This window comes from Equus quagga, chromosome 6, assembly GCF_021613505.1.
Source record: "Equus quagga isolate Etosha38 chromosome 6, UCLA_HA_Equagga_1.0, whole genome shotgun sequence".
NCBI lineage: Eukaryota > Metazoa > Chordata > Mammalia > Perissodactyla > Equidae > Equus > Equus quagga.
In genome coordinates, this window is record NC_060272.1 from 56,406,254 (window position 1) to 56,694,611 (window position 288,358).

At 38.9% G+C, this 288,358-nt stretch overlaps 1 protein-coding gene and 1 long non-coding RNA gene across 12 annotated transcripts; one reads left to right on the plus strand and one right to left on the minus strand.

The window, feature by feature from the left end:
• Positions 1-5,396: 5,396 nt before the first annotated feature.
• TSC22D1 (TSC22 domain family member 1) lies at positions 5,397-137,167 on the minus strand. Of its 11 annotated transcripts, none has more exons than XM_046663768.1 (5): positions 136,964-137,167; positions 134,341-136,518; positions 133,475-133,518; positions 7,935-7,986; positions 5,397-6,770 (listed from the first exon to the last, which is right to left on the minus strand). In XM_046663768.1, the coding sequence occupies exons 1-5, from the start codon at positions 137,165-137,167 to the stop codon at positions 6,513-6,515; spliced, it is 2,736 nt and encodes a 911-aa protein (XP_046519724.1). In that variant the 3' UTR covers positions 5,397-6,512. The 11 variants fall into 11 exon arrangements, 7 of the variants coding, with proteins under 7 accessions (XP_046519724.1, XP_046519719.1, XP_046519717.1 ...); XM_046663763.1 differs by having other exon boundaries at positions 133,882-136,518; XM_046663761.1 differs by having other exon boundaries at positions 133,475-136,518.
• A 128,563-nt stretch (positions 137,168-265,730) lies between these two features.
• On the plus strand, positions 265,731-274,502 carry LOC124240603 (uncharacterized). Its single transcript, XR_006888952.1, has 3 exons — positions 265,731-265,991; positions 266,581-266,686; positions 274,270-274,502. It is a non-coding gene; the product is annotated as an uncharacterized LOC124240603 (long non-coding RNA).
• Positions 274,503-288,358: the final 13,856 nt, after the last annotated feature.

Sequence of the window (288,358 nt, forward strand, 5' to 3'; positions counted from 1 at the left end):
GTTATGGAACCTTGCTGGTCCAGCATAGAGAAGACCTTTTCCCCTGGCAGTGGGAGAAGTTCCTTGATTAGACCCTGGTTCTGCTCTCTGGGAAGAAATCCCTGGCCCATTATTCTCCAAAGTTCCAGACTCCTCCTCCGGGAGGTTTTCTTGTCCAGTCTCCTCCAAGGCCTCACATGAAGTGGGTGTTGGGGAGAACACTCTCTTGGGGAGCTGTACATATTCAGATGCCTGCTTCTCCCACTTCCAGCTCCTGCAAGTCCCAGGGCCTGAGGGTTATTTGAAAGTTCCAGCAACATTTAGTTGTTATTGTTTTAAGTCGGGGCTGATTGTATTTTCCTTGGCAATAAAAGTCCCTCAAAAACCTGGTAGGCTCCTCCTCTATTTGTATCCCATCAATTCAATGTGTCAGTAGTAAGATCTAAAATAATTTTCTGGACAAGATTGGGTTATGTTTTAGTACTGTCTTCCCTACCTCTATCAGCTGAACAGGAGCACCTAGAAGCCATGAGAAACCAAAGGCATATACGGGGAGTCCGTACCTCTATCCCACCTTTGCTGAAGGGGTGAAGCATCTTGTTTAACTGAAAAGCCTTAATGGGACTTCACCACTTTTTTAGTCTCATTTCCAACTCTTTGGAATCTAGAAGCAATCGGCTTTTCCAATACTAGACAGCCCCAAATTTCTGCACCTTTAACTCCCTCTTCTTTCTACTTACAAACTCAGCTGATTCTTTCCTGAGCTCACCTTTTCCTTGAAAGCCTTTGCCAAGCACAGGGAAGAGCCACAGGTCACTAACTTTCTGGCTCCTCAGAGCTACACACTCCCTAGGCACATGAGCGGCCTTCTAAGTGATCAGAGGCAACAGTTGTACAAAATGTTTTGCCACTTTATGGTACGGGTGTCAGGCTCTAGAGCCTCCAGTAGTTTCATTGCCACCCACCACTCAGCCACAGTCAAGGCCACGTATTTTAATTTTGACAGCAGCACCCCTCTTCAGGGTACTCATTTCCATATTAGTTACGGTAAGCCACTGAAGCAAGTAGCTTCTAAGATTCCTAATGGCTGAAACACTGTTGCTCATCTAACTGTGCTAGCCAGTTCCAGGTTAGTGGGAGAGGACACTCCACAGTCATTCAGGAACCCAGGCTCACAGAGACTGTCATATCCAAGGGCACCAGCTGTTCTCTGTGGGGTCAGCAGAAGGGGAAGGAGTACAGCATTGACTGAAACTGAGTTCCACAGTCACACCTAACTTCCAGGGGGTGGGAGGTGTCGTTTAGCTGTGTCCAAGTAGAAGAGGAAATGAGATCTCTCTACAGAGACCAACTTGGGTTGGTTTGCCTGGGATTTTCCTGGTTTTAGCACGGAACGTCCCACTTCCTGGGAACGCCCCCAGTCCCGGGCAAACCAATACAGTTGGTCACCTTACTGTCTCCGTTGCATCCTCTCTCTCCTTAAGGAGAGAAACTAAGTCTTTTGGTTTTTTGGTCCCCTAGTCTGCACTGACTACAAACCCCTCTCAGGGCATGAATTGAATGTGCTTGACACAATGGGGCAGCTTAACTGAAATGTTTTATTCCTGGAAATTTGGGGCATGTGTGATGCAATCTTGCAGTACACACATCTGCAAACACTGTCTTTGTCCCTAAATAAGTCAGTTATAAAATGTAGCGGAGGGAGTTAGACTACCATGAGGAAATGTGACTGATTAAACAAGCGTTCTTAAAAGAACTGCCAGAAACATTTTTGCCAAAGGGTTCATCTGAGAAGGAATGATTCAGGTATGTCACAGAAGGTGAAGTACCTCATTGATCTTAAAGCAATGACTTGGGTCGTACCTGAGGACAGACTGTGGCTTGTTCACTGCACTACCTCTGGCTTGTAGAAGACAATAAATGTTCTCTGAATACATTAACACATGGTTTACCAGAGAGCCTGGGCCCACTTTCTAGAATCAAAAAGAAGAGGTTTTTTGTTTGACTTTGTGCTGAAGGACGAGCTGCCATTTCGGCCAGAGTCTGATACAGAGACAGACATAGAAAGCAGGGAGTGGAAATTCTCGGCCTGTGGGCCCTATCAGCAGAGCAGGTGTGCTTTTGTTTGGTCTGCCCCAAATTAGGACTTTTCAGAGTCTGGATCTCTGGATCTTGAAAAATTGGAAGAGCTGGCAACACAGCGCTTGAATTCCCACCTAGTAACAATCAGATGGAGCCAAGCAGCCGCCAGCCCCATTAATGGGAGATGGGGCGCCTCCAATTGCCATAGTCTCTACCACTTCCTGTTGTCTTCCCTCACTTCACTCACTTCTCTGTCACGTGCTATAGACATCTGTGCCCAAAACACCAGGATTGAAGCACAGGTTTATATTGTAATACTGTAGTAATTTTTGCACATTGAAAATGGCCACTAAACCATCCAATAGCTATTGATAAAGCCTGATTACTAATCCCAGTGATTTTGGGCCTGCCTGGCATTCCATAGACTGTGTTACATAGAGCTTTTTTCCATAAGGAAATTAATAATTAACTAATTAAGATATATACTCCACCTATAATTGTGTATTTACTTCCACCCATATGATTTTCAAACATGAACAATTCCCAACTAATCCCTTCTCTAACTCACATCAATCAAACAGCTGCCTTTAGGTATTATTTCCTAGATACCAAAGGAATGGTGCATTTCTGTCCATTGTCTAAATGGCATTTTTTATGTGCTTTTGTAATAAAACTTTAACAGCCACCACTATTATCAAATGCCAAATCAAAAGCTATTACAAAATAAAACTGCCACAGCTTTATTCCTACAAAAGATACAAAATTAAATATATAAACAAACAAGGTGATGAATGACTCGAAAATAAGAGAAAGGCTAGCATTCCTTGAACACTAGCTCTGAAACCATCTCTGTGCTTACTGCTTTCCAGCATTATCCTTACAAAAACCCTGTGGCGATAGCATAGCCCCATTTTATCATGAGGAAACAGAGACGAGCAAGTAACCTGCCCAAGGTCACTTAGCTAGTAACTGATGAAGCTAGGATTAAAACCAAATTGATTTTAGCCCAAGAAGTCAAATGAACCAAAAAAACAGAGTATATTCCCCCCCCAAGAAGTTAGAATAAAATTAAGTCATCATAAAAAAGCAGAGGATTGTAGCATCTTATGGCAGGAGAGAATCTTCGTGATCTGATCCAACTCCGTATTTTACAGATGAGAAAGCAGGTCTGAGAGGTTCCAAACAGCCAGTTCCTGCAGGTTCAGGCCCGGCAGCCAGAAGTCTTCGCCCTCAGCAGTGTTCTTCTCCCCCAACTCCAGCAGGAGGCTCACCACAGAATCTGCTCCCAAGTTCCATTGGTGGGCACATTTCTCCATTTTCAGGCAATTTTATCTAAGGAGGAGGAAACTTCCTTTCCTCTGCCTCCGTTTCTAAGCGTTATGCCGTTACTGCTGTCGGAATGACTTTGAAGTTGACCGCTACAAACAGTGGTGTCATCAGGCCCCTGGTAGCCTCACTATTTATTTTACATGAAGCAGGGGCAGAATAGTGTCAATTGACATTAATTTTCATTTCTAATTTGTTATAATTAACTTTTTTACATCTCTTGTGTAGACAAAATTGGGACATTGCATATTCGTTACATAATGAAAAATAAATTTTTGCTTTTAAAGTATGCAAAAAAAGCACACAGAATTACTGAGTTACGAACATTGCTAATTTGAAACAAAAAGCATTCACTCATTAAAATCACATAAAATTCCTTGTTTCTCCTGCACTGAGCGGCGGTCTCTCCTGCTGCAGTTGCTGAGGTCGAGAACACCCAGTGCTGGTACAACATTCCATTCTCCTTAAAAATCTTCCCTGCTCCACAGAACCTGCAGGTGATACAATCAATTATATAACAACACAGGCCAACAAAGGCCTCATCAGGTGTGCAAGTAGTAAACTGCCTTTTAAAATTACCTCAAACATCCTGAAATATAAGTCAATCACTTAAAAGTAAGTTTAGTAATTACCAAAATAAATGTGTATGGAAAAACATCTTTCCATTTTAATAATTCATTATTTTACATACAATATTCAGCTCCCAGAATGTCATGGAAGTCTCACATTTTTAATAAAAAGGCCTCAAACTCCATTAAATAGTGGAGAAGAGAGTTCTCAAGTTTTCCACAATTACCACCTATGGTATTAAGGATCTTCATTAAAAACATAAAAGATGAAATGGCTAGAGATTTCTAGTCACTATAGTTCTCTTTTTAAAGGAAATGTAATTACTACCTAAGTATACCTTTATTTAAGTCTAAATTATATAATCCTCAGGTTAATACGACAAAGATTTAAGTCCTTAGCAAATTCCCCAAACCATCTTTATGCCAACTACCACCAGCCCACGGCAGTCAGCAGTTTACTGCTTCAAGAGAGACTCTGCCGCCACGCCAGTCACTTTGACATTTATAGCACATATCCAATTCTTTTCAGGGAGCTCTGATGATCCGTTCACCTGTCAATCTCCCACCAGCTCCACATTAGAGAAAGGAAGGATTGAGAAAACTTAAGTCCTTGTCCTGCAAGGGCTTAAATGAGTGTTAGCGCTCGGGAGTGCCCAATTCCCATTGGGTGGAAGAGGCTGTTGCTGGGGTCCTGGGGCAGATTATAGAGCTGATAAATCCACCCTGTTGACTTGCTTGCTGGCATTGCTCCTAGAGCAGAGCGGGATGTCCTCAGGCAGGGATGCCTGAGGCTCACTTCTCGGGGGCCAATTCACTTTGGGATTCCATCATGTTTTGAATTTCATCCGATTTTACAGTCTTAAGGAATCAATTGGGAGGGACACCCTTGTTCATCTGGTCCCACCTGCAATCCAGCAGAGGAAATCCCTGGAATCACCCCATCTTTTGCTTGGACATTCCCAGGCGCAGGACACTCAATCCACACTAGGAAAGACCCCGACCTAGAGTGACAGAGTTCTTAAAGGGGAAATCAGCTTTTCTAACTTCCATCTTTTGATCCTAGAGCTTACTGGGATTATACACAGAGTAAGTCTCATTCCCCTCTCAGCTGGTAAACACTGGAAGATTAAGACTTTCCTGGATGCCTAGAATTTTCAACCCACAGAACTTAGAGATTCTCTTTCAATGCCCCACCATCAGCCCTGAAGGGTGTAGCCACTTGTCCAGGTCACACAACTACTCTGAAGAACTAAGCTCTTGTCTCCTTCACTATGTCTCTCTTCGCTTCTTATACTTCTAGAGTCAAATTACTAGCATCCTTACTTTATCCAACCTTTTGACCCCCTTCAGGATTTTAATAGTCAAATTATTTTAACTTTACCTGGAAATAGTTGTGAACACGACTGTAATTATGTTAACACTGCAATATAAAAACACTTATTTATCAACATTTTATATGCTTTATTGAAAGTTGACAAGTGCAACAGTTAAATACAGTGACACCTTACAACTGTGTAGAGAACATGCACAGAAACATATGCATATAACTACTATACAGGTAATATGCAGAAACCCCTACTGGGAAACTCATTTCATTAGCTAGAACTGACCATTTTCAAAGTATTCAACCAGCTCAATCAAAGGACTTCAGTGAAGGGATTTACTTCAAGATATTCAGCAGCTAGAGGATTTCAGATTACACAGAGTGACTGACTGTGCCAAATTCTTAAAATTTCTTTAGGTGTGGTTTGCTTCATGTAACGTTTACGTAGATCTCTATATAAAAGACAACCCACACCTCTTCAGACAGCCAATGAAACATCTAAATTTCAATCTGTACAACCTAAATAGTAGTTACAGTCCTCTATGGTACAAAAGTTACACTACATACACAAATATACAATAAGCAAAACAACCTTTCTGGTAAGATAGCCTAGGTCCCAGCTACCTGTCACCATTGAGTCAACTCTAACAGTGTGTGTCATCCACTGTTTCAGAAAGAGGCACAGTACTATTGTTTTTTATGGATTTTGGTGACAGTTGTCAATTTGTACAATGAACTGTTTCCCCTCATTTTAGGTGAGACTCTGCATCAGTCTTTACTTCTACCTCCCTTTCGAGTTCCTCGTGGGGGAGGAGGAGAGAGGAGAGTCCGGTGGAGCTCCACTGCTTCGTAACCCTGTGTAGCACACTGAGTGCAAGCAGGAGAGCACGCCTGAAAGTGGGGGTGGGGAGCAGGGGAGGCATGGAAAGGCACACAGCTCCTCAGCGTGAATTAAACCATTTTTCACATATCTGCCAAGCAGCATGAGGTCCCAGCACATCCATGCTAATTCTCTGATTAACCTTTAATTCACCCAACTAAGAAATTTCTTCAAGCCAAAAGCATATGAGTGTTTAATACTGGAAAAAAGAGATAATGGCATATGTCAGTCTCACGTCTCTTTTGCAGCGAGCAATGAAATGGGTGACTGTGGAGGCGGATCCCCCCCAGTACATCTTCTCTGGTCTGTTCAGTTCAGACAGCAGCAACCAGTTCTGCAGGGGCATAGGAAGCTACGCGGTTGGTCCTGAGCCCTGGGAGGCTGGCTGGGCCGGGGGCTGTGTGGTCCCCTGTGGCTGTGTGGTGGCAGGGGGGGAGCCAGTCTGCAGCTGGGCCTGAAACTGGGCAAGCTGCTCAGGACTGGCCAGTGTCTTCAGCAGATTGTTTTCCTGCTCCAACTGGGAATTTTTCTCTATTAGTTCTTTGATTTGCTCTTTGAGGACCTCCACTTCCTCTCTAACCGCATACATCAAATGGCTTTTCACCAGATCCTGAAAGGAAGAGGGGGAAAAAATGTTTAACTTACTATTTCCCAGGACTCTGAATTTCTAAAGCATTATTTTACATGGCTCTCCCTAACCATTTTCACCTCCCGTCTTCAGAGCTCGTTTAAAGACACTCAGGGAAATCAACTATACAGATACTTAAGTTTAACCTGTAAGTGATCACGCTTTTTAAAAGTCTATGCATTCTTTGTAGCCGTTAGCCAGGAATGCATAGAGTCGGGTTTCCTACTCGAGATGACAAAATGCACCGAGCTCTGGGGCTCTGGCCGGAGCCTGGCAGCCGCCTGGCCGCCGCGATGTCCAGGCCCGCAGCCACGGTAGCCGCTTCCCCGCCCCCAAGTCCCTCCCTCCGCCCGCTGGACCGCCTCCCTCAGCACCGGCTGCAGCCAGTTCCTACAGAGCGTGTTGCCGCATTTTCCTCCCTCCACCCCTACCCCCCTACTTTCGCGATTAAGCTGACATCACAGAAACCTGGGCAGACGTCGCAGCCAATGGGAGCTCGAGTTATTTATAGCTCCGAATTAAAGGTTCGAGTTTGCCTAGCAACAGTGGGCAGAGAATCCCGTGAGAAGAGCCACAGGCGCTGCTCCAATAACAAAGAACGGCCAAGGCGGAAATGAAAAATAGGAGAAATCCAGGCACAGGCTGAGAAGACAAAACTTTTCTCCGATTCTTCTTTATTGTGCAGTCGCGCACATCACTGGGGATCCGTTTGTGCACGGTCTAAAGAGCCCTTCCCCGAGATCCCACTTCTGGGGCCCTCCCCCCGCCCACCAGCCCCTAGTAAACCTTAAGATTCCTAGTAAAGCCACATCCCTAGAGATGTGCCCACGACAGAAGGGCAGGCAGGGCCAGCGCTTCCTAGCAATCCCCCAGCAAAAAGGGACACCTCTGCAAAAATCCCGACATTATGTGAAATCGGTCCCGGTCCGGGAAAGAAGAACATTTAATACCCTCAGGGCCCCTTCTCTCTCCATAGCAGCCGTGGTATGTGGCTTCATGCTGGCAGAGCCGAGGCAGTGCCGGCATTTCCAAATGTATGAAGAGCAACCGTCATCATAACTATGGATGCACTGCTTCCATCCTAAGACATCGCGCTTTTTGTACTGTGCCCACATTTAGTACAAATGATTTTTAATCAGTACATACCATAGCTTGCTCGATTTTGTTGTCAATAGCTACCACACTTGCACCAGAGGAGCTGGAAAAGAGGGGGGGAAACATCGATAAATGAAATTTATTTTAAACATCCAAGACAAAAAAAGATTTCCCAATTCTGCGATGTTACTAGTATAATTTTTTGAATATTCGTTAACGCTATATATCACCCTCCAGAAAACACCAGCCACTCTTTTACTAACGAATATCCAGACATTTCTCTATGTTAGTGAGCCACAAAAGCATAAATTACATAATGTGGTAAAAGCCTACGCTCTGGCCAGATCTGTGAAAAGAAGGCTATTCTCAAGATTTCAAAAAGCAACATCCATGTCACCGTACTCTCAGCAATGGACAAAGGAATTCGCCTGGCTCTCTTTCACCTGCATTACTACAAGTATCTCACGAGTAAATTTAAAGAAACTGTCCCAGCCGACATTTACCTATTATCAAGTCTCACAGAGGCGTTTTCAGTCCCCAGCAAGGATGACAAGAAAGAAATTGAAAAATGTCTCAGTTGGTAAACTCCTAGATCCATCGCCACTGGTCTACACCATTGGGATTTCATGCAATTGCAGCCAAAAACACCCTCGCAGAAAAAAAGAGGGAATACCAGCAGCCTTGTTTGTGCTAGACAAAAATCTTCTAGCTTTCTGCAGCTCAGAGAGAAATAGAAAACAGCAGCCCTAATTTAAAGAAACCCGGCTCCTGGGGCTTGGCGATTCCGGGAAGATGCGGATCCCACTGCCATACGAAGAAGGATCCCAGGTCGACAGCCCGGTTCCACTAAGCTCTAAACCGGGACTCGGCACTCGGCGCAAAATATATCCAGGGAAGAGCGGCGCCGATTGGCCAGCACACCATTGGAGCCGCCCCCTTCCCCCTTCCCCGCCCTCCTCCCGCTTGCCCGCCTTCCTCCCCACCCCCACCCCCGCCCCCAGCCTCCCGATCCCGCTCTTCGGGTGGGCTGGCCCAGGCCGCACTCAGAGGGGCTGAGGTGCGGGGCTGTCGAGGCCTCTACGGCCTCGGATACCCGGGCCCCTGCTTCAGCAGGAAACGTTGAGGGTCCCTGAAAAATACGATGGGGGCCCCGCACGTGCTTACGTTTAAGAAGTCAGACCCCGTCCCTGGAGCTGCCTGTCCCCGCGGCTGCCACGGCGAAAGCTTCCTATTTGCAACCAGAACCGTCTGAGCTACTGGGCATGCCCAGTCCCACCGCTAAGACTTGCAGGAGCTCCAGTGTCTGGATTTCAATTATCTAGTTCTTACAGGCAGCAGTAATGGGAGGATTTTCTAGGCGGTTTTATTTATAAAGATAATAACCATACTGTAATAATACTTCTTTTTTAAAGCCAGTGAATTTTAGAAGGAAAAAAATCACATTTGCTTTTTGAGAAATACCTTTCCATGAATTTATTAATTGTAGAAACAAAACCAAAAATATTACATATTCTTTGAAGGCATATATATATTGAGGAAAAAAGGATCCACCAGATGAAATCCGATGGATCTTCTCAAATTGTCCCCGGAGCCACAAACCTTAAAATCACATCTCCCCTTCTTCCGTTCATAGGAAGAAAAATCAATCCACAGGTTGAATCCTACAGAGATCTATTTTCTCTAAGTCCCTAAGGCAAGCTTTTGAAAGTGGCAATTCCTGTAAGTCTCCATCCTATGAGTCTCCTTACATCAGAGGGACTGAAATATTGTAAAGTATGTATTTCACCCTATGGCCACACTAAACAAAATAATTCCCTTCTCCAAACCAAAACCAAGAAATCTGGGTGTAAAATAGTTTAACCCATTACATAATTTCCTCTATTAATTTAAAATATTTGCAAGGATGCATCAATTGAGGTTACAATGTAATATACTAAAAATCTAAGGCCTTAAATTTGTTTATTTTAGATTATAAAGTTTACAATTCAATACATTTGAGAAGGCAAATTTAACCTCTACAATACTGCCCTCTAATGGCATAATCCTATAAAACCAGAAACAAATAAACAAAACCTACAAATAGTAAAGGCCATGCAAGTTGTATCACAAATAATTCCAACATAAAATCTGACCAGAGAACATATATATGTATATATTCTATTTACACATATACACACATACACACACACACACACACACACACACACACACATACAGTCTTGTCTTTTTTCAAATAAGTATTCTCCCTCAAGCAGCATCTTTTAATTTAGGAAATTTTAATTGCCATCAGATCCTTTCAGACAAGGCTGGCAGGGAGCAATTTGTTTTTGAAATTGTCCAAAGAGATTAGGAACCAAATCTGGTGAACATGGTAGATGATGAAAAGGGCAATTCTCTTTTGGGTTAAAAACCAAAGTGTGACTAACTATAAAGCAATAACATTCTCCTTTATTATAAGGTTCATATTATTTTCCAAATTTTAAGGCTTTGATTTTGAATAACAAAACTTGTTAGCATATTTATAATTTACAAAAATCAATATATAAACTATCTCATGATAGAAATTTTAGGAAGGCACCCATTTTCAGTAGAAACAAAATAAGTAGAAGCTTAAAAATCACAATAATTTGGGAAGCAAGCACGTGGTCCTTATGTCTATGAATGTTAGACAGAATTATTATTTACTACATAATAGTTTCTATATTTTTAAAGATAAAGTTACCACTGAAAGATAAAGTTATCACTAAAACTATGTGTATTAAGTCCATTTACATATTTTAACTAAACTACACAGGAAAAGTTATTAAAGAAAGCATCATCTTAAGCTGTAAAGAGCTTAAAGAAATAAAACTCGAAGGTCATGTAAAGAAATAAATTTGAAATTCTCAGCTGAATTTTTAAGATTACTGAATTAATGAAATTTTACTCACAATGGTCCTTAACACAAACAGAAAGAAAGAAGTTGGTTATGTTTCCATTTCATTCACTTTGACTGACCATCCATTGTATTAAGCTAAAGAAGCCAATACAAGCAACCAGTCCGTTTAACCCATATCCCTACAGATGCACATTATGGTCATACTTTGCTATTTTAAATAAAATTGCAAAAAGCATACATCCTTCAATATTTGTGTATATATTTCTGGAGAATTTACAGGGGAAAGGATATGGAACAAAAAACTGATTAGAAATCTATTTCTTTTCATATCTTTCACATAAATATGCTAGATTCCTTTAAAACTAGATTTGTATATGGAAACTGAAACGATAATTTGAAAAAGAAGGCAAAGGAATTGAAGGAAAGCTCCAAGGAGGAAAACTCATGGGTCAGAAATGGCTTAGGCAAAATGGCTAGAATTACTCTCAAAGATTCTCCTCTTCGCAAGACACAACATCTATGAGTGTAGTGCCAAGTCAGAGCTCAACAAAGACTAGCTAACAGGACAGGGAAAGCACTACTGTGCCTCCAGGAGAGAGACCCCTAAAGGTGTGGATGATAACAGTCATCTTCAGGCCCTAGGCAGAGGTCAGGGCTCACTCCAGTGGGAATCTGGAGCACAGCAAATTACCTGGACATCTGATATTGGGGTGTTTTTTGTTGTCTTTTTTCTACTTTGTTTTGTTTGCCTAAGAGCCTTTTTACCTGGATTCCAATTCCATCACCTTGGCATATTGGCAGCAGGCACACCAGGACAGGAGAAGAAGAGCAGGGGCAGGGCCCATGTGTTTCTAACGCAGTAACACAGGCTTTTCTTCCAAACTTGATCTGACTTGGCCAATATAGATGCAGGTGGAGATTTACCATTCAAATAGGATTTCCTATTTCTCCCTCTGTCCAAACCCCTTGCCAATCTAAAGAGACTGCCAGGGAAGAGGCTGCAGCATGTCACCCCCTGCCTGACCAATCGCCGCTGTCAGGGCCTGCCAGTCCTTCTCCTTCCCCAGTTTCCTCTCTCTAGGCACTGGGAGCATGGTTACCCGGTTTAGCAAACGAGACTACAGGGCTCCCAGTTAAAGGTGAACTGCAGATGAACAATGAATAATGGTTTAGTGTTGGCACTGTCAGAACAAGAAGCAACTCCAAAGAAATCAAAACAAGAAAATTCAACCATATTTTAAACTTCCTTGATCACCACAGGAAAGTTGGAAGATGAAGTTGAGGAAATCTTCCAAAAAGCAGAACAAAAGAAAAAGAAATGGAATTGAGAAATACACTGTAAGAGGCTCAAAAGATCAATCAAGGAGGTCTAACATCAAAAACAGGATGAATTCCAAAAACACAGAACCGAGGGAAGGAAATGATCAAAGAAGTAATTTAAGAATTTTTCCAGAACTGAAGGGCACAAGTCTCCAGAGATTAAATGAGATGACCAAATGGCCACCATAATAAATGGAAAAAACCCTACACCAAAGCACATCATCATGAGACTAAAGACCACTCAGGACAGAGGACATCCTAACAGCTTCCAAACAGAAGTAACAAGTCACAAACACAGGAACTAGTATCCGAATGGTTTTGCTGGCTGACAGAAAACAATGGAGAAATTATCTTTAAAATTCTGAGAGAAAAATGTTTTTCTCTTGGTCAAATCATCACTTTAGTGTAAAGGTAGAATAAAAACCTTCTCAGACATTTCACACACCAAAATGGAGCAGCAAAGCAAGAAAAAGGGCTCAGCAAGATGAACACATTCTAGAGATTTGCCGTACAGCCTGTACCTGTCGTCAACAATACTGTGCTGTGCATCGAAAACTTTGTTAAGAGGGCGGATCTCAAGTGAACTCTTCCTACCATAATAAAATAAAATTTAAAAAATAATAAATACTGTATATTCCAAAAGAAAAGAGAAGTCATGGGAAATATGAACGGGGCAGGGGGGAGAAGGAAGGGAATCAAGAAGATGACAGCTGCTGAGCAAGCCTAAGCAGGAACGGGTCTGTAACGGATCAGGAAGATGGGGCTTCTGGAGGGAGAGCCTTGGTGGGAACAGAGATGTGATCTGGTACATCTGAGCACTGGCGGGGGGCCAGGGAGCTACAGACAGGCATGGGACAGGTCGATGGAGCAGTTAGATAAGTTCAAAGACAGTTTTACAAGAAACAAAAGAAAAAAATGGTAAATAAAATTTACATGACTATATTAACTTTTAAATTTTTTATTGTTTTAGCTTTAAAAAATTAACTTTGATAGGAAGGTAGTAGAAAGGAAAAAAATGTGTGATAAGAATGGTTTAAAAGTGCTAAATCCTAATCTACCACAGCTAGATTATAAAGTATCTAAAATTGAAAAAGCAACAAACAACAGTATAAATATACTACATAGACATGTATAGCTAAACATGAGAAGACATAAAATTAAAAGTGGCCACCTGTGAGGAATAGACTGGGGGACTGAAAAAAGGGAACTGCTAATATTTTTTTTCTCTTTTCTCTATTTGATCTTTAGGTGTGTGCAGGTATAAAGCAAATTTAATCAAAGCAGATTAAAAAAACATTTTAAAAGGAGAGAGTGGTATCTGCAGAGCGTTCCTCTGCTCCCAGGCTACAGCTGAGCGCTTCTCAGCACGTGTGGAGAGGAGACGACCCAAGGCCGGGGAAAGAGCCATAAAAGAAGCAGGCAGAGCGATTTTTGGAAATTACACAGGGTCAGGAATAGCTGGTGTTCCCACCACCCTAAGTAAAAAGAACCTTGTAATCACAGGGCACCAGATATTCAGAAGGATACTGCCAAAATAAGGGGGAAAATTAGTTCTAGACGGAAGGGTGTTTTGGTCTTGTGTAAAGCATATTTAAAAGGAAGGCTTGCAAAGATCAAACTGTTTCCAAGTAACTTAATTTTGTCCCAAAACAAAGTTCAAGGATATTAAATAAAATACAGTTAGCATCCAATAATTCAGTGTCTGGCATCCAATGAAAAGTACCAGGCATACAAACAAGCAGGGAAATATGACTCATAATAAAGAGAAAAATCAATCAATCAAAATGACCCAGATATGACAAAGATGATATAATTTGTAGATGAGGACATTTAAACAATTATTATAACCATATTTTATATGTTCAAGAAGGTAGAGGAAAACAGCATATTAAGTCAAGGTATGGAAGGTATAAAGAAAACCCAAATTAGTTATTTGAAGATGAAAAATACAATGTTTGAGAAGAAAAACACATTGCACGGGATTAACAGCAGATTAGACAGGGCACAAGATATATTAGCAATATATTAGCAACAGAAACAAAACACAGAGAGGAAAAAAACTTTAAAAAAAGAACAAAATAAAAAGGGGAAAACATCATTGAACTGCCGGGCAATTTCAAGCAACCAAATACATCTTTAGCAAAGTCCCTAAAGAAGAGAAGAGGAAAAGAGGAAAAATATTTGAAGAAATAATGGCAGTTTTCTCCAAATTTTATCAAAACAATAAATCTACAGATCCAAGAAGCTAAACAAACCTCAAGCAGGAGAATTGTGAAGAAAACTACAAGGTGTATCATAATCAAATTGCCTAAAACCAATGATAAAGAGAAAATCTTAAAAGTCGTCAGAGGGGCCAGCCCAGTGGCACAGTGGTTAAGTCGCACATTCCGCTTTGGTGGCCTGGGGTTCGCCTGTTCAGATCCTGGGTGTAGACACAGCACTGCTTATCAAGCCATGCTGTAGCAGGCGTCCCACATATAAAATACAGAAAGATGGGCACGGCTGTTGGCTCTGGGCCAATCTTCCTCAGCAAAAAGAGGAGGATTGGTGGCGAATGTTAGCTCAGGGCTAATCTTCCTTGAAAAAAAGAAAAGCCATCAGAAATAAGAACTACATTATACACAGAGCAACAAAGACAAGAATGATAACCAACTTCTGGCTGGAAACAATGCTAGACAGAAGGCAGTGCAGCAACATCTTTACAGTGCTGAAAGAAAAAAAATCCTATCAACCTACAATTCTATGCCCAATGAAAATATCTGTCAAAAATGAAAACAAAATTCATTCTTTTTTAGACCTACAAAAGCTGGAAGACCTGCACTATAAGAAATTTTAAAGTAAGTCCTTCAGGCAGAAGGAAAATGATACCAGATGGAAATCGAGATCTACACAAAAGAATTAAGAACACCAGAAATGGTCACTATGTGGTTAAATATAAAAAAAATTTTCCCTAACTATTAAAATCTCTTTTAAAAGATAATTGACTATTTAAAGCAAAAATAATAACAATGTGTTACGGGGGGTGGGGCGGAGAGTGGGTAGAAGTAAAATGTATGATGAAAACAGAACACAGGCCAGGAGGGGAGAGGGAAGGTTACTGCTCTAAGGTTTGTACAGTACTTCAAAGCAGACTAGAGATGTATACTACAAACTCTAAAACAACAATGGAAATAACAATGCAAAGGGTCATAGCTAATAAGCCAATAAAGGAGATAAAATGGAATCATAAGAAATTACACAATCTAAAAGAAAGTAGAATAAGAGGAAAAGGAGAATAAAGGACAGAATAAAAAATAAATAACAAGATACTAGATTTAAAACTACAGCAATAATCACATTCAATTTAATGGTCTCAATTAAGCACCTTAATTGAAAGGTAGAAATTGTCAGACTGGATAAAAAAAAGCAAGACACAACTATCTGCCCTATAATAAGTTACTTTAAAAATAAAGGCATGAATAGATAAATAAGATGATGAAAGAAGATATTCTATGTTAGCAATAATCAAAATGCAGACCAAGTGGACTGCAGAGCAAAAATCATTACACAATGAATAAATGGTCAATTCATCAAGAGGTTATAAAAACCCTAAATACTTATATGCTGGTACCAGAGCTTCAAAATACACGAAGCAAAAACTGATAGAAGTACAAGGAGAAATAGAAAAATCTACAATTAAATTGGAGTTTTCAACAATCCTCTCACAATAATAGAAAAAGTAAGCAGAAAATAAGTAAGGATATAGAACACATGAATAACACTGTCAACCACTTGACCTAATTGGTTTTTGTAGAACATTCCATCCAATAACAGAATACACACTCTTTTCAAGCACACATAGAATTTTTACCAAGAAAGATCATATTCTGAGCAATAAATTAAGTCTCAGTAAATCTAAAAGAATTCAAATCATAACAAGTATATTCTCTGAGGACAATGGAATTAAACTAGAAATCAACTACAAAAAGTTATTTGGAAAATCTCTAAGTATTTGTAAAGAAAATAACACATCTAAATAACACATGGGTCAAATACATAATCAAAAGGGAAATTAGAAAGTATTTTGAACTTAATAAAAATAAAAACATGGTATCAAATTTACTTTAATAAATTAAACGATTTTGATGAAATGAACAAATTCCTAGACACAAACTACCAAAATTCACTGGAGGAGAAATAACCTAAATAGCCCTTTGTTTTCAAAATTAATTTGTGGTTTAAAATCTTCCTAGACAAAAACATCAGGCCCAGATGGATTCACTGGTGAATCCTAACGAAACATTTAAGGAAGAAATAATACCAATTCTACACAACCTCTTCCAGAAAACTGAAGAGAAGAAAACCTTCCCAATTCATTCTATAAGGCTAGCATTTCCCTAATACTAAAAGGAGACAGGGGCCGGCCCCGTGGCTGAGTGGTTAAATTCACGCGCTCTGCTTTGGCAGCCCAGGGTTTCGCTGGTTTGGATCCTGGGCGCGGACATGGCACCCAGGCCACGTTGTCATGCCAGGCCATGTTGTCAGGCCACGTTGAGGCAGTGTCCCACATGGCACAACCAGAGGCACTCACAACTAGAATCTACAACTATGTACTAGGGGGCTTTGGGGAGAAGAAGGAAAAAAAAAAGAAGATTGGCAACAGCTGTTAGCTCAGGTGCCAATCTTTAAAAAAAAATAAAAAGACAAAGATACTATAAAAGAAAAAACTAAAAAGAAAACTACAAACCATTAGCCCTGATGAACACAGATGCAAAAATTCTTGACAAAATTTTAGCGAATTGAATCCAACTGCTGTATATATAAAAAGAGTAATAAATACATCCTGACCAAATGGTATTTATCCTGAGAATGCAAGGTAAACATTTGAAAATCAATGTGATTCACCCCATCAACAGATGAAAGAAGACAAATTATAGGATCATCTCAACAGACGCAGAAAAAGCAATCTGACAAAACTCATCCATTCATGATAAAAGCTTTCAGCAAATAGAAATTGAAGGGAATTTCCTCAACTTGACAAAAGGCATGTACAAAAGCCATTCAGCTGACATCATACTTAATGGTAAAAGAATGACTGTGTTCCCCTTAAGATTGCAAACAAGGCAAGAATGTACACTCTCAGCACTCCTACTCATATCATACTGGAGGTAATAGCCAGGCAGTAGGCAAAAAAAAAAAGGAAGAAAGAAAGGAAAGGCATCCAGATTAGAAAGAAAAAAATAAAACTTTCTCTATTCACAGATAATATGATTGTCTATGTAGAACACCCCAAAGAATCCACAAATAAACTACTAGAACTAACAAGAAGCATGTTTATCAAGGTCACAGAATGTAGGTTCAATATAGAAAAATGAATTGTATTTCTGTATTTTAGCATGAACAATTAAAAACTGAAATTTTTAAAAGTTCCATTTACAACTTCATAAAAATATCTGAAACAGGTATAATCTAACAAAATATGTACAAGATCTGTATGCTGAACACCACAAAACAGTGATGAAAGAAATCAAAGAGAACCAAATAAATGGTGAGATATACCATATTCGTTGATTGAAAGACTCAATATTGTCAATATGTTGATTTCCCCTACTGTCAACTAAAGTATGGATTCAATGTAATCCCAATCAAAATCCAAGCGACTTTTTGTAGAAAATGACAAAGTGATTCTAAAACTTAGATGTAAAGGCAAAGGAACTGGAATAACCGAAACAATTTTAAAAGAACAAAGCTGAAGGGACTCACACTGCCTCATCTCAAGCCTTTCTGTAAAGCCACTCTTATCAAAATAGCGTGGTATTGGTAAAAGGACAGATGTATAGAGCAATGGAACAGGACAGAGAGGTCAGAAGTAAACCCACACATACATAGTAAATTGATTTTCAAGAAAGACATAAAGGTGATTCAATGCACAATGACAGTCTCTTCAACGAATAGTGCTGGAACAACTGGATAGCCACGTACAAAACAAAATTAAACTCAACTTGACCCATTCCTCCCACCATATGAAATATTAACTTAAATTGATTGTAGACCTAAATAAAACCCCAACCCACAAAACTTCTATAAGAAAATATGGGAGAAATCTTTGGGACCCTGGATTAGGCAAAGAGGTCTTAGATATCATACCAAAAGCACATTCTATAAAAGAACAAAATCAACAAACTGGACTTTATCAAAATGAAGAATTTCTGTTTCCTCAAAGATGTTGTAAGAATGAAAAGACAAACTATAGACTGGAATTAAATGTTGCAAGTCACATACCCGATAAAGGACCTATATCCAGCATATATAAAGAACTCTCAAAGCTCAATAGCAAGAAAACAAACAACCCAATAAAAAAAGTAGGCAAAAGACACTTTATCAAAAAAGATATATGAGTGGTAAATAAGCACATGGAAAAAATGCTAAACATCACTAATCATTACAGAAATGCAAACTAAAACCAAATGAGATGGCTAAAATAAAAAAAATTAAACCTAAAAATACCAACTGTTGACAAGACTGCAGAAAAATTGGAATGCTCATATATTGATGGTGGGAATGCAAAATGGTACAACCACTTTGCAAAAACAGTTTAGCAGTTGCTTATAAAGTAAGATACACTTTCCAGAAAACCCAATAATCCCAATCCAAGTTATTAAGTGGAATGAAAAGTACGTTCTCATAAAAATCTGGACATGAATGTTCTGAGTCACGTTATCACAATCATTCAAAACTGGAAGTAATCCAAATGTCACTCAACTGGAGAAAGGATAAACAAACCATGGTACATCTATACAATGGAACACAACTCAGCAATAAAAAGAAATGAACTGATACACCTAACACCATGAATGAATTTCAGACATATTATGATAAGTAAAAGGAGCCAGACTCAAAAGGCTACCAACTACATGATTCCATCTATATGACATTCTAGAAAGGGAAAACTATAGGTACAGAAAACAGATCAGAAGTTGCCAGAGCCTTGGGTAAGATAGGGGAGGTTTTCGTGGGTGATGAAACTTTCATATCTTGATTGTGGTGGCAGTACCACCACAGAACCACTGTGTTGGTCAAAACTTGTAGAACTGGGCGCCGACCAGTGGCACAGTGGTTAAGTTCGCACATTCCGCTTCAACAGCCCAGGGTTCACTGGTTCAGATCCTGGGTGCAGACCTACACACCGCTTAGCAAGCCATGCTGTGGCAGGAGTCCCACGTATACAATGGAGGAAGATGGGCACGGATGTTAGCTCAGGGCCAATCTTCCTCAGTAAAAAGAGGAGGATTGGCAGTGGATGTTAGCTCAGGTCTAATCTTCCTCCGAAAAAACAAACAAACTTGTAGAACCGTATACCAAAAGAGAATCTTTACTATATATAAATTATACTTTTTAAAAAAATGAAAGAAAAAAGTGGCTGCCTCTAGGTAGCAGACTGGGGAGGGGAAAAAAAAGGAACCACTAGTATTTTTTCTATTAACTCTATCTGATCTTTGTATCTGCAAATTTTTTTTTATTGTGGTAAAAATCATATACACTAAAATTTACCAACTTAACCATAAAGTGTATTCATATTGTTGTGAAACAGATCTCCAAAACTTTTCATCTTGCAAATCTGAAACTATACCCATTAAACAACTCCTTCCTCGCAGCCCTGGTAACCACCATTCTACTTTCTGTTTTTATGAATTTGACTATTTTAGCTATCCGTACATGTATTATTTTGATTTAAAATATTTTAAAGTAAAAGCAAAGAAAAAAAGCTATTAAAAGAGTTATATCAAAGACTTGGATACTTTCATTGAAGAGACCTAAAAATGCTTATTTTATAACTAATTAGTTACTCTATAATCATATGAAATGTATGATTGGGTTTGAATTTTAAACTATAATTTTGCTTTGTTCTTAAAGCTGTCAAGTTTGTTCATGATTAATGTGCAAGAGAACTCACTCAGCTGTACTGCTATCACAGGTTCCTGAAATCCCACATTAGTGTTAAAAGACTTAAAAAATAAAATACTCGCTTAGTGTGAGAATTTAAAAAATGCTAACAAAATACTAATAAATTTAAATAAAACCTTTTATTTATACACATATATATATAGTGTACAAGGCTCTCTGTAAATATTTTTTGTCTATTTTCTTCTAAACATTTATGATTGGTTTTAAATCATTGTTACAATTCTAGAAATAATTTCTAGCTCTCCCATATCTGTCTGTACATGCCTCTATTTCTTTGCCTTATTTAACACAACTACTTTTTCCAAAAGAATGCCCATATGCTAAAAGGACTCAATGCCTTTAAGCAATAGGATTCAAATAGTTAACATTCCTTTTTTTATTTTTATCTTCATGAAAATAATAAGCTCCTCAAAGCCAAATTTCTTCATAAATTACCACTTGTGCTTAATAGCGGTAGATTATGAAAATTAGGAGCCACGGGCAAAAAGGGCATCACAGATTTACAAGCCAAATGGTATTCTATATAAAACATCTGAAGAAGAGAAATTTGTCTTGATTATGATTTTCTATTTCAAGAACCTCATGCAAGTCTCCTACCAAAAATGACTACTATTTCTATTTTACTTTTGCATAGCTATGGAAAATGGATGCTTCAAGCTCCTCTTTTACTTTTTAAAAGTAACTAGCTACCTTAAGGTAATTTTTCATATTAAATTCCAGAAGATAACAATGATAAGCAATACGGAAAGCAGAGCTAGTAGGATCTAGACTAACCACTGTTCTATGCATATAGAACCAGTTGGGACCATTAGAACTGGTCCTTTGGTGATCCTGAAACAATCAGAGGAAACTCAACTGAACAGCTTTATTTACAAAGGTGAAGACAAATTCAAGAGTATTACACTATTGTAATTTCTAATGAATTTCTAACGCAGTACAGACTTAGGTACACATTAACAAACTGGAAAAGATAATTCTTTGTGTGCTAGGGACACAGTGAGTGTTTAATAAATACCTTCTGCTTTGATCAAGGGACACATTTCCATATTATGGTCTCTCTGGACTCCAGCTCTGTGATTTCACTGGGGCCTGGAGGTTTCTTTAACTGATCTATTCAGAATTTTAGAGCTGAATGGACCTTAGAAATCATCTAATTCTAATTTCCTTGTTCTGAAGGTTTTGAAATAGAAGCTCAAAGACATTTCATGTTTTGTCCAGGCCTTATCTAATTAATTACAACGGGGCACAGAACCAACTTCTGATTCCTCTAGACATGCAGACAAAGAATTTCAGTTCCACATATACAGATCTAAACTAAGAAATGTTGGAGCTGGAAGAACAGAGCTCGTAAAGTGCAGATCCCTCCTGCCCATCTCGATGGAACTTTAGTAATCATGTAAAGCCGCCCATTTTACAGATGAAGAATCCGGTTGGGAGTCTGTGTGGAGACCAAAACCAGGAACCCATGCCGTGTCTGAGCTGGGCAGCCTGGCTGCAGGGTTTCTAGGCCTTGTCCTGAGTAGAGATGTTGAGCTCTTGGTGGAAGCCAGCCCTCCTGAGCTTCATGTTAGGAGATTATGATCCTAACATGATCATATTACAAGGCTAATGGGTACTCAGATCAGTCCTAGCGCCAGCGAGCCCCACAGTCTGAGGAGGTGCTTCACAGCCGCCAGGAGGAGGGCCCAGCAGTGAGGGAGGCTCACCAGAGACATGGACTGCGGACAGGCACATCACTTTGTGAACGGAGCTAAGACAGATTTTCAACGGTGCTTTCACAAGTCCTGGTAGTTCTTTGGAGAGCCCTCCAGAACTGTGAGAAGGGCCAAAGGGAACCCAAGTGGACCAGAGAGAATGATACTCACTCATAAAGAAAGGCAGGCTGTGTCCCCAAGGCTTGCAGCCAGGAATAAGAGGAGAAAATGGCCTTCGTAGGCTATCACTCTGAGAACCTCGGTGGCTTCCCAGTACAGTCCCCACAGATCTCGGCGGTCGTTACCTGGGATCTCCTTCCCACTCCCACCCAGAGTATGATTCTGACATTGCTACGTTCTACATTATTCACAATTAAGTAAGAGTAAGGAGACAACATCCTGAAAGTAAAGTACTGAGGGGGCTACTAAGGTCAATGGAGTAGGAAATATGAATTTACAATGATCATTAGGGTCACTTTTTAGCATTTAAACTTGCTGCCAATTACTGTCAAAGAAATGGTCACTGCAATACATCTTAGCTAGAAGGATACAAACTAGATTAAAAAACTTTTCTATACATTAGCTCTTCAGGCATTCCTTCATTCGCTTATTCATATCTATTCAACACTGAGCACTCATGAAAGGCCAGGAACTTTAGGCTTAGCACTAAAATTATCGAGATGAATAAGATACAGTCCCTGCTTTCAGTCACCCAGGGGCAGTGGCAGGGCGTGGGGGAGAGTAAGACATGTGATACCCTTTGGGTATATAAAAAGAATGATGGTTAGCAGAAAGAAGCCAGGGGATGTTTCCAAGAGCAGAAGACTCTGCCTCTGGGCCTTGAAAACAAGTAGGAGTTGTCCAGTCGGACTACAAAGTACAAAGAGAATGAGAATACTGCACAAAAAGGGAGTGGCCAGGCAAAAGCTGCAAGAAGCAGCATGCTGAGTTCAGACACTTCTCAGTCGTTGAGTGTGGCTAGGGAGTAGGAAGTTGGGGGTTAGAGGTGGGAAGTGTAGAGAGAAGGAAAAAAGGCTGAGGCCTCACAGGCCCTGTGGTGGAGACTGGGCTGTAGTCTGAGGGCAATAGGGGTCCACACAAAAGGGTTTTTAGCAGACAAGTGATGCAGTAGGTTTTGTGTTTTAGCAAGGTCACCCCAACCACAATGTACAAGACTAAAGGAGATGGGACTTGGAGTAAAAGGAAGGAAACAGTGAGGGCCAGAACCAAGGAGGGGAGGGGAGAGAGAAAAGGAGGATAAATTCAAAAGATATTTGGGAGAGTGAACTGACAGGACTGGCTTGTGGGAGGTAAGGGAGGCAGGACGACTCCCAGGCTTCTGGATTTTGTGAATGGGTAAAAGGTGATGCCATTAACCAGGATGACACTGCAGTTAAGAAGAGGAACTGGTTCAGGGAAATGACATTGATAAGACACCCTAGGCAGTGGAAAATATGGTTTTGGAACTTAAGAGAGATGTGGCTTGAGAAAAATATTTGGAAGTTGTTAGGAACAGTAAACAGCTGTGGAAATAGATGAGATTATCTCAGGAATGTATATGGGAAAGAGATGGTGGAGCTGAGAGGTCGCATGTCACTGGGGCAGCCATTCAGCATGGCAAAGACACCTGAGTTTTCCATGGGTCTAGTGGACACCACAGAAGGTAGCTGGGCTTGAGCGATTTTCTAAGAACCTTATCCAGGAGAGCAGCCTACTGGATGAGGAGATCAAGGAGCAAGAGAATGAAGGTGATTTGACTGTGGAGGGGCTGGGGAACAAAGAGATCAGGTTAGATCTCCAGTGCCAAGGTTCTCCAAAGAACCACCAGGTGTGTCCTCTGTGAAAGCCCACATGGGAATGGCTGCTTCACAGAAAGAGCCAAGCGTCAGTCAGACAGAGGCAGACAGAAAAGCAGCTGCAACCAACACAGAGAAGGGGGACACTGCAACAGCCGACACCCAGACTTCTGCCTCTCTGTTCTTCCTCCCCACGCAACGCCAGAGCACTACTTACTGAGAAAGGAAAGGGAGAGCACGTGAGAGCCCAACAATATCCTGCCCTCTAAGGTGCCAGGATCCAGACTAAGTTATTGTTTTTGTTTTGTTTTTATTACTTTTGGGGGAGAGAATGGGCAGAGAAGAGAGCTTTGATTCTGACATGAAAGTCAAGTTTCAAAATGAGAAGTGAGTTTTAAAAAACCGTGAGTGTTTAAATAACCAAAATTTACTGGAAAATGATGGAAATGGGTTGACACTGATAAGGCAGCCAGCTACTAGTGTGAAAGGGAGATTCAACAGGACACAATTAGTAGCAGTTATTAGAAGAAATAAAATGAAATTATTACATATTTATTCTCCCCAATGAGTTGAGGCACCTCAGTAAATAGTTATGGAAGGGGTCCAGAAGAATGCAGCATAAAACCACCAGCTGAGGGTCAACTGGTGACCCTCATGATTGGAAGGGTCTGGCAAGAACAAGAGGAGCTACACAGGGAGTAGCCCGTTATCTGTGGGGCCAGTTGGGGCCACCACATGTTCACACAGACCACAAACATAACAGCCATCTTGGCTGACCAAGGAGAGGACTGCAAGTTCTGAGGTACGGACACTTCTGTTTTGTCCCTGTCCTGATATCCCAGCCCCACATCAAAGGCGCTCATTCAGGGAAGGGAGAAGGGGGCAGACAGATATGGGAACAGGTCAGGCCTCCCATCTCCCTTCCAAACCCCTACAGACAGAAGCTCCATTTGAGCTGGCAGAAGAGGAGCGCTTCCAAGAAATATGATATCAAGTAATTAAGTAACAGAACTAAGTCTTAAGAACAAAAATGAGGCTGTTGAAGTAACCAAAAGTAACTGAAAAGTTACTGAACTAAAGTGAGATACTGTGAAGCAGACCCACCATACGACAAAAAGGAGAGGTTTCCAAAGGGCAAAGTTGGCAGCAATTATTAGAAAAATCAAACTGCTGCATATTCATACCCCCAAATTAAGACTTCTCAGTAACTGGTTATACATGCATTGTCTTATTTAATTCTTACAACTCTTAGGTAGTAGTTACCATCATTTTGTTCATTTAAAGAAAACTGAGGCTTATGGTGGCCAACTTGCCAAAGGTAACATAACACTTAAATAAACAGCAGAGCCAAGATCCAAACCCAAGTCAGTTGACCTAGCACAAAGCATGACTCAACGACCAAACACAACCAAATGGGGCTGCTTCTAGATACCCCAGAAATGCACAATTCAATTAATTTAGTAAAAAAAACTGACGCCTGTCCGTAAAATAGTAAATGTTACTAATAGTCATTCTGGGTAGGCATATTGGGACAATTTATATCTTAAATATACCAATTCATCAGACTATTAGACGTGTTTTAATAAAAAAAAATCTCTTAATTGAGTATCCTTTAATTTTAACAGAACCTAATTGGTTTAAAGGTAAAGTTAAAACACAAAATGATTCATCTAATTTAGTCTAGTGTAGAAAGATTAAATCCTTTATTCCATTACACAAATTAAATACTACATATATTTAAAAATTCGATCATATTATTTTGAATAAAACAGGATGTTTTGCATAGGCCATTAAAATGGTGTCAGTGACAAGGCATAAGTCACATCATCTGTTATCCCAGGTTAGAATAATTCTGCACAAATTACATAAAACTGAATACTTCAAATACCTACTGTGAGTAAAAACAGAGTTAATTATAAACAACTTTGCTTTTCATAAATTGGAGGGAGGGTGGGGACCAATTAGGTTAAATTGAGGGATTTTAAAAAATCAAGTATCTTAATCAGGATAACTAGGTTAAATAAGGAATTAACCTGTTTTAACACTGAAGTATGCTTGGGACAAAAGAGATTTCTTTCAATGAAGGATTTAAAGCATACAAAATATATGTAACATATATGGAAGCATGAGGCATAACAGTAGAACAAACACCTACAAACTCAGAACCCGACCACTCCCACTGAAACCCCTGCACCTCCTCTCTGCTCCCCCAACCCTGCGCCAAGGGCAACTCTTCCCTAGCCTAAGTGTTAAAAGTCATCCCCATTTATTTAGTTAGTATGTTTACTGTCTGCCTCCCTCCACTGGCAGGGATGGGGCACAGGGGGGGTGTTTACCGTTTTATTCATCAGTGTGTCCCAAGCACCTACATCAGAGCCTGGTATGTGGTAAGTGCTCAGTATAGTGTTATTGAATGAAAGAAGCCAAACAGTAATAATAATCACAATGTTAATAATAGTAGCACACACATTATTACACTTATTACTTGCCAGTCCCTATTCGAAGCCCTTCACATACATTAACTCATTCAGACCTCTCAACAATGCTCTCATCTAGGTACCATTACTATCCTTATTTAAATAGATGAGAGAACCGAGGCACAAAGGAGTTATGTGACGTGATCAAGGCCATACTCATCACCACTATAAAAAGCAGAAAATATTTCTGCAATCTTAACAAAACAGATGCAATCACATTTTGGTAATTCTTAGTCTCTTGAAATACTGGTTATCACTGGAATACTGAAATAGCTGAAAAAGTGATGAAAATTCAAAAAATATACATTCTGTACCTATTCTGAGCCAGGCACTGTTCTAGGCACTGGAGATTCAGTAGTGAACAAAATCCCTGCCCTGTGGAACCTACATTCAAGTGGACTCAAAAAGGCAAACAAGATGAACAAGCAAATACATAGTAGGTGAGACAGTGACAGTACTGAGACAAATTGAAGAACAGAAGTAGGGATATGTAATATTAGGGTCAAATTTCCGACAGTCATCAAGGACGGCCTCCCTGAGAAAGTGAATTTTGAGTAAAGACCTGAAAGACATGAAGGAATTAGTCATGAAAGAGCTTTCCAAATAGAGAGAATAGGAAGAGGAAATGCTCATCTGATATTCCAGAGTCCCAACAAAGTCAAGGCGTCATGAAGCATCATGGGAACATGCAGTAAGCAATCCATGATTAGGAGATCACCCTTGCTTTGACATCTTGGTATTCCGAAAGACTCCTCTTTGCTTGGGTGGAGAAGAACATTTCCTGAGGTCAGAATTATGATACACAGCGCATTTAAGATGCACTGCTGTGCGCTGAACCGCAATACAGCAGTAGGGGTTATATACCACTTTGTATTCTCCTAGACTAGCTGCTTCAAGGATTATTTTGGCGTGCCTTTTACTTTCCAATAAAAACTCAAAATCTTTTCCTGTCTGGAAGAATAAAGAGCTGATGTCCTTCTGTAGAATCATCTGCCTACAAAGTTTGCGTACTAGATATGCAATGATAGCTCTTTTCTGAGTCTTGGTTTGGATGGTTTCATGAAGCCATGAGAACCTCACAGGAAATTTACTTTCTTCTACTACAAAGCTATTTACAGCTACTCCTGAGTAACTCCGGTAGATTGAACACACTCATTTATCTCCATTTCTATCCACAAACCACTAAAGAGAGAGAGAAGCCAGTTTTAAACACTCACGGATAGAGTAAATAAGAGAGATGTCAATTTCAACAGCTTTGGGGACTGGAAAAAAGATAGTAAATCATCAAGCTGAAACCTAAGCAAGCAGTAAAGAAAGTCCAGAAGATAGTTGATATGCACTAAAGAACTCTATACTTTTAAACCACATGCTTCTCAAAGTGCATGGTACAAGCGAGATGAGAGTCTGTATAAAACAAAGACCCTTATCCCCTCAATCTTAACACAACTGAATAACTGAGCAAGGGCTAACCTCCTCTAATACAATCAATCCTCAGAAAAAAGGAACCTGGAGGAAACAGAGACAGTGTAGGGAAATGAAGAAACTGTAAAGATCCTAACAGATTTCATGGATAAAGTACCAGGAGGAGGGGGAGAAGGAGGAGGACAAGAAAACATCAGGAAGAGCTCTTGGAAACTGAAAAGTGGCATTATGAGAGCACAAGTGAAAATTCAGTAATGTGAAGGGAAAGCAAAGGTAAAGAAATGTCTCAGAACGAACAAAATAGCAAAGAGGGAAAAACATGTAGGGAAAGAAAGACTAGCAGTTTAGAAGGGCTGACATCTGAAAGACAGAAGTTTAGGAAACAGAACAGGGAATATAGAAGAGAGGAAAGTATCATAAAATAATTCAAGAAGATTTCTCAGAACTACTAATTATACTTTTTTAAATTAAAAGAGTCTATCAAGTACGATCTGTTCTGTTATAAAGCTTGCTTGGAAAACACAAATTTGTTCCAACACACTCTATAAGTTAGAGAACAATTTGAGCATAATTCGCATTTCACATTTTGCTTATGCGTATGTCTTCAAGAAATACTAGGTGAGTGCCGGAAACTGTACTGAGGTAAACCAAGCCCCGGAGAAAAACACAAACACACATACGTCTTGAACACATAACAGCTATGCCAGTTTACCACACTCGTTATCCTATAAGATTACATTTTGCTATTCTCTTGCAAATGTTAACTGTTTTATATAAAAAAGCACTCATTCAACATCCCAAACATGTCTAATCACCCTGGTTCAAAAACACCAAGCAGTGCATGCAAAAGCTAAAAATACAGCATGTTTTGAAAGAAATGAGAGAACATGTGATGTCTCCAGAACAACAGGCATAAAGGAATCCATGCTGTGGACGTCAAAGATAACATGAAAATAAAAGAAACATCTATGGCCCTAGCAACCTCTACTGCTGTGAAGTCAGTAAGAAGAAGCAGTAAAGAAACAGAAGAAATGGAAAGATTGTTGAGTGTATAGATTAAAGAGCAAATAGAAAAAAATAAAACAAGAACAACCTTTCTCCCAATCAAAGAGAAAGCACCATATATTATACAAAGACCTTGAATGGAAATTGCCAAATCCCGCACAAGTTGCCTCTTTTAGCGCTGGCAATGGCTAGTTTAGTTGTTTCAAATGTCTCTATCAGTTCCAAAGCCTTCAGCTGTCGGGTGAGGCAGAGAGGGCAGACGAGAAAACTGCAAAAGACTTTCCAGAAATGACACAGTAGTTAACTGAAGGAGGCTATCCAGTGGATCAACTTTTCAGTTCTGATGAAACAGCTATCTATTATAAACGCATGCATTTAAGTCCACTGATGCTGTTTTATATTATTGGATGGACTGAGAAAACTAAGTTTCCAAGAATTTCAAGGTCTAGTTAAATCAAAATAAAAAAAGTTCTAGGATCTACTTTCACTTTTTAATCAGATTAGTGAAGGCCTTGATTATTTCTGAGTCTACATTCTACCAAATTTGACCTCCCAATGTTTCTCACTATAATTATGATATCAGCAAAAATTTTCTGCATTCTCTTAATAGCATGATTCTACACAGCCTAAGAGAGGTAAGCCAAAACGATGCTGACTTACCCTTTTTAATTCCAATTAAAGGTCACCTCCAAACAACTCTGAAAAGCATCTATGATGTTATTTTAGTCATTTAAGTCCAGATACGCAATTGTAAAATTCAAAATCTATCTACTGTCTGATCAGTATTGACTTTTTAATGCAGTTTTAAAGAGTATAGATTTCTTTTGAAAGAGTGAAACAGCCCTTCCTCTAAAAAGCTGGCAGAAATTTGTAAACAATGGTTTTTCTTAGCAGCAGAAATGATATAACTTATCATCCAGTTTTATCACAGAGCACTAAAAGAGAGGGATGTGTTCAGATTAAAAACTGCTTTGTTGGGGCCCAGCCCAGTGCATAACGGTTGAGTTCGCATGTTCTATTTCAGCAGCCCAGGGTTCACTGGTTTGGATCCCAGGTGCAGACCTATGCACCGCTTGGCAAGCCATGCTGTGGCAGTGTCCCACATATAAAGTAGAGGAAGATGGGCATGGATGTTAGCTCAGAGGCAGTCTGCCTCAGCAAAAAGAAGAGGATTGGCAGCAGATGTTAACTCAGGGCTAACCTTCCTCAAAAAAAAAAACAACTGCTCTCTTGTTACAAATTAAAGTTCAAAGAGAAAAATAAAAGCAAAACAAAACTTTTAAACCAAATTTAACTAGGAGAATAGAATACTTGTTGAACAACTATGCACTAGGCAATGTAATAAGCACTCTACATATTACCTCATTTAATAGTCAATTCACTTCTGTCATCATCATACATACAGATGAGTAAACTGAGAAAGAGTAGCAAAATTAATGTGTCCACTGTCATACTGCTGGTACATGTCAGATTTGGAATTTGAACTCAGGTTTTTCTGGTTCAAAAAACCAATTTCTTTCCACTGCACTTAAATTATTTCTTTAGTGACAACCTGTGCTAAGCACTGTGATAGGTCCATAGTCCAGGAGGGGTGGTAGATTTGCAAGCAATAATTATAGGGCAAAGTAATAAGTGCAATATCTTAGGTATAGCAGGCGCCAAGACAGCACAGGAGAAAGTAACCAAGTAAAAGTGGAGGAGAGGGAGTGCACAGGTGTTGGATGGTCAGCAAAGGCTTCAGAAAGCAATTTTCTCCTAAATTAAATCTTTAGGAATAAGCTTACAATCATTAGATAGACCAGAAAAAAAGAAGAATGTTTCAAGTAAAATGAAGAGCATATCCAAAACAAGCAGGAAGGCAAAGCATCTTTGTGGAGTGTGCCCAAAAAGTGGGGATATCTGAAATAATTACAGAATGGTGGAAATGGAGCCAGAAGTATTCAGTGATCTTCCAATTTCCAAAAATCTTGAAAACATTGCTAAGGAATCTGAAATTTACCCCACAACACATGAGCTCCTGTCAATCAGAATAGATACCGGTTACAAACAGCCAGTTTAACCTAACCAGTGCAAACCAGCTAAATATCAACCCTGCCTCTAGGAACTGGTAGCAGCCACTGAGGAGTTTATTGCAGGAGGGTGTCTGGATTTGAGAAAGGTAATTCCAGATACAGCATGGGGGCTGGTATATACATTATATATGTACATATGGATGTATGTATTTATATTACATATATTACATATGTATATATATACACAGAGGCTGGTATATATATTACACAGAAAACATTATATTACAGAGAAACCACTACACAGAAACCAGTAATCCAGACTGGTGACTTCTAGATTGCCCACATACATCTACATGAGGGTTATTTCAGCGAAATAACAAGAACAATTACTATCATTTAACTAAGCATTTTGTTTTGTTCAAGTTATATAATATCAAACATCTATTTTACATACAAATATTTTTATGGGTAGTAGAAAATATGGCTCTGTAAACTTTACATCACAATGACCTTATTTAATCTCTTTTATGGAAAATAAGGGCAGATTTTGTACAACAAAAGAAAGTAGTAATGATGTGTCTCTAGTAAGCCTTCTGAGTCCTTCTTTGGGATCATCTTACAGCAAATGTTCAAGATGGACTGCGGCCCACACTACTTTTAGTTAGATGGTCATCTACCCCAATAAATCATTTACAAGCCTGCACAAGTACAGCACAAAAATCCAAATAAAAACACACCTTACACAATAAAAAGATACATAAAATAGAATTTAAAAGCATTTTAAGATACAAGGCATTAGAAGTTACTCTGCTTATGGTATTTATCTGAGTGTTTACAGTACTTGATAGAGATTCTATTTCCACATCAAAAAAGAGGATATAAAGAATTTAGAGAGAGCCCAAAAAGGACAAAAAATAACTTTAAAAGTTCTAAAACTAGAGTAGAAGAGAATAAGGAATAGGGAAAGAAACTAACACAGTGTAATGTCAGGTCCATTAAGATGGTGAATATGTTGGAAATAGTTAAAAACTCTGTTTACTCATCTGTGAAAAGTAAAGTCTATGTATAAAATATATAATGTATAATGAGCAAGCTAATGCATAACCATAAATAAAACTTTAGGTGCATGTTAAAATTAAAAGCTTGAGAAATTAAAAAGAAAAATTAAATCACACCATTCTTTTTAATGAAAGAGATTCACTTAATAACTTTTGTCCTTCCCTCTACTAATTCTAATTCTGAAATCAAAACTAAATTCGATCACATAAGGAAATATTGCACGTAAGTTTCTCAAGTGTTTGATCAGAAGGGTCAATTTTACTTGACAAAGTAACACAAACAGACATCACTATTTGTGGATAAGGGAAAAAGTATAAATGGATATAAAAACTATGTGACTTCCTAAAATTATGGAATTTCAGTTAAAAGATCCACAGAAATTTCCTTAAAGTACGGTTAGTGACCTAACATCTATAAGTCAAATTCAACTCATCCGACATAGTCACACACTTCTCACATACCTGTATTAACCTTCAGTCTGTCCAGAACTACAGTGACTCTAGCTAAACCACGGCTCAGTGACAGGTGGCACTCTTGACTCTGAACTAGAAGTTAAGGTGGCCTAATAGCCCACGTGTAAAACTATGCACTTAGACTCATAGATGGTCAATGGGGATAAATTCAGATTAACTATTAAAGAAAGCAGTTCTTTCAAGATGGTCTTTTAAAATAAATGTCTAAATCCTTAAATATGTGGCATTTGATTAGAGGATTTCATGAAAAAATTATATTTGCAAATTTATATTCATTTGCTCTTAAGATATAATAAAGGAGAAAAAGTTTAAAGGAATCCTTACGTGAAATCCAATCATAGTAATTGTCAAAGAACAATGCCAGAATAGTAGATCAAATCATGAAAGGAAGAAAAAAAGAAACATCAGCAACTTTCCATACTATTTGCTATACCCATAATTGTGTTATTTTACATGTATGTACATAGCTTACATTTTCATATATGCAGGAGTATACTGGCAGATTTAAAATGCTTAGCTATGTACAAAGTGGGAACTCAATGCCTGTAGAATTGAATTTTAGAGAAACTTAAATATAACTGTTATATTTTATAATCTCATATTTAAAAACAAAAGAAACTAGGGAGTTATTTATAGTCACTAAAAAATAGAGAAACTAAGCAACATAGAAAATATTTACATAATGTTAAGTGAACAAAAAGATACAAACTCTACATATCCTATGATGACAACTGTAAGATGTATGCATGTACCTGGTAGCCAGCCTTCAAGATGGCCCCCAATGATCCTCCTCTGGTATTCACACCCTTGTATGGTTCCCTACCACAGTGAATCGTGCTGACCTGAGAAAAATGCTCTCTCTCTTTGAGAAGCCAGCTGTCATGTCATGAAGACCCTCATGCAGCCCTATGGAGAGTTCCACATAGCAGGGAACTGAGGGGCGTGCTGCTGAGAGCTAGTGTCAACCTGCCAACCATGTGAGTGAGCCGTCTTGGAAGTGGATCCCCCAGCCCAGTGTGAAGCCTTCAGAAGACTGTAGCCCTGGCTGACATCTTGACTGTAACCTCATGAAAGACCCTGAGCCAGGACCATCCAGCTAAGCCATGCCAACTTCCTGACCCTCAGAAACTGAGTAAGATAATGTTGATTGTAGTTAAAGCCAGTAAATTTTAGAGTAATTTGTTACAGCAATAGAGAACCAATAGAATATATATTTCAAAAGGCCGTGTAATAATAGTATTAGAGTGGGATTGTAGTCGAAGAGGATCAGGGGGTGATTTCTCCCTTTACTTTCTAAACTTCCTGTATGGTTATGTCACTTTCATTGTCCCATTTTTAAAAAGCATATTCAGTGCTCCTATCTCTAATCACTCCAACCATTTTTGTTATATAAGTTTTTAACTAAGTCATTCATTCAGTCAACAAGTGCCTGCTAGGATGGGAAGTCAAAACAGTCAGAGTCTCCGACCGCATGGAGCTTAACATTCTAGTAGGAAAGAGAAGCCATAATCAAGTCACGTCACAAATTAGTCTAGGATTACAAATTGTGACATACAGTCTTTTTTGCTATAACATGTGTTTCTGGAAGGCAAATTAATTCGTAAGTGATTAGGAAATGGAAAAACGATGTCAGTACAACACAAAAGTTGCATTGGCTCATAGGGGTTCTTCCTACGCAAGAGAAGCGAGAACAGCCAGTGAATTACCAACATTTAGCAAGAAAGGAGAACCCTCAGCCCCGCAGCTATAGCAGCAGCAGGAGCCCTTTCGTTTATTTATATTTAACAAAACTTAAAAGCAAGCCTTCCACCAGGAGTCTCCCCCAGCTCTGTGCTGCTTTCAGCTTATGCCAGGTTAGCTGCCTCTTGCACCCAGCTTCACCACAGCCCCACTGGCTTAGAGCTCCACGTCCTTCTGTGTTATCTTAGCACCTGCCGCCTCTGCTCTAATTAAAATGTTGCTGGCATTTCACTCCACTTTTTTGGTGTATTTTTAGTATCTACCATGAGAGCTCTCAGCTATATTGAGCAGGTACCAATTTTTTATTCTCTCAGCACTCTGGTTACAAAGCTGCCTAAGTGTTGGGTGGCTGGTCCCACTTCTGTTTTCTCCATAAGCAGTCTTATTTTTTAGCATGCAATTTTGCAAAATGAGAAGGTTTTTAGGAACCTGAATATCACAGTATAGAAGAACAGCCTGCACTATTAAGGGAAATTTTACAGTTCTAGGAGAGTGTATAACAGAGGACCTTGACCTAATATGGGAATAGCATGGGCAAAGGTCTAAAGCACAGACAGGAGTACAAGGAGAGTCTCTCAGGTAAAAAGACAGGCTTAGGTAAGCTTTCTCTTTAACTCAAATGCTTTGCCAGACGAGGAAAGCTATATTCACTTCAGATGGCGGAAGCATTCCTTTATCTAATAGGATCGTGGCAAGGATGGGTGGGAGGTGGGGAGGATGTGACAATGATGAGATTGAGGTTGAGAAGCACAACCTTGGCTGAACCTTAGAATCAAGTGGGAAACTTTTCACAAATACAGATACTCAGGCCCATCCTGATTTAATTGGTCTTGTGTGAGTCCTGAGCACTGGTCGTTTAAAAGTTCCCCAGGTGATTTCAATGTGAAGCCTGGGCTAAGCACCACTAGACCAGAGCAAGACACCAGCCACAATGAAAGGATTGGAGAAGAGGTCTTAGGAGGAATTAAAAAAACAAAAAAAAAACCCCAAAACCTGATATTACTTATGCATTAAAAACACTTTGAAATTTGTAATTAGTAAATAAGACTCTATCTTCACTTTCCTGAACAAAGTTTACAAGGATATTTCGTAGGGCTGGAAATAAGCAGATCTGGAGTGTGAGGGCCAAGACTAAGGAGCACTGATCTCGACTTCTGGGTGAGCTAGCATGTAGGGCTGGCACCTAAGGGATAGGACTTAGGATCCTCAATTCCACTGGAGGGACAGAGAGGGGAGGAATGGGGATGGGGGAGGCTTGGAGGAATTTCCAGAAGGATTTAGGTAAGCTCTTCAGGAGTTCCTGTCCTAGCACACTGAAACAGTCGCACTCGCCATTTATAAACATGGCAATCTTTGGAGGGTCAAAATAAAGGATAAAGATGTACAGAGTGGTTTAGCGGAGGTAGAAAAGCAGGTTGCAACAAAAGTTTACAAACTTGGTGATCAGAGTTATAAGAAGGGATATTTCTAAAATACAGATTCCTGAGCCCAACATCAAACATGAGTTAGAATCTCGAGAGGTAGGAAATGATAAATTAATAACAACAATAGCTGCTACCATTTATTCAGCGTTTGCAATGTGCCAGGCAATCTTCTAAGCATTTTGTATGTATCATCTGATTTAGTTCCTATAACAACCCTAACAGTTAACTGGGACACAGAGAAGCATCTTGCCCATGGTAAAGGGTGGATCCAAGTTTCAAACCTGTAGACCTACATACAGTCTGTGCTCTTAACTATCATGTTCTGCATCCTTTAAAGCACTCTCTCCATTCCAAATAAACCAAGTGATTTTGAGGCTGCTAGTATTTGAGAACCACTGCACTATGGTCTTTTGAAGTCCCTTATAGCCATATCAGTCTATGAAATCAGCCTCCAAATCAACAGTGTCTTCTATTATTGGGCTTCAAATCAAGTAGCAGTATCTCCTTATTATGAGGAATTTACAATATGCTAACTGTACAGAGAGTTTTCCTGGAGAAGAGGGGCTTGTGTCTAAGACCTCTGCCTCCGACAAAAATAGAAATTTTACATGACACACTTTTTTCTTAACTGCACCTAGTAATTTGCTATGTCTTCTCAATTCCTTCCTGATAATATTTCTGACTTTTATTTTTTTCTATTCCTGCTGCCACCACCCTAATCCAGACCCATATCATAAGACTTCCAGATTATTGCCAATATCGCAACTGGTCAATCTGGCTCCAATCTCTATCCAGCTGGAGCTAAGCAAATTCATCCTGCTGCCACACTAATTTTCTTGCCTGTCACCCACTCAGTTACAAGTCCTTTAATGATTATAGACTACGTATAGGATAAAACCCCAATTTTTGGCATGGCATTCAAGGTCTGTAACTAACTGCCCCTAACCCATCTCTAACTTCTTTTTTTTTCAATTCAACTATAACATATTTTTAATACAAAATTTCTTCCTCAAAACAAGAATTAAATACATCTTAAAACTACATTTAGGGGCGCCCTGTGGCCAAGTGGTTAAGTTCTCGCACTCCACTTCGGCAGCCCAGGGTTTCGCTGGTTCCGATCCTGGGCGTGGAGATGGCACCACTCATCAAGCCAGGCTGAGGCAGCGTCCCGCATACCACAACTAGAAGGACCCACAACTAAAAAAAAATACACAGCTAGGTACCAGGGGGCTTTGGGGAGAAAAAGGAAAAAATTTTTTTTTAAATCTCAAAAAAAACCCCACTATATTTAAAATGAGAAAAATTCTTAAATTGTGGGCTAATTCTTTAAATCTTTTTAATGAGATTCTAGCTATCTTGGAGTTAAATGTTCAAACTTTGTACCACTTCAAATGAGCTGCTTTAGCTAACAGTTCTTGAACTTTTTAGAGCAGAACGTGTAGGAGGATGTTCTTAACACAGCTAAGCTCTTTGCATCTGATCTTTCAGGTAATCTCCAAGTTGGAGTTAATTTAGTTTCAGAGTGTACAGTTACACAAAAACTGCCCCAAGGCAACAGGGAGGGGTTAGCCTGCTTCTTAAAGCATGAATCTTTTATATAATCTACAAAACTAGTTTGCAAATCTTGAATAAGATTATTTTTATTAAAAACATATAGTACCTTGCCAAGAGGAACATATAAAATTACAAGCTAGGGAAATGTACCCATATATTTTAGTCATGAAACTTTCACTTCCTCATCTACTCTAAGTTAAAAAAAAAAAAAAGTGGTACTACCCAGGAGAAGTGAGAAGAAAGGATCAAGTGTCTATGCTCCAATATCCATGTCGGGTGGAGCTAATTTATCAGTCATTTCCCATAGCCTCTCTGGAGCTCTTAAAAAAGTTCTCCAATTACCCGAGAAGGGCTGAATGAAAGATGACGGTAAAAACAAAACCCTCCATGAGCTGATGATTACTATGGAGAGTTTCAGGAAAGTGGCAGGAGGTAGAGGAACACTAAAGAGCCAGAGAAACACAGGCTGCTGTTGGAAGCCGTGTCCTTTTCCTCTCCCCTCATCGGCAAAGCTCAACCACGGCTTTCTTAGTGCTTATGTGAAGTTAAATTGGTTCATTCCAAAATTTGATCCAATGAATTCTATATATAATATCTTCTCAAAAATTACAAAAGTATACAAACAATTAATGAAGGAAAAACAAATCCAGAAGAAATAGCTCTATAGTCCAATCTTTTGTGACAGATTCACAGAACAACTCTAAACCTGGAAGCATATTTTGGGGGTGGGAGCTGGGTGGGGAGGAAAGGTTCTGGCCGGAAAGCAGCACCATAAATGAACAAACTCACAAGTCCAAGAGACTAAAGATTTTACCCAAAGCTTGTTTTGTCACCAATAAAGGCACAAACTGCCTTGGAATAGCTCTCCAATGGCCAGATCAGGAAAATAGAGTCACCAGGGAAATAAATTCATGCCTAGACACATCTTTTATAATCAGTATTATCCCATTCATACAAATTATATACAGAGTCTAAAATATTATTACAGGCAAGATTTCTTAAAGCTGCTCCACAAGTAGCTACATTAGTCTCTAATGTTCCTCATAACTACAGAATCCTATTTCTCATGGACTGGGGTTGCCTTTACCAGCGTGGCCTTTGATTAAGCATTTTTAAGGCCTCATAGTTTATTTTTCTTCCCCCAAACAACCTGCCACAAAGCCGCGTGGGAGAAGGCAAAGTCTGCCTTCAGTTGTTATTTAATTTTGCAGAAAGCAATCATGTTCCACCACACCAGAATCTGGCACTTGACATCATTCATCCACTTCACTGTAATAGGAAAAATGTAGATAAGGAAAAAGCAAGCTGAGGCAGGCACAGCTTTTAAGAGCACAAGGTCCAGAGCCTCTGCTACGACCAGTCCTCATTCCCTCCTCAGACCTTTACCTATCGCTTCCTCTTAATCACAATCCAATAACTGCTATTCAAATGGCTCACTGATAAAGGCTAAGTTATATTCCTCTGCTTAAGAATTCAGGAAAGCACGGAATTTCGTTTAGAAAGTTTTCCATCAGAAAAGTTAAAATTTAAAAGTTCTGGCATATAAAATGCTTAACAGTTAATCACACGGAAAACTTAAGATAACCAAGGGTTTGCCGTGCATCAAAGCAAAAAGAATCTACAAAAATACAATCCTGCCACCTTGTGGTACTGACTCAAAAGTACTTCACCACTTCATACTTCAAAATAAATTTTGATTTTTAAAAATGTGTTTATTTGAAAAGTATTAATCAAGATAATATAACAGTTATTTCAGAATCTTAAATTACTGAGGCTAATGTTGACTAAAATGTATAGAAATTTATTAAATTGTCAATGTTTGTCTTAATGAAATTGTTTCTAAGGTCAAAACTAAATTCTCTCTTCAAATACAAGATGTAGAAAGGCAACTGTGAGCACTTGAAACTCTCAATAAATTCTTCACATCAATTATGGATCACACTTTCCCTTCTGGTAGCTAAATAACAATCATCTTAAATAAACGGAAATGCAAAATTTTATGGCCCACTAGATTGCATTGCTTGATCAACTGTATGAAGTAGGAATAAATGAAGTATGGTAAATTTCTACAGTATCTTTACTACATATATTTTATAAATCTTAAATTATATAGACTTTTCAATGAACCTAAAGAATTATTAAGTTTCTTAACATCAGGTTGACATAAAAAAAGGTTAGTTTTAAAATAGAAGATAAAAATAGAGGACTACTGACATTTTCAGAGCACCATCTGTAACAACTAATTCCTTTCAGAAATTATTAAATGAAGACTAAGTCTCTTTTGAGATATAAAGGATTGGAAGTTTATTCTGTGAAATATGAACAATTAGAGAAAAATCTGATGATGGTAATACCAGGTTGAGCCATATGAGGTTCTAAATACGTAGGTCAAAACTGCTGAATATTGCTCAATGTAATAACTAACATTTATCAAGAGCTTCCTATCAATCTGTGCTATGTACTTTACCTGATCTATATCATTTAATAATCCTCATGTTAACCTTGGGGAGGAGGTATCATTATTATCCGCAATTTACCAACAAGGTCAATGGGGCTTAGAGGTCAAATAACCCACCCCAAGTGATAGAGCCTGTCTGTGTCCAGTTTCCAACCACCATATCCAATAGGATAGGTATTTATATAGATAAAAATAGAGTATTTGCTTAAAATGTTTCTGAAAAGATAACTAATTAGATCTTTTGGCTAAATTTTTTTGTATTTCTGTTAATGATGACACTAAACAGTATTTATGTTTCCTTCTACACTACTAAAACTTTCAGGAGAAAGGGCAGAGAGACTGTGGCATTTTTCTCCAGCATCATTTGAGTTTACTTCTTTGATTTAACAAACACTGGTCATCTCTTCCATCTCACAGCCCCACGACTGTGCCTTCTCTTTTTTCATATAAACCAGCATTTTCTACCTTGCATGTTGGTATTGATCTCTCATTGGCTTATCTGACTCCTCTCTCCTCTCTCATCCATTCAACAGTATCTGAGAATCTGCTATGTGTGTCAGGTGCTGAGGACAAAATCATGAAAAGCCATAGTCTTTACCCTCCAAAATTTATATTTTAGTAGGAGATTCACAAAGAGACAGTATAACAATAAGTATCTGAAGACAAGTATACAGACAGTATATGGAATTTGAGAAGGCAGCCAATTTTCTTTTGAGGCATCTGGTTTTGTCCATTCCATCTATCTTCAAAATCGTTCTCCAAATAAGCTCCACATTGAATTGTGCGGCTTTGCTAAGTGTTTATGTTTATAGTATAAAGTCTTGTACCACAAAGAGTTGAGATTGGTATTAACAGAAGAAAGCACAAAACAAAAAGTTGTATCAGGAATAATGATTATGCAAATAAACATTTTCACAATCTTTTATTTTTTCTGCCCATAAATTAAAATGTCCAAATAATTTATTAAATGGCTACGAGAAACAAGGATATCAATATTACCTATAATCTCCATAAGTAAACTCAGAAAAACAGATTAAAGAAAATTCCAGAAACAAAGATGTGCAGGCCCATTTGCTTTAAATTCCGTAGTTTTAACTAAGTGCCACCTTTTAAAGCTCTATCATGGCCCTTTCTTTATTCCATTTCCCCTTTCAGCTTTCTTAATAAACAGCTTTCCTTAGTTTTCTCCATAAATGTCTCTAAAATTGAACATAAATTCCTCTAGAAAAGTTCCTTCACTCAGACTGGATCTACTATCAGATTTTAAACTGCCAATAAAATATATCAGTTAAATACACACACATACACATATATTGCATATGATTTAAAATTTACATATAATTACATTGCTATGTATTACAATCACACACGTGATAGATATAATTTTTTTATCCTTCTTCCAATGCAATGTAGATGGATTTTTTCTTTAAGGCAGGCTTTTTTTGGTGAGGAAGATTACCAATCTTCCTCTTTTTTTTTTTCCCCCAAAAGCCCCAGAACATGGTTGTCTATCCTAGTTGTAAGTCACTCTAGTTCTTCTATGTGGGACGCTGCCACAGCATGGCTGGACAAGAGGCGTGTAGGTCCACACCGAGGATCCAAACTAGTGAACCCATGGCCACTGAAACAGAGCACGCTAACTTACCCACTCAGCCACAGGGCTGGCCCCTGTAGATGGATTTGAAGGAGATTTTTCCCCCCTTCTAATTTCTTATATCTTCCAAATTTCTTATTCAAGAAATTTCTAATTAAATCTTTAAAGAGAATATATTGCTTTTACAGTGAAAAATTATTTATGCTAATTCATTCAACCAATATTTATTAAGCTTACTTTATATGTACTATGTACATATAAAAAGTACAAAATTGGGAGCTAAAAGACTGGGACCTAACCTACCGTTACTTATGGAAGCACAACTAGTCAACCTGTTGACTTCAATTTCCTCACTTGTAAAATAGGGATAAAAATATTTGCCTTACCTCTCTCACAAGTTATTCCAAAGATCCAAAATGAAACAATACTTGTAAATGCACTGATAAAGTATTAAGTTACTCCTAAAGCCAATAATCAGTGATGTATGATATATTACAAAACCAGTGGGCAAATAAGATTATTTAATTGAGGTGACATTTATCCAATATATCCAAAATATTTTCGATTAACCATTAATTTCAGTGGAATATTTATTTGTGAACCATAAAATCTATTTGGTTTAACAGAAGTGTGCCATTTTTTTAAATCATCACAAGCTAGTTCTAAAAAAATTTACATCTTAACTCCTGGTTGTCTATTTGTCAACAGCTAAAATTAAGTTATTTCAATGATCTTTTAAAAAACAATCTTTCCATTTGCACCTATATTGTTATAAAAACAAATATTATTTGACCACTGGTAATCAGATATTAAATGATCTCTTAGTTCCCTTACTACTCTAAAATTACATGACTATTTTACTAGAAACTTTACAAATACTTCAGGAACCCATAAATCAAAAGTAAATTAAAATTTTTTTAAAAACTAGGTTCATTATTTCACTAAAAATAATTCAAAACTTTTGCCATCATATACATCATATACAAGGGTTAACTTAGGCAAAAAGCTTATTTCTCCTTCAAGACAAAAATTTTCTTTTATGCTAAGCAGAATATTTCTTCTCATTTGCAATTTCAGCTCTAATGTCTATCTTTTATTCAAACTGTTAATATTCATGAATCTACAGAATTATATAAGACTTAAAAGTTTATTTATCCATTATCCTTTTGATTCACCTCCCTTTAAATAAAACTAATTACAATCTATGTCTTTTTATAGTAAGCTAACTACAAAATTCCTATAATTATTTTCTATAATTTTAAGCCAATTAATAGCTTGTTTTGAAACTTAAATGGTTTTAGTTATAATTCTAAATTAATTTTTTTCCTTCCCTGAGGAAGATTAGCCCAGAGCTAACATCTGTGCCAGTCTTCCTCCACTTTACACGTGGGTCGCAACCACAGCATGGCTGATGAGTAGTGTAGGTCTGTGCCCAGGATCTGAACCTGTGAACCTTGCTGCCAAAGCGGAGTGCGTCAAACTTACCCACTTTGCCTTGGGGCTGGCCCCCTAAATTAATGCTTAATTTAAAAAATTAATAGCAACTACTCTACAGTATTTTAAATGTATGTAGAACTATACAATTAGATGAGTACTTTTGCCAGCATTCAAATCAGTTTAAGTATATATATATTTTTAAACATGAAGCTAGAATTAACTAGTCCTAAGAAGCATTCACAAAAATTTTGAACATTTCAAAAGAAGCACACAACTGATGTTTTACGTATAAATTTAAAGACCTCTATTTTGAAAACACACCAAAGTATAGCTAACATCATCTTCACACATGGATAAATGAAGGTAATATTTTGATAGAAAAGCTCCATATAAAATTCTAAATCATTTACAATTTTAAGCCAGTTCATTATGGCTTCACCTGGGGAATCAAACAAATTAAAAAGCTGTTATGCAACTAAATTTTTAAAGTCAAACTAAAAAAGGGCTTTATACAATTCATCTCCGTTAACAACTGAAGGAAAAAGTTCCTCCCTTCATCATCTCTCAATAATCCTCCAAGTGGTTTTAAAAATAGCTTTTAAAATGTTCCAACCTGGAGAAACAAAATGAAAAACAAAAATGGCTGAACTGAACCTAATTTCATTTTCCAAGATGGGTATTTAGAAGCCAACTGCCTTTCAAGGTCATTGACAATGTTGAGGCCCAGAGAGGACAATTCCTCGCACAATTTGAATTACAGTGAAGTACTCACAGCAGGTCTATCACTAGACTACACACAGAGTTTCATGATACACACGCCACGGTGGCTCCTGGGGCCTCTCTTCCCACCCAGGCCCAACTGACACTCCCGGTGGAGCAAGCACTTGAGGAAGAAATAGTCCAAAGTTCCATCAGTTCCTCAAGGCAGTTTCTATTTAAAGGGGCAGTGACCCAATTTATTTATGATGACTGCTTCAGAGAAAACAAAAGTACTATGAATATGGTGATTCGCTACATTTTGAGGATTTAAAGGCGCATGGGAGATTTTCTTTAGGTTTTCTTAGCGCCTAACAAGTCTATAACACATGGCCTTCGCTGATCATTTCTCCTTGATCCCCAAATCAGGAGTATCTAGGGGAGGTTTTTCCAACTTTCGAAACTTGTTTATACGTGGGGGGAGAAAAGACAATGAGGGTTCAGGAAGGGAAGGAAGAAGATTTGAGGAAGGAGGGGATAAAGGGATGGAGACAGGATAGGAGGGAGAGAAGGAAGAGAAGGAGGAAGGGAGAAAAAGAGTGAATGAGGGAAGGAAGGAGAGATGGAGGGAAAGGAGGAAAATTCAAGCAGACAGGCAAAGCAAAACTGAAGCAAGCGGATGGCAAGGGCTCAGAGAGAAATGGAGAAACCAGCCGCCTGACAGCTTTTCCCTTCCCAAGAGGCCTCCTGGTACTTCCTGCAATTTATGTCCAAGATTTCTACTCTAGTCCTATAAATATACCATTTTACTGGAGCAGAGATAAGGATGGGGTGGGAAATAAAGAGAAACACGTAGCTCTTTATTTGTTTTTCTCAACAGTCTGCAGCGCTACTCCAGAGGCAGAAGACTGATAAAATCAGCCAAAGGAAAGTGAAAGGAATTTACGTAAATAAAAGCAGGATGGTATAAATTATGAAACAGAAAATGTATCTAATTAGTAAATGTAGACATTGGATCTTTTAAAAAATAGGTTAAACTTTACAAAATTAAGGAAAATTTGTAATAGAAAAATATATCACAAAAGTCAATAACAAAGAACAGATCTTTTATTAATTATAGGATTAAAATGAACAATAACAAATACAGTAGATACCAAAACTTGTAGGATGCAACTAAAGTATCACTTAGTGGAAATATACAGACCTTAGAATAAAGAATAAAGATTAGCGGGATAAGGCTTTATCAAGAAAACTGGGGGTAAACCCCAGCAAAACAAATCCAAAGAAAACACAAAAAAGGATAAAAATAAAGATAACAGCAAAAACAATTAAAATAGAAAACAAACATATATTAGAAGATCAACAAAGCCAAAAATTGGCTCTGTGAAAAAGACTACAGAAATAAACCACTGAACCTCCAGTATGACTAAGAAAAGAGAATGCTGAAATAAGCAATATCGGGAATGAAAAAAAAAACCTAATATTCTAACAAAAAATGTTTAAGTCATAAGGATATGGAGTTTTCAAAAATCAGCTGAAATTCAATTGTTGACAGAATATGTAAATTACATATTACTCAAAATCTATTCAATTTTCTACTTTAACAATTATAAACTATAGCCAAACTATAGAACAAATTGTGTAATTTATTTCTAGGAATATAAGTACAGAAAAAATACATAGTGGTATATTCTTTGTTGTGGGTCCTTTTAGTCGTGGCATGTGGGATGCCGCCTCAGCGTGGCTTGATGAGCGGTGCCATGTCCAGGATATGAACCAACGAAACACTGGGCTGCCTGCAGCGGAGCACACAAACTTAACCACTCAGCCACGGGGCCGGCCCCAAGAATATTAGTTTTTAATGATTGTATAATCCATATTTCAGTGGCAGTTGCCTCCATCAGCTAGTATGGGGTACCACTCCCTCTTCCAAAAAAGAGTATTTCACATGGGTTTCTGTAACTATGGCATTCGTTGTAATCTTCTCTTCCGGCCACCCACTAAGGCTCTGTCGTGTTCACTGGGCAGGACTGCTTCTGGTGGATTTTGTGGCTGATCCTTCTCTTGGCCATTGCAGGGTCTGGCTGGGCTGGGAGTTTTATTTGTGAAAAGATTTTTCACTATTGATTTAATTTTATTTAATGGCAATATAGGACTCTTCAGATTGTATATTTCTTTGTTTCAGTAAATTATATTTTTCTAACAATTTGTCCGTTTACTCTATATCTTTTTAATTATGGTTGTACTCCCTTTTCATTCCTGATATTGCTTATTTCAGCATTCTCTTTTCTTAATCATACTGGAGGTTCAGTGGTTTATTTCTTAAACATAAAGATTTTATTAAGATTAGACTTACCTCAGTTATTGATAAAATAAAAATTTAAGACTATTATATGGATTTTCCTAGATGGAATATATTTAATAGGAACATAGCATCACTGCAAAAAATAAGAATTTTTTTTTTAAATGCACATTTGTCATACGCAATAATGGCTCCCTTCCATGTTTGCCTGAAATGCACACTTGTACGTTCACTCCTTTTTTTGACACTGATCACTCTTTAGCTGTCAACCTAAGTTCCTTCTTGAAGTGAGCCTTTCTTGAACTCTTGGACCAGGTGAGGTCTCCCTGTCAAATGCTCTCATAGATCTAAACACCACTGCTTAGCAGAATTTAATCATCTGCACAATTAAAGGCAAGACAGGCAGGCTCCCGTTACACTCTGTGTATAGGGTCAGGCAATATGCGTGCTTTTCTCAGTGTTGCATCCCCAGAGCCTAACACACTGTCTGGAAGTCAGTGTGTCTGAAGGAGAGAAAAGAGGCGGCCATGGAGAATACGACAAGCATTATTCCTATTTTAAAATAAAGTCCTTATGTAAAACATAAAATAATTTCACCAGATTCCTTGTGAAAGCTAGAATGGAATTAAAAACTTGAACCACTTTTAAATCCTTAAATAGTTAAATCACGTTCTTTTTGGAAATGCCAGAAGATTCCAGAAGTTTTAAGTTTGAATACATATTAAAATTTACTAACATTTCAAACATTTTCCACAGGAAAAACAACACAGAGAGAATAATAGTATTACCACTATTGAACTCCACACACTGTCCTAAGTACTTTATACATATATTATCTCATGTAATCCCCATAATAAGTCTATTTTACTATTTCATAGGCAGGAGAACTGAGGCACAGAAAGACTAAGAAATGTGCCCAAGTTCATAGGCATATGAGAATAACTTTTTGAGCCAGGCTCGGAATCTGGCAGCCTGCTGCCGGAATGTAAATGCTCTACTGCCCCTACAAAGAACAAATATGACAGCTCAAAATTTGGCAAAAAGTAAAATAATAGAGTACTCAAATCTTTTCTACATTTTTAATGCACAGAAATTCTTTACATAATTAAAATAAGGCAGTAAGTAAATTTATAACACAATCCAACACATAAGCCAGCATCAACTTATTTATGGAAATACTCACACTTGGTTTGTTTCCCACACTCTACCACAGTATCTAGTCTTTCCCGCCACGCACACCAGCCAGAAAGAGAGCCCAGGATGCACACACGGACACTGATACTCTATCTAAACAGCGCCAGGCAGGGCCTCCAGCAGTGAACTAATAGCAACGAGATTAATGAATATGTGCTATGCATGTATATAAATACAAACACACACACGTGCTGTGTGTGTGTGTGTGGAGACTTTCAGTCAGGCCCTCCATCACCAAAGATTAACGCCTTGTGAATATGACTGAAAGAGAAGAAAGTAAGCCCTCTTGCTATGCCCCAGACGGCTCCATGAGCAGATACGATGAAATAAACTACACAAGACTGACTGATTCCAGAAAACACCAGAACTAGATGAACCATAAAGGAATGGAAAGTGCGTCTAGGTATCCGGAATCAGCCACCCTAACCTTCAGTACATATTCTAGAAACTCAAAGAAGGACGACTAATTATGAACAGTTGAAAAAGCTTTCAAAATCCACTATACCAAAGAAACAGATCTTGTTTGAGAATTACTGACCCTTGTTAGCATACAATTCTTAGAACTTGATTATCTGGCTGCCTGGGCCTCAGGAGATAAAAAGCAACCAAATGAAAAGGGCACGCTATTAGGCCGCCCACAGTCTCAAGAAGAGAGCTTTCAGCCTAACAAGACAGAAAATTTAAGCAGCAGCCACCATACAAGACAACTCATCACTCTGATGCTGAACCTGAGTTGTCATCAAACCACAATCATCTCAGAAGGTTAAAATAAGGTTAGGACGTTAAAATAAGAAGAGGTATCCAAAAGTTTAAGCTTCAATTATCTGAATATTTCTCTTATGTAAATACTAAAACCACTGGAAAACCTCCATAAATAAGTTGTTACCATTTAGAATTTGGAACTCACCATGCTCTCCAATGCCATTTGTTTAGGACTGAAAAGGTAAAATTCTGCCACTCTAGGCTGGCCTTGCAAAGATCACTGTACAATGGGGACCACTTATTTCAAAAATGACAGCAAATGGAAGGCACAGCTATGCATTTAACAAAAACGTAACTATCAAAGCATCATTTGAGAGCATCCAATGAACAAAAATAATACTGACAAATATTCTTAAATAAGAAAAGTTGGATTAATAACGTAAGACTGATAGGAAGGAAGTTTGGGCTTCATTTTAAAAAACTGAAGGGATTAGAAGTGTACAGGTTCAAAAATGTATCAATGGCATACAAAAAACTTTCTTTTAAATTGAGAAACTGTAAAAGAAAAGGATCTTAAAGCATTTCACTTTAACATTAATTTAACATTCAGCAATATAACATTTTTTTTAAAATTAAGACTAGAAGATCTATTGTCTTATAGTGCTTTGGTGGTTTTTAGTACAATAGGGTGATGCTGTTAATTCCTTGGGATCTAGGGATTGCTGATAAATTTATTCCTACATAAAAAAATATTAGCTGAGCATTTACTACTCCATAAAAATTATGATAGGTACTGGGGACATAAAGATTATAGTGAAAGAAACAGACATTAATCAAACAGTTACAATATAACAGAGTAAATTCGTCATAGATGAGAGACATTCATAAGGAAGTGATCCCAGGACTGGCTGGCTATTTCAGATAAGGGAGAAGCAGAGTTTCAGATGATTCAGGGATGTGGGCTTATGATACAGAGTACATCTTGCTGCTGTTAACTGTGGCAGAATACAGGAGGAGCAGAGTGTTGGAAAGGAGTGATAAACAAGGAGCCCAGTTTGGATGGGACATGAAAGCAGATATGTTCACAGGGCAATTGAGGACAGCTCCAGAATTTCTATACAGTAGTTTTTTCAGGGGCAGAAAGGGTTAGGAGACACTTCTTGAGGCTGAGTTTCCACACCAAACATATGACTTTTACATAAGTTGTTGTGGTTTTGGGTTGTTTTACATAGATTTTACATTTACTCAGGGAAGCTCTAGCGTGGTAACAGATGATGGAGATTCTAGGGGGCTAAAGCTCTGGTCCTCTTCTTCTTCCACTACCAGTGGAAAAACATGGGATCCATAGGTAAAACTCAATTGGAGGCACCCACTCATCAGCATATGGGTGGGGTCCCTGGAATGCAAAGAAAACCTATAGAGTAAAGGGAGAGCCAATGACAGAACCTAAAGAAACACCAACATTTAAGAGGACTGGGGAGGGGAAAAAAACAAACAGTAAATGAGACTAAAACGGTCAAGAGAGAGAAGGAGAAGCAGAGATTGGTGTGCTAAAGTCGAGGGAGGAGAATGTCAGGAGGTAACAGGCAACAATGCTGAAGGCAGGCCAAATGACCTAAGGACTGAAAAGTGCTCCCGAGACGTGAGACTTCACAGTTCAGAAGTCATTGGTGACCTCTGCAAAAGAACAATTTCAGAAGCTTGGGTGGCAGGGCAGTGAGGAAGAGGGAACAGCCGCACCACAGCCCCGTGGATGAACGGGGAGTGAGGAAGACAGGGGGCTGGGGTGGGGCCAGGGGCTTGCTGGGTCACACAAGTAGAGAGGAAAGATTAAAGATAACAAGAGATGACTATCCTGAAGAAGCAAAGTCTCAGAGGACACAGGAGAGAATTAGCTATTTATAATTGTACACAGAAATTTAAATTAGTGTGTGATAAGAACACTAGTCTCAGTATGATAACTGAGATGCAGAGGCTTTCCTTCCTTTGCTCATGTATTTGTGAGCGTCTAACATGCTCAGAATAACACTTGGTGTTGATCATTTACCACCTCACCCCCACCTTGAGGGCTGGATACATCCACAGCCTTGGTCCATGATGCTGGTAGAAAACATGTAATCAATAAATATTTCTAATAATCCATGAATGGATTTGATCCTCTTTATGTCTTCCTGGAATGCCCAAGGGGCTATAACTACCCAAATAATAGTAACAATAATAAAGTTGGTGGGGCGCAGGTAAGCTGGGTACTGTGTAAAAAGTATTCCTCCTTTGAACTCCTAAAAAACATTTTCTGTATAATTTATTTAATAATCACATACAAATATTACTGCATTATTCAAATTAAAAAGAAAACCTTCACATATTTATATCCCATCTCCTCAATTATACTCCTTGAGGATGTTATAATTTCTTTGTATCCTTCTCAAATTCCAAAAGTCTTTCAAACCCAAAGGGTGCCTAGCATCTTTTTATTTTAGTATAAGTAACATAAAGCAAAATTACAGAAATATGTGCATGCTGGTAAACTTGTAGTATGATGTTACTGAAAGAGAATTAACATGTATGTTCTGTTAGTCTACCAAGTGCCAAGAACAATGACTCTATACATACCTTAGATCAATTAACCCTCAAAACAACCCATTTCAGATGAAGAACCGAGCGTTAGAGCGCATAAATCACTTGCTGCAAGTTACCGCTAGTAACTGTCAGATCCAGGACTGGAGACCCAGAAGGCCTTGTTCTCTCCATCCTACCGTACATCCCCTACTCTAAATGATGCGCAGAAAAAAACAGCAAACATCCCGAGCATTTCTATCCTTAAGATACAGGTGGTCCCTTAGCAGCACATATATTCTTAAGCTACACATTTTATTCAAACATTATAGGTTTAAAAAAGGTATTAGTTACTAAGATTAAAAATACATTTATTGAAACATTATATTCACTTTGAATATACAGTGAGAAAATATTAATAATGACAGTAATGGTAGCAACTAACATTTATTGAGTGTTTACTAAGTGCCAGAACCTATGCTAAGTGCTTCAGAAGGAATATTTTATTTACGCTTTACAATAACCCCAAGAGGGAGGGACTATCATTATTATTCCCATTTACAGATGAGAAAACTGGGGCTCAGAGAAGTTAAGGTTAATGATGTCAAAATCACAGGTGGAACAAGTGGTAATGCCAATATTTAAACCCAGAGAGTCCCGGGCTCATGCTCTTCATCAGTGCACGATATGAACCTGTTTTTGCAATGTTCTTCCCATTAACGAATTAAACTCCAAGAAAATCACTGTATTATTTAGACATAGGATTTCCTCTAAATTACAAATACACTGAAAACCATGCTGTGTAGATCTGGACATTCAACTAATTAAATAACCAGCAGTATATTGAAGGAGTTTTCCATAAATAGTCTTTCAACTACAAATGGGAGTTTAATTTAAATCCCAATTTTAATCCACCAGTCTTTTTATAACAATAGTCAATCATTAGCAAATTTTAAAACAAGGACGCTACATAGGAAGCTAGCATAATCAGCCAGCTTCACTTCAAAATCCTGAACTGTCAAGAGTATTGTGGGAAATTTGCCACTGCTACTCCAAAAACTGGCCAACTCTGAAGATGGGCTAGATAGGAAATCATTTGATTATCCCAAAACACCTAGATTCTACCGAGTGATCAATACCCACAGTGAGAATACCCACAGTAATACGCAGGACTTGGGAATACGGCGCTGGGAAAAACGCAGATATACACAAAGAAGTGATTATTCTTACTCAACAGTAGATGGCGCTAACACAACATAGCCTATTAAAAAAATAGCTGTCCAAACCCTCCTGGAACATTTTTACATACACAATCCAGCCTATCTTAAATTAAGTATAATTGTATTTATATAAGATTCTATACAATTTCTAAGCTAAATTTTTAGAACTGAACACATAGGCATCTTACACATAAATCTGGGCCATATATTTTTTAATGTATTAAATACAGAATAAAAAGTTATAAAATTTGTTAACAAATATAATAGACATACCGACACAAAGTTTGAAAATTGAAAAAACAGTGAGAACACATAAAAGAAACTCAAAAATAGTGTCTGAATGTTTTGAGGTTAGAGTAGCCTGAGAGTTTGAAATTATTTCCTCAGTCAATTTTGTGAATGTCCAAACATCCCTCTAAAATCTCTAGTGTTTACAGTAATCGGATTTTCATTTCTTTCTATGAAATCCATTAAGACTACGTAGAATATACTGATTTCCTATTGAAAAGCAAGGGAACACAGTAGTTCCTCCTTCCCAGTTTTTTATACTTTATAAAAATGTATACTTTTTTATACATTATAAATAATAGGGCCAACTCAGAGATAATGTTTCTGAATGTTGGGCTTACAAGTAAGTGATAAGTTATTTAAACAGTCTGGAAGGAGAAAAATGCACAGTTAGTTATTATTATTACTTGTCATGTCAGTCTAGGATGAGAGTTGGGGTAGGGGAAGGCAGGGAGTGACAGAAATTATTATAAGTACAAACGATACCCATGATAAACGTATTTAATGATTTGTGGCATAAGATAACTATCTCAAATCCTAGAAGCAAATCTAATTATACACCTTTGATGCAACACAAAGTAATGGTACAGCAATATTATTAGTTGAGGTGCACTTTCACACATCTAACATCAAGCTACACAGGTAGTTATCCAGTCTACCTGTTGATCTGAAAAAAGAGGACCGCTTACCTTAGGATATCTTAACTTAAATGAGACTAGAATTGTAGAAAATACATAGCGTTTGTGTTTGGACTCCCAGTCCCAACATATATATATACTATGATACCTCAGCAGGTCACTTAAATAACTTTCAAACTCAATTTCTTCAATTTTAAGGTGGGATTGTAGTGAGAAAAAATAAAAAATATGTAGAGTATATAGCATGAGTGATACATAAAGATTCAATGAATGTTGGACTCCATCTCCTTCCTTTTATCATATTATAGAAGTAGTAAGGAGCAAATAATAGTGAAATCCACTTAAAGCAATAGTTAGAAAATAAGATTTTAAAAGACTGAAATGTTTGTCCTCTTATCACCAAGTGCTAATAAAGTATGAGTACCTGAAAAATGGGTGCTTAGTATAAGCAAATAAAAACTCAAGGTCATAAACAATAATAGTATAAATAGTGACTCTAGCTACAAACCTGAGGGCATTCACCACACACGTGTATGGAGATTTCCTTTAATCATATTTCAACCTTTAAATGTACAGCAATTCTGCCAGTAACTTAATGCAGACTTTGTACAAGGTTGTTAAGAGGCTTCTTAGTAAGATTATTTTTATTAAGCCCACATAAGAAACGTTAGGCTGCTGATTATACTTTTCATTAGAAAGACATTTCAAAAATGTCCTGCTGTTGTAGAAAGAATAGATGACTAGAACAACTTTCAACCTAGAATTGGGTACCCAGAGTTTTCAAGAACTAGAGTAAAATAAAGACATTTTCAGATTAATATAAAATAAAAGTTTACTGCCATTTAACATTCACTAAAGGAACTTCCAAAAAAATATGCTTTGGGGAGAAGAAAAATGCACCTGCAAAAAGGTCTGAGTTACAAGAAGAAATATAAGCAAAGAAGCTGGTAAACATGTAGGTAAAGCTAAACACTGTCTTTAAAAAATAATGTCAAATTTGTGGAACTATTAAAAAATGAAGTAAAAATTATCAACAATATAAATTGTGAGGAATGGAGAAGGTGGTAATTCGTGTTAAAATGTGGTAAGGTTTTATCTTTTTTTCTAGAGGAAGTGGGTTTTAAGACATTGATCAAGTTTAGATTTTGTTAATTATACAAAGGGTACAAGCTACAAGAAAATAAGTAGATTGTATAGCCCTCAAAGGGGAAAAACCCAGAACTCTCTCCCCTACAAATGAAAATCCTGTAATATATATTATTACAAGAGAGACACTAAAATATATGGGCATGGAAATGCTAAAAGATGTAAAGTAGAAAAAATGATATCATTGGCAATACCAACTGAAGAAAGCTGTAATAACCTTTGTTAAAATAAGACAAAATAGATCTAAGCAGAAAGCATCATTAGGGTTAAAGAGAGTCACGACATAACACCTTCAGTTCACCAGGAATACATAGGAATTCTAAACTTGTATGCACCGAATACATATGAATATATAAAGCAAAATTTGATAGAACTATAAGGGAGAAAGTGTCAAAGCATCTTTCTCTACTACTGTTAGGTCAAGCAAACAAAATCAGTTAAGATATTAAAGATCTAACAAAGCAATTAAAAAACTTGACTTAACGGACGCAGAGAATCCTCAACTTCAAAAGTAAAGAAAACACATTCTCCGCAAACATACATGGAACATCTACATTAACTGTTGATATGCTAAACCATAAAGCAAGACTAAAGAAATTTCAAAGAATCAGAATCATACAACCAAGTGTGCAGATCAGTATGCAATTCATTAATGTACGATTCACTAACAAAACGATAAAAATATAAAAGCATCTACCTTTCAATAATTTCAAAACACGTTTCTAAATCATTTGTGGGTCAAAATAAAATCCTAATGAAAATTTTAAACACTTAAAAAGAAAAGAAAATGCAGAATTGTAAGATATGTTGCCAAAGTAAGAGCTTGGAAGGAACTTTATAGCCTTAAATACCTACAGTATTCAAGAAAAAAAAATTGAAAATTAAGAGCTAAAATTTCAACTTAATATGATAGAATAGGAGCTAGAATAAACCTAAAAATGCAGAGGGAAGGAGATAATGAACATAAAGCAAAAATTAATGAAATTTTAAAACAAGATACAATTTCAAAGCCAAATTTGGCTCTTTGAAAAGACTAATAAAATAGATAGAACTCTGCAGAAAAGACTAACAGGTAGAACTCTGAAAACATTAATGAAGAGAATGGGATGCAAATGTAAGCAATCAGCAATGAAAGGGGAATATAATCATATATACAGCAACAATTAAAATATAAGAGAGTGCAATGAACTTTAAGGCAACATGCAGAAACACCAGACCCAGAAGCTTTCACATCAAACAGCCAAGTAACAGCAGGTGACACTATTATAAAAACTTGTCTAGGGATTTTACATATATATATAAATGACATTCTTTACTCTCCAGCTTATTTTAAGAGGCTAGTAAAACCTTAAAACCAAGACCAAAAAAGCACAGTTTGAGAAAAGAAAATTGCAAGCCATTCCCTTTTATGAACAGCGTAAGTATCCTTAAAAGCAAACAAATCATTAGTTAATGAGTTAGATAAACTCTCTTGATACATGTTCATTTTATATTTGTATGAAAGTCATGATTATACCATATTTTTAAAATTCTCCTTTAAACAAGACCTACGTTTTTCTGTATGTGTGTTACATTTTAACAAAAAATAAGTTTTTTTAAAAAAGCAAACAAAAATAAAATAAATCTAGTAGTGAATAAGAAGCCATCATGACCAAGTTGGGTTTATCCCAGCAATACAAGAGTGGTTTACCATTAGGAAATCTTTAAATTTTACTTATCACCTTAACAGATGAAAGAAAAAAGAAAAGATCATCTTAACTGACAAAATTCCGGGCCAATATGGCTGATGAACATAGGTACAAAAATCCTCAACAAAATATTGGCAAACTGAATACAGCAATACATTAAAAAGATCATATACCATGATCAAGCGGGATTCATACCAGGGACACAGGGATGGTTCGACATGTGTAAATCAATCAACGTGATACACCACATCAACAAAATGAGGAACAAAACCACATGATCATCTCAGCAGACACAGAGAAAGCATTTGACAAGATCCAACATTCATTTATGATAAAAACTCCCAGTAAAACGGGTATAGAAGGAAAGTACCTCAACATAACAAAGGCCATATATGACAAACCCACAGCCAACATCATACTCAATGGGGAAAGAACTGAAAACCACCCCTTTGAGAACAGGAACAAGACAAGCGTGCCCACTCTCACCACTCTTATTCAACATAGTACTGCAGGTTTTGGCCAGAACAATTAGCCAAGAAAAAGAAATAAAAGGAACCCAAATAGTCAATGAAGAAGTGAAACTCTCTCTGTTTACAGACGACATGATCTTACATATAGAAAAATCCTAAAAAATCCATTAGAAAACTATTAGAAATAATCAACAATAATAGCAAAGTCGCAGAGTACAAAATCAACTTACAAAAATCAGCTGCATTTCTACACTCTAATAACAAACTAGCAGAAAGAGAACTCAAGAATACAATCCTACTTATAATCGCAACAAAAAGAATACAATATCTTGGAATAAATTTAAACAAGGAGGTGAAAGACCTATAGAAGAAAACTATAAGAGATTAGGGAAAGAAATTGATGATGACATAAAAAAATGGAACAACATTCCATGCACATGGATTAGAAGAATAAACATAGTTAAAATGTCCATACTGCCTAAAGCAATCTATAGATTCAATGCAATCCCAATCAGAATCCCAAGGACATTCTTCATGGAAATAGAATGAGGAATCCTAGGGGCAACAAAAGACCCCAAATAGCTAAAGCAATCCTGAGAAAAATGAACAAAGCTGGAGGCCTCACAATCCCTGACTTCAAAACATACTACAAAGCTACAGTAATCAAAACAGCATGGTACTGGTACAAAAAGGCACACACATCAATAGAACAGAATTGAAAGTCCAGAAACAAAACCACACATCTACGGACAGCTAGTCTTTGACAAAGGAGTTAAGAACACACAATGGGGAAAGGAAAGTCTCTTCAATAAATTGTGTTGGGAAAATTAGACAGCCACATGCAAAAGAATGAAAGTAGACCATTATCTTTCACCATATACAAAAATTAACCCAAAGTGGACCAAAGATTTGAAGGTAAGACCTGAAACCAGAAAACTTCTAGAAGAAAAGATAGACAGTACACTCTTTGACACCCGTCTTTAAAGGATCTTTTCGAAAACCATGTCTACTCAGACAAGGGAAACAAAAGAAAAATAAACAAGTAGGACTTCATCAGACTAAAGAGCTTCTACAAGGCAAAGGAAACCAGGATCAAAATGAAAAGACAACCCTCCAATTGGGAGAAAATATTTGAAAATCATATATCCGACAAGGGGTTAATCTCCATAATATATAAAGAACTCATACACCTCAACAACAAGAAAACAAACAACCTGATCAAAAAACGGGCAGAGGATATGAACAGACATTTCTCCAAAGATATACATATGGCTAATAGGCACATGAAAAGATGCTCGACATCACTAATCATCAGGGAAATGCAAATCAAAACTACACTAAGATATCACCCTACACCCGTTAGAATGGCTACAATAACCAAGACAAAAAATAGCAAATGTTGGAGAGGTTGTGGAGAAAAGGGAACCTTCATACATTGCTTGGGGGAATGCAAACTGGTGTAGCCACTATGGAAAACAGTATGGAGATTTCTCAAAAAGTTAAAAACAGAAATACCATATGATCCAGCCCTACCACTACTGGGTATTTCTCCAAAGAACGTGAAATCAACAATTAAGAGAGACTTATGCACCCCTGTGTTCACTGCAGCATTGTTCACAATAGCCAAGATGTAGAAGCAACCCAAGTGCCCATCAACCGATGACTGGATAAAGATGATGTGGTATATATATATACACAACCAAATAATACTCAGCCATAAAAAAAAACAAAATCATCCAATTTGCAACAACATGGATGGATCTTGAGGGTATTATGTTAAGCGAAATAAGCCAGACAGAGAAAGACAAACACCATATGATTTCACTCATATGTGGAAGATAAACAAACACATAGACAAAGAGAACACATTAGCAGTTACCAGAGGGTAAGAAGGGTAAGGGATGGGCACAAAGGGTGAAGGGGTGCACCTGTATGATGACTGACAAATAATAACGTACAACTGAAATTTCACAATGTTGTAAACTATCATAACCTCAATTTAAAAAAACTGACAAAATATAAATTTCTCACTAATAATAAAACTTAGTAAACTAAAAATTGAAGGAAACTTCTTTAACCACATAAAAGACATCTGACAAAATCTACAGAACACATCCTCCTGAATGGTGAAATGACTGAAGCATTTGTTTCAAAACTAAGATCAAAATAAGTATGCCCAGTATCAGCAATCTACTGGAAATTACAGTCCTACATCATCTAATACAGTTGCCACTAGCCACATGTGGCTATGAGCACTTGAAATATGGCTACTCCAAACAGAGATGTGTTGTAAATGTAAAATGCATGCTAGTTTTTGAAGATTTAGTACCAAAAAAAGTAAAATAGCTCATTAATAATTTTAATATTGATTACATGCTGAAATGACAATATTGGGTTAAACAAAATAAAGCATATTATTAAATAATTTGCACCCATTTTTTATATTTTTTTAATGTGACTACTATAAAATTTAAAATTACATATATGGTTCACCTTATGTTTCTACTGGACAAAAGAATAGAAAGAACAAATATCAGAAAGGGAGAAACAAAGCTGTCATTAAGCTCAAATACTATGACTGTCTACACAGCAAAACAAAAGAAAATGTGGAGAACATATTAGAACCAATAAGAAGCTTTTGTAAGGTGGCTAATAGCATTTCTATACAGACCAACACGTAGAAAATGTAATTTTCAAAAAGATACCATTTACAAAGGTAACGAAAATATGAAACACTTAAAATTTAACAAGATTTAGAGAATTTTATTGAGTACATTAAAGAGACCCAAATAAATGAGATTCAATAGCATAAATCCCCAAATTGATCTATGGATTCAGAGGTATTTCATCAAAACCCTGAAACGGTTTTATGAGGGGCGATAAAATTCATATGGAAGAGCAAAGACCCCATACCAGCCAAGGCATCTTAAAAAATAAGAAGGTGGAGGGACTCACCCTCCTAGATATCCAAACTTTTAACACAGAAATAGTATATTAAAAGAATAGATCAATGAAACTAAGAGCTGATTTTTTGAAAGCATAAACAAAATAGACAAACCTTCAGCTAGACTCACCAAGAAAAAGGAGAGGACTCAAATAAAATCAGAAATGAAAGAGGAGACATTACAACTGCTAACACAGAAATACACAGGATCATAAAAGACTACTATGAACAACCATATGCCAAAAGATCAGACAACCTAGAAGAAATGGATAAATTCCTAGAAACATACAACCTACCAAGACTGAATCATGAAGAAATAGAAAATCTGAATAGAGCAATTAGTAGTAAGAAGATTGAATCAGTAATCAAAAACCTCCCAACAAACAAAAGTCTGGGGCCAGATAACTTCACTGGTGAATTCTTCACTGGTGAATTCAAATATTTAAAGAATTAATACTAACTCTTCCAAAAAATAGAGAAGGAGGGAAAACTTCCAAACTCATTTTACAAAGCCAGAATTTCCCTGATACCAAAACCAGACAAGGACATTACAAGGAAAGAAAATTACAGGCCAACACCCTGATGAACACAGATGCAAAATTCCTCAGCAAAGTATTAGCAGACCAAATTCAACAACACATTGAAAGGATCATACACTGTATCAAGTGTGATTTATTCCAGGGATGTAAGGATGGTTCAAATCAGTTCACTAACAAAATGAATGATAGAGATCATGCAATCATCTCAACAGATGCAGTAAAAGCATTTGACAACATTCAACATCCATTTATGATAAAAACTCTCAACAAAGTGGGTATACAGGGAACATACCTTAGCACATTAAAGCCCATATATCACAAGCCCATAGCTAACATCATACTCAACAATGAAAATCCAAAAGCTTTTCCTCTAAGATTAGGAACAAGACAAGGATGCCCACTCTCACCACTTTTACTCAACATAGTATTACAAGTCCTAGCCAGAGCAATTAGGCAAGAAAAAGAAATAAAAAGTATCCAAATCAGAAAGGAAGGAGTAAAATTATTACTATTTACAGATGACATGATATTATATATAGAAAACCCTAAGGGCTCCACCAAAAAACTGTTAGAACTAATCAAGAAATTAGTAAAGTTGCAGGATACAAAATCAATAGACAAGAATCTATTGCATTTCTGTACACTAATAACTATCAAAAAGAGAAATTAAGAAAACAATCCCAGGGCCAGCCCCATGGCCGAGTGGTTAAGTCTGCGTGCTCCGCTTTGGCAGTCCAGGGTCTTGCCACTTTGAATCCTGGGCATAGACATGGTACTGCTCATCAGGCCACGCTGAGGCAGCATCCCAAATGCCACAACTAGAAGGACCCACAACTAAAAATACACAACTGTGTACCGGGGGGCTGTGGGGAGAAAATGGAAAAATAGAACCTTTAAAAAAAAAGAAAGAAAGAAAGAAAACAATCCCATTTACAACTGCATCAAAAAGAATAAAATACCTAGGAGGAATAAAATACCTAGGAGGTGAAAGACCTATCTTCTGAAAACTATAAGAAATTGAAGAAGATATAAATAAATGGAAAGATATTCCCTGTTCACGGATTGGAAGAATTAATACTGTTAAAATGTCCATATTACCCAAAGCATGCTACGGAGTCAAAGAAATCCCTTTCAAAATTCCAATGGCATTTTTTACAGAAATAGAAGCAATTCTAAAATCTGCATGGAACATCAAAAGACCCTAAATAGGCAAAGCAATCTTGAGAAAGAAGAACAAAGCTGGAGGCATCATGCTCCCTGATTTCAAACTATATTATAAAGCTATAGTAATCAAAACAGTATGTATTGGCATAAAAACAGACACATAGATCAATGTATGCTATACTATAATCTTTTTAAAAATAATTCTGGGTAAAGATTTTGTAAATGTGCAAGACAAAGCTTCAATATTTTAGAAATTATAGGAAACTGTCTTGATGACCTTGAGGTAATAAAAGATTTTGTAAACCCAAAATCACTAACCATAAAAAATATATTCATGAGGCCAGCCCGGTGGTGTAGCAGTTAAGTTCATGCACTCTGCTTCAGTGGCATGGGGTTCACAGGTTCGGATCCCGGATGTGGACCTACACGCCTCTTATTAAGCCATGCTGAGGTGGCGTCCCACATATAAAATAGAGGAAGATGGGCACAGATGTTAGCTCAGGGCCAGTCTCTCTCAGCAAAAAGAGGAGGATTGGCAGCAGGTGTTAGCTCAGGGCTAATTTCCCTCAAAAAAATACATATATATGTATATATTCATAAATTGAATACATTGAAATTAAGAGCTTCTGTTCAAAGGACTTCACAAAGAAGTGAAAAGGCATACCACAAAATAGGTGATAGTATTAATAACATACATAGCCAACAAAAGATTAATATCCAGAACATATAAACAGCTTCCACAAATAAGTACAATCTCAACAACCCAATAGAAAATGAGAAAAGGAATTTTACAGAAGCAGTAACACGAATGGTAATAAATACACAAAAAGTGCTCAAACTAAAACCACAATGAATGAACATTTACATGCACTGTATCAGCAAAATTGAAGCAGTCTGCCAATACCAAATTTTGGCAAAAATACCCATCAGTGGGATTTTTTACGTGTTGTTAGTAGGAGGGCGGATTAGAACAATCGTTGTGGAAAACAATGTGACATCACCTCATAAAGTTGAGTATATGTATCTTCCATGATTCACCTATTCCACTCTAGCAGAAACACCACACATGCCTCGTCCACATGTTTAAAAACGTCCACAGTAGCACTGTTCATGCTGATGCAGGCAAAAACAACAAAACAAAAACAAACTGGAAACAATCCTAAATGCCTATCAAGAGGAGAATGGATAAACTGTGAGACATTCACACACCTAAGTTTTATGTATTCATGAAAAAGAACAATATACAGCTATACACTACATGGATACTTTTAAAACAGTATTGCATGAAAAATGTAAAACATAAAAGACCCCCTTATGGGATTCCATATTTATAAGCTCATAAACAAAACTAAGCAACACACTGTTTTGTGTTAAAACACAGGACCATAAGCCAAAAAAAAAAAAAAAAAATCACTACAGTGGGTACCTCTTGGGGGGAGATGGAGGAAAGTGGAGGATGGGACTGGAGGAATACAAAATAGTTTCAAAGATACCATAATGTTTTAGTTTTCTTAAGTTGGGTAGTAGAGTCACAAGTGTTTATTTTGCTTTATAATTTACTTAGAAGTTATGTATTTCTTTTACAGGAATCCCATATCAAATGACAAAAAAACTTCTTAAAATATATGACTTCTAATATTTCCCTTGAACACTGCTCAAGAGATACACTCTCCCTGCGTGGCTATGTACATCTCAGTCTCAAATCCCTCTTTCTCTCTAGTCCAGACACTCTTCCCCTCTCCCATCAAATTTATTCTTCAAAAAGCCACTTGTGGCAGTGACATCAGCCAAAATGGCCGAGTAGGTAGCCCCAAGGGTCTATTCTTTCAGAGAAACACCCCAAAAAGTGAGCAAAACTATCAAATCTACTTTGTCAGAACTCTGGAAAATAGTCAGAGGTGTATAGCAACCAAGTGAATACTGAATCAAATAAGAAGAAACATGGAAATGGTAGGTAAACTGTGCAGCATCTTTACTTGCCGTTGCCCCACCTCCTCCCTGCCTCAGTGGTAGTCTCAGCCCAGTCCCAGTGTGGGATCCTGGTCCCTGGTTCCACAGAGAGCAGAGCAAACCCTTGCTCTCAAAGAAGAATCGTGTTTGTCTGTTTTGACCTATCTGGGGACAACCCGAGGGGCTGACAGGGCACCTGCCTTTGCTTCACCTAACTCAGACGTTCTCAGGGCAGAAGAGTGTCTAAGCAGAGGACATCCCTGGACAACACTGAAAGGCAAAGGAACCCACTGTTCCCTGAGGCAAAAGACTACAGCTAAGGCACACAAAAGACATGCCGAAAGCCTGGGGAGAGAGTCCTTGGAAAATCAGTACATCGGAAAGCTACCCTGTATACTGGAGAATTTGGAAAGCCAAGGTGCATGCCCAGGGCAGGATGCGAGAAGATCCTAGACTTTCACCCCTGGTTGGTCTCCAGGCTGAGTGCAAGCAGGAGGTGAAGGCTAAGGGAGAACTGTAAGCAGCCTAGCTAAGTGTTGAAGGAGTGTGCCAGTACAGAGCTAAGCTGCAAAGACTGGGAGAGTCGAGTTATTTCGAGGGAGGGGGTAGGGTGGGATGGCATGTTCCGGGTATTCAAGGCAAGCTCTGTCAAAACATTAGCTGACCACAAGCTAAAGGGACAGACACTTCAGAGATCACACATGACAAAGATACATAAACCCATATAACTATGGCCAATTGATTTTAGAAAGGAGTGCCAAGACCATTCAATAGGAAAGAATGGTCCTTCAACACATGGTGCTGGCACAACTGAATATCCACGTGCAAAAGAATCAAGTCGGACTCCTACTCACACCATTTACAAGCTCAAAATAGACCAACAATCAAAATATAAGAGCTAAAACTACAAAATTCTTAGAGCAAAGGAGAGTAAAATTTCATGACCTTGGATTTGGCAATGGATTCTTAGATATAACACCAAAAGCACAAGCAAAAAAGGAAAAAATAGATAAACTGGATTTCATCAAAATTAAAACTTTTGTGGATCAAAGGACATTACTAAGAAAGTGAAAAGATAACCTATAGAATGGGAGAAAATATTTGCACATCATCTATCTAATAAGGACCTAGTATACACTGAACAGACCTTTTGGATATATTCCTAGGAGTGGAATTAAGAAGATATACAAATAGCTAATGAGCACAGGAAAGACACTCAACACCTTCAGTCGTTAGGGAAATGCAAATCAAAACCACGGAAACCACGAGATCCCGCTTCACACCCACTAGGAGGGCTATAACTAAAAATACAGAAAACAACAAGTATTGGTAAGGCTGTGGAGAAATTAGAACCCTCGGACATTGCTGGTGGGAATGTAAAATGGTACAGCCACTGTGGAAAACAGTTTGGTGGTTTCTCAAAAAGTTAAACAGAATTACCACATGACCCAGGAATTCCACTCTTCGGTACATAACCAGAAGAACTGAAGACAGGTACTCAAATACTCGTACAAAAATGTTCATAGTAGCACTATTCACAGTAGTCAAAAGGTGGAAACAACTCAAATGTCCATTAACAGATGAATAAACAAAATGTGGTACATACATGAAACATCATTCAGCCATAAAAATGAATGAGTTCTGCTTCATGCTGTAATGTGAATGAACAGCCGAATCATTATGCTAAGTAAAACAAGCCAGACAGAAGAAGCCATACCCTGTGTGCTGCCATTCATATGAAATACTCAGAATAGGTAAAGCCATGGAAACAGAAAGCAGATTGGTGGTTGCCAGGGGCTGGGGGCAGCAGCAAATGGGGAATGGCTGCTTATTGGGTATGGAGTTTTTCTGGGGGCGTAATGAAAGTGTTTTGGAACTTTACAAAGGTGGTGGTTACACAACACTGTAAATGTACAAAACACCACTGAATTGTATACTTTAAAGTGGTTAATTTTATGTTGTTTATGTTAAATTGAATTTCACCTCAATTTAAAATTTAAAAAGAAAAAAAAACCCTGTGGCCTGAAGCAGACAGCCACAGATTATCTTCAGTCCCTTTTTTCCATCATCTCTCACGTCCCATCTGGCACCGAGTCAAAGCAGATTCTACCTCCACTGCAGGATGTGATTCTCTCCTCCTCCTTCCCTCACCACTGTCCTTGCCTTAATTCAGGACTATCACTTCTCACCTGCTAACCACAACAGTGTCCCAGATGGTCTAGTTGCCAACAGTATTGTTCTCCATATCTCATCTCTCCCTTAAATTGCTGCCAGATCTATCTTTCCAAAATGCAGATCTAATCACATAACTTTTCTACTCACAATCCTTCCATGTTTCCCTATAGCATTTAGGATAAAGCGAAGCTCCTTATCCTAACACGAAAGCTCTTTCCTATGCTAGCCCCTTCCCACCCCTCTGGCCTCCTCTCCCGCCATCCCCGGCCTTTTCTCCACTATACATACGGTGGACTCTTCCCACTTGTACCATCTACGCTCTGTACTTCCTCTAACTGGGAGATCCTTACCCAGGTGAGTAACTTGCCTCAAAATTCAACTCAATGTCTCATCCTCTAGAAAGGGTTATTCCCCACCTCCCAATTTGCTATTTTCACAGCACACCAGGCATTTATCAGAGCACTTCTCACCCTGTAGTATAACTGGCTTACTTTCCTATAGACAAGATAATCCCCTAGTAGACTCTGAGAGCAGGAGCCATGACTTTATCTCATTTATATCTCAAATACCTCAGCAAAAGTTCATTCATTCAGTCATTTACTCAGTCAGCCAAGCATAAAATAACTCACAGATCTGCTCACCCCTTGCTACTTGACCATTAAATCTTCATGGCTGGTCAATATCTGAGAGAATTAGCAAGTTGTTTGCACAATGTTTCTGCTCAGTAATCCATCCTCGAACTAATTAAAACAAGAGCTTCCGACTTGATTAACGCATTTAATACATGAAAAGAATATTTTCTAATCCTTATTAAAAAACTGCTTTAGTCAATCTAAGGAAATGTACAATAAGGCTACAGTCGAGGCAAAATCCCTTAATTAGTTTTGAGATGAAAAACCTAAATACAAAAATTTAACAAACTGTTCTCTCCCTCACTGGAAATACAATTCGACTTTGGTCTTCAGAGTCAGACATCCAGTCATGCTTCCTCCTCTACCACCAGCTACCAATTCCCCGAGGCAAGCTGCCCTGTGTTCCTTGGCTCACCACATCATTTGGTTGGTATTAGATAATATGCTGGAAACTAGATTCTTTCAGAATATTTTTCAAAGAAAGTATTTTCTACTCTTTCTTTTAACTGTTCCTGCTGAAAACACTTGATATCTGAGGATGTTTTGACAATCTGAATTTGAAGGTACCCATGCAAGGCCAAGATGAGCAGGAAGACATCTCTAGGACGCCTTGATGACCAGGGGTAAAGAGCTATTTTGAAATATCTAAAATGTATAAATACTTCCTATGAAACAGTACTTGAATGACAAACTATGGTTATGTGTTTTCATTGTTAATGGAGTTAGTTTTACTCTAATTGTTCTAATCCAGTCTAATTCTGCCCATTTGACATCTACAGATTTTGAACACTTGAAAGAATGAAGCACCACTATTAACTTAGTTTCTTATAATGAAGACTGATTTTTCCTAGAGATCCTTCTGCTGCCCCACAGCATGTTCCCCATTTTCATTAGTTTATAAATTCCCAGAAAGATCCCAGGCAAATATTTTCTCTGTGTCAACAATTCCTGTGCTTTGCCTAATTAACTCATTTCTCTTATATCTTACAGGGTTGGAATCAGCAATTAGTATTTCCCTCTTCGCAGTGGCTGCTAGACAGCCAACAGCTAATTTAGGGCCCGATTCTAGACTTCCTCACATGTAGTCTGGGTATTATTCTCATTCTGAACTCCATCTTTCGTTTTAACCTCTTTTTCTCCTTTGCCACAACATATACTTAGTTTTATTTTGTCATGCTGGATATATTTTTGTAAGCTGCCTTGAAACCCTTCTGGAATATAATCCTAGAAAAACTTCATATACACACTAGACTAATTATTGGCCAGTTTGCTTCGGGGCTCCCAAATGTAACAGGAGCCAGACATAATCAAACTAACCACAGCTGTTCAACAATCCTTGCATTCACTCTTGGTTGATATACATCTATTCCCCATATAAACCATTATATATATTTTTTTTCATTCTCTTGAAGCCATTGCAATTTATCTCACTATGAAAAGGTAACATCTCTACCTAAATTTCAAAGATGATAGAACCATCAATTAAATTCCCTCACTCTCCTCCCTACACTTCACCTTAAAATTTTTTAATTATAATTTCAATCAAAAGAAAGAAAACACTTCCATCTAGGTTTTTAATGTTAAAACTTTCTCAGTTTTTTTAATGGCCTAACTTTATCTCATATATTCAATGGTATTCACTCTGCCGGCTCCTTCCTTTGCCAGAAGTTTCATAAAGAACATTTCACTCTCTGCCATTGTCGTTTCTCAGGCAGTGCCAGAGGTTCCTGCAGTGAGACTGGAAGGGATAAGCATTTGGAACTAGAAACTGGGAAGTGATGAACCTAGAGGAGGCAGGGACAGAAAACTTCGTAAGTAGAAAACAGATAAAACACTGACAGCCAACAGGTAACAATTAGCAAGTGGTTGGTATCAGGGAGTTTCCGCATAAATTAACAGATGCCCCAAGAGATGGGACACTGCAAATGTCACACATCCCAGAGAGTCAGCCTCTGAGTTCTGTGAATAGGCTAAGACTTATCAAAGCAAAGATTCTGCAAAGAGAAATAAAAGTAGCCAAGTACCTGAATTGGAGTACAAAGTGGGGAACTGACCACTGGAACAGAGCGGTACACTAATTATATATACTGAATGGTAAAGGGTCAAATTAGCAACAACTACTCCTACTGCTGAATTCCCCAGGATTGAACTGGAACTCTTAAAATCCTCCCTAAAGTCAGGCTTAGTCCCAGGGGCTGGGCTGGGCAAACAGCGAGCATACTAGTGGTGGCCAAGGGGAAGAGATGAAAGGGAATGATCATAGAAGTGACAGACAGGATGAAATGCAGGGAAGAGGGACTCTGAATGTAGGATGATAAGCTAGGAGTCTACTACAATTTTTAAAAAGAAAATTCTTAATAAGCATATTAACTATTTCAAAGCCATATCAATTTACAAGTATCACATTGAAACTGTGTATGTGTGTGAGAGAGGAGAGAATGAGCACTAATACATGCACTGTGAGGGGACACTCCATTGAAATAGTTCTCTCCCAATTTCACCAATTCTTAGTACCTAACCCACCTAAAATTGTGCTCGCATGGCACTATAGATCAAATAACTGTCTCTCTCCAACTTCCCCTTATAGGGAACAACAAAAAAAATGTAACCACAAAACAAAAAGGTATTAATTTACACACCTCATGGTATATGGTTAATTTCCATTTGCCACCTCACTAAAAATGTTTGTCTTTCCCTCATGGTTTCAGTATGATATCTGTAAATTTATATGACTTTGATGCAGGTAAGGTGCTTATTAAGAAGCATTTTCTTCTATGAGAAATCTTCATTTCAAATGTTCCACGCTTTTCTGATTGATGACCAAGTTGTTGATTTTCCAGGTCCCAACTTGGTCCCAGAGACATAAGGTAACTGGATACTCGTTTGAGATGGAAAACACTTTCAGATAGATAACCTTTAACTTCTCTCAGCCTGAAAACCTTTTACCTCTGATTAATTAAATCGTCGTCCTTTTTCAGAGTCCCACAACAACAATTAACACTTTCAAGCCCTGTTCCACATGATGTATGTTAATTCATTTAATCCTCAACTAGGTTTCCTCGTTGGAACCACTGCACACAGAAAATTATCTGAGCGACTGTTTGCTCAAATCTCCCAAGGATGGTTCATAACTAGTGCAGTTCCAGAGGCACAGGCGAAAAGTCAAGTCACTATGTACAACAGATGACTTAGGTCAGGAGGGTTTAATTTTCTCAAGAAATTTCAGTTAAGAAAGGCCACTCAACAATCCCAGTAAGTTATATTATCATCCCCATTTGACAGATGAGGAAACTGAGGCAGAAGAGCTGAGTTACTTGACCAAGCTCACATAGCTGCTAAGTGGTAGAACTAGGATTCAAATCCAGGCAGTCTTGCTCCAGTCCTCACTACTTCTGTAAGTCCAACTCTGTTGCTCTGAATCCACTTAGCTCTTCCATGTATAGGCTAGGCCTTATGACCTAATCCTTAGTGACTTTCTATTTTTATAATTATTTCACATACATATTTTTTTCATAACAAAACTGCAATATGTTTAAAATAAGAACCATGACAAACTTCCCTTGTATTCCCACAGCAAGATATTCAAAATGTTTAATTGATCATTGCAACAAATAATAGCTGTAAGAAATCAAGAAACAGTGAATAGAAACAGGCAAGACCAGCTTACTTGATATAAACCTCCCTTGAACCAAACTATAGCCATCAGTCATTAGAGACGCGCCAATATGTGCATACTGAACATAATGAAATTTAAAGATAAAAATATGGACAAGATTCACATAACACAGACATATCCACAACTAATAATTTTCAAGTTATCACATAATTAGTAATATGAAGGTTGCTATTTCAGCAATTTTACTTCCTAGTTCCTTCTGATAATTTCGAATGTCTCCACACAGATACCCTAAAGTACAAAGAAAAAGACAGAGGACAGAGAGGTGATATAGTTAAAGATGAAAGTCTAGAAATCTGTTGGGACTCTGTTTTGGAATATACAAACCTAGACTAAAGTTAACATGGCAGAAGAGAAAGAAAAGTAAATTATTTCCATCTAAACTCCACGATGCCATACATAAATACTTTGAATTTTCATATTGCCATCACTAATAGGTTTGTAAATCATCTACTTGACCAAGAACTTTCTTCAGTTTTTGGGGGGGGGGGGAGGTGTAATCTAGAATATAAAACTATTTCAGTATTTCCAACTCTAAAGCAGAGAGAATAGAGAAGTTTACAGCATAAACTCTCAGTGTCTCAACTCGAAGGTTATAAAGACAAATGAAACAGAGGTAAGACTTGGCAAGTGGATGAGTAGGTCATTCTACAGCTGATGAATATTTCATTACAATTACTTGATACCTTTCTCCCTTTACTTAAATACGGATCCATTACAAAACCTAATTTTATAGATTCTTGAATATATCTATATTTTTATTTTGACTAGAAATACTGGAACACTTTAACATTAAAAAATATTTTAAATAAACTCACAACAAAATCAGGAGACATTAATTAAATAAGTCTTCGAGCATATTAACATAAAAAGATGGAAATTTAATTTTTAACTCTTTGTTAAATATGCAGGATAATACATCAAGACGTTATTATAAATAATGATTACTTAATGGGAATTTGAGCTCCTGGGTTAATTGGCATTGCAAGCGGTTCTTTGTCTGATGCTTCAAAGCCCCTGTAAAACCTATAGAGGAAAAAACTATTTTACTCAATATCAGCAAATGGTGTAAAATATCAAAGTGACAAAAATAATTTTATGTTCTTAGGGCATATTGTCAGGTCTCTGTTTACTGATGAAAATTCAATTTTTCTCCTCTTGGAGCCAGAAAAATTAGACCTATATTTAATGGATATGTCTTCCCTTTTCCCATCAAAACCAAACATTGTTCTCTATTTCACCTGTGCTCTAGTTTTAGAGCTTTTTAAGTCCCTATTAAAAGTCTCCAGGAGATGGATAAAAGTAATTTAAATGAAACGTCCACCCCAATGATAATGTTTACCATTTCTTTAAAACCATATAAATGAAACCACTTCCTGATACGAAGTCAAATATTTAAGCTTGATACATCATTACCACAATTCACAATGTATTGAAGTTTAACATATAAGACCAACAGCAAATATTAGTCCTGGACATCTATTATTCAATTCTATGAATTACTCAAAAACTCTACTAAATATGTTAGAAAAGCCAAAAGCATATGTAAATTAAAAACCCCAGAATTGTGCCTAAAACCAGTGTTCTTGAAAGAAAATTACACATCACTGGCTAGTTCTCCTCTGGAATGCTTACACTTAGAAGGTTGTCTTTATTGCATGCAAATTGTTGCCCAATATGATTCTTAGTTGTTTTTAATTCAAAACACCAAAGCTTATGTTTTAAGAGTTTTAGTGTTCAAAGGTTCACTATTTCATAATCTTTGATGATTTTGTTTAAACTATACTTTTTAAAACTAGTTTTTTTTTTCCAAACCATATAATTAAACAGGGAAATAGTATTCTCTGCTATTAAATTATCCCAGAAAACCTCTCTGGGGTCACTTTATGACGGCTGAAACTACTCTGTAGAAGTTTAAACAACCTTATTTCAAAATCAAATGTAGCTGTTACTAGACAACTAGATTTTTTCAATAAACTTCAATTTCATTCAATAAATAATTATTGAATGCCTACTAAATATAAGGTAGCATGGTAGATTCTGTGGAGCATTCCAAAAAAGAAGACATTTTCTACCTTTAAGGAGCTTATGGAATAGGAGAAATCTTTTTTTAATATGTATAATAATAGCAAGTATCTATATAGTACTGGGCAGTGTTTTAAAAATATATTAACTCACATATTCCTTACAACTGCCCTATGAGATACGTGCTATTACTGCTCCCCATTCATAGACGAGGAAAATGAGGCTTGGAGAGGTTAACTAACCAGCTCAAGGTGCAGAACTAGTAAGAGACAGAACTGGGATGAGAATGCAGGCAATGCCGCTGCAGAGTCCATTCTTTTAACCACTCTGCCCCTGCTGACTTGAAAAAATGATTAAAGTAAGGAGTGGATGAGTGGCAATTTTTTTTTTAAGTATTAAAAAAATATATGTATTGGGGTCGGCCCGGTAGCCCAGTGGTTAAGTTCACACGTTCTGCTTCTCAGCGGCCCAGGGTTCGCCGGTTCGGATCCCGGGTACGGACATCGCACCACTTGACAAGCCACGCTGTGGTAGGTGTCCCACATATAAAGCAGAGGAAGATGGGCAAAGATGTTAGCTCAGGGCCAGTCTTCCTCAGCAAAAAGAGGAGGATCGCCAGCAGATGTTAGCTCAGGGCTAATCTTCCTCAAAAAAAATTTTTTTAAAACCATATATATGTATTAAAGTTCCAAAAGAAGATCATGTCCAATCAGGCAGAACTTGAAATGTGGTCCCAGAATAGTTAAGTTTCAGGGGAAGAGTAGAGCAGGAATTCTAGGTAAAGAGAACGCATTAGCAAGGGGTTATGTAAAGGTAATATATTAAAACTATGAGTAAGTAGTCAGCTAGAAGAGAACAACAGGAAGCTACTAAAGACTTCTGAGCTGGGTATTGAGAGGGAATGTTTCAATAAGATTAATCATATGACCGGCTTGGATGCTGGGTGATCAGCAGGTGTCTTCCACAAACAGTCCAAAGAAGTAGTAACAGCCTGGACTATGGCAGTGATAATGGGGATGGAAGGAAAAAGAACAAAAAAGCAAGACATATTAGAGAATCAGAGATTACAGAACTGGATAACCCAGAGTGTCTGCTGTGTACCAGGCATTGGGGACTCAGGAACACTCATGCGGGAAGCATGAGAAAGTGGAGGCAAAGGTGACTAAGCTTTGGAGCCTAGATGACTGGAACATCGGGACAATCATTAATAGAAGCTACAAGCTTAGGAGAAGGAGCTCATACAAAATATAAGGCAGTCAGTCAGCTGCATAGCACAGGTAATGGGAAAGAGGCCCAAGGTTGAAGATAAGGGTTTGGAGTCACCTGCAGAGTTGAGAGTTGAGAACTGTGGCAAGTGCTTCAGGAGTAAACACACAAGAAAGAAGCAGACGTAAGGAGATAACTTTAACATACCCATACATAGCTCACGAGAGGAAGGGTAAATAGCCAAGAAAGGAGGTAAAAATAGCAGAAGTAAGAAGAAAACAAGAGAAGTGCAGCGTCAAAATAAGGATGGCTCAAAAAGGCATGAAAGAACAAGCTCGGAGAGGTCTAAGAATGTAGGAGTCAGATTTACATATTATACTCAACAACTAAGGATCTGAATTCTTTTCTAAGTTTTACACTCAAAATAAGCATCTTACATTAAATTATTTTTTAAAACTTACAAAGTCTAATCATGTAGGTATTGATGTTATCCCCTAAAACCAACACGGAAAACTAAGTTAAAGTATATGAAGTCCCATAGAACTCCATGCTGAAAACAGACGAAGCCACGGTGCAGACAACGCATACAGCTCCCTGTAATGTCAATTTTACTCAGTGTTAGGTCATTTAAAATCCTATTTCATATTAAAACAAAACTGTATTATGGACTGAAAGATTCACAAGACTTCATAGAAATTTCACACTAGCCTCAAGTCCCTTCCAGTTTCCTTCCTCAGTCCCCCCATGCGTGCCTTCATTCTCCCCACTCTTTATCTCTGTCCTCAAAGCGCCCTGTAACTCAGCATGATAAATCCTTAACAGAGGGGAGGTGCTAGAAGATGCTATAACAGCACATAAGAGGGGCTTTTCCCAATCTTGGGGAATCAGAGGCAGCTTCCAGGAGGAATTACACAACCTTTAACTTGGGACACCAAAATAACGCCAAAAATGTGCATAAAACTCTCCAATTTCATCTATACCCTGAAGTTATCATAGATTTGGAAGGAATTAAACTAAAAGTATGATGTTGACAAAATGGTGCCTGCAGTTAAGAGAAACTGACAAACGTTGTGCTTTTTATTTCAGTACTATTAATGCCTGTACTTCCCATTCTTCATATACCAAATAGGAATACAAGCATCTGTCTGCATCCACTAAATCCTTTATAATTAAAGTCCATTTAACCTCACAGGCATGTTCAAAGATAGCTGACAGTGAACTTTTGAGATTCATGTGCAAACTGCATTTAGCCTGTGGTTGGTTAGCTTGGTTAGTTACAGTATTAGTGAAACCATCGTTCCAATGTTTATACTTTCTGGTAAGTTTGACTTTTCCATGGAGTAAATCTGGCCAGTTATCCTGAGTTGTGCTGTAGATGATCACAATATGGATTTAGAAAAAAAGAAGAGAGCGAGGAAATCACTCAGTCTAAAACTTCCGCCCAGCTAACAGAAATAGCCTCCCAGCACATCTCCCTGAGTCTACTCTTATTCCTCTGTAATCCATGTCTCCATCCAGCAGCCAGTGTGATCTTTTAAAAAACATGTATGAAACTATGTTGCTCCCTCTTCCCCAGCTTCATCTAAAATCCTTTAATAGAGTTCTAGTCATAGTGTAGTAGGAAATGAACTCCTACAGGGCCTATGGTATCTGGCTCCTCTCACCTCTGCAACTTGTCTCACCCCAATGTCCCCCTTGTTCCTCGTGCCTATCCACCCAGGCCTCCCTTCTGTTCCTTAAGCAAGTCGAGCTCCTTCCCACAGCAAAGCTTTTGTACTTCCTGTGCCCTCTGCCAGTTCACAGAGATAGAGAGAAACACACAGCCCCCATCCTCATGGGGAAGAATTTCTAAGGAGTAAAGTGTCTAGTCAAAATGAATAACAACAAACCATATAACTGTCTCATGAGGCCCCACATGACAGGCACGAAGTGGCAGATGAGCATCAGTCTTGGCAGAACAAAATAATAAGTTTAGGGAAAACTGAAATTAATGCTAACAAGCCACACTTATTGAATGAGGGACTCTAAATTATTAGTAACAACTAAGACAAAACATAAACTGGAAATCTCAGCTTTTGCACCCACACGGTATGCTTCCACACCTAGATAAGCCAACAAATCGCTACAAAATTATTACAAAAATAGTAACCAAAAGAATGGTTCGCTATCAATAAGAATGCTACAGGCAGCACTGGTAAATTTTAAAGCCAACACTATTATGCTAAAGAAGTAATCAAAATGATGAAGAAGGCAGGATGGTGGTAATAGTTGTACAACAATGTGAATGTACTTAATGCTACTGAACTTAAAAATGGTTACACTTGGGGCCGGCCCGTGGCCGAGTGATTGGGTTTGCATGCTCCCCTTCAGCGGCCCAGGGTTTCACGGGTTCGAATCCTGGGCGCGGACATGGCTCTACTTGTCAGGCCACACTGGGGCGGCATCCCATATGCCACAACTAGAAGGACCCACAACTAAAAATACACAACTATGTACCGTGGGGCTTTGGGGAGAAAAAGGAAAAATAAAATGTTTAAAAAAAAAATGGTTACACTTGAAAATGGTTAAGATGGTTTTATGTTATGTGTAATTTACCAGTTTAAAAAGGGGAAGGAGGGGAAGGAAAGTTTCAACACATTTTTAAGATTAAAAGACCTGGACCTCCTTGCCCTGAAAAACATAAAAGCTAAGAAGGATATGATCTAAGTCTATTAATCATAAAAGATAACAGTAAGAATAGGCAATTGCTCACTAAATTATTTACTACACTAAAAGGGGAAAAAGATGATAGACAATCAAAACAAGAAATATAATCACACATTTAACATGTTTATGTTCATTAATAATCAAAGATTCATATTAACACAAACCACTATTTTCACCCATCAAATTAGAAAATTAGATGATAATCTGAGCAAAGGAAATGAGTACTCTCATACACTGCTAGTGAAAGTATAGTCAAGGCTTTTTTGAAAAGAAATTTGTCAGTATTAGGAGTCTTAAAAATAAATGTACTCTTTTGTCCAATAATTTCACTTCTGTGAATTAACCCTAAGGAAACAATCCTAAATAAATTAAAAAGATTAATGCCCAAATATGAGTGTTGATCAAAGCACTATTTATAATGAAATAGTGAAAAAATGAATGTCTGACAATAAGAAAATAAATAAACTCTGGTACATTCACATAACGCTTTTATATAGCAAGAGAAAATATTTCTTAAGAATTTGTTGCAATATGGGAAAGTGTAAAGTTAAAAACTTATGGAAAGTTGTATATACCAGGTATAATTTCAAACATTTTTAAACAGCATGAATAAAAATTTATGCTTAGAATTTTTCTACTTTCTATAGTTGAGCTTATGTCACTATAATGGGGGGAGGGGGCGTTGGTTAATTTAGCAATAAATTAACTTTAAATTTGGGAGGAGAGAATAAGGGAAGTTATGAACTTCACAAAACATCCAACTGGCTGTCTTATTTTTCCCCATTAGGCTGTTGGTACCCTAAGATCAGGAGCTACATCTAATTTTTTTATGTCTAACATCTAGCACATAAATAGGTTGAGATATAGTAATTGCTCAATATGACACTCTGAAAACACCCACCCATCTAAATGACAGCCTTCTCAACAAAAAGAAACGTATACACACAATTTTTTTATTTAACAATCAGGAACCACCCAATCAAGCCAAAAATCTGTGACTCAATAAAGTAGTTTGTGATTAAAAATGAATGCCACCACCAATGAATGCCTTTTTTTCCCTAATTTCTAGAAAGAGTAGTAGAAACGGTTTCATGATGAAGATAGGTTTTAATTTGAATGCTGAAGGATAAGATTTGGTTAAGTGAAGAGCTTGGATAGCAAGTCAAGAGGAATTGCCCAACCAACGGCCATAAACAAAATCTTTCCATCCCTTAAATGCTGATGCTCCCAAAAGTTCTACCTTCAGCCTTCTGCACTTCTCATTCTAAATACAATTTCTCGGTGATCACCTCTAGTCTCATAGCTTTAATTATCACCATTAAGATGACAGCTTCCAAGTCAGTATCTTCATTTCAAAATTTTATCCCAATCTTCAGGCTCAATTTTGAAGCTCAATGGCCATCTCTACTTGGATATTTGTTTCAAACTCAACATACGTGAAAGAGACTTAGTCTTCCCTCTGTAAACCTGTTCCTCCTATATTCTCTATTTCTTTGAAACAGAACCACTTCCCACCTAGAAAATCAGGTTGTTCTTAACTTATCCCTTTCCTACACCTACACCCATCCATCAATAAGACAGGAATCCCTAAGTCTTTCTTACATCAATCTCTTCATTCCTATCTCTAAAGCCTCTGTCCTAATTCAGGCCCACATAAGCTCTTGCCTAAATCCTGAAATAGCATTCTACTTGACTTTCCTGCCTCCAGTCCTAAATCTCATCAGTCCTCTTCAGAGATCAGCTGAAAAGTCACCTGCTCAGGAGGGTCTTCTCTGCTCCTTCACACCAGATTAGATTTAACTGTGACAGATCACACAGTAATCCTCTACCTCCCCTGTCTTAACACTTCTGAAATGATCTTGTACAGGTTGTCTACACTATGAAGTCAGCTCCTACATGAGGGAAGGGATTGCCTCTCTCATACCATTTTGCTTTACTTCATCGAGGGCTTACTTAAAATGACGTAGTGTATAGGATCCAATACGTGACTGACAGTAATGATTGCTTGGAGCCTGGAAATCTCAAACATGAACCTACATACTTTTTCATTGTATGTGGATGCTTTTTATGATCAATACAATATCGATTAATTTCAATCTCATGGAAGAAATGACAGATTTGTGTGATGTATTTTCTTAGTCATCGTAGACAAAAAAACACAAAGATCTGCGAAGATTTTTGGATATTAGAAATAGGTCTTCATTTTTGAAAATGTGGAGATAAATGGATTAGGAAAAAAGTGACCTAACAAAATAGAGTGAAATATTTAACAATAGAAAGCACTCCTTAAATAATGTGAATTGACTAGAACAGAGATCAGCTTATAAAACCTGGCTGGCTTTTTCTTTTTTTCCATTTTGATTCAGAATTTGCATAAACCATTGGAAACCCTAACTGCTAACAAAGGAGATATATCCAACTGCGTCACCATGAGTAGTATTAGCCAATGCTACGCTGAACCACAATAGAGAATCTTATCTCTTCCACTCTCTCCTTCCAAATTTGCTCTCGAGTTAGCTACTTAAGGTCTTTGGGAGAAGAGAATTCAGATGACAAGTTACTTCAGTAGGCATGAACAATCCCAGACACCAACTAAAAACAGTCTTGATAAACTTTGATGATAACCTACACTAAAACTCTGGCAAATATAGTAGAAAAGTTTGGAAAAAGTTCCTTTCAACGTGTGGGTAGCTACAGATAACTAAAAGTTTGGTAATTCAACTAAGAAACAAACTAAAAAACAGAAAATGTTACCTTTTCTATTACTCATCTTTTCTTTTATCACCTTTAGATTCAAAGCATTGAAGGACATTCTAATTAAAACTCATTCTGAGTATGATCTGATCATCTGGAGAAGATATAAATTATTCATTAGATGTTGTCAGAACAACTAGGAGCCATCTGCTAAAAGATACAGTCGGATCTACTCAGAGAACCAAAATAAACTCTAAAGGGCTCAGAGATTATACAAAAAACATGAAACCAATAGCTAAAGAAAACATAATTTCTTTATACCCTTGGAGTAAAGAAGGTCTTTCTGACTCAAAATTTTAGCCATAAAAGGAAACTTTGATGAATTTGGCTACATAAAAATCAAAAATCTACACATGGAAAAAAAACAAACAAAAAACCCCACCACTATGAACAAAATCAAAAGATAAATGTCAAACTGGGAAAAATATTGGCTACTCCTCATATCACCTCATATCACCAACGAAGGACTAATTAAAAAAAGGAAAAACCAACTCAATAGAAAATGGGCAAAAAATATGAACTGGCAGTACATGGCAGTGAAAATATATATGAAAAGAAGCTTCAAGACACTCATAAGAAACATGCAAATTAAAAGTACTCTGAGATACAATTTTAACCTAACAGATGGGCAAAAATCCAGAAATTCAATAGCATATGCTAATGACAGGGCAAGAGGGTAACAGGCACGTTCATCCATTGCTAGTGGGAGCGTAAAGTGGTACAACCCTCATGGATGGCAATATGACAATATTCCTCAAAATTACAAAAATCATACCCTTTGACTCTGCAATTCTATTTCCGGGATTTTAACTTATGAATACACTTACACAGATAGGAAATGACATATACACAAGGTTACTCATTACAGTATTAGCAAAGATAAGAAAAAACCTAAATATACATTAATTAGAGACTGGTTAAGTAAAATATGATATATCCATATAATGTAGTACTACACAATCATTTAAAAAAATGAGGAAGCAGCCTATTTACTATATGAAAAAAGCAAGGGACAGAACTGTGTATAGTATGCTATCTTTTCTGTAAAATTTTAAAAAGTGAAAAAATAAGAATATAAATTCAGAATTGTTCATAAAATAAATATATATATAGAATTTCTGAAAGAACACTAAAGAACTTAATAGTGGCTGCCCAGGGCTAGTATTAGGAAGGAACATAGTACTGGGTGAATTTGGAACGAGGTAAGAGCAATACTTGGCAATATGTACCATTTTTAAACCTATTAAAAATTTTAAAAAGAAACAAAACCGTCTCACTTCAAATAAGCAGTAACTTCACACAGGGGGAAAATAAGGATATTAATACGAACAAAACTCACTCTTGTAGTATACTATTTCTGACAGTAGATAAACACTTTGCATGTTACCACACTATAATACTTTTTTGAAGTGAATGGTTGAAATAGAAGTGAGGCTGATTTTAATAAAAAACATATCCCATTTCCAAAAAGTAGTTTCTAAATGTCTTAGCTAATCTGTATTATCCCTAGAGTACCATGTTACTTTATTGGCAGAACGTCAGCATCTATGCTATTTTTAAAAAAGTTTTCTGTTGAACATCATGTGTGCTAGAAATGGATGCTGAATAATAAGGGGCACCCCATCTTCCAATTTCCCCTCCACCATGGATGACCTCCCTCTTAATTCTGATGACCCTACTTTATAGCAGAAGAAATACTATATATAGAAATACTATATACTTATATAGAAGAAATACTCTCTTTATATCTTAAATAGTCTCTTAATAAATAAAAGTTCCTAAAGACTTGGATTCAGGCTCCAAAAGGGTACATGGACATAATGGCTAATGGAAACCAGCCATATGGTAGAAACCCAGCCCATCCCAACACATCACACACACCCAGGCCATCTTCAAAACACACGCAGTGACTGCATTACACCAATCAAGAAATATTCTTATCATGAAAAAAAAATTACAAGTGAAGTACTATTTGATTTATGTTTGTTAAAAGTAGCAAAATGTAGAAAAGGACACTAAAACACTGCATCAAAAATCCACTAAGTGGAAAAGATGAGATCAAGGGACTTGTAATTTCTCCCTCAAAGACAGGATTTTAAAAGTCCAGTTTTGCCTCTCTAATTCCCTTCCTTTCCCCTCCTATTTCTGGAAACAGCAACACTAACAACAGGAGCTTCTCAAAGTAGACAATAAAACACTTCAGCAGAAGCAGGTTGATTACCACTAAGATGAAGCAAGGGAGAGCAGTCTCTTCTCCAGTCCCACGCGGCTGTTAGTCACCCCCCTTCTTCCTGCCACCTCCTCATCTCTTCACTCTAGTCGAACAAGCCAACAATTCTAAAAGAGCAACCTAGAATTACAGCTGTCTGATCTACCAGGCGCCCTTCTAGTCAGGATCAATAAAGCATTTACACACACACATATACACCTGTGTGTGCATGAGTTTGTGTGTATATACAAATACATGTATATGTATAATCCATAAATATAATCAGACGCAGATTGTGTATAAGATACACACACACATCCCTTTTAATCATCAGAGCTAACAACTGAAATGGAAGTTCATTTTCACACCTTCTCTATTCATCCTGTGCTATAGCCATTTCACAAACTAGTATTTATTTTCTTACAGAGTGCACTTATCTATGACCATTACATCTAAAATGTACAAGAGCAATGGTAACATCATTGTTACTGTAAAATAATTATTTCTTCCTCACTAAATATTACTAAGAATTGGAGAAAATAATGAGCATAAATTAGAAAATTTCCCAGAGGAAACTATTACCCCCTATAAATACATCAATAACAGAAAATAATCATTAAATTTTCAAACTGAAAATGGGCAGGAACATTACTCCTTGATCTATCAAAACTGGAGCATTTTACAATATTTTCCAGCCTAATGCTGTTATTTTCCTTAAATGTCTACAAATTAAATTAGTCTCAAGAATATGTCAACACGTTCAAAATAGTTTTGACAAAGAAAGAAGTTAAAAGTCCCAGAAGAGGGGCCAGCTGGGTGGTGTAGTGGTCGGGGTTGCATGCTCCAGTTCAGTGACCCAGGGTTCACAGGTTCGGATCCCGGGTGTGGACCTAGCACCGCTCCTCAAGCCATACTGTGGCAGCACCCCACATAAAATAGAGGAAGACTGGCACAGGTGTTAGCTGAGAGCCAATCTTCCTCACAAAAAAAAATCCCAGGGGCCAGCCCGGTGGCACAGCAGTTAAGTGCACATGTTCCACTTCAGCAGCCCAGGGTTCGCCAGCTCGGATCCCAGGTGCGGATATGCTAACACTTGGCAAGCCATGCTGTGGTAGGCGTCCCACATACAAACTAGAGGAAGATGGGCACAGATGTTAGCTCAGGACCAGTCTTCCTCAGCACAAAAGAGGAAGGATTGCCAGCAGTTAGCTCAGGGCTAATCTTCCTCAAAAAAAAAAAAAAAAGAAAGAAAGAAAGAAAAAAGTCCCAGAAGAAAACTAACATACTACCGCAAAGTAGAGGTAAACAAATATGTTAATTCACAAAGAGTATTTCTAATTAAACAAATTGTCTCATCCTCCAAATAAGGGCCAAGATAAAAATAGAATGGATATCTTATTCACAGACAATCCTAACTGTATTTATCTAGCTATCAAAGTATCATGGACATGGTACTATTACTTTCATCCAACTTTGCTTTAATATTTATTTAAGACTGTACAATGGTTTAATTCAAAAAGAGCCCGATAACCTGGGAAAAGAAAAAATTTGAGGGCATTAAGGTGATGGAAAAAATTTGAACTGTTAAGTAAGGCTGGAATTTATTTTAATTGACCTGCAAATTATTTTAATTTTGAAGGACTATGAGAGAAAACTCCAATTTTTTTAACCATATTCTAAACCAGTAAACTCCAAAATAGGGTATAAAAGACAATCAATTTGGTGCAGCAATATTAAAATTCCTTTTTAAAAAAAAATCTTAAAAGATTAAGAAAGACACTGAGCTCTGCTGATATTTAATATGCAAATTGAAACTGGCCCATTCAGGGCATCCCTTGGTCAGATGGTCTCCATCAACTGGAGTGCTCAAGCAGTGCTCCAGTTAAGGTTTCCTCAGAGGCAAGGCTAGGACTGTTCAGTAGCACTCTTAGCTGGTTACTTTGAATGTTTTACATTTTACTGCAGTTTATGGGCATCTGATTAAGTGAGTTAATTGGTTTAACAAAAATAACCCACACCAAATGGAGAGAAGGCTTTAAAATATTCCTGCCAAGGAATATGGGATTATGATAATATTAATAATGCAAGCAGAAGCAAATAAAAGGAAAATGGCAGAGCTGAACACTTCTCCTAGCACAAAATACCCTATTAACCCCATTAGCTGATAAATGCTAATCAGATCTACAAAAAAAGACCCTGCAAAACTATCAAGAATTCTATCTGAAATATAGATTTTGTCCAATATCAAAAGTGACAATCATAGCCCTAAACATATATTGTGCTATGATAATTAATGAGAACGTGAAGCCATCACTATCAGGAAGACATCTAAAAACTAAACATCCAGAACATAAAGACAAACATCTATATTTTTTAAAGATATGTTTAAAGCCATACAATACTCAATCCAGTTCTTTCAACATTTTACAACACTCACTAAATATTACTAACAGATAGCAAACAGTTATACTACATTGGGAAAAGAGATGCTTGTCCTCCTCTGGTCAAAATGGGTAAAACGGGTAAAAAAAGTAAATAGTATAGTGACAAATTAAAATGCAATCTTTAATCAGTAAATACTGTCAAAAGAACTAAAGGAAAGATTGCTTTAATGTTGGAAGAAAGAAGCATTAGAGCAAATTATATAGCATAGAAAAGACACATTTCTTCCATGTCTCAGCCTATGGTATTTGCTAGATTCTGTTTCCAAAGTACAACAAACATTGCAGTTTGTGTGCATGTGAAGAATTAAAGAAAAATTTTACTGGAGATGATATAATCTCAAAAGCAAATTCCTTCTGTAATAAATTGTATGTGTAACTGATGCAGCAGCTGCTTTAACTAGGAAAAGGATCCTCAGAGAAATTTACAGACACGGCAATTCATGCGAAAACTACTCAATGAGTGATTTAGGCATAGCCAAGTTATTCCAACAAAGAAGTTGAAATAAGAAGTGTGCACTAACTGTTCCAGATATCATCAACATGGTTTATCTAAAAAAAAAAAAAAAAACCTTTAAAATAGAATTATCAGGATATTTTTAACAAGATAGGGAGTGGCTGAAAATTCCTTTCCCCCATACAGTTCACTAGTTACCTATTTTGAAGATCTTAAAAGTCTTGCGGAACTTAAAAGATGGGCTTGGATTTTTCTTTTACAGAAAGAAAAACGTTCAAACTATGCTCATCTTTTCTGTGACAACAAGAAGTTAAGCCACCAAGCAGAATCTTCAAAACAACACACACTAAACCTGGACCTTCAACATAAAAGGAATGTTTGAGCAGTTTGTGAGAATGTGACTGCTCTTCTAGAGTCACTTCCTATGGGAAAGGAACATTAAAGATGGATGTTTCAAGTCATCGCCATCATTTTGTGATTTGTTCTAAAGAGGTTGAGCGTAATTTTTAAAAACCTCTCATTTGCACACTCAAAAACTTAGAAACCAAATTTTTAACCTGTTTCAAAATCTTCCAAAAGAAGCACATCAGGTTTTTAATCCATTTCTTAAAATGGTAGAAACTTAAAACCTTCCAATCAAATGCAAGGACAGATGATTAGGGACTATCGAAATATCACCAAAATCCTCAGCATAAATGCTGGAGGATATTAAAGTCTTAGTATCATGATTTAGGAATCACTGCCATTTGAATATATGTATCTTTGTCAACCACCTCTGACAGCCATAAAAAAAAAAAGTGTCAGAATAAACTGACCATAGAACCAGATTCATATTACTGTCATAAAGAGTTTAACCAAGATTTTAAAAAACAATGAAGCATGTTACAGATAAATGTTTAGAAATATCCCCATGACTTTGTGATTTGTACGGAAATGTCTTGTGTTATACTGAAATGTCTAAAAAACCTCTCAGATCTGCATACCCAAAATATGTACTTATATTAGAGGTGAGCTAAAAATAACTTGACTTATAGAGGTAAGCAATTAAAAATTTATGAGACAAACTTGGTTATCTCTTTCCTATCAAGAAGCCAAATTTAAATAGAAAAAACGATGATGCCCAAAAGCATAGCCAATAAATAGTATCCAATTTTCCAAAATTTATAAAGCTAGAATTTACATATAAATCTCTTCATTTCTAGTGGAGCCTTCATGTCACAACTGAATACATTTCCAAGAACATAAAGGAGGTGTTGACTCTTTCAGGATAACCTCTTCTTTGTTATAAGTCACCTGATGTTTTTAGCGGGCTCAGTGAAAATGGCAATCTAAATTTGCCAATAGAGATACACTACAGACTTATTAACAAACTGGCTCATAGGAGGATGAATGTAATATATTTAAACAAAGGTTTTGGAATTCAGACTACTTAATTAGATAACATAAAATGTGTCTTCACTCAGACAGTCCTATATTATCACTACCAACACAAAGAGTTCAGAGAACAAAGAAGGTGAATCCTGAGAGGTGATTATTGGTTTCTTTTTGTTTTTAATGCACTAAATTTTACAACTAAGATACCAAAGCTGTGGTTTAACAGTTCATATGAAAAGTGGCAGCAGAGCAGCTGATTATTTTTAGAAACCTGATAGCCATTATAAGATTGTTTTGTTTTTTTTTAAGGATTGGCACCTGGGCTAACAACTGTTGCCAATCTTTTTTTTTTTCTGCTTTATCTCCCCAAACCACCCCCCCACACACACAGTTGCATATCTTAGTTGCAGGCCCTTCTAGCTGTGGGACGCCGCCTCAACGTGGCCTGACAAGCAGTGCCATGTCCGCACCCAGGATCCGAACCCTGGGCCGCCACAGCGGAGCACCCAAACTTAACCACTCGGCCACGGAGCCGGCCCCTATAAGATTGTTTTTAATGCCCTTTGAAAAATAGCATTGAAAAACATGAGTTCACTATTATTGTCACATTTTCCATGAAGACATTAGAATACGCGTACAATAATAGAATGCCACCAACTGAAATAGTAGACTACATACTTAAAATGTGTGAAGAAAAATTACTTAGAAAAAATTACCGAATTCTTATAATTAAAACTTTAGAAATTTTAGGAAGTATTTAATAAGCTATTTTATTCAGATATATTTTAGTAAGTGTGAGATTAGTGACTGATTTTTAACTTGTTAAATGTGAAGGTTATTCTCTGCTTTCAAAGGAATATTATGAACTTAATAGAGAAATTAAAGAAATGCACTACCATCTTTAGCAAAGAAACATGTTTACAAGCTTTATAAGATGCCAGAGGTAATTAGTTCCCTATTAATTCAAACATGCACATTTTCTCAAAATAAACTTATTGGTACCTTAGCAAGAAAAAAAAAGTTCTATACTTCAGTGTACTTTTTGCTCTACAAAAGGACCAATTCGACTGGATGGGAATAAATTGGTTTGTGGTCCAGCAATGTACTTTGACACCACCCAATTTTTAGAATAAAAATGTACACTAAGCTCACAACTGCCAGAAAGCTGTTCTAAAGAATGTTAGGCAATTCAAGCAAGAAAAACAAAAAGAGCTATAATGTACATTATTTCAAAACAATGACTCACAGTTAATGAGTATTTTAAGTGATTGCAAAAGGCTCAAGTGATTAGTTTATTCCAACCACCAAATGCCAGGCTACCAGGAGAGTTTATTGTTCAGAACCTAGCAAAACAGGCCCTAAAATTACAAAAAGGTTTTTTGATAGATTTTTAAAGTTTCCTCTGAGAAACATACCATGTTAAATGGCAAACTGAGTCTTTCCATTCTAAAGTTCTCTAACACAAAGCGTAAACCGAGTCAAGACAAAAATTAAATCTATTAAGGAAACGACCTGTTCGACCCCCTGAGGGAATGGTGCAGAGGAAAACCTCCTGAACTAAAGAATGAAAACAGAAATGCTGACAGTGGGCCATCGTCCCATAAGAAACAAAGTATGAGAGAAATGAAGAGCCAGACAAGCAAACAAGGAATGAATCACTACACATCAAAATTCTTGTTCTTATACTCAAATTATCACTAAATATCTCTTCCCAGAGATGATCACAAGTCAGAATCACTTGATAGTTCAGAAAGACATCAAAGCTGCACATAAAGCAAAATCAAAACTAGCTTGAATATGTTTCCAAAGTTAGAAACAAATCTAACTTTTCAGTTTTGGAACTCTGAGTAGTGGAATCATTATAAGCGTCAATTATTTTTATAAAGTATCAGAGCCTAGAAACAAGACTCTAGAATTTTTTTTCTTAAATAACATATCTTTTGTCATCATAGAAAGGCACGGGCTGGGAGAGAATACTAAAGCTCAATTTAATTCAGCTTTTATAGAAAAGGCTTTCAATATTATTGTGAGTTTATCTTTCATTGATTACTTTTCTTCCTTTTTACTTGGTAAAGGGAAAATAAGGCGGCATCTTAAGATTTGTATAAGCCAGTTGCTGTGCCAAGCAGTGGCAAATGGTAAGCAAAAGCACACGAGATCCCTGGTCTCTTGCGAGCTTTTAGCTAAATGGAGAAATGGCCCACAAAAATGTGAAAACATGCCTATAAGCAACGACACAATACGTACATGGCACTATGAGGTAAGGAAATGACCACTGACCTGAGACATAAGGACAAGAGAGCAAGACAAACACCAAAAAGTGGCCAAAGGTAAGACTGGAGAGGTAAATAGGGACTTGGTCTTTCGGGGTTTTACAAATTACACTAAGGATTTTTGTCTCTATCCTATCCATGGATCCTAAGAGCAATAGGAAGTCAACTGAGTGTTTTAATTAAAGTATCATTAAACTTGTATCTTGAGAAACATCATTCTGGCTGCACTGTGGAGAATGAATTGAATTAGCACAAGGGGGTATACAAGGAGCTCAATTAGAACTGTTATAGTTCAAGTTAGGAAATAATGGACTGAGCCAGGGTAGTGGAAACAGAGAAATAGGTTGTTGAGATATTTTAGCCACAAAAATCAACAGGACTGGATGACGGACTGGGTAAAGGTGGTGTGAGGAATACAGATATGCAGGAGGAGACCTAGCTTCCTGGCAAGCATAATTAAATAGATGGGGGTGATATTCACCAAAATGAACAATGCTAAAGAAAGTTCACATTTGAGGGAGGAGAGATCATAAATTCATAAAGTGTGTTTGAAGTGCTCTTGGGGCACACACAGTAAGATGCCAGGTAGGTAGATCGATCTAGGAAGTTAGATTAACTTTCTCAGTGTTATTTCTCCATGTTGTTAAACTTGAGTCATCAGTAGAAAGGTAGTTGATCTGAGGTATGGATAGAGACACCCGAAGAATTGAGAGGTAATGACCAAGGACCCAGCCTCAGAAACTCCAATATATAAAATGAGCCTCAGTATACAGAGAATCAGTCTGCAAATGACACTAAGAACCAGCTAAGAAGATACATGGAAATCAGAGGAGTAAAGACTTACAGAACCAAAAACGTCAAAAGCGAATGCCATCAATAGCGCTGAATGCTACTGAGAGCACACATCTGACAAGGTATGAAAACTGTCCATTTGATTTGGTGATAAGGCCAATAATAACTTCAGTAACATTATTTTAGTGAAGTTATTAAGAGGTAGAAACAAGATTGGAGTGGGCTGAGAAGTGGCAATGGAAGAAACGGAAGGAATGTTATAGACAGTTCTTAAGTTTGGGTACACAGAGGAAGAGGTGAGGCAGCAGTTACAGTTAGATATAATATTTTTTAATTGGAGAGACTTTAAGATATTTGTATGCATATAAGAAGGATCTAGTTGAAAGTAAAAAGTTACATATGAAAAGAAAGAAGGAATAAAAAAGTCTTAAGTCATCTAAGAAAGCAGAGGTAATGTGATGTAGAGCATAGGAGGATGAAAGGATGGATGCTGAAAAGGTAAGATTTATGTTTGGTATCAGGAGAACGAAGTCTGTGTCTTTATCTGTAAAGTAGGAAGTGAGGTATCTGTTGAGAAATACGCTCAAGTGTATTCTAATGCAGTAAAATTTTAGTTAAATAAGAAGGCCTTTATATAATAACAGAAACACAAGTTTATTGCAGGATCTGGCATACAGTAAATGCTTTATATATATTAGTCCATTTCATCCTCGAAACAACCCTGTGAGGTAAGTATGTTTATTAGCTCCTTCACAGGTGGGGAAACTGAGGCACAGAAAGGTTAAACGACTTGCCCAAGGTGAGTGGCAGCACTGGGTATTCAAAAGCAAACACTGACTTTAGAGCCAACGCTCAATTAGCTGTCGGACCTCTTGCTGGGCTTGCGACTGCCCCTACAATCCCCTATTGTCACTAGAGATTGATGGTTTCTTGGGACACTAAAGACCCTAAGTCTGGGACTGCTAGGATGAGAGTTATGTTGACTCCACGTTATCAAATAATGAAAAGTAAACTTATTTATGGCTAAGAAGCCTAGGCAAATAAGAATTCATAAATTGACCTCTGTAGTCACTAGTTCACACTAGTAGCAATACCAAAGGTTTTTTCTTTTTTAATCTTTCAATGCTTATTTTCCAGCACTAAACAACCATCCAACAGCATTAAGGCGGCATTACAGTTTACCTGTTTGTGTGTGGATCTCCCTCACTAGATTTGGGCATCTCAAAGGCTGCCTACGTCTTCTTCATTGAAATATTTTTTCAGTGCCTAGTATGTGGCAACTACTGTGGAAGGTGGTAAAAAAACAATATACAAGACAGACATGACTCTTAGTCTCAGGAAGTCAGGCAATAATAAATAGACAAACAACATACACTTTTAAATTGAGAAAAATACTAGGAAGAAATCAATAGAATAAGAGAATAAATCAAGATGTAGAATTTAGGTATAGTGACTAGAGAAGTCACCTCTAAAAAGGAAACATTTAAGCTGAGACTTAAAAGCTGGGACAGGGGCATTCCAGTCATTGGGAATCCCCTAAGGCAACGGATAATTAAACATTTTAGAGACTAGATGAAATAAACCCAAGCTTGGCTGGCGGGCAGGAGTAAGGGTAAAGTTGGAAGTGGATACATGACTTTATGCATTTAGCAAAACCCACAGAACTTTATGACAAAAAGAGAGAACCTTAACGTAAACTATGGACTTCAATGGACTATCAAAACTGGCTCAACTGTAACAAATGTAGTAAACTAAGGTACGATGTAAGTAGAGGAAATGAGGGAGGGGGAATTAACCGGAAACTTTCCATACTTTCCATTCAATTTTTCTGTAAACCTAAAGCTGCTGTAAAAAAAAATTAAAGTAAAAATAATACAAAAACAAACAACTGGACTAACGAATAACAGACTGTATATGGGAGGTGAGGAAGAGCTTGCTCAATGGTTTTTGACATCATGAGATAAACAGTGGTGCTGCAGTGAGATAAAGAAGATGAAGAGAAAAAATAGTTCAGGGTTGCACATGTTAATTTTTTAATTATCCTAGTGGTTATCAAGACTGGAGCTTTGAGCAGGTGGCTGGGAGGGAGATAAAAATTGGGGGAAAGTTAACAAAAGAAAAAGTATTAAGCCACAGGAATAGCTAAGTTTACCTAAGTGTAAACGGAAAAGAAGAGAGGGAAAAAGTTCAAGGATTGAGCACTGAACTACATTTCATAGTTGGAAGAAAAGAGTAAGACCAGCAACAGCAATTACTAAGTAAAGGCTAGGAGGAAAACCAGAAGTACATGCCGTTACAGAAGGCACAAAAAAGGCGTTTCAGAAGGTAGGAGCAATCAACTACATTGAATTCTGCTAAAAGGTCAAGTAAGAAAGAGCAGGTAAGTGTCCAGTGGATTTGGCAAGAGGGAGCGCTTGGGTGACGTGGACAAGAGCAGTCATAGAGGTATTAGAAGCAAAAGCCAGATTGGAATAGATTGAAAAGTAAATAAAATTTGAGAAACTGTAACAATATGAATAGAAAATTCTTGGTAATAAAAGTGAGCAGAGATTGCAGTAAAAGTTAGAGGGTGGGGAAATGGTCAAGGTGGTTTCTTTTTCTTAAGATGTTATATGACGGCCTAATTAGACGCAGTAGGAATGATCCAGTAGAGAGGAAGATTTGCTCATAAACAGAGACAATAGTAAAGACACAAAGTCCTTGACAAGATACAAGAGATAGATCCAGGTTCTAGAAGACAATGAAAAACAGCCCTTTAAAAGAGGGGTACGGAGATAGAAGCATCTTAATATTTCCAATGCTTGGGAGATGAATGAAATTTAGTAGATGAATGCTCAGTAAGATTAAATGAATCAAATTAAATAGCTAATGATTTAGAAGGCTCCTAGTACAGCACCATGACTTGTAGGTGTTAGGACTCAAAGCTAAATTGAAGGCAAATTCAAATATTTAAAAATGCACACTGACTTCTAGTTTCCAGTCCAACAAGTAAAGTCGTCACTCCAGCGCACACAACAAGAAAAAAGCTGAAATGAATATCAACAACTCCTCTTAGCTCTATGGGAGAAATGAGGTCACAGGACAAACTGCCACCTCAAAAACTGAAGAACTAGGCAAATACAGAAAACTGCAGCTCACCAGAAGCAGAAACCACCACCGGAGCAAGTGGAGCCAACAAAAGGTAGAGAAACTTAAAGAGAATTGATTAACTGCTAGAGACTGAAAGTGCATAAACTTGAGAGATTAAAAAAGCCTGGGAAACCAACCTCATGGGGCCTCCCACCCCTTCATGAGTTTTACCTCCAGAAGCCCCACTGGGTTCTCAGGGCAAAGAAGAGAAAAAGATCCTCTTGCTTCTGGACCAGGAGAGGTAAACCAACCATTTTGAAATGTGCCGGAAGCATGTAGTTATCCTTAACGAAGGTCGGCCCTCAAGGAAAACTAGTTTGCCAGAGGCTAACCAAAATGGATTGTATCAAATCCTAACCAAATAGAGAAAGGAAATATCCAAATCAGGCCCTCTCTACCCTTCCTGTCTCATTTAAGGGGAAAGAAGGGTTGGGGGGCAGGCGGCACTTGGGAAGGTGAAAGCCCACAGCAGGGTCTCCTACAGGACTGAGACTTAATGGCAGGACCACAGAACACTTTCCCTCCCCCACACCTCACCACACCAACAGGGAATTCTAACTGAAGGAACGCAAGGCTCAGATGCTATTTATAAAGGAGTCTCTAAGCATCCCAAAGATGAGAGCGTAGAGGAAATTTTAGCCTCCAATATATACAGCTACAGCTACAACGAATGGTAAACAGACTAACACCTAGCCAAATCAACATAAAACCTCACACTATAGGCCCATTTGCCCAAGTTCCTTTTACCCAATACGTCACATCCAGCATTTAACAAAAAATTACAAGGCATGCTAAAAGGCAAAAGACACAATCTGAAGATACAAAGCAAGCATCAGAACCAAATTCAGATATGGCAGAGATTATTAGACCAAAAATTTCAAATAACTACTAATATGCTAAAAGCTCTAATGGAAATAGTGGTAATATACAAGAAGAGATGGGTAATGTAAGCAGATAGGTGAAAACACTAAGAAAGAATCAAATGGAAACGCTCTAAGTAAAAAACACAGTAACAGAAATAAAGAATGCAATTCATAAGTAGATTGGACATCATCTAAGAAAGAATCAGTGTGCCAAGATACATCAACAGAAGCTTCCTAAACTGAAAAGTGGGTGAAAAAACCAGAATATCCAAAAACTGTGGGACAATTTAAAAAGAAATAACATAAGCATTTTGGAACCAGCAAGAGAAAAGAGAAAGGAACAGAAGAAATATTTAAGAAATAACGGCTGAGAATTTTCAAAAATTTGTTAACAGATACCAAACTACACATCCAGGAGAGAACATGAAGCAGGATAAACACCAAAATATATACACTTTGTTGTTAGTGTCACTGAGTTGATTCTGACTCCCAGTGACCCTCTGTACAGAAGAGTAGAACCCTGCCCAGTCTTTTTGCACCATCTGCTGACTTCCTGGTGCTCTATCAGACAATGCCCGACTGCTATTCATAGGGTTTTCATGTCCAATTTTTTCAGTAGTGGGTGGCTAGGTCCTTCTTTCTAGTCTGTCTTAGTCTGGAAGCTCCTGTCCACCATGGAAGACCCTGCTGGTATTTAAAATACCAGTGGCACAATTTTTAGCAACATACAGCCACCACAGTATGACAACCAACTGGTGTGGTTCCATGACCAAGAAATGAACCCAGGCTGCAATGGCAAGAGCACCAAATCTTGACCACTAGATCATAAGGGACAGCTATTATCTACACTTAGGCATATCATATTCAAACTTCAGAAAATCAAAGACAAAGGAAAAATCCTGAAAGAAGCCTGAGCAGAAGTAGGGGAGGGGAAACCTTACCTATAGGTGAATAAGGATAAAAACTATATCAGACATTTCTTCAAAAACCATGCAAGCAAAAAGAGAGTGGAGTGAAATATTTAAAGCATTGGAAAAAAACAAACAAAAAAAAAAGCTACCAATCTAGAATTTTGTATCCAGCAAAATTAACCTTCACAAGTGAACGGGAAAAAAAATTTTCTCAAACAAAAACAGAGGGAATTTGTCACCAGTAGACCTGACCTGAAAGAAATACTAAAATAAGTTCCTCAGAGAAAATTAAAATATATTGGTCATGGGACTACACAATTTTCCTCTGGAATAGCATTAAAGAAATAAAGGCAAAACAAAACCTTTTATTTTTAAAATTCTAAATTGATCTAACACACAGTTTGTTCAAAATGACAGCAACAATATACTGGATGATTATAGCTTATAAAGAAGTAAAATAAAGGGGCCAGCCTCATGGCTGAATGGTTGGCTTCACATGCTCTGCTTCAGTGGCCCAGGGTTTCGCTGACTCAGATCCTGAGCATGGACCTAGCACCACTTATCAGGCCATGCTGAGGTGGCATCCCATATAGCAGAACTAGAAGGAGCTACAACTAGAACATACATACAACTATGTACTGGGGGGCTTTGGGGAGAAGAAGAAAATACAAAGATTGGCAACAGATGTTAGCTCATGTGCCAATCTAAAAAAAAAAAGTGAAGTAAAGAACAACAGTGTCATAAGCGATGGGAAGGAGGAAGTGGGAATACCCTGTTATAAGGTACCTGCAGTACCCATGAAGCGGTATAGTGTTATTTGAAGGTGGATTAGTTGTAAGATATACATTGTAAACTCTAGAGCAACAACTGAAAAAATTTTTGGAAGTATAATTGATATGCTAAGAAGAGAGAAAATGGAATTATATAAAATAGTCTCAGAGAAGACAGAAAAAGTTGGAAAGCAAAGTAAATTTTATTTTATTTTTTTTTTAAAGATTGGCACCTGGGCTAACAACTGGTGCCAATCTTCCTTTTTTTTTTTTCCTGCTTTATCTCCCCAAACCCTCCCCCCGTACACAGTTGTATATCTTAGTTGCACGTCCTTCTAGTTGTGGGATGTGGCACGCCACCTCAACGTGGCCTGACGAGCGATGCCAAGTCTGCACCCAGGAACCGAACCCTGGGCCGCCGCAGCGGAGCGCGCAAACTTAACCACTCGGCCACGGAGCCAGCCTCAGCAAAGTAAATTTTAAAAGAACAAGAGCCATGAATAGAAAAGTTACAAGCAAGGCAGATTTTAATCTAACTATATCAGTATTTGCTTAAAATGTAAATGTTAAAAATACATCAATTAAAAGACAGAGACTATCAAAGAAAATAGAAAAAAAACAAGAACCTACCATATGTTTTCTATAAGAAACCCACTCTAAAGATACAGGTAGATTAAAAATAAAGGGATGGAAAAGATATATCATGGTAACACTAATCAAAAGAAAACTAGAATAGCTACATTAATTTCGGAAAAAATAGACTTCAGAACAAGGAGATGTTATCAGGGATAAAGAGGGACACTACATAATGATGGAGGGGTCAACTCTCCATGAACACATAACAATGCTTAATATGTATTTGCCTAACAAGAGAGTGTCAAAGTATGTGAGGCAAAACCGATAAAACTGAAATGAGAAACTGATGAATCGACTATTATACTTAAAGACTTTAACACCACTCTATCACTAATTGACAGATCCAGCAGGAAGAAAATCAGTAAGGACAGCTGAACTGAACAATACTATCAATCAACTGGAACTAACTGACAGCTCTAAAGAATACTTCATCAAACAACATCAAATACACCTTCTCAAATTCACATGGAACATTCACCAAGATTAAGCATCATAAAACACACCACAAAAAAACTGAGAATAGAAATCATACTAAGTACGCTATAAGACCGCAAAGGAATTAAACCAAAAACCAATAACAGGTAGTAGATACTTACAGAATAGATGGGAAACCCCAAACTTAGAGATTAAATAACACATTTCTAAATAACACATTGGGGGCAGGGGGTAAGGCTCAAGAGAAATTTAGAAAAATTTCAAACTAAAAGGAAATGAAAATACAACTTATCAAAATTCTAGGATGCAGCAAAAACAGTGCTTAGAAAGAAAACCAATATAAATATATAAATATAAAATATAATGCAAGCAGAAGGAAAGAAATAAAAATTAGAGCAGAAATTAATAAAACTGGAAACAGTAAAATAGAGAAATATCAACAAAACCATCATCCAGTTATTTTATCAATAAAGTTGATAGATCTCTAGCCAGGCTAACAAATAAAAGGAAAGACAACACAAACAATTAATATCACAAAGGAAAGAGTTGCAATCATTACTGATCTGATGGAAATTAAAAAGATAATAAGGAATATTTTGAAGAACTCTATCTCCACAAATTTGATAACTTAGATGCAACAGACCAATTCCTTAAAAGATACAATCTACCAAAATTTACACAAAAGAAACAAACTGAATAGATTTTCATCTATTGAAGAAACTGAGTGAATAATAACTTTCCAAAACAGAAAGCACCAAGCCCAGATATTTTCCCTGGTGAATTCCACAAAATATTTAATGAAGTGATACCAATTACCTACAATCTCTTCCAGAAAGTAGAAAGAGAGGGAACAATTACTAATTCATTCTAAGAGGCCAACCCAATATCAAAATTAAACAAAAAGACATTAAAAGAAAGGAAAATTACAGACCAGTATCTCTCATTAACACTGATACAAAAATCCGTGACAAAATACTGACAAATCAAATACAATAATGTGCAAAAAGAATTATATACCATGACCAAGTTCAATTTACTCCACGTATGCAAGGCTGATTTAACATTCAAAAATCAATTCATGTAATCCATCACATCAACACCCTAGAAAAGAAAAATCATAATCTTATCAATAGATGCAGAAAAAGCACTTGAGAAAAGCCAGTATCAACATGATTTAAAAAAAAACAAACTGAGGAAACTAGAACTAGTGGGGAACTTCCTTAACATGATAAAGAATATCTACAAAACACCAATAGCTAGCATGATACTTATCAGTGAGAAAACAGAGGCTTTCCACCTACTATCAGAAACAAGAGGAGCATGCCCCCTCTCACCCTTCCTATTCAACACTGTACTGGGAAGTCCTAGCTAATATAGTACGAAAGAAAATAAAAAGGTATATAGATTGAGAAGGAAAAAATAAAACTGTCTTTGTTTGCAAATGGCGTGATGTGTATGGTGAAAATCCCTAAACAGCAAGAAGAAAACTCCTGTAACTAATAAGCAACTATAGCAAGGTTGTGAGATACAGGTAAAGTCAACTGTTTTCCTATATACCAACAACGAACAATTGGAATCTGGAACTAAAAACACATCATTTACATTAGCACCCAAAAAAAGGAAATACTTAGACACAAATCTAACAAAATGTGTACAAGATCTAATGAAGAAGAAACTACAAAATGGTGATGAAAAATCAAAGGTCTAAATAGAGAGATATTCTATGTTCATAGAAAGACTAAATATTGTTAGATGTCAATTCTTCCCAATTTGACCTTTAGATGCAATGCAATCCCTCCCAATCAAAATCCCAGCAAGTCATTTTGTGGATATAGATAAAATGATTCTAAAGTCTCTATGAAAAGGCAAAAGACCCAGAATAGCCAGCACAATATTGAAGAAGAACAAAGTGAGAAGACTGACACTAACGAACTTCAAGACTTACCAAAGTATGGTACTGGCAAAATAGACCAATGGAACAGAATAAAAAGCCCCAAAATAGACCCATACAAATACAGTCACCTGATCACTGAAGAAGGAGCAAAGAAAATTCAAAAGAGAAAGAACAGTCATTTCAACAAGCGGTGTTAGAACAACTGGACATCCACATGCAAAAAAAAAAAATCAACCTAAACATTGGCCGTAAACCTTTCACAAAAGTTAACTCAAAATAGATCACAGATCTAAATGTAAAACTCAAAACTGTAAAACTTCCAGAAGATAACGTAAGAGAAAATCTAAGTAACCATGGGTTTGGCAATGAGTTTTTAGATACAACACCAAAAGCATGATCCATTAAAGAAAAAACTGAGGAATGAGACTTCATTAAAATTTAAAACTTCTGCTCTCTAAGAGACACTGTTAGTAGGAAGATAACCCAAAGGCTAGGAAAAAATATTTACAAAACACTTATCTGGTAAGGGACTAGTATCCAAAATATACAAAGAATTCTCAAAACTCAACAATAAAAAAACAAACAACCGATTTTAACAATGGGCAGGGCCTGGCCCCATGGCCAAGTGGTTAAGTTCACATGTTCCACTTCAGTGGCCCAAGGTTTCCTCGGTTTGGACCCTATGTGCAGACCTGGCACCGCTCATTAAGCCATGCTGAGGCGGCATCCTTCACTGCAGCACTAGGACGACCTACTACTAGAATAAACAACTATGTACTGGGGGGCTGCGGGGAGAAGGAAAAAAAAAAAGATTGGCAACAGATAGTAGCTCAGGCCAATCTTTAGAAAAAGAAAAAATGGGCAAAAGCTCTGAACAAACACCTGACCAAAGGCAATATACAGATGGAAAATAAGCATATGAAAACATGCCCAATATCATGTCATTTGGGAATGGTACATTTAAACGAGACACCACCACACCCCTGTCAAAGTGACTCCAATCCAAAACACTGACAAACACCAAATGCTGATGAGGATGCGGAGCAACAGGAACTCTCATTCACTGCTGGTGGGAACGCAAAATGGTAGTGCCACTTTGGAAAACAGTTGGGCAGTTTCTTACAAAGCTTACCATAAGATCCAACAATCACACTATGTATTTTTCCAAATGAGTTGAAAACTTATGTTCACAAAAACCTGCATACAAATGTTCATAGCAGCTTTATTCGTGCCAAAAGTTGGAAGCAACCAAGATGTCCTTCAAGAATGAGTGAAAAAACCAACTGTGGTAGATCTATACGATGAAATAGGCTATCAAGTCACAAAAAGACACTGTATATTGCTAACTGAAGGAAGCCAGTCTGAAAAGGCTACATATCCAAGTATATGATGTTTTGGAAAAGGCAACACTGTAGAGACATAAAAACATCTGTGGTTGCCAGGGGTGGAAATGGAGGGAAGCAATGAATAGGTGGAGCACAAGCCATTTGTAGGTCGGTGAAACTATCCTGTACAATACAATAATTGTGATACAGATCAGTGCGGATTTGGCAAAACCCACAGAACTGTAAGACACAAGAGTGAACCCTAATGCAAATTATGGACTCCAATTAATAATGTGTATCAAAATTAGTTCATTAACTCTAACAAATGTAACACACAAAAGTAAGATGTTGACAATAGAAGAAACTAAGGGAGGGGAAACAGGGTATATGGGGGGAACTCTGTACTTTCTGGTCAACTTTTTTGTAAAACTAATACTACTCTTTTAAGAGAGTCTATTAAAACTGCACACTAAGTAAAATATCCCTTTTATCTACTTTAAACACTGAGGGTCTATATGAAATCTTCCTAAGAATATGTATTGTTTGGCAATCAGAAGTGCAATAGAATTTAGATTTTGACAGATCCTCTTTCAAATGCCATCTTTGTTGCTTACTGATTATGTGCCCCTGGGCAGGTTTTATAACCTCTAAGCTTCAGTATCTTTCTGTGTAAAATGAAAAAATTACCCTTCTCACAGGTCAGCTGGATTAAACTAGGTAAATATACATAAAGCACCTACCCAAAAGTGCAGAGTAGGCATGTAAATGTCTGTTCTTTTCCTTCTCCCTTATTTACCCTAAAATTCTAATTCAGGTAAGGTAGACTATACCCTACCTCAAACCAATGTTTCGCAAACAAACGTACTTATATCCTAAGAGGTACAGGTAACCATTAAACAAACACCTGTATCTTCCTGGAGCTCAATTTAAAATTGGTGTGTGTGTGTGGGGGGGGGGGGACCTAAGTATTTAACTGGTAATTTAAAATGCTGTTATACCAAAACAACACATTGCTATAGCAGAGCTATTTGCACTATATTTCAAGAGGCAAAATAATACTATGCTGTCATTAGAACTTGGGCCACAAACTCAGACTTCCAGGTCTACTTCTTCACCATCTTCTGCTGTTTGGTACATATCCCAAACTGTTCCACTGAAGGACTGCCTTTCATTTCTCATTTTGTTACTCAACACAAGTTTATTTTCTTCTCAATGTCAGTCACATGTCAACAGTTTAGCACCAATGGGCCTGGTTACTCTTAAATTAGCAAGAACAATCTGAAAAATAACCTTACATTACACAAGTCATTTAATATGGAACTTGTGGTTGAGTCAGAATTAAGAAAGCAAATAAAAGGTTGAAACGGACATCGTATTTTTTTTTTTTTTGAGAAAGATTAGCCCTGAGCTAACAACATCCATGCCCTTCTTACTCTAGTTTATATGTGGGACACCTGCCACAGCACAGCTTGATAAGCGGCGCCTAGGTCCGCACCGGGGATGCAAATCAGCAAACCCCAGGCCACCAAAGTGGAGCACACAAACTTAACCACTATGCCACCAGGCTGGCCTCCAAGATCATACTTTTTTGACTGGTTTCTCATCAAGGTCTTTGCTGTTACCTTTAGTCAAATTTTTTTCTTTTCCACTGAACTGTGCACATTAGCCTTTGCATAAACAGAATTCTAGCCTAATTTTTAGAAACAAAATATTTTGCATATCACTATATAACTTTTTGCCCAATAGAATCTCAGCATGAATAAAATTAAGCACCTTACTAGATAAATATGTAAGGATAAACAAAGTGGCATGAGTATTCCAGGACCAAACACAGGCTGAACACACCTGTACTGTCTTGGTTCAGTGTCACATATGAAGAAAAACAATGATAAACTGAAGCATGTTCAGAGAAGATCCACAAAACCTTTATGGATTACAAAACCATGGTACATGAATAAGAGCAAAAAAAATGGAGCTACTTAATCCATAGGGGAAAAAAAAAAAAGACAGGCTTGGAATTGATGGAGTAAACAGCCACCTTAAAATATCTGAAGGATGTCATATTTGAAGGGAATTAGACTTGCTCTGTGTTGTCCAGAACTAGGATCAACATGAGGTGGCAGTCAAGTACAGATCTCGTAGCTTGCAGTCAAGTGACTTGAGTCCTACAGACATTTTGTTTATCAATTGTGTGATATTAGAATATATGTGATATTCCTAGATGTTATCTTGTATATATAAAATGAGGGTGCTAAACTAGATAGCTTCTAAGATAATTTTCAAATAAAAAATGACACGGAAGCACTTCTGGATCAACTTCTTACCATTAGAGCATCCTGAACATGGAATCAGCCACCTCATGAAGTAGTGAGTTCTATCAACAGCTCTCATCAACATTACCATTTGCCCTACGTAAAGGCTGATGTGGAATAGACAGCAAACTATTGTAAATAAAAGCCAAATGTCCACAAGCTGGTGTTCTTACAAAAAGAACTAAAAGATAGGATAGAAGATTATTGTGTTTTCTATGTTGCCATCTATTGAGTAAATTATACGAGTAATTTAATTCTAGAAATAAAATCCTAGATTTTTCTAGCTCATCTGTACTGAATATTGCATTTTCCTTTGTTTCTCAATATACTAAATATTATGCTAACACTTGACTCTTTGAACCTACTTAATATTCCGTAGAGAATAACAGTATAACTTTCTTCTGATTTTATATACTAGCCAACAATATTATTTCTTCATCCTTAAGATTCCCTTGAGTTATGGTGTAAGTGAATGTTTATAAAACTCGAATTAATTTCTCAAACCAAAATAAAGATTACTCAGTACAGCTAATTGGTTTCTAAGTTCTAGGTATTGTTTAATAAAAATAGGCATTCACAGTAAAAATGAAGCCAGGCAATTATCTCATGGAATATGTACTCAACTTTCCATCAAAGTACAAAACTTTAATAGTGCTCAGGGTTAAGAAATACTAAATTAAATACGGATCACAAACACTAAGAGAGCAGGGGTGGGAGATGCCTTGGAATATAAGAGGCCAAGTACACAAAGGGTACAATGTCTGGATATATGTTTCTAAACGCATTCCAAAGTCATACAAAAACAAATTTGTGGTTTATCCACTTCTCTTCTCTGGGAGAGATTTCTAAGAAAAATTATTTTCCTAATTCTACCATCTGTCTGAAAATCCAAGGATATCTATTACAGTTCAATTTATCATCAGACATTACACGGAACACATTTTGAACATTTTCCTACCTATGCCATACCTTACCTCTTAAAGTAGAGATCCCTTTGATCCTAATTCCTCAAAACTCCGATGCATACGTCAAAGGGCCCTAACATTTCTTATTGCAGTCATTGAATGACCTTAGACGCACATACTAGTGGAAAAACACTTTAGAGCACCTTTGTGCTTATTTTTGGAAACACAAATCTTTCACATTTTAGGACTAAATTAAGATAAAATCTTTTTAATGGGAAATAAAAATGCCTGAATAAAAAGAAAGCCAGAAATTGCTTAGGATATCTAAGCACTGACATTTTGCTCAGTTGCTTCAGTACAGCAAAGTAAAATCAGATCTGTGCACACATTTATAAGCTATAAGAAGGTCAGTACTTTGCAGTCACACTGCTTATGTAACATTTACTTTTTTAAAATAGAAACTATGTTCTTATACCTCAAATATAAAGGTAAGCCATGTTCAACATTCTGTAATATTTTTATTTTGACGCTATTGATGGTGTAGGAAAAAAGTCCATGCAATAAAAATTAATTAAATTATTTAAAATTCTCATTTCACCATTATTTTTACAATATGTTCAAAGTTTCCAGTGCAGGATTTTTATTTAACCCCCCACACCCCATCCTTTTACACACATATAGTTAAGGCTTATAAATTTTCTATATTCAAGTAAAATAAAGCCTTCCATTGAAATATATTATATCTGTAAACCTTTAATGGCTTTAATTCTATAAAAAATTTAATACACAGAATCTTTAACTCATCTTTTCCAAACTTACCAGACTAATAAAGCCATGAATTTTAGCTTTCTTTCCCACCCTACAAATACAACAGCTATTCTAAACTACAATTTCCTTTCATAATTCTTATTTTTTCAGAGTATTAATTTCTTTGAGGAACCAAATTATTTCATTTTAATCCACAAGTTATCATCAATTCAACTTTTATTTCTTGCCTAGGACCCCATCATAATATTTATTTTTAATTTCTGGAGTCCACTTCTTAGTTAAATTTTCTTCAAATCAAAAGAGAAATCCTCTTGCTTCTAGCAGACTCTACATAGAAAAGGTAAATTACTCCACTGGCTTCAATTAAGCTTATGTAGCTATCAAGATAAGAATCATTAAAACCAAATTTTATCCTTTTCCATGTTGTTTTGATAAAGTTAAAAGCAAGAGATGCTTAAGTCAAGATTTCTCCTTCTACAACTATTTGTTCAAGCAGAATACTAAAATATAAAACATTTTTCTTCTCCTGTTAGCTCTTATGAATTGGGCAGTTTTCCAGCCAGTCACTATTTTCAAATCTTCTTTTTCTGAGTAGAGGAACTGTCTTTTGTATGCTATTTTGTAAGGGGTTATATTTTGATCAATCTCTCTTCAAAAGATTTGACCATATTACTCCTGATATTTACAATATTAACTCAAGAGTTTTAATGGTTCGCAAAATTGACATACAAAAACAGCATCTAAAAAAAATCCAATTCTGGAAACAAAGTTAAGGTGAAGCTAATTAGGAAAACGCAAAAATAGACCAAATAGATCACTTATTTCATAACACTTGGCACTTGGATGACCCAGTGAAGAATTAATTTTAACTTAACAGTTTAAAATTTTTTTTCTCAAAAAATATTAACATATACAAGGATAGAATATATATTCAGAAATATTTAGAAGACACATAAAATTAAAATACACTTAAAAATAATGTTGCAGTTTTCATTTGCTACTCCTGAAACAAAAATAAGCCATTTATCAGTAAGTGCATTTTTTTCATGGAGAAAATATTTATTAGTTTTCAAAAGATCACATAATACAAATATTACACAATTATAGTCATTCTAGAAAAAAATTATCTTATATTAATATTCATAAAATAAACACTGGAAAATATAAGATTGCATATTGTGACACGAAATATTAAAAAATCTGAAAGGAAAATGTATCAAAATAAAAGTTTAAATAAACAAATCAGTTCACATTAATATACAAAAAGTTTCACTTTTAAATAGCTTTTAGTGGCATGAGGTGAATAGAAATGCACTTACATTTCTTTTGCACACTTTAAGGAACAGAGCTAAAATTTAATCAAAGCATGAGATTAAGAGATTAAATCACTTTCATCTTCAAAGCTGAAACAAAAGGCTAATAACCTCACAGGCCATAAACTGGTTTATACTTTGGTTCAAAGAGTTCACCTAATATAATTTCCAAACAAATTTCACTTTCAGTTCCCCTGAGTTCTAAAATGTCAAGTGGTTATTTTTTAATTTATATGTGTTTGTAAAAACTGTCTTATAACATTTAACAAAAACAAATCAAGCATAAAAAGCTGTAATCGTTTATGGGAATGCAGAGCTCTCTAGGGAAATTTTAGTTCAAACTGATCTTTTAAACTTACTTTTAAGTATTATACATACAAAAATTTATTTATAATTAATGAGGAAAATATAGGTCCCACATATAGCCAAGAAAGATTAAAGGCCAGGTTATAACTTAGCAAATGTGCTTTCTAAAACCTTTAAGATTCCTAAAATATTTTAAGTGCTTTCATATTAATAACTCTGGAATTTCTATTCTTAAAACTTATACCAAATAAAACTGGCAGCATCAGGTAACTTAAAAACTTCTTTAATAGCTTTTGACTGACCAGTTAATAGATATCAAAGAGAGAAACAGAAACATTTTGATAACTAATTGCATCAATTAATTGATAGTCTGGATAACTGTTTTGCAACTTACTGACACCTAGAGGCTTATTCTAATACTACCAATTGCCTTTGCTCTCTCAAATAGCCCTCCTTCAGTATCCTTCAAACTTGAGTACGCCTTCAATGCAAAACAATACCTCAAGCTTAACAGGTATTTACTACTTTAGAAGACCAACTAAGCTATTATGATCTCAAAAGATGTCTCTTCTACTTCTCTACTGGAATCTGTGTTGATTGACAAATAAGAATAAGGCTCAAGACCAGAAAAAGATAAGCTAAGAGTGTGTCCTACTATTAAAAGTAATTTGGGAATAATTAAGAAGTTTACCCTTTATTTACTAGTTCCTTTCAGTGTCAAGCAACAAAAAACAGTTTCATTAAGATTTTTGAATCTCCTACGCTTTTAAAAAAAATTTGCCTGCTTCACTAAGGTGATTTTCAATCCCACAAATCTTTTAAATGAAACAGATACAGAGAGCTGCTTTTAAAAGAAAGGAGTCTCTCGTGCTTTCTCTATTTCAGTCTTCTGAATAGAAAGGAATATTTTCATGGCCACGTAAAATTCCAATCTGAAAAAATTATTTCATTATTTGAGCCTTTCCGTTTCCAGACCAAGAGTACACCAGAGTAAATCTTAAAGTTTATAAATGACAAGATCAGGTGGCTCTCTCATCCTGGTGTCTTCTAGATACATTGCATGGCTCCGTTCACCACTGCCTTCCAAACTGGAGGTGCTGCATGTGTGACAGATATCATCCATGAAGGCTCTGCTAGAAGAGTTCCTTTTGCTGAAGAAGTATGATGTTTACCAGTTGAAAGAAATCTGGGCAATTAGAGAACAAATAAACCGGTCTCCCATTATCAAGATACCTGGAGTCACAGAAGGAATCCACCAAGGAAAAATGAAAACTTGCCAAAGGCACCAAGTTCACGTTCTACCCACTGTAGATGATAAGAACTTCCTGGAATCACACCCTACCCCTGGCATCAAACAAACTAAGAGATAACTATCTTAATGCCATGGGAAAAATCTAGGACATGGCTCTTTTGCCACAAATAATATTATTCCTAGGGACTGGAAAACTATTTGTGAGTATATTTAACATAACTTTCAGGGATATTATATCCTGAAACTCATATTCATTCATATTTATCTTATTAAAGAATGAAGCCTAGTAAAACCATAATGGTATTATCATTGCATCTTCTAAAAGATCTAATTAATATGAAGTCCTAAAGTTTGAGGTAGAAAAAAGAACAAAAAGTTCTCACTAATAGGGTAGGATAACACCTGGACATCAGACTGTGTAATTTAGGAGAATTCAGATGTCCAGTTGGCCCAAAGATGAAATACAGAAACTTCTTACTTACTGGATTATAAAAGAGCACTTAAAAGTCCACTAACACCATTAAAGGCTAAAACGGGCAAATAGTCCCTTTGTATAATTCCTGTGGACTACACAGGCATTCACCAAATCAAGTGCCCCAAATCATCCACTGCTTTAATTATCTGGAGAGAAAATTAAAGAAATTCTTAGTCTTTTTTTTTTGAATGGGCACTAGTTAGCATCTTAGAAAAACAAACAGATTGCAGCCCCACTTGGTTCTTATATGAACCCAAGGAGTTTACCAATAGAATTAAATGGGCAATGGAAGGACACTCCAATCTATAAATAAACCCAAGTAAATAATGGAAAGCACCCACTTGTTTCTTATCCTTTCCCACTCTCTCCAGAAGCTGGATATTCTGCCTCCAAGGGTTCAGTGGAGAAAGTGGACCCCTGACGTCAAAAGCTCTCCGTGGTCTTGGCTGTATCTGTGGTTCTAGGATCACTCCTTGCACCTCTGGTAGGAGAGAAGCACTGAAATAGAGAGCTGAATATAGATTTAAGAAAAAATTCTTATTAAGAAATTACATTCTCTGGTCATTTGAGTTTGTAATGACTTATCCTCAGGATAAAAAGGAGCTACCTTTGAGCATACTTTCTTTAGTGCCTTCTTAATTTGAATTTTGGAAGTCTGTCACCACAAATGATTAATTCATTCCTCAGTTAACTATTAAGAAGGGACCTATCTTGGTCTAAGCTATAACACATTCTATGACAAACCACTCAACTTCAAGTGGAAGACGGAATCGAAAAGTGATAAATTATGACTGGAAACAAGATCATAGTTGTCTTAAAGGGACAGGGAAAGTCACTCGACCTCAGACATATCAGAGGAGGAGTTCCAGTTAATTCTTCTGTCAAAGAGAAGAAGATGGATTGAAAAGTGGAAACAGAATAATCAAGCATATTAACAGGAATGCTACTAAACCTTGGGAATTGTCTAAGAAGTTGAATTTGTTCTTGGGCTTTAAGTCTTCAGTAATTTAAAGAATTAATCAGACTACAGTCCCATATTATAGCAATACAAAGCTAAACCTAATTTTATCAAGCTATGGCTACTGTCACTGAAAAAGATCTATTCTCCAAGCACTCATATTTAAAAGTGGGAGGGCAGAATAGTGGACACAGACAATACAGACTTTTATAACACATTTTAAAATGTATGATCATTTGGTTTTGGGTCAAGAAGGACCAGGAAATAATCATTAATGTCTACAATGCAGAAATTAAAGCAGTAAGATATACCCAATAATAGATGATGATAAAGATACTGGAAAAGTTTGCTTTATTATAGGAATAAAATAAGGTAAATAAGAGAAGGAAGTTCAAAGCACATAGCATCTGATCAAGGAAAAGCTGAAAGGAGAAAAAGACAGGCAGATATCTATTTAAAGTTACAGGGACTGCAAGATAAATTTTAACAGTGGAAAACAGATCAATTATACTTTGTGGTACAGAGTGACATATCCCTATTAAATTTCAGATCTTATTCTAAATAGAAAGGTGCTGCACATTCCTGCCATATGAAACAGAATCACACTATCCTATTTCAGGGACACGTTATATTTTGGGGTAAATTAAGGGGAAAAAATGCTATCAAGTAATCTCTCTCTCACACCAACTGGTTATCACAAAGTTCCTTACCTGTGAGTGGAACGAGGATTGTGCTCTCTTGTTCTCTAGCAATCAACCAACAAAGGTTATAGTCTCAGCACTAAGAAGGTAGCAACCAACCAAAGTTAGTTTTTAATGCCTTCACTTCCTCCTGGCTCTGCCGGCCAGTTTGGAAACAGAGCAATAGCTGAAAAGGAATGGTTATTCCATTACCTAACAACATTTAGACTAAATTTTTGTAAAAGCCTAAAGATGAAAGAACAAGCTAACCCTTCTGCTTTAGGAATATATTCAATTCTGTACAAGTGAGAAATGAAAACAGTCTCAACTAAGAAAAGAAAATCTATGACTTTAACCATCAGAACTGTAATTTCCAAAAATTAAAGAAAGAAAGAAATGAAAAAAGAAATCTAAAAAGTCAAGGGGGTGAAAACGCCACCTAGCAAGAGGTATCAAATAACTAACTACAGGACGACTTTATGAGCCTACATGGCAGCGATTTTTTCATTTTGACTTTCCAATAGATTTTAAGTCCTAAAATCTTTTAGTTTTGAAGAGACAGTATTTTTTGAGCAATAGCTTAAAACAGTATTTTACAGTATAATCATATTGAGGCGGTATATGAGGGAAGATGAGAGGAAAGGAGTAAAAATTAGAAAAAGATCTGAATACTACATATCTCAAGAAATGCAATCTAATTAGATATTTTCAAGAGTCCAAAAATCTCAGACAGATTAACAAAGTTTTCCACAGCTGGAGTTCTTAAAGGGTGGCACTTTTAACAGATGAGAAAGGCTTAAAATTAATTCATCAGAGCTATGTTTTCATTGTACCTGTACAGTACAAACAGGTGCTACAAAAATGCTTTTAAAATTATTAAACAATCATCCTCTAGCCTTTTCTAATCAATTTCTTCGAAAAATCATTCTTTTTCATGTCTAATAATATTTCAATTTAAACCACGAAAATTAAAGATTCCCACATTAATAAGATCTAAGTAAAACTTTACTTTCGTAAAGTTAAAAAATATATTCAGACAGTACAAACAAGATACGATTTCCCAAATTTCCCAGGTTTCCTTCATTTCTTGAATACTAATCAGTATTAACAAAATATCTCATTGAAAAATACAGGCAAAAAGGGAACACTCCATTTTGGAACAGGAAATACACCTGGTAGGTTTTTTTAAGCTTACAGGCCCACTTCACTTTGAAAAATGAAAAACAACTTCCAAGAAATCATATCTTGCTCAGATTAATACTGGCCTAAGTTTGCAATTTCTCCCTAAGTAGAAGCTCCAAATCCGTGATTTATTTACCACACCGCAGAAAAATATATAAATTAAAAACACAACAAACTTAGATTTAAAAAAACAAATGTCCTTAGGTTAGGGTATAGGGCAAGTTAAATAGGAGAGTTGGCTGCAGAAGTAGATCCACTTAGACACTTCTCCCAAGTCAGATTACTTCCAGGATATACCTTCTTTAATTGGCCTGAAATACCAAAACTTCTGGATTCAACATATTCATACTCAAAAAGAAATAAACAAACAGATTTCCCTAAATAGAAAATATTCTGAATCACTGAGGAGAGCTGGTATCTCTTGCTTCAGGAGTAAATAATTTATGAAGACTATGGATTTGATAATGTATCATTTATACAGAAAAATGTAAAAACACTTTCAAAATGAGATCATTATTCAAACAAGAAACAGCAATCTTTTTGAGACTACTATTGATGGAGACTCATAAGAACGACACAGTAGGACCTTACCTAATTCTATTTTAACAGATAGCATTCTTCCAAGAGACGGCTCAAGGGAGGGAAAATAATCAGTCGTCCACTGCAGGACTTGCATTTCAACCACTAGAGAATCAATTCCAAACCAAAACTAACAAAATCAGCAATGCTAAAATGCCACAAAGAAACCCAAATGGATGTTACAAGGTCTATTAATTTAACAGATCAATAAAATCTTTTTAATATTTTGCATAAATACTTAAGTTTCTAAAGATTCTTACTGAAAATCTAGTTCTAGTCAAATTAGAAACAATAAATCTAAGTATTTTTATATGTAAAGGCCACTCAGAAATTCTGAAATGTACAAACTAGACTATTTTCCGTATTTGTTCTCATACTAAATAACTAAATGAGCATATACTGATCAGTTTTAAGCATTTCTAATATTGAAGAAAGAGGGAATACTACAGCTAATCATTTTTAAGCAATGAAACAGAAGGTAACACATTTCTACAAAGACTGATTTCTCTTCATTTGATTTATAACTGACTAATCTGAAGTTGCATATGCTAATGTATAAATTTACAGATTATCCATAAAGACATTCTACGCTAAATCGGAAGCATGATGTAATCTTTTTTAATTCATCTTTACCACTCATTCTTATTGTCACTTCTGTAAAGAAAAAGAATTTCTCACAAATCCCTCCAAGCATCCACAACAGTCCTAGCTGGCATTAAGAAGAAAATGAAAGAACACCCTTAACAGAAGCAGTGAGTCTGTATCTCCAGCCCCTGGAAGAGTGCTTGGCACACTGAGTTAAGTAAATTCAGTAAAGGTTTTACACATGAATGAAGTATACTGATTAAGAAAGAAAAAGTAAGAAAAAGAGAATTTTGTCAAGTGGCCGCTATCTAAAGTAGACACTAAAAAGTTCAACTTTCTAATCCTAAAGAAAATAAAAACTATCAAAAGTATTACATTACTTTCATGGATCTTGTTCGGGGGTCATCAGCTTCTAGGATTAATTTTTGAGTACGGTCAGCAGAAATTTCAAAGATATCCTGAGATGATACAAATTTTACCTAAATTACAACACCCATTATAGATTTTCTAATGTTCTTTTCCAGATTTAAAATTAGTAAGAAAACAAACTAGATTATTGTGAGAACATCCAATTTCAAATTTTCAACTTTAAAACAAGTGAGAGATCTCGAGAAAAGGCAAGCAAGCAAACAAAACCCAGCTTCCTTAGAATTAGTTAGCCAAGGTATTGTATTGACTCTGGAGGAAAAGATCGTTTCTAAACCACAATCTCGTATATATTGTCAAACGAGATACACCTTAAAAACACCAAAATAAGGAAGAAAGCCTGGAACTATGAGGAATGCATAGCATTATGAAATACACACTTAATCACGAGAGCAATTTCCTAAAAGAGAAGAAAATTGTACTGAGAATGAAAATCCCTAACTATTGGAATGTTTTAAGAACTCAACATCTAATCAAATTCCAAGATTTGTCAATACAGTAGTCCCCCCTTATCTGTGGGGGACACGTTTCAAGACCCCCAGTGGATGCCTGAAACTACGTATAGTACCAAACCCTATATATACTATGTTTTTTCCTATACATACATAGCTATGATAAAATTTAATTTATAAATTAGGCAAAGTAGGAGATTAACAACAATAACTAATAATAAAATAGAGCAATTATAACACAATATACTATAATGAAAGTTACCATAGATCTTAGCAACCTCAGCATATGATTTTTTTTCTTTCCTAAGTAAGTCGAGGACTTTCAACTTTTCACTTACAAGAAGTACTTTAAGGCTACTCTTTGGCATATTCGAACTGCCAGCATCACTACTTTTGTGCTTTGGAGCCATTATTAAGTAAAATAAGGGTTACTTCAACACAAGCACTGCCATGCCGCAACAGTCGATCTGATAACTGAAACGGCAACTGTGTGACTAACAGACAGGTAGTATACACAGCGTGGATACCCTGGACAAACAGATGATTCACGTCCCGACTGGGACAAAGCAAGACAGCACAAGATTCCATCACGCTACTCAAAACAGTGCACAATTTAAAACTTATCAATTGTTTATTTCTGTAATTTTCCATTTAATATTTTCGGGCCATAGGTGACCGTGGGTAACAAATGGGGGGAAGTGAAAGAAATCACAGATAAGGGAGACCACTATGTATTTTCTCTTCATCCTTTTGGAAAAAAGTATTACCCAAAAATATTATTGGGATTCAAGTTACTCCATTAGGTTTAAATGTCAAATATTTGTTAAAAGATAGACAAGAAATAGCTAATCCAACTGTGTCTTCATGTTCTACTGACTAAGGTATAAGACGAAGAAGTAAAATAGATTAAAAAAACAATGCACAGCACAACATATTTTTAGAGTAGTTACCCCACTATAGAACAAAAGATAAAAGGCAATCATAAAAATAAGTATCTATGGGGCTGGCCTCGTGGCGTAGTGGTTAAGCTCACGTGCCCTGCTTCGGTGGGGGTTTCACAGGTTCGGATGCCGGGTGCAGACCCACACACCACTCATCAAGCCATGCCGTGGTAAATATACAAAGTGGAGGAAGATTGGCACAGATGTTAGTCCACGGCCAATCTTCCTCAAGCAAAAAGAGGAAGATTGGCAACGTCAGCTCAGGGCCAATATCCTCACCAAAAAAAATTTAAAAATAAAAATATATATCGACTATAAAAAAGTCAACTTAAGGGTCAAATTGACTTTAAAAAGGCAACTTCAGGGTCAAGAAGACTAAACACAAAAACATTTAAATTTGCCACTGCCTCCTTTGAATGAAAAAGGCTTCTATATTTGACAAAAATGAAAACTCTAGTGAAAGTAATTTTAAGAAAAATCTCTAAATTACTCTGGCAAACTGTTTTCATGATTAACCTAGCCCATTACTTTTACCTCTCTAGTATCTTTTTCATTTGTTTATTTTGCTAGTACGAAATATTTGGCTTTGTTCTTATAAGGGCCAGCATATACTGAAGTACACATAAGGCTACTGGAAACCAAAAAAAAAGGATCATCTTTCCACCACATTTTTTATTCCAGGATGTTGTGTTGTGCTACATTCATAATGAGTGCATTCAGAAAAAGATGAATATAAAAGACCATAGAAAGAAAAATATTTGTATTTTATGAATTAGATTGCCTTTACATTAATTCCTTTGTGATTCTTATCCATCTATGACAAGAAATAATACAAGAGTCAACAACAAGAAGATGGTAAGGGGCCGGCACGGTGGCTGAGTAGTTAAGTTCAAGTGCTGTGCATAGGCGGCCTAAGGTTTCACCAGTTCGAATCCTGGGCACGGACATGGCACTGCTCATCAAGCCATGCTGAGGCAACGTCCCACATGCCTACAACTAGAAGGACCCACAACTAAAATATACAACTATGTACCAGGGGGCTTTGGGGAGAAAAAAGAAAAATAAAAAATCTTTAAAAAAAAAGATGTTAAAAAATTAAATTTGAAAGGTTCTGATCAAGCAAGAATCATCAATGGATGTTAAAACTAATGGATGGAAGTATGATGAGAAACAAGATATTCACATAGACTCAAAATATCTACCTACAGACACTTGTTATTTACAAACGGAAGAGTAATTTAACAGTGTAGAAACCTGGCAGACACCTCCTTAACCAAATGATCAAGATAACACCAGTAACAGGACAAATTGATATCATATACCTCCTGATATAATGCACTGATAAGAACATAACATCACTTCTGTGGTATCCTTGCCAAAAATGCATCTCAATCTGATCATGAAAAAACATCAGACACACAAATTGAGAGACATTCTAATGAGCTAGTACTCTCTAAAAGTGTCAAGGTCATGAAAGGGAAAGGGAGAATGAAGAATCAGCCAAGACTGAAGCAAACTAAGGAGACGTGAAAATTAAGTACAATATGAGATCCCAGGTTGGATCCTGGACCAGAAAAGGGGCATTTAATGGGCAATGGTCAAAATTCAAATAAAGTTTACAGATTGGTTAGTATTAACACTAATTCCTAATTTCTGTATTTGTTCTACAGTTATATAAAATACGAACATTAGGGAAAGCTGGGTGAAGGTATATAGAAACTCTATGTACTATTTTCATAACTTTTTGGTAAGCCTAAAGTTATTTTAAGACAAAGTTAAGAATAAAAAAATAAAACAAAATGTTTTGGATAAACTACCATATTCGACACACTTATGGAATATTCACTGAGAAGAAACATAAATCTCTATTTTTTTATTGATAGGAAGAGTTCACTCCAATCTTTCTCTAAAACCTAATCTTAATGGAAATGACAACCTTATGTCATGCTCTGTACTTATACCAGAAAAGTAATCAGATGGTGATAGTCTTGCTTATGTATTTTTATTTCTTTGGTAAATAGTTCTCTATACAGAGAACTCTGATTCAGAAGAAACTAAATGAGATTAAGAGTAAACCTCGCCCACAAACAGAAAAACGGAATTATGTTTGTTCAACAACTAATGTGGAAATAAATAACTTTACAGCAAGTACATGATGGAGTAGAACACAAAAAAGGTCTTCCAATTTAAATTATCATGTATGAATTTTTATTCCTGCATTATAAAAATGGAAGAAATAATAACTTTTTTCTTTAAAAATTTCCATAGGAAACAGTTTAGTGCCATAACTGGCACTCTTACATGTTTTTTTACTAAAAAATCAAACTCCCAAATAATTCACCTTCACTTATAAAATCAGTTACAAGTAAATATTCATAACCTTCAGTTTTGTTTTTTAACATTTATTGAGAGCTTAGTATATGGCAAGTACTTTCTTACATACTGCCTCATTTAATCCTCAAAATAACTCTATGCCATACAATATTATCATCATCACAATTTTACTGGTAAGGACACTAAGGCATAAAGTAACTCACAACTAGTAAGCTGCAGAGCAGGAAATTCAAAACTAGTTTGTCTCTGCGATCCTGTGTTTTGATTAATTTTATACCTTTCCAAGTCATATTATTTTGATTAACAATTAAATTTACTTTCTAAATACTTATATGATAAAATGCTAGAATAAACAAATTCTAAGTAGAATTCTGAAATTCTTTCCTTCAATTTCATTTAAATGTAAATCTGTTGACAATTCTTTGCTTTGCCATTTCTATCAACCTATGAAAGTTTGATAAGGCAATAAAACTTAGAAATAAAGAGTAGCAAAACAGTATGAGCAATAAACAACCTAGGAACAGATGTTTCTGTTGAACCTGAAAAGCCTGTATCTAAAACTATGTTGAAATGGTAATCAGAAATGTCTCTCACCTTTTAAGTATCTACAAAAAACCAAGATGCAGAAAGGTTTTTTCCACTTTGAATTTCTAGTTTACATGTTACGTATCTATTGACTTGCCTGATAAATATATAGAGTGGTCTTTTAAATGTCTGAGAATTTCATAAAGAGTTTACTGAGTTTAATTATCTTAATGTAATTTAAACAATATATCTACAATTTAAGTCATTATTTCTGTTATGAGTAGGATTAAATAATAATCTAGCAATAACAAATTGGATTTTATTCTCTACTGATTCAGAGCTAAATTCTGCTACCCAAAGAACAGTCTTTAGTTTGTTATAAAGTATACAATATTCTCTATGGATGATGTAGTTTAACTTACTAAACTTTAATATATTTTAAAAATTATTTGCAAATAGGTTACAATATATCTACTCAAATTCTTCAGTATATAAAGACAAGACCAAAGGAAGGTCATTGTCTTCCTCATCTCAATTTGAGTCTAACAAAAATCAATATAATACAATCATATCAATGTAAATATGATATTAGGAACACAATACTTTATATAAGAACAGCGTGCTTTCCAATTCTTTATCAATAAAGTGGGGTAGGTTTTCTAAAAGACAGAACAGATATCTAATTACAAATAATGCCTTTAATCTACTCTATACTATTATATATAACTTGTCTGGCCATTGAGCCTGCAGTGATGAAAAAAGTGTGTCATAATATCAATAGCATCTACAAGTCTTAGGGAAACCGCATCCTGAACTTTAGAGCCCATGTCAGTAAACCATCAGAAATTTTAAAAGCTTGTCTGTCAACTACTCATCAGGTAGTTAATTTCTATACAGTAATAAGACTACAAACCAGAAAAATGAAAAATGTCCAACCTGATATGCTATCCTAAATTTCAATCCTGGGAAAAAACTTTAATCCTGGTATTTTACTGATCACAGCTTTCATAGCTGATTCTACTCTCCAAACATTTCGGGAATAAGATTTTTATAGCCACAATCCACATCTTGAAAAGGAAAATACTACCAAAAAGACAATGGTGAAAAGCATGAAAGGGAAAGAATATCACCACCATCAAGCTAACAATTTAAGAAATAGGATGTGATATAAGAGAGATGTGAAGCTTAGTTAACACAGTACGGGCTATCAATAAAACTCTGCAAAACACACAACCGATCTCGGATTTTAGCCCCTGAAAGCGCCAATACTACTAGAATTCAAGCCCTCAATTTAGCAAGTGAGAAAACTTCACATGTGGATATACTTTCATTAAGAAAATGAAACTCTTATATACTCCTTCACATTTTAACACATCGCTTTTAAATTTTATTCAGAAGTAACACCAGATTATAATATTTCTAAGTAGAAAAAAAAATCTTTCCCTTCTTCCTTCAAAACTTGAATCAAATCTCTGAAACTGTCAAATGCAGCTAACTCTTTAAAAATTCTGACTTTCTGCAGTTTTATGTGGTCTGTCTTCAAAGATATTCCCAAAAGAGCCAAAAATTTCTTCCTTCATCTACCGATGTATCTTCAGAAACATCTCCAATAACCACTCTTTTTACCCCTTTGATAAATCTCCTAGTCCCAAAAAGACTTCAGTTTTTCTCCTTGTATTTTGACATCCCTTTTTGTACTTCTTTCCTATTCCACTTCTCAAATAAATCTAACATAGGAAATGGATAAACGGGAGGCAAGAATGTTCAACTGCCTCCTTTACTCTGTTAGCAATGTCAAGCTTTAACTCTACAACATAAGAAACACAAAGTAAAGTTAGTAAAATGTTCTATATTAACAGTAATCAAAGCATAGAACAAACTCTGATTAGCTTCCCTATCTTTGCATGTTTGTGGAGTTAACCAGTTCTTTCTATCCTATTTACAGATTTCCCCCAGGAATATACCAAAACATATGAAGTCTATCCCTAAGGTCTGCAAACCATTTACAACGACAGGGCCAATTAAATGAGGTTGCAAATATGTCAGTGCTGTACTTCTCAAGATATGTTCTTAAATTTCTGCCAGATGGTTCACTTGGTATATACTCTCACATGACAACAATTATACTTTTATTTCTAATATAAATCAAATACAAAAAATTAACATAGTATAACAGAAAAGGAACTGTTAGAGGAGAACAATAAATATAGAGATGGGCTGCACGTGGTTTGAAGCCTGCCATCACTTAACTATATGACCCAGAACATTTCTCATATATAAAATGAGGTGGGTTAACATTTCCCAAAGTGTGTTCCAAGGAACTCCAGATCTACAGGACATTAAAGATGTTAAAACAATCAAAAGAGGGGCCCCGTGGCTGCGTGGTTAAGTTTGCGCACTCTGCTTTGGCGGCCCAGGGTTTCACCGGTTCGAATCCTGGGCGCGGACACGGCACCACTCATCAGGCCACGCTGAGGCGGCATCCCACATGCCACAACTAGAAGGGCCCACAATTAAAAATACACAACTATGTACCGGGGGGCTTTGGGAGAAAAAGGAAAAGTTAAAAAAAAAAAAAAAACAATCAAAAGAGCTGGAGTCAATAAGTAAAACTGTCTCTCTTCTGCTGAATTTCTCAGTCTTTAATAAACTAAAATGCAATGTCAAACTCCAAGATGTATATAACAAAAAGCATTCCCCAAAATTTCTGGGCTCTAGAACTATTTTTTTTCGCTTGAAGAATTAGTTTTCCAAAAATACTAGTTCTGAAACTTTTATACTAGATTTAAAAATCCAGTTCAATGAATCTTTGAAACTTAAAAACCAGGTACTGACTCATTCTCTTATTAAAAACAAACTGATTAATTCCATTCTTTCTAAGGAGACAGTCTTCAGTCCCATATGGGACTGCGTATGGAACAGATGGTCTTCAGGACATTATGCCCATCTAAAACAATCTTTACAATGAAAAAGTTTAAGAATCACCTGATTAGAGTAATGCTTCTATTTTGGAGTATAACAAACTGCTGCATGACGCCACATTCCTTCTAAATTCCCCTACCCTGGTTAAGAAAGAGAGGACGGTGTGCTTTGTAACAACTTTTCTGCAAATTTAAGAATTCCAAAGCACTTCTGAAGGTCAGATATAGTATATCCTAGCAGCCTGGGATTCAGTAAAAGAATTAATCCCTGATGCCTCCATTATATGTAATAAATTCACATTTCTCTTATGCATCTACAATGGTGATACTAGACATACACAATTCTTAGAATTGAGAAAGTAGTCAGTCTCTTCCTGTAGGAATTAATTCTCTTATGAAGCCCCAGGTGAGAAAGGCTATACCAAAATTGTCACAAAGGTGCAGATCACTGGTTTAGAAAACTATAGTATACAGAAAGTCTCTGAATATGTAAGCAAGGTTTTAATTTTAATTTACAGTGCTTAAGAAAGGAATCATTCTTATTTCGCACAGTAATAAGAGCAGCTACCATTTACAAAACTACTAGGAACTGAGCTAGGTGCATTATTACTTTATCTCCTTCAATTCTCTCAACAACAGTGTAAGGGTAGCTATTACTCCCACTTAAAAGGTAGGGAAATTGGGCTTATATTTACATTTACAAAGGTCATACAATGAAGAGGTAGCATAAACAAGATCAGATGCCAGATCTGATGCCAAGGCTAATGCTCATTAAACTTTACCTCATTATGCTCTGTGCTCATTAACCTATAGCCCAGATTAATTAACTTATTTGAATAAAAAAGTTGTCATGCACACCATATACTGAATAAAAACTAAACATAATACAACTTAATTTGGACAATTTAGAAGCCATATCAAGATCTTACAATGCTTCTTCAGGGTACTAGACCAAATCCATAACTTTTTTCTTTGTATCCTTATACCTTTGCTCAGTGCTAACATACAAAACAAGCATTCAGTAAATACTTCTTAAATAAATCATCACAATATCCGAAAAGAACAGAAATACTATAAAAAGCCTTCCAGGTTAACAGACAATTGCTTAAACTAGCTTAAGTAATTTTTCTAAAATACTTTATATTTAGCTAGATTTACAGATGCAGGCAACAAAACTGTTTAATAAATTACCAACTATCACCAGATCTTCTTTCCCTTCCGTCCCCTTTATTAGTCTTCTACTACCTTTCTATTTCCCTGTTTTGTCTCCCCTACTCACGCACTGAGCCTCTAACTCAGAGGACCACTGTATTAATGGCATTTAGGTCACATAATCATAAGCTCAAATATAGCACAACTTGGTTTTTGTTAGACGAATGTGTCAACTTGTTAAAAGCTCGTTTTTGCACAGTGGGTTGGTTTCTTCATAAGCTAATTTAATAAGCTACTGGTAGATTCTCATAGGCTAAGAATCTGAGTAAAACTGGAAACACAACTAAACCTGTAAATAAAGAAAAAACTCAAATTGGTTCTTTTAGCCTGTCCATTTCAGAGAAGGTAACTCCATTTTTAAAACATTCTCTCTTCAATGTGACTGCCTACATGGATTGGGGAGATTGGCAAATTTAGGTTATCAAAGCATATCAATGAGTAAAATGTCTAGAAATGCAATCGACTTGTACAAGATGTGAAAATTTAAGATAGATCTTTACTGTTAATTACAATTCAAAAGAAATCCAATTGTATCTTTCTATAGTTCCAATGTTTATAAATGAATCAGGAAGAATATAACAAAAATGAAGGAAAGCAGCTCTACTGTAAAAACTTTGAATTAAAAGAATACCTAACACAAACAATTGTCTTAGATTAAAAAAATTAACTCCCCCTTCTAGGATAATGAGCAAAAAGACAAGGTAAATCTCCTGTTTTTCAACTTATTATAAAAGCATTCTTGGGGCCAGTCCCATGGCAGAGTGGTTAAGTTCAGGCACTCAGCTTCAGTGGCCCAGGGTTTCACCAGTTCAGATCCTGGGCGCAGACATGGCACCACTCATCAGGCCATGCTGAGGTGGTGTCCCACATAGCACAACCAGAAGGACCTACAACTAGAATATGCAACTATGTACTGGGGGGCTTTGGGGAGAATATAAAAAAAGAAAGCATTCATGTAAATTAGCATTTTCTTGTTCCAATAATAATCATGTGATGCGAATCCAAGCTATAACCATTCAAAATTAAAGATCTGAGTCATAAAATGTCATTATGATTCAATTGATTAAAATGAGCTTTCTACTTTAAAAAAGTATTTTACTATAATTAGATCACATTAAACATAAAAAATACCCTAGTATCAACAGCTTACAGTAAAAGCTCACTGAGACCAATGGAAGGCTACCAATTTAATTTATTGAAATGTTCATGTCATAAAACAATCTCCACATTCATTTATTCTTCAGAAACTGAATTCCACTTACACAAATTTTCCAAATTTGAAGTTAATTCTCTAGCAAAAATTTGGAAAATTTAATAATTTTGCATAGGAAATGTTTTCAAATGTATTAAGAGAAAATAATCACTAAATTAAGATCGAAAGGATCATCATTAGGAACATCAGTCACTGTACAACTCTAAAATGAGGAACCAATGAAATCTATAAGGCCAAATGCCTCCACACTAGTAGGCTAAGAAGTGCTTTTTATAGTTGTCAGCTGTCACCACTTGCTGCTTATCAGTGGGCCAGGGAAATCTCCAGAATGTTAAGAGGACAAGCTTTGGAATCAAATCATTTAATGGAATACTATCTCTATCACTTAGTAGTTATGTGACCAAGTTATTTAATAATATTTTACCTATAGTAATTTATCAGCCAATAATACAGTAAAGGAAATTTTAGAATCATCTCTCGGTCATACAATACTCAGGTCCCCTATGAATTTATTATCAATCTTTTATAATTTCACAAAAAAGAAAAGCTAAAGAGATTACTAAATCAAATATTAGGTACCTTCAACAAGCATTACATATACCTGCTCCTAAAAGGATTAGGATGCAGTATCACGGTTTATCCTTATGGGATTCAAAAATGGAAGCAGGAAACTAGTAAGATATCCAGTTTGAATTAATCCCATCTCCTCATTCTGGATCCACCCTTCCTCTCTGGAACCTTAAAATAGGTAAAAATCCTAATAATAAAATAAAAACTGGTTGTACAAACATATAAATCCTGCTGTGATTTCATAGAATTACTAGTACATAATGTTTGGTAGATCCCCAAAAAGGAAAATAACACAACGAAGATGAAGAACAGCTTAGCAATCAGCCAAATCCCTTATCCCAAGATTCTACAATAACATGGAGCAGCAACCAAAGATAAGACATGGCTCCATGCTTGACTCTAAAAAAGAAGTTAAGACAAGCACAGTGATAAAGCCTTTTAAAGAAAAAGAAAGACCCCGACAGCTGATGGCTTATCAGCATCTGATCAGAGGACAGCACTATAAACCCAGACCAGGGATTTTCTCAATCCACCTCACCACCTTGCTCCCAAAACAACACACTCGAAGAAACAAAAATTAAGCAAAACAGGTAACTTATAAACCAGCAGTTTTTCCAAAATAAATTTGCTAACATAAGTTTTCCTGAATACTATCTTTAAAAAGTAATTTTTAAAACATGCGAATATTTCCTCAACAGAGAGAATCCTTGTCATTGTTGAAAATACCACAACAAAACTGTCTAAAAGGACACAAGCAAGAAAACAAAATTAATTTAATATTAAGCATAAACAAAAACTTCCATACGAAAGAAAGTAGGTAGGTTTGGTTATCCATTTCTCAAAAAGAAGATTAAAAACATCTGAAATGAGACAAATCGTCTTCCCTTAATACAATTATTTAATTTACTGTGTTGAGAAAGGTAATTAATAAAAACATTTCAAAGAAAACATTGGAGGGTAATAATCTTTATTATAGCAAAACACCTAAATTAGCAAGTATCTACAAAATACCTTATGAGAGTAGGTAACTGACATGTCATTTATTCATCAGTAATTTCACTAAAAATAAAAATTATTAATAATTTACTTAAAATTTAGCATCTATGAGGGACTTTTAATTGTACTACTGAAAATATTCTCTGTAATTTCTATCTGTAGAGGTCTAGCTTCTAGTTATAAGACGTTATGAATTTCTTTCAGAATAACCTTACTAGCCTGAAAGCTAGGAATATGTGAAGCACTTGTCTTATTTCAGAATGGGAAAAAAGCAACATGGAGCAGTAAAGTGATTTGTCAATGGTTAAATGATACAGTGGTGACAAATACAACTAAAAATATTCTCTTTTCCATAACTCAGTAATTAACATCATTTGGAATTTATTCTTTATGTCCATGCTTCCTTAATATACCAAACATAATCTAACTTTCAACTGATGAACATTCAATACCGTATCATATTTCTTTGAAGTTTTCTTAAAATTTCTAACTCCTACCTTGCTGTCAGGCTATAACCTGCTACTTTCTCAATGTCACCCTATAAGCTTCAGAACCCCATTTCTTTTCCTTCCCCTCCCTTCATTTGCTTTAAAATGATAAAGCTAGCAAACATAAAACTTAAAAAAAAAAAAAGGCTAAAAAAGGACAAGAAATGCTATGCAAAAATAGCTAGAAAAAAAACAACCCACATGGCTTTATTTTGTGATAGCAATTTCAAGCAGTTTTAGAGGCCTTTACATTCCAGAGCTGTGTTCCAAAGGATTAGGTTACCAGTGTTCAACCTCTGGATAAGTGGAGTGTTACCATGTGTGGACCGGGTCCTTACCTCCTTAGCTTTCCTAATGAGGCCAAGGTCACCGATTCAAACCATTATCTCAGACTGCAACCACAAAGAGAATATGCCTCCATTCCTACCACTGACAGAAAAGGAATTACTGAGTTTCTCATACTCTATTAAGGAAGGAAGCAACTAGACATCCCAAATAAAGTCAGCACTTTCCTAAAACACAACACTGAATACAGTGCAAAAACTAAAAGGGGCCCTCCATTCCATGTCCAGTTAAGTCCAGACTTCTCAATTCTGCCTTTAAGGCTTTTCAAAGTTAGCTTTATCCTTTATATTCCTGAATACATTCTTTCAAATACCTAGGAGACTTTGTATAGTCACGCATCACTTAACGATGGCGCTATGTTCTAAGAAATGCTCATGAGGTGATTTCGTTGTGTGCCCATCATAGTATACTGAAGGGGAACAAAATTTGCAGCCCAAATTGGGACTCTTTAACATGAAGATTATTTTAGGCTGATTATTTTTAAGAAACAAAAGACTCAAAGTTTCCCGTTACCTCCTCTTAGTTGATTAAAAGAATTCAGGTGAAAAAAAAAAACCTGTCTGAGGAAGGGAGCTATCACCCTAGCATAACATGAACTAGGTGACAGACAGGGAAGAACCTACAAAAGCCTGTTTGTTGGGCTCCCCTCTGTGTTCTTCTGTTTCTTTGTGGCCAAACACTTGTTTTCCAAACGTTTGCTCCTTTTCACCTACCCGTGAATTGCCTTCCTTCCCTTTGAAGTTCCTGACTCTCCTGACCCGTAACATATTTTGTCTTTAGCTGAGAATGGAATTTAATGTGAGGGTTCGGGCCATTTTGGCAAGTTACTCAGTTTTCCTGGGTTTCTCCCGTGTATATATGTGTTATTAAACTTTTGTTTGTTTTTCTCCTGTTAATCTGTCTCATATCAATTTAATTCTTAGATCAACCAGAAGAACCTAGAAGGGTAGAGGAAAATTTCTTTCTTCCCTTTAGACCTAGATGGTATAGCCTACTACACATCTAGGCTATACAAACTAATCTTATGGGGGTCCATTGTTGACCAAAACATCATTATGTGGTGCATGACTGTAACCTTGGAACAATTTCAAAATGTCCTTTTAAAAAATTATATACATATATATGTATGCCCACACATATGCATATGTATTCTCAAAATTTAAAAATGGCAAGAAAGTGAAAAAAGGCACCAAGATATAAAGGAGTAAGTTAGCTTTGAGTCACTTTAAATGTCAATAAAATAATCAACTTACTCGTATTTCGTGTTAATGATAACATTAATGCTTTTCACATTTTAAATAAATCTTATACCATTTCTTTTTTTGGTGGAAACCTAGGAGTGCTCAGAGTATAGGAAGAAATAATTCCTCTTTCCACTGCCTGGAAGAGACTGGCAATGGGATCTGGTTAGTATGAAAAGAAGGCAGGCAAAGGTCTCTACGATTACTAACGTAGAGAACCAGTCAATCCTAAAATATTACTTCACATTCACCTGGATTTCTTTTCACTACTAAATATATTTGGGACACATCTGCTTTGGATTACAGACACAGATAAACCCTATGAAAACATTAAATTGCCAAAAATCCTACCTGAAGGTTATAACCACCTATTGTTCAGACCTTTAAAACTGCAGCTGCAGATAACAGCTTTTCTGGGAAATTAGGTTGTTTTTTTTTTTTCTTTTTCACAATGAGAAGAGAAACATATTGCTTTGAGAGAGAAGCTAGGAAAGTAAATCAGTATTTTTATAAATTGAGAAATTTGCTAACCAAAGGGTTCCTGTACTAAATCATTTTACAGTGGAAATCACTATGCTCCTAATTTATTTCCTTCCTTCATTAATAACAGAAAAACACAATTTCCTAACTGGTCCTTCCTGCTTCCAGGTGTATCACCACTCCAATCCAAACTACACATTCTTTTTATACTAATCTTCCTTGAACATCACTTAACACGCGTTAAGGGCCAAATCACTCCCCAGTTCAATCTCCCATAACTTCCTGTCACTTCCTTAGACAAACTTACACTATCAAGTCCAACTAACTGTTGCCTCACTGATGCCCAGAATGTTTTTATTTTCTCTCATTTTTATTAATGTTCTTCCACTTGAAACATTCTCCTTCAACCCAAAACATTCGAAAAGTCAGTTCAAATAACACTGTTTTCCTGACCTACCAAAGGTCAATTCTATCCCATCTGTGAATTCTGAATGCAACTGCCTATGTCATTTTGGAGACTACAGTTCTAGTGCCAGTCTAACAAAATTTGTGGCACTAGGTCAGTCTTAACCCTCTGAACTTGTTCCTCCATCTACACACCAAGGGTTGAAGGAGATCTCAAGATTTCTAGCTCTAAATTTCTGATTCTTTGATTTCCTATTCTATGTTGTTTAAAACTGTTATTTAGCTCTTACACTGTCATATAATTTCCCCAAGGATATGCCGTATACACTCCTTGAGGGCAAGAACCATGTTTGATTACATCTTTGCCTACATCATTACTACATGTATTTACACCCAGTACCTACTCAATAAATATAGCAATTTGATAGGTCGATGAGGGATAGACAAAGAGAATTTAATATAACAGGTACAGTAACATATCTGAGAAAAAGTGAGCCTTACTCCAAAACAGCTGCACATGTAACGGTAGAAGGATGGAAAAGTATTTGGCAGTAATTATATCCCTACCCTGGATGTTTTGGAGTTTTTTTCTGTCACATGTCTGAATTCACTTATTCAACAAATATTTCACAACATAATATGAGCCAGGCACTACTGCATGCAGTGGGAATACAAAGGTAAACTAGAGGAGTAAGGTCCTTGCTCTTATGGAGCTTATATTCCTGAGTACAAGAACAAGAGTAGCATCCCCACCCAAACTTCTAAGATCAAAACCAGTATTTGAGGATATAATGAGACAGAAATATCTGTAGTTCCTAGCGCCTCCCAATGCATTTCAGTTGACTGACGAAGCAACAGTCAGAATGCGTTGGTTCTGAGCATATGCTACAGAAGCAACAGTGCACAAAAGTCATTAAGAGCACAAACTCTGGAACCAGACTGCCTAGATTTAAATCCTTTCTCCCACTCACTAGGTATATGACCTTGAATAAGTTACTTCCTCATTCTATGCCTCAGTTTCCTTACCTGCATAATGGGGATAAAAATGGTACCTACGCCTCATAAGATTGTTCTGAGAATTAAATAAGTTGATACATGTAAAGTACTTAGAACAGTCTTGCACATAATAAGTACTATAATTTTCAACTACTCCTACTACAGCTATTACTACTACTATTATTACTAAATTGTTGTAGAGACTGTCTATGAACAAGCTAAAAACAGTACATAACACATAGTAGGAACTCAATATTTAAACACTGACTCAAAAAATGAATCCAAGACTCAGTTTCTTCCTCTGTGAAAACTGAACAAAAGCATCCTATCAACTTTAAGACTGGTAGGACTCAAGAGGACATAACCTATTTCAAAGAGCTTTGTTAAAAACAACCCCCAAAAATCATACAAGACTAAGGTTTTATTACCAACACCACTAGAAATATATTGCATCCATGACAGCAAAAACTTAATCTTAGATATTATTTCAATTATATATTTATACCTTCAAAGCATTCCTAACTATCAATATGCTGTTTGTTACCTGTGAATATACACTAAGAAAGCCTAATAACCAAAGAAATTAGATAGCGAGGTGAGCTGGGAGAGAATGAAGTCTCATCAACAATATGCAATTTTATCATCAATACATCTATAATTTAGTCAAAAAAGACTACTGGGGCATGTACATAGGGTATCAGGAGTTCTTCAACCTGAGTAGTGAGCCGATGTTACAAAAATAATCTGGAAGGCCTGGAAAAATAAGATCCTATCTCATCTGTCTTATCCACATGAAGCTCAGGGTAACTCTTTACTCTATGGCTCCATGGATGAGGAAAGACAACAGCATTCACCATGATCTAAAGTGAATCCTTAATCAAATCAAGCCACATTAAATCTTCTCCCCAGTCAACACAAATATGGTTTTCAGCCAAGCCACCAGGTTTAACACTGATGTATCCACACAAAGTATATGAAAACCGTTCAAAGCTCTCAGAACTAACCTCTGATGATCACTGCACTACAAAAACAGATTCTATATTTTCCCTTCTTTTTTAAATTACTCCCACCTTAAAAGTAAAGGCCTCATCTCTTAATGTTTTTTACTCCTAGTTAATACCCATCAATTAATTTACTGCTCATTCTGATCACTGTCAAACCTTCTTCAGAGTCTCTCTCCCTTCATATAATCCACAACTTATTGGTTTAATAACAAGTAACTAAAATGACCATAAGTAAAATAGGTAAGTTAGGAATTTTACACAAATAATTAACTCAACACTTACTAAATTATGTAACAAAGAAAACTCTCAACATAAAAAAGTGGTATTTTACAAGTTAAATGCCTATATTTTCAACAGCTGAAATTGTACCAAAGGACTTTCAAGGTAACAGATATCTAAGAATCATTATATACTAAATAGCTGAACCGGTCAAAAGTAGATAAAGAATACTGATAGTCTAATTTTAAATAAATAGGAGATTTTTTCGCTTTATTCAAGTTGAAGAACTTTTATTGGCATAAACATAAGTAAATACAAAATAAGCATAAACATAAAACAAAATTCTTGTTAAAAGCAGCAACTAAGTATTGCTTTTTCGGTTCACAAACATGGCAAAAAGTAGTCAATTAATTCTCAATCATCTCTATTAAAGGAGATAATATTGTTGTCACATGAACATCTATAAAGAATTTATTTACCTTTCAAATATATCCTGAGTGTTTTTAAAAAGATTATCCTATGCCAATATTAAAAATCTATTTTCTTCATTTATTCATTAAGCAGATTTTTACTGAGTCCCTACTGTCTGTTAAGCAGTGAGATATACTTGGATATACAGTAGCAAACCACACACGGCTATGGATGAAGCTTAAACAGATATCAAAGATAATCACAAAAAACAAAAATTAATTACAAACTGTAATAAGCATTATAAAAGAACAAGGTGCTATTTAACAGTATTAACAAAGAACCTAAGTTTAGACTGGTATGTCAGAGAAGGCCTCTCAAAAAGTGACAGTTAAGCTTTAAGGAGGAATGGAGGGAAGGTAACACAGGGAATACGTTCAGGCTAAAGGAACAGCGTGTGCCAAAGCCTAAAAGAAAAAGTTAAGAATGGATGGCAACTCTAGGAACTGAAAGACGGCAGTTGGAATGGAGAAAGTGAAGGGGAAAGTGAGAGGCCAGAAATAAGGAAATATGAGACCAGAAATAAGGAAAAGCTAAAAGTAAGTATCTAAAAAGAAATCGGAAGGCTTTAAGGGGTTTTAAGCAAGTGAGTGATATGAACAGATTTCCATTTTAAGAATATCATTCTGACTACAAGATATAATATTAGAGAAAGGCAAGAATGTATGCAGGCTAGTGAGGAAGCTACTGCAGTACTGTAAGTGAGAGTTGAATATGTTATCTTACACAAGTTGTGGCAATCAAGACAGAAGAAAAAAGACGAGTTCAAGATATATTATAAAGGTAAAGATCAGGATGTAGAGGATGAGGAAAAGGGAGCTATCAAAAATGACTCTCAAGTTTCTAAAGTGAGGAACTAGAGTAAGAATGATATTTATTAAAATGAGGATGACTCAAGGAGAAAGAAATCTGAGAGATTAAGTAATGAAAAGTTAAATTTATGATCTGTTGAGATTGAGAGGCCTATCAGAGTGCAACTAAAGATGGTATGAAGGCAGCTGACTGTTACCAGTCTAAAGCTAAGAAGTGTGGGCTAGTGATGTGTGTTCAAGAGTTGACAGCATATAGACTGTATTTAAAGCCATGGAACAGATGATTACTTAGGGAAAAGGTAGAAAGTGGGAAGAAGGAGAACTCAAAAATCCAAAGAAACTCCAACAATGAAAGTCTGATAGAAGAGTTGAATCTGAAAGAGACCGAAAAGGAGTGGCCAGAAAGGTGGAAAGAACTGTAAGCAAAAGAGACTGAGTGTTTGAAGGAAGAAAAACTAAAAAGGTCAACTAGGCCTAATGACACTGAAAGGTCACATAAGATTTCCAGCTCGAACTGACTGGTAAGGAAGAAATGGTGGCGGGGGAGGACGTTTGAATATATCTGAGACTAGAAAAAAAGCCAACCTAGAATCTAAAACTCATTCTAAAATAGTTCTTTAAAATAATGTATCATGCTTAAAAAACTTTCTCCCTCATGTAATTTCTTGTAATCAGCCATTAAAGCATATTCTTACCATGACATACTCAACCCTAACACCACGGTGACACAGCAAAACCAACCACCAGGGCTCTAAGATTGCAGTGCAGTCCTAACGTTGCAGCACCCGAACAGGTCATGCTCTGCAGTTTCACCTTTTTAAATTAAACTTTCTAAACAAGAAATAAAATCTACTTGTTTTGCAATTCTGAAGCCAATGTTACAAAGACTAAATTTAAATTATTAGAAAATTAAAATGGTTTTCCTGAAAAAATAATTCTCCTACAACTTTTAAAAGAAAAAACATGTTAAAAACTAATTCATTCAACATTTGAATGTCTACTGCATTCCAGGTAGACCACTGTGAGGATTTTACCCACTTTCTTCTCACCAAGGGCTTACAGGTAAATGTTGATATCTTCTATGATAATTCCATTATTGGTACTCAGACATAAACCAATGAAGCCTGCCATTTTTCAGGTTTTCAGCCACTCTAATATTATTTATGGGAATTGGGCTTACCTCTTGTTGGCTTTTATAAATAACAGAAACAGCACTAGATTTTGAATTGGAGGAATGGCTTTTAATTCTAGCTCTGCTTTACTGCTATGTATGTAAACTGAGACAACTCACTTGGCCTCTCTAATAAACTAAGTAAGCTTCAGGTTATCCATCAGTAAAACAGAAAAATACTTAATTCACAAGGTTGTTGAGTTAGTTAAATGTGACAATACATATTAACTGAATCTAATCCTAACATTTTTAAACACTTCTATGAATTGAAACACTGAGTTAAATAGTATTCTCATTTCTGCTGGATATAAGCCAAGCAATTCCACTCTTAAAACTTACGTAGTCAATATAGATCAAATCTTGGAGCAATGACTTTATTAAAATTAGTATCATTCTTTATATTTAATAGTTCAGTATTCTACAGTTGAGACAGATGTGCAATAATAGTAAACACATACACATCTTCTTTATACTCCTTTCCTAAAAATCCCACTAAAACGACCAAAAATTAATGTAAGATATAAAGACCTAAGCCTACGAAAATTGAGAGAACAGGTGAAAAGACAATAGCAACAAAAATTTGGAAGCTGGAAAGCAGATGGTTGAGCGACAAATGACTTAGCAAACACTAGAAAATCAAATCTTTAGCAAACAGTAGAGAAAGCCAAGAACAAACCTAATTTAAACTGTAAAATCCCCAAAAGACTCAGGAATTGGCAGTACCACATATATCTGAAGTGGGATGTGGGGGAGAGAGGGTGCTAAAATAAGGAAGATTGTCTAAAAGTCTGTTTAAGAAGCAACCAGCCCCACAGATCCCAACTGTCCCTCCCCAACAAAAAAATTGAAAATATATTGTCTGAAGAATATAAAATACAAGATCCTTAGGCACAGCAGTAGGCAAGAGAATACACTGAAAACAGGGTGATTAAGTAAAGAAACACATATGGATGCTAAGACTCCCAAAGACCTTTACCCCACACTACCCACCCCCCTAACCCCCTAGCCACACCCCCAGCTCCCTCTGGTGGCCAGAATACAGACAGGTTTTCACCTCCATGCAAGATATCAGAAGAGCCTTCTAGAGGGAATCTAACCAGATCAGAGGAAAGACATGAAGATACTGACATCAAAAGTCTTTCAACCAAACAGCCCAGCCAGGTTACCATACAATGAAGCTAACAAGACACTGAGAATTTCTAATCAGCATTTTACTCCCCACACTTACACACAACCACCAACCATCTAAGGAAGGGATATAAAATAAAAGATAAAGACCCAAGGCAATAAAAACTATGAAAATGAAAACTGGAGGACACAGCTCACACAAGGAGAAGAAATCTTTAAAGAAAAAAAGACATCATCTATATATTCAGACAGCTAAGAGAAAGTACTATGCTTATTAGAACAGCATACTATTTTAAAAGAGCAATGACAAAAACAAAAGTTCTTGGAAATCAGATATACGATAACAGATGAAAACTCAATAGAAGGAAAGCAAAAAGAGATGGAAAAGAGGAAAGAAAACATGAGAAAACTAGAAGACCGGTCAAGAAGGTCCATTATCCCAATAACAGGAGTCTGAGAAAGAAAAAGAAAGAGAAAATGGAAAGAAATAATCAACCTCATTCAAGAAAAAGTCTCAGAATTAAAAGATGTTTCAAGACTGAAAGGGCACACCAAGTACTCAGCGCCATGGATGAAGAGACCCTGATAAGAACCCATCATTGTAAAATTTCAGAGTACTGGAAACACAATCTTCAAAGCTTTCAGAGATTTAAAGAATGAGAGGGTGGAAGAAATAGGAGGGTAAACAAGGGGAAAGAAAAGGAAAAACAAAACACATACACACAGGTCACATCCAATATATGAGGAACCAGAATGGCATCAGACTTCTCAAAAGCAATATGAAAGCTAGAGAGCAATGGAGTAAAACTACAAAATAACGCAATTTCACATCTAGTATTCTTTACCTAACTAAAGAGTCAAGCAAGTGTCAGGGTAAACTGAACCCATTTTAAAACATCAAACATCAAGTAAACCAAGAATGAACATGACATGAGTCACTGGAAAACAGAAATCCCACCACAGAACAAAGTGAAGGGAATCCTACAATAGTTGTGTACCAAGTCTAGAAAGCAATCAGTCCAGAACGGAGGTCAGAGGGATACAAGAGAGACTTTCTCAGGAAGACAGAATTGTTAACAATATCAGATATGTCTGAACATCTCGAGAGACGTTTGATGAAAAGTTGAATCAGTGATAACTATAGAGAAAACTAAGCAAAGGGGAGGGAGTAGAGAAAGTGAACTCCAACCAGATCACCCTATGGTAAAGTGAGCAATCAACAAGTCGCACAGAATTTCTTATCAGCTCTTTAGTCTCCTACACTTACGTGCAAGCAGACAACCAAGAATTACCAAACATCTGAGAAAAGGCTCTATCGTAAAAGGTAAAGCTCCAAACACACAAAAACAGGGGGAAAGGCAACTTGGAGGAAACAAACTATGCTGACAAATGAAAACTTGAGGAGTGGGACCCACTAACATTACCATGTGCAAAATAGTATACAGAAATATACGTAACTCTATATGCTAGACAACCAGGGTAAAGTGAGAAGAGGGACGCAAGTTCAGGATATTGTACAGGACAGGAAAAGTTATCATACAAGAATATTGAGTAATCAGTAGTGATATAATCATAACTATTAAGAAGAAGGGGTACCGGGAGGAAAGGGGACCAGCTGAGTAGGTGACAACAGCAAAGTCAAATCTTCATTTTCTATCCAGGAAATTAATAAAGCCAAAAACAAGAGCAAGGAATATTTTATATAACACACACTTATATAGGGCATATGAGTTAGTCTATGGTCTTTCCAAATTCACTTAATTCTTATAACAACCCTGGGGTAGGTACTATTATCCCCATTTTTTAAAATGAGCAAACTGAGGCAGAGAGAAGTTAAGTAGCCCATGTTACATAAAACTAACTGACACAAGAAGGATCAAACTTATGCAGTCTACTTCCAGAGTCCATGCTCCTAACCATCTAGTTATGCTGCATATCTAGCAGCAATACAAGCATGTTATTTAGAAACTAGGAGGTAAATATCACAATAATCATCTAGAAGAAGTGAAAATGATTGCTTCTAGGAAAGGGAAAATGGGAAGGAAAGGGGCAGGAAGCTTTTGTTCGTTTTGATAACCACATAAACTATCTGACTCTTTAAATGTGCAGGTACAACCTAAATAAACATTAAAATGTAATATTTTACAGTTAAAGTATTTTATCTGATGCTACCACCCTCAGAGCAGGCAACATAAGCATTACTCCTATTTTATAGATAAGAAAAAACTCATTCCTCTTTAATAAATATTTGAGGGCCTACTATGTAACAGGCACTGTATTTAGAAGATAGATTATCAATTCACTCAAAGAATGATGAAGCAAAAGAGATACAAAAAGTAAGGTTTTTTATTCATTTTTTTCAATTTGTTGCATAAATTATATGATCCTACATCTCTAAAAGCTGTGCTTAAGATCAGAGACAATATAAATTTTAAATTATTACCAAAAAAGCAGAGAAAGGTCTGCTCTCTAATTCGTTCAAAAAAATTTAGTTCTTGCCATTGAGGACCTTATAGTCTTGTGGGCAAGGTTGTAAACATAATTATAACGAATGTGTGCAGTGCCTTAAATGGAGGAACACTAAAAAGTGGTAAGGAAACAACATGCCCCGGGTGAAGGTAATGTTTCAGAGGGAACGTTTGAGCTGAGTCTTGAAGGATAAACAGAAGTTTAATCAATTTCACATAGGCTGTACGAATGATCAGAAAACACAAAAGAATATAAATCAGTGTGAAATACCTATGTCTTCCCTGTGTTGTAAAGGTAAGTTCATGTTAAAGGCTAAAACAAGACATTAAGACCGTTTAACAAAAATGATTTTTAAAAAACAAGATGTATAATCTTAATGCTTGATCCGTGTTTCTAATCTTTAGTCTCTGCCAGTGGGCTAACTGAAAGCATTTTTCACATGTTTAATAAATATTTTAAGTGTTAGAAATTATTTCAAAAGATGACTAAAGAATAACCATCCTTCATTTGTCCTACCACCAAAAAGTTTTATTGTTAACATGTTTTCTAAGTCATAATATTGAAATAATGTATCCCTTTCTTCCATAAATAGGTGACAAAGCCCAGAAGAACAAGTGACAAGGAAGCTAACATAAGAAAAGGTAAAAAAAAATTTTTTAATCATTATCACTTTTTTCTCTTGTAGATATTCTCAAATTCCCTTGCAAGGGCAAATTTAAATGAAACAACTTTTCTTTTTCCAAACCATAGTGATAAAAGAAATAATCTGCAATAAAACAATAAAGAAAAGAGTATACATATTTATCTTTTCTGACCTTCACAGATATTTTAGGGGTGAAACACTTTGATTTTTCAGAATTTAAAGAATAACCTCTGAAACAAAAATTTTCCAGTTTGATGACTTAACTTTGATGTTAACTAAAAGGCTCAAGGCTCAAATATGCAATAAATTCAAAACAGGCAAAGTCAACTCAAGTTACTTTACACCACCATGTAGTCATATTTCTATCTCTTTTTATCTCTTTAATTCCAAACCTTTCTACATAATTTGCCCCTAATTAATCTCCATCTCAGTTACTATATAGAAAAATTAGTTTTGTACTAATATCTTAAACTGAGACTCTATCCTTACAGTTAAAAATCTAGTTCTAAGTAGCAACATCTGACTTTAATTGTCTGGAACAGCAAGGTGTGGAAAGCTCTACCACGCCACCCTACCACCAGGAGGAAAAAAAGGAGAAAGTCATGCCAGGAGACCACAAATGGTAATTAACAAAAATCATGGCAGGCTGAATTCAAACTGCGTGGTTTTCATTTGTGTAGTTCACCCATTTTTTCTTTTTCTAAATTTAGCATCCACTATAAGGGCTTCACTCAGATCACACTCTTTAGATTTAGAAAATGTTAACATTTGGATAAATAATACTTTAAAATTATAGGTAAGTATTATTACAGGTGAGTATTAGCATATTATAAAAAAATTAAAAGTTTAACAATAGTTACAATAGGAGTATTAACTACCTCCTAAAGAGGTCTACCTTTTAAAGTACAGTTTTGTACACATGATAAAAATGTACATTTGGTTAGGTAACAATATTTTAATTATGACTATCAGAAAAATAATAAAAATCTTGAAAGACAAGATTTTAAAATATTTCAATTAGCCATTCCTTTACCTTACATCTTTTAATAACTAAAAAAAAACATGAAAACCTCACTGAAACATTTGGCCTTTATTTCCTTTTTCTAAAATTGCATTTCTTTTGAAATATGCTCAATTTTCCCAAAGAGAAAACCACAAACAGACATTTAGAATATAAATGTTTCAATTGGTCTGATGAAAGTTCAATCACAAAAATCTCCAACTAATACTAAAATAATTAAATATCTTTCGAGCTTATTCAAAGTTCCACAGTGAAAATGAATAGCCTTTGTCATAACTCCAATGATATTATTTTGATCAAGGTTAGTCACAGACTGGCAAATTTGTGAAAAGAACATTCCTTTAAAAATCAACTTAGTTGAAAGCAATGTAGAATCATGAGAGATTTCCCAACTTTTCTAGCCAGTCAGCTTCAAAAACACAATTTGATTCAATAAGTGTGATTAGTGAGTTATTTCCAATCCAATTAAGAAAAAAAGGTTTAGTCATGTATTTTAGGCTTTACGTATTTTTTTGGTAAAGGAAGAAGGGAGTAGACTAGCAGGAGAATAAAGTCTTATTTTCATGCCTCTATAAATACAACCCTTCAAGACTTTTTCTTTACTCTTTAAAATGGCTACCACCTTGATTAACTATGCAAAAGGAAAAATGTACAGCATACAACTGCTAAAGACAAATCTAGTTATTTTGACAGTATATGCCCTCCTTCCCTACAAAATGCTTAAGATTCCCATTCCTTTACTGTTCAGATAAAATGACCATTAAATAAACAAAAGTTGGTCAATTACAGTATGAGGGCAACCTATATAACCCAGATTAGGTCATCTTTTCTATGTCTGACTAGGAAAAGCAGGTAATAGTATCTTTTACAGACTAAGATCAACAGAGTAGAACTGAAAAGTATTGTCCAGTTTAGTAAAGGAGAAACAAATCTGTGAACCACAACCCGCCCCCCAAAGATGATCACAGAGTTTTAGTTATTCAAAAGAATAAACTATTATATGAAGTTAGCAAAAATTAAGTTTGTTTGTAATTAATCTTTCTAAAAACCATTTTATAAGTAACAAAACTCACTTGGTGCCCCCAAACCTATTTTTAATGCTCAATGACTATTCTGTCAAGTATTGTTTACATATGACTTACACCATTTCCTATCCACTCTGAAACCATTCAGTAACACTCTTGCTCTAGAAAACTTACCATGAAAACGCATTTTCACATACAAAAATGAATATATAATGCTTTAGGCTAATTTTGTGCATATACATAGGTCCCAAACAGGTTAACTTTCAATCTGTTGAATGTCTGCAAAAACATGGCATGATCTTACCTCTCATCCTCGCCATCCACCAGGGGTGTCGTCAGCGGTAGCACCTTCAACGGGAAAAGAGAAGCAGAGGCTGCTAGGCTGCCGCTACTCCCATCTGAAACTGCTGACATTCCCCCACTGTCACCACTGATAGTCTGAGGTAAGCCAACTAAGGAGGGTTCTGCTGGGCGCCTGGCATCTTCAATTTGGCTTCCAATTGCCTGAGCTAATGATTGTGCAGAGAACTGAGTAGAACTTAGTGGTATCTGCTGTGGCAAAGGCAAATTTATATTAGATGCTATCAAGGGAGGTTGACTAACACTTTGAACCAAATTACCATTTTGAGTGGCAGGGGTTTGTGCTATATTCTGTGGTGGAACCAAGTTTGTTGGGGCAGAAGGCATTCCAGAAAGACCAGCTGAACTAACCTGATTTGTAACAGAAATGCTACTAGCAGAGGGCAAAGGACTAACTGCAGGCAACTGCTGAGAAACAACTCCTTGAGCTACTGATTCTACTCCTTGTGGCTGGGGAGGCACAGTTAACAAGGTACTCTGGGGTGCAATGACCAATTGTTGAGGAAGGCTTGAAGCACTAGTTTGAACTCCCTGATGAAGACTCGCAGTTTGAGCAGGTGGAACTATTTGTGAAGATGGAGGAGCACCTTGCTGAATAACTGAAGGTGTGACTTGAGTAGGGGGTTGCTTCACTGCCGTAGGGATGCTTGCTTGTTGGCCAATATTTGCAATTTGACTGCCGGAAGGTACAGCAGATACTGCTGTTTGAGCCTGGCCAACAGCCTGGCCAGATGCCCCTGCAGGTTGTGCTTGGACTGCTGTGGGCTGCACTGGCAGCTGGATACTCTGTGGCTGAGCCATAGGAATTACCGTTGTTCCTGCTCCCACTCCTGCAGAACTGGGCTGTCCGGAGGACACTGCTGTTTGAAGAATCGGCTGCTGCTGTACATACTCTGAAGTAGGATTTTGAGTCACTGATTTACCACGGCCTGGGGCCATCTGTGGAGAAACAGTGGGTTGCTGTTGTCCATATTGTAACTGTTGGGGTGGTGCCCCTGGGAGGGGAGCTTGCAGTGGAGGAGTCGTCTGAGAATATGGCAGTTGGGGTTGAGCCAAACTGGAAATGGAAGGCTGCTGACCTAAAGCTGAAGTTACACCAACGACATTAACAGGTGATGGCTGGATACCAGTTGCAGCACTGATAGTGGCTTGCAGAGGTACTGGCTGAAGACCTTGCTTTTGCTGATAGCTCAGTTCTTGAGACGGTAATTGTCCTTGTGAGATCTGTGACTGAGAAATACTCTGTGGTATACTAACTGCAGGAATACTCTGTGGACCAGTGCTACTGAAATCCATCTGTTGAAGGGCCACACCTTGAAGAGTTGGTTGCTGCTGCTGCCCCACAGTAGGGGCTCCCATCTCTCCACTTCCCACACTCTCTGTGTAGTGACTCAGTGTGCTGACACTACTGCTCACTGAACTCCCACTAGTGCTCTCCCTCTCAGAAGTCACTTCTATTGGGTTCTGTTTTACAGTTTCTACCACTTTATTTATCACACCTTCTGTAGCAGGTAAAGCATTTTCTTTTTCATAGAACTCAGTGCAAGTCCATCTACCCTTTTTAAAGGGTTCAGAACTAGAATCTAACTTCACAACTCTGAACCTTGACGTATTAACTGTTGGTTGTTGTTGCTGACTTGAAACTGATCCCACAGTCATCCCTGCAGCTGCATTAGGGACACTGTTAATAATAGCAGAGGAAGAAATAGTACCATTGCCCATGCCACTCAAGATATTCACATTAACACCGCTGCTAACTCCAGGCCCAACACTCACACTAGCAGCACTAGGAATATTGCTTGCATTTATATTAGCATTACCAAGCATGCTGCTTGTCACATTAGGATTAAAAGTACCCACAGCAGTAATGTTTACATTATTCACTGTATTAGTGCCAGTAACAGAATTTATACCTATACTGCCGGTAGTACTGGGAGCACGGATATTAGTCATTACAGATGCAGGTGAGCCACCCGATGATACAGCAGAAGTTGGTGCAGCTGGTATAACACTGTCAGAGCTTCCAGTTGTAGAGAGTTTTCTGGATATTGGGCTTGAGGGTGGCCCTCCAGGAATGGATGTAGTGGCCACACCAGCATGGGATGGATGGTGGTGCCCATGGTGGAGGTGGTGCCCATGATGAATGTGATGGTGGTGATGGAGGTGGTGTGGATGAGCATTCCCATTGATCACAACATTCTGTTGTGGAAGGTGAGGCAAATGAGGCTGAGGAAGGTGGGGCTGGTTGGGAGAGACTGCCCCAGGTGTCTCAGCTTCCTGGAAGTTATTTAGAGTCTCTTCTGAGGAGCTGCGTTCAGGCTCCCCTAAGTCAGTAGCCCTGGAAAGTGACACATCAAGGATCTCGGAAGAAGACAGATCTTCCGTGTGAGATTCATCCAAATCATCATAGCTCTCAGTGTCCTCTGCTATACTGTTGTTGGAGCTGATGCTGGCGGAGATCTGAGCCGGGGTAACGCTAGTTATCTGGAAGCCACTTTTCTTTTTCATTTGAGTTCCGCCTGGCGCAAGAGGCTGTGCCTGCAGCTGAGCCTGCGAAAGGAGGTTCAGGCTTTGTGGAGGCGGAGGCTGTGGTCCCGACGTAGAAGATGCTGCAGGAGGTGGCGGCTGGAGCAGCGATGGAGGCGGAAAATCCTCGGAAGATGTGGCATTACTGCCAACGCCGGTACCTGCTGCACTGAGAGCAGAGGCGCTGCCACTAGCGCTGCCCCTTCTAGGGAACATTGCCGGGTGCGCCATCTTCCTCGCACTAATGTCTGCAGCGGCCGCGGCGGCCGTGGACTCAGGCGGCTGGTGCATTGTGTTGGGTACCGGGGGGCGGAGGAGGCGAGTGCAATTTCCTTCTGCACCGTAATCTTTGTATTCAAGACGCCGGGGAGGAAAACGGGACCTGACGCTCCACCCGGCGCGATTCCTCCTTCTCCTCCTCCTCAGTCGAAGGCGCCGGCCGCTGCTGCCTTCGAGGGCGAGCTTCGGGAAGGGAGGATGAACGAGGGTGAACAGGGCGGCCGGGGACCCGAAGGGGGGACCCCTTCAGTCCTTCGCCATTCACTTTCCCCTCTAGTCTCACACCCCCCTTTATATTCCGCTTCGCGTGGGGTGCGGGGCAGGAGGGAGGGGGAGGGAAGGGAGGGGGAGCCCCGGGGAGGGGGTGGGAAAACCGAGAAATGCCCACCTTCTCCGGACAACTCAGAAGCCACCTCAACCACTGCTCGCGCCGCGGCGGCGGCCGCTGCAAAACCCTCCCGGCCGCTCTGCACGAAGGCAACGCGGAGCGAGCGTCGCCTTCCCCTCCCCACCCCCGGCGCCGCCGCCGCCGCCGGCGAGCCCCGAGCTCAGTGTCGCTCAAACCTCCCCTCCCAGCCCCGCTGTCCCCGCTCGGCCCTCCCCCCACGCCCCGCGGACCCTTTCAAACCCCCTGGGCTCGCGGCGGCTGCTCCGGGAGGAAACACTGGCCGGGGCGGCGAGGCTCGGAGCGGGGCGGCGGCGGCGGCGGGGCGCCCGGTACGCTGAGCCCAGCAACGAGGCGCGGGCGGGCGCGCAGAGACGCCGGGTCCTCGCGGAGCACGGCCGGGGCGCAGCGGCGGCGGTGGCAGCGGGAGCCCAGGGAGCGCTCCATCACTGGCAGCCATGGAGCCTGAGCATTTTCCTCCCTCGGGGCAGGCGCCGCGGCTCGGCACACGTCCGCGGGGAGGAAGGGGCCGGCGCCCGAGCCTCCCCGGAGGGCGGCGGGACGTGGGCTAGCGCGACGGGCTGCGAGCCGCTCTGGTCCTCGTCCTCCGCAGCCGGCTCGACCTCACCCCGCTGCTCCTGCGGCCCGGGCGGGAGGGGGCGGCAGGCGGCGGCGGCTTCTTTCTCGGCGGCGTTGGTGGCCAGACGGGCTGGTGCAGCGACTGCAGCCGACGCCGTTCAAAGGAACGAGAGGTGGGGTTGGTCGGTGTCGGCAAACGGGGCGGGCGAGTGGGTGGGTGCCGAGGGAGGGCGGCGGGCGGGGAGGGGGCTGTGGTGGTTGTTACTAGTGCTCCTCTCGGGTTCCGCCGTATCCCCCGGTCTCTCGCGGCAGCGGGAGAGGAGGGACCAGCGCCCGAGCGCAGGAGGAGGAGGGGCGACCGCCGGCGAGAGGAGGCGGTGGCGGTGGCTGGGGGAGGGGGCAAGCAAAGGAGAAGGAGGGAAGATGGCGTCTGCGCATGCGCCCCGGCGCCGCAGACATACAGCCGGGTCTGGCGGAGAAGGCGGCGGCGGGTCTTCGGGCCTTGCCGAGCACTGGGTCTCCCGACGGAAATTGCCGAAGGCTGGCGGAGGCGCCGACGCCTCGGGGTGGTGGGGGTGGGGAATTTCGGCCGGGGGAGCGAATCCGGGTCGGCCTCGGAGAGTCGGCCTGAGTGGGGGTGGGGCAGGGTGCAGGGCGCGCGCAGGTTAGGTGTGTCCGCTCTCTTCTCATACGCGGCCGGTGCGCGCGGGCATGCGGCAGGGGAGGGGGCGCGGCGGGGAGGGGCCGCGGAGGCTGCCCGAGCCCGGGTCTCGGGTGTCCGCGCCAGGGGTGGTGTCCCCCCGCCTGTGGAATGGGTAATGAGGCTTTTCTCCGCAGCGGCAGCATCACGAGTTGCAGTTCCCAGGAGCCCGCCGTCACCACCACCGCCACGACATGAGTCAGGCTTTCTTCCTCGGCACGTGGCGGAGTCCTGCTCCCCCTCGCCGCACCTTGGGCTCGCCCCCGGCCCGCGCCGCCCTACCCACTCCCAAGGATGCCCCAGCCCTGGGAGCTGCGGGGTCCGCGGAAGGCCGGGGGTCCTCACGATAGGTGCTGCCTTTTGTGTAGAGTAGTAGTGGCTGCCATGCGGTCCCCTCGCCCTTCGACGGGCAGGGGCGATCCAGCCGGGCAGATGTTGCAGCTGTTTGCAGTTAACTGCCCAAGCTTCTCCTCTCCTTAGGGAGGGAGTGCTTGCCTTCCCTCCTTACCTGGAGGGAAGAAGTAGCCCGGCCCAGTAAACAAACTGACCTCAACAGGTGGTGCCTATCTCTGGTAGGGATGTCTTTTCGTTTAATTGTCCAGGCTGAACCCCCCACCCCCACCCCCGCCGCAGGTTTGACTTAAAAGACAAAGTGGCCTGGTCGTGGCGGCAACACGAGTGCAATGACAAATGAAGACTTTTGAGTTAGAAAGGAAAAAGAGCCATCTGCAATTCCACTTAAAAACAAACGAAAACCTGCGTGGGTCTGAGCATAGTTCTACAGAAGCAATGTTAGGTTTGGTTGGAGACAGTTTACTGGAAGTTGCTTCCCTGGCGTTACACGTCAAAACATTCTAGCTCAAAGCATTTTTTACTACTAGGCGAGAATATACCTCTCGCCCAGGAATTAAAAACAACTATGGAAAACCTAGAGACCAGTTTTAATTTTCTTAGGTTGTCGGGTGACTAAACGTTTATGATTAGACCTCTGATTCAGGGTTTAAGATGTTAGATTCAGGGACTTAGAGATCTACAATCCTATTTCAGGAGCTTGTTAAAGGATAAAACGGCTGTAGTGTTTTGCAGAGTTTTGATAGACGTCTAGTTGTCAATTCAACATGTTACTTTTAGGTTTCTCTAAACTTTTTCCTTCATTCCATCCCTCAAAAAGTTCAGAATGTCACCATTCTCTTAAATTATTGAAGAGGAATGCACCCTCAACATCCTCTGTATATCCTGTATCAAAGCTATGATGTATTGTTGCTTCTGTGGTCTCCAATAAACCCAAAAAAGCAGGATGACACTTCTTACCTCTAATTACTACTGAGGAGCTCTGTGCTGGGTAAAAAGTAGGTGCTCACAAATATTGGAAGTGGTATGGTAATAAAGATGAAATACGTTTGAAAGATCGTACTTGTTTTATGATATTCAAGAATTAATATGTGAATGATTGTATTTTTACCTAAGTATGACCATTTGTATATCTAACAAAAATAATTTCCTTTTTAGTACTCCAACAGATTTTGTTGCAAGTGATACGCCTCGTCAATGGCTGCTATTCATTGTTGAAATGCAAATCTAACACACTTTTACAACAGGTTTTGAATGGAAAACAGAATCTGTCCTAACCAATTGAAACTGCAATGGAATGTAGATGGGCAAAATGCATTTCTTTGGACTACAGTGTGAAAGAAAACACTCTTCATCTCTCAAAATGTTGCCTTAGGTCAAAGTTTTAAATTACCCCAAACAACAGCTCAACACCCCTTGGGCCACCTAAATACCCCCTATAATTGCGCTGATATGGTTGGAAGCAGAAGAAAGCCAAAGTTGACAGAGTGAGTTGTTGAGATGACCCTATAAAAGCAGATACTTGTTCTATTAACCAGTAGTAAAGAGTATTGTTGTTTTTGGCTGTTTTGATGTTCGGAGGTAGGTATATTATTTCTTTTAAAAGAAAGGTTTTTTTAAAAAAAACTTTATACAGAATAACATAAGACAAGAAAACATCTTTTCAAATGTATTTCATTTTTGTCTGCCTTATCACTTTCAAATTCCTGTTTAGGCTGCATCAAGTCTCACTGAGATATAAGAGCAACTCTGCAATTATGGAAACCTGAGTTTGAAAAACGTGTCTCTTTTTTCTAGTTGCCAACATTTCTATGACCAGCAATGCATGAGTACAAGTACATTAAAACAAGCAGAAGCACTTGAACGAGCAGGTGTTGTTATCATATTACCACCTTTTAATAAAGTCTGGATTTAATGCAGTCATTAAATCCTTTGAACCTAGTACTTAGAATTATCCTTTGAAACACTGAATTTCACCTGTTTACATTCTGAAGGTGTAGCTCCGAATTACTGTCCATTGACTAAAGATTAGCCTGTAGTGCAGTGTTCACTTGAATCTAATTATTCACCGTTGCAAACCAGCATGTATGTTTGGCTGTGTTTGGTGTTTTTTTCTACCATAAAATAGAAAATTTGCTCAACATTATAACACAGTTTACCTATTTCTGAGAACTGTGAAGCAGATCAGTATTTGAAACCATTTAATTCTCCAAAAGTAATGCCCTCAAAGAGCAGGAAGGAAATACTTAGACTCAGAATGACTGTGAGTGGCAAAAATAGATGTAAGAGAAATGTGTGCAGAAAATATGCCACGGTTCCACTCCGGTTATTCTGGCTAACCAGTGCTTCAGTCAAGCAACATTACTTATCTGCAACATTTACATGTCATCCAAAAAAAGTCAAATTTTTAAACGTGAGTTATAAATGTGAAAAAATTACACATTTTTATGTACAAAGAAACTTATGCACAGGGATACTGCAGCATGTTTCTAAATCAATTTGCTCTCTAGAAAATTTTTTCAATGAAACCCAGAGTACGATGTGCTATTTGACTTGTAAATAGCACAAAAAGCTTATTTTGAAACTTTTCATTCAAGTTTCAATGAGTATTGTTTAGCATATAACTGATTAATTTTTGCAGCATTTGGTAAATTTTCAAAATAAGTATTTTTCTGGTCACCTAAATCATTTTATATCCTCAAAAGAGATATGTTTATAAAACCAAAAAATACAGAAATTTGAGTTTATGGTTCAGACAGCACAATGACACACGTTAGCTCGTTTAATTTTAGACCCTTTGAGGGAGGAGGCCTTTTTCTCATTTTAAGAGTAAGTGATCACAGAGAGGTTAAATGACTTGTTCCAGGTTTATGCCTAAATCTGGGTACTCAGGCCCTCTTAATTTCATATCTTATGCCTTTCTGTTGAGGCATTTTTCTGAAAAAGTGGGCTGAACTCTGGGAACTAGTATTTTTCAAAACTCTCTTGGAAATTAATGACTGTTCCTTTAATGCCTTTGAATGCCAAGGAAGATGTACAGCACACACTAACTGCACACCGCATTTCTTTTACATGAAGAGGATGGAAGGCTTTTTCCCTGTTTGAACCAATGTAAACGTTACAGCTTCTTCTACAGTCAGTCTTTTCTGACTTATGAGTGTGTTAATTTGGAGAATTTTGTCACAACTTAAAAAACTTTCATTTCTAACTTCTGCTACAGAACTGTGAAGTGACATTGAAAAAAGAAAGAATTTGTTAATTTAGATTTTTTTTCTTCAGTCCATAATCAAATAACCCTCCAAATCTCCCTGGATGATAGTTGATGTTTATTTAATGCCTACTCTATACGACACGTTGTTCTAAGTGCTCTCAGTGTTTTGTCTCACTTAATCCTCACAACTGTATAAAGTAGGAGCTATAATTACCCCATTTTACAAATGAGGAAAGTAAGATGCAGTGAGGTTGAGGTCTTCCAACTTGGCAAGTCGTGGGGCTGAGATGCAGATCTGTGGAGTGTAAGCACCCCTTCACAGCTGCCTCCAAGACGTCGTGTCCAGTCAGGCTCCTGGCAACTCCAGCTCCCAAGTTACATTTCTACAGAATACTCATGTTTTAATTTTTCTAATTAGACGTCTCCAAAGAATCCAGGAGGACCATTTTCTCCTGATGCAGACATTCTAAGAAAGAATGTACATTTTAGAGACTCTACTGTGGCCACAGGAATTGGACGTAAATGAACAGAACAACAATTTGGTAAGTTGGATGATCCTTCACTGATCAAAAACAGATGTCGAATGCTTGAAAAAGGCATTAATCACACATAATTGAGGAGCACTGTCTATATAGGACAAGATAAATGTTTTCCCATTTTAGCAATTAGCATTTATTGAACATGAGAGCCTGTAGAATAGAGACAATAATAACCTAGTTTTTCCAAAATGTTCTAAGGACTAATTTGTATTTGTGCATCTTTTTAGATAACTTAGTTACAGAAATAAACACATCTGTCATATTTGTTTGTATCATAATTCTAATAAGGCCTCTCTGTCCTTCCACCATACCTGAACCAAAACCAGGTCAAGAAGTACAAACAAATCATAGCAGCCAGTATTTCTTTGTATAAAGATTAGGTTCACAAACACTTAGGTATATCTCAAGTCTCAAAGCTCAAGGGAAAAGGAATGGCTGTTGAAGTCATTCCTTAGCATGGGATTTTCCGTTAGTCATTCATTTTCTCCCTCTGCTCTGACTTATCTTTTAGGAGAAAAAAATTGATAAAATAGTTTGTTAGTAACTTAAATTGACATTTACAATTAATTTCATTGTAGAAGAAAAACAGGAAATCATAAGTCTTAAAGGCCAAAATATTTTCTGATTTTAATACTTGTAAAAAAAGAAGAAGGGGGCTGGCCCATGGCCGAGTGGTTAAGTTCGCATGCTCCGTTTCGGTGGCCCACGGTTTTGCCGGTTCGGATCCTGGGCGCGGACAGGGCACCACTCGTCAGGCCATGCTGAGGCAGCGTCCCACATAGCACAACCAGAGGGACCTAAAACTAGAATATACAACTGTGTATGGGGGGGCTTTGGAGAGAAGAAGCAGAAAAAAAAAAAAAGAAAATCTTAGAGCTGCATGCAAGCTTAGCGTGCAAGCTAAACTGGAGTCAGAAGCCCAAGATAAAATCCTGTTAGTATTACCACAGAATGTTAAAGACCACAGTACCGTTTACATATGGAAGGTGTTTACAAAACCTTTCTATATGAATGATAAAATTAGGATGATTTAGGTGGAAATGTAGGAATTTCAGAGAAAAGCATAAGGTGGAATTTAGGAGGAAAAGCCCGAAAAAATTGATTTGTTTTATTACATGCAATATATACACACTTGTCAGCTTCAAAAAATTAAATATGTTACTGACTTAGCTTCTTCACTCAGTTAAATATAAAGCTATTTGCAAAGATTCCCACAAAGCTTTCCATCAAAAACTGGAAGAGAAGGTGCAGGTGTTTTTTTGCCCGTTATTTATAGATACGTATGGGATCGCATGATAATGCCAACTCAGTGGTTTAACTCTGATGTTTCGAAAGAGTTTCTAAAAAACTTCTTTATTCAAGTCATAACTAACATACAAAAATGGTTGTTAAACTACACTTATATCAATATATATTTTGAATAAACTGGGGTAATACTCTGTTACCCCAATGTTGATCTCAAATTATTTGATAAATAACAACAAGAGTTTTGAAAGGAATACTTCCAATGAAAAGCGTCTTGAGAAAAAAGCTAAGTTTTCTTTATTATGTCAAGCATATGATAGGAACTCAGTAAGTATTTGTAAAGAATTTCTTAGATCCAAAATTATGTAATAATATTGTCAACATAATTTATCACATGAACTTTACTACTGGACTTTTCACAAGATGTTTCTGAAGAACATTAAGTTCAGAAATTATGACATTAGGAAACAAGCTCATTATTAAACTTTTGGTCAAGGGCATCCAACTGTATTAAATTTCCTTGTCTGTTCTTTACTTGATCTCTGTAAAATTCTCCTTGCCCAACCTAAGCCTATAACAACTTGCTGACTACTCTTTTTGATGGAACATAATGCCCAAAGCATTTTTTTTTTTTGTAAAAAGCAAAGTTCAGTAAAAATTGTAAGCAGATATGAGTTGAATCTGTATCTCCTTTTCTGATAGCTATGCATTTGCTTAGGGACAGCACATTACGTTAAATACTGATTAGAACTGGAATCCTTAGCCTTCGTGGATTCTGGAAATGCATTCCTTACATCCTGGCTTAAGGCTATGGAGAATTCATATGCTTCTTCCAGTCAGATGAGCTCCAAAACTATTTTCTAAGAAACTTTCTTGGCATGACTAGTCACAGAATGCATACAAAGCTTACGATGAATACAGTAATTTCAAATAAAACGATCCATTTTTTTAAAGTTTGACTTAGTTAATATGTCTAAAAAATTTACTAGCTATTAGTAAAAACTTCCATTTTGAAGTATTAGTATCAAATGAAGATTCTGCTGTTATTTTTGCATTTCTCCCCACGTGAAACATTTTTACCTTTTATTTATGATTGTGAAAGGTAGCAGGGCGTGCCACCCCAAAATATGCTGCTTTGGTGAATTGATTATTTTGAGCTGTAGGGACTTAAACAACAGCAACTGCAGAGAGAGGCTTTCTCTGGACCGCTTATCAGCCTAAAGACAGACCTCCACGAGGAGCTAACTCAGTTGTCATAGATTCCCTCCCGGGAGTGTCGTCAACCAGGGAGGATTGACTCTTGTCACAGGACAGGAGGCTGCAAACTGATGCCACACTCAGAGGAACCGTCACAAACTGTCAGGCCTCTCACCTGTTCTTCTAAGGGCCCATTCATCTTTCCTAAAAGTCCTTTACTCTCCCCCAAGAGGCCTACGTCTCCCCACCTCTCCCTGTGAAGAGGGTATTTAATCCTAAATTTTAAGCCACCTCAGAGAGTTACTCATTTCTTCTGGGTATCTCCCATGTGTGCAGAAGGTATACATGTTTAAAAACTTTTGTTTGTTTTTCTCTTGTTAATCTGTCTTTTATTACAAGGGTCTCAGCTAAGAACTCAGAAGGGAGGGGGGAACTATTTTTCCTCCCCTACCATTGTTAGTATAACGAAACCCCACCTTCGTTTATATAACTAACATAAGAATAAAGAAGCTACCTTGCTAATTATTTTGAGTATGTTTTTAAACTACGTGATATTTATCTAGCACAGTATACAAGTGATCAATAAATTCTTTTTTAATGATAATGATTCTGTAGCTGAAGTTTACTCACAATGAATACATAGTAATTGACTGAAAGTAGGATTCTTTGTGCCACCCCTTTCTTTGGAAGAACAAGGAAATTTTGGCCCCAGAGCCTCTCATATCGGTAGGATCTTCAGAGGAGGCAAATCACCATTTCCAGCCAGCCCTTCATTATTAAAATGTCCAAAGAGAAGTGTCTTTGGCACTGTTTCCAATGATTCTGTTCTAATAACACGTTAACTTAACATTCGTCTTATTACTAGTTGTACCAGATGAGTCACTCATTTAAGACTCAGGTCTTAACGTAATTTTCAAATGGCTTTGATCTAAAGTCAATTTTTTTTGAATGCTGAATAGGTTTTATAATGGACATTGTTCCCCGTCCATCTTTCCCTTCCCATCCCATTCACTCCTGCACCATACCCTTCCCTCCACTGCCGTTTCCCTCGCCATAGCTCAGAACTTGAAATCACAACCGTCTTCACTTGGATAAAATTCCCAAATAGTAGTATATCATTTTCTTCTTTGTGATAATTGTGCAGCAGCAGTCAACTAATAACACCATTTGCTATTCCTTTCCAACTAAGTACATGATAAGGTGTATTTCATGAACAGTACTGCTACACGAGCATAGAGGATAGAAGCAAATAAAAGGACATCAACTAATTAAAAAAAAAGAACATTCAACATTGCACAAATACATATTAACAACCATGGCTGATCTCAACTGAGTTATACTGCAGATACTTTTCACCTCATTAGGTTAAAATATTTTTTTCTCTGAAAAGCACTTTAAGTAGAATTAACTAAAAGTATTTGGTAATTTGTGGGCTGTTATATTCTGAGGACTAGAAGGTGAGAAATGTGGGATTTTGTTCTTCTTAGAAGAACTAGGAACAGGAAAGGTAAGATTGATCCACCTTCAGTGTCATTAATTGAACATCTACTGCCTGTTCTTTAGGAGACAAAATTCCCTACGCAATGGTCTCTTATATATCAATGAGGACACAAAAGGAGGCACCCTGCGCCCAACCCTCCCAGGTAGCTCAAGGGTGTATGTACGTAACCTTGTTGGAAACAAAGGACAAATGGAAAGCAACAGGAGAACAATTTGGTTCATGTTTCACCAAAGACATTTTTCCTCAAGGTTAAAGATAACCAGAGACTTCCAAATCATTGCAGATACCTCTGTTTGTTTGTTTTTTCCTGAGGAAGATTTGCCCTGAGCTAACATCTGCCACCAATCTTCCTCTTTTTTTTGTATGTGAGCGCTGCCACAGTATGGCCACTGACAGACGAGTGGTGTGGGTCTGTGCCCAAGAACTGAACCTGGGCTGCTGAAGCAGAGTGTGCCAGAGTTAACCACTAGGCCACTAGGGCTGGTCCTGCAGACACCTCTTAATCTACCAATTATATATAGGCACAATATGGATCTTTGCAAATTAGATGAGAACAATTTTAATGTGAAATAATAGCAACAATATAGTTCAGAAACCATGACACCTCATTGATGCATACATCTGCTGGGGAATGAGCATATGGTAGTGCCCAGTACTGATGTAAAAACACTGCAATTATAGCTCCTTAGTATGATAATTGATTCTGAGTATATGAGTTCTGTTGGTTGTCTTTATTTTTTATTGTTGGGTTTTTGCTTTTGTTTGTTTGTTTTTAATGGCAGACATCTGGGAGGAGAAAACCTTCTGTGTGCCTGGTGTAACTAAATCTAACAATAAGACCAGGAAAATACACCAAACTTAGCAGAAAGCAGGGACAATACAACACACTAAAGGAGTCTTTGACGCTACTTGTTCCCTGAAAAATGTCATGATGGCAAACAACCATGCACAGAATAAAATGTCCCTATCTCATATGTTTAACATTCACCAATTTTATTCCATGGCAGCCCGTTATCTATATAGTGACAGATAGAATATTCCGTAAGGAGAAAGACTGGAAAGTGCATTTTGTGTTTAAAAATAAGAGTAATAAGTTATCAGCTCCACCTTTAAAGCACTAAAACAAAGTTTTTAAAACCTAAGCTTGAGCTCCATTTTCAACAAGAAAATGAGGGACCATTTTAAATGCTTAAACTTGCTGGTCCTCTTCAGCAAAGGCCCCCACTCTGTTGACTTAGTTATGGCAATCCCAGGGCCAGAAGAGCAGAGCCTGAAGTCTATTGCACAGATTGAATTGCATTTTGGTCAGTATTATTTCAGTATTCCACCCCATTATCTGCGTGTGAATTTCCCATGAGCAGTTTGCATTCCCAGACCATCTTGAACCTCTCAGTCAATATCAGTTGGGATCCCCATTCTCACACCACGATGTGTGCACAAGGGATGTGAAATCATTTAGAAGTTGCTCTAGGCCGAGACAAAAAAAGATTTAGGCAGGCACTGGGGAGAAAAATCCATTAAGTTTAATTCAAAGTCTATTATACTTTATCCACTATTTTGGAAGAATTCCATCATTGCTTTCTTCTAATAACAAAGATAACAAAGAATTGATTGCTGTTATTTCAAGAAGGTCTCTCTGCCCACAAACATTTATTAAGGACTTGCCTAAATTGTAGCTCATTTTTAATGTGAAACAGAAAACTCAGCTTGTGCCTGCATACCTCATAACAGAACACTGTAGAATGATTATAATATACATTTCAGTAAACTATACTACACTTATCCAACAAGCAGAAATGTGAAATAATCAGGTCATCAAAGAATAATAGAGTCAGTAGTGGAGAAAGTACTTAGTTAAGGGTACCAAGGTACTGTCCAGAATTCTTCAAAGGCTGTGTGAGGATAGAATTTAAAATTAACTCTCAGGTGCCTATGGTTGGTTGGAGAGGAGCTGGGAGAGAGCTCTGGAAGAGTAAGCCGGCCCACTCCCTTACCAAACCTCTTTGCATTTAAAAACTCCACCTTTGTCTCTGACTTGACTCCCTAATTTTTATTTTTTACTTTTTTGTGGGGGCCAGGGCAGGAAGACACTACTTCTTCAACCAATAAGGAAGCCCAGACATACAGAACTTGGACTCCTGAACATCATTTTACCTCATTACTGTCTTCTCCTGAGGTCTAAGCTGATTTCCTAAGGAAAATGGCCCTGATATACAGTTGAGTGGTCTGAATGATAGAAACAGTCAAAGCTATACTATGAAGATTCTGCCATCAAATGTATGTTAGGGACTTATTTCCTCTGACATTTAGGGTCTTATTTTCTATAAAATTTCTGTTGCATGAATGATGCAATTCAAGTGAAAAATGCAAACCTATTGGTACAACATTGTCAATTATTCAGCAAGAATTTACTAACAAGTACTATATATTGCATACATCAAATATCTTACATGTCTTAGCCTGAGTACCTCCAAAATAAGAGACAAGGCTTGCTTGCAGGTAGTTTATTTGAAAAAACGGGGCCAGGAAGCAGGAATGTCAGCAGGGGGTGTGAAGCAGCGAAGGAGGATAAACCAACACAAGGATGTGTTATGGAGTTGGCTATCGTGGAGAAGCCTTAAAACATGCTTTCCAGGAGACAAAAAGGATTAACATTTATCTACTGATTTCCATTCCCCATTTGTCAAGGGTGGTCCTATGAATGTTAAATCCACTGCCTACTCCCGTTTTTATGCACATGCGTGAGTGCAGAGCCTATTCTGATGGTGCTCCACACACACCAACGAGTCAGGCCAGGCACTGTCCTGTCACACTTAATGCAAAGCCAGTCAAGGCCTGTGGGGAAGCAGTAAGTGGTTGAACAAGAGGCAGGTCCAAGAGGACTTAGCAGAGGCGTCCAGCTATCACAGTACTCCAGCGCTGATTGCCACAATTGGAATTAGAGTATGATTTTCTAATTCTGATCAAGTATCTTTTAATTAATATTTCATAGAGTCATTTAGATTTACCAAGAATAACCTCACTGACACTTTTGAGAACAGTGAGATCTCACTAATTCAGACTACATTAGCCATCATGATTCGTGGACTGAGAGTAAATTTACATTAGTATTGCCTATTTTTTTAAAAAAAGAATATGCTTAGAAATTAGGTACATAAACTTGACTCCAAAGAGCATTTTAAACATTTACCTTTACCATCACCTCTATACAGACAATTATATTTTGGCAGTTACCTCTGAAACTGGCCGTAGTAAACGTTCAATAATCAGTTGCTGAAATAATGGAAATTTTAAATTGTAGTTACAAAACAGCTTAATCCATTAATTAAACAATGGGTCTTCTATGATTCACTACTACCTTGATTCTAGTCATTGTGTGTATTTTACATTTGTAAAAGTGTATTTTAGAGAGTCAGTCTATAAATCAGATAGTCCTCTACATCTAAGTGCCTTCAGGAGTTCTGAATTGATGATGCTTATCTTGATAAAAATAAGGAAAATCTAAGGATAGAACAATAAAATTCTATTGGCTATTTCATCAGTAATTCTAATAGACTTCTCATACCTTTGATGTCCGTTCAAACTGAGACCACGTGTTTCATCTGTCTAAAGTCTTTTAATCTATGTCTTCTTTTAACAACTGAGATATTTATAAACCATAAAATTCACCTGTTTTACCTGTAGAATTCAATGAGTTTTAGTATATTTACAAGGTTGTACAACCATCACCACAATCTGATTTTAGAACATTTCCATCATCCTAAAAAGAAACCTCATGCTCATTTATAGTCACTCGTCATTCCCACTCCCAACCCTAGGCACCACTAATCTACTTTCTGTCTCCATTTGCACTTTTTAAAGATAGTTTATATAATGAGCATAATGCTCTTGAGGGTCATCCATGTTGTTAACCTAGATCTTTTACAACCAACAATAGTTTTTCTGTATGTTGTCTCCTAATCATATTTCAGTTTCAGGGCAAAATTTCTGCCATATACAATGTTAAATAAAGCTATGTAAAGAATTATAGAATCATGTATACAAAACTTAAATGGACATTCCTGGCAAAGAAAAATCTGAATTTTATGCAACTTTTATTATTTGCCAATACAAAAATAACAGGCTCAGCTTGTTAAGATACTGGAAATATGGAACTAGAGAAAAGTATAAAATTTCATCTTAATTTTATAATAAAGTCACTCGTACTATATCAATCCTTTCTAATGTTGCATTTACTTTTAAAAGATTATTTTCTTCAACCTTCAAACCATTTGAAATGTTGCAAGAATAGTAAGATGAACATCTTACGCTCTTCACCCAGATTGACCAGTTGTTAACATCTTACCACATTTACTCTTTCTCTGTGTAGCTCTTTCCTTCTCTCTCTCTCACGTACACACACACGGACCCCCCCCCCCCACACACACACACACTTGAGAGTTAGTTGCATGACACTTCAACTCTAAAGACTTTAGCACGTATCTCTTAAGTACAATAGCATTCTTCTTCATAATCCTAATACTATGATCACACAGGAAATTTAACGTTGATATAATGCTATTATCTAACATAAAGCCCATGTTCAAAACTCTGCAGCTATTGTTCTAATAATGTCTTTTATAACTTAAAAAAAATCCAAGAGTCAATCGAGGAAAGTCCATTGCACCTTCCTTTAATCTAGAACAATTCCCTGGTCTTTTTCTGTCTTTCCTGACACTGACATTTTTAGAGATTGCAGACCGGTCATCTTGCAGTATGTCCCCAAGCTGGATTTGTTTGATTACTTCTTCATAATCAGGTCCAGGTTAAGCTTTGTTTAGGGGGAGGACAGCGCTGGGAATACATGTGTGTGGCTTGATTTTCTCACTGCATTAGGGAATGCCCAATATTTTTTCAATGAAACTATTTATGTGATGTAATGCCCAATATTTTTTCAATGAAACTATTTATGTGATGTAATGTTTACATAGTTGATATATATAAATCTTCATGCCCTGCCTTTTAAAAAAAGCATTATATCATTTCCCCATGATACGAAAATTCTTCCAAATCAGCATTTTTGATGGATACTTAATAGTCCATCATATGGTATTACCATTTATTTGATAAATAAACCCTCTATTATTACACATTTAAATTATTTCCATACTATATTATTATAAAAATGCTATCGTAAACATGTTTAAGCATAATATTTGTCCATATATGTGATTATTTTCTTAGAATAAATTGCTGGAAATGTAATTACCTCATATTATTGGATTAAGGAGTAGGTATAAACTTTTAAATATTGACAAATTGCTTTAAAGAAATCTGGTAATCAGCTTCAAGAGGGCCCCCAGTGATGCCTCCTGGTCTTTATACCCTTCTTGAGTCCAAATCCACATTTTACATGGATTGGTCTGTATGACAAGAGAATACAGCAGAGTTGGTGATGGCATGTCACCTGCAAAGTTAGGTTATCAAAGACACTGGCTTCTGTCTTAGTTGTTCTTTCTATTGGATCACTGGTCCCAAGAGAAGCCAGTTGCCATGTTGTGGGGACACACCTGCAGCCTACGGTGAAGTCCACATGGCAAAGAACTGAGGTCGTTGGCCAATAGCCATGAGCCACTGGGACCAGCCAACAACCACACGAGTAAGTATAAAAGTAGGTTCTCCTGCCCCACTTGAGCCTGCAATGACCATCCCCAGCTACAGACAGATTTCCTGAGTGGTAAGCTAAGCAGCTCTGGATCCCTGATCCACAGAAACTGTGAAGTGATAGGTGTTTGTAGCTTTGAGCTCTTGAGTTTTATAGTAACTTGTTACACAGCAATACATAATTAATATAAAAAAGTGTGCATCATTTTATATTCTCACCAGCAGGGCATGAGGGCCTGTCTTACCACAAGGGGTCGTATTCTTTTTAAAATCATTCTAATTTCAAAAATATTTTTTTAAAAGGCATCTGTTTATTTAAATTTGCATTTCTTTTTTTCTTTTTTCTTTGTTTTTTGGTGAGGAAGATTTGTCCTGAGCCAACGTCTGTGCCAGTCTTCCTCCATTTTATATGTGGGATGCCACCATGGCATGGCTTGATGAGCAGTGTGTAGGTCCGCACCTGGGATCCAAACCCACGAACCCCAGGCCAAAATGGAATGCATAAACTTAACCACTACACCACAGGGCCAGCCCCTAAATGTGCATTTCTTAGACTACTTGTGCAGTTGAATTGTTTTTTCAAAAATTTAATAGTCATTAATTCATGTTCTGTGAACAGATTAATCTGTTTATGTCCTTTGCCCACTTTTTCTATAAAAGTTTTATTATTATTTTGTATGAACTCATTTCCTTTTTCCAGTTGTCTTGATAGGAAATATTTTCCCCAATTTTTACATTTGCCTTTTAATTTTGGTTATCATGGTATTTTGGCATCCAGAAGTTTCGCATTTTTAAATAGTCAAATTTGTCTATGTTTTTTTTAAAGATTTTATTTTTCCTTTTTCTTCCAAAGCTCCCTGGTACATAGTTGTGTATTTTTAGTTGAGGGTCCTTCTACCTGTGGCATGTGGGATGCTGCCTCAGCATGGCTTGACGAGCAGTGCCTTGTCTGTGCCCAGGATTCAAACCGGCGAAACCCTGGGTCGCTGAAGTGGAGTGCACGAACTTAACCACTCACCACAGGGCGAGCCCCAAGTTTGTCTATTTTTATCTTTGTGATTTCTTCCATTATCTTTATGCCTAGGAAGTACTGCTATGAAGGAATATAAAGCAGAGTTACAGAATGACAGGGTAGGGTAGGAAGTCAGTGTATATAGGGTGGTCCCAGAAGGCCTCACTAATAAGGTGACATTTGAGCAGAAACTTGAAGAAAAAGAACAACCACATACATCGTAGAGAAGAACACTTCAAATGTTGAATTCTAACAAAATTTTTTGGTATCTATCTATTGATCCTTTTATCTGTTAATATGATGGATTAGACTGACAGATACTGGCATAAAGCTTACTTGGTTACAATGCTTTTTTCTGTTTTTTGGGGTTTTTTTTTAGGACCTGTCTTTATCCTTATTTTAGTAAGAAACTAAAGAACAAAAAAGTGATTCATCCAAGGTTACATAGATAAGTGGTGGAGCTAGGATTGGAACCCAGGCCATTTCACTCCAGTGTCTGAGTATTATCCACTATGCCATAATCATTTTTTTTTCATGGTAAAAAACAGGTGACATTAAATTTACCATCTTAACCATTCTTAAGTGTACTGTTCGGTAGTGTTAAGTATATTCGCATCGTTGTGCAGCAGCTCCCTAGAACTTTTTCATCTTGCAACTCTGAAACTCTGTACCCACTAAATGCTAATTCTGCTACCCTCCTCTCCCCGGCTCTTGGTAACCACCTTTCTACTTTCTGTTTTTGTGGTTTTGATTACTTTAGATACTTCATATGAGTGGAATCATACTGTATTTGTCCTTTTATGATTGGCTTATTTACTTAGCATTAAGTCCTCAAGTTTCATTCATGTTGTAGCATGTGACAAAATTTCTTTCCTTTTTAAAGCTAAGTAATATTACATTGTGGTATATAGCATATTTTCTTTATCCATTCATCTGTCAATGGACATTTGTGTTGCTTCCCCCTCTTGGCTATTGTGAATAGTGCTACAATGAACATAGGTGTGCAAATGTCTCTTTTAGATCCTGCTTTGAATTCTTTTGGATATATACCCAGAAGTGGGATTGCTAGATCATGTGGTAATCTATTTTTAATTTTGGGGGGGACTCTCCATGCTGTTTTTCATAATGGCTCCACCATTGATCACAATGTATTTTTAATACATTATTGCATATGTTTTGTTAGTACTTAATTTAGAAATTTTGCATCTGAATTCATAAGTGAGGTTGGCCCATTATTTTCTTTCTTTAAGTTGCCTTGTCAGGATTATTTCCAAAAACCAGCTTTTGGTTTTGTTGATAATCTATATTTTTGTTATTTTTTCTATTTCCTTAATTTCCATCGTTAATTTCATTATTTTCCCTTTCTACTTTTTTTCCTAGCTTTTTGAAATGCACATGCAGCCCAATTATTTTCAATGTCTTATATTTTAAATAAATTAATTTACATGTATGCATTTCACTCTAATTAACACTTTATAAATTCCACTGTGATTTCCTCTTGAACCTATGAGATTTTTAGGTGAGTATTTTATTTATTTTGGTTTTTGGCCACCAAATTGTTTTACAAACAAAAAAACTAAAGTCCAGAAAAATTAAATGTCTTTGCTCAAAATTGTATAGCCAACGCATGGGCTGAAAATAAAGTCTCCTGATTACTATTACACTTTGTCTTTCCAATTTCTTAATTCATATCCTTTTCCTATCAGAAAGCTTCTTGAAATTAAACCAACATTGTCTTTAACTCATATTACACTTAGAATTCTACTTTTTTATTAGCTCCATCTATTATACATTTTCAAAATATTTACTTAAGCCTTTTTCTAAATGTATTTAGACAATTTTCTCTTTGAGTTTCTTGTCCAGCCAGGATTCATTAATTTCTAGCCATGTCATTTGGCATAGTGCTTAGAACATATTAGGCTCTCAATAAAACTTTACTGAAGGAATTTTCATTCAATGAATGTTTAAAGAGTATTATTAGCCCCACCTATGAGCTTTATTAAAGGTCAAATGACAAGTCCTGGGATGGAAGGAATCTTTCTGACTTATCATATCACAAGTTTAGTGGATTAATGATAAAGATGAAATGAACAAGAAACCAGACTCCCTGTTGAAATGAGCTACAATTCCATAGTCAAAAAAGAGGGGAAGTAGAAATAGATGAAAAAATAAAAGTGAAGTATAAATTACAATAACTAACTTTCATGAAACATCTACTGTGAAAAATAGATTTTATTATCTCTGCTGTATAAATGGGAAAAGAGAATGCCAGACAGTTGGGTCACTGGCCCAGGTGACACAGCTAGAAATGATAGTCCTTGGATTGGAATGCAGCTTCTGTCTGACTCCACAGCCCACCACCTTTACAACAAGCCACAGTCTTCTCCAGGGCCCTTATCTGAGCTCTCTCCTCCCAGTTCTAGCAAGCCCACCCCGCTGGCTGTAATTAGAAAGTAGGAGATAGCTCTGAAGCAAAGGGAGGGGCTTGTGGTATCAGGATCAATCAACACCAAATACTTTGCTAGAGGTTAAATACTGCCACATCGTTTACTTGTCTTTGAAAATAATCTTTGGGGCGAAAGGGGAGAGAGGAATTGAATGGTTCCGCCATTAACATACTGCCTGCCTCATCTTCTAAGTCCCCACTAAAGCTCACAAAGGGAATCTGATGTCAGAACCTGCAGTGCCGTGTTAAGAATATACTTACAGTTAATGAGCTCCTTCATGCATATTTTCTCTAGGCATCTTTTAATAATGTAGGCATATCCCTTTTATTATTTAATAAACTACATTAATTAATCTTACCAATGTAATTTGATGCTGCACAATAACAGTTGTTTTCTTAGTATTTGTTATATATTATGCCTTTGCTAACAGCTGTCTTTTCGATATTTTATACATTTATCAAAGTAGCTTCATTCCTCTTGTACTAGTTCCTAATTTTTCCCTTGACCATCCTCCCCCACAACCTTCAGGATTTGCAAATCAGTAATTGGAATGATCATTCTTCCATCTTCAACTTTTAGATTGTTTACTTTTTTCCCCCTTCAGTTTTGTGGTTTCTCCTTGATCTCTATAATCATTATTTTATATCGAATAGATGTGTGTGGTGATTAGAGAGAATTTTTTATGATATGGAGAAGTACTTACAATATAAAGCTAACTGAAAAAAAAAGAAGTAAATTGGATTCAAAATTGCATATATAGTGTGAACCCTGACTAAATGAACATTTACCTGTTTTATTTAGATGAAATTTTTTTTACTATACCAAAATATTGACAGTCATCACCCTGGGTGGTGAAATTATAAGTGATTTTTTTAAATTTTTTTAAGATTTTATTTATTCATTTTCCTTTTTCTCCCCAAAGCCCCCCAGTACATAGTTGTATATTCTTTGTTGTGGGTCCTTCTAGTGTGGCATGTGGGACGCTGCCTCAGCATGGTTTGATGAGCAGTGCCATGTCCGCGCCCAGGATTCCAACCAACGAAACGCTGGGCCGCCTGCAGCAGAGCACGAGAACTTAACCACTCGGCCACGGGGCCAGCCCCTATAAGTGATTTTTTTAAAAAAAATTCTGTCTTTTTTTTCATGTATTCTACAATGGGTATATACTATCTTTTACCAGACCTGGATCAGAGCCAAAATTCAAAACTGAGGCCAAAGGGACAATTTTGCTGAATGGCTCCTGCTCTGCCAAGGGCTGTCCACCCATAGGGAGACTTCCCTTGACAGCCCTGTCTTGAGGCAGCTGGTTCTTGTGGGCAGCCTGTAGGTATGTGTGGAGTGCATGTGGCATGGCCATGTGTGGCAGAGAGGAGAAATCCAGGGAGAGGTCTGACAGTCTGATTTCTCTGGGGAGAGACCAGAGCTCTCTTAGCCTGTGGTTAAAAGCAGTGGTAATCTCACTTGCAGTAAGAATGGAAATAACATCTGGCTCCAGATGGAAGCTGAATATTTGGTATCTCTATTGTCCAATTCACTCTCCAGCTTGAGGTTCTTTTCCCTGGACTGGGATATTTCAGTAAGTCCTAGTGTTTTAATTCAGATTAATAGTGTAATATTCAATGTATTTTTCAGCACTGCTTTGCCTCAATTTTCCCAATCATTAAGGGCCTAATAATAATATTCTCTTACTATTTCATTGAAGTGTCATGAGGATTTAGGAATAAATGTCTCCTTTTCACTTTGCCACTTAAAATGTGGCTGTCTGCCACTAGACTTGTTGCCTTTCTAGGTTACAAAGACATGTGTGTCTACGCATGCATATGCTTTCCTTTTCCTTTTAACACTCCAGACTTTATTCAATTATTCTTTCTGGGAAATGAGACAGAAGAACTAAACCCCTGTCATCTTGAAAGGTTTGCTTAATGACCATCCCCTGTGAACATATAGTCTTAACTGAGAAGTATGACTGATGTGACCATATAGGCACATAAGACTGACTCATTTACCAAATATTAAAGAGTCGTTTCATAGAATGGCTTTCCGATACTTTTCAATAGAATTGAAGCCTGAGCAATTGTAAGAAAAGCAAAGGATCCTTAGGTTTTTTATTGGAGAGTCGTTTAACCAATGGGACACCTGACATAATAACCTATGTGATTTTCCCCTAAGCCAAATTTTCTCACACAGAGCAAAAATTGATACCATTTGCCATGGCAAATAAACATAAAAGATATTTTCAAGGGGCTATTTTATAAGAGCTAATATCTAGAGCTCAGTTCTTGCCCACTGAATCATATTCCCTCATATCCAGCCTACAATATATACTGTGGTCCTTTTTATTTGTACTCAGCACGTCTGATGTTTGCACGTTGCTAACAACGTGGTGCCTTTCATGAGCGTAGCTTGAGGAGGGAGCAATGGATCTGTGCTACTGAAGGAATGTGGGTTTGTCTTTTGGCCACTAAGCTATGACCCAATAAAACCAGCATCCCAAGGAGGATTAGAACTGAATTTTATTTCAGCCTTCTATCTTGAATCACTTGCCCACAAACACAGAACTGGTGTAACTGGGCTGTTCTGAAGGTCTGCCATGCTCATCACTAGCTGCACATATGAAGAAGGGTCATTCTATCCAAGATTGCTCTCTTACTCTTAAACGAGATAGCTTAGGGTACTTTGTGGCCTATGTAAAGACAAAGAGCCATTCCATTCCCACATTGTAGTTCGATTAAATCACAGATGCTTTGCCTTTTAAGAAAGTTAGACTTTTGGTTAAATTATTTTTATTATTCTAGTATCTGAAGAGTCTGGTATGTGAGGATGATCCTTAAAATATGAGATCATTTAGGATTCCTAGGCACACTAGATATTGGCAGCAAGCCATTCTCTATGGAGATGTTTGTTTGATGTTTAAAACATGCAAAACTTAGCATCTTTGGTAAAGTAGAAGAATAACAGTTTCTTATTCAACATAAATAATGATCCTCTTATGACCAAAAAAGTCAATAAAAAACTCAGTTTTTTCCAATATGACTAAGAGTTCAATTATTGTCTCACTTAAGCTTTGGGATTGCTTCTCTCTTTTAGGACAGTTTTGTATCTCATTTCCAGTACAGATGTCTATTGCCTTCAAGGCTTTCACAGAGAATTTAATCTTTGGCAGTGGAAAGAAAGAATCCCACGGGGCAAGTCAAGGGGTGGATGTGCTGGGGGTGGAGGGACTAGCCAAATTGAAGGAGTTGGATTTGAACTGAAAAATCCTTTAGTCATGCCAAAGATGTGAAATTATCAAAGATGCAAAGATCTTACATAGTAAAAACAGAGGTAAACCTTTGACTTGCAGGAAATACATTCTCTTTTCTGTACTCAAAATTGTGATGCCAACATTATCCTTGAAAAAGAACATTATTCTCACCTTTTGGAAACCCTCTGTTACCTTATGATATAGTTATATTTGCTCCTAGAGATGTGCAGAGAGGATGGAACTAACTTGCACTAATTTGTTTCAGGCTTAAACTAGAAGTGTTTGTCCCCAATACCTACTGTTTTAGGAACTGAAAATATATTCTCAGTCGATCTCATTCCAGATCTTCATTTCAGCATTTATTTCCACTTATCTTCTTTCTTGACTGTATCAGGTAGAGTTCTTTGGTTGCAAGCAACAGTAAACTTAAGCAAGAAAGGAATTTATTGGGAAAATTGGGGAAGCTCAAAGGATTAGGAGAGAAGACTGAAGAACCAGTGTTGGAAAGGACAGAACTAGGCAGATCACATGAGTCTCCACAGCATGAATTTCTCAACAGCCACAGCTAGAATGAATGATTCAAATTCCAGGAAGAGAGCATTAGACTGGTTTAGCTAGGGTCAACTTCTTGCCTTGGTTGGGGGAAGGCAGGATATCTGAACAACAGTCCCACCCAACAGTATCCAAAAGGGGACATGTAACTTGCAAAAAGTAAATGGGGATGCTATTACTGAAAGAACATGGACTGAAACCTGGGCAGCAGAAATAAACAAAAAATAACAATAAAAAAGAAAACGATACCATCCCCTCCCCATTTCCATTTTACTTTGCTTCTTCTCCTTTTGTATGTGTTTCCCTCTCTTCTTTTCTCCTTTATCTTTTCTGGCTTTCTTGCCTGTTCGTTTTCCTTGCCCTTTAACATTTATCTGTTATCTTAGCTGGAATTTTCGTCATCGTTCCTGCTTCTTTACAAGAGACCCTAATATCAAAATTATATCACCTCAACAACAGATCCTTGTAGGCGATTGGTTTTAGCTGAGTAGGAAAATGCCTACATGGTGTAATTTGGTTTTTTTTAAAGATTGGCACCTCAGCTAACAACTGTTGCCAATCTTCTTTTTTTTTTTTTTTCTGCTTTTTCTCTCCAAGTCCCCCCAGTACATAGTTGTATATTTTAGTTGTGGGTCCTTCTGGTTGTGGCATGTGGGATGCTGCCTCAGTGTGGCCTGACAAACAGTGCCATGTCCATGCCCAGGATCCGAACCAGCAAAACCCTGGGCTGCTGAGGCAAAGCGCGCAAACTTAACCACTCAGGCACCGGGTCGGTCCCTACATGGTATAATTTTTGAAGAGGTAGTCCTGAACTTATCTCTTCCAAACTACCAACTCACTCAACTACTGCCATTATGCCTAGAATTTGTTATAAATTAATTCCTTTAATTAAAGCAATGAAGCTTCAGGAATTGCCGTTGAAAGGATATCAATCTATTGTTTACTATTTTCATCTTATCATTAAATCAGTCAACCTGTTTTCGCAGGGAGCCAGGGAACAGCCCATCTGGCCAACATTATTGTGGCAGAGTAAAATGAGCATTTACTGTGGAGGCAGAGGTTATAGACCTGAACTCAGATCCACCTCTTTCTGGCATTGTGACCTTGGTGAAATTATTTATCTTCTTCAAGCTTCATTTACCTCATCTTTGAAATGGGGATATAATTCTTATCACATTTCATTGTTATGAAAAGTCAATAAAATTATATTCGCAAAGCACTTACCACACTGCCTGGCACATAATGGGTATTCAGTAAAGGTTAAATTCCTCCTTCTTTCAGTAAATATTTAATGAACACCTACTATGCCCCACACACTATGCTAGATACTAGGAATACAATGGGGGCAAACAGATAGGCTTCCTACCTTCTTGGAGTTTACGTTCTAGTGGGAAAGACACACATTAATCAAAATCTAATATAGAAAGTATGGTATCAATAGACATATTAACAAGAGGTTCACAGACAATGGCTGCTATAGACTGAATGTTTGTGTCCCCCCCAAATTCATATGTTGAAACCTAATCACCAATGTGATGGTGTTTGGAGGTAGGCCTTTAGGAGGTGATTAGGTCGTGAAGGTGGACCCCTCACGAATGGGACTGGTGCCCTTATAAATGAGACCCCAGAGACATCCCACACTCCTTCCACCATGTGAGGACACAGGGGAAAGACAGCCATCTATAAACCAGAAAGCAGACTCTCACCAGACACCAGATCTGCTAACACTTTGATCTTGGACTTCCCAGCCTCCAGAACTATGAGAAGTAAATGCTTGTTGTTTATAAACCACCCAGTCTATGGCATTTTGTTATAGCAGCCTAAATGGACTAAGACAATGGCACTCATACCACATAATTAAATATATATGTGTGTTAATTAAAGGAAGTATTCACATTCTGTAGAAGCCAGAGTGAACTCACTGGAGATACGTGATGGACAATTCTGAGTGTTTGGGGAAAAGTGCCCTGTCTCTCATTTATCCAAAGAGGATTTTATTAAAGAGATAATATTTCTATAGTTGCTTAAGAAAGAGAAGAGAGATTATTTGCTTGGTAGGGAAGTTTCAATTGTAGGATCTTGTATGGAAAATCTTTAGGAGATTGAAATAGTACATTTTATTTTATTTTTTGGAGGAAGATCAACCCTGAGCTAACATCTGCCACCAATCCTCCTCTTTTTGCTGAGGAAGAGTGGCCCTGAGCTAGCATTCGTGTCCATCTTCCTCTACTTTATATGTGGGACGCCTGCCACAGCATGGCTTGATGAGCGGTGTCGTGTCCATACCCGGCATCCAAACTGGCAGAACCTGAGCTGCCAAAGTGGAACGTGCAAACTTAACTGCTGTGCCACCAGGCTGGCCCTGAAATAGTATATTTTAATGATGTAAACACTGAATGAATTAGTCTGTGAGCAGTAGTTGAGGAGATCAAGATCAAGAAAAAGAGATAATCCAAGAAACTCTAATTTCAGGAAAAAAAGTGCTTAGTGTTTGTATCAGAGATTGCTAGAAGCCAGTATCTTATTTTCCATTGATCACTAAAAGTGTTCCAGTTTTTTAGCTTGGCATGCTGCTTCTCAGCTAAAAGACTACATTTCCCATTTGCCCTCATAGCTAGGTGAAGCCATGTGACTAGGTGATGAGAAGAAAGCGGAGGTATTAGATAGTGCTTCTGAAGTCTCCTATAATGGAAGGGCAATCTCTTATTTCCCTCTTCCTCCTTACTGCAATAGAAAAAGCCTGGGTCCCTCATGCTTGCTGCCTTCATACTAGCCTTATACTGCCTATCTCCAGATTTCTTCCACATAAGCAGGAAACAAGCTGTGTAGTTTAAGTCACTATTTGGGGGATCTTTATTTTTTGGTGTATACTCAAATTTAATCATAATTGATATGTTATTTTGATAATACGCTAAATGCTACGGGGGTTATAAAATAAACATATCACATGGTCTTCTTACTCAAGAAGTTTACATTGTGTTGATCCTTAGATTTATGGAAAGTTACTTAAGAGTTGGAGAGGATAAAGTTGGAGAGGAAGCCTGGAGCCAGATTACACAGGATCTTCTGGACTATTGTAAAGACATTGGATTTTGTTCTATGTATGGAGGGTTTTGGTGGCATAATTTGACTTATATTTTTAAAAAATCAGATTTTTCACTTCTGGCATGGTAGACTGGGTAATTTGAACAAACACTCCCACTGAGAACAACAACAACAAAAACTCTGGACAAAATGTTTAAAAAAATTCCTTGAAAGCGTTAGAGAACCAACAAGTCAATTAAGATTTACAGGGCTAGCTTCTAGGAGAGATAAACCCACAGATGTAAGCATGGCAGTTAGGGAAACTTTTTCTATAGAGCCCTTTACCAATTCTAGGAGAAGTGGCTGAGAAGTTGAGAAACTAAGTAGTGTTTTTGACAGGTTTGTGGAGCTGAGAAACAAACTGAATCACAAAAAGGTGGAGGATAAACCTGGTAAACCATTCAGGCTTTGGGTTAATATTCCAATAGGTTATGCTATAGTAGTAAGGGTGAACTGGGAGCCGGGTAACCTTCACAGGGACTAAGTCCCAGCTTCAGGTTATCTTGATCATGAAACCGGATTGCTAGAGCCCCTTGTTGCCTATAGAAAAAAAATTCTCTAAAAAGTCCAACACTCAAAATAGCCAAGTACAAAAGGGGGACTGTGAATGTAAACCTAGACAAACAAGAGAAAATAGAAACAGACCCACTGGGGCTCTATCCAGGATAGACTTTAAAATAGCTATATTTAATATGTCAAGATCATAAAAGACAAGACTGAGATTTTGGAAATGAACTGGAAACTTAAAAATGAGCCAAGTAAAAATTTTATAACTAAAAAATGCAATCACTAAAATTAAGAATTCAGTGGAAGAGATTAACAGATTAGATAAAGCTAAAAAGAGAATTAGTGAACTGGAAGATGGAGCAGAAGAAAATAACCAGAATAGAGAGCAAAAAAAGATGGAAAATACAGAAAACAAAGAATAGGAAACATGGAACATACAGTGAGAAGGTCCAAGATACATGTAATTAGATCCCCGACAGGAAAGAGAGAGAGAGAGAGAGAGAGAATGAGGCAGAAGCTGTATTTGAAGAGACAATGGCTAAGAATTTTCCAAAATGTGTGAAAGACATCAAGCCACAGGTTCAAGGATCCCTATGAACCCAAGCAAGATAAATAAAAGAATTCCACACCTAGATTCATCATAGGAAAACCAAAGGCAAAGAGAAAAATATTTAAATTCTCTGGGAAAAAAGGAGGAACAAATTTCAAAGCAGGAAAAATTGGACTTATGGTTAACTTCTTCATAAACTTATGGAAGTCAGAAAAAAAATGGAATAATTAATTCATAATGCTGAAAGGAAATAACTGTCAACCTAGAATTGCATACCCAATGAAAATATTCTTCAAGAACGAAGCTGAAATAAATATCCAGAGAAGAAAAAATTAATACAATTCATATTAGCAGATTCACAGTAAAGAAAATATAAGGGATTTTTTTCGACGAAAAGAAAATGATCCCAGATGGAAGCCTAGAATGCAGGACAGAATAAAGAACAATGAGAAAGGCAAATATGTGAATAAATATAAGCAAATATTGACTATATAAAGTAATAATTTCTTGTGGAGTTTTCAATAACTATGAAATTAAAATACAACAATGGCATATAAGTCAGGAGGAGGATAGATGGAATTTAAAACAGGCTCTTGTCTTGTAAAAGGGTTAAAATACCAATTAATGTTAGACTTCAATACATTAGTATTGTAATCTCTGCAGTAAAAGAGTAGTAAAAAATGTGTAACTTCCAAGCTAATAGATGGAGGAAATTGGAATATTAATAATAATAAAATCAATCGAAAAGATGACAGAAAATGGGAGAAAATAGAACATAGAGCATGAGAAACAAATAGAAAGCAGCTATTATGATGGGAGACATAAACCAAAATGTATCAATAATTATATTAAATGTAAGTTAACTAAATGCTCTAATTAAAATATAAAAATTATCAAACTGGATAAGAAAATAAAACTCAATTATATGTCGCTTACAAGAAGCACATCATACATCTAGGGATACAGAAAGGTTGAGAGTAAGATGGTGGAAAATGATATATCATGCCAATATTTTAAAAGATTCATTCTGGCTGTCATGAGGGTAATAAATCAGAACTACGGGCAAGAAACGCAACTTGGAGAGAAGCATGAGATTTATTTTAAGTGGAAAGTAACAGAAGTCAAGAGGTTACAATGGCTTAGATGCACGATAAGGTGCACTTAGGTACACTTTAGCACTATAGAAAGACTATAAATATAAAAGGAAAGAATGTATTCCTAAGAAAGGTAGGTGCAAGAATTAATGTCTCCCCTACCATATTTTTCCCTTTGTTGTCTGTGTATTACTATTAGGGTCAAACTAAGGACAAAAGAGTCCTGGCAAAAGGACAGAAGACTCCTGAGACTCATAAAGAGGGGACCTACAGGAAGAAAGAAACCCTAGGTTAGAGGCCGCCCCAATTCACTATATTACTCAAACCTGCCTTAGATTGTACTCCTTGTAGCGGTGCTCTCCATGCTACTCCAAAAGGTCAAATCTTAATCCAAAGATATTCTTTCTGAAAGACCTGTACATTCTCAGTTTCAGAAATACTGGCTTGCAGATCCCTGAAACAATAGGACTATTCTTTAACACTCATTGTTCATAATCCTAGTAACATGAATATGGATATCCATAGTGAATGCTTAGCTCTCAATTGCCAGCATAGAATGGAGAACATATTCAGTCATTAATAAGATAGTTATCAGATGGTGGAAGGGTGAGGGGAAAAATAAATTCTTTATAAATTCTACTTTATTTTTCTCGTCACATTATTAGGAATATCAAATTTGCTAGTTTATGCCATCTTTATCAGCTCATTTGTTATATAATCCAGAAGAGATAATATGTAACACATTCATAGATGTTTCAAGCGTCTTTCTGTAACTGATGCTGCTTGCCTTATCCTCTCATTCTGAACACCAAAATCTCGGTTGCAAAGACATTTAGAGTCAATTAGTTCAGGGACATTTCTAAAGAACATATAAAAGGATTCTTGAGTTAGGACTTAAGGAAGATCACTGAGAGCAGAAAAGAGGACCCAAATTGTGGAACGAACTAGGCTCAGTCAACTTAAGTATAACTATTCATTATGGAAACCACAATTAAAATATAGCCATGCAAGAGTTTGGTGAATCTTCCTCATTAATTATATCACTTAGAAAATTCTTGGTTAATAGTTAACAGAAACCTCTGATTTAAACTGGCTTAAACATAGGGAAACATTATTTCACATAAACGAAGTTCAGAGGTAGGGCAGGATCCAACACTGGTTGATTTAGTAATTATGTCATCAAATACTGAAGTTCTTTCCATTCATCCACTCTGCCAAGTTCTGAGTATAGGTTTGGTTGAGTATATGCCCAATGAAAGAAGAAAGTTCATCTCTTCCTCTAACTCTTTCATAAGAGTGAGGAAAACTTTCCCAGAAATCGCCCAAGCATTTCTCAACTTTTTCTCATTGAGTCACATGCCTAAACCATTTACTGGCAAGGCAAATGAGATTGCCACAGTTAGCCTAGACTGTTCATCTGGTAGATGGGCTGGACAGTGAGGAGTCACATGAACCCTATAGGAGGGCACTGCTGACAGAGGAAACTGTTTCTCACCTGGTCTTGCCCATATCCTGTGCTTCCTTTGCTACTTGATTCAGTGTCGTTCCTGCTCCTGCATCCGTTCCAAACTGGCCCATGCTAGAATGTTTTCTTTCTGATATGATATCTGTAGAACATTCTGATTCATTTCTTTGTCTGCACTTGTTAAAAATACAAATTTTAGATGAGAGTATCTTCATCAATTTGATTCCTGTGCCTAGTTGCTTCTGTTCCTATCAGCTATTAAAAAGATTTGTGCAGCACTACGCCTCACGGAGGGGAACTCTTCTGCTTTCTCTGCAAAAACAGGCCTATAGCACCTACTTTTCAAAGTAAAATTCTCTTTGCCTTACTGTGGAATTTGGAAGAAAGTATAAGTGCTTCCTCAAGGACCTACTTCATTATCACCCCAAAAATGTTTTCTATGGTTATTTTTTGTATACCACTAGCAAATGGACTCTTTGGCCTCAGTAAATGCAGCTAAGACTAACCAGTGGCTGCCCATTGAGGTTTTATTCCTTAACTGTTTGATGTCCACTTTTGTGTATATTTAAAGAAAAAATAATTATATCTTAATTGTCTCAATAAATTATAATTCTATAAGAAAGATTGTCAAATTTTATGACTTGAAGGACAATAAATCAAATTACAATTATTTTTGGTCTAATTATGAGTGAATTTTGTCTAAAAGTGAAAAACAATACGTGTATTATTTAATGATAACTAATAAAATAATTTTTTGTCTAATCCAATAAGTTGAAAGTGGACATTTTTCTTACATTTTGTATTTTTTTTTAAGATTTTATTTTTCCTTTTTCTCCCAAAGCCCCCCGGTACATAGTTGTGTATTTTTAGTTGTGGAACCTTCTAGTTGTGGCATGTGGGATACCACCTCAGCATGGCTTGATGAGCCGTGCCATGTCTGTACCCAGGATTCGAACTGGCAAAACCCCGGGCCGCAGGAGCAGAGCACGAGAACTTAACCACTCGGCCACAGGGCCAGCCCCATGTATTTTAATTTATATATAATGTTACACCTATAAGAAATTTGAGAATTTTTCTTCAGATTATGAAATAGAATATAATGCCTCTCAACCTCCTTAAGGAAATATTTCTCCAAAAGGCTTAATAGTGTGAATTTAGGTCTGAGGAAAGACAGAAAAGCTTCTAAATTCAGAATAAGGCAGGAGAGCTGCTTTTTTTATTATCCCTTTCCACTCTTACTGTCTGTGGTCATTGTTCCATTTTCATTGTCCTCTACTGGAAAGCAGAATAAAACGGTGCTTTTCTGTAGGCCCTCAGGGAGCTAGGTTTAATTAAAGTCTGAAAAGCACATTTGAAAATGAGGAATTTTAAGCCAGAAATAACTTGTGAAGTTTTACCTTAATCTGTGTATTACCGGTAGTTGTAAGAGAGAAGAGAAAAGTAGAATAAGAAAAGTAAAGAAATTAAGGACATATTAAACCTAATGGCCAGTTATCAACTGCAGTCAGGAGTAGGGTTCCCTGGGCACCACTTGGTGGGAAGGGATGTGAGGCCCTGTTGGCCACCAGACTGTCGTTCAGGAAAATCTAAATTAAACATTCTATAGACACTGCTATGGAAAAAGTATGTGGTCATTACATGTGATTGAGTGAGTCCTGCATAGACAGCAGTAAAATCATTACTAGCAGAAAGCTTTTGCACTCCTGTCAGGTGCATGTGCAAGGCAGTATTGTGTGCCACTCAGCCACTCCAGGCAACGAAGGAGTCATCTTGTGTCACGTGTCCATGTTTCTGGAAATGTCTATTTCTTCTTGTCCTCTTCTGTATGAGAGGCTACCAGCCATTTCTCTGAAATTTGTATCTTGTGCTATTGTCTTTTTATTTTTGTTTTCTCTTTGATTTCTAATTGTTTTCCACTCTACACAGAAGTTAAGCCTCAGAATTAATTTATCAAGTATAATGTCCATTAGTGGGATTACCACTTGAAAACTGCCCAATTTTTCTTTTTTTTTTTTTATTAATGTTATGATAGATTACAACCTTGTGAGATTTCAGTTGTACATTTTTGTTAGTCATGTTGTGGGTACACCACTTCCCCCTCCGTACCCTCCCCCCACCCCCCCTTTTCCCTGGTAACCACCGATCATATCTCCTTCTCAATATACTAATTTCCACCTATGAGTGGAGTCATATAGAGTTCGTCTTTCTCTGACTGGCTTATTTCGCTTAACATAATGCCCTCGAGGTCCATCCACGTTGTTGTGAATGGGCCAATTTCGTCTTTTTTTATGGCTGAGTAGTATTCCATTGTGTATATATACCACATCTTCTTTATCCAATCATCAGTTTCTGGGCATGTAGGCTGGTTCCACGTCTTGGCTATTGTAAATAATGCTGCGATGAACATAGGGGTGCAACGGACTCTTGAGATATCTGATATCAGGTTCTTAGGATAGATACCCAGTAATGGGATGGCTGGGTCATAGGGTATTTCTATTTTTAACTTTTTGAGAAATCTCCATACTGTTTTCCATAGTGGCTGTACCAGTTTGCATTCCCACCAACAGTGTATGAGGGTTCCTCTTTCTCCACAACCTCTCCAACATTTGTCGTTCTTGGTTTTGGATGTTTTTGCCAATCTAACGGGGGTAAGGTGATATCTTAGTGTAGTTTTGATTTGCATTTCCCTGATGATTAGCGATGATGAACATCTTTTCATGTGTCTATTGGCCATATTCATATCTTCTTTTGAGAAATGTCTGTTCATGTCCTCTGCCCATTTTTTGATCGGGTTGTTTGTTTTTTTGTTGTTAAGCAGTGTGAGTTCTTTGTATATTATGGAGATTAACCCTTTGTCGGATAAGTGGCTTGTAAATATTTTTTCCCAATTAGTGAGCTGTTTTTTTGTTTCAATCCTGTTTTCCCTTGCCTTGAAGAAGCTCTTTAGTCTGATGAAGTCCCATTTGTTTATTCTTTCTATTGTTTCCCTCAACTGAGGAGTTACAGTGTCCGAAAAGATTCTTTTGAAACTGATGTCAAAGAGTGTACTGCCTATATTCTCTTCCAAAAGACTTATTGTCTCAGGCCTAATCTTTAGGTCTTTGATCCATTTTGAGTTTATTTTGGTGTGTGGTGAAAAAGAATGGTCAATTTTCAATCTTTTGCATGTGGCTGTCCAGTTTTCCCAGCACCATTTGTTGAAGAGACTTTCTTTTCTCCATTGTAGGCCCTCTGCTCCTTTGTCGAAGATTAGCTGTCCATAGATGTGTGGTTTTATCTCTGGGCTTTCAATTCTGTTCCATTGATCTGTGGACCTGTTTTTGTACCAGTACCATGCTGTTTTGATCACTGTAGCTTTGTAGTATGTTTTGAAATCGGGGATTGTGATTCCGCCGACTTTGTTTTTCTTGCTCAGGATTGCTTTAGCAATTCGCGGTCTTTTGTTCCCCCATATGAATTTTAGGATTGTTTGTTCAATTTCTGTGAAGAATGTTCTTGGGATTCTGATTGGGATAGCATTGAATCTGTATATTGCTTTAGGTAGTATGGACATTTTAACTATGTTTATTCTTCCAATCCATGTGCAAGGAATGTTTTTCCATCTCTTTATGTCATCGCCTATTTCTTTCAAGAAAGTCTTGTAGTTTTCATTGTATAGATCCTTCACTTCCTTGGTTAAGTTTATCCCAAGGTATTTTATTCTTTTCATTGCGATTGTGAATGGGATAGAGTTCTTGAGTTCTTTTTCTGGTAGTTTATTGTTAGTGTATAGAAATGCTACTGATTTATGCACGTTAATTTTATACCCTGCTACTTTGCTGTAGTTGTTGATTATTTCTAATAGTTTTTCTGTGGATTCTTTGGGGTTTTCTATGTATAAGATCATGTCGTCTGCAAACAACGAGAGTTTTACTTCTTCGTTACCTATTTGGATTCCTTTTATTTCTTTTTCCTGCCGAATTGCTCTGGCCAGCACCTCCAGTACTATGTTGAATAGGAGTGGTGAAAGTGGGCACCCTTGTCTTGTTCCTGTCCTCAGAGGGATGGCTTTCAGCTTTTGTCCATTGAGTATGATGTTGGCTGTGGGTCTATCATATATGGCCTTTATTATGTTGAGGTACTTTCCTTCTATACCCATTTTACTGAGGGTTTTTATCATAAATGGGTGTTGGATCTTGTCGAATGCTTTCTCTGCATCTATTGAGATGATCATGTGGTTTTTGTTTTTCATTTTGTTGATGTAGTGTATCACGTTGATTGACTTGCGGATGTTGAACCATCCCTGTGTCCCTGGTATAAATCCCACTTGATCATGGTGTATAATCTTTTTGATGTATTGCTGTAATCGGTTTGCCAAAATTTTGTTGAGGATTTTTGCATCTATGTTCATCAGTGATATCGGCCTGTAGTTCTCCTTCTTTGTGTTGTCCTTGTCAGGTTTGGGGATCAGAGTGATGTTGGCTTCATAGAATGTGTTAGGGAGTTCTCCATCTTTCTCAATTTTCTGGAACAGTTTGAGGAGAATAGGTATTAAGTCTTCTTTGAATGTTTGGTAGAATTCTCCAGAGAAGCCGTCTGGTCCTGGACTCTTGTTTTTGGGGAGGTTTTTGATTACCGTTTCTATTTCCTTACTTGCGATTGGTCTATTCAGATTCTCCATTTCTTCCTGATTCAGTTTGGGGAGATTGTAGGAGTCTAGGAATTTGTCCATTTCTTCCAGGTTGTTCAATTTGTTGGCATATAGTTTTTCATAGTATTCTCTTATGATCTCTTGTATTTCATTGGTATCTGTTGTGATTTCCCCTCTGTCATTCCTGATTTTATTAATTTGAAAACTGCCCAATTTTTCAATACGTCAATCTGTTAATTGAAGAGTTGGCCGCCATTGTATTTGAAGTATTTCATTGTAGTATTGAACCCAAGGAAGATGCCATTATCAGATGAAATTTTTGAACCATAAGAGGTTGATATTCAGTATTACTTTCATGTGTGTAATCATTGGTATCCAATGGATACTAGAGGGTCCTGGGTACTTGGTTTATGGGTCCTTTTTGGGATTCGGTTGTTTTTTTTTTTTGCTTTATCTCCCCAAACGCCCCCTGTACACAGTTGTATATCTTAGTTGCAGGTCCTTCTAGTTGTGGGATGTGGGACGCCGCCTCAAGGTAGCCTGACGAGTGGTGCCATGTCCACACCCAGGATCCGAACCCTGGGCCGCCACAGTGGAGCATGTGAACTTAACCACTCGGCCATGGAGCCAGCCCCCCTTTTTGGGATTTGACCTTCTTATTTTAGGAACAGTCCCAACCTGTAGTTGGCAACTTTTCATTGGCAGCATATCCTCATCTACTGTCCAAGACATTGTTACCATGAGATTTAAGCAGGCACAGTAGTTTAACAAAGATATTAATAAGCAAAAAAGTAATTATAAATAAAGGAAAATCAAGTAATTATAAATAAAGGAAAATACTCAGTTTATAAGAAATCATCTGAAATAGAGGTTGAACTGTGTTCTAATTGTTCCTGAATTATCCTAAGCAATGGTATTTGACTTGGTAGGGGGAGCACAGGAGCAGGGCTGAGAAGTCGAAATGAAAGTGCAAGTTTTAGAGGTTCTTTGCTCACCTAAATGTCTTCTACTTTATGCCTCCTTAAAGCCAAGGGAATAGGGTTTTCAAAACCTAACCTATTGTTGATATCTAAAAAATAAATACAGCTCCCATGAAACAATGCTTCATGAATTATTTAACCTACGAAGAAAGAGAATATTTCTATTTCATAAAATTGTGCATCTCATAGCAACTGATTTGTTATCATATGCCTTAGGAACAGTCAAAAAGTGTGAGCAAACATCAAGAAAATATAGATGGCAAGGACATAAATGATGAAATGCTGGTGAATTTCCATAACATTCTGGATAGTTGATCTGAGTTCACCTTAGAATGATGATTAGAAGGTAGATAATATTCTCTCTCCTGTTACTTTAAATTTGCAAAATAAAATCTTATAAAATGAGTTATGAAATTATAAAATCTTGTGACTATCTTAAGCAATCAAGAGCAATTAACACCATTTCCGTATTACGACTGACTTCCAGTATACATCAGAGACCAAAACTCTCTAAGAGGCTAAGGTAAGAAACAAGTACCGTGGGACATAAAAGTCATCAGGAATAGGTTAGCGAGTCTCATAAAAACACAGTTTTCGTTTCTATTCAAGGAATTCTTCCGTCTATGATTGTGAATTTGAAAATGATTGTGAAGTTGACAGAAGAGTGTGAATTGTCAAAGTTAATTAGCTGAATTTTCATTAATTTTTACTTTTTAGGCTAGAACTTTATTTTTATATTGTAATGAACTCTCTGTCTAATAAAATAATTGGCTCTGACAAATTACTTACAAAATCAAAGACTTTTTTTAAAAACTGCAAGCAAATGCTTACTGGGTTTTTTCCATTTACATTGTGCCACAGGAAAGGGAAAAGAGTATCACCCTGGTTTGCAAAATAAACTGCTCCCTGATCTCCAGGAGAAAACGAAGCTGGAAATATGCAGTGTCAGGGGCAGCCAGGATCAATTTGTAACTGAGACCCAGAAATCCTGGCTTACGTGTCTAGTTGCAGCGTTGACCTATCTCATAGGACTCTTACCCTGCCTGTCTCCCTGTTTCAATCAAATGGGGTTTTCCCCCCTTGTTCAGATGTAGTGGCATAAGCTTAAGTCCTGGAAGCACCAAACAGGAACCATGGCAACCTTGAGCAACGACAAGATTCACACCTCTTGAACAGAAATGGAATGCCTCCTTTCAGCTCTGAGCCCCTAGAGAAATATTTACATCTTGGATTTCAATCCTATGAATGCAAATATTGTCCAGTTATTTACAGGGTATAACACATTTCATTTCCATTGTTATTTCAACCAAAATGGGTTGGTGAATAGGAAAACAAACAATTGCACAAGCAACAATGGGAGGCAGGAAAGAGCGTGGTATACTTCGGACAGGGTGAGAACTGCTTGGCCCAAGCTGAGAGTTTGTCTAGAAGAGTGATATGATGTGAGGTTGGAAAAGCAGATTGGAGAGATGACAAAGAGCCTTGACTGTCAGCCTGATAATAGCAAAAATTAGTAAAAGTTTATGCAACACTAAGTAAGTATCTGGCGTAATACTTAGACTTCACATGGGTTATTTTTTTTTCCTTTAAAGCCATTACATGTATGCCTAAGGTTCTTTTTTTTTTTTTTAAAGATTGGCACCTGGGCTAACATCTGTTGCCAATCTTCATTTTTTTCTTTTCTTCTTCTTCTTCTCCCCAAAGCCCCCCAGTACGTAGTTGTGTATTCTAGTTTTAGGTCCATCTGGTTGTGCCATGTGGGACGCTGCCTCAGCATGGCCTGATGAGCAGTGCCATGTCCACGGCCAGGATCTGAACCAGCGGAACCCTGGCCTGCAGAAGCAGAGCACGTGAACTTAACCACTCGGCCACAGGGCCAGCCCCTACATAGGTTATTACATTCGTTCTTCACAACCAAGGCTGTGAGTCAGTCGGTATGTACAATTACAATAAGTACGATATTATCCCCTTTCACAGAGATGGGAGAACTTAGATTACCTGCCCAAGGTTACATAGCTGGGAAGTGGCAAAGCTGGCATTAGAACCCAGTTCACTCTGACTCTGTAAGCTGAGCTCTTAGACTACCAGGAGTTTGGGTTTTACCCTACAGGTTTGAGAAGTTGTTGGCTTTTTAGTTTTTATTTTTATCAAAATTATGTATGCAAGAAGGGTCAAACAGTTCTACAAAGCTTATTATGAAAAACAGCAATCCGCTTCTCTCCCTGTCCCTACCATTAATTTTTTCCTCCCAGAGAGAAGCCCTTTTAACTCTTTAATTTTTTTAAAACTAACCTCTAAATCTTTAAAGAACCATATTGGATTGCTATTTCTTGATTTTTCAGTATTACATATTAACTATTCCTATTATACCAGATAAGGATTATATCCTTGTATCCTTTCTCCACTTCCCTGCCTGCACCACAAACATACGTCCTACACACAAATATGTAACTTTGTTAAACAAAATTCACTATTTACATTAGTGTGACTGGGTAAATACTATTTATAATTAAGCCAAGTAGTATATTACTTCTCCTTATTTTAATAATCTGTGCTTTTCCTGGATTTAATAATTTTCTTTTCTTTTCTTTTTAATTGCGTAGTTTTCTATCCCCAAACTGCTCCCAAGAGGTATAAGTCTCCTGTTGATACGTTCAAACATGCCAGGTGCCCCATCAGTTTCATACTCTTGGTAGTCTGGGAGACATCTGGCTCAGAAGCCTCTGACCTTATTCAGTCTGGGCTGACTAGCCCCTCTGTCGAGGGCATCTGTGTCCTGGGATCTCCTTTCACCATCCTGCTGAGTATTCCCTTTCCCTCTCTCTTTTGTTAAATCCCTTGATTCCTGAATTTCATGTCTTTCTCTTCATTTACTCCTTTTTTTGGAGGAATACATCCTTCACTACCTGCTGAGAAAAAGTGTTTGGCAAGTGAATTTTTGGAGAACTTCCATTTCTGGAAATATCATTCTTCTACCCTTGAATTTGCTAGGTTTTGTTGGGAATAGAATTCTGGGTTAAAATATCATTTTTCCTCAGAGTTTTAAAGGCATTTTCCCATTGCCCTCCGCTGATACTGTTGGGAAGCCTGAAGTCAGTCTGATTCTTGATCCTCTATATGTAACTTTTCCTCTCTCACCCAAGCTTTACTCTCTTATCTTGGTTTTCTTAAATTTCATGATGAAGTGCTGTGGTGTGGATATATGTTTATCCACTGGGCTGGGAACTTGCTCAGCCTTTTCAATCTGGAAACTCATGACCTTTCATGTTTGGAAATTTTTAAAAATTATTTCTTTGATGATTTCCCCTTCTCCATTTTCTCTGTTCTCTCTTTCTGGAAACCTTATTTAGATGTTGATCCTCCTAAATTGACTTCTGTGTTTTGTTTTTTTTTCTTGACTATTTTCCTCTTTGTCATTTTGTTTTACTTTCTTGGAGATTTCCTCATCTTTATCTTATAACCATCTTACCGAGTTTTTCCTTTATGTTATAATTTTTGTAATCCAAGAACTCTTTTTTGTTCTCTGAAATCTCTTTTTCTCCAATAGTTTCTTTCTTGTTTCGTGATTGAATTATCTTCTCCTATCTCCCTGAAGGTGTTAATGATAGTTTTTTGTTGTTTTCTTCTCCCTGAATTGTTTTTGTTTTCTTCAAATGAGTTTCCTCACATGTCTACTGATTCTTGGTTAACTGTTCTTTCTTTAGCATGGAGTATTTTAAAAACTGAGTGGAAGGTCTGTGTCATGAGAGGCCCTCGCTGATGGTGGGCTTTGGTACTGGGGCGATCTGGTTGGGCAGCGTCATTGGGGAGTGTGAGGGTAAATTTCATGTGTCAATTTGGCTAGGCTGTTGTGCCCAGTTGTTTGGTCAAACACTAGATGTTGTTGTGAAGGTATTTTGTAGATGTGGTTAACGTCTACAATCAACTGACTTTAAGTAGAGCAGATTATCCTCAATAATATGGATGGACCTCCTTGAATCAATTGAAGGCCTTAGCAAAAACCTGAGGCTTCCCAGAGAAAAGAAATTCTGCCTCAAGACTGTAATAAAGAAATCCTGTGTCACTTTCCAGCCTGTTGGACTACCCTATAGATTTTGGGCTTTCCGTCCCCCATAATTACATGAGCCCATTCCTTAAAATAACTCACTTAATATAAATATACATATATCCTATTGATTCTATTTCTATGGAGATCCCTGATTGGCACAGGAAGCCTCTGCTGTCTCCATATTTAGGTTTTTCCTCTTAGGCTCGTTAGATTTCATTAAAAAGTCTCTTATAAGTCTCTACCAGTGGGATAAGAAAGCTGCAGGATTTTTCTTTCTTTTTTTTTGGTGAGGAAGATTTGCTCTGAGCTAACATCAATGCCAATCTTCCTCTATTTTTTATGTGGGTCACTGACACAGTGTGGCTTGACAAGTGGTGTAGGTCCATGCCCCGGATCCAAACCTGCAAACCTGGGCCGCCGAAGTGGGGTGCACCAAACTTAACCACTATGCCACAGGGCTGGCCCCAGGATATTTCTTAATCTCCTGATTTCATTGTGTTGCTCCAAACTTAAACTGTGCCTGATAACTCCCAAATCAGAAATCCTCTGATTTACTCTCTCTGGAGAATAAAAACACTTGTCCTGAAAAATTGTGACCTTCCTATGGAGGAAGAGAGGACATTACCACCTGAATCTCTGAGTCCATTCATTTCCAATGTTACACTTAGAAGTTTTTGAATATATATTCCAAATATCTTTAAAAAATAATTTCCCTGTAAATTAATTTAAAAGTTTGATGAATTTTGGCATAATTTCTGTTATTTGGGTGTTCGAAGAAAATATTACACTTTTCTCTCGTTTTCAACACTCACCATTATAAAAACAGAACCCATCAACTGCCCCCAAAACCTCTTCCCTTCCTCTTCTTCATTGCTTTCCATAAAGTCCTAGGATTGTCTCAGTCATTTTGTCCCAGGCTCAAGAGCACATGGACTCCTCTTTCTTCCTGTTGGTCAATTGGTCAACAAATTCCTTCCTTTCCGTGTTTTTGAAAAATCTTGCTCTTTCTTTTCATTCTCTTCGCTGCAATTAGATTTTAGACCTTTAATTTTCTCCTTTTTGGATTTTTGCATACCCTCCTGACTCCATGACTTAAGTTTCTGCCCCTTTAATTTATCCTGCATTTTATAGATGAGCTCAGCTTCATCTTCATAATGATTCATTCAGCTTCATAATGATTTCACTATGTTGCTTTCCTTTGCAAACACTTTCATATTAACTTCTGGTTTAAGATGATGGATTGGCCACACATTTACTTCAATTTCTTTCCCAAACCTCTTGAAAATGACACTAAAAGTTTAAAAATAAATAAATTTAAAAGAAAGGCATACACCGACGAGGACAAATATCACCAACATTTTGAAAACTTCCAAGCAGATGGGTGAGTGATAACTGACTTAGTAGACTTGTGGAAATTGAATCCCAAGCAGCAGTGAGGGAAGTCTAGAAGTGGCCTGATTTCTACCATAAAATCTCCGAAATGCTTAGGAATTGGAATCACGGGAAAATTGGGCATTTACAGTGCAGCTGAAAATGAGCAAATCGCTTGAAAGTCTGTGTAAGAAGCCATCAGACCCTCAGGTCCCCTCTGCTACTGCACACAGCAGGCAAGAGCCCCTTCTTCATCCCAGCAGGATGTCTTGCCAGGACACTGAAGGAACTGATGATTTTTTTCCTCTCTTTTTTACACAGCAGCTTCAAAACATAGGATGACTTCCCACCTTGGAACATGGCTTATGATAATAAATGTATTATCTTTTGTCAGAGCTTGGCAAGGGTTTTAGGAATATCGGGAAGAATACTTTGAGAGAAACACTCACCAGGGCAGAGCTGGGCTTAGAGCAAGTACAGTCTGGAAGAGAAGTTCCATGGACAAGCCATATACAAACAGTGATACAAGCTTAGCCTTCGTGCAGACAAGAGCTGATTCCAAGCTCACAGTCAGACAAGCAGAGTGAGCGGAATAACTGACCAAGGACCCACATGGAGTCAGTTCTTAAGAGCCAGAACTCCAGTCTGTCATGAGTCACACTTACACCTTTAAGTACCTTAGCACCTGGAGTTGGTTGTAACAAAACCCTGTTGGAGCCATACTCAGGTGTCTAACAGAATTTCTACAAGGCCCTTCTTTTGCTTCCGTTGCAATCTTACTCTTTGGCTCTTGCATCTGGATTTGGCTTTGCTCCAGTGAATGTGCCATTCTGGTCTGATATGCTTCTCCTTCAGCATCTGTCTTCTAAGCTTAACCAACTGCCCATTCCAAAATAGCCCTGACTTGCCTCCTTTCTTTTTGCCCCTCCTCATTTTTTTCTGATGTATGGGCCATGACAAAAGTCCACTGAGGTGAAGAGGAGTCTAGGGGGCACTCACTTTTTTCAGCAAAGTGAATCGTGCTTAAGGAGAACTGAGAAGGCGTCAACTAACCAAATATGGTAGGAAGGAAATGACACTGATTTTTAAATCTTGCTAACAGTGTAAGCATGCAGGCAAAGTTTCACAACTAAATTTGTAGTGGGCGCTAATTAGGTAGTTCTACATTTATCATCTGGGGACAGGATTGGAGAAAGCAGACAGAATGATCTGGAAAATCCCATGTGTATACAGACACATGAAAAAGGTCACCAACATATTAATGACAGTTATCTCAGGGATGGGATCTCAGGTGATTTTTTACTTTCTTCCTTCTACTCTTATGTATTGTTTAAATTTTCTAAATAGGCAAATATTATATATAATTAGGAAAATAAGCTACTTCTACTGAGAGAGAAAAAAAAGAGTTTCATAATAGAAAAAAGGGAAAAAGTGATCCAGGACTTGGGATAGGCACAATGAGTATTCAAGGCACTAAGGATGCAAAAAAATGGAAATGGGGGTAAATGTAGGATTGAATTACACTGAACAGGCAATCAAATATCAGCAAAGAGACCTGATGGACTGAAAATTTGAGCAACTGACTGTCCCAGTGACGGCAGCCTCTAGGCTATACAGCATGTTTACGTAAACTAAGAAAAAGACGTGGCCTTCAGCCACCACTCAACCCCTTGGCTTGACATCTTTGTGCAGTGCATGACCTTCACAACTGTACCAGATGGTCCTGGACCCAGTGAGGAAGACAAGAAGTCTGGCAGGAGGATGATAGAGACTATGGAGAATTAGCTCAATATGATGAAAGTAGTTCAAAGAATTAAAATGAAGTTCTGAGAAGCCAGTGTTTAAAATGGCTTAGTCCTATGGATGTGAGAAATCCCAAAGATGTTCCAGTTATCTTTTGTTGCATAACAAAGCGTCGTGAGAGTTAGTGGCACAAAACAACAAACATTTTATTATGCTCATGATTTGGTGGGTCAGGAATTTGAGTAGGGCATGGTGGGAATGGCTTGTCTCTGTTCCACTAAATCTGGGGCCTCAGCTGGAGTGGCATGAATGGTTGGAGATGGCTGGGAAATCTCTACTGGGTGTCATATGTCTGGAGCCTCCTTTCTTGTTGGGGCATCTAATGGGAATAGAGAGTCCAAGATGGCTCCTTCGCTCAGATCTAGCACCTGAGTTGGGATGGCTGGAACAGTTGAGGGCTGGCCGGCATCACTCTCTCTCTCTCTCTACACAGGTAGTCTCATGATAGCACTTACATGGTCGCTGGTTTCCTTCAGAGAGAGTTCTAAGAGAGTGCATGCCCACCAGTATAAGCAGAAGCTGTAAGACTTTTTATGACCAAGTCTTGAAAGTCACAGGGTGTCATTTCTGCCATATTCTATTGGTCCAGCAAGTCACTAACACCATCCCAGATTCAAGGGGAGGTTAGAAACAGATTCCATCTCTTGATGAGGAAAATGGTATGAGCTTATACAGAGGGAAAGAATAGATGGTGGCCATCTTAGAGACAAGCTACTAAACTCGTACTAAAAGGAGTCATCCCGAAGGGTGGGAGTGGTTCTAGGGATTGATCTAGCAAGAATGGTTTAAACACTAAAAAAAATGGCAAGTATTTAAAATGGCAGGAATTTGAAATGTAGGAAAGCAGAGAGGTTGATAAACCAATGGGTTTGTGTTTTGTTTTTGTTTTTGTTTTTGTTTTTGCTGAGGAAGATTTGCCCTAAGCTAACATCTGTTGCCAATCTTCCTCTATTTTGTATGTGGGTTGCCACCACAGCATGGCTGATGAGTGGTATTTGTCCATGCCCAGGATCCAAACCTGTGAACCTGGGCCTCTGAAGCCAAGCACATTGAACTTAATCATTACACCACAGGGCCGGCCCCTAAACCCATGGTTTGAATGTAGCTTTCAGGTCTTCTTGCTCCTCTAGCCCTCTTTCACTTTCTGCTTCATTCAAGCTGAACCACTTCCAGTTTCCTAGGGTAGATTACGTTCCTAATTTTTTAGCCAAGAGTATTGTTAGATTGGGTCTGTCAAGAAGGAGACTCCAAGAAGGGGTTAGATACATGAGAGGTTTATTAGGAGAAATGCCTATGAAGGATAAAAGGGAGGAAGAAAGAGAAGGAAAGGAGAGCTTTCAGATCATGTGGCCAATCTGATACTTGTTAAGAAGAGGGACAAGGAAGGAGGACTGGAGAGGAAGAATCTCAGGTGAAAGATACTTCTAAGAAAGTTTCAGCTGGGCAAATGGGAAGTCCTTGAGCCACAGTTACCCACTAAAGAAGCCCATCACCTTGCAGGAATGAACCTGCATTTGTTTCCTTGCCGTGCTCAGTCATAGGCACAGAGTATCCCACGGGAAGGATGGCCTTGGCAAAAACTCAGGAGTGGGTCCAGAATGGCAGCATCTGGAGACGTCAGTCAGTTATGCTCCCTGCAGCCAGAGATCTGAGCAGCACATTATGACAGCCACCTCAAATATAGAATCTTATCAGATACGAAATTTCCTCATGAAGAAGGATTAGATGGCCTCTCTGCATACAACATTATGTACCTGCGATCTTGTGATTTATAAGAAATATGTATTTGGTCTTTGTCCGTGGCTCCTGGCTCAAAGCTCCTAAAATCCTTGGAATTTCCTGTGATAAAGGTGTCTTTTGTTGTGTTAATGAAGTGCCTTTTGAAAGCCTTGAGGTGACCTAAGGCTGGGGGCTGGTTGCCAGTGGAACCAAACATGTGATTAGAGGGTTAGAACTTTGAGTCCCGCCCCCGACCTCTGGGGAGAGGAGAGGTGCTGGAGATCGAGTCAATCAATGGCCAATGATTTACTCAATCATGTCTGCATAATGAGGCCTCCATGAAAACCCAAAAAGGACAGAATTTGGAGAGCTTCTGAGTTGATGAACACTTGGAGATACAGGGAGAATGGCATGCCTGGAGAGGGCATGGAAGCTCCACACGACTTCCCACATACCTTGCCCTGTGCCTCTCTTCCATCTGGCTGTTCTTGAGTTATATCCTTTTTTAATAAACTGATAATATAGGAAGTAAAATGTTTCTCTGTGTTCTGTGAGCTGCTCTAGCAAATTAATCAAACCGAAGAAGGGGGTCATGGGAACCTCTGATCTACAACCCATTGGTTATAAGCACAGGTGACAACCAGGGCTTGAGACTGGCATCTGAAATTGAGGGGGGTTGTGTAGTCTTGTAGGATTGAGCCCCCAGTGGAATCTGATGCTATCTCCAGGTAGATAGTGTCAGAACTGAATTGAATTGAATTCTTGGACACCCTGCTAGTGTCTGAGAATTGCTTAGTGGTGTATGAGGAAGCCCCTCTCCTCACATTGGAATTGGGTCAAGGAACCCAAATTAGTACCATAATACTCTGTATAAATTAGAATTGCTTTTAGCTGCAAGTAACAGAAGACCTCATTAAAAGTGGCTCAAATGAATGGGCGTTCCTTTTTTCTACATAAGAAGTCTGCATCGCAACAATGACAAAGTTGCTGTCTGTGATTCTCTTGGTTTTTCACTTATACCTGTCTCCTCACAGTTGCAAGATGCCTGTGACATTTCCCGATACCACATCTTTATTCAAAGCAAGTAGAAGGGGAAAGCAGCAGGTGGTTCAGCCAAATCAGTTTCCTTTTATCAGGAGGGAAAAGACTTTACAGAAATTCCACTCTCCTCAGAGTTCTACTTAGATCTCATTGGCCAAATCTGAATTATCTGGCCATACTAGCTGAAAGAGACGATGGGAAAGCTGGGATAAAACTGTCATATGAGTATAGAAAAATCTTGATCCATTGCCCTGCCTGGGGACATTACTACCCTGAATAAAACTGGAATCCTATCAGCAAGGAAGAAGAGGGAAGAGACATGGGGTAGGCAACTAAGAACTTACCTTATCCTCTGCAGTGGAGCCGCTAGTCTCCCTCCTAACCTGTCCAATGGCAGAGGAAGAAGTTCTAAGGTCTGTGTTGTTTCCCAGAGCCATTCTGTCAATAAACAGTTAATGAGTAGGACTATTTTCCTGCATTGTGCTAGGTGCTGAAACAATTGCCAATTCTTAGCAAAATTAGTGAAGAAATACCAGATATCATGCACATATACAGTGCCTAGCAGAGTACAAATAATTGCTTTATGATGAGTGAACGAAGCAGCTCATGCTATAATTATATAAAGCAATGAAGAAGCATTATAATAAGCACTCTGTATTCTCCCCTTTTTTTTTTTAAAAAAAAAGTAGCTTTACATTCTCCATCACAGTCAATCATTTGCCAGAATTTAGAGCAGTAGTATCCAGCAGAACTTTCTGCAAAGATAAAAATGTTCTATATTTGCACTGTCCAATATAACAGCCACTAACCACAGGTGCCTAATGAGCACATGAAATGTGGCAAGTGCAACTGAGAAGCTGAATTTTAAAATTTTACTTAATTTTTAATTAATTAAAATACAAATTTAAAGCCACATGTGGCTAGTGGCTACTGGCTACTGAATCAGTGTAGTTTCAAAGGGTTTGAGTATTATTAATTCTTAGTAAAGATGGGACTCTAATGTTAATCCATTTCCTTCACTTCAGTTGTTATCAGGCAAATTGAGATGGCCTTAAATCTTTGTCCTCTAATATTCTCAACATACACACATTATTGCTATTCAAATGAAGTTATTTTATCAAATTCTTTCAAGCTCAGAATTAGTTATTTACAGGCAACGAAAGTAGGTGACAAAGATCTGATAAGAAACGTGGATCTGATTTATGCATTTTTTACTTATTTGAATTTAACAATAGTTTTTATGTGATTATATCAGATTCCAAATACAGGCTGTTAGTGCCTGTGTGGGAAAGATTATTTTCCATTTGCAGTAAACATCCACACTGATTCTCCATCAACAGTGATAAGCTCCCCCTGAATGAGGCTCGCTCTTCACTTACACATTTGGCACTTAACCTCTTGCTACCCTGTAAAATGTCCTGAATAGCTGTTCTGCATTGCCATCTAAATCTTGTTCGTTTCCTCACTTTAAATATGTAGATATCTCATCTCCCTAATTTTAGATCTTAAGCTTCCTGAGGGCAAGATACAATTCAGATTTTGGTAGAAAGAACACTGGACTTGGAGTCAGGTTATGGAAATTTGGACAAGCTTTTTTGAGCCTCCGATTTCTCATTGGTAAAATAGGAATAACAATACTGACTTCAGCAAGTTCTTGTGAGCATCAAATCATGCGTGGGAAGTTCTTGGTGAATGCTAAAGTACTAAGTCACTGCTAGATGCTCTCTTTCTTTGTGTCCTTCACTGCAAGACTATGGTAAGAGCTAACTGAATATTCATTGAATGAGTGAATAAATGGATGCAGAAGACTGAAAATTATAGTTTTCAATGATTTTTTAAACCAGCAACTGATCTGAAGTGGCTGGGACAACTTATGTGCATGGTCCTGTGGTTTCTTTACCAAGTTCCGGGCCTCTGTCCCTGACTGGCTGGTCACACACCTGGGTGATCCTCTAAAGAGTATCTCTGTTAGAATGCCTTTGCCCACAAGCAGCAGCAGACCTGCCTTCCTTAAAGTGGTTTAAGCAATAACAGGCTTATTATCTCATGTAACTAGAACTCCAGAGAGAGGGCAGTCCCAGGTTTGCTTAATGCAGTGGCACTAGGATGGCATCAAGGACCCAGGTGCCTTCCTGCTTTCCAGTTCAGCAGCCCAACACTCCTGGTATGTTGCCAGTGTCTCCTCTCATGGCCCCCAGGGGTTGCAGCAGTTCCAGGCATCACCTGCGGGTATGAAGATGCCCAGTGAAGGAGAGAAGTGTGTCCTCCTGTGCATCTTTTTATTTTTAATTAATGAGGAAAAGCTTTCCCAGACTTACCCCAGCAGACTTACCCTTAGGTAAAGACTGGGTCAAGGTGCCAATGCCTAAACCAGTCACTGGATTGCCTTTGACCGGTCTGTTTCACTCCCCCATAGCTGGGGAGGAGCTACCTTCCCTGGGCACGGGGATGCAAAGTAAACACTAGAAGGGGCGGGGGTGAGACTGGCTATTGGGTAGGCAGTGTGCAGTGTCCGTCACTAGAGCAAGACTCGTTATTCTTTTCTGGCTGTGCTGAACTTGGGCCTTATACTGCTGGGTCTCCAGAGGGGCTTCAGACATGGAAAGTATCTCTTTATCCAGGCCTACAGGTGTAACATGCAGAGGAGAAGAATTGGTGCTTCTCACCTCTTACCTTTCATCGTGCTTGCTGGGAGGAAGGAGTCTTTGGCTTTAAGTATCCACTCCAACTTTTTTGGGTCTAGGCTAAACAGAGATGAAATAGAGGAAATCAGGAACTGCTTGAGAACAAAGGCACTTAATCTCACCACCACCACCTTCACTGCCATCATCATTGTCGTTATCATCAGGGGGCCTTTATGAGATGCCCACTTGTAGTGACACTGTATTCCATGCTGGGCAGAATCATCTAGACCAACATGACCTCAAGTCTTATGGGCTCTGGGCCTCAACCTTTGTTCTGAAGGGACACACTTGACAGAGGACGTTTGCATGTGGGACCCACTCCCATGGGCATCCACGATGCTTTATGGGTCTTGGCATACCCATAAGGCAGGCTGTGAGTTATGCTCAATCCCACCCCACGAGTTGTGATCTTTTCCTTTCAGATGATGCCACACCCATGGCTTATGACACCAGAGCTGAAAGCTACTGCTTTGAGATTTACAATCCAAAGAATTAATGATACAGATAAAAATGCTGGCAACATGCAGAGAACAAGAATTTTTTTTTAAAATGACTAGACCAATTAAGCAGTTCTATTATTTATTGGTCATAAGCAAGTGCCCACGGGGAAGAAAGAATGGGTAAACATGGAGTACCTCTTGGAATAAGAAAAATATCACCTCTCCTCAAATAATTCCAGAAATGCCTGTTTGTTAATAAGTACTCCGTGTTCTTAGCATGTACAGCTATTCTGATTGATCATCTTTGGCATCAGTAACTAAGTCACTCCAAAATATGTTAGGTGATGTGTTTATATTGAAACAAACAAACCAACCTCATTTCCCAACCACCAATGTACCTTACTCTCCTTCTCTCCTTACTTCTTATTTAATTACCAGTTGGCCTAAGGAAGGGGGGATTTACCCAACTGAAGAAAATATTTGTCATATATGCCCAATTAACATTTCAGATTTACTGATTTTTGAATTTTTTGCAGAAGTATAGAATAACAATTAGAGGTTTGGTGCAATTCCCTTTGCACTGCATGCAATTAATAAACCTTTAATAATGTATATAATAAAATTAAAGCCAATGTCTCATTGAGAGTCACTCTGTTTTGGTACAATAACTATCTTTGATGTAATAATGTATTACATGATTTTTTCTAACGTGTCTTCACTCCAGCTACATACACTGTACCACAAATAGAATGGGGAAATAGATTTCCTGAAAAAATGAAATTAAAACATGAAAATCTATGCAATGTGGACCATTCTTTTCTCTAATGAGCAAAGGAGAGATTTATCTCTTATTTTTAAAGATTTTTCTTATAAGGGTTTAAAATATCTTAAAACCAAATTACACCTTTATATAAAGCTATTCACTTTGACACAGTCTCTTTGTGTCCGAGGCCTTAAATACATACAAACTTCGGATGTGGATTTTCACCTGGTCCTTGTTAGGTAATTGTAGTTCCTGCCTTGATGCTAGAGTCCCTCCACCACATGCCTTGCCTCGTTTTGAACATCTCTACAGACACATGGAGTAAAAACTTCATAAATAAAATTATTTTTATTCAGCTTGATTTTTTCTGTGCTGTGGGTCAAAGACGAGGCTGTTACCATGTAGGGACAGAAACCCTTCATTTGTGTTTATGGTAGAAGAGTGGAGAGTGGGAATTTCTTTTCTCCTCTTGGGACAAGCAGAGCATTTCTCCTCACGGCTGCCCTCGCTGTACCATAACTTCTCTGCTACATCCTACTCCTCAGTGCACAGAGAGAGCCGTTGGCCCTAAGGGTGATGGTGCCACTTTTTGAGTAATGTCTCTGAGCTCTGAAAGATTTACCTACCCTGTAATGGCAATACCACTAACGCCTAGACAGCACTGTGCGTTTTACAATGAGGGGACCCAACATGCACCTCAGTTACGTAAAGATTATTTTAAGCTAAAAACATCTAAACAAACAGCAGCTGCAGAAAGAAACCTTATCTAGACTTCTTTTGGTGACTTAAGCCAGACCTCCTGAAAAATACAGCTGTCAAGTCCCCTCTCCAGGAGATTTACAGCCAGAAAGGAGACTAACTATTATCACTGGGATGAGTAATTGCTTAACCTGCTTTATCTGAAACTGTCATACCTTCCATTTGCTCTCCTCCTCCCTTTCTCCTATATAGTTGGTATATAAACCCCTATCTCTCCCTGCTCTGGGAGCCATTTCATCTAAAGTCTCCTGTGAATGTAAATAAACTTGGTCTTTTCCTACTAATAATCTGAACTCGAGTTGGAAGAGGAAGTTTTTCCTTCCAACAACATCATCTCACTTAAGCCTTACAACAACCCTACCGTATTCCCATTTTCTAGGGGAGAAAACTGAGCCTTGGAGAGGTTAAGAAACTTCCCAAGGCCACATAGTAGTTTAATGGCAGAGATGGAGTTTGAATGTTTATTACCTGAAAAAGGAAAAACACAGCCAATTTTCCTGGAGTGCTAAGTACCTAACGCCAGCGTCATGGAACAGCTGGGTGATTGGTTCTCTTTCTCCCATCTCCTTGGATCTCTGGAGCTGTGAAGGCAGAGCTGCAGCACTCACTTGGAGGCAGCAGCCTGGTCCAAGACAACTCAATGAAAGGAGGTTCCAGAGGGAGCTCATGTAAAGTATAAGAGCTGACTGAACACTGTGTTGTGTTAGTACCTGTGGTCAGACCACAGGGTGAGAAGGAAGAGGGAAGAAAAATGCCACACATAAGCATGGTCATGTACCACTTTAGAGGCCCAGAGGTCTCCCTGAGAGATTGTCCTTGTACCAGCAGTTCTCAACCTTATTCTGGTCATGACACCCAACACAGATGGTGATCTCAGGCACAAAACACTTGGAGTTGCCATAGAGTGATTTCCTATTCTCCATGGCCCATCCGTAGCCACCTCCCTCCTCTGTCTCTTCCCCCAGGAAAGCTCATTGGAATAGACCTGAATGAGAGACATTTTTTAAAGGATAACTCTCAATCTACTCACATTTATTTAGTAGTAATGATGGTTGCTACTAATAAAAATTCTACAACTTTATTTTATAGTAATGTGTGTGTGACACATATTTCACAACTGATCCTGACACACCAGTATGTCTCAGCTACCAGGATTATAGAAAACCAATAGTTTGGTCCACCAGGAAAGTGCCTCTCTGTACTGGAATTGACCCAGTACTCCAAAAGAGAATGAATGGCCACAAAGTGTGGCAGTTATGCCACCTTTCTTCTCTCTATCTGTGTTTCCCAGGACTGACCTCTCTGGGCATCTTCTCCTAGCTCTTGTTCCTTTCCACCTTAACATGCAAAGACAAACACCAGCATGGAGATGCACCACTGTGCATAGAGCTATTACCTGCTTTGCTAGTCTTGAATAGGAGGGAAAAATTACAGTCAACAAAATAAAGTTATCAAGCTACTGATGTATGCCTGTCAAACAAAGATCAGATTTCAATAATAAAGAAGGAAACTTGGGAAGTCTGAAATTGAGCAATGGCTTTCATGGCCCTTGGGGCTGCCTCTGCAGAGGCAGTTAATCATCTGCCTGAACAATCAAATCGATATCTATGACCTTTTCCTTTGGTTGTCTTTTTTCTGCCCTCCCCCTTCTCTTCCTACAGTCAAAAGGATGATAATAGGATCATTTCCTTTAGAAAATAAACACTACTACAAAACAAGTTTATAAACTCTTTGTTATTAAAATGAAATCCTCTAGGGAAATTAGGTGTCAAAATTATAAGGCCAATATTTGGTAATATTTATAGTTGATAACATCTTCACATGCATCAGTTTATGATAATTTCTATTACATTGTCTCATAGAGAATGCAGAATAAATTTCTTCGGAAAGAAGAAAAGTGTTCATCTCTGTATCCTGGATGAGTTGAGATGGGGAAGTGTAAGTTAACTGATTAAACTTCCACTAGTCAGTTCACTGAGCAAAATAGTATCCTTCAGAGCACATTGTAGTCATATCTCTATTGACATGTCCTGAAATTAAACTCAAAATACTCAAAACTTGGGTGATTTTCTAACGTTCTTTGATATCCTTGGAAACTGAAATAGACTCCGCTGTTTCTCAGACCCATCAAGAATTCATTGTACCTGCAGGAGAGGCCCACGCTCTTGGCCTTCTCGAGTTTCTCTTTGAAGGGACAATAAACAATCCTTCCCTGAAGAGAGGTGAGACTGAGTTTGCCTCTCAAGTTAAAAGGAGATGGGAAGTGTGAGGGGAGGTCAGGGAGCACCATGGCAAACTCTGTGGCTGAACTTGAAACCCATCCAACAGATACGTGTCAATGTTGACTGTGCTCAAAAGGCAGAAATCCCAAGCCTAAAGGTCCTCAGATTTCAGTGAAATTGAAGTGCCTTCCTTATTTGCCTTTAGCAATTCACTGTTTTAATAGCAGCATGAAACTTTCTTATGACTAAACCTTTCTTGGCCGTGAACAACCATGGCTGAATGAATAATTATCTATTTAATAGGGGCTAGTCCTCTACTTTGTGATTTTTCAGGTGCCTTCCTCTAGGAAGCCTTTCTTGCACTTCCATCTGAGGCTGACCATCCCCTTTCCGAATTCTTGGAGCACTCAGGGCTCACCTCGAACCTTCGCTGTGGCATATTGGGATTATCAGTTCAGAAGGGCAGCTTCGACAGGGAAAGATCACTCTGTTGGCAGTGCAGTGGGAAGACAGCAGAAACAAGGACACTAGATATAAAGCTCTTAGAACAGAGGGAAGTGATGAGGGTCTGAACAAAGGCAGCAGGAGTGTGTATGGAGAGGAGATGACCAGCCAGTTTAACAGAAATTTAGGACGTAAAATTCACAGTACTTGGTTGCTGATTTTATGTGCAGAGATGAAGGGAAAAGAGGGGGTGACTTTAGATGATGACTGGATGGCAGTGCCACATACTGAGGTAAGGAATGTGGAACTTTAAGGGTGAGTCCCTTAAATGACTTCAGTGTTGGACATGCTGAGTTTGAGGTTCCATGGGACTGGGATAGATATGGGAAGCAGGCAGTTGGGGTGTAGGTCTGGAGTTCAAAGGCAGATTAGGACTGAAAATGTAGATTGGGGCTTTGTGGTGATCATGAAGGTGTACTGCTCAGATCTCTCATCAAGAGAACCTGCTGCAAGAAAAGTCGTGGCAAACAGCCTTCTGTTCCTGCACCTTCAATGTACTGTGGGCTCTCACCGGCCACACTCTCCCTGGGCGCCTCCCACCCAATGACTGAGCATGGGCTGTGCCCTGTGGGATTTTTCTAATACAACCTTTCTCAAGGCTGTACTGCAATCTGAGGCTCTCCCGACCTGATCCTCCTTCCTTCCTGCTCTCCTCTTTTTTTTTTTTAAGATTTTATTTTATTTTTTTCCCCTTTTTCTCCCCAAAGCCCCCCCGGTACATAGTTGTATATTCTTCGTTGTGGGTCCTTCTAGTTGTGGCATGTGGGATGCTGCCTCAGCGTGGCCTGATGAGCAGTGCCATGTTTGCACCCAGGATTCGAACCAACGAAACACTGGGCCGCTGGCTGCGGAGCGCGCAGACTTAACCACTCCGCCACGGGGCCAGCCCCTGCTCTCCTCTTTTTAGTTGTCTGATTGGCACAAGGACTAAAGTCTCTCTCTCTCCCCTTTATCCCTTATAGGCATTTCTCCCAAGAAATCTCTTGCACATCCAGTTCTGTTTTGGTGTCTGGTTCTTGGAGGACCTGAACTGACTCAGGAGTCATCAATATATAGGTAGATAATCATAAAAAGAATGGGAATGAATTAGATATATCTGGGAGAACATATAGAATGAGGAAAAAAAAATGGATTGAAATGTTCAATAGAAAGGGTTGAGGTGAAAACCAACATTTAGGTGCTCATAAGACGGTGTCTGAGGCCAGGCTTCCTGGGTTTGAATCAGGCCCCACCTCTTATTAGGGTGTCACTCTGGGCAGATTGTTTAGCCTTTCTAAGCCTCCTTTCCTTGTGCATAAAAGGGGGAATCATAGTACTCATTAAAGGTTTGTTGTGAAGATTTAAATGCAATAATTTATGTAAACTGCTTCAAAAACGACCTGCACATACTGAGGTCTCTGTAAAAGTTGGTTGTTATCATCAGGCATAATGGATGTGGAGCCCCTAGAGTAGCAGGAGTGGCCAGGGAAAGAAGAGGAGGACCAAAATAGCATAGCACAAAGCCAAGAGAGCAGCAGTTTCAAGAAGGAAAATAGTATCAAAAGTCATAAAGAGCTGTGAAGAATAAGGTGAAGTAATATTCAACAAGCTTGGAAATGAATGATGATTTTGGCAAGAGCTGTCTCAATAGCGTGAGGAAGACGGAAGCCAGAGGATGGCGACTTGAGGAGTGAATGGTGGGTGAGAGAGTGGAGGGAGTGAGCAATCTCCAGTCCTTCCAGAAACTTGGCTTTGAAATGAAGGAGAGCGAGAGGGTCATGGTTAGGCCCATGGTACAATCAAGCTTCTTTATATGCAGAAAGCAAAGTACTCAAGAATAAGAACAGAAAGAATTTTTAGATGGCAGGAGGTCCTTAGGAATTGGAAAGGAATAGGATCCAAAGCACAGAAGGATGAGTTCATCTGGGCAGCAAGAAGGATGGTTATGTTCTGAGACCACGTAAATTAGGATGAGGACAGACTGAGAGGTCAGAAGACAGGAATGTGAAGGTGTTCCCAAGTGATGACCTGTATTTTCTCTCTAAAGAAGTCTCCAGCATTGCATCTGTTGAAGGTGAAGAGGGCAGAGCTGGAGAAGGCAACTTGAAGAAAGTGGAAAAAAATACATTATATTGATACGTATGTCCCCTCTCTCCTAGCAGGGAAGGAAAACCAGGTTTCCCAAGTACTTCACCTGTAGCCACTGGGCTTGGAACTTTGACATAGCTGCTGTCCTTAATTTCCACCTGCCACCCTGGGAGGTAGGTATCATTATTCTCGTTTCACAGATGAGGAAACTTGAGGTTCGTAGAAATTGAGTCATTGGTCTAAGATGTACAAGGTCTAGCAGAGTCCTCAAGAAATATTTCTTGAGTGAATGGACTACACAGACCATGCTCTTTCCCATCTCCAACTGGTTGTAAACTTGGGTGATGTTTTTTCCAACAGCCTTTATGCTACCGAGAATGTTCTTACGTAGTTAAGTCATGGATCAGTCATAACCTTCAAAAATGTTGCAGTAATGAAAAACACAAAAAAAGTGGCTGGACAAGGAAATGCCTTTGCTACTTTATTTACCCCAAAATAGAAAAGCTACTTAAAAGATTATGACTGATTGGGAAATGAGATTTGGTTGGACAAAAGCACTTGAAGCTCGAGTTGCTAACATTTCCATCAAGGACCTCCCTGAGAGTCAGAATTGATGTGGGGATTGTTTTAATTTTGTTGTTAATAACATCTGGATGAAAATGCCTGCCAAAACATTTCAGTGGAGGATTTACAATATGCTTTCCAAGTCTACAACTGAAGGGCAGCTGCTGATGTCAATGTGTGCGTGTTGGCATTCTCCAGTTCGTCTGGATGAATGAAAAATAACTGATTGTGTCCTCAAGAACACTGTGTATTCTTGATACTTATAAGTCTCAGTCTAATTTGTGTTCTTCTTGTAATTATTCTAGTCAAAAAGAGAATGGTGCAAATAATAATTTAAGGTAATGAAGGAATAGGTCACTAGACTCCAGGTTCCTTGTGGGCGGGGATTGGGTCTTATTTAAATTTCCAAGATTCATTTTAGAAGATTAACCCAATACTTGGCACACAAAGTGAGCTAAATAAATTCTTGCTGAATTATGTTGAATTGCATCAGCACTGCACACAGCAGAGTGGGCAGATGGGCAAACCATTTCAATCCGCTTCAGTTTCCTTCTAGAGCAGAGCACAGAACTCTACCATAAAGATGCTGCGTGCATGAACACTCTAATTCCTTGTTGAGCTTCAAAATAAATTATTAATCCCTGAGAATAATCCATAAGCAGGGTCGTCTGTCACTGTAGCCAGAGCAGAAAGAGTAACCTCCCTAAATTGTATCCCTTTTTCCCCTCTTCAAGTCTTTGTTTTTGCAGCTCTTTGGAGCTCTGGTTCTAATTCTCATTCTATCCCTGATTTACTGTTTGACCTCAAAATGAGTAACTTAATCTCAGTTAATAGCTTGAGTTTCCCCTTCAGTGAGAGGCAAAGGGGCCTGGCTATATAGTTAGCAAATATCAAGCCTCAAAAATTGGATGTGTTATTCAGTGCCATCCATCATCTCTGTAAGGCTAATGGAAATGAATCACAAATACAAAGCCCTGTTCGAACTCCCTCAACTCCTTCCAAATTAGCCCTTGGAGGTTGATCAGTCACCGTGTAGTGTAGTAAGGGGAGAAGATAAGGAAGCTGGAGATGGCTGCCCCAAACCCAAAGGAGAAGATGACCCTGGCAACAGAGGGCAGCAAGGAGAAAGCTCAGCTCACTAGTCAGGGCGACTGCGATCTGCTGATCATCAACTTGCCACCTTGGAAAAGAACAAACGAGCCTCTGCTTTTGAAAAATAAATGAAAAGACAGCTGTGCACTCATACCCCTAATATTTAAAGTTGAGTGAAATAAGATGCAAATTTACAGACTAAGTCAATTATGGATTAATTCACATTTTCCAGGTTTTGCCACTTGCTTTCTTTAAATAGTAAGCACTCCCTGGAATCTTTCAATAAGATAAACTTTAAAGATTAGATTTACATACGGTACTTTAATAACAATCTGAAAGAAAGAGGAACATATAGCTCGTCACAGATAGTGATGGGTTATGAAGGATGGCGCCCGGCAGTAGAGGCTGTGATTTTCTCCACAAGGCTGCAGGCTCTCTCCTGCTTCCCAAGCCTACATTTCCCAGGGAGGAAACAGATCACAGAGGTGAAAGTCCCTGTGAGAAAGATCTAGAAGGGCCCTTTGTGGATGACTCACCTCTACTACAACAGAGCTTAGAGCATTTCACCCAAAGGAAATGACCAGTTGCAGTGGCTGTGGTCACAGTGCATGTAATGTTCTCCTAGGGGCACAGGCAGTCCAAAACCTTGAGGACACAGCATTGCCTAACCCCTCTCTAGAACAGAGGCCTGTGTTGGTTGAGGGTGTCAGACCTTGAATTTGGCCGCATCCTCTCCTACTCTGTTGCAAGCCCATATGATGGCCTCTACAGGCACCTGGAGAGGGCCTTTGGGTCCCTACCCAACTTGCTACTCAGCACACAGCACCATCTGTACGCTTACTGGGTAACAGCAGTAATGGATGGACACTTCAATCACATATGAAAAGCTCTAAAGCTCTGCTTTCAAAGGCTGTAAATCTTATATATCACGTTCCTAAGTGACTGATGAGATGCGTTCTCCACACAGCCGAATGCTCCAGGAATCTTTGTGGCAACCGTAGTTCATAAATTTGTTTTCTGTGACAGTATTTACAAGCTCCATGATTTACAGTAGAACTCAATAAATATTCAAGATGATAAAACACCAAAATTGGAAGTAATGACTTGTACATGGATAGAATAGAAACTGCTATTTCTCAATGTTTAGAGGGAAAGATGGAACTATTAAAGAGTCTATTTGAAAACAACAATATGCTATTTAAAAAAACAATCTAGTCCAATCAGTAACAAAATCTTCCAATTGAATTGGCCTAGTGTTGGGACCAGGATGACCTCAGTGGTCCCCTACTAATAGTACAAATCCCATAAGTAGCAATATGATTGAGATTTTTATTCCATTCACTGTCAAGGTCTACTGCAAAGGAGGTCTTCTTGGCTTCAGGTACAGGTGCGGTGAACAGCTCCTCCAAATTACTATTTGAGAAAATTAAGGTTAGATCCAGTCTAGTTATTTCCTTGCAGTTAGCTCCTCATATTACAATCATTTAAGGGAAGTAATGGAGGAGTGGCATTTGTCTTCTGTCATACTGAAGTCATGGGGTAAATGACCAGGGTTTTTGAAATGGATAATAACTCATTTTATGGGTTAATATCATTGAAGGCTTATAGCTCTTGATTTGCCTCAATGTTCATGTTTAATTTTTGAGTGTTCTTTATAGTGAAGAACTGTTACTTTTGTCTGGCGCGCCCCTATTTGCCTTTCTTTTGATAATGAATCTGGAGTTGCTTTTAGGGAACCATCCTTCCCTCACCTTGAGGATGGAGGTGGAGGTAGATTACTAGATCCGGAGAGGAGCAAGAGATCTAGTCATTGGCCAATCAGAACTTAACATCCTCTAGCCCTAGGACCAGTTCAAGGACAAGGCTGAAGTTAGTCAAAAAGGGACAGTCTGGAATATTTACCAGAACTATTGGAGAAGAAACCTTCTTTTTCTACGGTGGTATCTAGTTGGTAGAATGTAAGCCAAGAGCTGCTTGCCATCTTGACACCATGAGGTGATGAGCCTAACCTAGAAGAAAGCAAAGCCACTTGAAGGAAAGAGACGTATGACACCGTGTGAGCACCTTCGTGAATTCCCCTTTTTGCATAAGCCTACTTAAGTTTCTGCTACTCAGAACTGAAAGTGTTCTGGCTAATGCATACAATTCTTGACATTCTATTTTCTTCCCCAATTATATATTTTGAAAGTTTTCAGACTCACATAAAAGTAGAAAAAAATGGTAAAATGGACATGTGTATAATCCTCACCTAAATTTACCAATTTATTAATTAACTATTTGACACATTAGCAGTTTTTCTATTTATCTACCTACATCTATGTATCATCATCTTCACGTGTTTTGTTTATGCTACTACATAACCCCAACAATATTATCATACCTAGGAAAGTTAAGATTAATTGGATAATATCTAATAGGCAGTCCATATTTAGTTTTTCTTAATTGTCCCCCAGATGTCTTTTTTTTAACTCTTCTTTTGTCTCTTTTGATTTAGAATGGTCCTCTCAATTTTTGCTGTTATTTTTGAAAATGGCATTGTCTTTTATTTTTTAGAACCCAGGCCTGTTGCCTTGGAGAATGTCCCACATCCTGGATTTATCTGATTATTTACTCAGGATTAGATTCACATTAACCATTTTTATTTTATTTTATTTTATTTTATTTCTTTAAATGTGTATTTTTGGCTTGGTTATTTTTTTTAAGATTTTTTAATTTTTTTCCTTTTTCTCCCCAAAGCCCCCCAGTACATAGTTGTATATTCTTTGTTGTGGGTCCTTTTAGTTGTGGCATGTGGGATACTGCCTCAGCGTGGTTTGATGAGCAGTGCCATGTCCACGCCCAGGATTCGAACCAACAAAACACTGGGCTGCCTGCAGCAGAGCGCGTGAACTTAACCACTCGGCCACGGGGCCAGCCCCACATTAACCATTTTTAGCGCAAATACTTGCTAGGTGATGCTGTGTACTTCTTTTCCCATCACATCAGAAGGCGCCCAATGTCTGGCTGCCTCACTGCCTCAGTGTTTCTCCATTTGATCAGTTGATTAAGGTGGTGTCTCCATACCTCTCCAATGTATAGGCACATTTTCCCCTTTAGGATCAATAAGTAATCTGTGGGATGATGCTTTGAGACCATGTGACTATCCTGTTACCGAAGAAATTTTACCTAGTATTGGTAGCCACTATTGATGATCATTGCCTGAATCAATTAGTACAGTGGAGGGTGCAAAATGATAATTTTTTATTTCTTTCACTCCTTTTGTATTTATTACCTAGAAGTAGAACAAGAGACTCCCTCCTTTATTCTGTTTCTCTCTCCACCTTTATGGAGGTAAAATTAATACACAATAAACTGCATATGTTTAAAATGTATAATTTGATGAGTTTTGACATATGTTGGTGAAACTATCACCATAATCAAGATAACAACCATTTCCAACATCCCCCAAAGTTTTTTGTCGTCCTCTTTCCTCTACCTCATCCACAAGCCACTACTGATCTGCTTTCTGTCACTATAGATTAGGTTTCATTTTGTAGAATTTTATATAAATGGAATCCTACAGTATGTACTTCTTTTTGTCTGGATTTTTTCACTCTGCTTGATTTTGAGGTTTATCTATGGTGTCATGCGTTTCAACAGTTTCTTTCCCTTTTATTGCTGAGTGGTATTCCATTTTATCTCTCTCTTTTAAGTCTGCATAGACACATTGATTTTTTTTATTTAATGTGTTATAATCTGTATTCTTTTTTATACTCAATTTGTGCCAAATCTGGCTAGCAGAAAACCCTCCAGTTAATTTCTGTAATGTTTTGACATTATCTCCATTAGAGTTTGAGTACTTCTTTGCTTTCTGGAACAAGATATTCCATGTTTACCTTGAACTTTCATTTTGCCAGATCCAAAATGAATCCTTTCTTAAGGAGCACTGGTTCCTTTCAGTGAGGAGTGGTAGTTAGAAAACAAAATCTGGGTGCTAGATATGCTCATTTCTACTGGGAGGTCATTGCTTTTAGGCTTTTTCAGTGGACAGGTTAGGAAATCTCTTTTTTTTTTAAAAAAGAGTTTATACTGATATTTTAATTTCAAATCTAGTGTCACAGGGTGTTCCTTCACTTCCCTCCCATTTCATGGTTGTATCTCACTTCCTCCACAGTGTGAACTCTCTGATTTTCAATATCAGTGTAATTACTCATTTAGTCTTTTCTATAACTCACAAAAAAATAGCTTCAGAATTATAACACCAATATAATTGCCAACAACAAACTCACTAAAATTTAAGATTTGTTTGTTTCTTTTTGACCTAACTGGTGCCAAATTCCCCTCTATGGGGGTTGGTAAAGTGTTTTGACACACATTATTCTACCTTGTCTTTTATAAATTTTATTCTTATTTTACATTCCCTACAAGTTTTTGAATATCCTCAAGGCACAGTCTATTTTTTATTTATCCTTGTATACTCTACAACACGTAATATAGTGTGTTGTTCATAGAAGGCGCACAATAAGTCCTGAATGAATAAGTAAATGAATGAATAAATGAATTAATGAGTTATTCTTTTCCACAATATCAGCATTGCTAGCCCACTTGACAGGGAACTGGGACCTGACTAAGGAAAGAACATTTTTCAAGCCCCCTCTACAAGTTGACATAGAGGACATAAAGGATTGATGAAATTCAGGCAAGCAAGAAAAGGTGGGACGCTAATCCTGAACTTTGAAATTAGCAATCAAAGCACATTTGATTAATATCTACAATGTGCCGGGCAAGGTACACACAAAGAGTATGAAGATATGAAGATGATGCCATGGAGCTCAAGGAGCTGGCAGTCTAGTTATGTCTGTAGGGATGCAGGATACACACACACACACACACACACACACACGTATGCACACACAAGAAAGGGCAGTGTGTCATAAAGATCAAATGGATGGTACAGACATTTTAATGCAATAGGAGTTAAGAGGAGGGAAAACAGGAACTGCAGTTTGGAATGAGAGGCTGGGGATGCAGTGGACAGACTCCATTGCATCCTTGAGACTTGGTTCAGATGAAGTAGGATTCGAATCAGAAGAAAGGCTGAGGGACAAATGTGGGAATTTACGGTGTGTTCAAGAAACAGTGAGTAAATCAGTTTGGCTGGAGCAGGGAGGTTATATAGGAGAGCAGAAGGTACTGGAACTCATTGTTTGAGGCCAAATTTTGGGGAAGCCATGAATGCCCTGTAAAGAAATATGGTCAGTCATGGTAGCTATAGTTTCACCGTGCAGTAAGATTGCATGCTTTTTCATGGCCCTCTTTGCTGTTTCTTGCAGTATCCTTCCCCACTTTCTGGGGTGGTGTGGTCCTCGTGAGTTTGTGAAAATGGGGTCAGTCACCGTCCCCACCTCCAAAGCACTGAGCAATGTCAATCAGAGGACCTCAATATCTGATCATGGGTGTTGTTTAGGAGTGGACACTTTACCTAGGCAGGAGAACTCAGAATCGTCACAGGACTTGTATATGGACATGGGGAGAGAGAAGTCCCTTCTTCACTGGGATTGCTGAGCTGGGAGGATGCAGTAGGGGACAGTCAGAGGTGGTACTGCTCACCTCATGGTGAGAGTCAGCATGCAGAATAAAGCTTAGCCGAGTGAAATGCTGGAGGGACAGACAGAGCTCTCACTAGGTCGCCTGCGCCCACTCAGGCCTGAATCAATGGTTCCCTCCTGACAGGCCAATTATATGTAAACCAAATGAATTCCTTTTTTGTTTAAATTAGCTTGAGATTGGTTTCTGACACTTTCATTGAGAGAAGCTTGACTGACATAAGAGGCTTGGATTTCATCCCACAGATCAAAGCTTCACAATTTGGTTTCCTTTGATCACTGGTCCTAGAGATCCTTCAAAAAAGGAATTTTGTGGTAAAGCTCGTTTAAGAATACTGCCTTCCACAGGCTCCTTTGTAGGTTCACTAGCACATTAACTATTGAATACTCTAAGAAGTCCTCCTGGAGCCGGCCCAGTGGCGCAGTGGTTAAGTTCGCATGGTCCACTTCGGCAGCCCAGGGTCCCCTGTTTTGGATCCCAGGTGCCGACCTAAGTACCGCTTGGCAAGCCATCCTATGGCAGGTGTCCCACATATAAAGTGGAGGAAGATGGGCACGGATGTTAGCTCAGGGCCAGTCTTCCTCAGCAAAAAGAGGAGGATTGGCAGCAGATGTTAGCTCAGGGCTAATCTTCCTCAACAAAAAAGAAAAAAGGAATAAAGCTACATTTCTAAAGAAGTCCTCCTGTGAAGTATCTGTTTAACTGTGCTGGAAACCTTCCATTTGTCCCTCCACATCACCATGCATTGTCCCCACCCTGCTCTGTGCCCTGGAAGGTGACTTGCTCTTTATCAATGGACCTCCTTGCCTTTGGCCTCAGCTGGGTTTGAAGAGGACGTCACGGGGAGGGAGGAGAGTGAGGTGGTGTATTTACTTCCCTGGCTCTGCCCCGCCAAGTCCACATGGGCTGGCCATATGCCTCAACTCAAGGACAAAGGTCCTGTGGGGCATCCCTCCCCAGGTACAGTAACCTTTCTCTCTCTCACCCTTCAGGCCAAGGGATAGTTAATGGCTCCCTGCTGGTACCAGCCCTGGGCCACTTCTCCTTCACTTCTTCTGCCCAGTCCCAGTCATTTACTAAACTCTCCTGAAATTACTCACTTTGAGTGTGCCATCTGTTTCCTGCGAGGAACTGACTGAAATCTTACTGCTAATGAATCCATTATTTCCTAAATTTATTAAACCCACAACTTTTTTTTAAATTGAGGAACACATATCAACGTCTGACAGAACTCAAGTTTTGACCACATACTTTTGGTAAATGCCTTCCTAGGCAGTGCTTTGGTACAAGATTCTGGAAAGATGAAGGCAGCCTGACAGCTTTTCCATTCTTACCCTGGAGCATTCTCTACAAGAACCTGGTGTTTCTGCCCAACTAGCACATCCGATGGCTTTCAGTTAGGCCTCAGGCTTCACTGCCTTTGTGTACCATATCTTCTCTCCCTGGGAACCCCTCTCCCTGCTCTTCTCCTGCCAAAACCCAGCCTTCTGAAAAAGCCCAGCTCATGTCACCATCTGCCCATGAGCATTCCTCCAAGCGCTGGAGCTCACCATGGCTCCTGTCACTCCTGTGGCCCCTGCAGTTCGCCATGTTGCACAGCTACCCACATATGTGTTGTTGAAGGTCATGGTTTAAACTTTTGCCTTGATAGTTAACTTTTTTCAAGTTTGATTTGTGTCTCTGGAGCTAGACTGTAAGCTTCTTGATGACAGGGACAATATCCCTACTTTTTTACATATCTCACAACTTCTAACAAATGCATGCTGTTGTACACACTGGGAATATCTCCCCTCTTCTCTCTACTGACCCTATGGATTCTGTCATTTTTTTTCACACGTGGTTGAAATCCTATCACAGTATAAAGCATCCCCTGGTCATCCCAGCCAAATGTGATTTTCTTAGGCTTCTAGCACTAATTATCCTCCAAAGAATACGCTCATGTACTCTGACATATAGTGTCATCTGGAACAATTGCTTATGTTCTACTATTAATTAACTCTCTGTGGACTTCTATCTTGGAGACTTAACAAAAGTTTATAAGCACTGTTATGGGCTGAATTATGTTGTTGTCCCCACCCCCCTGAATTCATATGTTGCAGTGCTAATCCCCAGTAGTTCTGAATGTGACCTTATTTGGAAAGAGGGCCATTGCTGATGAATTTACTTAAGATGAGGTCATACTGGAGTTACAGTGGGCCCCTAATCCAATTTAACCAGTATCCTTATGAAAAAGGGGAATTTAGACACAGACATGCACAGAGGGAGAATGCCATGCGAAGATTGGAATTATCCTGCCACAAGACAAGGAATGCCAAAGATTGCCAGCAAGCTACCAGAAGCAAGGAGAGAGGCATGCAAACATTCTCCCCCACAGCCTCAGAAGGATCCAGCCCTGCCAACGCCTTGATCTTGGACTTACGCCCTCCTGAACTGTGAGACAATCAAGCGCTGCTGCTGAAGCTACTCAGTCTGCGACACTTTGTTACAGCAGTCCAAGCAAACTAGTATAAGCACCTGAGGGACCAGGACCCTATCTTGGAGCCCCAGAGAGTAGGGTTCCAATTGCAGATCCATCACTCGTTTCTTGTGTCGTTCCTGGCAAGTTAATTTACTTCTCTGAGCCTCAGCTCTCTCCTTTGCAATGTGGAGATAATAATATCTACTTTGGAAAGTTGCTTAAAGGATTAAAGATAATACATTAAAATGCCAGGCACAGTGCTTGACACAGTTAGAGTGTTCAGTAAGTGCTAGATCCTACAATTATAATCCTCTTATTTTACAAATGGGAAACTGGGAGCCAGACATCCAAAGTGCCCAGTTAAACCCACACAGTTAGGTAGGGACAAGCTTGTCAAAAACCTCCAAATATATTCGCTTCAACCCATATGGATACTATGTCTTACTTTTCATTGCTGAAGAAAACAGTTAGTGTGACAGCATTAATTTGATGGCATTTTGTGTGTGAGTTTTGCTTACTGCTATGCTACGGCTGGGGCCTTGAAATTGAGGAGTGGAACCTTTGTGTTTTTTTCCACCCACAGGTAACTGAGATAAGACCTATCTTAAAGCAAACTATCCTTCCTTTTTTGTAAAAAATTAAATTTCTTTGTTTAAGAATGGTATGAATCATATCATTTATTTGTATAAGATTATAATTAAGGGCACTAATTAATGAGCAGAATTTATAGGAATAGGCTACTAGAATACCACTACTTTGTATGCACAGATACTTTCTTCTGTTATTAGATACTCTTATCAAATGATGCTTGGGTTAATTTTAAATGCATATTCCTCCCAAATGCAAGATCTTCACTTTATATACATCTCTTAATACCTGTCATTTTGGTTGCAACTTGCTTCCTTCTCATTTAAAATGACTGAATGTGAAGCCTGCTGCAGAATGATTGGTTTCCTTACAGGTTAATCAAATGAAATATGTACTATTCCTGCCCCATAATTATACCTATTCTGGTGACGTAAGTCAAAATTGGTGATGTCTGTTAAGCCATAATTTTTTAATATAATTGGTAATCAATGACTGTGCTTTTTATGCGTCAACATGCTGTTTATCAAACTATCCTTCTCTCAATATGTTGAGAAATCAAGCGTGAGCTGAATGGATGGGGTCCAGGAAAGGTTATTTCCACTCTATCAAGAGGTTGAGGACCCTGATCCAAATGCTGGATGGATCCCCATGAAGCTTATCAGTTTAAAATGGCAGATTATCCAGTGAAAAGAATGAAAAGAAAAAGAGTGTGAAAGGGTGAGTGAATTCTGAGATCTCAACAGATTTGTCTGTTCCCTTCCATCATGCCATGACAACTTGCATCAGAGAAATTTCTTATTTCAAAATTGCAAAGGATATTGAAATATCTTCTCTTGAAACAGAAACTTGGAAGCCCTTATTTCTGAGATAAAGCTGTCAGGAAATTAAACCAGAATCAACATTTGACAGGTTAGCGTCATTTTTCATTTTTGAGGACCTAATCCCCCTTCTCCAGCAACCTTTCCTATATGTCAGATCCACACACGATTTAGAAGCGGAAAGGATGGGGAAGGGAATCTTCAAAGAAAGAAAAAACGAAAAAGGCTCCTCAGGCTCAGAATCGGCTCCTTCCTCCAAGGACGTTAGAAGCTCCCAGGGGCTAAGAGGGTGGGGTGGAGGCAATCCTGTGTGCTCTCTTTCATCAGCTGGCAATTTCAAAAGCACCTGCCTATGTTTCCCGGCTTCAGGAGGGGTCACCTCAGCCAATCCTTTCTCATTTTCCATAATCCATTGTCGACATTGAGCACAAAATATACTGTCCCCGGCCTCCTGCGTGTTTTCTGTTTTTAGTCTCAAAATGGGTATTAATGGACTGGTCCTCTGCGTTCCTAAATGCTAGGTGGCAGGGCTGGGGGCAAAAGTGTGAAGGGGGAAATGGGGAGAGTCTTTTAGCTGCAGAAAACCTTTATTCTTCTCTAGCAGAAGTTCCACGCTTGACTTCCACCAACTTTAGGGGTCTGCTCAGGTCTTTAGGGGATTCCTGAACCCATTAAAGTCATATGTAAGATTGTGCATATGTATGTAGGAGCTTTTGTGGGGAAAGTTTCCATAGCTCTCCCAGGGTCTGCTGCTTTAAAAAATTCAAGAATCACTGTTTCATAAAAGTTTTCTTAACTTAAAAAAATATGAATTGAACCCTAAAGTTATAATTCTAAAGTAATAATTAACGTGAAAGGTTGAATGAGGTGGCTTTTATAAGAACGTTTCAGTCAAGTGTAATTCTCAGATATCTGGTGACTGAAGAATAATATAGAAAGAAAGATATACTTTAAATGTTCAGGATATCGAATCTTCATAATGACTGAACGTATAAATATAGATGATTTGTTTCAACAAGTATTTATTGAGTGCTAGCTATATTGGACATATAGAAGTCAGTAGGATACCATCTCCAACCTCAAGGGACTTACTTTCCTTGATGGAATAGAATACACAAAGAACTAAGGCACTAATCCTGCTGCAGTCTGTAATAGGAATTGAAATTTGAAGAGATTGGAGAATTGCAGAGTCCTTTTGGTTTGCTTGAGAAATAACAAGGATATCAACTTGTATAGTAGCAAAGAAAATGGAGAGAATGGATCAATTATGTGACCTAAAAGTGGATTTGTTTCATTCATTCATTCATTTATTTGTTCATTCTTACTTTAATTCATCTTTTATTGTATCAGTCGCTTGTTAGAAATACTGAGAAAAAGTGAGTAGAGTTTCTGCCCTCACAAAGCTCTCTGACCAGCCCCGAGTGCTCTTTTTCTTTTTCTTTTGTAAAGAATAATGGCGTTCCCCATTTCTCACCTCTTGTATATTTTATTTGTTCTTATTTTTTAAATTACTTACTTAATTTTTTCCCCTGGGAAAGATTCTCCCTGAGTGAACATCTGTTGCCAATCTTCCTCTCTCTCTCTTTTTTTTTTCTCTCCCCAAAGCCCCAGTACATAGTTGTGTGTTCTAGTTGAAAGTCGTTCTAGTTCTTCTATGTGAGCCACCACCACAGCATGGCTACTGACAGATGAGTGGTGTGGTTCCATGCCTGGGAACTGGGTCCAGGCCACTGAAGCAGAGCGTGGTGAACTTTAACCGCTAGGCCATCAGAGCTGGCTCCTGAGTGCTCCTTTAATTTAGCAACTCAGAAATTAGTCCTGCCTCCTATGAGTGTTCACAGCCTCCGTCTAGAACCATTCACCCCATATCCTTTCAAATTCTACTTCCTGGCCTGTTTGCAAACCTCCCAGTTTCTGATCACATCTTATTTTCTTGACTATGGTTCCACCTCACTCTGTTGGCAGTATTCCAGCTCTCACCTCTGGCTTCACTTCTTCGATTCACTTTCTACTTCCTGTTTTGGGTTAGGCTGATTTCACATGCTTTGGGTAAATTCTTGCCCACTCCAGTCAAGCAGTGTGGTCTTGGCAACCAGGCACAGTCCTCATGGCTGCCTCCCTTCCCCACAAACAGCCCAGACCCAGATTCCCAAAGTCAAGCCATAAAGACAAGTGGATATAAACTAATGAAGATGCAATGTCATTGCACTATTCTTGTGGATTGAGTAATATGCTGTTTGGAGCACAGAGGCTGGAGTGGAATCTGATGAGTTCAACAGGATTCAACATTAATAGAACTACCTTCCTAAAGGAGCATCCATTGGTTTAAGCCAGTAAGAATTCATCCAGATGATTAAATGACCAACTCTCAGAATCATAAAGGATTAGAGCAAGAAGGGGCTTTAGAGATCATCAAATTCAGCCTTGGCATTTTTCACTGAGCAAAAAACCTAAGGTACATGAGCTGAAGACTCATAAGGAGTTTTTGACATATTCCTACCTTCCCAATGCATTTTTCCAAACAGTGCACTGCTGCACAACAGTTCAGTTATAAATGGAAAGAAAAGATGTGTGTCATTTTGTTTCTAAAGCTGTCAGGAGGGACCACATCTTGAACGTACTCCTTATGTGATCTGTCAGAGTCCTGGACACTGATGTGCTTCCTTAAGGATTCCAGAGGAAGCAGAAATGAGGCCAAGGAGGAAAACGGATTTGAGAAGAGGTGAAGAAGGCAAGATAAATCTGGGGTGTGCCCATTGTATCAAGCAAGCAAGATGGAGACAAGTCTGCATGGGAATCTTGAAAAGATGAAGTTTAAATTCACATGAGGGGTAGTATCTAGTCGTCTTGATCCTTCCTACTTAAATTTTCTGGAAGCAGCAGCATCAGTACATCTGGAAGTTCGCTGGAAATGCAGCTTCCCAGGCCCCACCTCAGACCCACTGAATCAGAATCTGCACTGTAACAAGATCCCCCAGCGATTTGTATGCACACTAAAGTTTGCGAGGCAAGCAATGAATTGCTTACTTTGGCTTTTTTTCCCTGACTAGCTTAAATTACATTGAATAATGGCAGAAATTGAAAACTAGGATGAATGAAATTTGCATGGGGACATCGGTAGGGGTATATAAGAAAGCATAAGAGAGCATCAAATCAAGATGGCAGTAAGACTTTTATTTCTTGTGTGGCGTATACACCTGAAACAACTATTTTCCTCTGAGCTTGAATGAATTGTTTTGCATTAGTGCACTACATTGCGACAGGGCCTGTGTTTGTGATTAGGTAGCTTTGACAGATGGGGCCGAGTGATTGGGTACTTCTGCCCAAGAGGCAAGAAGGTCACCTGTGCCCAAGAGGATATTTCTCCCAAATGAGATGTGAACCCCTTTTCTTAAGAACACAATAGTGTACCCTGCTGCCTGATGAAATTCCTGGCAAACAGTTCAAATGGTTTTTTAAAAATCATTTTAAGGAATAAATGTAAAAATGGGATAGTGAACAAACAAACAATTGTTGGACATTAGCTGCCATCATTCAGACTGTATTTTACACGGGTAATCTCCAGATTCCAGGGAGGGAATGGAGACAGCAGTTCCAATCCTGGATGTCCCTCTGTAAACCCGTACAGTTTAAAGCTTCTAAATCCCAATTAGGCTGCTTGAACCAACTGAGATGCCACAAATGCAACCTAGTGGCTTTTCCCATGGGGAGTCAGAGAAGTGGAAAATATTTCAAGCAATTTGGGCATGCTTGCATAACCCTTTTGTGGAAATTCCTGCACTAACAATTTGCAATTAAAGTGAAAGTGAGTAAAAATAGAATGACCTCTCATTTCAACAATGACTATATTTTGTAGACTCTGGTAAGTGAATGTGCTTTACATCTGACCCACACATAATGACAAAGACACCAAAAATCATCAACTTTCTACATGCCTAACAGTATAGAATATATATCAGGAAGCAGGATCCTGGTGTAGCACTAATGACAATCTTTAGCTAAGACATAAGACATGGTTGCCTAAAATGTAAGCAAATCAACAGGCAAGTGAGGACAGAAAAACACATTCTCAGTCCAAAGTGCAATTGTAAACCCATATTATCTGTAACAAATGTGGCCTCCCAGTCAGACTGATGCCTGAAATTCCCATAGATTTGAGTCACTTCCCCATTTAGCATTCGCTGCTTGGTATCCGGGATAGGAATTAATTTTTATCAATCTAATGAAAAATTCCTTAGAAAAGTTACTCTGCAAGATGGAAAAAAATATAATGTGTTGTACCACAAAATATGTGCATTTCTTTGCTTAACGCTGTGAGTTATTTGTGCTATTTCCTTCCCTTAGCTTGGGTAAATAAGAGTTCAATATTAACTGGAAAAAGTTTTGAGAATCGCTCTGCTAATGTCATTATGCCATGATTCTTTCAAACATTTCTGAGATGCCATCAGATAGTTATAGGTTTCCTCTGAAATTTTATAAACTCTTTGATAAATGTGTAGAGTGTTTATGTCATTTGATGACTAATAATTTCCACCAAAAGAAATTTTCTGGGACTGAATCACCTACATATGCTAAACAATTCAAACAGAACTGGGCTGTTTGGCGGAGGAAAAGACCTGTGAGTGAAAATGATCAGTGGATGAACTCAAGTTGCAAAGTAAACAGAGGCTACAGCCCACTCAACCTGGGTTCAGGAGACTTTCAGCAAGGGGTGGGCGTAAAAGGACAAACTGGAGCCTGATCGTGAAGGATATGGAATGCTTCACTGATGATTTTGGCAAAGGAGACTTGTCAAAGATATTTAAGCAAGGTGGCAATGTGAATTCTCTATTTTAAAAAGATATCTCTGGCCCAAGAGTGAGGATGGCTAGGAAGGAGACCAGTCTGGGGGTTACTGAAACTGGATGAAACGTTGTGAGAGTTTGAACTAAGCATATTAAAAGATGGGAAAGAAGTAAAATTGATAAAATATAGAGACGATGGAAACGGAGTTGGGGCAGTAGGTGAAAGCTGGGTCGATGGTAACTGAATTTTCTGCTTTGAGGGTAGCTGGGTGTGTGGGGATTCTACTCATAGAGTTAGGGAACATCGGAGGAAGGAAACCAACCCTGTTGGACGTGTTCGTTTGAAAGCGCTCTGGGTGTGGAGTTAGGGAGGACCTAGACTAGTGCTACAGTGATTTGGGAATTATCGTAGATAGATTATGGCTAAAGTTGTTAAAGTCTATGAGATGGTTCAAGTGAGAAAGTAGTATAAAAAGACAGAGGGTCTATCAGGGTCGTGGGTGTGAGAAAAGGCAGAGAGAGGAAGGAGTTTGAGGGCAGTCAGTCACAATAGGAGAGATTTCAAGAGCCAGTCTACAGAATGATGTGCTGCAGAGAGATATGAAACAGACCAAGCTCCTCTAGACTGGACTTCGACCTTTGAGAGGGAAGTTTAGGTCCTGAGGAACGAGCTGACGAGTCCCAACCTATAACCGGGGTTTGAGACGTTATGTATCTCATAGAGTTGTGGGTAGGAGGATGCACTTACTCAAATCAAACAAAAACTGTGGAAATACACTCTGCTGGGGAATTCAAGTTGTGTGGGGATGGAGGGGTGCAGGGTGAAGAGGCAGTGGGTGCCTTGAACTCTGTCACCCAGGGCAGCCATATTGTCTGGAGGGAGATGAGAGCTCCACGCACAGCCTCCGTTCTGGGAGGTTGACTTGGGGAGAGAAGGGGTGAAGGGCAGGCTGGGGGGCAGTGGGTGTTGGGGTCAGTTTTCTACAGTTGGAAGAAGTTAGCTCTAACAAGAGCTACCATTTCTTATGTGCTTTTTATGTTGCTTCATATACATTATCTCGTTTGATCTTCAGAACGACTTTGCAAGGTACAGTTCAAAAATGAGGAAAGTGAAGTTCAGAGAAGCCAGGTCAGAGAGGCCAGGTGACTGCCCGAATCCAGCAGTGACAAAGCAGAATTTGAACCCACATTTGTGGAAGATCAAAGCCCTGGTTCTTTCTTCCATGATATTCCACCTTATGTCTGTCCTCAGGCAGCAGGTCTTCCCCATTGGACTTAAACAGAAGCAGGCTCCAGGTCTAGAGAGAAAGTCAAGCCTGAGACTAGCAAAGCCACAGAGCCCCCAGTCCCCAGCCCCAGAGCAGGGAAGAGCTGGTGTTCTGAGGGAGATTATGGAGTGAGGAAGGGGGACTTGTCAGAACCAGGGAACCACCAGGACTGTGACAAGCAGAGAGGAGATGAGGCTAGGGGAGCAACTGTTTTCCAGGGACATGGGACCCCAAGTCTGATCAACAGCAATGACAGGCAGGGAGCAAGTTGGGAGCAGCCATTTAAAGGTGGTGTATTTTATTTAGGGAGCGTGGAAATTACGCATGTATGTAGATTAGAGATATGCCAGTGAAGAGAGAGAGAGGAGAGGAGTGATAAATCAAGGACTAAGACTGCAGGGACATGGACTAGCCTGCAAAGAATTCAGACTGAGCTTTCTCTGAGACAAGAAGGAGGGAAGGATGGGTAAAGACGTTATTAATTTTGATGACAAAAGGGGAAGAAGCTGAAAAAGTTTAGACTGAATAGCCTCCATTTTCTTATTGAAGAAGGGGGATATATCATTTCTGGAGGGTAGGCAGTGAGATGTAGAAGATTTAAGGAAAAAGACAAAAATGCAAACCAAAGCATCAGGGAATGTGAAAACAAGTTGGACGACGGGAGAACACGCATTGAGGACCCAGCGGAGGTGGGAAAGCAACCACTGGGAAGGGAGTCAGGTAGCGCAATTCCAGTATCTTCCTGTGTCTCACAGCAGCTCAGGAGGAACCCCGGGAAATAGCCAAGCATTAGGTGAGAGACCATGTGGGGAAATACATTATAATACTAAGGTGTTACGCAGATTAACTGCATCCAAATTACTCTATTCAGTTTACAGAAGATGAAACAGATTCTGAGCAGTTAAGGGCATTTCCCAAAGTCATTGAGGCAGCAGCTGCACTTGAACACACATCTTCTGGCCCCAGGCCCTGTGTTTCCGGCACACCCCTCTGCACAATGCAAAATTCAATAAATGAAATCGGAAATGGAAGTGATAAGGTGAAAAATAAACAAACAAAAAAATCTCGCTTTTAATTCTTTTTTTTTTTTTTTAAGATTTTATTTTTTCCTTTTCCTCCCCAAATCCCCCCGGTACATAGTTGTATATTCTTCGTTGTGGGTTCTTCTAGTTGTGGTATGTGGGACGCCGCCTCAGCGTGGTTTGATGAGCAGTGCTATGTCCGCGCCCAGGATTTGAACCAATGAAACACTGGGCCGCCTGCAGCAGAGCGCGCGAACTTAACCACTCAGCCACGGGGCCAGCCCTCTCCTTGCTTTTAATTCTTGTTCTGGATCACAGAAAAACAAAGTATTATCTATTTTCCATTCTTATCTGGCAACACTTGAAATGCTCCCTTTCTGGTACAATACCCAACAACCCAGAGAACAAATGCTGCATTACAACAGGGAGAAATTCAAAGTCAAAGACGGTGGTGGAAAAGAGACAAGGACTAGATTCAGAGGTAGTATCATCACAGGACCTTCAAGGATTATAATTTAACAATTTCAAAAAACGCTACCCCAGATATACTCCATGGAGCCAGATGAGTTCAGTTTGAAGAGACAGCTCAGGGAAGGTAACAGCGCTATTTACAGTTTTTGAAGGGCTGTGTGTGGAAGAGGGCCTGCATCTGTCTGCACAATCTAAGGAAATAGGAGCAAGTAATGTGGAAATTAATAAAAGAAACCTTAACTAAATTGGAGTCCAGAAGGCCTGTAGGGGGAGCTCTCACACCCTATCACACATCCCAAAATAGACCAAACAGGAAGAGAGGGAAGCTTGCATCTTGAGCAGGAAGCAAAACTACTTTACTACTGAGGGAAGACTCCTCTCCCCACCCAGCAACAGCCCAGCCAATGAGAAATGCCACAGCTCAGCCAATGAGAAGCAGTTAATGCCCTGAGCTGCTACTTTCTCCCAATGGGTTCTCCTTTAGAACAGGCCCTGGCTTCTCCCCCTTTTTCTCTATTAAAGCAGCTCTCCTCCTTTCTTGTCTGGATTTGCCTGTGGTCTGCTATAGCATGCGCATCCTGAGTTACAGTTCTTTCTTTTTTTAAAAGATTGGCACCTGAGCTAACAACTATTGCAAGTCTTTTTTTTTTTTCTGCTTTTTCTCCCCAAATTCCTCCAGTACATAGTTGTATATATTTTAATTGTGGCGTGTGGGACACCACCTCAGTGTGGCCTGATGAGCCGTGCCATGTCCGCGCCCAGGATCTGAACCAGCAAAACCCTGGGCCGCCGAAGCAGAGCGTGTGAACTTAACCACTCGGCCACGGGCTGGCCCCCTGAATTACAATTCTTTTGGCTATTCCTGACTAAACTCATTTTGAGATAAAATAACAGGCAAATTTGCTTTTTAAGTTGACAGTAATAGGAACTTCAGTTCAAGATCATGAAGTCTAATTGTCTAATGGAATGATTCAAAAGCAAAATGAGATGCCTTTTCAAGTAGTGAGTTCGCTGTCACGGAAAGATTTCAAGTACAGGCTGGTTGATAGCTTGGCAAGATTGTTGTAGAGTATCAAAAGAGTAATTTGCCTGAAGCAGAGTTTCCCAGTTTGTGAATGAAAGACCTCTGTGGTTGGGGTGGTGAGCAGTGGAGTTACTACCAGAGGTCTGTGAATTCTTGGGCACAAGTCTTGCTTTAGACAGAATGAAAAATATATTTGGCAAGCATATACACTCTTTCTTTTCATCTTTCATCTTTCATCTTTCTTTCATCTTTTTGTAGATGTTAATATGATTAATAAAGTACAAATTAATTATGAGTGTCACCGAATTTATAAAAGTCTTTTGCCATTTTGCTTTTTCTCAAAGTACAGATATTAAAAGTGCAACTACTGTGACATGGAGTTCCTTAAAGTTTTTCTGTTTTTTTAGGTTAAAAAGGGTCTTCATTGGGGCTGGCCCTGTGGCTGAGTGGTTAAGTTCGCGCGCTCCGCTGCAGGCCGCCCAGTGTTTCGTTGGTTCGAATCCTGGGCGCGGACATGGCACTGCTCATCAAACCACGCTGAGGCAGCGTCCCACATGCCACAACTAGAAGGACCCACAATGAAGAATGTGCAACTATGTACTGGGGGGCTTTGGGAGGAAAAAGAAAAAAAATTTTTAAAAATCTTTTAAAAAAAAAAAGGGTCTTCGTCTTTGAAAAAGTTTAGGAAACACTTCCTTAGAGCACTTTCAAAGACCTTTCCATTGCAAGATTATGATTTCCCAAATCCTAGGAGCTCTGAGGGCCACAACTGGATTGGAGGGAAAATAGCCACCCAGCGCTAGCAGTTGGTTACATACAACTCTTGGCGCTTTAGCACACGCACACGCATAAAAATACTTTGAAACACCACACACAGAACAGAGCCACCAGCTGTGGCTCCTCAAAATAGTGGGTTTAGAGACCCATCATTTCCTTGTTCCATAAGCTGACACATCTCTGTTCGCTGCTCCAAAGGGCAAGGGAATACTTTTGCCACTGTATGTATTTCAGCAGTCATCCAATTTTTGTCATTTCCAAGTATCTTGGTACTACCCTGTCTAAGTTTGTTTCCATCTTTAAATATCTAGCTCATGTTCATTTCAACTAATTTGCTAGTGAAGTGCCTTTTGTTTAGAAAAAAGCACTCATATTTTCACCACTGTCTCATCCTAAGCACTTACTAAAGGGGGACACTTTGTGTTGTCCAAGTGAAGCAGAAAGGTTGAGTCCCCCCACATCTGCTCCTTTTAAAGATTTGTTATGTCAGAGAGTTGAGATGAAATCTGATTTTTAATTCATAATTTTTCTTTCTTTTCCCAGAAATTAGTCTTTACCCTCTGAAAATACTTAATAAAAGAGACTCTCTGGGCTACCTCCAAGGAAAACTGAGGAGCAGATTCAGTTTCTCTTCAGAGTTTCTTACCTCCTCCTTCAATGCCTTTTCCTTGCAATTCTACTGGCACCCCTATCCCAGACACTTGTGGTATTTCAAGCTATTCCATGGTGGGTTCCCTCCTGGTGGTCATACCGTGTGGGCGGGGTGAGGTCTTGTAAGCACTGGTAAGGTAGGCAGACTTGGCCCCATCTACACTGTATGATTTAAGTGGCCCAGATAATACTCCTCACCTCCAACTTAGGTGCTCCAAGATCTGAACTCTTTGCATTCAAAGTCCTCTCTCTGAATTCTTTCCCCTTATCTTCCTTAAAACACAGATACTTCTGGAAGAATATTCATTAAAATAAGTCTCAAAGAGATGTTATATATTTAAACATGTATTAATAGACTTTCTATTGAAATTATAATTTTGTGTGATTACAGTCCAGTATTTCTTCAGTAACAGAGGTCCCAGACTTGATGCAAAGAAGGCTGGAAATATGGTTGAATATTTCCTATCCCATTTGAGGCTGACATCTCGGGGTGGTGAGGACGAGGCCAGGAATTATAATCTAGAACACCAGCATCCTGTGTAGCACCACCTAAAGTACAAGTGAACGAAGAAATCCATTTATAGGGTACCCTAATATCATAACAGCAGCCATCCCACCGAGTTCTACACAAAGATAAGAAATTCAGAACTCTTAGTAAAACTGGAAAATAGAAGATTCTCCACACAGACAAATGCATAGGAGCCAACTTAATCCTTCCTTAGAAAGAGCCACCAAGAACCATGGTGTCTATAAACAGAATTTGAAGTTAAGGACAGTCAAAGCCAAGAATCCACAACCAATTCAAAACAAATATTTCAAATACGCAAAGTTTAATGCTAAGAACTATTGAATCAAATCAAAGCGTCAGAATAAAGAGGAGGTGGAGGAATCAAAGACTGAACAAGTGCTGGAATCTTTGCAGTGTTCTTTCTTTGTTCCTGAATGAAGATAGTCTTACCCAAGCAAGCAGGAAGGGGGCCTGCGGTCTCCAGAAGTGTGTGGACCCAGTGGGGGCAGCAGCCTCCTGTGATAAGACCAGGGAAGGACGGAGGACCCAGGAGACAGAGCTCTGTCATATTGCATTACGCTGTATTTCTGGAAGCTCTCCTTTTGAAAGCTCCAAATCTGCTCTAAATAAGGGAAAGAGAATCTTCTCGGCTAAATTCTGCAGTCTTGGTGGAACACCTGAGGAATAAAACTGTAAGAATGCCTCAATGACTTTGTTGACCACTCTATGACCTTTCACCTTAGGACTACTTCACATATTCTTAGAAGGGGCTCCAGGTAATGGAATTCTTTTATGTTCCAGCTTTCATATTAATCAGAGATTTTTGACCCTGAGGTTCTTTCAGGAATTTCATGTATCTCTCACATTTTTTTTTTTTTTTTTTACTTGTGGAAGATTAACCCTGAGTTAACATCTGTGCCAATCTTCCTCCACTTTGGATGTGGGATGCCTCCACAGCATGGCTGGTGAGTGGACTAGATCCATGCCTGGGATCTGAACCCAGGAACCTGGGCTGCAGAAGCAGAGTGGGCAGAACTTTAACCACTTGGCCATGGGACCAGCCCCTCTCTCACACTTTTTAAACCACCATAGTTTCTGCCAACAGAGAGGTAGCATATAAAAAAAAAAGAGATAAATGATATTCTGTTTTTCAGTTAAACAGAAAAGAAATTTGACACAAAAAATAATTGGACTGGGGCCAGCCCAGTGGAGCAGCAAAGTTCACACATTCTGCTTCAGAGGCCCAGGGTTCGCCGGTTTGGATCCTGGGTGCAGACATGGCACTGCTTGTCAAGCCATGCTGTGGTAGGTGTCCCACATATAAAGTAGAGAAAGATGGGCACAGATGTTAGCTCAGGGCCAGTCTTCCTCAGCAAAAAGAGGAGGGTTGGCAGTAGTTAGCTCAGGGCTAATCTTCCTCAAAAAAGTAAAAAATAAAAAATAATTGAACTAATCCATCATTTATTTCTGAACTTCTCCCTTGCCTCTCACTGGGGGTTGGGGAGGGAGTGGTCATGTGACATAGTTTGGGCCAATGATGTGTCAGCAGGAGTCTGCTGGGGCTCTGGGAAATGTTTGGCTTTCCTGGTTAAATCAATGGATAAGGCTGATGCTGTCCTTGTTCCCCTTCTTCGCGCCTAAAATGCAAATTTGAGCCCTAAAATGGAGGCAACCATCTCATGATGATGAGGAAAAGACCAGGAGAATTGTCAAGATGGTGCCCCTGAGGTCACTGAGCCGCTGATCCGATTCTAGGCCACCTGCCTCCAGGCTTCCTGCTATGTGAGGAAAGTAATCCACTGTCTGCCTGACCCATGGGGAGCTGGATTCTCTGTCACTCACAATTTATAACTGATACAAGATTTTCATAGGCTTCACAAGGGAGATAATTTGTTGTTTCTTCTAGTAATACATAGAATTTAATTAAAAATCAAAATATTTCCTAACCATAAATATCAGTCTGGGAACAGACACATTAACATGTTAACCTCGGAACAGACATGATAACCATGAATGTTAGTCTGGCAATATGGCGTGTTAAAGCTATGCGGCAATCGCTGAAATCCAACACAAAAGGAAAATAAAATCACTCAATTAGCTTCCAAATTATTCGATGTATTGATTTACCACCAAGTAGAATTATAAGTAATTCAGTTTCTAGAGTTTGATATATTGATTCTTTGGCTGTTAATCTTGTAGAAACTTCATACCAACCAGTGGTATGAAAAATTCCCGTAACATAAAGATCCTTTAGGCCTGGGGAAACGTTGCTTTCTCTCAGATTGAAATAAGACTCTTATAATTTGTTTAATCTACTTAATAAGTCTCTGCTCCATTTCACAAAAGCCAAAATGCCATAGTTTCAAGCAAAACACAGCGTTAAGGCAATTTTCCAGTAACTTAGGGCAAAAGATGGAAAGTTTGCCTCCTTTAAGATGCATCCTAGAAGAGAGCCAACAGGTCTTAGACTTACGCTTCTCAAAGCATGGGCCATAAGCCAAGGGCATTGGATGGATCCTGGGAGCTTGTTGAAATGCAATTTCAGGCCCCCTCCAGACCTATTGAGTCAGAATCTGCATCTGAGCAAGATCTACGGGGCTTTGTGTGCATGTCAAAGTGTGAGAAGCAATGCCCAGCAGTTCCTCAGCCTTTTTTTCATCAGACCAGCTGGTAAAGGTGGACAACGGCCCCTCTGCATCCAGGGCAGGAGCTGATGGGCCATGGATTGGTCCATCCACAGATGGGGGCAATGGCGACCAATGGTGAGGAGGAAAGAAGCCTGGATGTGGAACTTGAGGCTGGCCTCTCCATCCCAACCCTGTGATGCTGCCGTTCTACCTCCCAGGGGTCTGCTGATATGGAAACATTCTGTAAGGCAATATTTCTCAAGCTGTGGGCTGCACAAGTTTTCTCAGGGTCTGGGGTCTTTTTTTTTTTTTTTTTGAATACTACATTTTCATTTCAATGATAACCTTTAGAAGAGAATTACTATTATCAGAATCATGCAGAACTCTGAGTATTTCTATGCAATACTTGTATTTCCAATGAGGATGCTATGCGAACAAAGATTTTGCAGGAGTTTGAGAAGAGGAAAGTGCTGAGAGAGTTGATTCACTAATCCCATAGTCAAAGTTTTATATTCAAAAGAATCCGCTCTGTTGCAGTCAGTATGTGTTCCTCTTGTAAGCAGTTCTCAGCGTTCTATGCACTAACTTGCAAAAATTCATTAGAGCAAGCACAATAGTAAATATATAGGGAAGCATTTTCCTGTTCCTTATTCAAGCAGTAATTGGATTTGTTATCCATTTAATATTTATTACAATTACATTGTGATGTTAACTTTATCTTCAAGAGAACAAGACAGTTATACAGAGCTACTTTTAAATTTGACATTCATGGATTCCTCACTGACAGTTTTGCCTATGTATGAGAAAATTTTATTGAACTAAAAAATAAAATCTTGAAAATGTTAATACTATCTTGAAAAGTATACTTAGCTGAATAAGTATTAGTTAATAGTATTATTGAAGCCACATTAGTACACAGAAGTCACAAAATGGAAACCAAAAAATATATCAAATCAGACACAAGCTGCACTTGGAATTTAATTTCTGCAAAACAGCATTCTTCATCACGTCACAATTGTTAATATTTTAGTTTTGTAGCTTTGCTTGTGTTGCATAAGTGAAATCTTTTTGGCTTTATAGTTGTATAGTAACTATCTATATAAGGGGCTTATATCTCATTTTGTAACTTTACATATTTAAGTCATATTATAATAAATTTAAGTCAATAATAAAAGCTTATGATAACGATTTTCTTTTAAAAGAGAGGTGTCCGTTATTTAAATTTGAGAAGCATCCCTGTAAGAGGGCTGCATATGTGACTTTGGTGATGCTGGGAACTAGACCCTAGACTGAAGGGCCGTGCAGCTTCCGCCTCGTGCTCGTATCCCCTTCCACCATGCCTTGAAAGGGTTCTTTAATGGGGCATTTATTTTTTTATTTTTTGAGGAAGATTAGCCCTGAGCTAACATCTGCTGCCAATCCTCCTCTTTTTTGTTGAGGAAGGCTGGCCCTGAGCTAACATCTGTGTCCATCTTCCTCTACTTTATATGCGGGACGCCTGCCACAGCATGGCTTGCCAAGCGGTCCCATGTCCGCATTGGGGATCCGAACCAGTGAACCCTGGGCCTGAAGCAGAATGTGCAAACTTAACCACTGAGCCACTGGGCCGGCCTAATGGGGCATTTGTTAAGATAACAAAATGCATTGGCTAAAATAGTTGAACTCAAGCTGTAAAATAAGAACTGTTAGTTCATTTATATTTGCCTTCTTCCCGAAAGGATTTAGGTAGTTTTCAAATTTAAATAAAACATTGCAAGATAAAAGAAAAGTAAAATAGATAGTAAAAGCAGAGCAAAAGAAAATAAGGGTATGAAAATTGGAGGAGCCCGTGTGAGGTTAGTACACAGATCTATGCCCTGAGGTCCCATATCACACGCGGAATGGCTTGTTCCAATCCAGCCCTCCTGATGGGATGTATACGAACCACGTCTGTCTTGTTCATCTGCATATTCCTAGCATCTTTCACAGAGCCTGGTACATTTTAAGTATTCAGTGAACAAACGACTCAATGAATGAAAGAGGTGGGTCACAACAGAAAGAGGAGAAATAGTAAGTTACAAAGTAAAACAGAAATAAATCAATTGTTCAGCAGATGCATAAGTATATCTGAAATTGAGAAGGAAAATTTTCCCTGTGGGTGACTGTAGGTATACATTTTCCTATGTAGTTGATTTAGGCATAAACGTATCTTAGAAATCGAATATAAGTAACTGGAAACAAAATTATCAATATTTCTATCACTTTTAAATAGAGATTAACAACTAAATTTAAATGACTCTCCAAAGATACCAATATACATAGCTGGTGAAATAAGAACAAATACTACATCCCAACTTACCTCACATGCTGAAACCTGAGGTGCCCTATCATTAACTGAAGAAGGTTTGAAACAATTTTCCCTAATTTGGGCAGGGCATCCATTGTTGTCAAGTGTGTTCCTATTGGGATGAATTTAACTGGTGAGCAATGAATGGGTCATAGATTATATAACTGAAACACGCTTTCTCCTCCTACACTTAAAGATGGGCTCTTCCCTGCCTACCCTACCAGCTAGCTCTTATCCCACAGCTTTTAGCCATATGTACCTTTTCCCAAAATGTGAACTCTGCACAGGATGAGAATTTACAAAGCACTAACCCATCTGTGAGATGGCTTAGTATGTCCCAGATGGTCATGTGCTCAGTGGATAATATGGCAGAAGAGTTACAAAGGGGTTGTAATGCCCCTTTGCCATTCCATGAGGTTCTGCTGGGTCTGTCAACCACAGTAGTGGACATTTCTGGGCTCAGGGATGGTCATGGGATAAAAGCATGGCTAATCAGTGTCTTTCCTTGGGATCTGTATATGGACACTAGGAGAAAGAAAGTTGCTTTCTCTGCTGGAGTTGCTAACTTGGAATGCTGAGGCCTAGGATTGTTGGAAGTCATCTGTGTTGGTTAATTTTACATGCTAACTTGGCTGGACCACAGTGCCTAGGTATATGGTCAAACAGTATTCTGAAAGTTTCCGTGATGGTGTTTCTGGGTGATATTAACATTTAAATAGATGGAGCTGAGTAAAGCAGTTTACCCTCCATAATGTGGGTGGGACTCATCTATTTAGCAGAAGACCTGGATTGAAAAAAGACTAATCTCCCCCAAGAAAGGGAATTCTCCAGCCTGATGGTCTTTGGACTTGACCTGCAACATCAGCTCTTCCCTGGGTCTCCAGCCTCCCAGCCTACCCTGCAGATTTTGGACACACATCTCACTGGTTCTATTTCTCTGAAGAAGCCTAACTAATACACCATCTTTCCTATGTCTTGAAGAAAGAGCATCAGTAGTGGAAAAGATGAGGCTGACAGAGAGAGAAGTAAACCAAATGATACTTGAGTCCCTGGGTCCAGCTTCCCATCTGGACTTTCAGCTTTACATGAGCCAATAAGTTCCCTTTTTGCTTAAGTTAGTTGAAGTTGGGTTTCCGGTATCTGAAAACAGAATCCTGACTAATACAAATTTCAATTTCTTTTCTCCTTCTTAAAATTCAATGGCAAAGGATAAATGTACTGGTTATTTTCATTTAGAGTAAATATCGTTGAAATTTCCATCTAAAAATGAGTCCCAAGCCCCTGCTATATGTCCTACCTATATTTGACGTAAAACAACACTTTCATACCCTGGCACCACATTTTAAACTTTAGAAAGAATTTTAGCATGTGTTTTGTTATTTGACCTTGGAGTTTATTTTTAATGGGCTTTGACGCGTATAAAATAATGCTACCCAAATCCTTTACTAGCTAAAGATGTTGATGAGTAATCATAACGTCCATCACATCTACCTAGCAAAGTCCATTATGTTTGTGCATGCAGCATGCCCAGCTTAGAAAGTCAATTTTCCAAAGGTTTGGAAAATTACAGTGAAAGTGAGGCTCAGCATTGAGTTTACATTCTGGGTTATTGGACTAACAATAGTTCTTTTCCTTTAATAGTTTAGTTCCTTGTTTTGTGCTGGAAAGAGATCTCAGCTCTTTTCTCCTGTGCTTGTTCATTTGTTATTGTGAATGGATTTATCTTCCCCGTTGCTATGTTCCTGATCCAGCTCTTAAGAGCAACAGATTTCCCTGTATAATATTTCAAGCCACTGTGTTCATTAATGATGTAGATAATCTTGACATGTCAGTTTTGAAACAAAGCATGCTTTAAAGAGGCCACTGCTTTCCCATAGGAATAAAAAAAGAAAAATTTTCAAATTGTTTATGACTACTTATTAGAAGCACACCCTCAAAGACAGCAAAACAGAGCAACCAGACGTACTCAATGCATCAAATGGCTGTATTCAAAAAGAAGAGGCAAACTTTGAAAAACTTTTTGGTTCCTTTCCCACTTAAAGTTTTCTGTTTCTTATATATACATTATAATGCAATTACTTCTGATTTGCTCAGCATTTGCTGTAAAACAAATTATTTCCCAAAGCACAACATATTAATGATTACAGTAGAGCAAAAAAGTTTTGCCAGACTTCCCATGTTGCAAATTGTTAAAAAAACATTTCAGTGATCAGTTTCAGGAGTTTGTTTTGCCACATTCTGAAATAACGTTCTATGTTGTTGGGAAGGTTACGGTAATATTCTTCACACCAGTCCATCAAGGTTGGTCTTGGATTTTAAAAATCTGAATTACTTCGGCTGTATTTTGTTTCAAATCTGAAATCTATGCTATTCTGACTCATTTTTTCCAAGAGTTTAGGCAGAGGCATTCAGATTTTGTGTATCTGTGTAGAGAATTTGCCTGAAAGATGGTTTTTTGTGAAGTATGTTTCTACAGAGCAGAAAAAGGCCACACAGTTTCCAATTATTACAGTCAGTGTTCTAGGAAGGCAATGACCACATCCCTCATCTTCATTTACCCATCTTTCCTTATCTCCTCATCCTTCTCTTTCCTACCTGTCAGTTTGCTCATTTTTACTTGTTAATAAGTTTTCTTCAATGTGTACAGAGCCCTCTCTCAGTTGGAACACGAGTAGTTTATGAGAATATTGTCTACAGCATAACTTAATGTCCTTTTTACCCTAGATAAATTCTCACCACCCTAAGCATTCAAACTGACACTTTAGACTCAAGCAGTTTCTACAGGGGCAGCTTCCTCACCTTAATGCAGGGTGATTGGTGTCCCGGCTTCACATGAATTCTGCCTGCTATGCTTTAGATGTCATGCCACATACATTGTCATGAGCTTTTTAATCCTAACCCAAAGTGTAAAATGATTTTGTGTTAAGAGTGAAAACTGTGACACCATGTTATAGACGGAAGAACTGAAATTTGACCTGGAACTTAGTCAACATCTGAGTTCTACATAAAGTCAGATATTTTGTAGACAGCCCACAAAAGAGTAAACAAAATGACACACAAGTTTCATTAACGTTAATGAAAGTTTCTGAATATTGGTGAAAATGAGGACTCAATGATATCCACATTTAAGAATTCTGTTAACTCAGCATGGGGTTTTTCCAAACCGTCGTGGGTGGCCAAAATGATTGCTCATTCAAAGCCAAATGCTACCCTGGAATGCCCCTGCAGAGCAGAGAGAAGAAATGCAAAGTTTAATTAAAATGAACTCCTCGAGAGCTAGAAGATCAACCCTGTTGTTTAATTAAATTGTAGACACTTTGGAGAACTGAACATTTAAGTTCTATATCTTATTTCTCAGGCACCCTTTGTCTGATCTTGGACTCTCCCTGCAAAGTCCAAAGCCAGCCAGATAGTAGATGTCTTCTTTTCCTACTACTCAGTGTTCTGCAATTTCACTTGCTATTCCTTTTCCAGATCTTGAGGAGTGGGAGTGGAGTGACATTCCCCCCCCCGCCCCCATTCTTTTCAGTGGGGCTTTTCTCTAGACCTTTTGCACATTTGAGAATGGCACCAAAATCCAGCCTTAAAAGGTCACAGGAGTCATCCTGTACCCAAGTGGAACCAGGATGATTTTGGAGATGCAGAGAGAAGTATAATGGTGGGATTTGCAAATCCTTGCTTTTAATATGTTTCCACACTTACCATTCATGACACTGAGGCAGGCAGACTCTGAAAAGCTAGTATATCCCTCTGGATTTAGCAGAAAACTAAGGATTCTTTCTGCCCTCTGGGAGTTAGAATACAGGTGTGATGTCTGGTGCTGACTTTCCTATTATCTTGACTCTGCACCCTTGTCCATGGGAGAAGACCCTTGTATGGTCATTTCTAGGCCACTGAAGGAGGGGAAGGGAAGTTCGCAATCAGTTATCTGCAGTCTTTCATTTTTCCATCAATTGATCCCCTCTGGAATGAGATGTACTCTATGGACCTAAAACCTAATGCTTTTTATTAGATTGTTCTCACTGACCTATCCCCAAATCCCTCCCATTTAAATAATTGGTCCTCATACTGAGGGCTGTCCTTGGATATAAGTGGAGAAGGTGGTTTGCGGGCTACTAAAAGGCTAAACTACCTAAACTAATGTACTCCCATGGGCCTGCCTCAATATACCTACACTATCAATATGGAAACAAACCCTTTGAAATAAGGAAAGATAAAATTCATCAGGGCACCCAAGGTAAAGTTAAAAAATGTGACCTGGAAGAAGAATTATATTAACCCAGTTAATACCCACTAACATTTTACCAAAGTTTGCTCCTTAATATTGGATTGTGGTATTGTCGAGTGAAAAGGACTTTAGAGCTCACCTAACCATGTGTTTTTCAAAAGTAGAAAGCGAGACTCTGCATTTAAGTGACCGGCTCAAGGCTTGTAGTGGCACAGAATTGGAATCCAGGTCTTTTACTCCTAGTCCAAAGATCTTTCCGTATCTGTAGCTTGTGACCTGGGAAAGCTTGGTGCAGCTGGAAGAGACGGGGATTAGGCAGACAACAGGGAAGAGACACACTGAGTTACAGGTCGGGGGAAGAGCGGGAAATGAAGTCGGAGCCCCCACTTTCATCTATTAAGGACTGGACTGTTCCCACAACTCGCACAGGGTCTGTGCCTATTGGTGAGAAATGTGGGGCCAGGGCACTGGTAGCACACATCTCTGATGCACAGCCCTGAGGGAACGGGAAGCCTTACTACATGCTGGGGGAAGAGATTTAGGAAAAGTCTTCAGCATGTGAGACCCTCGGAGAAGTCAGACTCAGGAGATCCGATTGAGGCCTGACAAAGTGAGGCTAGAAGGACCTAAGAAAGACAGGGAGCAGCTAAAGACTAATTGTTCTCCCACATTTTTGTCTGGAACAGGACCTATTCGAGTCATATAATAAACACTCAGACTGGTGATCTCAGGGTCTGAACACTGAACATACTGAACACAGAGTTGGGGAAGCCCCACCCTGATGTTTAACACCTTGATATTGTAAAGTAAATTGTGGTCCATTTTCTCTTGTGGCTATATGAAACTTTTCCACAATCTTCCTGTGAAATAGGTCAGCTGTATGGATCTCAATTTATAGACAGAAAAAAAAGAGCAAAGTGGCCAAACAACTCGCCGAAGAAGATAAAATGCTTAAAGGCCGACCACGGTCTGTCCTTCAAGTCCTTAAGTCCAGGACGCTGTCCATGGCTAACCTATAGTTTCAAGTGGAGTTCCAGAAGTTGTAGCCTACTCTGTTCCTCTCTTTTTGTTTGTGTTACAAAATTAGGTTTTTTAAGTATTTTGTTAGCATCTGCACTAAAGTCTGTTTTATAATCCAAATGATTTCTTTCTCAGTATTTCTTTACACATCTGTACTATCTTCCTGTCTCACTAGCTGTAGGCTCCTTCCTTCTCTTCCAGACTCTACAGGTTGCCTTCCCGAGCACTAGATATGTCCTCTCCCTCAGTGATGTTGTCCTGTCCCGTGACTTTATATATCCACTGGATACTCAGAATCCCCAGCTTATTTCTCCAGCCCTTATCCCCTTTCCGAGCTCCACACTCCTACTCAACTCTCTTCTCAGTAGCTCCATGTGGATGGCTCATAGGCATTTCAGATTTAACATGTTCAAAAAAGAACTCTTGATTCCATGGCCACTTCACTCCCCACACCAAAATCTCCTCCTCCTCAGTCTTCTCCATCTTGGTAAGTGGCACCACCATCACCCACTTGCTGTAAACCTAAAAGTCTTTCTCCTCACACACCCACATCTAGTCTGTCGTCAAATTCTGTCAGTTCTACCTTCAAAATACACTCATAATGGTGACTTCTTTCACCACCTAAACCTCTACCATCAGCTTTCAAGTTGGTTGGCCTTTTTAGGGTCTCCGGGATACCTCTCTTAAACTTAATCTTTTCCCAGACAGCAGCCAAAGGGACCTAATACTTAAAACAGATCATGTTGCCTCCCTACTCCGAAGCCACCAATAATTTCCCATTGCACTTAAGACGAAACCTTGACTCTTTATTGTGGCCTATCCAGCCCCCCTGTCCCAACCCTGTCGAGCTCAACTGCTAAATGGCTCCTTCAGTCCCGTCACACCTGCCTCCTTGCTTTCCCCGAGCACGTGAGTTCTTAACGTTTTCCTACCATGGATCCCTTCCGCAGTCTGGTCAAGCCTATGGATCGCCTCTCAGAAGAAAATTTTTAAGTGCATAAATAAAATACATCATAAGATTACAAAGGATGCAATTACACTGAAATATGGTTATCAGAACATTAAAAATCAAATTTGTGGTACAGGAATGTATGTGCCTCTCCAACATTTTACGTAACAGAACCTAGCAGCTGCTCTAACAATGATCATGATTTGAAGTTGTGATGAGCACAAATGACATTTACAAATAACTGCACCAACTGTAACATGATATGAAAGTGCCTGTGATTTCTATTGGTGACAGAATTGCAGATGCTGCTAATACTACTGCAGTTTGCCTATATTCGTTAGTGGAGGAAATGCTAAAGTTCAGTTAGAAGTTAGTGAAAATAGAGATGTAATTTTTTGTCCCCATTCAAGTTCAGAGACCCCTGATTCTATCCATGGACCCCAAATTAAGAACCCCTGCTTAACATACCAAGCTCATTCCTGCCACTGGACCTTTACACTTGCTATTCCCTCACCTGGAATGCTCTTCTCCATCTCTATGTGCTCACTCTCATCTCACCCAAGCTTCTATCCAAAGGCTGCTTTCTAAGGAGTCCCTCTCTCACCCCCTTAGCTAGAATAGCACCCCAACCCACCTGCCACACTACCTCCCCTTGTTCTACTTCATCTCCCACCTCCCTCACCCCTCTTGGAAGTCGTGTTGCTTGTGTGGTTGTTTACTTGTTGACCGGCTTCCTGGAGGTAAGCTCCATTGTCTGCCTGGTTCTCCAAGGTCTCCCAGCCTCTAGAACTGGGCCTGGTACAAGAGAGCATGTGGCAAACATCTGTGTGAGGAGTGAACAGCTGTAAAGGGATGAATGCGATCTAGACTTCTAGACACATAAAAGTATGTTTTGTGGGAAGAGATGTTTTGTTTCAAGTTCCAGTCAAAAGGAACATGTTTCTATAGGCTTTCAGATTTTTTCAAAAGTGGCATTCCTAACAGGGAAAATACATTCCATATTTTATAGTCTTATAAATAGGGTTCATGACACAGCTTGGGCATGTGCCTGGATCCCTACCGGAGGATTGACGGTTAGGCTCGCAGAAGGTTGGCAGACCTTTATCACAATGAGCAATTATTTGGTTTGACTACCTCAATTAAAGTTTAACAGATTACTTCTAATAATAGTTATTTTCTTTTAAACTTGCTGTTGCCATTTTGAATTTGGCTGATCTTGAAAGGGAATTTTGTTGAATTTGCTTTATACTTCACTCAAAAGAAAACAATATTATAGAGCAAGCACAATGGTTTATCACATTATGTGGAGGCAAATCAATCCTTTATTGCAAGGAATGCCTTAATACTGGACGCGTGTTTGAGGCACCGGAGGACTTCCTGGGGAAAATTGATCAGCCGTTAGAAACCTGGGGCTTGAACTCAGGAAAGTAGACACAGCTTCAGAGACAAATGGGTGTTATTTTTGCACATGGGATGCTGGAACAATGATTTGGGGTGGCATTTCCCAGGTAGAATGTTTAGAATAAGAGAAGGAACCAAAATTAGCTCCTAAAGAACCTGTGGAAGAGAAAAAAACCAGGAAGGTAAACTTGGAATCAGAAATATCAAATTGTTTAAAAATCGAATTGTTGAGGCGTAAATTGACTTACTAATCACCTAAGGTATGTAATTCCTGACTGATTCTTGAAGATAAGGAAGAAGAAAAAGGGGAAGGTAATACGTATCCTATGACCTTTATAAAAAAGAAAAAGAGAATAAGAGGGAGCACAAAAGTAGCAAACAACAGCTGAAAAATGCTAATTATTTTTCATTCTCAAATTGTCTTACAAAAGCAAACACCTAAATGGAAGAGTTGACAAAATGTAGAGCTTGATAAAGAAATCCAGAGAAAAATACTGGGGCAAACCTCAAGTGAATACAGGAATAACTCAGAGAGCTAAAAAGGAAAGTTGAAAAAAAAAAACTTATTAAATGCCAACCAGTGGAAGTGGCCCTGCTGCACCAAAAAATTGTTGGTGTTCCCAGAGTGTCTGTGTTAAGTAACTGAAACGAAATGGTTTTTATTCCAACAGCTGCATTTTGCACAGGAAACTGAAAGCAAAGCAAAGCAGAAACCATGCAATCCTGAAACAAACTGACATCCATGTTATATGAACGTGTAGTAATGAAACACAGAACAGGAAAAATCATTTACCTGCATTTATGCAAGGGTTTTGACTAGTAATCATTGGCAAATAAATTGATAATGTTTCTAAATGACAAAGAGTACAGACTAGGAGGCATCATGCTTGGTCCTGATGAAAATAAACTGATTGGAAAAATTTTTCAAACTTTTCTTTTAAGGAAAACACTTCCGTTTAATGGAAATCTTTTTACGGAGCCTCAATATGTCACACAGTTGAATCTGATTGAATCTGATTCGGGGTGTGCCCAGAGCCCTGCCCACTGAACCCCCACCCCACCCCAGACACTCCACCACCTTGCTCCACCCTTAGCTCTAGGCAAAGGAACCTCTGTGGAAACATAGGTGTCTTAATGCATGGTTTGTAAACCTCTAGATTCAGGAAGAAAGACACGGTGAGCGTGACACTGCAAGAATTTTAATTCATTCCTGACGTTTGCTTAGTGACTTGATCCAACCTAAATGTACCCACTTATTAACTGGAATTGCTTGAAGCATCAGAAAAAAGTCAGGTTGGGACCCTGATTCCAGTTTTTTTATCTCTGCCATGGCTGCCATATGTGCACATGTTCTAGGCTCTAGTTCTGCCTGAGCAATGGTTGCAGCTATGGCCCCAGCATAGGGGTGGGGAGGGGACGGGTAGGAGATGGGATTTGGGTGGCCTTTTTCTACTCACTTTCCAGAGAAGGGCAGGAGGCAAAGGAGACTTAAGCTTCAGGACCTTTCAGTTGCATGGTGCCCTCCCGTGACCCCAATTAATGAGTGTCAACAATCCAAAGAGTGTTGAAGATTAGTTACTGTGCAAACTTAAACTCTCCTGAAATCTTACAGCTCATATGTGAAAGAAATTTGATAGAGCTTCTCCCAATCCTAAAAGTTTACATGCCATGACCAATAACATGTGCTGGAGCCAAAAGAAACTTTTCTAACTATCAATAATAACAAACAATTTTCCATCAATCCTGCTAGAGGAAAGGCTGAATTATCTATTACTGCTCTAGAAAGTGATACTACAAAGTCATGGTGATATAAAGAAGCAATTAATAAGGGTGCAGCCAAAAAAAAAAGTGTAATGAAAAAGCATTAGAGAGGTCTACCAGGCAGTTAGGTAATAAAAAATATTATGATATTTTTCTGGGTTTTGTAGTGTTTTATTATTGGTCAGCTTTTTAAACTTTAAAGTTTTTCATGATTTCTTTTCTCATTCTAAACAGATATTTATTTTTATCCTTGACTTTGTATTTGGCATTTTCTATTCTTTTTATTAAAGATGGTGCTGAAAATGATACAAGCTTCCAGCCCCACAAAGCCTGGGTCCACCCCTGTCCACCAGCAGAGCAGATGGGGGAAAGCTACCGTGGATGGAAAATTTGAGGAACAGAGAGCAAGAGTCTTATTTTAGACCACGTTCATAACAAAGTTCAGATCATACACCCTCCCCTCAAGTCAACTGGATCCTTTAATACTCAGTTACCACTATGTACTTACAAGAAGAAAATTACTAGTGGAATAGGGGTCCACCTTGCATCAAATTGGGGTTCAACTATGGTTATAAATCATAAACTGCTGGGCTAGGCCAGGAAGACATTTATTTGCATGAAGAACAGAGGAAACTTCTGGAAAAGAATTCATTCTAAGAGGGAGAAAGGGCCTGGCATGGGCAGCTTGACCCTGTTGTAAGTCCTTGTCATTAAAGTTCTGAGTATAGCAGAGTATTTCTCACTCTGGACAACACATCCAGATGTAATCACTCACACATGACTCATGTATGAGCCCTGAGAAAGCAGCTCTTCTGAGGTCTCTGTATGACTGTAAGGTGAGTGAGAGCCTTTCTAAGGGGGAGCGAGCAGAGCCAGGGCCCCTTTGGCATCTTGAGAGCCCCAGTGCTTTCCAGTGCTGTGGCATGAGACAGCAGCACTAGCAGGTGTCTGGGGGGAAAGAGTTCTGGCGGACATAGCAGTGGAAATTTGTCCATGAGTATATGGAGACTTCTGGAAATACTAGAGAGACCTGTTGCAGAGGACCGAGCACGTCTTGGCTTAGCTGGTATGGGTATGAACTGGTGAAATCTGTTCATTACTAAGAATGTAGTCTAGTTTCAGGTAGGTGAGGCATAAGGAAACTGGGGTTAGGTTTGTGATGACAGGGCCGGGAGTTGAGGTTCTCAGGAGTAACATAGCCAAGGGGACCTGGGTGTTACCTGCCACAAATTTGCTGTGTGACTTTACGCCTCTACTTCCTCATGTGTAGAAACTTGGTGCCAGTGTCAGATGGATGATCTCTAAAGTGTCTGCCAGCTCTGAAACTCTGTGGTTCTCAGTGAAAATCTGTCTGGGTCTTCCAGAGTAACATCAAGCAATTACAAGAGATTTCTTTTTAGAAAAAAGGGCATGTTAAAGAAAGACAAGAACAAATTGCTCCTAGAATTGTGCTGTGTGTCACCAACCCAGCCACAGTGGCCCTGTTCTATCCCCCTTGTCCCTACTGAAAATAATTTAGTTCCCAGTCCTGTGAGTGGCAGTCCCAGGAGAAGGAAGGGTGGAGGTGCTGGAGCGGCCCTCTGCCCTGCCCATTGCCTTTTCCTCTCCTAGGAATGAGTTGTTTTTTAAGCTACTTACAAAGTGGAGTTGATGGCTTTCCCAGATGCCCTGCAATAACACAAGGCTGCAAACACCCCGAAAGCTCAAACGAATCTTAATGCAGGTTGGAAAGGTTAGAAATGACAATAGGAAGTTAGGGAATTGTGAGGAAAATTGAAAATCCTTACCTTATTTATGAAGATGACAGGCAGGGATTCTCCAGTCTCTTGCTTCTCTGCTAAACATAGCTACTGCTAAAGAGAATATGGACCAAAATGTAGCTCAGCCTCTTTCAAGATGGCGACCTTCAAAAAGCAGGGGATGCAGGTGGAGGGTTACAGAGGAGCAGGCCAAAAGAGTACTCAGAGAAGACAAGGCAGATTTCTTGTAGAAAAGTATACAGCAGGCCAAACTTTCCTCAAGCACGCCCATTGACTTCATTGACTTTGGTTGACATTGTTGACTTCACTTCATTGGCACCATTGCCTTCTCCTGAAGTCACACTAAGATATGGCAGAAAATGGCACTAGGATTACATATCCAAATCCATTTCCATGGCAGGGAAATATCATGAATTTGGTATGGATATGAAGAAACCTTTGACTCCTCTACCTCATCCTACCCACATGCTCTTCCTGCTGATGCCACAGGGCTTACTCACATGCATAGCCCTGCTTTCCTCTGGAAAAACTCACCTCCACAGACCTTTTCCTCAATGTATTCCCTGTGTTCCCCTCTGTGCAACGCTATGTCCAAGGAGGAAGTGATACCAAAAACTTAATAAAATTAACATTTAGACCATTGAATCTCAACTCTGGCTGTATATGGGAATCATCTGGGGAGCTTTGTAAAAATACCTATGCCTGGCTCCCACTCCAGACGAAGTAAATCAGCATCTCGGGCTGGAACCAGAGCCCTGGCATGTGTTAAAAGCTGGTACAGGTCAAGGTATCCTCAAATCTTGAGAGTTAAATCAGTAATTCTCAATCTTTGCTCAAATTCAAAGTGCTTTTCTTTGAATTTCAACTCTTCAGGAGCCCCAGATTCTGGCTGCACATTTTGGGGAGGTTTAAAAGAGCCCAAAGCCCAAACTGCACACTGTATCAATTAAATCAGAAATTCTGCGGGTGGGAAGCAGACATCAGTATTTTTTAAGATTTGTCAGATGCTTCCAAATTTTAGCCACATCTGAGAACCAATGAGTTAAATGATAACAATCCAACACAAACACTAGGATCTGTGAGGGACACCTGAAACATAGAATGTCTTCTAAGCCAGGGACAGGAAATCAGCAGAGTTTGGCAGAAGCCTAGTTGGTGGTATTAACAAATCTAAACATAGAAAGTGTCAACCAAAGGGGGATGTCTGTGTAGAAAGAGAAAGTGCGAGTCAGAGGTAGAACTCGCCAAGAGGAGAGTGCATGGGTGAGCTGACAGGAACATCCAGTCCTATCTGTTTGGCAGGTCTATCCCCAAAGAAGAGATGAAGGCATGAGCTTAAGAAAATTTGACACCCTTTGACATTAAAACCGTTCTTCTAATATCCCCTGCTCAGGCTGTGTACTCAAGCTGTGTTCTCATTACTATTTGTCTTCCGATTTAGTTTCCTACTGGGAGAGAACGTGTTAGTCAAGGTGACACAAATATCCACTCTGCTTGGAAGTTCTTATTTCTCATTGCAAATTAATAAATTGTGATTTTGGTTTATATAGCAGTCTCTCGAGAGCTTGACTGATGTGAATCTGTCCTGGGAACCTGATCCACTCTAGCATGTTAATGAAGTCCAGTTTCCAAGTCTGCAAATCAATTTCACCTAAGTGGCACTGTCTCAAAATTGTTGGGACTTAGCGCATAGCCTTTTTCATGATAGTTCTCCACCAGCTGAGGAGACCCTGGAAGACAGAGGTCAATGTTTTGTTCTTCTGTATATCACCGATACCCGCTTGGTGCTGAGACATTACAGGCAAGGGTGATAGTCTAAATATTTACACCCATGTCAGTGGCACTGCTCTTTCCACACAATGTGAGCCCTGGAGCTGGAGCGGAGTCCTGGAGGCCCCTGAAAGGCCAGGTGCAAATCCTGTAGGTACTTGGTCTTATGGAATTCAGCAGGTGCATGGGGATGGGTATGGCTGGAGCAGACGGGATGCTGGGAAGGCTCAGGGTAGTGACATTTTATCAATCAGTATGGAAGTATTTTGATATTTTAAAAACGAGTAGGTATAGACATACTGGTGCATAACAGCTAAATATCAGATTTGTTTGTAAGTAACAAATATTTGTTGATTAAATGAATACTTCTCACTAAAGCATCCTTGCCATGGCTGGTACTCCATTATCTGCCCACTCCCAGCAAATGCCAAAGACTTTCCTTCCCAGAGCTCCTTGGCAACAGACCCATGCAGGGGGTGTGACAAAGCATGGCCTTAGCTTTAGATCACATAACCTTGGGAGCTGGTTGGGTCTGGTGGCTGGGCCATGAGGGGTGAGAAGAGAAAGGAGTGTGGCCTCCTCCCAGGATTAATAACACAAAGCACAGGCCTGCTTTAGCTTTAATTTAAAAAGAAGTTACAAAAGCCCCATGTCTTTTGCAACTGTGAAACTCCCTTGGCAAAATCACTATTCTTTACATGCTATTCGAAAGCTGTGTTCTAACATGAAAGCAAAAAACCCATTAGTCTAATATTTGTGGCAAGTTTTTTGAGAAAAAAAACTTCTGATCCCCTTGAAAGTGGTCCACTGTGATTTCCCGACAAAGCAACTGTCTAAGAACTGCCTCGTTAGCATTCTGCTCAAACTCTCTCCTACATTTGATATTCTGCGACAAGTGATTGCTGGGGGATGTCACTGGGTGAGAACGCTGGAAAACACTTGTTTACTGTGTCATTCCTGCTTTGTCATTCTGGTGGTGACTTGTCCACTTCCCTCCTCAGGGCACTTTAAAGGGACATGTGCAACCAATGAAATAGAAAGATCTAAAAAGTTCTTTACGGTTAATGGTGTTGTTATTATTAAATTTGAAAGTATGTCTGTTCATGGCTCTTCATGCTGGCCAAAGTTTTGGCCTGTCACACCTTTTCCCCAGCTGTCTTTACTCTCCCCCTACCTCCACTCCCCATTCCGCTAAATTTTAGTGAACTGTGTCTTGTCATGCTACTGAGAAATCTAGTCTAGAGATGTATTTAGAGAAAGTTGGTGTTCCTCCTAAAATAGTTTATATTCTCACTAATATACATATTATTTCATCGCTTCTGGGTATACACGGTTAGAACGAAGGTTATTTAGTGCTCATTAATGATAAAGAAGAGACGTCTAAACAGATGGATGGATACCTATCGTGCTAAAATATATCTAGAACAGCTCTGAAGATGGGCGACAACAGCAAGACATTTGTTTCCAAGTTATTATTTTCATGTCATCTTCTGGGCATCTCAGAAAGCTCTCAGCTGAGAGAGAAACAGAAAACGTTTCATTATCCAAAAGGAAAAATCTACTCTATCTTGTGAGCCCACAGTGAAAACAGCACGTGAACTCAGGGCTGCCAGCGTATCCTCGTGCCAGCTGGTTCAATGGGCAGAAGTGAGAATGTTAATAAACACTCTAATGAAAGGAAGTTGTTGGATAGTAATTAACATATGCCATTAGTATCTGTCCCTTTGGCCAGACGCTGCAGACAGGCTGAAACCATACATACAAATGAGTGTCTGCTAGGACTGCGGGGAGCAAGGGGGGACAGTGTCATTGTGAGCGGCTGGTGTGTCAGCAGCTTTAAATCACAGGCCGCTTAGTGACAAAAACAGGGAAGGCTTTTGTGTTCCCGAACAATCATGTGACTGAAAATTTTTTAATCTTAATAAACATTTTTTCATTCTTGTTTACTTTTCTTTCACCTCAAAACATGCTGTTTATAGTCTTTTTTTTTTTTTAAGGAAAATACTGACTTACCTTTTTTTTTTTTTTTTTTTTAATCAGTGAGTACAGGACTGCAACTTAGGGCTTTTTGTTTTTAAACCATAATTTCCTAAACTCTCCAGGAACTGAGGTGACTACATGAGTCTCAAGATTTACTTTATCCTTTTCTGGTTGACCTAAAATGGCTTCTCAGTCATACCAGCTACTCCCACATGCTGCCTCTCACAACACGGTGGAAAATCAGAGCTGGAAACACAGAGGCCAATGGCTTCAATAGCCTCTTTTTACCAATGGTAAACTGAGGCCCAGAAAGGAGAACTAGTGTTTTCTAAGTCATAGTCCTGCTCCACTGACCATTAGTCAAGCTTTTGCCCCCTCCTAGGCCATGCTACCTCGTTGCTTCCTTCTTTCTCACTTTGACCATAACGCAGAGTGGCCAGTCTCATACCACTTTGGTGAGCAAAAAGAAGGCATTAAAAAGAGACTAAACTACATTTGGGTCCTTTCTTCATATGTGTTGCTTTGCTGGGAGCACACGCATGTAAGGGGAAAACTCAACATTTCAGAAGTACCAGGAGCAGTGAGGCATGGTGCCATTAGGCAATGAGATGTTATGAGGAGTTAAAACTAGAAAATCTAGCAGGAGCAAAGGATCAGCAGAAAAAGAAAAGAATTAGAAATCAGAGAGATTACAGTAAAATACGAGTTGACAAGGGAAGAACGCCTCCACAAATAAGTAGGTAGAAGCCTCTGGAAGAGTTGAATGTGAAAGTTAATAAATGATTTTCCTAATAAATTAATTTGAATGACTGAATTTGGGCATTTGTGATAGTTAAAGTTGGCTGAAGTTTATCTTTGTGCTGTCTTTGAAGAAAAAACTTACTAACCAAATAAAGGATAAACTAAATGATAGACAAATTCGGTTAACTGCTTACAATAACAAAATAACTTTCCAAGCATCGTTCAAGCTTTTTTTTTTTAATGCAATGCATTGCCTTTAAATGTGTAACATCTACTCACTAAAACAGATAGAGAAAAACCTTCATTTGCATCTTTTCAGTAGCGTTAGTTCACCTCTCTACTGTAATTGAAAAATAAATGGTTCTAGTTGGCAATGGATTAAAACTGCCTTGCTTCAAGAACATTCTGTGCAGGGGTGTAGCCAGGCTCAGAGGGTGCCAAGGGTTCTCTTAGTCACTTGCTGCACCTCAGGAAATTCTCAGTCAATCAGGGAGAACTTCCCAGGAAGAGAAGGCAATTCAGGGCTGTCAGAGTGCCAGGGGCCCACACAACCTTCAAGTGGGCCTGCAAGGTCCCGTTCAGGCAGCTCGTTCTTTTCTCTAAGCAGTTGGCCTTTCTCTTAGCTGGTGACATCATTTATGCATTACTTTGTTTGAGAACTTGCATTGCACACCTCCTGAGAGCCAGATGTGGTGCTGGGCAATGGGCGTCCCTCTTTGAACACAGCAGAACGGGTGTCTCTCCTTCTGTAGCTTTTCGCTGCTTTCTGAGCTTGCCACTTGGTCAGATTCCGTATCAGATTATAGCACCGTGAGGTTTAGTTTTTGGCTTCAGAAGAAGGACAAGGGAGCAATCCAAAGAGAAAGGGTTTAGACAATGCATTTGTACTATAAGTTTGTGGACCTCACCACGCCCCACACAGCCCTGGGTAGAGAACGTATGTTTATTCAAAGGTTCATAGATTGGAATATAAATATTAGTGCTTATGAAGATGCTAGAGATCATCAGCAGGGAGAGATCTTCTGGTACAACCCTTTCATTTAGCAGATAAGCACACTGAAGTGCAGAGAAGAAAACAGCTCTGTTCAAGGTTGCACAGAAGGCTCGGGGCAAAGCCAGCCTCCAGGCTCTGTCTCTTGTACCAACTTTGCACAAACACAACCCGTGAAATCTCGCTTTGAGCAGAATCTGAGAGTCAGTAGATATGTAGTAGGAGGAAAGATGAATTGAGACTTTACCTAGAAAATGAAACACCAGAGCATAACTCAAGGATATCCTTCGAAATTGTTTATGAATGCTTATAGAAAAGGTCTTGATCAGGTGTCCTTTCTGGAGGCTCAGATGTGAATGGAACACACTGAAATACTGCCAGACTGGCCTAGATTCAACATGGGGAAGAATGGTGAGTGAATTCCAGCCTGCATTCCCAAGGTAGACCCTTGAATCCTCTCATGAAGATGTTTCCAACAGGAGAGAAAACACTTTGTTCTCGATTTAGGAGCAATGGTGACCAGGCCGGTGAATGTGCAGGTTTCTTCCTGGGCTTATGTTAATGTAAGGGTCAGTGGTGACAAGTTCATGTTCCATGGCAGCAGGGAGAGATCCTAAAACAGGACAGCGGCTTCAGCTCTCCATGTGGCCCACTGACTGCTCCATTCTCCAGGTTTCTGTGTCCTCTGTGTGTTTACTGCAATTCTGACACACTTCTGCCCAGGGAACTTCCTCTCTCTTTTAATGATCTGCTGGTGGTCTTGTTGTTTTTAACCACAAACATAATATACATTTATGATAACGAGTTCAAATAACACAGAAATATAAAGAATAAAAACTGAACATTATCCCTCCCTTTCCCCCACTTGCGCTTCCTCTCCACTGCTTTTTCTTAGAGGTAACTGCTGTTAACAGCTAATGTACATGTTTTTCCTGAAAAAAAAAATACATTATTTATATGTGTGTGTGTGTGTGTGTGATGTATATGCGTGTGTGGCTATACGTATATACACAATTTATATTTTTTATTTACATTTACGTGCACTTAAATAGAAAGTTTTTTCCAACATAAATTGTATCGTACCATACGTATTGTTTAGCAACTTGCCCTTTTCACTGAATTACATACTATGCATATTTTCCCATGATAGTACAACGTGTTAACAAGATGTGGATATACTCCAATTTATTTAATATTGCTCAATTGATGAAGGCTTACGTAGTTTCTAATTCTTTACATTTAAAAATAACATCCAATTAACATTATGTAACTTTCTTAATCATTCTTTCCCACCCCCTGCTTTAAGCTCAGTTGTATAAATGCACCATCGCATCCCCATCCTGTAACAAACACTGACATTGCCATTCTGTACTAGTGAAGTAACTGCTGTGCCAAATGAAGGGATAAATATGAGCTTTAGAAGGTCATAAAATCAAAAGATACTAAAGGATTAATAGCACCATTTGTCATCTGTGGGCTTGCCTGATGCTTTGGTCTATTTTCTCCCCCCAGACAGCTGCTATATTTTATCTAGATTTTCATTAAAAAATTAAAACCAAGTTCATGTAATTAGTTTTGTTACATATCTCATTGAAGATGTGAATGGCAGAGTAGACACCACTGAGCTCTACCAGGGTCTACCTCACAGTGGCCTCTCCATCAATGTTAAACCCACCACAGGGGCTAAGTGAGCTGCAGAGGGAATGTGCAGATCTCTGTGGATCACCCACTTTATACAAATTCCTGAAGGTTTACCAAAAAGAATAAGACACAGTCTCTACCCTCAAGAACTGTGGCTATAGTAGAAGAGATAGATACAAAACACCAATTAAAACAATGCAAAATGGTCTTTTCTGACCATGACAGTATGAAACTAGAAATCAACTACAGGAAGAAAATTGAAAAAGCCACAAATATGTGGAGATTAAACAAAATGCTACTGAACTACTATTGAGTAACAAAGAAATCAAAGGAGAAATCAAAAAATACAAATGAAAGACAAATGAAATGAAAATACAATATGCCAAAATTTATAGAATACAGTCAAAGCGGAAGTTTATGGCAATAAAGGCCTACCTCAACAAACAAGAAAAATCTCAAATAAACAATCTAACAGTGCACCTAAAGGAACTGGAAAACGAAGAACCAACAAAGCCCAAAATAAGTAGAAGGAAGGAAATAATAAAAATCAAAGCAGAAATAAATGAAATAGAGACTAAAAAACAATAGGAAAAAATCAATGAAGCGAACAGCTAGTTCTTTGAAAAGATAAACAAAATTGATAAACTTTTAGCTAGACTCACCAAGAAAAAAGAGAGAAAGCTCAAATAAATAAAATCATAAATGAAAGAGGAGATATTACAATGGACACCTCAGAAATACAAAAGATTATAAGAGAATACTATGAAAAACTGTATACCAACAAATTGGATGATCTAGAAGAAACGGATAAATTCCTAGAATCATACAACCTTCTAAAACTGAGTCAAGAAGAAATAGAGAATTTGAATAGACCAATCACTAGTAAGGAGATTGAAACAGTAGTCAAAAACCTCCCAAAAAATAAAAGTCCAGGACCAGATGGCTACCCTGGTCAATTCTACCAAACATTCAAAGAAGACTTAATATCTATCCTTCTCAAACTCTTTCAAAAACTGAAGAGGCAGGGAAGCTTACTAACTCATTCCATGAGGGCAACATTACCCTGGTACCAAAGCCAGACAAGGACAACACAATAAAATAAAATTACAGGCCAACATCAATGTGAAAATCCTCAACAAAATACTAACAAATCGAATTACAACAGTACATTTAAAAGATCATTCGCCATGATCAAGTGGGATTTATTCTAGGGATGGTTCAACATCTGCAAATCAATCAACGTGATAAACCACATTAACAAAATGAAGAATAAAAATCACGTGATCATCTCAATAGATGCAGAGAAAGCCTTTGACAAGATACAGCATCTATTTATGACAAAAACTCTGAATAAAATGGGCATACAAGGAAGGTATCTCAACATAATAAAGGCCATATATGAAAAGCCCACTGCTAATATCATACTCAATGGAGAAAACTGAAAGCTATCCCTCTAAGAACAGGAACCAGACAAGGATGCCCACTTTCACCACTCTTATTTAACATTGTATTGGAAGTCCTAGCCAGAGCAATCACGCAAGAAAAAGAAAGAAAAGGGATCCAAACTGGAAAGGAAGAAGTGAAACTGTCACTATTTATAGATGATATGATTTTATATATAGAAAACCCTAAAGAATGCACCAAAAAACTTTTAGAAATAACAAATGAATACTATAGAGTTGCAGGATACAAAATCAATATACAAAAATCAGTTGTGTTTCTGTACACTAACAATGAAGTAGCAGAAAGAGAAAATAAGAATACAGTCCTGTTTACAATTGCAACAAAAAGAATAAAATACCTAGGAATAAATTTAGCCTTTAAGGAGGTGAAAGACCCGTACACTGAAAACTATAAAACATTGTTGAAAGAAATTGAAGAAGGCTCAAAGAAGTGAAAGATATCCTGTGCTCTCGGATTAGAAGAATTAACATAGTTAAAATGTCCATACTTCCTAAAGCAATCTACAGATTTAGTGCAATCCTTATCAAAGTTCCAATGACATTTTTCACAGAAATAGAACAAAGACTCCTAAAATTTATATGGAACAACAAAAGATCCTGAAATAGCCAAAGCAATCCTGAGAAAAAAGAACAAAACTGGAGGTATCACACTGCCTGATTTCAAAATATACTACAAAGCTATAGTAAATCAAAACAGCCTGGTACTGGCACAAAAACAGACACACAGATCAATGGAACAGAAACAAGAGCCCAGTGGCACAGTGGTTAAGTTCACACGTTCCACTTTGGCAGCCCGGGGTTCACCGGTTCGGATCCGGGTGTGGACATGGCACCACTTGGCACGCCATACTCTGGTAGGCATGCCACATATAAAGTAGAGGAAGATGGGCATGGGTGTGAGATCAGGGCCAGTCTTCCTCAGCAAAAAGAGGAGGACTGGCAGCAGTTAGCTCAGGGCTAATCTTCCTCAAAAAAAAAAAAAAGAAAGAAACGAGAGCCCAGAAATAAACCCGCACATCTATGGACAGCTAATTTTTGACAGAGGAGCAAAGAATGTACAATGGAGAAAGGAAAGTCTCTTCAATAAATGGTGTTGGGAAAACTGGACAGTCACATGCAAAAGAATGAGAGTAGATCATTGTCTTACACCATGCACAAAAATCAATTCAACATGGATTAAAGACTTGAATGTAAGACCTGAAACATAAAACTTCTAGAAGAAAGTAGGCAATATGCTTTACGACATCAGTCTCAGCAGCATATTTTCAAGTAGCATGTCTGACCAGGCAAGGGAAACAATAGAAAAAAATAAACAAATGGGGCTACATCAAACTAAAAACCTTCTGCAGAGCAAAGGAAACCATCAACAAAACGAAAAGACAACCTAACAATTGGGAGAAGATATTTGCAAACCATATATCTGACAAGGGGTTAATATCCAAAATAAACAAAGAATTCATACATCGCAACAACAAAAAAACTCATGACCCAATTAAAAAATAGGCAAAAGATCTGAACAGATATTTTTCCAACGAAGATATACAGATGGCCAACAAGCACATGAAAATATGTTCAACATCACTAATTATTAGGGAAATGCAAAGCAAAACTACGAGATATCACCTCAGGCCCATCAGAATGACTATAATTAACAAGACAAGAAATAAAGTGTTGGAGAGGATGTGAAGAACAGGGAACTCTCATACACTGCTGGTAGGAATGCAAACTGGTGCAGCCACTATGGAAAGCAGTATGGATGTTCCTCAAAAAATTAAAAATAGAACTACCCTATGATCCAGCTATTCCACTGCTGGGTATTTATCCAAAGAACATGAAAACACAAATGTGTAAAGATACATGCACCCCTATGTTCATTGCAGCATTATTCACAATAGCCAAGACTTGGAAGCAACCTAGGTGCCCATCAAGGGACGAATGGATAAAGATGTGGTATTTATACACAATGGAATACTACTCAGCTGTAAGAAATGATGAAATCCGGCCTTTTGTGACAACATGGATGGAACTTGAGGGCATTATGCTAGCTAAATAAATCAGAAGGAGAAAGTCAAATACCATATGATCTCCCTTATAAATAGAAGATAAAAATAACAAACAAACACATAGAGACAGAGATTGGATTGGTGGTTACCAGAGGGAAAAGAGGGAGGGAGGAGGGCGATAGGGGTGATTAGGCACCTGTGTACAGTGATGGATGGTAACTAGTCTTTGGATGGTGAACGTGATGTAGTCTACACAGAAAATGAAATATAATGATGTACACCTGAAACTTATATAATGTTATAAACCGATGTTACCTCAATTTTAAAAAAAGATAATTTTAAAAACATTGCTCAAATTGCGAAAAAAACACACAAAACGAATTGTGTACAATTGAAGAACAAGAAAAGGGTAGGAGTAGGATGCAGGAAAGCTTCAAAGTCACAAGAGTGTGCGTTTGAACTAGGCCTTGGGCAGAATTTTGCTGGTGGGGTGAGTGGTAGAGAGGGGCTTTAGGTTAAGGAATAAGGACACAGGTGCAAATGCAAATAACTGTCTAGGGAGCAGCGAACAGTGAGAGATACACTCTGTCTGGAAGCCAGAGGCTACAGAGGGATCTGGTACGAGGCTGGGAAGACACGTGGAGTGGGATGGTGGAAGGCTGCGATGGAAGTGTAGGGAGTCTCTGTGCTATTTGGTAGGCAGTGGTGTTGCACAGCTGGTTCAGGAATGTGCTCTGTCCCTCGCTTTGGGAAGATAATCTGAGACGGATCTTTAAGAGAAGCAAGAAATTGAAGGCAAAGAGTTGGGACTCTTTTTGCAATAATCCAGGGGGAAAATGATGTGCTAGCTCAGGTCCTCTGAGAAGCAGATTTGTCTGCCCGTGTCAGAGCTGGGTTTCAAATACCAGCTCTAAAAATTACATCTGTCATGTGTACCAATGCGTGAAGAATGTCTTATGCTGCCACCAATAAAAATGAAAATGTGACACAATTTGGAGAGTATTTGGTTACAGAAGGTATGAGAACTGGGAAAAAGAAGAAATTTCTGACCTGTTTTCATCCGATCAAATGTCTAACCTTTTCAGTCAATGTCACTATTCCTCTTTATGTTGCATAGTGCCCTTTCTAGAATTTCATAACAATGAAATTTTAAATTGGTGTCTCTTTTCTAGTTTTCATGCCAACAGGTAAGAACTTCCCTATATTCCTAATTCTCTTATCCCATTTTCAGCCTGAATCAAACCACTTCTGCCGTCCGCTTTAATACGGAGTGCTAACAAGCATTTTCTGTGCATTATCTGATTTTATTTTCCATAATAGCGTTACAAGAAAGGCCCCATTCATTCCCTCATCAAATATTTGAGTACCAGCTATGAGGTAGGCACTGGGAATACAATCATTTAAACAAATGCAGTCACTGTTCTCAAGGAGCTGGGCTGACATTCAAGTGAGATATGAAGACAACAGCAGATAAATGCATGGCTCTGAAACGTAATGTCCGGTGGTGAGGACTAGGTGGAAACACAAAGCAGAGGAAGGGGGTGAAGGGGATGGAGAAGGATAATGGGGGAGAGGGGAGGGTGGGAGGGGAAGGACCCTGAACAGAAGCCTGGATGAATGAAGGAATGAACCATGTATGAATCTGAGGGAAGAGCATTCCAGGCAGAGGCAACCCCTACTGCAAGACTACCTGAAGAGTAGTTTTCAAAACTGTCTACTGAGGTGACACTGAGCCAGTGTAGGAGGAAAAGCAAAGAGGGTGGCGTGCCTGGAGCAACAGGAGCAAGAAGTAGGAAGAGAGGTTGGGTAGGACACAGGGGCCAGATCACTTGGGACCTTGTAGGCTTTGGGACTTTGTTCTGGGTGTGATCAGACACTGGAAGGTTTTGAGTAGAGGAGGAACATGATCTGGTTCACAATTAGGATCTCCATTTTACAGTTGGGGATTCTGAGGTTCAGAGAGGTGACTAAGTTGTTCAACGTAACACAGCAGTTCAGGCTCAGAGCCTGGGCTCAGGTAACATCAGTGTGAGTCATATCCTATGCTCCTAACCATTCGGCTTCACTGCGTCCTTCCTCACACAATGGCAGGTCAGCACAGCTCACACTCACCATCAGTTCCTGCTGCCAGGAAGAAAAAAAAAGTCCCTGGAGCAAACATTCCCTGCCTAAGGAGAAGGCCGAATTTTGCCCAGCCACTGGAGTCATTCTCTTGACTGCCAAGCTCTAGGTCCTCTGCCTGCCTTGACCCTGCTCATCTGGTCTGACTTCCAGCCCCTGTCTTACTGCTGATCACAGATGGCCAGACGCTAGCCCCTGGAATGAATTCCTGGTTTCTCAGCCTTAGACCGCTTAACCTCTGCAATCTCTTTCAAGACTTGAGAAGAAGAGGCACTGGTGTTGGCTACGACATTAGATTGTTTCATTTCAAGACCTGGCTCTGCTACTTGTAGCTGTGTGGCCTTGGGCAAGTCACTCAGCTGTCCTCAGCCTCACTTATCTCATCCACCAAGCTGGGACAGCACTAAGAGTACCATGGGGGCTGTTGTGAGGAACGATGTGAAATCAGCCCAGAACTCTCCATGCAGTGTCTGGAGCACGGTGGGTGCTCAGCAGAAGTGAGAAGTGAGCCATTCTTCTTGACTGTCTTCAACACCTCTATCTCTGATGTAGGGTCTGGCTCTCTGCCCTACTCTTCTGGTGGCTCCAGGTCCCCTTTCTGACTAGCCCTCTTGCAGTGTTGCACATTTTGGGTTGACCACATGAAAATCTGGTGAAAAATGCTTACAGGAGGAAGAAGAGAAGTGGTTTTACCAGGAAAAAAAGTGAAGTGGTACATCTCTTTTCATTTTCATTCAAAATGATTCTGACAACTATTTTGGAGCCGCATCCTCTTTTTTAGGTTATATCAAACTGTTGATGTAAGACCTGAAACCATCAAACTCCCGGAAGAAAACGTAGGCAGTAACCTCCTTGACGTCAGTCTTGGCGATGATCTTTTGGATTTCAAACCAAAAGCAAAGGCAACAAAAGCAAAAATCAACAAGTGGGACTACGTCAAACTAAAAAGCTTCTTCACAGCAAAGGACATTATCAACAAAATGAAAGGCAACCCACTGAATGGAAGAAAATATTTTCAAATCGTATATCTGATAAGGAGTTATAATCCAAAATATATAAAGAACTCATACAACTCAATAGCAAAAAACAATCTGATTTAAAAATGGACAGAGGATTAGAATAGACACACAAATGGCCAACAGGCACATGAAAAGGCACTCAACATCACTCATCATCGGGGAAATGCAAATCAAAACCACAATGAAATATCACCTCATACCTGTTAGAATGGCTATATCAAAAGGAAAAGAAATAACCAGTGTTGGTAAGGATGTGGAGAAAACGAAATCCTTGTGCACTGTTGGTGGGAATGTAAATCAGTGCAGCCACTATGGAAAACAGTATACAGGTTCCTCAAAAAATTAAAAATAGAACTACCATATGATCCAGCAATTCCATTTCTGAGTATTTATCGGAAGGAAATGAAAAGACTAACTCAAAAAGATATGCACCCTTTGTTCATTGCAGCATTATTTACAATAGCCAAGACATGGAAGCAACCTAAGTGTCCATGGATGGATGGATGGATTAATGGATAAAGGAAAGGTGATGTGTGTGTATATATATAACGTGAAATATTATTTAGTCATAAACAAGAAGGTAATCTTGCTTTTGCAACAATATCGATGGACCTTGAGGGTATTATATTAAGTGAAATAGATCAGACAAAGACAAATTCTCTATGATATCACTTATATGTAAAATCCAAAAACAAAAACAAAAAACAATAGAAAACCCAGAACTCATAGATACAGAGAATGGATTAGTGATTGACAGAGGTGTCGGGGGCAGAGGGGAAGGGTGAGAAAGATGGTGAAGGTGGTCAAAAGGTACAAACTTCCAGTGATAAAGTAACTAAGTCCTGGGGATGTAATGCACAGCATGGTGACTATAGTTAATAATACTGTATTGTATATTTGAAAGTTGCTAAGAGAGTAGATCCTAAAAGTTCTCATCACAAGAAAAAAAAAATTGTAACTATGTGTGGTGATGGATATTAACTAGACTTATATGGTAATCATTTCCCAGTGCAGTCATGCTGCCACGTAATGACGTTTCAGTCAATGACAGACCACGTACACGGCGGTGGTCTATAAGGTTAGTACCATGCAGCCTAGGTGTGTAGTAGGCTATGCCACCTGGGTTTGTGTAAGTACACTCCATGGTGTTCGCACAACGACTCATTTCTCAAGACATATCCCAGCATTAAGCGACACGTGACTGTATATACACACATTGAATCATTATGTTGTATACCTGAAACTAATATAATGTTATATGTAAATTATCTCAATAAAAACATGATTCTAAGAAGTACTTTGGAGCTATATCCTCTTTTTTAGGTTCTATCAGACTCTCAATTTATAGGAAAAAAATATGGCATGTTTTAAAGATCCATGAAAAATAGGATTGAACATTCTATTCCTTAAAAGTTATTGACACCAAAGAACATATGGTGGACAGGGCTTCTCAGAGTTTCTTAATTACCTTAATTACCATGTACCTTTGGTAGAAGGTTGTAGAATATTTACTCATTTTTAAGGCTAGTGAATAGCAATTGGAATATAATTTGTGTGTTATAATTAGACTGAGCATCTCATGCAGAAGAATATTTCCGTGAGTCTCGTCTTTCAAAAAACTTTTTAATTTTTGTATAATTTTGGACTTTAAAAGAGTTGCAAAAATAGTCATTCCAGAGAGTTCTTGTATAGTCTTCACTCAATTCCTCTAACGTTAACACCTTACATGACCATGATGCCATTAGCAAAATTAAGAAATTAGCACTGATACAAGACTGTTGACTGAACTACACACTTTAATCAGATTTCCCCAGTTTTCCATTAAGGTCCTTTTTCTGTTCCAAGACACCACATTGCATTTAGTTGTCATATCTCCTTGGTCTCTTCCAATCTGATACAATTTCTTACTCTTTCTTTATCTTTTGGGATCTTGACAGTTTTGATGACTACTACTCAGGTATGTTGTAAAATGCCCCTCAGTTTGGGTTTGTCTGATGTTGTCTCCTGGGTAGCTTGAGGTTATAGATTTGGGGGAAGAACACCACAGAAGTGATATGCCCTTCTCATTGCATCATATCAGGGAGTAGAAAATATTGGTACGTCTTAATTGCCAGTGGTGATAACATTGATTATTTGGTTAAGGTAATGTCTGCCAGGTTTCTCTCCTATCATGTTTCTCCTTAACTTTCACCCACTAATTTTAGCATTAATTTAGGACTTACTGCGGAGTTCAAATGATTACGTGGTTTTCTTCATTCCTTCTACATTTATAATCTTGAATTCTTCTGGAATAAAGAGTTGTCCTTTCTGTCATTTCCAACACTATAGACTCATAAATATTTATTATGTTCTTGGCATTATAAGCCAATATTTTGTTATTTATCTTCTTGCTCACATTGTTCCAGCTTGGCTATCGGAAGCTCTTTCAGGTTTCAACAAGCCCCCCATTCTGTTTTTTGAGCACTTTCTTATTTTGTAGCACCAGAAGATGCTTCAGACTCATTTTGTATTTTCCCTACACCAGTCCTGGAGTCAACCACTTCTCTAAGGAGCCCTAATGCCTTTCATTGGAGAATCGTATTTAGAAACCAAAATCTGGGAAGTAGGTGAGTTCATGTCTTGCTTGTGTGTCACTGTTTCTAAGCCCTCAGTGAACAGAGCTAGGAAATATTGTATACATACTAACCCACGTATCCATGCACGTCTGTATTTACTTCTGTATATATCTAACTCAGTGCTTCTCGACCTGGGGCAATTTTGCCTCCCTCAGGGGATATTTAGCAATGTCTGGAGACATTTTGGGATGTGACAGATTGGGGGAGGATGCTACTGGGATCTGGTGAGCAAAGGCTAGGGATGCTGCGAGCTTTAAGATGGCGCCGTGAGTAGTCCTCTTTGTCTCTCGCCCTTCGAGTCTACAATTATTTGGACACTTATCGCTTGACAAAGGATATCCAGACAGCATCTCAGGACGTCTGAGACACCCACGCGACTATACATCGGAAGGCGGACGGACTTTCCTCCGGGAGGATGTGGAAATAGGTGAAAACTCTCCGACCCCGACGGGCAGCCTAGTACCCGCAAGTGGCTTTCTTCCAACGGACGCCCCCAGAGGATCCACACACATCTAGGGCAGGAGCGAGAACACAACAGAGGAGCGACGGTGGAAACAGGTGACCAGAACCCTACCTAAACCCCCCGCAATTACTCCTAAACGCAGAGGGAAACTTTGGAGTTGCACACCTGAGCCCGCGGGGAGAGTCTCTCCCCGCCATTGGCGGGGAGACCCAGCCTGGTGCTCGGGGCGCCCGGAGGGTCCCAGAGAGAGTCACGGAGGGTACGGAGGTCTCCCAGCTGCCGTTGCCCGCCCCGTGGGACTAGGGATTGCCGGAGATCTCGGAGAGGACCGGGGCTGGGGGAACTTTCAAAGGCCGGTTCTGCGACCCGGAGGGGAAGCGCCGGAGCTCCGCCCGGGCAGCAGACAAAACTCTCTGTCTGCCGTTAGCAGAGGGGACACACCGAGCATTCACGGCTCCGGGAGAGGCCCGGAGAGAATCCCAGAGGGCGAGGCGACCCCCAGCTGCCGTTGCCCGCCCAGTGAGACTAGGGATTGCCGGAGATCTCGGAGAGGACTGGGGCTGGAAAGAGTTCCAGAGACCCAGCTTAGTAGCCTAGGGGGAAACCCTACAGGCTCACAGCAGCCTTAGGGAAAGCCTCTGCACAACACCAGTAGAAGGCACCCAGCCGCCAGCCACAAGGCCGGAAGACCCCAGGGCAAAAGCAGCATAGCTAGGTGTACTAACCACAGACTGTAGAAGATGCCAATAGCTCTCCTGCGACCCATAGAGGACAAGTGAGATTCGGTGGGTGCCAACAGCAACAGAGCGACAAATATAAGTGATCCCACCCCTGGCCGCTGGAAAAGCCCATAACACCGTTGCAGACCCCAAGGAGAGAGCACATCTAGGTGGGCTGCAACAGTAGGCACCTGCAGCCTGAAGCCCCCCTGTGATGGCCCCCACGGCAGAGGAGGGAATCCAAAGGGCCACTGTGGCTACGAAGAGGGGCCCAGGCCCAGTTAGCAACTACGGACAGGGTTCCTGGTTGGTGAAGTATAAACAGCTGCTCCCCCCACCGCAGCAGCTGAAACAAGTGAAAGGAGCAACTAAACTCTATCTCCATGCGGAGGCACAAATCAACAACATCAAGCAATATGAAAAAATACATTAAATCTCCAGAACAGAAAGAAAGTAACAAATGCACAGAAAACAATCCCAAAGAAAATGAGATATATAACCTAAATGATGATGACTTCAAAACAGCCATCATTAAGATTCTCAATGAGTTAAGAGAGAATTCTGACCGACAACTCAACGAGTTCAGGAGCTATGTCACAAAAGAGTTTGATACTATAAAGAAGAACCAAACAGAAATATTGGAAATGAAGAACACAATAGAGGAGATTAAGAAAAATCTAGATGCTCTGAACAGTAGGGCCGATAATATGGAGGAAAGAATTAGCAATTTGGAAGATGGCAATATAGAATTGTTGCAGGCAGAGGAGGAGAGAGAAGCAAGACTTAAAAGAAATGAAGAAACTCTCCGAGAATTATCAGACACAATTAGGAGATGCAACGTAAGGATTATAGGTATACCAGAGGGAGAAGAGAAGGAGAAAGGGGCAGAAAACCTATTCAAAGAAATAATGGCCGAGAACTTCCCAAATCTGGTGAGGGAGATGGATCTTCAGGTGACAGAAGCCAATAGATCTCCAAACTTTATCAATGCAAGAAGACCAACTCCACGGCATATAGTAGTGAAGCTAGCAAAAGTCAACGACAAGGAGAAAATATTAAGGACAGCCAGGCAAAAGAAATTAACCTACAAAGGAACTCCCATCAGGCTATCAGCAGATTTCTCAGCAGAAACTTTACAGGCTAGAAGAGAGTGGAATGATATATTCAAAAATCTGAAGGACAAAAATCTACAGCCGAGAATTCTCTACCCAGCGAAAATATCCTTCAAATACGATGGAGAAATAAAAACTTTCCCAGATAAACAAAAATTAAGGGAGTTCATTGCCACAAAACCTCCTCTTCAGGAAATCCTCAGGAAAACCCTCATTCCTGAAAAATCCAAAAAAGGAAAGGGGCTACAAAACCAAGAGCAGAGGAGATAAGTAGAAGGACAACAACAGAGAGTAGCAGCTCTACATCAGAACAGATTAAACCATGGGACGAGAAACAAAGGAAACTGAAAAAAACCGGAAAACAAGACACAAAATGGGAGTGGTAGGCCCCCACGTCTCAATAATCACTCTAAATGTAAATGGATTGAACTCCCCAATCAAAAGACACAGAGTGGCAGGATGGATCAAAGAACAAGATCCAACAATATGCTGCCTCCAGGAAACACACCTCAGCCCCAAAGACAAACACAGACTCAGAGTGAAGGGATGGAGAACAATACTCCAAGCTAATAATGAACAAAAGAAAGCAGGTGTCGCTATACTAATATCAGACAAGGTAGATTTCAAAGCAAAACAGATAAAGAAAGATAAAGAGGGACAGTATATAATGATAAAAGGGACTCTCCACCAAGAAGACATAACACTTATAAATATATACGCACCCAACACAGGAGCACCAAAATTTGTAAAGCAACTCTTAATAGAACTAAAAGAAGACATCAACAACAATACAATAATAGTAGGGGACCTCAACACACCATTAACACCAATGGACAGAACATCCAGACAGAAAATCAACAAGGAAATAATAGAATTAAATGAAAAATTAGACCAGATGGACTTAATAGATATATATAGAACACTTCATCCAAAAACAGCAGGTTACACATTCTTCTCAAGTGCACATGGAACATTCTCAAGGATTGACCATATTTTGGGAACCAAAGCAAACATCAATAAATACAAGAGAGTTGAAATAATATCAAGCATCTTTTCTGATCATAACGCTATTAAACTAGAAATCAACTACAAGAAAAAAGCAGAGAAAGGTGCAAAAATGTGGAGACTAAACAACACGCTTCTCAACAAACAATGGATCATTGAAGAAATTAAAGAAGAAATCAAATATTATCTGGAGACAAATGAAAATGAGAACACGACATACCAAATCATTTGGGATGCAGCAAAAGCAGTCCTAAGAGGGAAATTCATCGCAATACAGGCTCACCTCACTAAACAAGAAAAAGCTCACGTAAGCAACCTCAAATGACACCTAACAGAACTAGAAAAAGAAGAACAAACAAAGCCCAGAGTCAGTAGAAGGAGGGAAATAATAAAAATAAGAGCAGAAATAAACGATATTGAAACAAAAAAGACAATAGAAAGGATCAATGAAACAAAGAGTTGGTTCTTCGAAAGAATTAACAAAATTGACAAACCCCTAGCCAGACTCACCAAGAAAAGAAGAGAGAAATCGCAAATTAATAAAATCAGGAATGACAGAGGAGAAATCACAACAGATACCAATGAAATACAAGAGATCATAAGAGAATACTATGAAAAACTATATGCCAACAAATTGAACAACCTGGAAGAAATGGACAAATTCCTAGACTCCTACAATCTCCCCAAACTGAATCAGGAAGAAATGGAGAATCTGAATAGACCAATCACAAGTAAGGAAATAGAAACGGTAATCAAAAACCTCCCCAAAAAAAGAGTCCAGGACCAGACGGCTTCTCTGGAGAATTCTACCAAACATTCAAAGAAGACTTAATACCTATTCTCCTCAAACTGTTCCAGAAAATTGAGAAAGATGGAGAACTCCCTAACACATTCTATGAAGCCAACATCACTCTGATCCCCAAACCTGACAAGGACAACACAAAGAAGGAGAACTACAGGCCGATATCACTGATGAACATAGATGCAAAAATCCTCAACAAAATTTTGGCAAACCGATTACAGCAATACATCAAAAAGATTATACACCATGATCAAGTGGGATTTATATCAGGGACACAGGGATGGTTCAACATCTGCAAGTCAATCAACGTGATACACTACATCAACAAAATGAAAAAGAAAAACCACATGATCATCTCAATAGATGCAGAGAAAGCGTTCGACAAGATCCAACACCCATTTATGATAAAAACCCTCAGTAAAATGGGTATAGAAGGAAAGTACCTCAACATAATAAAGGCCATATATGATAGACCCACAGCCAACATCATACTCAATGGACAAAAGCTGAAAGCCATCCCTCTGAGGACAGGAACAAGACAAGGGTGCCCACTTTCACCACTCCTATTCAACATAGTACTGGAGGTGCTGGCCAGAGCAATTCGGCAGGAAAAAGAAATAAAAGGAATCCAAATAGGTAACGAAGAAGTAAAACTCTCGTTGTTTGCAGACGACATGATCTTATACATAGAAAACCCCAAAGAATCCACAGAAAAACTATTAGAAATAATCAACAACTACAGCAAAGTAGCAGGGTATAAAATTAACGTGCATAAATCAGTAGCATTTCTATACACTAACAATAAACTACCAGAAAAAGAACTCAAGAACTCTATCCCATTCACAATCACAACGAAAAGAATAAAATACCTTGGGATAAACTTAACCAAGGAAGTGAAGGATCTATACAATGAAAACTACAAGACTTTCTTGAAAGAAATAGGCGATGACATAAAGAGATGGAAAAACATTCCTCGCACATGGATTGGAAGAATAAACATAGTTAAAATGTCCATACTACCTAAAGCAATATACAGATTCAATGCTATCCCAATCAGAATCCTAAGAACATTCTTCACAGAAATTGAACAAACAATCCTAAAATTCATATGGGGGAACAAAAGACCGCAAATTGCTAAAGCAATCCTGAGCAAGAAAAACAAAGTCGGCGGAATCACAATCCCCGATTTCAAAACATACTACAAAGCTACAGTGATCAAAACAGCATGGTACTGGTACAAAAACAGGTCCACAGATCAATGGAACAGAATTGAAAGCCCAGAGATAAAACCACACATCTATGGACAGCTAATCTTCGACAAAGGAGCAGAGGGCCTACAATGGAGAAAAGAAAGTCTCTTCAACAAATGGTGCTGGGAAAACTGGACAGCCACATGCAAAAGATTGAAAATTGACCATTCTTTTTCACCACACACCAAAATAAACTCAAAATGGATCAAAGACCTAAAGATTAGGCCTGAGACAATAAGTCTTTTGGAAGAGAATATAGGCAGTACACTCTTTGACATCAGTTTCAAAAGAATCTTTTCGGACACTGTAACTCCTCAGTTGAGGGAAACAATAGAAAGAATAAACAAATGGGACTTCATCAGACTAAAGAGCTTCTTCAAGGCAAGGGAAAACAGGATTGAAACAAAAAAACAGCTCACTAATTGGGAAAAAATATTTACAAGCCACTTATCCGACAAAGGGTTAATCTCCATAATATACAAAGAACTCACACTGCTTAACAACAAAAAAACAAACAACCCGATCAAAAAATGGGCAGAGGACATGAACAGACATTTCTCAAAAGAAGATATGAATATGGCCAATAGACACATGAAAAGATGTTCATCATCGCTAATCATCAGGGAAATGCAAATCAAAACTACACTAAGATATCACCTTACCCCCGTTAGATTGGCAAAAACATCCAAAACCAAGAACGACAAATGTTGGAGAGGTTGTGGAGAAAGAGGAACCCTCATACACTGTTGGTGGGAATGCAAACTGGTACAGCCACTATGGAAAACAGTATGGAGATTTCTCAAAAAGTTAAAAATAGAAATACCCTATGACCCAGCCATCCCATTACTGGGTATCTATCCTAAGAACCTGATATCAGATATCTCAAGAGTCCGTTGCACCCCTATGTTCATCGCAGCATTATTTACAATAGCCAAGACGTGGAACCAGCCTACATGCCCAGAAACTGATGATTGGATAAAGAAGATGTGGTATATATACACAATGGAATACTACTCAGCCATAAAAAAAGACGAAATTGGCCCATTCACAACAACGTGGATGGACCTCGAGGGCATTATGTTAAGCGAAATAAGTCAGTCAGAGAAAGACGAACTCTATATGACTCCACTCATAGGTGGAAATTAGTATATTGAGAAGGAGATATGATCGGTGGTTACCAGGGAAAAGGGGGGGTGGGGGGAGGGTACGGAGGGGGAAGTGGTGTACCCACAACATGACTAACAAAAATGTACAACTGAAATCTCACAAGGTTGTAATCTATCATAACATTAATAAAAAAAAAAAAAAAAAAGGCTAGGGATGCTGCTAAACATCCTGTAATGCACAGGACAGGCACAAAAAACAAATTATCCAGCTGAAAATGTCAATAGTGCCAAAGTTGAGAAGCCCTGATCTGTCTAATTATATGTTAAAAGCACACAAACACACACGAGTTAACGCTAATACTTCTTACCCAGTCCAGCACCGTAGGGTTTGTTCTAGCATTCTTTATTTGCTTATTTGTAGCTGGCCCTCATCATCTACAACATATCTATGTATTTGTTCAACCCTGGTATACAGGTAAAATAGTTTCAAAATTGCTAACCCATACCCTGTGAGAGACAAACTTACTCACAAGTATGGTATAATGTTTGTGTACAGTTCTTTCTTATCTTTAGCCTTACAGTATCCACTCAAAACACTATTTTCCAGTTACTTAGATTGCCTCCTGTCTTCCTCACCCCCTTAAGCGTGGTTAAACCATTCATTTGTAACACTGCCAGATCCGTTTACCACAATCTGCATTCCATCCTGAGCCTCTGACAAGCTGGTTGATTTTTTTTTTATTTGCATGCAGCAAAATTCATCCTTTGGGCTATACAGTTCTATGGATTTTGACAAATGCAGAGAGTCATGCATGTATCTACCACCAGAGGAACATACAGGACAATTCCTTCATGCTGCTGCTTTGCAGTCAACCCCTTTCCTATCCCCAACTCTTAGCAATTGTCCTGATAGTTTTACCTTCTTGAGAATGTCATGTAAACGGAATCATACAATATGTAGGCTTCAGGTTCCGGCTTCTTTCCTAGCAAAAGGTATTTGAGATTCATCCATGTTGTTGTATGGACCAATAGTTTGCCCCTTTTTATAACTGAGTAGTATTCCAGGGTGAGGATATATCATAGTTTATCTATTCGCCAGTTGGAGGACATCTGAATTGTTTCTTGTTTAGGGTGATTATGGTAAAGCTGCTATAAACATCTACGCATAGGTTTTGCAGAAGCGTAAGTTTTGAGTTCACTTGGGTAAATATCTAGGAGTGGGGTTGCTCGGTTGTATGCTAAGTATATATTTAACCTTATAAAAAATTTGCAGACCATTTTCCAAAGTGGCTGTACCATTGTGAATTCCTACCAATAAAGTATGAGAATTCATCCTTATCAGCACTTGTTGTTTTCAGTTTTTTCTTTTTCGTTTTTAAGCCATTCTGAAAGTGTGTAGTGATACTCACTGTGACTTTAATTTTGTATGTCCCCAATGATTAATGATGTTGAGCATCTTTCTTTATGCTTATTTGCCACCTGAACGTCCTCGTTGGTGAAGTGTCTATTCAAATCTTTTGCCTATCCTTTTGCTCAACATTTTAAAAAACTTGTCCCCCTTTTATGCACGTAAAACTCTCAAACCCACTCCTGTTTCTGAAATGCCCACTTATGGGGGCTTCCCTCACTCTACCTCTTCTCTCATTATAATCACAGTTTCTTCTGGATGCCCCCACCGTCCAAGATGGCTTGTTGAGTTTTACCTTTTGTAGCATATATTTTGTAAGTATTTTTTATTTACAAATATAAAATTACACTTTTATATTGATCTACTTTGTCAAACAACCACCCCTCAGATTCTGATACAACTCCCCAGGAGATATGATTTCCAGTACTCAGTTTCCTAGTGTCATGGTCCATTAGTATTCCATGTCCATGGAAACTGGACATGCTCTTTGGCAGCAAAGCATCCTAGAGGGATTCAGTGTTGAATGTGGGGAGAATTTTAGTGCAGGTGTCTCAGGTAGAGTAGGGTGGTGTGTGAGGGATGGAGGGAATGATTTGTTTCCACAGGATTCCTGACTCATGGAAGTATTTGGACCAACCTCACTCTCTAGAGTTAAATTTTATGAATTATAATTAAAATATAATTGAGTGGGGAAGGGAAGGCTACCAGGAGCCAGAGACTTTGTATTTATTAATTCACTTAATCCTCATAATAACCCTGAGTGGTTATTTACCCCCACTTGACAGATGAGAAAAGTGAAACTCTGAGAGTTACAGAGCTAGTACCTTGCAGGGTCCCAGTGACACCCCAGGGCTGTCTCACTCCAGGACCTTTATTCTTTACACAGCATTGTTTTACTGCCTCACAGATTTAATTCACGCATATATTAGAAAGAATATTTTAAGAAGGTAGCAGTTTAGAGAATTACAGAGACCCTGAGAGGTGAGAGCCTGCTGTGATGGGGACCCTAGAAGGATAGAACTTATTTCTGGCTCTCACTCATTTTTTTTTTGTGAATTCGGAGAAATAATTGAATATTCTTTTGCTTTAGCTTGCATCTTTTTAACAATAGTTTCCAAACTGTTTGATTGCCCTTTTTTTTTCCTGAGGAAGGTTCACCTTGAGCTAACATCTGTTGCCAATCTTCCTCTTTTTGCTTGAAGAAGATTGTCCCTGAGCTAACATCTGTGCCATTCTTCCTCTATTTTGCATGTGGGTCACTGCCACAGCATGGCCACTGACAAGTGGTGTAGGTCTGTGCCTGGGAACTGAACCTGGGCCACTGAAGCGGAGCACACCAAACTTAATCACCAGACCATGGGGCTGGCCCCTGATGGTACATTTTGTCAGTAAAACAAGTTTGAGCATGCTCACTCATGAAATGTTTATTTATAAAATTAAATACATATAAAACTCCTTTAACATATTATATAGGTTAAAAAATATTTACAAAAATACAAATTTCAAAAGGAAGAGATAAAGAGGAAATAACCATAATTCTGCTCTCACTGCTATTTTTGGTTGAGACCATGAGTTAAATAAGATGGTCCTGATTTTTACCTCACATGACAGATGAAGAAGAGAGGTGTCTGCACTACCATATTCTTGTTGTTTACTTACACTTGCATTTTGTTATTAGCTTTACTGTCTGATTCCAGTAGAGAAATATTTTTATGCCATTAGCCTATTTTTCTAAGGGTTGGTTTTATCAAAACTAGGTTATAAAACTTGTAAATCCATGCAACCTGTCACACATAAACTGCAGTGTTTCCCAGTACACTAAAAACTAAATTATGGTGATGCCATTAACCTTTCCAAATTATGGGATTTCCTCCAGTTTTCTCCTCTATCATCCAGAACACCTGACCTTCCCTCGTGTGGGCTGAGAGGAGACCAGTGTCAACTCATTTAGGAAATACTAGTAAAGCTTAATTTCTGTTTTATTTTAGACAAAAATAAATCTAAGCTCAAATATTTTCTTACTGTGCTCCAAAAGACTGCCTTGCACATCCATTAAGTACAAACACCTCATTTTAGAGACCATTGATCTATAAAATGAGTATATGTTTTCCCCAAATAGGGCAAACCTAGGGGTCAATAATTTGAGTTCCATTACCCGTTGTTGAATTATTCAGTAAAAAGTCTAAAATGCCTTTAAGAAAAATATTGTATCTCTAAACTGATCCTGTTGCAGGAATGAGAAGAATCCAGGAATGTGGTTGATGGTAACCAAAACAGGGAATCCAGTTGTGTGCGTTCCCTGCACTTCTGAAGCCAGTCTATTTCTTGCTGTGCCTTTGACACTGTGGTCAGTCCTGGGACAGATGGAAGAGGCTACTTTGTTGGAGCTTCTACTGGTCAAGGAACTCAGATGAGTTTAAGACCCACTCCAAATATTCTTGTCTGAATTCTCTTTCCCACCTCAGGATATCTAAGCCATTTTTTTTTAAATCAATTTGTTCCAGAACAAGCTGGATTCAGGTCCCCAAGACAGAGAACAGCCCTGGACTGGTACAGATAAGATCCTCCACGGCCAGCAGCCCCTTGGCAAGCCTGAGCTGAGTTCCAACCCCAACCCAAGGGTTTTGGATGGAAGTGAGTCAACTTCAGGAATGCGGTAACTTCGACATTTAGCCCCAAGTTAGTCACCATGGCAAATAGCAGGACAAGCTGGGCTCTTGCTCCACCTCCCCTTCAGCTACAACAAAGTGACCAATGGAAACAGGAGCCTGGAGAAGGAGCAAGCCAGCTTGAGTTAAGCAGGAGCCCTGGGACCAGGCAAACCCCCAACACCGCTTTAAGGCCTGGCCTTCTTTAGTGCTACTGAGGCAAAACGCCGTATGCTTTCTTGGAAGTCTTTCTTAGCTGTAGCTTAAAAAAAGAATAGTTCTGAAGTAGGAGTAAAAGAATCATGAGATGAAAGGATCCACAATTTAATGTACTTCAAGAAATCCACAGTTCAACAGAAAGAATATCATTTATATGAATTGGAGGAAAATAGCTTTCCAGTCTCTAAAGTGTAGTTCATGTCAACTAAAACTTCTATAGCTAAGGCAAGCCAGTCAGCAAACAAATGTATTCTTCTACTGAAAAAAAAATTTTTTAATAGCGCTTACTTTGTGGATTAGAAAATTTTTGCATATCTTTTCATCTAAATTCAAAAGTTACAACAGAGCATATAGCAAAACTCTCCCTCCTTCCAACCCATCCCCCCAGCCGCTCAATTCCTCTTCAACTCACAGAGATGCTGAGACAGCTGCCAACAAATATGTGACTTATGGGTGAGTTGGTCTGGCTTACGGGTAAGGGCAGGAATCCACGAACAAATCCCAACAGAATGGAAAAGTTGTTAATGAAGGCTTTTTTTTCTTTTTAAGAATTCTTCCATGCATACACAACAGAACATCACTGACGTTAGCTTCAGATACACAAGTGAAAACCATAGAGGTTATCAGTAGTCAGGAGAAGAACATTTTGGCAGAATGGGAAGAGATAACATAGTTTACCTTTTCTGATTTTCTACAGGATGTTAGGAGGCTCTTCATGAGGAGGATCTTCCTGTAAGTGTTTGAGTTGGGTTTTGGCATCTGGCTTGACCTGAATTGCCCAGGCACAGCTGGCCGTAATTATTATGAAATCACGTGTGACAAGAAGAACTTCTCTCGACTCTGGAATGTTCCAAACCATCGAGTGTAAAGTCAAGTCATTTCCCACTAATTTTTCCTTTCTTCTGATATAATTCTAGATTCTTCCAGCCATCAGACTCTGCTTTATGGAAGAAGCTCCCCACATCCTGACCATCACTCTGGTCCCAGCTTCCAGGAACCCAATAAATGGTTAGCCATAATTTGAGTGATTGCCAATTAACCTCCTTTCCCGTGGGAGTGGGTGAAAGAGAAGGCAGCAAATGTTTGCTCAGGACCTAATATTTCACATACTTTATCTCGTTTAATAATGGATGCCTACCCATCCCTCATATATTTTCAATTTAACAAATATCATGAAATGGAGCTAGTAAAGCCTCGCGGCTGTATTATATGCATCCTGGTCCCAGCCAGTCCAGAAATCATCATTAAGTTTAAAAACCGGGGAGTGTGGAGCAGTATTTACTAGCCAAAAATGTATAAATAAACCTCTATAAATGAGTGCTTCAAGTTTTTCAAGTGGCCTAGGTATCTTTCAGCCCTGGTTTATGAAACACTGCGATGTCTCCCTGTTATGATCCTCTGCACCACCATCCTCAAAATAATTCCCTTTAATTTATATAATAAATGCATGTGTCTTAAACTGACTGGGTGTTATGGCAACGAACAAACAACAATGGAGAGTGGTCATTCACTGTTTCTTTAGATCAATTCACGGACTGTCAGAGCTTAAACGTCTTCTAGGCTAGTATTTTCCAAAGTTCAGTCATTTGTATAACATCTTCACAACTTTTTAAATGCAATTTTAAAAATCATATCAAAACTTGATTGTGTATAGTTAGGGTTCAAAAAGTTCTATAATATTTGTTACAAAAAGTAAAGCTGTCCTATCCCCTTGGAATTACTACTTTCAGTGCTTCTAAATTACTGCTTTCATATTTACCTCCAATTCTTTATTTTTAAAAACGAGTCCTGATATTTCCACTTGGTTTTTTTATTTTAGCATTATCTATTGACTATTTTATTTAATATAGTCTAAGACTAATAGTCTAAGATTCAGACTAAGCTCAGTTTCAATATTCTGTACCCAACTCCCACCCTCACCTCCCATCCTTCCCCATTCTTCCAATATAGACGTAGGGGTAAAATCAAGATTCAGCTGACTCTGCTTAAACGATGAAAACACTATTGACCTCTGAGCCACGTAGTAAGCTGTGACTATTTTTCCTTTTCTGTATAGCTACTTATTTTCCTTGGGAAACCCTTTGCAGAGTTAATAACAGTACTATGGTTTGATAAGATTGTTTTATACACTTTTCACTATACTATGGTTTGATAAGATTGTTTTATACACTTTTCACTAATACATCTCCAAGTTTTCCCCTAGTTGCATAAACCTTTGCTCAGCATTCATGCCTCCTTTTTTTTTTTGAGGGAGATTAGCCCTGAGCTAACATCTGCCGCCAATCCTCCTCTTTTTGCTGAGGAAGACTGGCCCTGAGCTAATATCTGTGCCCATCTTCCTCTACTTTATATGTGGGATGCCTACCACAGCATGGCTTGACAAGTGGTGTGTAGGTCTGCACCTGGGATCCGAACCAGCAAACCCTGGGCCACCGAAGCAGAACGTGCTAACTTAACCGCTGCACCACCGGGCCGGCCCTCAGCATTTGTGCCCATGTATCCCAACAGTTTCATCTTCTTGAAGAATTCTCTTCTAGAGTCTTCTGCCCAGGTGGGTGAGGAGAGGCAGATTTCTGGCTGTGTGGAGTGATGGAGGGTGTCCTGCTCCTTCCTAGAGAGACTTTTTAAGCACAGTTGTTCTGTTTTTAACCTTAGCTCCCCACCTCTGCTTCCAGAGGTAACTGATGCTACAAATTCCTCGACCTTTCAGAGGTTCTGGCATGCAAATCAGCTTCACCCACTGCTGGCTTAGGATTCAGCTTTCTTGTATCTACTAGTCAGTTAGCCCATGTCCATCTGATGTCTAGTTTCTAAATTTTGTTGCTATGATATTTCTCATTTTAGTTGTATTATGTGCAAATTAGGTACTATTGTGTATGTTTTAACACAAATATTTCTAAACCCACCATTTTACTTTATTTTATTTTATTTATTTATTTAAGACTTTATTTTTCCTTTTTCTCCCCAAAGGCCCCCGGTACATTGTTGTGTATTTGTAGTTTTGGGTCCCTCTAGTTGTGGCATGTGGGACGCTGCCTCAGCATGGCTTGATGAGCGGTGCCATGTCCGCGCCCAGTATCTGAACCGGCAAAACCCTGGACTGCCAAAGTGGAGCACACGAACTTAACCTTTTGGCCATGGGGCCGGCCCCAAAACCCACCATTTTAAATGGAAAATCTTTTCAATTTTTTTTTGCTATCCCAGTATTGTTTGGACTATTGTTTGCATAGTATTTGTGTTTGTATTGACTAATCAATAATGTTAATCAATAATATTCATAAAATTATGGCTGGATATAGTTAGATTTTCTAAAATAGTTATGTTTTCTAAAGTACATTAATATATATTAAGAAGAAAAAAATGCGGTATACCACCAGTGATATGCACTTCATACAGGGAAACAATGCTCTGGTCTAAAGTGGAAACTGATATCCAGGGAGATTGCCTGGCTTTGCTTTAGGCTTAGCAAATGGCAGACCTAGAACCTTCTCGGGATCTCCTAAATCCCCTGCTTGTTCCTTACTACTAAGCCAGACTGCCTGGGCCTCTATCTAGTTATGCTCATTAACTACATATCCTACTTCTCTAACGTATCCACCATGACTTAACATGTTGTACCGCTATCAAATTGTCCAGCCTCTAAGTAACAGCCCTTGTTTAAAGCTCACAGCTCCAAATACGACACACTTGTAGCGCTGAATAGGGAGATGCATTGGTGGAAAAATCAATGAGGTCAGTATTATTTTCTACTCATCTGACAAGAACGGTTAGTTATTAAGTAAGCAAGTTTTCCATTGTGGTTTCCAAAAGTTTTATTTGTTCTACAATGAACAAGGAAGGGCACCAAAGAAGTGTATGTTCTTTTCTTTGCTGTGTGCAATGTCTGGGACCTCTAAGTCACAGAGCCCTTACATATTTTCTCTAGCAGAAAGTAGGACAGTTTGTAAATGGCAGAGTCAGTTTGTAAACACAATTTTTTCTGAACCCATCGTTTAAATAGAAATGGCCCAAAGCCAGCATTGCTTTAAGAATAGGAATTCTCACATAGTTTATCCTCACCAACAAATTCCACAGTACCAATTTTAGCTTGGTGAGACCAGCATGATGCTGAAAATACTTCCTTTGCTGTTACTTGGCAATGTTTAATAAAACAGGAGCAGATGTTGAACTATAGAGATAGGTTAAAATTTGAAATTACAAATGGCGTTATAACTAATTAAAGCCAGAATGAAAGACACAAATTTGAGAATGATAAAATCATTGAAATAGAACTTTGGACTTTGTTTTAACAGGAATGGAATGTATCTTGGTCCCCTGCAGGGTACATATTATACTTTTTAACTTGTAACAGTCTAACTTCAAATAATATTGTTCTACTTTAAGTACAGTATACAGTATAAGAATCTTACAACAGTATACTTCTATTTCTTCCTTCTTGTCTTTGTGCTATTTTCATACATTTTGCTTCAACCTATATTGTTAATCATTTTGAAGATGTTGCTCCATTGTCTTTTGGATTACACAGTTTTTGCCAAGAAATCTGCTGTCATTGTCATTTTTTGTTCCCAGGTATGTAATGTGTCCCCTTTCATCTGCCTGCTTTCTAAGATTTCCTTTTTACCACTGATTTTCAACAATTTGATTATGATGTGTCTTGGCATGGTTTTCTTAATGTTTATTCTGCTGAGTATTTGTTGAGCTCCTTGAATCTGTCTGTTTATAGTTTTCATCAAATTTGAAGCATTTTTATTCATTATTTCTTCAAATATTTTCTTCCCTACCCCCACAGCGTTTTCTTGGCACTTTAATTATACATATGTGGTCCACTTGGATTATACATGTATTAGTTAGTCCACAAGTCACTAATATTCTGTTAATTTTTTCAGTCTTTTTTCTCCCTATGCTTCATTGTGGATAGTTTGTATTGCTCTATGTTCAGCTTCACTTATCTTTTCTTCCGCAGTGTCTGATTAACCATTAATCCCATCCAATATTTTTCATTCCAATATTGTACTTTTAATCTTTATGTGTCCCATCCAGGTCTTTTTAATATAAATTTATCTTACCATCGTGCTTATGTTTTCCTCTACTTTCTTGTATATATTTTAAATATGTACATTTTAGTGTCAGCTGCATGGTTAAGTTCACACACTCCGCTTCAGTGGCCCAGGGTTTCGCTGGTTCGGATCCTGGACTTGGACATGGTACTGCTCATCAGACCATGCTGAGGCAGCATCCCACATGCCACAACCAGAAGGACCTACAACTGGAATATACAACTATGTACTAGGGGGCTTTGGGGAGAAAAAGAAGAGGAAAAAAAGAAGGCTGGCAATAGATGTTAGCTCAGGTGCCAATCTAAAAGAAAATTAATTGTACATTCTTTTTAGATGTACATTTAAAAAAATTTTTTTTTTGAGGAAGATTAGCCCTGAGCTAACATCCATGCCCATCTTCCTCTACTTTATACATGGGACACCTACCACAGCATGGCGTGCCAAGCAGTGCCATGTTCACACCTGGGATCCAAACCAGCGAACCCTGGTCTGCCAAAGCAGAATGTGCGAATTTAACTGCTGCACCACTGGGCTGGCCCCTAAATATTTTAAAAGCATATTTAAAATAGCTGTCTTACTGCTTTTACTTGCTAATTCATCATTTCTATAATTTCTGGGTCTGTTTCTATTGATCAGTTTTTCTCCTGGTTATGAGTACTATTTTTCTTCTTTATGCAAAGAAAGGTGATTTTTGACGAGGTGCCTGACTCTGTAATTCTACGTAGTCATTTGCGGGATTTGGTTGTATTCCTTTACATAGTGCTGAGCTTTATTATGGCACTGGGTTAAGTTACCAGGGATGGACTGAATCCTTTCAAGGCTTGATTTTGAGCTTTTTATGGTGAATCCAGAGCAGCCTTTAGTCCAGGGCTTATTTTGTCCCACTGCTGAGACAGAGGGTAAGGTGAGGTAGAGTCACTTTCTCAGGACTCTACTAGGAGGTCTTTCCACTCTGGCTGGTGGGAACACAGACCATTCTCAGCCCCGTGTGAGCCCCAGGGAATGTTCAACCGGATGCTTTGGGTGGTTCTTTCTCCTCAGATACTTTCTTCTTGTGTGTACCTAGATCAGTACTCACTGCAGTTCCAGAGTGACCCCTCTGCAAATCTCTGGAGTTTGCTCTCCAGAGTGTGCAGGTCCCCCCTGGAATCCTGATCCATAGAGTCTAGTGACTTTGACTTCCCTTTGCCTGGATCTCTAGCTCCTCATTGCAATGAGACTGTTAGCTCTGTTTCTTCCTCCCTGCCCTGCATTCTGGAAATCACCTCCAGGCAGCAATTTCCAGGCAAAAAAAATCACCTCTTTTTTTCCCCTGAGGGTCATAGTTCTATGCTGCCTGTTGTTTAATAGCTGAAAACTATTGTTTCATATATTTTGTTCAGTTTTCTAGTTATTTAAGACAAGAGAGTAAGTCCATTTTCTGTTACTCCATCTTGGCCAGAAGCAGAAGACTTTTGATTTCCTATAATGTATGTCTGTGGTTAGAAAAATACCTTTTCTACAACTTTCCCTAGTTGTAGTTGATTCTCTAGTTGATTCTCTAGTTCTTTACTAAGTTTGAAGATGTTTTAATAATAACTCATGCTGGACCCTCCACTTTGGTCACATTAGCAGTGGGGTCCTTTTCCTATTCCCTTTCCTGACACATGCCAGATCCCTGAAAGAAGATACAGTCCAACCCTTGGTTTCCAAGGTTTGAGTCTGCTACCCCTATCTGGAGGCACCAATTCATTCACATATGCTTTATGTGGTGACCAGAGTTTTCATGTTTAGATCACCATACATCAAGATTACCTGGAGCCCAAGTACTGACTATAGTTGTTGGAAATCATATAAAAAAGGTGGTCACCCTCAGAGTCCTAATCAAAGTTTCAAGAAGGCAGGAATTCTCAAGTGCCCTCCTTCTTTTTTTCTCCTCCCATGTCCTGGAGCCCCTAATCCTTGACGTTAGGCGTTCAGTGCCATTCAGTTAGTCCCCTGACTCTCCAAAATTCCTTCTAGAGGCCTCACATACAGATATATCCTATTTCAAAATTGTCTTTTCTTCCTTCTTACAAATCAGTCAAACTCCAATTATCTCATAGGCTTAACCCATTCACTGTAAGAAGCTTGAAGGCAGAAATGAAATCTTAGTTTTGGTGTTTCATCAGCCTCTAGAACATCATCTGACAATGGAATGATTAAAAAAGAGGCTGTCTGTATGCTTTGTGTTTGCCAGCTGTGAAGATAATGCAAAGCCGAAGATCTTGGTGGCCATCATTGCTGCCAAGTAGGGAGAGTGAGAATGAAGGCAACCCAGGAAGTGTGGAGAAAAGGAGGGTGCAAAATATTATCAGGATGGCATGATTTGGGCTCCTGGATTCAGCTACCTAGATTCCCCCTTGGATTTCCCAAGAACCTATCATTTACCATTTTTGCTTAAATTAATTTGAACTACGTTTCTGTCACCAATGGGTTTAGGCAAATTTTTTACATCAAACACTAAGATGGGAGTGAGGTGTAAGGGAAATGGTGAGGAGACTGTCAAGGCAATTGGTCACTTACAGCGTAGCACCCCTTTCCCTACAAGCTTGCAACCGCCCACATCTGGAGGCAGCAGGCAGAGCCGTGCCTCGGGTGGTAGGGAACCGGCAAAATCCAAGCCTGGAACGCTGGGGGTCCCAGGCCAGACAACCCTAACCTATGGGTCTTGTTACTTCCAGGTGCCACCAACTGTACCTCGGGGGGCGTGGGCAGATGGATGGATACTTCATGCTGGCTCGAACCCCAGACCAAAATCTCTCTTTCTGTGCGGTGGCATGTATCTTCATGGCCCCAGAGTTCTGTTGACAAAGTGGAGCAGTGGTTTCACATTTTACAGTGTTTCTATTCCTCAAGTCCTTGTGGAAGTTTCACTCTGTTCTACCAGTTTATCAGTTCAAGTCCTGGGTAACTACAGGCTTGTATGTACAGCGGTGGCTAGGAGAGGGGGCACCCCGCGGCATCAAAGTGCTCATGGATTACTCAGAAAAAAGCACTGCTGCCTTCACTTTCCCTGCTTGCCTTTGGTCTCCCTCTCCCAGTTGTCCTTTGGCAGAGGTGCGGAATGCTGATGAGGTGCCTCTTGGACTCCTTCCAGAAGAGTCTCCAATTAAGTCAATTAAGTGAGAGCTGGAGGACACTTTGTGGGCCATGCAGTGGTGCCAAGAGTATACTGAGTCAAGAGGCCAAGACTCAGCTATGCTACTGATGGAGCCTGAGGAGGGGGGTGTCTCACTGAAACCAAAATAGGGAGAAATCACCCTTCCTTTTATAAAACACTCCAGGATGTCCAAAATAGTGCACAACAAGGATAATGTATTTTGCAGTATCAACTCCATTTCCTGTTTGCTAAGATGAATTTGGCAGGAACCACATCACTGACAGACAAATCGTGGTAAAATATGTTTTAAAAGAAAAACTTAAAAAATAAATATTATGGGGAGACCACTAATAGTGAACATTTTTGTGGGTAAACACCATGTGGTAGGTGCTTTCATGGACTGCTTCTCTATTTCTGCAAAGGTCTTATTCCCATTTTACAGATACAGAAAAGTGAGGCTCCAATAGGTTGAATAACTAGGACCTAGAATGTCTAGAAAGAATGTTTCTTCAACATCACAATGCCTGTCGCTACGCTATACTACCTTCCACAGCTACTGAGTGTCCCGACCCGTGCCTCTCACACTCATGCTAGAGGAAGGCAAATAAGACTCCTTTCCTATGGGACCTTGTCCTTCTGCCTCTATTTTCAATTGTCTTTAAGCCTCTGAGTAATGAGTCTTTTCCTCCCCCATTAGATTGTGGTATCTGGCAGTGATGCACCAAAACCAAATCCACTGCAACTACAAAGAGGAACGTGCATGCCAACGGGGCAAGCTGGCTAGTAGCCACTTTTCTTTCACTGTCACGGGGCCATTTAAACTCCAGTGCTGTTTACTTAATTTTTCTTGGTGATAAAATATACATAAAATTTTCCCTTTTAATCATTTTTAAATATACAGTTCAGTTCAGCGCATTAAGAACGTTCACGCTGTTGTATAACATCCCACCATCCATCCACAGGACTCTTTGCGTCATCCCAAACAGAAACTCTATACCCATTAAACAATAACTGCCCGTTCCCCAAACCCCCTTGCCCCTGGCAACCACCATTGTCGTTTCTGTCTCTATGAATTAGATTGCTCCAGACACCTCATATAAGTGGAATCATACAGTATTTGTGACTGGATTTTTTCACTTAGCATAGTGTCCTCAAGATCCATCCACTTTGTAGCATGTGTCAGAATTTCCTTCCTTTTTAAGGCTGAATAATATTCCATTGTATGTATAGACCACATTTTCTTTATCTATTCATCCATCAATGGTCCCAATCCACTTTAGAACAACTCAAAGGGATAGAAAAGCCTGCCTTATTTTGAACCCAATTCTGTTTCTTTCTAACCTGTGTTGACAGGTCCTAGCTCTGCCCCTCAGAAGTTATACAAAATAAGTTGAATTCCTTTCCCCATGTCAGTCCTTTGCTTATTTTAAGATAATGCCAGGTTGTCTCCAGGACTTGCCCTTTCTAACCCATGAAATGAGGCCTGAGAACAAACGTTTGGTGCTCGAGGAGATGCTTCGTGGGGAGATGCCTTCTGTCCATCTGTTCTCTGCCCCAAGAGCACTGGAGCTCTTAATGCCCTTCACTCCACACAAATGCGCCTCCACCTGGAGGACTGGGTGAGAGGGTGGCCCGTCTCTGCAGTCTCCTGGGGGCTAATACTGTCTGCCACACTCATCCCATAGCACAGAGGATCAGCAGAATCTCCCAGAAGCCAGCCCCTCCTGAGCAAAGCATAGCTTCAGCTCGCCCTCTGAGACCAGTGTTAACCAAGCTGGGAGCACATCAGCTACTGGCCCGAAGAAATGTTTGTGGAAGATTTCTAAAAACGCATTTCTGCCTCAGCAAATTATCTCCAAGAACACAGTGAGTATGAAGATAAGTAAGGGAGAGAAATGAATGAGAAACTAAATTGATTACTCCTGAGATGGCCGGTGGCAATGGCTTGCTCTGGGTATAAAGAAGAGATTTCACCACAAGCTTCTCCCCAGAGGTGGAAGGGGCAGATCAGGTTGCTTTTCACTCCTGCCCCACCCTGAGGAATGGACTCAGTGACACTGCAGGCCTTTCTCTCCCCTGATATCTTTGAGTCAAGGCGCCGTGTTGACCAAGTGTGTCAGATAAAGGACTACAAAAGTATTGTCCAAATTGCCCAGGGAGGATGTGGCCAACATTCCTAGGTGTGTTTGCAAAAATGGCTGAGAGACTAGGTGCAAAGTGAGGGATGCTGGCAAAGCACGCCTGTATTTGGAGACCAGTGGTTCCCTCCGGCCACAGGTACTTCTGATGAATCTCTTCCAACAGAGTAATACACACACCTTCAAACTTAACTGCAGAGGAAGAATCCTACGCTCAAAACCGCACAGAATGAGTCCTATCCAGGTGAGTCCTATAATAGGATATTGTTCATTATAATAGAATTTTGCTTTTCCAGAATTTAGTAATCCATCAATTGGCAAACTTCTCTGGTATATATTTTTAAGATTCTAGAAAATTCAACTCATTTATTTCTTACTTATTCATTAGTCACTTCTAAAATCATTGAAAATTGCATTTGATAAATAACTATAAATGATTACATCAAGGACCTATATGCAGGAGTCAAGTAACAAAAATGAGTTAAAAGAAGAAAAAAATTACATTAGAAGATTTACACTAAGGAAGTAATGAAATTAAGTATGAAATTTAGCTCTGAGCTTCCTGGCAATAAAATAGAAAAGGAAAAAAGAATTTAGTCTGCATATGTCCCATTATTTAATTAAGGAGAGCATATACATCCATCCGGAGATGTTGTCTTGATAAATTTCAAGTAGCGATTTTTTTACAAAACTTTAATTTAGATATGGCTTTTTAGGAATCCATGTACAATGTATATAAGGCCTATCTGTATGCTCGAGTGTGTCTCGGTGTACATATGGATGTACATATCTATCTGTCCATCATCTATAGTCTCTTTGTGTGTCTATTTCAGAGATTCAAAAACAAAAAACCTATCAGGAAACTTTGGAAGCCCTCGTCTGTTTCAGTTTGTAGGAGTGACTGCCTTTCAGGGGAAAGAATCTGATGGGAAGGATGAGGTAGGTGCCCGGGACATCTGCACACTTATAAAATACTCCAGGATGTCCAAAATAGTGCACAACAAGGATAACGTATTTTGTCGTCCTGCTAGGCAGCAGAGCTGATCCTACGCAAACCTATTGTTTCATAATCTGGGACCCTTGACCACTAGCGGAAGAGGGGGAATTGGTCAGTCTTTCTGCCCTGAGCCCAGGATCCAGGTGCCTGAGGAAAGCTCTTTGGCACCCAGGTGCCCTGCAGCCTGAGCGTTTCTGTGTAAACCCACTCTGTGGGCCAAGTCTGGCATATGACTGGGAGCCTGCTCAGCTCCCATTTGGCACTCCACTTCCCTGCTGGTCCTGGAACCCTGCCCCAAACCACAGCTGCCTGGCTTGGGGCCTGACAATCTGCCCACTCCTTGCCAGAACTCTCTCACTCTCTCTGGAGGGCTGGGACTTGTCATCGTACCCTCTCCCCGAGGGGTCCTGCTTCCACCCTGAGGGCCCAAATGAGCCCCAGCCTCATGAAGCCACCTGCCTGTTGTGAATGTTCCTCCACCCAGAAACCCGAACAATGCTATGCCTCCACCTCTCTGATTAAACGCCCCGGAAGGTTATAGACCCAAGTTCACCAAACCCCTGGGTAGCCATGATGTAGATTCCAGGACATGCTTCTCAGAAGCCAGATCAGATCAATCCTGGATCCCCCGCTCTCCCCACTGACCCACCACAAAAAGATTATGAAAGCAGATGGAGGTCTCACCTATTCTAGAGGGTAGCCCATGTGGAGGGTGTTTCCAAGCCCCTAACATCACGGGGGTGTTTATAGGACAGTGACTATGGAGGGGGCCGTTCATCGACCCCACAAGCGGAATCAGGAGGGAGTCAAAACGGTCCAAGTTCACTAGATTGCATTGGAGCAAACAAGGTTTCCTGGCGTCACCTGGCCATCTGTTGCTTCCCTTCACCTGCTGTAGAGAGACTGGGAACAGATGCCCCATGACCACCCCCTTGGAGAGAAAGCCCGGGTTCCCTCCAGTCCCTCCCTTTAAGGTGAGGAGTGCCTGAGAAAGAGCCAAAATATTTTCTGACCCTAAGGGGCTTGCTGTAAGAAGATATCACTTTGGCGTCAGTTCTTAAATAAATCCAAAGTTGGGGGTGGGGGATCTGCAGCGCTGAAACAGCCAATTGTGTTCTCTGCTGGAGTAGAATTTCCAGGTGCTCCCAGCAATGGGCATGACCAGAAGGAGCTGTGATGTTTGGGAGGCCAGGTTGTGGAGTGTGTGCTCCCTGGAGCTGAAGTGTGCCAGAGAGTACGAACTACCAAGATAACCACAGCTCATAACCAGCACATGTAGCCCCATCTGCTTGAAAGAGAATGACGTCTGTAACTTATCAAAGTATGAGAAGCAGTCCTGTGGTGCCTGGTCCATAGTAGGCACTCGATAAATATTCACAGCTTCCACCTACCAGAGACCATGCAGCTGAGGTGGAGAGAGGGATACCCCCCAGGGTTGACAGATACCACATGTGGCAGCCCAGGGCTTTTTTGGGTGAAGTGGAAATATGTCCCCCACATCTCCCATTGAGGCCATGACTCTGGGAGAGGCTGTGAGAAGCCATCACCATGCAGAGAGACTGGTATTCTCTGGAGTCCCTTCTTCTCCCCTCGATTCCGCCTTCCAGGAAAAGATCCCTGTGGGGAGTGAGGCGCCCATGGTCTGGTGCAGGCCCAGGCGGGCTGTGTGAGAATGCAACATCAATGGGTCGGTGCAGTATTGCTCTTCAAAGCACCTAAACCCTGTGAGCCGGGCCTCTCTTTTGTAACTTGAGTTGCAAGTGCTCAGGTATTTATTTTCAAGTAGTGATTGAAAAGTAGATAAAATTCATAGTGAGCCACATGCCTTAAGTGACCTTCAAATAGAGTAGTAACAAAAAGCAATTACGTAAAGAAGTACGTCTGATTTTAGATGTGACAGAAAGCTAAACAAAATAGAAAGAAAATCCATTATTCAGGCCAAATAAGACAAGGAGTGATTAGGGACAACTTAGTTATTTTCTTAAAGGAAGAATGACAAATACAGTGAAATCATGCTCGCAGTTTGGCTGGAGTCCTGTAAGATGGGCAAATACCAAAACCAGCCTCTCCCATCCCCTCTTCCCTGTGGCTACAAAAACTCATGCTCTGACTCTCCCACGGGCTGAGGTTTCTGCTCTGAAGAAGTGACTGCGGCAGGTGCTGCTGGACCGAGGCCAGGGAGGCCTGGAGGCCACAGCCTGCCCTGTGGTCTAGAGGCCTGCTCCCGAGAAACCGCAGAAAGAGGGGCCTGGGACATGCGGACAGTGATGACAGAAGAGGCTAGAGACAGGACAGGAACAAAAAGGACAAGGTGGTTATTAAACAGCAAAAATAGTTACAAAGCAAAGTTTGCTAATGCTGTCCAGATTGGAAAAGATGATGGCTCAAATGATAGTTTTAAAACTCTCTATCCATTTTTAAATCATCATAACATGTACTTGGAAAACAATTGCCCAGATTCAGTATTGCCTGTGCACAGGAATTGGGAAAACAAGCAAAGACCCATAGCAGTACTGGTTTTCAAAGTGTGGTCCACAGCCCCTTTCCTTGTATCACCCAAGGGTGGTACAGAGTTCCAGGTTCCCCTCAGAACTTCTGAGTCAGAGTCTCTGAGGGTGAGGTCCAGGAATCTATTTTTAATCTTGAAAATATAGTAATTTTGAAAACTATTAACCCAAAGGGTAAAAGACCAAATTGTTAACATATATCCCCCCCTTAATCTTGCAGTCAGGCACTGGAAAGCATATGGGATTTAGAATCAAAACACTTGGGTTAAAATTACACTACTTAGCCTTGAGCAATTCACTTAATTTCCTAGGCTCTGGTTTTTCTCATTTGCAAAATGGGAATTCTACCCAGAGTTGTAAATGTTAATTGACAAAGGACATAAATGCATTTGCAATGTAAACACTACAGGATTGAATAGATGTTGATTATTATCAGTGTTATTATTAACTGTCTTGGTATCAGAAGTTCCCACCCATAGTGCCAGCACCCTAGTCTGAGCTACCATATCTCTTGTCTGGACTACAATAATAGTCACTCCTAAATCACTCTCCCCTCTCTTCCCTTCTATTTCATACTCTGCTGATTATGCATCTCTCTTACTTAAAACCTTCAAAAGCTTCCAGTTGCCCTTAGAATACAGTCTAAAATCCTTAACAAGACTAGCTCTTATCCTTACCAAGACCAGATTGACTGAGAGAAAGTAGATTGAAATGAAAAGATCCAGAGTATCATTGGCTGTCCAGCAAAAATCCACCCACGCTTAATTCTAGCGTTTGGGAGCCCCAGGCAGCTAAGGCACAGCACAGAGGATGGGGCCCCGGACTGCATCAGAAGCCCCAGTTGGCTGTAGGGTGGGATTGAAGACAAAGCTGTGACCTCGCAGGCGTGCCTGAGGTGGCCCTCTTAACAAAGGATAAAGAAACCATGTTAAAAAGGGCAGCTTTGGACTGTATGGGCCTAAAGAAATGAGTCTAATTCATAGTGTTTATAATAACATAATTAAATACAATTTAAAGGATTAAAAGTGATTTGTTTTTAATATACAAAGATGCTTGCTAATAGATATTTTTATTGATGGAAGCATTTTTCATTTTTTTAAATAAAGCTTTTATTTTACAACAGTTTTATATTTCCAGAAAAGTTACAAAGATAGTACAGAGCATTCCCGTATGCCTGGCCCGGGTTTCCCCTGGGCTTATCATCTTACATAACTCCGCCAGGTTTATCAGAATTGAGAAACCAACTTTGGTATAACACGGTTAATTCAACTCCAGACTCTATTCAGATTTCACTGGCTTTCCCACTAATGTCCTTGTTCTGTCAGGATCTAGTTAAGATCCCCCATTGCATTTAGTCATCAAATCTCCTTGGTCTTCTCTGGGCTGTGACCGTTTTCGGGATTTTCCTTGTTTTTGATGACCTTCACAGTTTTGAGGAGATAGGCTGGATTAGACTGGATAACGGTTTTTTTTGGGGGTGGGGGGGTGCAGGAAGACCACAGAGGTCAAGTGCCATATTCATCACATCATATCAAGGGGACCTGCCATCAACATGACATCACTGTTGACGTTGACCTTGGCCACCTTGCCGGCGTAGTGCTTGCCGGGCTTCTCCACTGTAAAGTTACTTTTCTCCCCATTTCATCCTATACTCTTTGGAATCAAGTCACTAAGCACAGCTCATCACGCTCAAAGTGTGTGTGTGTGTTTGGGGGGGATCAAGCTCTACCTCCTTCGTGGGGGAGCATCTCTATAAATTATTTGCAATTCTTCTGCAAGGTAAAGTTGTCTCTTTCCTCCTCTCCTCCATTTATTTATTTCTTAGACCATGTATTTATATTAGTAAAGATTCGCGGATATTTATTTTACACTTTGGGTTATAATCCAAAGCCATTTATTTTGTCACTCATATTGTTCCAGCTTTGGTCACTGGGAGCAGGTTGGTGCCTGTGTCTTTTTGACACACTCCATCTTTTTGCCTTTTGAGCAGTTTCTTACTTTCTGACACTACCGAGGTCTGGGTACTGGGTGTAAATTTAATTTTAAAAACACATTTAGTGTTTATGTTTAATTATAAAATTAATACACGCTGTTGGTAAAATTTTCAAACAACACAGAAATGTATCAAGTAAGGCATGAAAAAGTCCCATCTACTTTTTCCCCCAATCTACTTTCCAGAACTAAACGATGGTATGTAGTGTACCTCTGGTTTTTTAAAAATTTGTAAATTAATGTATCTTTATAGTATAATATTTGAAAACTACTAAAATGTATAAATTAATAAGATTTTAGAAGTTTTTGCATTGTTTATAACGGAGAGAATTAGAAACAACATACTTTACCAACAATGGGGGATTAGTTAAAAATACTACAGTCCATAAAAATGTAACTATAAGAACCTGATAAAACCACATAAAAGAAAAACATTTAATTCCATGAGGACATTTTCACAATGTATCTATTAAATGAAAAACAACAGATTACAAAATAGCATGCACAGTATTATTCCCCTCTTTTTTGTAAAAAAAAAAAAAAAAGTGTTTACACACAAAAAAGACTAACAGGATATATCTCTCTCAAAATGTCATAGTGATTAACTTTGAATGCTGTTGTAATTACAGGTGATTTCACCTTTTTTCCTTTTCTTTCTATACAGTTTCCAATTTCTCTGCAGTGAACATGCATTACTTTTGAACTGAGGAAACAAAGTAATCCAGGCAGTCCTCACTTAGCACAATATCACATTAACTGAAACTCTGCATATTGGAACCACAATCTTGCTTTGCACAATTCTGTGAAAGCTGTAGCTATTATTTAAAAAAAAAATCTTTGGAGTTGAATAATAAGAAGTATGAAAAGAAACTCTAGTGCTGGGAATGGAAACTGAGTTGACGTATTCACTCAGTCACTCAACAAATATTTCAGTGAGTAGTTACCAAGTGCCAGGCACTGTTACAGTTGTCAGATACAGGCTCAAGGATGTTCTCCAGTGAGTTATTTATGATAGCGAAACATTGAAAACAATCTAAAGGTCAAAACTACATAAGAAAATTACATTATGGCCATAAGATGGAATAGTACATAATCATTAAAAATCATGTTCTTGATCAGACTTATTGACACTAAAAATGTTTAAAATATATTTATAACTGAAAAAGAGTAGGAAAGAAAAAATATATAGAGTATAATGCCTTTTTTTTTTACTAAAAAGGTATGTATATTTAAGTTCATGTATAAATATTTTTATATTCATATCCTCAGCCTGTCTATATCTGAGTAAAACCATCTCTCTCCCCAGGTAGAGACTAGGGAAGAAAATGGTTCCTGTCTAAGAACTTAATCAGACATTTTAAAGTGAAATCTTGGAGCATCAGCTAAGTCCTTGGATGTGTGAATAGAGCCCTAGAAGCAGTTCTGAGGTAGAGGGGCTAGCGAGGGGTATTGCTTTCCATAAGAAAAATGGTGGACACTTGAGGGTGTTCTGATTGGCAAGAGAAAAGACAGCTGAATTAGATTCCATCACTCTCTAAGCTTTCAGGTAAGCCCTCATGCAAAGGCCTTGACTTCATATTGTGCGTGAGTGTGTGCACGTGAGTCAAGGAAAATGACTGAGTTCCATATTTAGGCTAATGCCCATCTGTCAATGAAGAAAGAGCTACCAGTGCAAAGAATAAGAACTCAGTGGAGTCAGGAAGTTGATACTAGTGGTGATCATGAAAACATACACTTCATCGAGGAAAAACCCAATGTCACATTTGTATTTGCATCCCTGGCACCTAGCTCAGTGGCTTTCCTTTAAAATTAATAGGCACTGGGATACTTGAAAGCCAAATAAGTTTGCAATGCTCAACACTTGCCTATATAGTGTCAAGTGTTACGATAAGAAGTACTAGAACTTCAATTATGTATCCTTTCTGATTTCATTCCCTATGTCTAGAATCATTATCTTTATGATAAGCACAATCTTAACTCCAGGTTATGCATTAACCCCAACTTCTGTCACTTCCTGTTCCTGTCTCTTTGCTCTTTGCAATGTCTTCCTTATCAGCATCATCAGCATCCCCACACTCATCATAGCTAAGATGTCCAGTTGGCTCGTTATGTACAGGCATTGCTCTAAATGCTTAACTTTCATAACAACTTATGGGGTATTTACAGATGAGGAACCCGAGATACAGAAGTTAAGTCCTCTTTTATTCTTACTCTATATACAATCCCTGAGTACCCTCATTCACCCATTTTGCCTCAAAGATCACTTATACACTCAAGACTCAGGCTTTAGCATGAGCTCCTTGAGTCCAAAAAGTTTCCATAACTATCGAGTTCTCCCATATATCCCCATTAATCTAGTCCAGGGCCTTCCACAGAGCAGGCCTTCAATAACTATTTGTTGAAAGACTGAATAAATCTAGCCTAGAACTTTATGCTCACCTGTACTCCTAGCATCTCTCTTTGCATGCCCCACAAGCGCCGCATACTCAAAACATCCAGAACACAACTCATCACCTCCAACTGTTCTCCACCCCAAATGTGCTCTTTTTTGGTATTTCCTCTTCTGCTGTGAGTGGCACTGTCACCTCCTGTGACTTAAGTCATGTTTTCTTTAGTCACCATATTCAGCCTGTCCCCAAGTTCTACAGCTTCAACCACCTAAACATCTCTCACGTCTGTCTGCTCCCCTCCAGTCGCACCCTCTAATAGTATGATAACACGCTCTAACAGTGATACCCAGTGGGGGTTGGAGTGCTCTTACAGAGGATGCCTTGGTAAGAGAGAGCAGAGCTGGCAAAAAGGATGAAGAGGATCAATTTTGAAGGGGATCAAAGCCATGTCGATGACTGAAAATGTAAGATTCAGGGAAAATATCTATTTCTTGTTTTGCTTTCACTAAACTTCTGTCAACAAGTTCAGGGTCACCTTCAACTGGCATTTATTTGGTTGGAAAAGATCATTTCACTGAGATAGACTGCGTATCTGAGGTCAGCATAGCTATCAATAATTGGTTTTTGTCTTTTCAGAAACAAAATATGCTGAAATTCAAGAACCGGACCTGAATAACTGCCTGTGTGACTCGTCAAAGCTGAGCCCCCTCCACACAGTGAGCCGGGCCGTCACGTGGTGCCCTGCAGCCTGGGTGGAGCATCCTGACCCCTTCACTGGAAAAATGCGGGAAGGGCCTGTCCCCTCTCAGCTCCCCTGCCTGCGCTCTGGGTCTTTCCGACTCTGTAAAAGACAATCAAATAAAAATGCTATTTTCCCATAATCAGAAAATATTCTCCATTTGGACTTTTCCCAGGACCTTAAATTTAAACTGTTGAAATTCTTTATTACATGCTTCCCTTGTCACCGACATTTTGAAATGGAGAATTTACCTTTATGGAAAATCTGCATTTTATTAAATGATTGGTAAAAGTCAAGTCTTTAGTTAACTCTCAAAAGAAACAAATTTTTGCTTTGTAATGTATGTGTACATATATAATATATAATAATATATAATATATATGTTATATATAATAATATATAATAATATACACATATATATGTATATACAGCAGCAAATGTAGTCTAAGAAAGGGAAGACGAGACATATTGACATATGGATCATGCACCTTTAAAGATGCCTCTGTATTAGGATTCCAAGTGTTGTATACTGAAGTTAACTGAGTTATGAAAAAAGAAAACCAATTTAAAGAACATGCATAAACTTTTATAGAACAACCAATCTATCGCAATCTATCAAGCACAAAGTGGTCATCAGGCACTTACCATATGTTCCAAACCACTCTGCGTTTACCCAAGCACAGGACAGGCCGTCTCCAGCTTTACACAGAAGGCGTGTGCCCAGGTTCATTGGTAGGTTTTTTTAAAACTCAGAACAAATTTCTTGTAGGCATAAATCTTCGTTTCCTACATCACGTGTTAAATAGACCTTTGTGGACTAGCCTGGGCGTAGCCAGCATATTGTTAAATGGAAAGTGTTACCCATGTTCAGTTTATAGTTCAGTCCCTGGGACTCAGGACCCCATCCCTTCCCCCTGCCACAGACAGACCCACGGACTGCGGTGGGAGGGGCAGGATCACCACCATGGACTCTAGCTACCTTCCATTACCTCTGAACTCGGCTCCTCGGGTCCTCAGCCACTTGGTCCATTCTTAAGGAGAGAATTGATCCCCTTTGCATTTGGGCCTTCACGTAACTGCTGGTTTGGGAATCCCCCTCTTCTGAGGTAGGTTTGTTGAGGGCATTCTATACTCCTCTCTTAGAGCTTCGTTCTCCCCACTGGCCCTTATTGGTGCAAGAACTCCATGGGCTGGTCATGATCAGCACAGGAGATAATCCCAGGCCATCAGGAGAGAAGAAAATCTTGGCTGGCTTGGTCATCTGGACTGGGCAGTTTTCCCAGAGCTCCTTGGAACAAGGCAGACTAGGTCCAGGAGCTCTTTTTGAGCTTCCCACTTCCAAGCAGGGAACCCAGCACTCATTCCTTCAGATGACAGGGAGGCTCAGGCATCAACTTGAGAATGAGAGGAATGGTCCACCAAGGGACCCATATGCCCCCACTCTACCAACAACCACCAGAGTCCTCTTGGTCAGCACCTGACATCTGCTTCTAGGACAAGTTCAGAGACAATCCCAGGGATGGAGCATCAAGTCACTCCTGTCTTCAGTGGGCATTCTCCACTTTTCCTGCTTTTGCAGGGCCAGGATGAGGATGTGCTGAATGAGTCTGGGCAGGACTTGTCTTGTTGGAGTCATGTGTTCTCCAACTGCCCTGCCATAAATGGGACTGGAGCAATCTGTTGCAGAGATTCCCTCTGGCTTGTTTCCAAAGTATAGTCTGGCCAAAGAACTCCAGTATGAGTTCCGACTTTAGAGTTATGGGTAGAGGATAGGCACTGAACACATGGAACATTGAGAAACTCATTTAGTTTCTCAAAGTGTGTTCAAGGTCCTGATATAGACCCAGGATGCCTGTATCTAAGTGTAAGATCTATAAATGAAATTGCTTTCATCATCCCCAGAGAGTGGTAGAAGGGTACAAGAATGGCCCCAGTAGGAATCAGGGAAAACTGAGAAGGAAAGGCTGGTCCTGGGGCCGGCCCCGCGGCAGAGTGGTTAAGGTGGCACGCTCCACTTCTTTGTCCCAGGGTTTCACAGGTTCAGATCCTGGGCATGGACCTAGCACCACTCATCAGGCCATGCTGAGGCGGCATCCCACATAGCACAACCAGAAGGACTTAGAACTGAAACATACAACTATGTACCAAGGGAGCTTTAGGGAGAAGAAGAAGGAAAAAAAATTGGCAACAGATGTTAGCTCAGAGCCAATCTCATAAAAAAAAAAAGAATCTTAAAAAAAAAAAAAAAGGCTGGTCCTATGCAGGGCAGGAGAGGATGGTGGTCAGGAGTTCAAACTCAGCATTATATTCAGGAGTGATTCAGAACAAGCTCAAATCAGTCCTGACAGATACCAAAGTCCAAGAGAGCCAGTGGGAGTGGAGGCTTAAGTCTGGGCAATATTTAAGCTTCAAAATCTCGAATGAATCAGGGAGGGGTTGAGACATCAGAGAAGATTCTAGGAGGATTTATTAGAAGCTGATCCTAGCCCTAGAGTTAAAAGCTGATATCTGCAACTTTTGATGCAGATCTTTCTTTAGAGACACTGAAAAAAAAAAAGAACAGTATGGATCTGACAAAGGGCAGACTAACCTGTTGGCTGGACTTAGGTAGGCCGCAGTGCTGACAGAGAACCTGGACTCTAAAGATTAGGCTCAAGGTCTGTTAGGTAGGCTAGCCACACACAGGAAGGTGGAATGAAGGCCACCACACAACAATATCACTGGCGTTGAGGACTCTGGATCTATCGACACAAGCGTGAGTCATAGTCTGGCCATGGACTCTTTATAGAGACTCTCCTTCATAGTAAGAAATAAATTTATTAGTCAGAGCTCTTTTCACTGCAAATGACAGAAACTCAACTCCAAAGTCAAAAATGCAAAAATAAATGGGCTAGATAACTGAAAAGTACATGAGTGAAACTTCAGGAATGGATGGATCCAGGAACTTAAATGGTGTAATCCAGGATATGTCCTTCTCCCTCTCCTGCTTTCCTGGGTGTTAGTTTCAACAGTTTATAGTTAGTTTCAATAGTTCAGTACACATGATGATAAGATGACCATCAGTGCCTCCAGGCTGTCTTCCTAACTTCCTTACTTCCTCTTCTAGTGGAAAGAGAATCTTTACCCAGTAAATTCCAGAATCAAGTTTTTATTTACCTGGTTTGATCTTAGAATCATTTCTGAACCAGTCACTGTGTCCAGAGGACTTTGTTACTCTGACTGGCCACACTTATATCACATTGGGCAAGCCCTATCTAATCACAAGAATTAAGAAGTAGGAAAGAGATGATTCTCCATGGAAAATTGATGCACTATTACCAGTTTGTGGATGGTGGATAGGCAAAACCAAAGACGTCCTCTACAGGGGGTGATTAACTAATATTCTCTCAGGGAGAGTCTCCCTGGTCTGGTTTTGGGCAGGGCTGAGCCTGCAGGTGGCCAGTGATCATTAATGTTTGCATGTTGTTAGAACAGACAGGGACTAATAAAGTCGAGGTGGGGTAAATGTGTCAGCAGGTCTTACAGAGTCATATTTGTTTAAAGTTAGAGTTCTTACTGAGTGCTTTTCAGAAAGATTGTTATTAAATATTATATAATTAAATGAGCTACTTAATAAGAAAAAATATTGTTTCTTCCATTATAGGGATGGCAAAATTGAGGCTCTGAAAGCTTGAGCAAAAGGCCCTCTTCGTAACAGGTAACCTGGGTTGTGGACAGAGTTGAGCCAGAAACCCACCCTCCAAATCCATTGTTTATTTTATTCCACCACAATTGCATCCGGGGAAAATGTTTCCAAATGTTGCAGAAGGTTATAGCTCTTTCTACATGAGTTGATGGGGGGGTCATCTAAGGAGACCAGGCTCTTGAAGGAATAGTTCAAGGATAACCTCGCTGATCAAGATAACCACATGGATATGTATGTGTATAATGTTAAGCCTGTGTTTAAAATCTGATAAAAAGTAACGGCGGTATTTTATGAGGTCTTAACCGTTAGCAGTTTTTACATCTGTGTGCATTTATAAGTTACACAGAAGAGTACTTATTTGGTAAAAACACTGAAAATTCCCTCACAAAATAATTGAGAGAAAAATATCGAGCACTTATAAAAACGTAGCTTTGAGGGAAATGGGAATTTTAAAGTCATCTAGTTAATAATTAACACAAATAACCAAAACAGTAGATGATATTTTTATATTGGTAATGGGATATCTGGCAAAAATATAACTTTGTGCGTATTTAAAACACACTGGTTTCTGTGGATTATTAAGGAGGATAAATTATCATGCTCACATACCTGTAGACAAGTGGTTCAAATACTTTCCACGATGGAGAAGAGTATCAGAGATCCACGGTTAATACATCGAGAAGAGAGCTTCTTGAGAGAGCTCAGCCTGCACCAAGTTGGCACCTCTGCCAAGAAGAGAGATAGGATCGTAGACGGTTCTTTCCTGACACATTCCCAGTTTCCTGCCAGGAAGCGGCACGAGCGCACCTATTAGTCAGGGGGGTGCTTAGACTTCTGTTGTCAACTCCAATAATGTGTTTACTTGAACTAAGCTCTCTTGCTTTTATTTATTATTATTATCATGAATGCATAATGTTGCATCTGAAGTTCTACGACTATATTGAAATTTTTATAATTAGCATAACCGGGCTGGTACCCAAGTTTAATGAATATTTCACATTTAAATACTGTTGAAGCTAGAGACTATTATTCAAATTATTGTGAGTCTTTTGGACAGTACAACTGCAAGTTGAATCCTCATTAATGAATGTGTCCATTGTTCTTCTTCGACTTTAGCCCCTGTGAAACCAGGGGCTTAAGATGGTAGAACTTTCTAGAAGAGAGCTCCTCATAGATTGTTCTACAACATTCGAGTTAGATTCTTCTTAGGGCAAACTGTTCACAAAGGCAGCCTAAAGCACCTCCAGGGCTCTCTCTACTCACTATGTTTCTGCTCTGAATTCTGCACTTAATATGGGTATTAAGTGGCTGTGGCTTTAGCATGGTACAAATGCCACATTCTTCGCTTTCCACAATAACAAGGTTTTCAGCACACTGAAGATCATCTCTGATTTTCTTTTTGGTAGAGAACATTTCTACATGATAATTGCCACCCTTGGCCTATGCTTTTTGCTAAGTTGAAACTTTATATATGATGGGGCAGGCTCTTGTCTATGTCACCTAACTTTTCAAGGCTCTGAAAAAAAAAAAAAAAAACCTTGTGAAACCTCCATCCCCCGCTCTCCCCAAAAACAAACCTATTATTTGCTATCTGATTCCTGAAATTCCAGCCTTGGCTTAAACCATGACGAATAGTTTTCAACATACCTGCCAACCTTGATTGGCAATGACAGATGGATTCTAAAACCAAATCCAGGCTTGTCAGGGAACAGTGCTGTTGAGAGGACATTGAACTCTGCGGTAATGCAAGTACCCCAGGAAGAAAAACCCTTTGATCTGTTAACAGTCATTTGCACCTTAGTGGGGATGAAACTCTAAAAGTAGATAGAAGCTCCTCAGAGAGGCAATCAACAGAAGATGTAGACCTTGGCAGGAAAAATGATGGGGATGTGGCAGCCGGAGAGGTCAGAGATCTCCATAGTTGTGTCTGGTTATCAATATAAAACAAAATATTTTCAGAACAGAATTGGTAAAGATTATTTCAGGATTGGATCTGAGGTTATTAAGGGAAAATCACTGTCCATTCTTACAGGTCCCAGCCCTTATTAGGGTGCTCGGGACATAGTGGAAGCTCAATGAATGCTGGTTTTTTTTTAAATGAATATCTGTTTTTTATAGGAAAAGCCTCTTTTCACTGAGAAGAGGCAATTCCCCTGGCCAATGATTTTAGGAATGTACTCCTTCGAGTCAAAGGTGTGGACAAGTGAACACTAGTTTCATGCTCTCTCTGCCTTGATGAGAGCCCGAGGTCCAAGGCCAACTTACCTTGGTTGAACACATGGAACCGATGCAGATGGCCTAAGGAGTAGTAGGTGAAAATATTACCAACTGGAGTTCATCTTAGAATACTTCCTCATTGCGTCTAACATTCAAAAGAAAGCTTACAATTGCTTCCCTTACAGAACACCCCACCACACAAAGATTTACACATGCATACACTAGTCTTTGGTTGTCTCCCCTTAATATCATTTTACAGTTAACAAAGAAATTATCTGTGCTAGGAACCTGAGGCTAAGAACAGTGAGGTGAAATGCCTCCATGGTCCCATCTAGATCAGGGCAATGGTTCCTGAACACAAGCCCAGTGTTCTTCCCAATATGCAAATAATGAAACTCTAGAAATACTGCTCGGAAGCATAATCCCAATCTACCTAGGTTTCTGTACATCTCATAATAGCACTGGTGTTGGACATGCTTGAAAACAGAGGTGTTTAAATGGATTGGAGTGGACTTCACAGGGCCCTTAATTTAAGGGGCATAGTAGGAGGTCAATGGGAACGTCAAACCATCCACCATGGTTTGCCTTCTTTTCATGTTGTGGCTTCCCTCTGCTCAGTGACTGGGTCAGGGTTGTTTCATTACCTGGTAACATATCAAATTCCCATTTATCTTAGAGTATTCTGCAGTTTCCATTTGATATTATGGCATAATTAATCAGAACCAGAATTTGTTACCTACCTTCCCCACGTTTGCTATGTGTCCTTGTCTATAAATACTAGGTAGATATCTATTAATACTAGATAATAATATTGGGAGGGTATAAACTGATCCTAGGAATATCCATGTACTGGCATGTGGGGATCCATATGAGGACTTCTCCAGTACTAAGGGGTGCATACCTTGTATCATCAGATGCCGAGAACCAACAATAAGCACAAAGTTGCCGGCAAGCCCACCAAGGGCAAAGTCCTCAAACTGGTTGTAAATGTAACGTAAGCAAGTTTTTCCTCCTCATCTGTCTAGATCAGAGGTCAGCAAACTCTTTCTGTAAAGGACTTATCTTTGCAGGTCATACAATCTCTGTCACAGCTCCTCAACTCTGCTGTCTAAGTAGAAAGCTACTTAGACAATACATAAACAAGTGGACTTGGTTGGATATGGCTGCCCACAAGCCATAGTTGGCCACCCCTACTCTAGATGATAAATATAATAAACAACATTTTGAGTGCTATATGTGCCAGGTGCATTATTTTACTTATCCTCCCCAGCTGATCTATGAAGTGGGTACTGTTATTTTCATTCCCATTTTACAGATGTAAAATTTAAGTCTTATGCAGATTAAAGGAAGGTGCTTCTCACCGTATAGCTAGAAACCAACATTGCCAGGATTTGAACATGAGGTTCACTAACTCAGAGCCTGCTTTTATCCTTATCAAGGGGTAAGAGCTGATGTGGTAATGGGCAGAGGGGAGCTAACCTGAGAGGAAATAGGGAAAGATGTTAGAAGATGCAAAGAGAATTTAAGTGTTAACCTTTGGTTGATGTTTATTCTTCTGAGTTGGACTTGAGATGTATCTTCAAAACTTTGAGACTGAGAAATCATGCCTACCCTGAAATTCTGTAAGCTGTTAAACTGGCCTTTTCTCTGAATCACCATGTTATTTTATTACCTAGAAAGACCACCGCTACTGGGAAAGGTGAGTAGTGGCCCCAGTAGAGGTAACAAGTAATACTTTATGACTCAAAGTGCTTAACAGTTTACAGACTCATTTGATCTCATGGTGACCTATCTCTGTGCTTTGCTCTCTTTGTCCCTCTACTTGGAAAGCCTTTCTTCCAAATCATCCTCCTTCAGAGTCTTGTTCAAATTCTTCTGTGTCCATGAAGACTTCTCTAATGGCACTAGCCAGAGTTAACGTTCCTCTGACTTGTGCCTGGATCTCTCTGCACCCCTATCACCTAGACAGTCCAAGGCTTTCTATTGTCAACATATATGTGCTGGTCCTCCCTTCTGGGCTGGGTCCACAAGTTCCAGGATGGCAGGAAGCAAGCCCTTTCCTTCTTTTGTACCCACAGAAGTTGACATGGTTTAGTGGACACTAAATATGTTGTTAATTGACTGAAATGTAAATTATCTTCATAGCAATCTTGGGAATTAAGCAGGGCAAATGCTATCCTCTTTTGCAGACAAGGAATCTGAGGATAAGAGAAAGAATTACTTGTCATGGGCATCCCATGAGAAGACGTTTGCTAGAATCTTCATGCAGTCTGTATCACATGGCTCCTCATTGCAATAAAACTACCCTGGGGTTTTCAAGTTCCTGGTGGTAATGGGCCTCCAATGACTCTAGTTATATATGCAGAAATTATAAAAGTTAAAACTTGAGCACTTGTAACCTTTGAAAAACGATTGCTTATGGCATTTCTCATAGCAACAAGCACTATTTTGCATAACAATAATACCAATCAAGATGTTGGGAGCAGTGATCAATACATAAATCCACCCAAGAGATGCTTAAACTCTCCTTAAATTTGCCATAAATTGGTAAACACAAAACTTCTTTTTCTTACTGAGGTATAATTTTCATATAATAAAATGTACAGATTTTCACCATTTAATTCAATGAGTTTAGGCAATCGTACATACGCTTTTTAAACATATAACTTCTTGTAAATCTAAATTTGTGTACGTGTGCGAGAGAGTGTATGGTATATTTGAGACACAAAGGAATAGGGACAGGCACAAGGAGGTAGACCCAGAAAGACAACATAAGGACGGAAGTGTGAAAAGAACTGGAATTGCTCACTAACTCTGACATGGTAAGTGGTCAAAGAAATAACAGAATAAACAGAACCACCTAAATAGTTTTCTTAGAAAAAGAGGTTAAGGATTGCCGAGCAATTCAGTGATGTGTGGGCAAAAAGGAAAAGCTGCAGTTTCTGAGATCAAAGGTAAGTTCCTTTCTTTGACAATTTCATATACACACAAAGATTAAACCATTCTTATCAAGGAGAAAAGCAAACAATTGACAGTTACGTTCCTGAAAAAGACTCCATCAGAAGGAAAGAACTGTCACAAGGGCCTCAGGAGCAAGTCTTCTGTCTCAGCGGCTGACATGATTTCTGCCCAGATTGATAAGGAGACGCGGTGACAAGCAGCATATCAAGACTAAATTCCTTGGCTAACACATGGACTTATGGGGCAGACGGTTTCTTTTTTCATTACTCCAAGCTCTTAGTTATTTAAACACACAACAACAGCAATTTTTAAGTTTTCACTCAACCGAACAAGTCAAATGAGTAAATCATGTTTCCATATTTCATACCCTAAGAATCACACTAAGTTACTAAAATGTCAGTTGTAAGAAATATTCCAGGAACCCCGGCTACAGATCATATGATAGGATCTGAAAGTGTCTTATGACTCAGGACTTCCTTATCTTATCTGGATTGCAAGTTCCCCGGGTTGGCACAAGGCTTCCTATAACCAATAGGGTCCTTACATACCACATTTGCTCAATGATCCCTGCTTTATAAATTAAGTAGTGTCTAGAACTGCAATACCGAATTGGATTACTTTTCTGAGGTCTTTAAACAGAATGCCATTTAACCAAAGAAAACCTGTAAGTCAAACTGGAGTACTTTCTCCACAGCTGTTCCCACTGTGCGGGTACCCCCTGCCGTGCGAGGCTCGGGGTTCAGACTACCTGGGTCTGGATCCTGATTCTACCACTCCATAGGCTGTGTGACCTTGGGTAAATTACTTAATCTCCCTGTGCCAATTTGCTCATCTGCAAAGTAGGGAAAAACTGTACCTATTTCATAGAGATATTGTGAGGATTAAATGAATAATATCCATTCATCCATTTAACAAATATGTATTTCTTGAGCACCAAGTATTAAACACGCCAGGCAGTGTTTTAATCTCCAGGGAAAATAGCCGCGAACAAAACAAGCAAAAGTACCTGCCATCATGGAAGTCACATCTCACCCAGAGAGACAGACAAATAAGTAAACAAGGACATACAAACTGTCAGATGGCGGTAAGTACCATAGAGAAAAGAAAAATAGAGTAAAGGCAATAGGAGTTGGGGGGCTGCTATTTAGAGTGTCCAGGACAGGCTCATGGAGGTGACACATGACACTTAGAATAATATCTGACGCATAAGTAAGCATTTAATAAGTGTCAGTGTCGTCATTATTGTTATAATGAGACCTATACTTACCAAATTTGCTTATGACAAACTCCCAAGAGGAGCTGAAGAATGTTAAATTCCTGCCAGGGAGATTATAATTACTATAAAATACAGCCCAACTGTCACTACTGGCTTTGGCAACCTACAGTCTGTGCTCTGTCCTCTTCCCACCCCATTCCTGCCATCTCCCCTGCATCCTTGACATCTATGCATAAATGTCACCTTCCAGGATGCTCCAGCATCCTATGTGTGTTGTATACCAGCACAGCACCTTGTATTTTTTCTTCCTAGACCTTGTCTCTCATGTAATTATAGTCTGACATTATTTATTCTGATTTATTTAAGTCTGTCTCCCCACTAGACTGCACTTTCCGTGAGGGCAGGGGTGGTATCTGCCTTGTCAACTTCTATACTCCCCCCGCTCCCACCATGTCTGGCACAGGAAATGGATGAATGTGTGGTTACAAGGCTCCGCTCAACTGTGCCTATGATCAGGCAGGTGGAGTTGGCAGGGCACCTGCCTCTTGAGTATCTGTATCATGTACCTCTTCTCGTACTTCCATCCAACATATTTTGAACTTCCCATCATTTTAATTGTAGGCAAAGATCAAAGCTAATCTACAAGGCAAGCAGTCTATGAAGAAACAGGCAATAACTGTCCAAAGTAAAGAACCAAGCTTACTATTCCAAGGAAACAGAAAAAAGTGCCCCCTGGGGACATGGTGGTCTCATCTGTGTAGCCTAGTATTTGGATCATCTCAGCATAATCCTATTTATAGTCGTTATTCTGAACCAGCCATAGCGTCCTGACAAGACAAACCATCACAAATTCTTAATTCATGATACATGGAGAAAAGAGATCATAACCTTCAGATTTTAAGTTATTAACCATAAGATACACACAGATGGTAAGTTAGCACTTCGTGTGTGAGTATGTGCGTGCACAAGTAGGAAGGGGCTCAGGGCGAATCAAAGCTGATCTGAACAGGTCAGATTGAGGGGCGAAACTGGTGTGTTTTGATTTTTCTCTACAAAGCAGGGTTGCTAGGGAGCGATAATAACCATATCATTACCTCCTGGGGCATCACAACACATACATCACAGGAGCGATAAGAAGAAGAGAGCCAAGGCCGAACAGAACAGAGGCAGTGAACGATTTTCAGAACATGATCTGCTCCCCCTGAGCGGCAGTGAAACAGTTCTGCAGGGCCAGGAAATGAGCGAAATCTAGTCCAGCTAAGGGCTGTCTGTCTCGTTTATAGATCATCTACCCTCTTTGAGTTTTTTACCCCCTCTCCCTACGTTTTCTTAATATAAGCCTTGATCATTCTCCGTCAGTGGATAAGCAGCAAGTAGAAGTAAACTGTGATATTTAGTTGCCAACTGTCACTCCAAGTAAAAGATGGAAGTCATTAGCTTAGCTCTTGGTTTATTTATTTATGTATATACAGGTTTTACTTTTCCAAGCTTTGCTCCTGGTCCCACTCTCTAAGACAATAGATTAGCAAGAACAAATTGTCAAAAAGCTTTCTATTTTCCCCACTTCTACTACAGGGCCGTATAGGGGAGAAGGAGAGTGTTGCTATGGGGAAGGTAAGCAAGGGTCTGCATCAAGCCCGGGCCATTCTAAGGAAGAAGAAGGCATTCCAAGGGTGGAAAGATGAAGAGGAGGTTAAAGAAAATGGCCAGGGTTCAGGAACTGACTCACACTGAGAAATTAACTGGAGTGAATGTCACTGGCTCTATCTGAAGCAGAGGCCAAAGCCAAGGGACAGGTTGACAGCAGGGAGGAGAGTGAACTGTTAACGATTCGGTCATGGTTTCTTTATACAAAGCAAATGAGAATCACAGAGCAAGCTGCCAGATCAAAAGAGGAAGCCACTGGAGAAGAGCCAAGTGGGAAGTTGTGGAGTGAACGTCTGGGGATGGGTGGGGGCGGGCAGGGAAGGAGAAAGAATCCAATCATTGGCTGTATTTCTGGAGTAAGATGAGACGTCTGTCTCCCCTGTGCCATAGGGGACCTGGCCACGACATGATTGATTTCACACCCTGTAAAGGAGCCTTTAAAAAGAAGCTTGGCTGGTTTTGAAATATGAGGCCTTGGTGTGGCTGACTGTATATCTTTGGCTATTTTTTCTGCAAGGCAATTACATTAAGTGCTTAACATCAATCCAGAAAGGAAAAATGAGGGCACCGTGTTTTTGGTGGGAAGGTTGGGGAGGGGGACCTAAACGGTCTCCCTGCCATATGGAAACATGGCAGACACAGAAAAGGAACCCTACAGACCCCGAGTTCTGACTACAGCAGTAAGGGAGCACACAAAGGCCCAAGAGCATGAGGGAACATTAGTTGTGTCAACAATGGCATGTTACAAATGCTGAAGGTGAGTGAAACTTGCCAAGTGTTAATGGAACCGCTGGAAACAGAGACAACAGGGCCCCTGCTGCAAGCAGCCTGTCCTGGCCCACCTCGCCTGAGCTGGGGCCAAGACAGCTGTCTCTCTCTTTTCTTCTTTCTTTGGGTCAAAATAAAGGTTGTTCCTAAGTGTGTTTGAGAACCTGGCCTGACCCCAGAGCAATCCACCAACGTCTGAGAGTATGCTGGGCATCAGATGCCAAAGAAAAAAGGTCACTTGCAGAGGTAAATGCCCCAGGGGCTTCCTGAGCTCACACTCCCATCGTTCCTCTGGCCGGTGTTGTCCCATCACAGAAGGGTCAGCAGAGCAACCATAGAAACAAGAGTCTCCACGACATTCTGTGGAACCTGTGCAAAGGGCTGATGGCAAAGGAAATACAGACAGATACCCAAAACTGCCAGGGCTATTTGCTCACCTGGAAGCAAGAGACACTGCCTACCCATAGGAAGCTCTCAATACATACTTGTAAAACTGATTAAATAATTCTGGCCTTCAAGGGACGTCAAATAGCAGAGGTGACAAGGCAAATAGGGAGTCACCAAAAAAATCTATTCAAAAAAATACATTCATTTAAAAAGGGTCCAAGGAAGGAGCCTAATGATAAGGAATAATCCCTTTGTATTTTTCTAACTTGTTTTATAGACATTTTCAAAAATACAGAAAGGCAGAGAGAATAACCGAATGAACCCCCATGTCCCCATCACTCAGCTTCAACCAGTGTCAACATATGTCCTTATTTTATGTGGTCCCACCCCTCTTTTTCCCTGAAATATTTTAAAGAAAAATCTTAGGAATTTTACCATTTCACCCATAAATATTTTGGAACATATTTATAAAAGATTATTTGCATTTTTTACAGAAGTTTCTATCTGAAATATTGAGAATTTAAAGGGAAAAATTAGGAGAGAAGGGCCTTAGGGAGGCAGTACCAGAGAGCTTCTGGCCTTCGTTCCTGCCTACCTTCTTTACTCTGAAGGGTCATCCGAAGTCTCAGGTAGGTGCGTCATGCTAAACACTTTTCTGAGCAGCTTCCCCAGCACCAGTAGTTTCTTTTCCATGGAAACTACCCCAGCACCCACGGATGGACCCTTAGTGGTGATGTCTGCCCAGCTGGCTTGGGTTGTTTCAATGGTAGAGACTTTGGGTCAAGGTGGGCCAATGAGATTCTGTCCTCTGGGAATTAGAACTTGGACCAGAAATACATGATCAGGCAAAACTCTGGACTGAAAGAGAAGGTTTCCTCCATTCTGCTGCTGAGCGCCTGGAAGCTGCTCTTTCCGAAACTTGGGAAGGTTCTTGGCCTTCCCAAAGCTTGGGATGGAACAACCTTCTCTTAGATTCTGTGAGATACCCATAATCTTCCTAATAAATTCCTCTTTTAAGTGTTATGTAGCCAGAACTGACTTTTACAGTTGCAGCCCAAATAACTTTTTACTATAGATCTCTCTAGAAGGATCCCATGGCCTAAAG

Bases quoted from the DNA above. Each gene is read 5' to 3' on its own strand.
- TSC22D1 (XM_046663761.1), bottom strand. From the start codon at position 137,167: ATGGAGCGCTCCCTGGGCTCCCGCTGCCACCGCCGCCGCTGCGCCCCG. The intron at 7,987-133,474 runs GTAAGATCATGC...CCTCTTTTCCAG, and splicing joins GTGGATGGCGAGGATGAGAG to CTCCTCTGGTGCAAGTGTGG. The intron at 6,771-7,934 runs GTATGTACTGAT...TCTTCCTTTCAG, and splicing joins ACAAAATCGAGCAAGCTATG to GATCTGGTGAAAAGCCATTT.